At 42.4% G+C, this 288,358-nt stretch overlaps 2 protein-coding genes across 2 annotated transcripts; one reads left to right on the top strand and one right to left on the bottom strand.

Moving 5' to 3' along the window:
* Nucleotides 1-46,606: 46,606 nt before the first annotated feature.
* Nucleotides 46,607-148,430, bottom strand: SOBP (sine oculis binding protein homolog; the record flags this gene model as incomplete). Its single annotated transcript, XM_081997419.1, has 6 exons — nt 46,607-48,559; nt 82,741-82,836; nt 123,379-123,530; nt 136,724-136,909; nt 138,797-138,935; nt 148,335-148,430. 6 exons carry the CDS (start codon nt 148,428-148,430, stop codon nt 46,607-46,609), a joined length of 2,622 nt encoding a protein of 873 aa, XP_081853545.1.
* An 18,349-nt stretch (nt 148,431-166,779) lies between these two features.
* PDSS2 (decaprenyl diphosphate synthase subunit 2) lies at nt 166,780-287,933 on the top strand. Its single transcript, XM_081997113.1, has 8 exons — nt 166,780-167,099; nt 216,365-216,496; nt 241,572-241,770; nt 259,289-259,363; nt 268,335-268,505; nt 269,970-270,101; nt 275,302-275,337; nt 287,328-287,933. The coding sequence occupies exons 1-8, from the start codon at nt 166,873-166,875 to the stop codon at nt 287,484-287,486; spliced, it is 1,131 nt and encodes a 376-aa protein (XP_081853239.1). The 5' UTR covers nt 166,780-166,872; the 3' UTR covers nt 287,487-287,933.
* Nucleotides 287,934-288,358: the final 425 nt, after the last annotated feature.

Below are 288,358 nucleotides of genomic sequence, written 5' to 3'. Positions count from 1 at the left end.
TTCCTTTTTCTTGTGGCACAAAACCTTCAGAAAGCAGCTATAGCCATAGCTGTCTAGCACGTCAACATACACCGGCTTTTCATTTTATGCCTCTTAGAAACCTAGTATTAAAAGAAAGCCTCTTGCTTACCCAGTCTATATGCTTACAAGCAGCCAACCTAACCTCCAGGCTTCCATTGACACTGTTGTAAATTTAGTAGAGTTATTCCACATTTTTACCAGTTAGTGCCTCACCCTGCCCACATTCTTCTCCCTCTCAGTCTTCCTCTGCTCTCTAGTCTTTTCCCCTGGAACTTCCCACTTTCCAACTTCCCTTTCCATTCCTATTCCCCCACTGTAGTTACTTTCATTCTTTTCTCCTCAGTTCCTTTCTTGCAGTACCTTTTCTTCTTTTCCTTCCTTTCCATCTTTCAGTGACCGAATATGTGTCTCCTTCACCCCTAATGCAACTCCTTCTCTACCTTTTGGTTCTTCCCTGCTCTTCCATTTCTCTGTTTCCCCTCTCTCTTTCTCTGTAGTTTTCTGCAACTCTTTCTTTCCTTCCAATCAAGTGCCCTTCACAGGAGAGTCTAGTACCAGTTCTGCTGTGACAAAGACTACCACGCGCTGACATCTTTGAATTAGGTTGTCTGTATATTTTTTCACATACTCTTTATCTCGCACAAAAAATCTTCCACTGCTTTCATTCACCAGCATGAAAGGCACTTTTTGAGGAAGGTTTTTAACTAGCTGGCTGATGGCTATTTGCAATAAATACCTCATTAAAGGCTCAGCACTTTTATGCGGAGTGAGAGCAGCTTTCGCCTCTACCTTCCATCTTTTCCTGTTCTGCCTCTTGATATTCAAGCTGCTTAAATGCTTATTGGTTTGAAAAGTCCCAGTTACACTGCTCATTGGGATGAATTCTTGGCTCCTGCCCTGTTGCTGATGGCCACGTAGACCAGGCTTGGCCCTGCAAATGGCACGCCATTAGGCAGGTGCGAGCATCACTGTGTGCTGAGCACAGAGCCACCAGCATTGCTCCCCCAGACCTGGAGAAGGCCCAGCTTGCGTTCAGCCAGCATCACAGAGTTGGTTGGAAGGAAGAGGTGCCCATTGCCAATGATAAGGACAACAGGAGGTAGGAAAGATCCAGCCGGCTGGAGGAAGAAAAGAAGTGGTGTTGGCCAGCTGGGAGGAGGTGGTAGGATAGATAAAATGGGCAGTGAGGGAAGGCCATGCTTGTTAGCCTACGTTAAGCGTTGTGAGAAAATCTGCGTGCCAACTGCCGTTGCAGTATTTACAGCATCATCCTTCGTACCGAAATACGTGCAATAAAGCAGGGCAGATTCACACACGGATGCGCAAGTGTGAGTTTAGAGTAATGACTGTAGCTTCTGTGGGGCTACTGCATACTTCTACCAGTGGGAATGAGATCAGACTTTGGCTCTGGGTCTCTGTTTCCAAACAGTGTGAAGGATGAGAGCAGAACAGTTTCTATCCAGCTGGAAAGTGGCAGCCTTAAATCAGACCACAAAATAGCGCAACTCCTGCTCACACTTTTTTTTCTTTTTTAAAATGCTGCTCTGAGCTCCCTTCCAACTCCCCAGCGTTAGCTTCCAAGGCTAGTGAAGCATGTATAGGGGTTTTTTGATGTATGTGCAGCTCTCAGTTTTTGTATTGCTAATTGGGCTCCAAGTGTGTTAGCTTTGATTTTTAATGCTCTGTAATTTGCTAGATAAGCCTCAGTTTCTGCAGCAGCTGTATAAGTAGGGCTGCTTTCATCACATCTTGCAGGTATTTTACAATCTTGGGCTTTTTTTACATATCTACTATATACTAATCTCGCTCTCCTTGAAAGGTGAATGACATCTCTTTCCCAGTACTGTACAGCCTTAGGAAGAGACATTTTCTAAGAGACATGTCTAAGAGACATGAGATATCAAATTAATATATAGTTATTTTAATCCTTTCAAGCATATACAAAATCTGCCAGAGAGAAATAAACTGAATATACAAACAATTTGGTTATAATCAAGAGTTCAGACTCACCCTGTCTTGCATTCAGTCACTCTCAAATTTATTAAAGCCTATACCACTTACTCCTGATAGGCACAACGTCTCCACATCTCACATGATTAGAAAAATGCATTTGTGACTGCTCTTGTCCACACCCCACAGGAGCAAACAGGAGCCTGTCCAGCACATGGCACAGGCTTCTGCTCCCTGACTGCTCTCGAAACAGAGAAATCAGCTCATGGCTCACCAGGTCTTCTTCACCTGCCAGCGTGAAGAATACTTTTACTTTTAATATGTAGAATGTAAATAATGAGATTTCGTTTTTCATAAAAATGTGCTCTTGTGATGAGATTATGGGTTTGAATGATGCTGACTTCAGTCTTAGGTCTTATGTCTCGGTGTGAGCCGTATATAAGGCCGATGTATTTTGAAAGTCCTTGGCTAGGACCGTCCCACTTGTTTTCATTGTTCTGCCTGGTTTTACTCCACCCAGCGCTGCCACGCTGGTGCCACCAGGCTCCTACGCTCTTCCTGATGGTACAAGGCAACTGGGTTTATTTCACTGCCAGTATAACAGTGTCAGCGGCAGCCCCGTGGGCTGTGAGATGAGTGATGCTGCCTGGGTGCCCCCTTGGAAAGAAAAGACTGTGTCGAATTTCTTCAGTGCACCCACCATGCCCTCCGACGGGGCCTCCTGCCCCATCCCCAATGCACAGCACAACCCAGCTTTCCAGGGTGCTTTGATCATGTCCCGCTGTGTAATCCTTCCCAGGCTGCTGCTTTTCAGATGCTGATATAGATCTAGACCATCCCCGCCAGAGCCAGTGAGAGGGTACCGATGTCACAGAATCACAGAATCGTTAAGGTTGGAAAAGACCTTGAAGATCATCAAGTCCAACCATCAACAAACCACCACCATGCCCACTAAACCATGTCCTGAAGCACAACATCTACACGTTTTTTGAATGCCTCCAGTGATGGTGACGCCACCACCTCCCTGGGCAGCCTATTCCAATGTTTGATCACCCTCTCAGTAAAGAAATTTTTCCTAATATCGAGTCTAAACCTCCCCTGGTGCAACCTGAGGCCATTTCGTCTTGTTCTATCACTAGTTACTTGGGAGAAGAGACCAACACCCACCTCACCACAACCCCCTTTCAGGTAGTTGTAGAGAGCGATAAGGTCTCCCCTCAGCCTCCTCTTCTCCAGACTGAACAACCCCAGTTCCCTCAGCCGCTCCTCATAAGACTTGTGCTCCAGACCCCTCACCAGCTTCGTTGCCCTTCTCTGGGCATGCTCCAGCACCTCAATGTCCTTCTTGTAGTGAGGGGCCCAAAACTGGACACAGTATTCGAGGTGCAGCCTCACACCCATTGTATTCATCTTTTACACATCTGTGCCTTAGCACTGTTTTGTTTTGCTTTCTTTCAATGAGAGAGAAACAAAAAAAGCATCTTACCCTGTGACCACCCCAGGGTCCCAGTGCAGCGATGCAGTTCTGTGCCACTCCATGCCAAGCCTGCACCTTTGTATCACTGCAATGAGTCTTGAGCTTTGCTTCAAGTTGAGCACTCAGTGTGCTTTTCTGAATCTAGGTAAATTCTAATTCTGTGAAGCCTGCATAGCTCTTTCATTTAATGTTCATTCTGTTGTCCACTCATTTTAATTAGCACGATATTTTTCCATTAATTTATTTTTCTATTATTGTCAGGAGGTGCTAAACAATTTGGGATTACAGAAACAGCTTAGATGCCTATGACTTTTCTTAATGCAAGATTTCTCCATTTTCAACAAAGAAATGTTACTAAAGATGATATATAGGATATATTATTAATTAAGCCAGGGTTACCATACGATGCTAAAAATAATCTGAGACAAGACATCTTCCCCTTAGTTCCACTTATTGGAAAAGCAATGCAAACCCTTTAATACTTTGCTATTTCTCAGCTATCAAAACCTCCCACAATAAACCATCTCCAGCAGTGAACACTGTATTATATTGACTAGTTTCGTATTCACTTTGCAAATATGCAAACAAGGGAGAGCTGAGGTAAAATGAATGTGGAACTTACGGGTGAGAATAACATGCAAATAAAATGCCTGGAGTCCCAGGAGCAGCACGATTATGACAAACGGCGTATTAGTATCGCTCCCACCCTGCCTCAGAGGGTTTTATTGAAGTGATTTGTCTTCAGCTGTGGAGGTGCGTGCCTTGCTATGCGTACGTACGCACAGGTCTGATGTACGTACACAGATATGCACCTGCCCACCTTACGTACGCCTCATACACACTCGCGCATCCAAGCAAAATAATAACTGTTGATTTAGCATGTTCTGTACGGGTGGGTCAAATATATTCATTCTTAATACGTGCAGTGTTTCAATACATATGCAACCATTTAACAAATGTAGTGTCAAACTGTGATTCCATTTTTATTTCTTCAGACATTGTTTTTTTATTATTTGTAACTTATTCCTTCCAGTGGATTCTCTGTCACTATTTAGAGGCATGTTTTAATGTATAGCTGTATATTGACTGTTCCGTGTGCTGTATCCTACTGTGTGCATCTCAATTAAGCTGAGTATTACCGGTCTAAACGTTCTTAATTTTGTACAACAGACTTTTGCTTGGGTTTCACAATTTGATGCAGTATGTTTAAGAATGTAGTATGGAGGGGGACCGGCTGTGATAAAAAGGTCCCAAACCTTCGGATTTATGTTTCATAGAAAAAGCCAGTACTTTCTTTTACTATTTCAAAATTATTTCCGTATTTTTAATAAGGAACTGGATTTACTTGGTTCTATGTATGTTTTATCTAATAAACTGTATTTTCTAAATAAGAGCCTGGTCTCAGTCTTTACACACCTGCGGTGTTCAGGGACACACAAAGCATTTTTACCTACCAAGTTCCCTGTGGCTGAGCCTGCAGCACTGTTAATGCCAGAATTACCTCCTATCCTGACCAACGCAGAGCTAATATCTCATTTTTATTCACATTTCTCTGCTATGCAAATGAGAGACAGATTCTGACGTGTCAGCCTGTTGATAAATCCCCACTGCAATATATTAGCATCAATGCTCATTTGCAGGGCAAGCATTTCTTTGGTTCGCTGCTGAATTAAGGCTAGGGTGTCAATTTGAAGCAAGGGTACCACACACAGGCAGACTCCTAATCCCTCAGGCTGCATCTCCATAGGCAGACCCTGCTCTCATTTATGCTGATGTAAATCCGAAGCGGCTCAGCTGGAGTCATTACTATTATTCTGGATTTACACTGGGGAGGAAACAAGAGCAAAATTTGTCCCAAGACCGTAATATTTCAAGGTTGATCTATCTGCCCACTTTACACACTAGCAGCTAGTGGAATACTCTAGCAATGTCTTAATAAAAAGCTGAAAAAGAGCCAAAAAAATCTGATTTCAATTACCATTAAAAAACTTCCCCTAGAAAATAAGAAATGCTTTCCCTGTTATGTAGAGTGGGCTCTAGCTATCTAAGAAATATATTGCATTGAATGATTCCCCTCTTTTTTTACCCTTTAATTACACTTTTCCCTATGATGCTATCAACACTACAGCATGATGAAGTTTCCTTTGAAGTCTATTTGCCATCCATGTCAGTGAAAGCGAGAACAGGCCCCTGGATAATAACCTTTGGGTCCTATCTTCTTTTTGCTCTCTGTAATCGGATAGAAATCAGCTGCAAAACCTACTGTTACAGAAAAGGTAGATGAACATATCCAAGGGGCTCTACCAAAGAAAAGTGTCTTCACGTCACCCCTTGATTTCATTGATTCTGGCCTTCTTTATGAATCCTGAATTTAAGGTAGACTTTAAAAAAATGCTTTAAAGTTGTCTTCTGCTGCTATTCTTTCCCACACTAAGACCGAAAATGAAGGCTCATGAGACAGGCAGCAACCCAGCTGCTGTTCATCCCCAGCTGTGGCTTGCCGCTCACGCCTCCATCCAAGGGAGAGGAGAAAGAGCAGGCAAGTACGCATCCCGGTGCTGAGTGGCCAAAGGCCTTGGCAGAGTCGGCACGAGGCCCTGGGCCAACTCCCGACAACGCCCGCAGGGTCTTCTCCCCTGGCACGGGTGCTCACGCGCCCGGCGAGTCACTGCGTGAGGACCCAGTTCATACAAGGAGCCTGACCTCAGCCGTATACCTCCCTTGTGCCCCTAAACCATCAACTGCAGCATTTTGGCTCTTCTGGCTAGGAGAAAATTGCCTTTTTTTCACCAGAGAGTTCTTTTATCTCCAGACTTTAAAGCCAGAAGGAAGTTTTCCTTCAGACTGAATATATTTAGAAGCTGTCTGAAGTAATTTAGAGCCTGGTTTCTGAGGTGAAGCAATTCAACTTCATCGTTGGTTTATGTGTCTGCAAAGTGCTCCATCGCCTTGGTTTAAACTCAGACACTGTCTGTAACAAATACCGGGGGGAGGGAGAAAGCTGCTTCCTTTGATTATGAGAAGTCTATAGAGTAGACTGGACGTCAGGAAGCCAGCATTGATCTTGAACATCACTGAATAACATGGGCCATGCAGCAGTTTCATTTACTATCCTGTCTAAAGATCCCAGTCGGGGCTCACGTCCCAGCTCCACGAGGAATCACACGAAGGAAATAAGGCGTTCCTGCCTTGCACAGCTCACAGACCAGGATTTAGACCTCAGGCAACAGATGAATATAAAAATATATACATGCATATATAGATAGAGAAACACCATTTGCCAGAACTGGTAGTGCAGAGCAAACCGAAGATTTGGATGCACTTTATAATTGTTACGTTAAATATAGCCGGCTCTTTTCTTCGGTATGATGGCAACAGTGGCCTGACTGTCCTTCCCCATGTAAGGCCTCCCCCCGTCTAAGCCCAGTCAGTCACTTGCCCATACAGCTGCCCACCTCTCGCACATCTGTCGGGAACCTGTGGTCCAAGAGCCGGCATATGGGCAGGTGATGAGGTTTTACGCAGCTCCCTGCAGAGACTGTTCAGCTGGTACTGCCAGACGAAAGCGGACCGTAATATGCCAGGGGCGTTTCAGCCTTTTCAGACCGCTGCAAGGAAAGCCTGGCCACCTTTGCCATGCTCATGGACACTGAACATGCCTGGGAAGGATTTTCATTGGCCTGTATTTTGAGGAAAACTTCTAGTTTAAAACTTATGTCCGGGCAAGATGATTTATTAAGCTGGAAGAAGCTATTGGGAGTCACTTCCCATGCCCCTGCCTCACTCTGGACATCCAGGAGAAGGATCAGAGAGCTGCGGTTTAGCAGAGGTTTACTCTGGAGGCAACAATGCGCACTTTCCCAACCCTGTACATAATTCCAAGATCTGTCTGTGCGAGAGGGCGGAAAAACCAACCTCCAGTCACGTCCTGGCAATGAGACTCGTTCTAATGAACGCATCTATCTGGCAATGCCATCCTGATTGCACACATGCCACCGGCGGCTGAGCAGGACTTTCCTTCCCAGCTGTGCTAGGCCACTGAGACATCTGGCACGGAAGCTAAGAGGAAGAACGAACATATCCCCTGTAGACTTGCTCAGTGCCCTGTTAGTGCCTAGAGAGCATGAAGGAGAAAGATGCATCCTGAGCAGGGGTGGAGAGCTGGGTCTGAGGGACAGGGTGGTAGGAGAATGGACGACAGCCTGGAGATAAATGAGAGACTGGGAGCTGGTAGAAGGCTAATGGTACTGCTTGAGACCGGGAGAAAACAGGAAAGACGGGAATTGTAAGCAAAAAGGGAAAATCTGGAGGCGGAGGGGGCGAGAAGGAGGAGAAAATGTGGGACAAACTGATGAAGGAACTATGGACAAGGAGAGAGGAGGCTGTGACGGTCTGTGAGAGGACAAGATGCTGGAGCTAGGGTAAAGCACGTTCTCTGAACCTGGCCATGACCAGGGTAACCCCCGGGCACAGCGATGCGCCTCCAGCCCCCCTGCTCTCCCCAGCAGCCCCTCTCAGACCCCAGGCCTTTCCTCCCCATTGCTGATTTTTTCCATTTCTCTCTGGCGTTCGTTTTTATCCTCTGGCTTCTCAAACTGATGGGAGCTCTTTGTTCGAAAATAAGCCATCTTTTGAAATAGTGTTACTTCTCTCCTTGAACTTTTCCCTGTGAATGACTTGACATTAAGCTGATAGTTGCTCTTAACTAATTGTTAACCTATTAGTTGAGATCATAAAAATTATTGAAAGGCCAAGGCTAAAGCTGTTTAAATAAGAAATATTTCTACAGAACTCCCCCGAGATGAAATAAAAAAGCTCCTGCCGACAGAGCGGCTGCCAGTTTCAGACTAACGGGTTTGAAGATGATGTTTTGCTAACAGCAGTTAATCAGTAAATTCCCATTACTAATAAGGCGATCACTCTTGGCTGAAGCCGCAAATTACATGTTATGTTTCTCAGTGCTGAAGATAAAGTGTTCTTTAAATTTTGCATCTGCAAATGTAATGTTTAGCACAAAACACCATCAGCAAAAACAAGAGGAAAATTGAAAAAGTGTCACATATATTCAGCTTCAATTTGCTTCTCTGTCACTAAAATTACATATCTTTTTTGTTCCAGTATTTATTACCACCTTGAAATTTGTATTTAGGAGGGGAATTGAAACCTAGAGGGCTGAGTTTTGATCTCAGGCACGCTGCTGCTGCATGAGACGCATCCGAAAGTCAGACATAGCCTGATGTAAGTGAAATCAGAATATGGCCTAGTCACTTAGGACAAAACTAAAAAGGAAACAACCCCAAAAGTTTCATTATAACGTTGCGTCTTGATTGTCAGCCAGATCTTTTGCTCGCTTACAGCATTGCAAATCTGGCTTCCTTCCACTGATGCAATTGTCATTCCAGATTTCAACTCTCTTACTAGAGAGTAGGATTTCTGCCATCAGTGTCCAAAGAAGAATACAAAAATGTGTTTTATTATGGTTAGAAATCTGGAGGCGCTCCTTGATTACTGGTCCCTTTTGTACCGCTTTCCTTGTCCCAGACACAGCCAAATCCAGAATCCGGCCAGTTGCTTGGAAATGGAAGATGAAAAGTGCCAATAGCTAACTCAGCAGCAGGGGTTTTTTCCCCAGTATGAAATGTTCTTTATCTACATTTCCAGAGATAGCTATACAGAAGTCATTTGCTTTAGGCCAAGCTCCTCCCTCCAGTGCCAGATGAACTTTGCAAGGATGTGGCAGCCTCACGTCGGCTGACCACTCCGTATGAAAGCGTTCGCATGCCTGGCACCCCTGCCATGACCTTCAGCAGCACCTCCAGACTTACTCAAACGTTGGTGAGAGGAGGATTTTGCCCTGTGCTCTTAATTATGCACAGAAACGGGTGCACACATCCAGGCAGACACATGCCAGCCCCACAGCAGCAACCATGGGTCCCACTTAATGTTGGTGGATGTTGGTTTGACTCTGGAACACACTGTTCAGCCTCCGTGCTGGGGTGGGCGCAGGCAGGTGGCCCTCGGTATTCGTGCTGCTGGGGGTGTTTCCCTGCTCTCGGTGCTACTAAGGTTGTGCTCGGGACCGAAACCCCATTTTTTTTCCAACGCCGCAGGGCAGCCCCTTTCTGGAGCATACGCAGGGCTGCGGTCCCCTGGGGAAGGAAGGAGAGATGGTGTAACGGCGTACAGGCGGCAGACGGGAAATACTGTGCTTTGGTCCAAGGGAAGCTTATTCCCTCACAGGGAAAAAGATGAAAGACAACAGTTGTTTTGAAGGAGAAGCATATGTGGCCGAGGAAAACACAAAATACGTCGTGCGCTTCATGGTATCCTCGCTGCAGCGAGTGGTGCCTCTCAGAAGTTGAGAAGGGCTCAGGACCTGAGGGTCAGAGCCTGATACCAAAGTGCCTTTTGAATCCCCGGTGCTGTGTTTTCTTGGCACTGAAAAACTCGCCTGTAATTTCTCAGTCAAGACGATGCCGGCTGGTGATGTCTGGTGTTTTCTTCTTCACTTTCCTTTCTGCTAACACATCTTCTGCTTTCTCTGGTATGTCTTAGAGCCATGTACAGTTTCCTGTTGGGTGGAACTCTGTATTTTTTGGCTGTGCTCTACTTTCTACATTTTCGGCACATATTTTCCCACTTTTGCTTGCACCCCTGTATCCTTCCTTCACTCAGCCGCTACCCTTCTATTAATCATTGCTCCCAGCTCTGTCGCTCTCCCCACTTAGAACAGCTTGGTTCTTCTCTTACGACTTCGTATTTTCTACCAGAAAAATCCACTTCCAGGTGGATCCTTCTTTCAGGATCGGTGTCTAGGAAACAGGATGTCAGCTGGGAGACTTCTGCCTCAAACTGGGGCAGAAACTGCCCCAAACTGCCTTCACCCTTCAAACTGGGAAGAGCTGATAGGCATGAAATTCAAGTTCCAGGGAGCACGTCTAAAAAGCTGGGAACTCCTTTTCTGTTGCAGATGTACAACATGAAAGGCTGTATGTGGCCTCAGAGCAGGCCAGTGACCTCCACTGCAGTTCTTAGTTTTTGTCTTCTGTTGCCAAGGTGGCTTGATGTTCCCTCGGTCATGTCACCTGAGCTTTGCTCAGTCCACCTACTGGTGGGCTTAGGGGAGTTAATAACAATTATTCTCTTGATGAGTAATTTTACACATTATTTCTCAGATGCTGGCATCCATCTGAAGTCTCAGCTGCTAAAAGCTTAACGTTAAGCACAGTGAAGTAATACAAACTGTCTTATATAGTTATATCGTTATATATATTCATATATATACACACACATATATACATATACACATATATATGAATGCCTATTGGCACCCTGCCCCTGAGCAGTGATCACCACACACAGCAAATTGTGCCTCTCAGAGACAGGACACGAACCTGGTTTGTATTTGAAGTCTCTCCCGAGCACCCTGGAGGTGATCACCAGCGTGTTCAGCTTTCCCAAACTGCTGCCTCCACGTGTTGCATTGATTGACCTTCAAGCAGATGCACACCAGTGAAATTCTTTCCAGCTGGGCTTCCTGAGGAAGGGACAGTGTGTCCCTGTCTATCTCCTTTTCACCTTCTCCTTACTAGCCTTTAGACCAGTTGACAAAACTCAGCCACAGGGTGAGCTCTGGGATGCTCAGAGAGCTCAGGGATGCTGAGATCCTTCAGCTCTTACCCATGGAGTCCCCATGCTGACAGAACACCTCTTCTCTGTGAGGGAGCCAGCCTCGCTGTTGTTATGACTGATGTCTCCATCGACATGAACAGCTACTTCTACTTTAGGGATGAAGGTCCCAAACTGTGATCCTCAGAGCTTTTTTTTAACACTGCCTCCACCAAAAAGTGGCATAAAGACCTCAGCTTTCACCAGGGAAGTTCCCTGGAGACCCTAACAGCTTGTTTTGGAGCATGGGCAGAAGTTCCTAAGCCCTCACTAGGATGAGAATCTGTACCTTACTCATACTTGCAGGATACACAAGCATTTGGTCTGCCAGATAAAAGACCTGCCACCATGTCACCAAGTTGTCTTTTGGAAGGACTAACCTCCTCTGAGCTTTTGAACAAACAGGCTTGAGCCTTGAGTTCCAGGAGGTTTAGGGCTATGAATACTGATTGAAATAAAGCACCTCCTTCATCTACGCTGGGAGGGGGGCATAAAATTTAAGATGAGCCCTTGTCCATAATGTTTCCTGTCAGCAAGTTCCATGTGATCGCTGCCCTCACACACCCACAAATGAAGGGGCTCCAGCATCTTGTGCAGCGATTGGGAACATAAAGTCAGATCCTACAGTTTTGAGTACTGCTATGAAACGTATGGTTTACAAATCTCCTCCCGGGTAGGGACCAGAGTCAGCTAAGCGCGGCTGAGTCGGAAGAAAGCCCTCATCTGAAAACAACAAAGTCACAGTGGACTGCAGCGATGGGGGAGGCAGGAAGGGGATAGTTTTTCTCTAGTCGTCTTCTTTACTAAATTTCCATATCTTGATTTTCCATTTCCACACATGAAGCTGTCTGTCTCCTGTGTTTTAATTATCCGGTTTGAAGTATTTCGACTCGGTGTTGATTTTGTTGACTGGGGTGATTTTGTTGACTGGGTTATTTTTGTTGGCTGCACCATCTGTCATCAGCAGGGACTGAGAATGGGTCCTTCACAGCCAAAACCATGTCACGTTACTGCCTGTGTGCAAGAAGCATCACCAATAGCCATGGGCAGGAGTGGTCTTCTGTATTCTCCAGACAAAAACTACCCAAAAGAGGAAGCAAACCTCCAAGCCAGTGTGTTATATAAGAAGAAAAAAAACACCTCAGTTAGAGCAAATGGATTACTCTGGGTTTCCTTTAGCGGTTACTGGCAACGTTAATGAGATGACTGGTTGTTTCTTTTGCAGAGAACTGTGAAGCGTGGGTTTTCAAATGTGAACTGGTTCATTTTAAGCCAACTCTATGGCTCCATACACCAGCTGCAGAGACCCAGAACTGCAACCCTTGTTCAGCTCAGAAACAATTTCAAACGAGCAATCTAGGGAAGAGACTCCCCAGTTTAAGCAGTAAACTGAATTAAAAAGCATGATTAATTGCTACAGCTTATTTAGCTTCAGATTTCTTTGCTTTGCATGCTTACCAGAGAACTCACAGCACCTACATTTGGCGCTAATAAAAATTCTATTAATGCTAATTGATTTTTACATTGTAAATTTATTACCTAGAGTTTCATGCTACGTGGCCACGTGGTTTAACAGTCTACTGTCTGCAGCCCGCCTCAGGTTCAACATGAATATTTGCATTAAAGCTCCACGTGGAAGATATTGCAACTTCCAGACGCACCCCAACACGGAGTGCAGCACAACAGAGATTTCCGAATTTCACCAGACCTACGCACAGGAGACAAAACCAGTCGCTAGGCTGACAGCAAAGGTGCACTGAGGGAAGAACTCTGCTGGTGAAAGGAACCATCCAGGCCATGGCTCAGTGGGTTTGTGAGGAGTTTCAGGTCGCAGAGCTGGTGTCACACCTGGAGCCATGGACGGGGAGCAGAGGGAGCGGGAGGAAGGGAGCTGGAGGCTGAGCAGCGCAAGGCAGGCAGCACTGCCTGAAGACACCCTGAGCTGAAGGGAAGGATGCAGTAAAAAGGCCAAGTAAAAATTAGCTGGATCTCTTAACATGAAAAAATTATTTGGAGATTCATCCAAAATTCAAAGTGTCAGTCATTTCGGAGGGTGCAATAGCACTCTTTGTTTATATTAAATTTTGTTTTCTTTAATGATCACCTCTGCCTGGATGCAGACATTTCAAAAAGAGCAGAACCATTTATTTTCTCTCTTCTTTTTCCCCCAACTTTCCACAAAACCCTTCACCTCCAGCTAGAAAGGAGGCCTGGAAAATTTCAGTCTTCCAGGTGAAACTTTTGGATAGTCACAAGCAAGTGAAAACAGGGAGATATAACATAATGGAAACACTTTGGCAGCCTTAGCTGTAGCGGTCACCGACGCTCCAGCCCTAATGAAAACTTTCCTGAAGTAAGGCTGGGGTACACGAATTAACCCAAAAAGGGCCTTTCCTGACCTCACCGTGGTCTGCAGGCAGGCCGAGCCCCCTGAGATGGAGAGGGCTGCTCGGGCAGCCATGCTCCATATTGGAAAGGGCTTGCATGTGTAAATCAGAAGCTTATTTCTGCCCAAGGGTTTAATCCCCTCCGCCTGGGGTTGAGAGGCCACGATGACTTGCCCAGGACAAGAGCTTTCTGCGTTCCTGGTTCATAGAAAATCCTGTCTGGTGTTCCCCATGCACCGTCAGCACTGCTCTGGACAGCTTCCCTGGACCTGCCGTCCCACTGCCCACCAAGTTTCCATGGAAAGGACACTCAGCCTCGCCTGACAGGAGGCAGAGATGTTGTGTGCTAGATCGCTGGACTCCCAGCAGGGCCGGAGACCCAGACAAACAGCCCTCGGCTCTTGGCTTGCCTTCCCTCACGGGGCAGCCCTGCGCCCCGCAAGGTCAAGAGCATGAGCCTCAGTGCAGCCCCCCAGGCAAGCAGGAACGGGTGCACCAAGGCTTCTCCCACCACAGCTCTGTCCACAGCAGCCTCAGCCGAGGGGACAGAGCTGCACCATGCCCCGGGGCAGCCCTCTCCAGTGTGGGGAGTAAGCTGCAGAGCATTTTGGGGCACCCTTGGCCCCCAAAAGTTCTGCATTTGCTCTAGATGACCAGCTGGCATTTCTGAGAAAGGTTCATCCAGTAACAGGGTCCTGCACCTGGGTTGGGGCAACCCCCAGTATCAGTACAGGCTGGGGGATGAAGGGATGGAGAGCAGTCCTGCCGAGAAGGACTTGGGGGTACTGGTGGGTGAAAAGCTGGACATGACCCAGCAACATGCCAACTGTATCCTGGGCTGCACCAAAAGCAGTGTGGCCAGCAGGTTGAGGGAGGTGATTCTGCCTCTCTACTCTGCTCTGGTGAGACTCCACCTGGAGTCCCGCGTCCAGCTCTAGAGTCCTCAGCACAGGAAAGACATGGGCCTGTTGGAGCGGGTCCAGAGGAGGGCCACAAAAATGATCCAAGGGATGGAGCACCTCTCCTGTGAGCACAGGCTGCGAGAGTTGGGGTTGTTCAGCCTGGAGAAGACAAAGCTCCGGGGAGACCTTAAGGAGGTTTCTAAGAAAGATGGGGACAGATATTTTAGCAGGGCCTGTTGCGATAGGACAAGGTAATGGTTTTAAACTAAAAGAAGACAGATTTAGACTGGATCTAAGGAAGAAGTGTTTCACAATGAGGGTGGTGAAGCACTGGCAGAGGTTGCCCAGAGAGGTGGTAGCTGCCCAGTCCCTGGAAACATTCCAGGTCAGGTTGGACGGGGCTCTCAGCAACCTGATTGAATTGAAGATGTCCCTGCTCACTGCAGGGGGGTTGGACTAGATGACCTTTAAAGGTCCCTTCCAACCCAAACTGTTCTATGATTCTGTGACTCTTATGATTACTTTCTTATTATGTATCTAATTGTCTTATAATGTGCCTAATCTCAAAAGAGGCCCGAGGGCTGATTCTGAAGAGAAATAGCACATTTTCCTGCTGCTGAAGTGCCTGAGAGGTGAAAGACCTCCATTGCCAATATGCCCAAGTGATGGGCTGAAGCAGCTGCCCGATGAATACGCTGAGCACCCTTCCCCCTCTTGGGGTCTTTTCTCTACCCACACATTGCATAGGGCCCTGTTGCCAGTCTTCAGGGACCACGGCAGGAGACCCACAGTGTCACAGTTAGAGGGGATGCCATTATGAAGCCAGGGTAGGTGGGCACAGAGTGAGCTGAACAAGGGCTGAGCAGCCACGACTGCTAATTTCTGATCTCCCCACCATCAGAACATGAAATTTTGTTCCAACTTTCCAGGACAAAAGGGCCGCAGTGCAGGCACAGAACAATCTGTACACACACCACAGCCTCATGGCAACCATCGAGGCCAAAGTAATAACAAGCCTGGTTTTCTGAAACCAGGTAGCTGGCAAACTACCATCTTGTCACTGGACTGGTAACCACGTATGCAGTCCTAGATCCTGTTAATGAAAGGCAGAGCAGAAGGAAATACTGTCCTTTTGGCCCTTGGGCCCCTGAGCATCACTGAGGTCTGAGGTTGTCTGGTTATATTTTCATACATGCATGTACCGCACTGTTACCTGTATATCGGTATAACTCTTGCATCTCTGTAAACAGATGAGTATTGATCTATATTGACATACATAGATTTTTTTTGGTGCCTATCAACAAGCAATGAGTCAGGCTTTTGGTGACAGCTGCTAATTTTGCTCTGTAAATGCAATTGATCATTGAATTGGAAGAAAGTAGTAAAAAACAATTATTGTTTGTGTGTTGTTCCTCCTCACCCTTAAAAGAGAGAGGTTTCTGGCCCCACAGCTAGAGGATTGCCAGACAAACAGCTGATTTTGCATCCAACCTAACTCAGGCACAGAAAGGAACGGGTAGAGGATCCTCTACCACCAAATCTACCATGGGTGGAGAAAGTTTCTGTTGTGTCAGAAGCTGCTTGACACAAGGCTGCTGCCTCCCCAGCTTCACGGCTCATTTCTGCCTCCCCTCCTCCTCCAAATCCCTTCCTCCCCCAGGATGAACCAAACAGCAACAGCAACTTTTGCAGAGATAGTCCAAGTCAGGGCTAAAAGCATCCAGGAGGGGTTAGGAACAAGCAGCTGGGGCTGCTGGCAGAGGTTAGAGGGAAATGTAAAATAATAATAAAAACCAGTTATCGTTTGTAAAAGGCTGACTGGCTACTGTTAAACAACCCTACCTGTGACCAGGATGCTACTAATATTAAAACCAGGAATATCAGTGATGGCATGTGCCTGGAAAACATTATGTTTAAGCACAAAGGCTCTTAAAGGATCAGTTCACAACATCTCTCTGACATACAGCTATCAGGCCACTCAGAGTACCTAGATATATGAAGCAACTGAAAGGACACATACTGTAATTACAAGGATATACAGATATGCACGTTTCAACCTTAGTCTCAGTGCAATAAATCTTTGTTAGGTAGATAAATCTTTGGTTGGTAAGAGAGGACTCTTGCAGCTGGTTGCTGTAAAGTAAACGTGCTCTCACATTAATAAGCTTTAATAGTGAATAGTTCCATTGATTTTGGTGGGGTTCCTTGCAAAAGTGAAGATTGTAAGGTTTCTTTGGAAGAAATCTGACTGGAACACATTGGTTTCAATACATTTCAGGCACATTTGCAGTAACTAACTTTTCCAAACTGAGCGTTCAGTGTGTTTCTTTTTCATTATTAAACCAGTGATCTATAGCAGACAGCATTTTTCTAGGGAGTAGTGCTTGATACATTTACTGCCAACAGGTAAGATATGGTACTTTTACTATCACAGAACAGAACAGTTGTGCCACTACCATTCTTTCTCGTGTCCTGCATTTACTGCACCAATGGGTTAAAAATAAGTGCACAAGGCTCACAAGATGCCAAAAAATAAGTTTAAGTATCTTCAGGGCTTACCACTGTATAGTCAAAGGACTGAACTGAACCTGTTTTTCACTTCTGCAAGTGGTTGCCTTTCCCATGGCAGAATTGCCTAGAAGCTCCACGTCCATTTCAGACTGGAACATCTCTCTGACTGGCACTCAGTGGGAGCATCAGAAGAAGATGCAAAGAGCACAATTATATCCAGATGTTTTGCCACTCGCTATCAGCTGAAGCTGGCTTGTGCTCTGGAAAACATAACTCTGAATGTTCATCCCCCTGTAAACGTGCTGTCCTTTTAAAAATTCCTCTGCCTCCAAAGTCCTGTGGCAATGGTATCCCCAAGTTAATATGTAATGCTAAAAAATTCTCTTACTGATTTTTTAGTTTCTTTCTGTATTGTGAAGTCTAAGTAGCACTATTTCACCTACCGCTCCCATGCCGTTACTCTGTGCTGCTTGCTTTGTGAAGGATAGCCACATCCTTCCACCTCTCCTTTCGCATGGAAGCCTGTTCACACTTCCAACCATTTTTGTTATCCATCCTTGTTACCCATTTATTTCTCCCACAGTTATATTCAGGTAAGCAGGTCTAGCTCAAACAACAGCAGGGACTTACTATTTCCTTGCCGTTCTATATGCAGGGGATGCCACTCATCTTACCGCTGTGCCAACAAGCTCTTTGGCACTAGGATTGCTTTTTTCCACTCTTTAGACAGCCTGTGACCCTGAGGGACTTAGAGACTGGTAGGAGCTATTTAGGCAACACAAATAATTAAGCATTAACCAGCTGAATCCTCCATGTCTAACTCAGCAAGGCTTAAGTTAAGCTCAATGAGGTTCAGAAAGCTCGGTGGCTTGCAAGATTGACTCTTTTTTCTCTGAATTACTTTCCCAATTAAGCAGTAGTTCAGAAGAGGCTGTGGGATTTGGATTATTATAGGTGACAGTCCTTGGGAGCTCTGAGGAAAGGGCCGGAGGGAATAGTCCCCTCTCTCACTTGAGCAATGAGGTGACTCCCCTGGAAACCACTCCTTTTAGTGCCCTATTAGTATTCTGACACACCGTTCATCCTATTAAAAATTACCTTGTCACTGGTGCCTTTACAAACTGTCATAAGCATGGATGGGGCATTAACAGGCCATTCATTAGCTCTGCTCTCTTCCAGCACTCTGAAGCTATTCACAGCTGCTCAGGAAGGGTTTCTTCTATATGGGAGGGAGCCTGCCCTAAAAACGTCCATAAAGATGTGTGCACCTTTATGTATGTGGCCTATGGGTCATAGATCATTCTCTCCTGTGTCACCCCCAGAGCAAGATCCGATGCATTTCTCCCCTTAGTCAGAAAAAGGTGGGGAAAGCCACGAAGCTAACAGGACTGCCAAGGGCAAAGGCAGGACAGGAGATCAGGGTGAGATCTGGAAGAGAAAAGTGTTTTGAAGGAACAGCATCACTGGTCTTCACCCCAAATCTTTCTTCTACTTTTTTGGAAAGGATTCCTGGAGAAAAAAGGTGCAGAAAAGTGTTCCGTTTGACCTATTGGGAATCCCATTTCATGAATTAACCTTTTTTTTTTTTCTCTCAAAGATAATGGTTGTTGGTATTAACTAATTTTAATGAAGTGAATTAACAGGAAAATTAATTAGTTGTAATAAAGTCAATTTCATGTCATAGATATTTAAAGCAGGAGTACAGCTAAAGATATAGAAAGTTTACTGCCATTTTAGATAAAGTCCCAAAGAAGTACGTAGGACCTACTGTTTAAAGATCTATACTCCCTTTGTGATTTTATTACAGCTGCAGAAGTAACTGGTTTTCTCTGTTCACATTTGAAATAATAACTGTCTGCACATTAAGAAGTACTCATTTTGAGTTTATTTTTATCTTTCAAGATGTTTTCTACATCCAGTTTAGGTTAATTCTGATCCTAAAGTGAAATTTGTTCTATTAATTTCTCTCTTTAATGTTGTGGTGCCTTGCATACCCTGCCTGACTCAGGAAGGCATATTTATACATGTCTTTGCTTTTGTTTTGGTTTCTATGGAATATAATCTGTAGGAAATCTTCATATGCCTTTTTATTTGAGAAAAGGAAACTTCTTCAGTAAGGCATTATTTGTGCATAAATACTTTAAAGAACAGAGTATAAAAGCAGTTACATCGAACTGTAGTCCGGAGTCAAGTGAAATTCCTGAAAACCTTACTTTTACCTGCAATGGGGCCTCCTCTGCCCAAAGCACCATCTCAGTTCTCTAGCAGTAACAGACCATACACGGCAGAAGCAGCCTTCATCCTCTGCTCTACAAGCGCAAGACAAAAGGAGAACCATGGAGAGATCATCTTGACATTACCTGGATTTAACAGATCTAATCCGAAAAATCATCACATGCACAGAATTCTTTGAATCAGATAAAATCTCTCAGATTGGGACTGCTTCCTTTAAAATGTGCTCTGCTTTCGTTTCCAGGGTCTGCATTTCTAAGTGCAAAGCATTTTCTGAGGCCTCATTTAGTCATTCACAGTCCTGCGAAGGGGCTGCCACACGTTTACTCAGAGCAGAGGTAAACGTCAATCTACAATGAACTCTGGAGTTCATAATGAAGAACAGTTGAGAAATCAGTTTCCTGCTCTTTACCTAGGGAACGAGGAACACTGCTTTGGGACCTGGCTCCTCACTAGACATCATAAATAACTACACACACAGCAGGAGGAAAAAAAAAGCTTCTTAATTTATTTCCATGAGTTAAGCACATACTTTAGGAATTAGTGAATCACTCTGTTGTTTCCTGTCTCCTACCAATAAAAGGGGACTTATTTTAAATATGATGCATGCTGGTCTACAACAGAGCCAGTCAATTTTCACAAAGAACTGTTGGCTTATGTTAGCAAAGTCCACCAGCACACTGATTCCAGGTTTGTTGGAGCTGCCAGATCCTGTGTGCTGGCTTCCCAGGGGGGAATCATGGCCTGAAGAACAGAAACCTGCAGGATTGCCCACAGGAATGAGAGGTATCACACAGCAGAGACCTTGGTGAGATCATTCATTTGGAGATTGTGGGCTGCGAGAGCAGCCCTGCAAGAGATTCACCTGCTCGCAGCAGGTATAAAACCCTGTAGCTCCATAAAAGTTGGTGTAACTATGTTGAACAGGGCCACCTGACGCAGCGACCCAGTGCTGGGATTTTCAAAACATGGCAGCACAAATCCCAGAGATTTGCGGTGGCATTTCTGCCCCTAAATCAGACACTCAGCCAACACTTCGGTCCCTAATTCTGCTTAAGTGCTTAGCTCCCTTGAAACCTGGATGAAAGATCCGAGCACAAAGAGGGAGCCTCAATGGCTTTGATGCGAGTAGGTTCTTTGGCAACTTCAATGGATCTACCCCGAGCCTGAAGCTTGTACTATCCATGGGCCCCCGTGGGACCCAGGACATCACCCATGGCCAACGTCTGAGAGGGCTTACAAGCTCCTCCGGAGAGCAGGGGCTGGGAGAGATGTTGCTCCATTTTCGTCGCTCTATGGGGAGGATGGCCCGGGGGGCGGTGGGCTCCGACTCCTCGCCCGGCCGTAACCCCAGCCATGCAGCAGCTCCAGGGCCGCCATTTTCTCCCCGCCCCGGGCCCCAAGGGAGCGCGGCACGCCTGCGACCCTCCCGGCCGCCCCGCAGGTCTCGGCGGCAAGAAGAGGCGCCCAGGGCCTGTCTCCCCGGGGGCGGCCTGCAGCCCCCGCGCCCCGGCGGGGGAAGTCCAGTCCTGCGCGCCCGTGAGGGGCCCGCCTGCGCACCCCGCGGAGCCGCCGTCAGGGGCGGCCGGCGGCGGCCAGCTGCCCGGCCCGCGGCTGACACCTTGTGGCTGCCAGACCTCACGTCCGCCCCGGGCAGCGAAAGGCGGCAGCGGCGGCGGCTTTCCGTCGGCTGGGTGAGGACGAGGGCGGCGGCGGGCCGGGCGCGGCCCTTTCACCGGCCCGCCGGCCGCCTGCCCGCCCCTGCCCTCCCCGGGGCAGGCCTCTCGCCCGGAGCCGGCGGCGCCGCCAGCTGGCCGCCAGGTGGCGCCGCAGTGCGGCCGGCGCCTGTCGCGGGGGCAGGCGGCGGGCGGGGGCGGGGGCCGGTCGGTGCGGGCGGGGAGCGGCCGCAGGCTGGCAGGCCGGGCCCTAGCCCAGCCCGGCCCGGGCTGTGGGCTCATCCCTCCAAGGCGGAAGCACGCTCTGCAGAAATTCCTAAAAAAGCATCCCTGGTGGTGCCCTCCTTCTGATTCCCAACACCGCAACGTGAAAGGGCTCAGTTTCATCTTAAATTATTCAGCATCAGAAAGGGTGCATGGGAAAAGGCGTGTTGTGTCAGCAACGACATGGACACAGGTTTGAGGCCTCTGCCTGGTGGTGTGTTCAATACGCATTTTTTTCCCCAGCTTTTCTTCAGACCGCACCTTCCCGATGCTCCAGTGGCAATCCCATGCCCCAAGGTGTCCTGAAAGGTGTGGAGATTTCCAGAGCTAACCTTAACCGCAGAGAATATCTGGGTCCGTCTTGTCAGGGTTAGCACAAAGTATGGCTTTCTCAGCAGAGAAATAACGCCTGCTTTGAACAAAAGAGGTCAGCTAAGGATTGGCTGTGCCATCCTCACTCTCTCCGATGTCCTGCTGAGAGCTGCAGGTCTTTCTTTTCCTTGTTATTTACAAGAAGCACCTGTAATTAAAAAAAAAAAAAAAAAGTTTTCTCCGTGGTGTCACATTTGTAGCTCCAGCCTGCCTCCCCATTTTGCATTCAGAGCGCAGGAGCGGTTCAGGCTGTGGTAATGAGGCTGGTTGGCCGTCCCCAGCCCAGCTGGGGTGAGTGGCAGAGCCTGGCGTAGCTGCCTGGCACGTTTCAGGGACATTATGAACTCAGGTGATTGCCAGACTCAGAGGTGAAGTTACAGAGGGGCCTAATCTGACTTCACTCATGCAGCGTTTCATTAAAGGACTTTGCGCCCATCAAAATGATGGAGCATGGGCCAGCGTGTTGGCTCTGCAGGCTAATTAGTCTCTCAGACCTTCTGCTCCTCTGGAAGTCCCAGCCCGGCTGGGCAGGACGGGGCTTTGTGTTGCTCGCATCGAGTGGCCAGGTTCCACATCTGTGGTGCTGGTATTTCACTGGTCTGCGGGGCTCTCATTTGGCCTATAAAACTGCAAACATCTGCTGGGGTTATGGTCGGCTTGTTGGCTGATTTCAGCAGGGGTGGTGACCTGCTGTACTAGTCGATCAGTTCTGGAAGAGCAAACTGGATGCAGTGCGGAGGAGTTTGAGAGAGCAGGAAAAGCGCTCAGCCAGTCAAAAACTAGGTTAAAAAAAAAGAGCTGTGGAAGCAGTAAAATGCTGCCGCTTAATAGCCTAGGCAAAGGGCACACTTGCGTTCCCAGTGTCCTTGACAGTTCCCACACATTCCTTCCCTCAACGGCTAGATATTATTTTTTAATGCGTGTTGACAATTGAGCGCGTTACTTCATCAACCCAATAAGGTAAACAAAAATCTAGAGTCACTTAAGAGGAAGTAAATTATGAGAAGAAAATGTGCCTCACACCTACACTGATAAAGTACCCTTAATTTGATTTAGTCAGGGAATAGTTTATTTTAAAGTGATACAATAGCAATCGATTCGTCCTGATCACAATGACATCTTCTGCTATTAATGCAGATGTCATGTGCATCTCATAGAAATGTCACCATAGTTTGGAAGGCTGAGGAACAACATATAAAAGACTAACTCTGTTCTCCATCACAGCGGTGTCAGCTGGAAGAATTTCACTGACCCTTCCTTCTAGTAACTGTGGATTGACACAGAGGGAAACAAAGGCAGGACTGGACTGTCAAAGCTCTCAGCATGCGTCCTCATTTCTTTAAAAACTAAGTCCCCGCCGCTGCTCTGATTCACCTCTCTCTTGTGCCAGGGCAGATCAGGACTGGTTCTGGAGGAATTGATGGATTTGCACTAGCTGACATCAGATCTGGCCTTTCTTAAGCGAAAGATGCATAGTTCTTTCCATGTAAATTCTGTTTAGGTGCAGGAGTTTGGGTGAAGAATTGTTGAAGCAACTTATCACACCAGTTATTCTATAGTCTCACTGAGCATTTATTTCCAGGGCAAGCAGGGCAGTACATGCCGAGAAGGAGCGATGGAGCACAACTCAGTGTAAATAATACGTGAGGCCTGATCTGGACCTATTTCTGCTGGCAAAACAGACTCTAAGTTCAGGAACTTAGTGCAGTTGGGACTTCCAACAAATGGAAATGTTTTATAGTGCAACCTTGTAAACTACTTAGGGATTTCAGAAAATAAACAAATACAAGAAAAGATACTGTTGCTGTTCCTCAATGGCTGGAGATTTCCTATGAGCATGGATGGCAGAAGATCTCTTTTCTTGTGGTTACATACCCTGCCATTTTGGGGATGTCACTCACTGGACTGCATTATAAAAAACATTTAATCAATCTCCCCTTGGGTTTGCATTCCTGAAGAGAGCTGCAGCAGCCCAGATTGCAACTCATGGCAACCTAACTGCTTCTCAAGCCCATGCTCATCCTGCTGGGCGACCTCCTCAAGACTCCCCAAAATGCATGAGTGCCCAATCCCCTTGGGAGCCCTTGAAAAGCCCAGGTGGGGTACATACCAGCATGTGTCCCTCTCAGAAGAACTGGGGCTGGACAGGAGCAAGGTGAGGAGACTTCTGTAAAAACCAGTCTACAAACCCGTGGCTTTAATGGAGGGTGAAAAACATAATATTTTTGTTTAATCAACCTTTGTAAGTCTTAGAGTGGGGATAAAATTTTCCATTAAATTCTATATGGTGGGAAGGTTATCGCTTTCTATCGAATTCTCCTAGGTTTTCCTGTGAAAGCAAACGTGTCTGACTGATAGCGTGTGGCTATCAGACACAAGGAAAATTATCTAATTTATAGCCAGTATTGAGCAAGCTACCAACAGCAGAATAAAATAGTTCTCCATATGGTACCGTAAAGCTTCCAAAAACTATAGTTAAAGAAAACAACAATGCTCATAGAGAAATTCTCCTTTTGTGTATCAAGTAAGGGGTTACAGCAACAAGGCTGGTAAAGACTCACAAGAAGGAACGATGTCTTTGATTGCCTTATATGAATTTATAGCTTTTATGTACAGGATTACAAGTATTAGATGCATCTTTGTGCTAACAGGGCTCATGTTTTGAAGTACAAGAAAACTCTACAGTTACATTCTGTGGAGGCTTCGGGACACAGTTTGCCAAATGGAAAAACATTTGGAGGTTTGGAAAAATCTTGCACATAAATTACTAAAGGCACGAAGCGCCTGAAAGATGGATGAAATCAGAAGCCAAGGAAAAGCAGCATGTGTGCCAAGGAACAAAAAAAAACATGTAATGATTTCTTTTAATGACTCTCCTGCAAAATGGAGAGCAAGCTTCCAGGGCTTGTCATATTCTCATAAAAGCAGCTTGCCTGGGTGATGAGAAATACCCTGTAAGTGGTCAGACCAAGACCCAATTTTTCATCCTTTCTGCACGTAGCTCTCCATTGATTATGTTAAGTGCTACCCACTGGTTAAAAACACAGCAAGCTCATTGTCTCTGCCTGTGGCAAAGGGCAGCTACACACTTGCTAATTTCCTGATTTATGACAGCCTATAGAAGGAATTGAAAGTGGGCACATGGCAGGGGGGGCACACGCTATTAAAATGGAGGGAGATCAGGAAGTTTGTGATAAAGAAAAGGCAGGCTCTCGTCTGACATGTAATCTCTTTTTTGGCTTGAAGTAAACCTGCTCCTTCAAGGCTATGCCATCAACAGGGCCTGGCTCAAGTTTCACCACTAAATCTGAGTCAACAATCTCTAATCTGGACACCGGGCTCGGGATCCAGGCTCAAGTTGCAGTTGGAAGCAGACAACAGGGACATGGGGAGGTGGGGGCCAGGGGGGAGTGGGGAGAGGAAGAAAAAGACAATCTTTGTTTCTCATTTGATTGTCTGCACAAGGCTGAACTGAGGTCATGTGTGGGGTGTTTTGTTTTTTTTTTTTGTCATCTCTGAGATAAAACTTTGCACCTCTCTGGCCTTGAAATTGCCTTCCTGACACTTATATTAAGTACAGAAGATATATGTCCAAGAATGAGGGACATAAGTTTGTGGAGCAGCTCAGATTTGGAGTTCTTTTCATCTTTCTGACATGCGATACCGTGACATAAGCTGCCTGCAGTGGGGTTGCTATGCAGATATACAGTTTCTGAAAAGTTACACCAGGAAAACTAAAACCTACCGATGGATTTAGCGTTTCACAAAGAAGCGGAATAAAATGTGTAGCAGTTAGACTCAAAAGCTAAAAAAAGGTGAATTAAACTTTCATGAAAACAATCTCCCTAAAAAAAAAGGATCAATAAGTATAAAAGTATCTCGTTGCATTCCTAGCCTTTGGGCCGCTGGCTTAATCCCGCTACTGTATATAATAAAGGAGACCCTTGTGTTTAATGGCAGGGAAAGAAAGAAGGGGGAAATACTTGGGTACTGTTCCCCCTAATTTCACCCTCTTCCCCCCTCTTTGTTGCTGCCTCACCATGATTTTATTTTGAAAAATAAAGACTAGAATAAAAAATATGTTGTCTGAGGCTTTCAGCCAAAAATGTGCCAGCACTTTCCCTTCCCACCCCACCCCCCCCACCCTCCTTAGGCCAAAAGCCTTAACAAAAGCTGTTTTCTGTTTGGAAGATCTCCGGGTCCTTCGCTCTCTTTCCTAACCCCTAACACAGGAAATGATTTTATAATTCACGTTATTAAGGAATTTGACTCACGCTTCCCCCCCCACCTTCCCACCCCATTCCCTGGATGTCGACCGACAATAAGCCTGTGGGCTGGCACCCGTCCTCCCTCACCCGTTTGTGTCAGCTCCTCTACCTGACCCTGCCCGTAAATCGTCTCGCCAGACCCCTCTCGCGGGCGAGCGGCAGCCAGCTCTCCCCGGCGTCCAGCCGCGCTTCAGCGCCTGAGCGCCCGCTCAGGCTCATGCTTAAAATGAGATACCTGCGAGCCGAACAGCGGCCGCTCCCCAGCTGTGCGTCGTGTGTCCCGACCCAACCCCCCCCGGCCCTGAACATTGTGTTTCACGTATGTGGTAACGCCTGTCACGCCGAAGACCGCGCTAGCAATTGGGAGGCAATAAAGGGGTCTCCCTTGGTAGGAACTGAAAACCGCGTCTCCTGAGGCGCTCCAGAAGGAGAGGGCAAGGTGATGCGACGGTCCGGCATCACGCAGCAAACGCGGTGCAGGCCGGCCAGCCTGGCACGCTCCCATGCTCTAAAGCCAACTGGGTGACGCCGCCAGCACTGCAGCCCCCGGGACCTCTGTGGCTGCCCGCCCTCCGTTGCTTCGGAGATGGGCTCTGAAATGGGTCAGTATTTACTGCAGCAACTCTGAAGCCATTTTGTGAGCAGAAGCAGATGACCTTGTTCCGGGAGAGAGCCTCAAGCGCTAACTCGAGGGCTGTACTCCCTCTTCTCAGCCATGTGGATGTCGGATTTCCGTCTCTTCCATGAAAAGCACCTTTTCTGCCTCTCTTGGCATAGCTCGTGCCCTGGTTGGCAGGCCGGGAGAGATTATATCCCCTCAGTCCTGGCCTGGGACATGGGAAGGGATGAGAGCCTCTCTCCGCACCTTGGTTTGTGCGGGCCTGTGTGGGCTTTATTCCTGCAGCTGGAGAAGGGGAGTGAACCTGGGTGTCCAGGCCCCTGGGCAAGCCCCCTAACCACAACGCTCTTCGGGAAAAGGCGGCAGCATGCCTTCTTCCTCAAGCCTTTTTATTTACTAAATGGGTGCAGCAAGGTCCTTCAAAGAAAAAGTGGCCCTGCTGAGGGGTGGGGATCGCAACACACCTCTGTCCTGAGCTATCTTACCAGCTAATAACAACCAAGCTTTCCCCCCCAGTTTGGGCAGCGTCCCACCTGCAGCGTGGGCCGCCCGGGCGCCGACAAGCCCCACGTAGGAGGCACAGGCGAGGCTGCCCCTTCTCCTGTGACAGCCCGGTGCCTGGGTGTTCGGTGTAGGGACACACAGATTTTAGGTGCTTGCACCATTTATAAGGAAAGTCCCAGTCAGTGCACCTGGCTGCCTCTCAGTGTCTTGTATGTCCTCGGAAAACTCTTTCAGGCAGAGCAGCGGGGGGAGTGGCTGGGACACTCACCGGCTCCGGCAGATAGAAGATGCTTTAGACACCAGGGAACATCTTTGAGAAAAGAGACTCCCAGAGGCCCAAGTTACTCTTTTTTTTTTTTTTTTTGCTTCGTGGCTGGGACAGCTCCCTGCAGCGTCACAGAAGCTCAAGTCCCAACAGGACTTGACTGGCCAATGCGGCAGGCTGCGGAGCACCCCTGCGACAGAGAGCCCGTCGCCCTCAGAGCTGTGGCAGCACCCCGCAGCCACCATCCACTGCACCTCCGAGGGTCTGTGCTCCCACTGTCGTTGGAGGAAAATGGCTGGGAGCTGCTGTTCAGCTCAGTTTTCACAGCTCTGTGTGTTTTGCTGGTGCATCCTATGCTTTGTGAAAAATATTCCAGGGGTGCTCAAGGTAGCATTGCATTTCTTTGCCCAGTACCACATAAATGACAAGTAAAAGATGTGCAAGCCTGTGTAAACCTGTTCTACCCATTTCCAGACATCTGAGCAGGTATGTTCAATATGAAGCAGGTTCAACTCGATCCCCGACTCTCTCTCCCCCTGCTGCACGCATGTGTGTGGATACTGCCCGAGTACCACCTTCCCATACTCACGGATCCCAAACATCAAGTCAGCTGTGGGTGGGACTGGAAGGCAAAGCAGCTGAAGGGGCTGTGTTTTATTCTGAGTTATACCTCTGTAAATCCAGAGTGGTTCCAGGGGAACGAACCTGTACCAGCACCATCAAATTTGTTCTTAGTCTGAGCACAGAATGTTTGTCATAGTTGTTATTAAATGATGCCTTTACATATTCCAGGCCTATTTTTAAAACAAAGGCAATGAAGTTAGGGCATCCAGTTCTATATATGGACACTCCAAATGGCACTGAAATGCCTCATGCATGTGTTTGGCTGAGTGTTGATTTAGGTGTCCAAATATGGACCTCAGAATGGGATATCTCACTTGGATAAGCATCCTTGCAAATTTGGCGCACAGCATGCACTTGAACAAAGCAAATTTCTTTCTATCATTTAGCACGGGAAAAGCATGAAATGTTTTCCTTTTGAGGGACTTTCTTATTCACAGAATTGGGCCACTCAAACACTGATGTGTGTAGTAGTTCTGGAAAAAATCAAGCCCTCAAAATCATCTAAGACAACACAGGAGGTAATTAATGCAGAGTGTTCGCAGCACGCAGACCCCCTCTTAGCGCAAGGGCAAAATTCTCGCTGACAGCAAGAACTCAGTGCCAGCAGAAGGACCTGTGCAGCTTGATCACAGCAAACTCCCCGCCTTGTCCCGGCGGTGTGAAGGGATGTACGCTGGGCCGGCTGCTGAGGGACCTGAGGCAAAGCTGCCTCTCTGCTCGTGAAGAGAGTCCCTGCATCTCAAAACTGCGTGTGTGCAAGAGCTGGAATGTTGCACGCAGGAACCTTCCCCTGTATCTCCCAGTGCATCAGGATTTTCTTCATCTGGCTCCTTGATGGTGAGCTCTCCAGGAAAGAGCTTGGCTTGACTATTAGGTCTTAGTGCATGATAAATAGTGTCAGCAGTGAGCGAGCTCCGTTCTGCAAGCCTTTGCTGAGTTCCTGTTAATTGTGAAGGACCTTCTTACATCCTTTGTATAATTCCATTCATTTTGTTGGCATCGTACAAGGGATGGATTTGGCCTCAAAAATAAAGCAGGTTTCTTTTGCATAATGTATCGTACCATTTGGTCTACATTTTGCTGAAGGTTTATGTGTACTTGGAGATTTCTCCCCAGATATGCAGCTGTAGATATTTTTAAAAAAGCAAACAATGAACTGATTCAACTGTCCAAAGCAGTTGTTCAGATTCTGAATTTTGGGGTAAGTTGTTAAGAAAGTGTAAGGTGGGCAAATTTTCAGGAATGTTAAGGTAAGTTTGTGATGACTGGAAATGCAAGAAGCCAGCTCCAGCCTAGAATGCTTTCCCTACCTCTGCTGTCCTGATGATTTTTGACAAGCTGATTCCATTTCTGGAAAAAGCAGTTCACGAGAGAGAAAGATTTCTCTAAAGAGTCTGTTGTTTTTCAGAAGAGTGAAAATGTGTGCTAACAATTCTGGACCACTGACAAAAGTAAAATCAATACACACGGCCTTCATTTTACAGCCAAGTTCAGATGAATAAATAGAGATGCAGCAAGCTGTTTACCAGGGAGACAAGCTTTGCTCTACGTGCCCTTCCAAGCAGGCATGCTTATGCTGTTGTTGTTTGGCTTACATGGCTGGTTAATGAAATCTGTCAACTAGTTACAGAGCTCACCGGACTTTTCAAAGCCTCCATCAGCAGTGCTGGCTGTGCTGGCCAAGAGCTGGGAAGCAAACGCTATTGCATGAGGTAGCTCAGGGCCTGCAAACATGTTGCTGTTGCAGAGTCTTGGGGGCATTTGGGAGGAATTTGGTGCTTTGAAGAACCTAGGCTTGATTTCAGGGGGACTTCATGCATAGAAAAACCCCTTCCTTATGACAGGACAGGCAGAACATGCTTGGTACACAGCCCCAAATGCAGCATGAGCAAACGGCGCTTGCACGGATCCCCTTGAAATGAATGAAGCTGCAGCCAGCGAATCCATCCGGGGCTCTTCTCTATCATTGGGACCTAACCCTGCACTGTGCTAACTGCGTGGGGTTTTTCCCCCATGCCTTGAACACTGCAGAAATTGAGAGGTGACAAGGGAGGAGCAAAAATGGAAGGGACATAGATACAGCCTCCAAGAACACTTAACACGTATTTTGCCGAGACTTCGGACTGAGTTTTGCTTGATTTGTGACCAGGCAGGTAGAGGAATGAATAACCGCATGCACAAAAAGGAAAAAAATAATAATAAAACCACAGCACATTTAAGTGCATTTTTTTTTCTTGGAGATTTATTTTGTTTTAATAAATCTGACACCAGTCAGAGAGAGAGAAAAGTGTTGCAAGCCCAAAAAGAAAGCAGAGCACACTGAGGGTGCTGCAGATTCTTGCTCTCTTGAAGATGTTTCATCAGTATCTCTTTGAGCTCTCTCCCTAGACTCATGAGTTGTTGGATTTCCCCCTTTTTTGTTTGGTTTTTTTTTTTTTTTTGGTTGGGTTTTTTGTTTTTTTTTTTAAAAAGCGAGCTTACTCGCCCGGTGTGTTTTCCAAGCTTTCACAGCTCTAATAAATAAGGAGCACCTGTAAAACAGTAGCTTGACTTAAGTGAATCTGTACAAAGGAAAATATAGAAATACAGTATATACATAGTGCTCATAGTGCACCATCACTACAAGGCTCTGGTTCAACTGACTCTGCTACCCTGCTCCCAACACCGTTGACACCGTCAGAGACACTGCTCCTGCAAACTGCTCCTCACTTCCCCGCAGCAGCCTTATAGAAAAGGTGTACTCTGAACACTCGAGAGTGAACAATTGCTTTATTCGAGTTAGTAAACAGTTACACTGAATCACAAGGTGATCTGAAATTTTTTTAAATTTTTTTTTTTTTTTGTGGTTTTTGTGGGGTTTTTTGTTTGGGGTTTTTTTTTGTTTTTTTTTTTTTTTTATTTGTCAGAATGGGATACTCCACGACTCTCTTACCAATTCAGTGCCAGTATAACATGCTCTAGTGTACTTTTGGACTCTTGGCTACAACTGTACAAGTGCACACAAGTAAATTCTACCCTGTTATCCTCCACCCACTGATTGAGGATCAAATTGCACATTTCTCTTAACCATGACAGGAGAAAGCAAACAGTGAAACAGAATCATGGGGGATCTTTCTCACTTTACCCTTGTTTTCATTGGTTTGTCCATACCATTCTAATTATCATGAAAGGGCTATGCATATGGAGAGATTGTCTCACTGCCTTCCTGGATCACTGAAAACCATCAGGGTTGAAATTTCATCCAAGTCTTTCGTGACGCCCAGCAAATATTCCCCTCAGATTATTTTACACCTTGAGGGAATTTTGGTCTTTAGTTCAACACTCTTGCTCTGTTCCCAAATGGGGCGCTATTTAGGGGAATTTAAAGAGAAAGCTGAGAAGAATAAACATTTACCGAGTTCTCTTGGCATTCAGTCTCTGAAAAACCACAGTATAAACTATTCATGCTGCTTCTTACATCTGTCAAATCAAAAATTAAAAGCCATAAAAGTGTAACACTGAAAATATGGCATTAGAAAGGATAAAGGTGGCCTTTGTAAAAATAACAAGGAAAGTATATTAGCCAATAAAATATTCTAACTCTTCATTTAAAAGTGCATCATGGGTAGGACAGAGATGACTCTGAAGCGTTGCTACTCCAGTATTACCCCTTTCCCCCATCAAAACTTGAATAGGTCCAAAACCATACAATGCAAATCACGATTCTTAGTGTAGCAGCAAAACCACAGCAGTTTTTGAAGGAAAAAAAAAAAATTAAAAAAAATCCGTATCATTGTCCAGTCTCAAATATCTGAACTTTGAAGTCAGAGAGGGAAAAGTACCTATGTTGGTCCATGTGGTTTTTGAAACCAGGGTGAAAAAATCCCCCCCAGCAAGAAACCAAGAGGAAAAGGCGTTCCTTGGAGGAGAAGAGGGGTGGTCGCAGGAATGCTGAGCACACTGTGTGGGTCCATGATGTGCTGTCTTCTGGGTCAAAGGCACCCGTGGGACCGAGGCTTCCTCGGAGGGGCTTCGTGACAGGAAGCTGCTTTCTCTGCTGGACTTTCAGCCAGAGGGGGTGGTGAGCGGACCAGCTGGTGTCATTCGGTGGAGTGACGTGGTTTGCTCTGCTCCCTTTCTCCATGCAAGGTACCCTGTCGGCGAGCGTTCCTGCAAAGCAGACAAGCAGAGGTGGTCAGGGTGAGCGGCAGGAGACTCATCGCAGGCAGGCTGGGCACCGCTTGAGCTTGCATACAGCCTCACGCTGGACGGGCAGCAGGGCAGAGGCACAAGCCCACCGCTTCGGCCTCGGCTGCCCCTCATGCCGCAAGGGCTGTCAGTACATGCAGCCTCCGAGGTCGCTGGGAAAGGAAGACGGAGGAATTCCTGCGATAAAAAGCTGGAAACCGATGTAATAATAGTTCATTCTCTGGGTTTCATAGAGCACCTTTCATCCTACAAGAGCACGGGTGAATAACGATACTTTGCGATTAGACAGTACCCTTCACCCATTGATCTGAGTGTGTTTTACAGAGCTGGGATGTACCACTCTCTGCATGCCACAGGCAGGAAAGTGGAGTCAGGGAAGCAGAAGCATTTGGACCAGGACCCTCCAGCACCTGGGATGGGGATAGGATGGGGAACACTGCACACACTGGGGCTCCCCAGAGACATCTCACTGCACAGGCTGGTGTGCAGCTCCACAGAGCCCATCGGTCTCACAGAGAAACTGGGATGCTACCCAGAGACACCTCCACTCTCAGTAAATACGCATCTCCCACTAACTCCCTACAGAGCTAACTCTGTAGGCACTATCTGTGCTACGCATGCAAACTGAAGACACCTCTCTTGGCCCTTCCCCAAATCCATACTTATACAAAGGAAAGATGTACGCTCAACACAGCAAACCCGAGCTGCAATGAGGGAAGTCAGGCTGCAGTTCCCCACAACCTCCTCGGTCCTCTCTTGGGATGATCCACAACCAGTCTTGTACCACCACCCTAGCAGCTCCAGTACCAGGGGGTCACAACCGGCAGAGCATGGTGGCTGACACTGCCTAGCATGACAAACAGAATTCAAATAAAGGCATTTTAGGACCCAAAGCAGAACTAGGCATTACTGTTACTGAGGTAAACTGCTACCAAGATCTGATATTTTCAGTGTTAAACGCATACATTTGCATGGACCATGTATGAGATGGGAACAAACCCGTCCAGATCCTGCTAGAGCAGATCACAGAATTAGGCAAAGAATTTAACTTTGCAGTTGTTCCCTTTTTCTATCCTGGTCCTCATTTCCAGGACTCATTCCAATTTCCATTTTTCTCCTGTTACCTGACCAGATGTATTGACTGCTTTTGTTTTCTTTCTTTTCTCACTTTTTAGGACACAAAAAGAATGCATCCCACAGGACTTATTCAGACAACCCCTTCTGAAGCCCACCGGTGCTTTGACTGGGTGAACAATACTGGAGTAAACACAGCTTTATTGATTTGAGGCCTTCAGAAAGCTGCATGATAGCTCCCCTAAAATAAGGTGAGCTTTGCCAGTGGTGAAGTCCAAGGTCACAAAAATCTTTGGAACAGTGATTTTGAAAACCCAAATCACCTTCTCATCAATCTAATGCAACTAACAACACCCCTGTTATAAGCTCCTGATGCCTCAGTTTACCTAGGGGCTACTGGGTGGTACACCATGGCCTCATGTGCTTCTGCTTTCGTTGTCAGTTGATGATGTAGACTGCCTGGCAGGGACTGTCCTCTCTCTCTCTGCAGCATGCTTTGGACTCTGTCTCCTTCGATGGTATCTGCTGTCCCCTAAAGATTTGGACTGAAACTCTGAAGTACTTATTGGCCTTAATTTTGGTGCTGGGTCACATTTTCCTTCTCAGTCTGCTCCACGATCTCCCCTTCACAGTGGCTGCTCTGTGATCCGTCTCATCACTGTACTCATCCCCCTGCCAAACCTGCACCCTTCTCAAAGCAGAGACTGGAAGGCACATCGAGTATGTTGACCAGCATAAACTCCCAGAGCGCAGAGACCACTATATCTAGGTTAAGGAGTAACATTTTGGCTTTCAGGCAATGTGCCCAGCAGGATGAGCTGCTTTGTGTGTACAAAGAGCTGTGGACAAGAACTAGACTGAGAACTGGGATGTATCCACCTACTAAGTACTTCCCATAAAGTACACAACTGCTTTCTGTCACTTTTTGGCTTGAAATCTTGCTCTGAGATTAACTAAACTAAAAAGGGAAGCAGAGAAAATAAAATCCGCAACGTCTGTATGAAACTCCACTCTGCACTCCAGGTATTTTGCCTGCTCCTCTCTTTCCATACATCAACGGAAACAAATTTCCATCCCTCATAATCAGTCTCAAATGGCATGGCATAGCACAGACTGATAAGTGATTTGGGGGGGAGGGCATAAAGAAGGTCCCTAGCTCTCGATGGTTTCTGCCTGGCGCAGTCAGTTAGCTTTCTAAGTCCCGTCTGTTTTCCCCTCCTGCAGGTAGACTCAGTGTAACAGACTGTGCAGATTGGTGAGAAGGTCCTTCCCTGTTGGTTGGCTCATATGGAAGTCATTGCGTTTGAGGCGATGATCATCTTTGTAGCGATCAAGTCATAGAACAAAAATCCATACCAGGCATAGCACGCAAAGTTTTATGAAGGAATGAGAACACACTAGTCATCACCACTTCACAGTTAGGTGTTATACACCTCGTGCCAATGCCAGTGTGCATGACCAGCACAATAAAGTCAGCTATTTATAACTCCCCCCAAAACCAAATTACTTTATAGGGGAGCAATGTATGGTCTTCACCCCAGCTGAACTTGCCCTCAACACACATCAAATATTGCTTATCAGACAGAAAAATTGCATCAGTCAGTGAAGAAGAATTTTTGGAAGCATAAAGCCATCCAGTTGAGCTTATGTGAGTTGCATTGAGGTAAGCGCACTGGGTTTTGCCTGCTTTCCAAAGCTAAGCGTGTCTGGGCTGATCCTGGGATGGAAGAGCACCTAGAAGTCAGAGGTGGGCTGTAGTTCCAGCCCCAGGAGGCAGCATGGAAAAGATGACAGAAAGAGAACGAGTAGGCTCATTTCTGCCCCACTGTCAATGCGCGGGGGCAAAAGGGGAATAACTGAACTGGATGATGACCTAGCTCAGGCAGATGACTTGGAGGTTCACCTATGCAGGCTCAGATAGCAATGCAGTGCTCTGAACAACAGGCGAAAGCCACACTGATGCTATGTGTGGCTGTCAGTCATAACCTGAGCAATGCGCAGCTATGAAACAGGCTGCACCAATGCAGAGCTTCCTCTTTGGTGTATGCCCTGACACGTGAGGATTTAAATCCTTGATCAAAACAATACAGAGTTAGAACTTGGCAGGGCAGTTTTGCAACTTTGCTTCCCAGCTCCCTTTCCAGGTGCTGCTGCAGACCTACAGCCCTTCGTCCTGCGCAGCCCCTGGGACTGGTGCGGTGGGAAGCTTGGCCCTGCTTGGTAGAGCCCATTGCTAGAAGTGCTTCTCGCTCCACTCCCCCTCCATGCCTCCACGCTGAGGAGGTGGGTAGCTCGGCTGCAGGGACATTTCCTTCTCCCGCTCCCCCACACCCAAGCACCCATCCCTGCGTGCCCCCTCCCAGCACTGCCCCACGAGCCGAGTGTTGCCACGCTGGCAGCACGCTCCTGCTGGCAGCGACAGCCGCCAGAAATAGCTGCTTCTACCCAGTGCCCTCCTTGGTCATGTCCTACCTCCTCGGAAGGGACATGTCCTTGACATGGCTTAGGACACACGCATGCATGCAGACACACACGGGGTTTTTTTCTGTGGTTGCTTCCCCCTCGTTCTGCGCTCCATTGAACATTTCTGTCTCCAGATTCACATCTTATTGTTCAGAAAAAAAACTGGAGCCTGGGTGGAGAGGGCTGAGGCAACTGTTGATGTGGGCTGGCATGGCAGAGTTTCCATCATTTAGCACAGCACTTAATTCACCCGGACAATGAATGCTGATGTGCTAAAAGAGGCTTAGTTCATCTGGGACACGCATGGCCCTCGAGTAAAGGCACTGCAATTATTTTCTCAGGGAAACTGCTCTGAAGATAAACCACAAGAGTGAAGCTAAAGTCAGCATGGGAGCAAGTTCAGCCCTGGAAACACTCTGGATTCATCTGTTACTTGTAATAGTTCTGTAATTTATTTATTTATTTATTTTTAGCAATTCTTAAAGCAGTTCAAGCTTCTTCATTAAAACCTTTCCCTTTGAATACTTGATGATTTATCTTTCCATGAGCTAACTGAAGGGATTGCACATTGCAAGAGTCAGAGGAGGCCTTTAGCATGAATGGGATAACAAGCAGGGTCCTTAAGCATCATCCCTTGATTTTGAAGGTGGTGTTTTCCTTCTGCTCTGGTCTGGTTCCTTCTCAATTTTGGGTCAGATATGCAACTCAGGCTCTCTCGCCTACTGAAACCTGAGCTGTAATCTGAGCAGACATTGTGACTTGAAGGGATGCATTGGCTAAAAGGCTTGGGATTTGCCCTCCTTTTATGCCTAGGCAGAAGAAGTGGTAGGGACAGCTTAGTCACCCCCAACTCTGTGACTGAATTGTTGCAGGGATTGCACCAGAGGCCGTGCTTCCAATCACGTCACCTTGTAGGCAGGGAAGGACCTTGAGGAAGAAAAACGAACTGGAAAGCAGAAGGTCTGTTGTGTGCTGACTCCTGCTTCGCTGCATCTATTCCTAGAAAAGCCTATGGGGAAATGTCACCAGTTTACACCTATGTTCAGCCCCTTGTGGGTACATTTAGTTTGGTCTCTCGCTAAACTCACTCAATGTATATTAAATTGAACCCTGAAACTAGCTACTGAAGTTAGGAACAGGGATGTATGTCACCATGCCCTTGTTATGTAGTAACAAAATGAAGGAAACACAGTTCCAGGCTCTTCTTCGTGCTCCTGCATGGTCCAAGGGAAAACCACCTCTTAAAAAGAGGAAGCAAATGAATCATCACTGTGGAAGAGACCCTGAGAGTCACCAAGAAGATGTGGGCTCCTCACTCCTGTATCTACCAGGCAGCCAGTGTATTGAAGAGAAACGAGGCAGGAATGAAGCCCTCTACTCCGTTCAAATTTGGTGACAATGGTTCAAAACCCAGCTATTTAGCAGTGGAGTCTGCTCTTGACTGCTTTGTTCCAGCCCCAGGCTCCACGGTAGGGATACAGCATAAGGCAAAGGGAAAAGTAGTTTCTTCCTGCCATTATGCACTTCCATAAAGACAGTGGTCCCCCCAAAACAGGAGTACAGTCTTGGCCTGGGTAAGGATGCAGCTCTTCTTCATAGCCAGTGGAAACAGGATTCCCTAAATTCAGCAGAGAGCAGCCACATGCTTGGGGAGAACGGCCTGGGCTGCTGTAAATCCTCCCTGTACCACACAGCAGCAACGCAACCGTGCACCTTGCTCTGCCCAGACCCAGGGGACACGGCACCTCCTCTCTCCTTCAGGTTTGGATTCTCCTGGGCAAAACAGCTGCCACAGCATTTTCAGTTTCCATTTCCTCATGTTGCCATCACTGTCAAGCTTTTTGTGAAAGCAGGTCCCCACCGAATTGCACTGCTTTCTCCTTCCCTCTCCTTGTGGTACAGGGAGAGGAGAGGCAGAGGTACATAAACTTCAACCCAGAGGGACCAGTGTCCTTGTTCTCCTTCCCATGCCCAGGGATGCTCCAGAGCAAGCACTGCGTTAGGTGCTCTGAAACACATCTCGGAAGAGCCTCTCTGTCCACCAGCCATGGAGGCAGGCAAAGGAGACCAGTCTTGGTAGGCTAAGATGAACATTTTTCCTTAGTTACCCAGACTTCAGCATTGGTGCTGCTGTCAAGTTTCTCTGCCGTTGTCATCTTTCCTTCCCCCCCCATACCACTTTCTACTTTTCAAAGTAGCAAACTCCCCAGAACCTCTCTAAATATTCTCTTTATATATTTTTTCACCATTTCAAAGAAGTTCCTCATGGCTTAACCTTTTAACAATTTAACCTTAACAATTGCTCAGCAAGTTCCTGAAACTCCCATTCACTTTCAATCTAAACTAAAGACAAAACCAATGTCAACCAGGCCCTCCTGCCCAGCCCCATGGCACCATCCTTCTCCAGGCTTTCACTGACAGGGGGTCTCTGGTTTACGTTTTGGGGCATTTGGAGGTACACATGCAAGTCATGCAAAGAGGAAAATGCCACCACGGCTCTGGACCTGTAAGTTCATCTGTAGCACCCACTGTCTCTGGCTGTGGTCCCTCTGGCACATCACGGAGCCTGCCTGGGCCAGATCTTGGGCTTACGCGGGGGTTAACTGGGTGTATCTCCACAACTGCAAGGCAGCCCATTGCCCTCCAGTTAGTGCAGCACCAGTGTACTTGGCAGACCTGTAAATAGTTTGCTTTGCCCCACCGATGCTTCATGTGCAGACTGTGGCATAAGATATGAGTTTCCTTTTAAAAAAAACAGCCAAATTTTCAACTAACTCTGCACTCAGATAAAGCTGAAATTTTGCAAGGAACTTTCTGCAAAAAAATAACAAACAAAGAAACAAAACATAAAAACTAAAACAGAAGGAAAACCAAATCCAGACAGTTTCTACTCTCCTTTCCTGAAAACAAGCAACCACTGTGATGTGATAACCCTTCTTTAAGCCTCTGATGTTGTCTGAATCAGAATAGAAACTTCAACTTGAATTTCAGCAGCCTCCTGTGGGCCCAAACCACTAAGCTTTTGGCTATTCTGAGGTGCTTCTCAATTTTCTTATCCAAGCTGATCTCTCCAGTAAAACCAGATAAATAGCCAGAAAAAGGCAGCTTAACTGTGGGTAGCAGTGTAGAGGAGGACGAATGGTGAGGATGGGGGTCTTGCCGAGCAACAGCCCGTACCTCCTTGTGAGAGTCCTCCTCAGGTGGGTTATGCCCAGGCCTGGCTTTTTCATCTGAAATGCTCTTGTGGGCCACAAAATAATACCAATAACAACAACAATGACAACAATAATAATTTTGGGTTTTGTCAGAAGCAGCACTGAATCTTTTTAGTAAAAGGTTTCAGCATCCCATATCAGGAAGCAATCAACATTTTCCCATGAACAACCCCTCCATCCATAACCATCCAGGGCTGCATGCCTGCCACCGTCCCCATGGGGCTTCTCCCTGGTTTTCACAGCCCCCATCTTGGTTTGTTTCAGCCTAAGCAAGTGCAGATGCAGACTCATCCAAAGCCGAAGGGGCATGCTTAGGTGGCCAAAACGTCAGGTAGGTTATACTGTGGGGGAAGGAAGAGGAAAAACCCACCCAGAGCACAAGTGGGTGACCCCTGGCATAGACCTCGGTGCAGTGCCAGGCATCTTTGGACATCTCCCTTATCCCCAGCACTGCTGGCCGCTGAGTGACCTGCTCTGAACCCAACCGTTGTTCGATTTTCTCTATTACCGACCTCCCCTACCCACCCCAGGAAAACAGGAACAGTATTTTTACCACCAAGATAACCAGTTCAGCCACAATCGGTAAACTGCTTCAAATAAAACAGAACTGGCATTTCAATTGTACCTTGAACGGTAGGGTCAGAATTCAAATTTTCAGTGACCTCACCATGTATCTTTTCTTTTATGCTAGTGTTCAAGCATCTCTCAGCAGAGAATTCCTGTGGGAAAGGTATTTTTCCCCTCTCCTTTTGGATAAGCAACTTAGAAGTGGCAGCACAAGTGGTTCATGAAAGCTTATAAATATTTGGAGCATAAGCAGGCAACACAAAGTTTTACATTTAACCACGTGGGCTCCAAATAAATAGCTGAAAATTGCTCTAACCATAGGTTTCAATATCAATCGCCCAATGATGGGATGCAGATCTTTCCAGAGGGGTCGGAACGCAATAGTTATTCCACTCTGCACTACCCAATCCCTACCCCCCCTATTTTTTTTTTTTTTTTTTTTTAATGTGTGCTTCCATAGAAGATGATTACATTTCACAGCCTGAAAGTCCGAAACCGGGACAGGAATGTGGAGAGCAGCAGAGAGTGGGGACATCCTCTTGACAAACACAGTTCAGCCTCTTTTCCTCTAGATAATTTGTTATTGTAGGTTGGCTTGAATTTAAGACAGCAATGTTTCAGAAACACTTGGAAAAGCAAGCCAGCTGCAGGGAGGATATCGTTACAAATTGAGACACATGTTGTACAGGAATACCATTCTTTTCAAATACCAAAATCGTGTCTGGGGAAGTAAAGCCATGCAAATGAGTCAGAGGCAGGACCTCGGTCTGCCTCCAACTTGCGTTAGAGGCACCGAGCGCTGAATGCACACAGTACTGCACAGGATCAAGCCCAGATATTTAATTAGCTGTAATTTTCATGGTAGAAGCAAATGGTGAATAGCTGAGGGTTCTGCAAAACGTCAGAGGTTACTTCGATTCGCGGCTTCTCACGAGATGATCACACACGCTTCCAAACACAACGTCCGGTCCCGGGAGCGAAACGCAGCTCGTTATCAAAATAGCGTAAATAAGGTAATGATTAGTAGGCCTCAGCCACGAGGCCTCGACTGATGGAGGCACCCAGGAATGTGCTGAACTTGCCTGTTTTGCTCTATGGGACCTAAAAATAGACATGGGAGAGACTCAGCAGGTAACATGGAAACAAAAAGTGCTTCAGAAAAGCTTGCTTGTCACAGCCTGATTTCTTCCTGATTTCTTGCTCAAACAGCTTTGTTTCTGCTGTGCTTGAATCTCCCACTGCTTTTTTTTAACAAGAATTTAATTTTATCTTAAAATCTATTGCTCACTGCTTGCTTATGTCCAACTTTTTCGCAACCACAGTCCTTAAAAGTGTTTTGCTCGTTTCTGACCCACTTTCAGGTATTGCTCATAATACTGAGCAATAGTTTATAAGCTCCTCACAGCCGCTCAGAGCTCTCCACTCCGCACTGAAGTTGGCCATGGTTGTTTTAGGGTCAAGCTTCACAAAAGGCTATGAGGTGCTTAGCTCCTTATCAGATTTCAGCAGCAATCAGACCCATACTGTCCAGGATCTCGTCCTCTGAATGTAAAGGCAACCATTGTGTCTCAGGTGACGTTTTTACAAGGGTGCCTGCCTGTTTTACTACGGTCTTTGTTGTTAGGGACTCAGTATTTAATCATGAGTTGTGCTTTTTTTTCCCCATAAACTTTCTCTGTGCCGCTGACTTTGGTAGCTTGATGGCAGAGGCACAGACCGATGGAAATCTAGAGTCTGCCCCTGTGCCCGTTTTACACGTAACACTTTTGAACGCAGCTAAATCTGCTTTGCACCAACTTAAGTGAGAGGAGCATTAGGCCTTATATGTATGAAAGCGCCTGGTCAGTCTTTAAAGCCTGGCAAAGAATTACGAGTAACTCGTCGTTTCAATACGCATGTGGGTTGTACCAGCTTAAGGAACGGCATGGATGAGATGCTTATTTCAGTTGAAATAATTTTCATTTCACAAGACAATTAAAACCAATAAGGGCAAGTAAGCACCGAAATGATCTCAGAAGTCAGTGGTCCCAGGTCCTGGGAGCTGCCAGGTAGGCTACAGCCGCCAGGAGCTGCAGGCTGTGTGGATTTCTGCAGGTCTGTCCATCGAGCTACGGCATTTTTTTGCTGGCTGAAGCTCTGGCCCGGTGTTTTGTTTGCCAGCAGCCCTAGATGCTCACTACCTTTACAAATCAAACCAGGTGCAGTTATTTTCTAAATTGGGTTCAGGAATCAGATTTCATATTTGAAACATATGCCCTAGGAGGTTTTATAGAAAAGCAGGAGGAACCCACCAGAAATCAGCACTTGTTCCTTTGATTCAAAGAGTGTGATCTACGGCAGCGTACCACGAGCTTGCTATTTACTGCCACTGAGACGGAAATCAGTGCTCCCACACCCCGGCAGCAAGATGTGGGAGCTGAAAGCCACTCGGGAAGTATGTCATTTTATACTTCACCATTCTGAATACTGGTTTTTTTCTTTTTTCTTTTTTTTTTTTTTCCCTGGGAAATCCTTTTCTGATTTAATATATCCGAGAAGCTACACAGGCAATTTTGAAATGTAAGATCATACTGCTAGAGCCAGGCAGCTCTCAAGGGCAAAACTTCAGTTCCAAGCAAATGTGTTTAAGGCTTTGTGGTGTTAACAGTCTCTCCTCTCCCCCTTCAGATAAATGGAAAATTTCTGTAGGCTCATAAGAAGCCAGGTGAAGGAAAACTTCTGAACCAGAAGAGTAGGTGTTAAGTGTACGAGTCCAATTACTCTGCTGATTTAAATTAGTTTAGCACCAGTGGAAATATATCCAGTTAAAATTAGCTAAGGCTCTGGCCCATAGTACTGTGTCAACAGATTAGCATGAAAATGTGTTTAAATATAAAAAATCTGTTTTCAAGCATACCTTTAAGGTCAAATTCTATCCTGATCAGAGTGAGGAGGGCAGGGTAAGATGCTGGTAGATAGATTCTACAGTGACAGGGGAGTGATAAAAACTCTTAAGGCAGAAAGGGAGGTTAATAGCTATGCCCCTTGCCTCAGGAATCCTGATCGGAGCAGGAAGTCTTGTGCTGGACCCCGCATGGGCAGGGGAGCTCACAGTGGGATATATATTACTTCTGGTCTGAACTGGAGCGTTCTGCATGTTGTATATTTTTACGACTACAATGTATGGACTAGACAGCTGGAGGTTTGGGCCTATAGCTCAGCAGATGCTGACCCCAGGACATATGGGTTAGCTCTGTAGGTGGCCATACTCCTCCTATATCCATTACTTCTGGGAGAAATTCTGCTGACACAAGCAGAAAAGCTACCTCTGCCCCCAACATAGAATTAGTCAACACACACACACACAGAGAAGTTAGTTGTGAGTTTAGCATGTGCCACAATTTTCTAATGTAGTTTATCATAACTACCATGTTAAATCCAAGCAGACCTTAGTGTTTCCATTTATTTGCTTAGGAATCCTTGACACCCTTGACACACATCAGTTTTAACTGGAGGGTTAAAACTGATCCCGCCTGGATGTAAAGCATGTAGGCAGGCAACACCTAACACTGCTAATTTTAGAAACTCATGTTGCTCAAACTTGAAAAAATAACACTCAACAGAATATTCTTCCTAGCTTCATTACTTTATCATAGTAGGACTTTTGCACCGAGATCTCTTTTGCTTGTTCTTTGAATTGCATCAAGCTAGAACAGCTTGACAGTCCACATCCTGATGGAGAGACTAAACTTTAACATCAAGGATTATGTTGCTGATTAGCACTTCCAATAATCAAGTAATTGGTACATTAAATAATCCAGAGTTTGGCAACTTGCCCAAAAAGGTCACGCTTGCATTGATTCCTTTTTAGAGAGTCCATGTCGCTATTACATGAATTCAATCTGTCTGTCCAGAACTCTAGCGTAAAAATATTTGGCTACTTTCCTTCTTTTCACATAATTTGATGGGAAATAAAATCTGGGAAAAGTTGCACATTAGGGCAATATGTTCAGATTTTCCAGTTAGGGTAGGTGAGGAGCAAGAAAGAAAAAGACAATTCTCTGGTCCTTTTCTTCTCCTGGGGTAGTATGGCCGGTGCAATCAATACAAACCTCCACGAGCCCAAGTCAACACCATTATTAGTGCAGCTCCCACCCTCTTTGTACTTTATTAGAATTTTTATGAGGTTGGGAGTCTCTCACGAGGGATCCTCCCCGCAACCAGACTGCCCAAGGAGCAGGGATTTACCTCTGCCCTTCCCCAGGCCTGGGCAGGAGGAACTCCTGAGGGCTGCAGTGAGGAAATGAGGGCTGCGGCGTAAGGGGCTGCGCCGATGCTCTGCTCCCCCTGCTCATCCCCTCTGTACAGACACGGGCAGGCTCTGAGCCCTGTGCAGCCTTCACAGACAGACTGCTGGGAGGCCAGAAATCTAAGCAGTCCCCCCGGTCCCCTGGACTGGCTATTACCAGCACTAGTGAAAGGAGGGCTCTGCATGAAACCAAAGAGTTCTCACCTCAAATCAATCATCAGAGCTGCACAAATCACTTGTGCGTGCCTTGAGAGGCTGAAAACCCACCCACATTTCACTGAGGTACCCACTGGAATGAGATGGTTATCACGCTGTTTATTTCTGCAGTATTTTGGGTATTCTCTTTCCCCTGAAGCACACAAGGATCCTGGTCTTCTGCATAGAGGCTACTTCTTTTCTTTTTGCGTAGAAAGGAGGGGATGAGCACAGACTAACTAATCACCACCACCACGCCACGCTATGCTATTGCACAAACCCCAGAGGCACGGCAGACACCTAGGCTGGGCTTTTTAACTTTCAGTGTCTATGGGGACATCTATGTCTGTGCTGGTCACCCCAAGTTTCCTTCACAGCAGGGAGAAATAGGCACTCCTAGGGCACAATTCGTCTGAGCTGTCTCAGTTGTCGACTTCAGGATGAGCTCAGCTGTCTCTTTGAAGTGCCTGCTTCTCTAGTGTCTAAACTCTAAAGAGAGTTTAGACAATTAGCTCAGCTGTGTTCTCATTCCAGATGTCTACAGTGGGTCAGATTAATCCTGCCTGGCAACCTGAAAATTTTCCTGTAAGAAAGACAACACTTACACCGAGACAAAGGAATATAGAAAACTCTTGGTGAATGGGCAAATGGTTATTCCTGAGCATAACCACAATGGCAGTTATTGACATTTACAGAATACAAAGACCTGAGGACAGTAACTGACTGATAAAGCACCCTTCTTGTCTTTTCAATGCAGCTTGTTCAGTTTGACCACTTTCTCTGTCAAATACTATCTGTGAAGTGATATCATGTATAATCATGTCAACAGGCAAAAAAACACAACCCAGTAAAGCCAGAACTCTCTCTGAATTTTAAGGTTTTGGCTCTGGGTGATGCTAAACCCTTCTTGGGATCGGGACCTTGGAAAGGTGGCATTACTGCAGCCTGGATGGTCTGTGCAAGCATAAATAGATGCTAAGAACGAGCCTGTCTTTGACTCAGTGTCAGCACACAAATGTGCAAGTCTCTCAGCACTGGCTTGAAACAAACCACAGCTATGGGCAGCCTGAGCAGTGTGGGAAAGGATGGGTTAACCACAGCTCTCCTAGAATTAAATAAAAGGGATACAGTCAAATAGTGGTCTTCTCACTAGATCAAATCACGACCCCTCGGTAAAAGCATGTTTATATTTATGAAGAGACAATCTTTCAAGCTCCAAAGCTGTCACACTGGGGTTTGCAATAAGGATCTTGCTGCTGAGATGGACATATAGTCCATCCATACCTCAGGGGTGGGTAGGGGGATCCCCACTAGCAGGTCCTAGGACCGTGTAAAGATTTTAAATATTCATTTGACTTCTAGGTTATTATATGTTGGTTATTAGTCTAAGAAAGTTATAGTTGTCCCCTGTTCTTACAAATACGTCTTTTAAATGTGTCAGCACATGCTGAGAGCAAAGAATAATGGTTCTGTTCCACTGAAGAGAGTAAATAAATACTGTTTGTGATCAAGGGAAGTAACGTTTCCGGCACTGCAGCCAGCCCAGGGAATGCAGCGGGAGTCCTGACTATACTGCGCTATCTTTGATGGTGCAATTAGTCTGCACCGATGGAGCAGGGAGGTGTTGCAACGGCCCAGATTCCGCAGCTTGAGCTGCTCTCTACAGTTTTAAGTGCCAAGCCCTTCAAGGCAATATTCATACTGCACCGCTGCAGTCACTATTTGTGCTACCAGGGACAGGGATTTACGGGAGGCTACAGAATATTCCATGGATTGTAATGAAATCTGGCATGTCATCAAGCCACATCCGGCAAACCATCAGTATTTTACTGCTGAACAGGTTTCTTGCAACACCCACCATTTTCCCTTTTCCCGAAAGAAGCTCTCCACACTTGTGAATCTAAACAAATGCAATTACATTTGTTTCTTGCTTACAGGTTTGAAGCAACAGACCTATATAAAACTAACAGTTTTACAAAGGCGCTGTTTTATCGGAGGGATTCAGTAGGCTGGAAATAAGGAATGAAGGGCAGGGGCTTTCTGCCCCTGGAGCACTGTCCTTGGACAACCCAGGGTTGTTGGTGGGCTTACCCATATCTCTGCCTTGCTTTGCAGTCCTACCAGGAACCACACATATATAGCAACTGCAGGTCTGGGGGAAACCTCAACTGCTGCTCTAAGGTGGGAGACTTGCACCAAAGGCAGATACTGCAGGTAAGAGAGTAAAGCCCCATGGCACCAGTCTTGCTGAGATAAGCTACAGCAGGCAGGTCCCAAAGAGCAGGCAGCCCCTAAGCACCGATACCCGAGGAAGAAAAGCTCAGGGAGAGGGAGCTCACTCCCCGGAGAATAGCCCAGCTGAAAGCCACGGTGCAGTCTGGAGGCAGACCAAAGTAAGATGGTTGGAGATGACCATTTGGTAAGTCAATTGGATCGGAGGTAGCAGGAAGCAGCTGGGTCATCCTGCTCTATGCTATGCTGTAGGGCAATTTCAATCATCATCATGAAGGCTTGAGTTGCTGTGTAACTCAGCTGGAATAAGTAAGCAGATTAATGGCCCAGACCTAAACCATATCCTAGGCAGAAAACCACTGACTTTGACATACACAACACAATAATTTCACAGCCAGCACCATCACGAGATGTTCTGTGAGCAAAAGTGTAATGAGGCTGCTGATGGATGGAGTACTGACAAGTACAGATGCAATACAACACAAAGAACAGTAATAAAACATAAATACCAATACTTTTCTGAAAGCGCTGATAAATTGTGATCTGTATCTTGTTTCACAAAGGCCACATCCACAGGAGTTTGACCTCATACCTGAAAATACTCATTCTACTCACACAGAAGGCAGTAGCAATTACACAAACCTTTACTTATTCTGATTTCGAATTCGGAGACACCTCCTTTTCAATGGTGGCTCCAGATCCTCTGGCCCTGTGCTGAGTATTGGCGTTGAGATAATGCACGGCGCAATAGCAGTCTTTTCTGCTGGTTTTGGCACAGGCTGGATCACGCAACCTGTCTTGGGCAGCATCCGCAAAGCATACGCATGGTCCTCGTCTGCTGGATTGTTAAGGTTCGGGTCCTGTTTGTCTCCCCCAGCAAGGGGCTCTTCCCCTGTCTTCTTGCCAGCATCCCCCTCAAGGTGGCAGTTTGACGTGCAGTTGTTCTCCTTAACAGACTCCAGCTCGCTCACTGCCAGCTCCTCTGGGGGCTGGGGCTTTTTCAGCTCCTGGGGTGGCTCCGGGTTCTTGGAACCCTCCGTGCTCTTCGTGCCATTCACAATGACGTTGCACACCGCTGCACCAGCTTCCAGTCCTGGCGTGCCGGAGGCCAAGGAGACGGGACAGCAGTGAGCTCCATCACTGCACGGTAACATTTTTGAGTCAACTGGGCTGCAGTTGTCCCTGCAGTCACTGCAGTTCCTTTTGTCTGAGCTACCAAAAGCCAAATTTACAACACTGTTAGGTTCACGTTCAACTTTCACTTGGGTGTGTAAAGCCCTGTGGATAACATTGTGCAGCCTAGACCGGTGGCCTACTGTTAGGTCTATCACACCGTCCTGTGGACCCTGTAGTACACTGGGGAAACCAAATTTACTGTTCACTGGACTACTAGGTCTGACAGTCAAGTCAACAACTTCATTTTTACTGTGCTCCTGAAGCACTTGAGCTTGATTTAGGGACTGGCCTGAGCAGCTCGGTGATGAGTCAGAGGATTTAGATGATCCTTGCTTTGACTCTCGAGGGGATGAAGAGCTATTGGTTGGCTTTGCCCCAGGCGTCTCGCTGGAGGTACTCGGAATGAAGCTCTCGCCGTTGCTGGAGAAGCCATTAGGGGGTTTGGAGTCGTTGATGTGAGGGATGGGGATGGGGATGGGGATAGGGACGGGCAGAGGGACAATGACAGGATATGGCACTAGTAGAGTCGGGGGTGGCACCAGCGGGGCAAGGGATGGCAATCCAAAGTTCATCATCTGTGGCATAGGCATAGGACCATTTGGCATCATGCTGACAGGGGGAAAGGGAAGACTAGGCAAAGGAGCTCCAGGAGGGGGAGGTGGCAACAAGCCTGGAGGATTCCCAGGCATGGTAGGTGTTGTGGGGGGATGGATATGAGGGGAAAGCATTGGCCTGTGCATGGGGCTAGAGGTGGGACCCATATTTCTGGGACCACCTGGTGGGGGACCGATTCCAGGAATCATTGGATTTGACAGAGGGCTGTTAGGATTTGAGGCATGGTGAGGCGGCCCACGAATAAACGGTGGACGGATTTGCTGCATAATTTGCTGTTCCATGAATATGGGCAGAGGAACTGGCCCACGGTTTGTCATCACCATGGGAGGACTGCGTGGTGGGACACCAATTGGAGGCACAATGCTAGCAGGTGGCTGGACAGAAACTGGTGGAATATTTGGATTCTCACTGATGGGAATAGGTTTAGGAACTGGTGTGGGGATTTTAGTGACAGAGCAGTTGGCAGTGTCAGACGGAGAGGCAGTGGTAGACGCTGATGGTCCAGGACCTTGAATTTGGCCAGCTGCAGACGCTGGGGATGGGGCTTTTCTCCGAGCATCTGCTAGCGGTATATTCCAAGAATCTGGAGTCAGCAGCTGCACCCCAGTGCCTTCTGCTTTATTTTCGACTGGAGGATGTAATGTACTGCACAGTCCAGCTGGAAGATTGGCTTGTGTCTCTTTGTAGAAAATGTCCATTTTGTACTGATTGAGACATTTTGCACTGCAGAACTGAAGCCTTCTTTCCCCGTCCCCAAAATCCAGATACTCTTTTGTGTGTCTTATGTGCTTACACCAGTCACATACCTACAACACAGTAATAAAATCAAATCAGGTAAGAAAAGCAATCTTCTCTTCATAGTATTATTTCAAAAGTAATTTTTCAGTTGCTTTCTAAACACTTACATTATTTTTCTAGCAGAAAAAAATAGTTACATTTGTGAAAACTATGCTTTTTTTGCTCCAAAATATTGGTGAATTGAATGCCACTCCCTTTTCTGGCTCCCATAATCTCAATTCTACCTTATACAGTACATAAACTTACACTTATACTCTTAAACCCATACCAAGGAGAAGAATCCTCAGCTGGCATAAACTGTTATAACACACATATGTAGGTATACAAAATCCGTATGAGTAAGGCTGTGATCACTCCTCAGCGGCAATTTAAGCACACCTGTACCGCCTGGGATGCCATGCTACACAAGAAGTATGGTAACTGGAAAAAGACTCAGAAAGTTGCTGGAAATGAATGCAAATAATTTCTGCTAAACTGCAGCACACTGTAACTTTTAGTATTCTATGAAGAGTATCAAATAGTAAGCTGGAAAGGGTGTGGTATGTTAAAAAGGCATCATAAAGCAAAAAGCATCAGTCATTCTTTGCCCTTCATTCCAAGGAGAAGCTCGGAAATAGTCAGGACATTTGTGTGAGGTTCGAATTGTCCTGATGTGTGATGTTTTGGCAAGCTGGAATCATTTTCTGAGCTGTTTGCCCACTCTTGTGTACGAGCCACTTTGAGTAAAACTTCTTGGCAAGCAAGGGCCTATTTAGCAACTTTTCAAATACTATGGCAAAAAGTTTGCATTGCAGGCTCGTTTTTGTTTTGTTTTTCTGCTTTCCATTTAATCCATTTCTGTGTTACTACTGGTGTAGTGAAGGCATAGCAAATTTTTTTCAAAGTAAGGCTGCAGAACTAATTAAGCTGTGAAAGGTTTTCCCAGTTGTAAACCACTAGACACTAAAGTTCAAAAAACAGTCATTCTAAGCTTCAGAATCCATTACTTTAGAGAAATTATTGTGATTTCATTAACACATTAATTTTGCAACACCAACAGCTCTCACAGATGGTGAAGACATGATCTACAATTCAAATATGACTCTTGTTTGCACAAATGCCTTTCCTTCATATGGCATTTTGAACAAGAATTAATATGAGTAATCTTGCCATAGCTATAAACAGATAAACAGATGTCAGATTTTTCAGTGCCTTACTTTTTCGACAGAATTTTACACACACAAAAACCCCATTTTTGTCATTTACATTAGTTCTCAAAATAATCCGTTGACAGACATTTTTGGTGCTTTCTATCGGCATGTTGAGCCTATGACCATGTCAGAATACATCCTGGTATTGTTTGTTCTGCCTTTTCCAAATAGCCCATATTAGCTTGTTTTGAAATTACTATATATTTTGTACAAAAAAAAAAAAAAAAAAGACTATGATTGTGAAAAGACTGCATTAAAAGGATAATTAATTTTAATAACTATTGGCCATATAAACAATTCCAAACAACATATGTCGGGCATCTGATTACCCATCTCATTTAACTCTCAGCTTTCCTTTAATATAAACAGTGGTGACATTTTTGAGTTTTCAGTAATATAACTTTAATATATATATACACACACAGATACACGCCCACACCCCCTATATGCTAAGGCTATTAGTCTGTTTATTTTAACTCTTCAACCTCTTGGTTATCCAGTGGGCTTGCTATTTGACTCCCTCTCCTGCCTCCCCACCCCATGCACACGCTCACACCCACACCCCCTCCCTCTACCACGGAGTTTTTATCCCACCATTGAAAACGAACTAAATAATTATGTGAGGAGTAGCAACTATTAAGTCACCCCTGAAGTTTGGGAATGCAGGGCCTGGATTTTTAGCTCGTGAGATAAAGCAGAAGGGGTGCTGGTGCCGCTTGACGCGTGCGGCGTTAGCACGGGCGTGTTTCCAGCACGATGCCCCACGCAAGGAAGAAAATTTCCCGGTGCGTTACGAACAGGGCCAGCCCCGCATTGAACACGCGCTGACGACATCGCGCCCTGAAAAATGTGGACAAAAAGGCTCAGAAGAGTCGAGATGAACACCTCCGCTGCCACAGCACATGCATCCCCCCAAGGCACAGGGTGGGTGGGAAGCCGGAGGGCAGGGAGGAAGGCAAAGTGGGGGCACCCCCGCTTTCCAAGGGCCCCTGGGTTTTACCAGGCATCAGCTCTCCCTCTGCTCCCCGCGGGAAGGCTCAGCGGCCACCGCAGGCAGCACCGGAGCTGGGCAACCCCTCGTCGCAAATAGTGCAAACACGCAGCGGTGGGCGCCGAACCATCCCGGGTATTTGGCATGGGGATGGGTTTTGCCACCCACCTGGCAAGTCAACACAGGATGATCTGATGGAAACATCTTACAAGTGACCTCCTGAAATTTTCTGGCTTGCCACTGTTTTCCAAGCAGACAAAAGGGGAATTTGTAAGTCTACACCATGAGTCAATAAGGTTATTGACCTCAGTAAAGCTGCTGAATTTACCTTAAAGTCACTTTTGATCAAGAGCTCAGTGCTGCATTCATAAAGCGCTATCTATTTGCATGTATGGAATCAGGATGTACATCACCGTGCTCATCTTGCCCCAAGGGCTGTGCGAAGAGGCGGAGAGTCTCCACACGTACCCCAAGAGCTGCACAAAGAGGTACCAGGAGCTCCCAGCCAGCTCCTGGGGAAGGCTAAGGGAAGGATGAAGCCCACCCTGGCACATCACCCACTAAAACAGTGTCTCCTTGCACGGGAAAGACAAGGAGGAGATCAGCCGCAGAGGAGGCTGCTGTAAGGGCTGGAGCAGGACTCCAGAGGCAGCTGCTTCCCTGATTTAGTCCTGTGATGGTGCAGCTAAGACTTGTCCTTCCTTTGGAACAAAGGAAGCAATTCAACCTCTAAGCCTGCTGCCAAAGCACCTGAGAAATATGAGAGAGTGAACCCAGTCTCCTTATCTTTCTCGGAAGAGCCTCCTCAGTGACTTTAATTAAACAGACGGAAAGAAAAATACAGCCCCCGAAAAACTTGTGGCATCTTTTCTAATAATTTAATTTTATTAGTTATCAGTTGAAAAATTCACTGAAATACTTTAGTGTTTTATTGCTGTATTGATTTGTTTATCTCAAGTGGGCTCTTATGTCACTCCTACCTAAACAAATATTTTCTCTTCCTCAGTAAAATATTTAGAACTCCTGCTTAGAAATTCTCTACTGATTTCTCCTGTTTTCAATAATTCACTGAGGTACAAGAAACTCTGAAGTCTGCCTGGCTTACTCACATATTGATCACAGACCATTCTGTATATTTTATCACTAGATAAAATTAATTAAAAGCCACAGAAATTAAAGGCAGCGATTCTGTTCCTGTGAACATCCTATATGGACCAAATATCTAATAACTATCATCTCATTGATTTTATGCAACATCTCAAAAGTGTTGAAGTTAACGTCAGTGAGAAATGTCTATCTACTTCATCCATGTATTTAATTATTTTCTTTCTCTCTCTCTCTCTCTTTCTTTCTTTCTTTCTTTCTTTTTCTTTCTTTCTTTCTTTCTTTCTTTCTTTCTTTCTTTCTTTCTTTCTTTCTTTCTTTCTTTCTTTCTTTCTTTCTTTCTTTCTTTCTTTCTTTTCTTTCTCTTCTTTCTCTTCTTTCTCTTCTTTCTCTTCTTTCTCCTTCTTTCTCCTTCTTTCTCTTTCTTTCTCTTTTTCTTTCTTTTCTTTCTTTTCTGTCTTTTCTTTCTTTCTCTTTCTTTCTTTCTTTCTTTCTTTCTCTTTCTTTCTTTCTTTCTTTCTTTCTTTCTTTCTTTTCTTTCTTTCTTTCTTTCTTTCTTTCTCTCTCTCTCTCTTTACATGAGCAATCAGTCTATGCTGCTTATTTAAGATACAAGTATGAAATGTGCATGTCATGCAGGTAATACCTTACAATACCATACTAAAAGGCAGAAAAACAGTCCCTACGATGAGGAGGAAATTACTGGAGGAGAAAAAATGTCACTTAAGAATTAATGAATCAATTCTGTCTTACAGGATTGATCATTTAAGATGAGGTCAATGAATTTATGATACAAATGGCTATATCACTAGAAGTAATAAAACGGAGCAATATCATTCATTTTACATCTAACTAATGACGTGCTCAGAGTAATTACAGACTTCTTCTAAAAGCCTACACTGATTAGTTCAGATGTGATAGGTGAAACATATATAATTTTTCATTCAATAAAATAATATTTTCTTATCTGTAAAACACACAGCCAATGTCTTGTTTTTTTAAGTACTTGCATTTTGTACAGAACATCGTTGTTCTTCACAACCAGCTCAAAATCTCTCTGTTCATTTATTCCTTCTGCTTCCCTTTTCCTGCCTCATCCTTTCCCTTCATCGTACGGCCAAGAGAAGAGCTAAACTGTTGCAGAGTGCTTGTTAACACTGTGTATTGGATTTGGTAGCGCTTACGCACGGGAGCAGCTCCCCGGGTTTCAGCGGGATTAGTCAGGAGGGTTAATGCCACGGGATCATGATCAGAGGGTCTGACCCAGCACCCGTGGAAAGCAATGAAGAGACAGCTCTTCAACGCAAACAGTCGGCTTTGGGTCTGATGCTTAATGTCAGCCTCTGCTCACCCTAGAGTTGGCGGGAGCCTTGCCCCTGACCTCAACAGGAGCAGAGGCACGGCCGGGGATTTTGGAAGGAACCGCAGCAGAAATACACGGGAAGAAAATAAACACCACGAGGCTGAGTTCCAGACATTTCCTAACAAACATAGGCAAAGCAACCATTTTGTACGTTTCTACCCAAAAGGAGGTGGGACCGGTAGCGGTGTGACTGACAAAGAGCACGAACATTTCCAAGATAAAGGGTCAGACTTTGCACAGCACTAACAGAACCCCTATGAACTTTTGACTCCCTTGGAAAACACTCCTAGGATGGCTGTTGGGCAAGCACACTTCACACTCTGAGTGCCAGAACACAAACCCTGAATGACAGAAAGATCAGTAATAAGATAACCGCCTATCTCATTCAGCTGTAATGCAACAACCCTCAAGAAGATTAAATTTACCTAACTGGGGCATGTCCAACGCTAAACAACAGAATGAACATTTCCTTCAGTACATTTAATGTATTTATATTTTAGTGGCGGGTTGCCAGTGTGCTACTTATAAGCTCAATGACTTGGTATCATTCATCCGCTTTCCTGCGAAACACGCGGCAGTTTACACCAGGAGACAACTCGGAAGACACTGCATCAGCAGAAACACTACTCACACCCGACACAGAAGCACCAAGGAAGCCAGGACTGAGGTATCCTATAACGCTCGGATTTCTCTAATACAAAGAGGGGGAAAAAAGCTGTTTCTGTTGGCATCCGTATCTTTATTTTGATAGAAACGTCCAAAGCAGACTCCAGATGTGGCCACGAGGTTTCCCCGCGGGCACAACACAGGCATCCGGCTGTGCTTAAAAGGGCCACGCTTGGGCTTTAGGCACAGGGTAATTAGTACTTTAATCAGCTGTCAAACGCAGGCCCAAAGTTCATCCGTTAGTGCAGTCCATCACTAACCTCTGAACGATAATCGAGTGTCAGACACTACCTCATTAAGAAATATGTTTGCTAAAATCTGTCTGTGGGGGTATTTACATCAGCCCGAGAGAAACCAGCAACAAGGAACATGCAACCACCACCACTGTGGTGAAGGAGAGCCTGTGCCTCAGACACAGTGTTTTGGACTCTTATCAGCTCCCTGGTAAAGCTTAAGTGAGAGGACAGAAAGGGGTCATTGGGGCAAAGACAGTCACTTTTCAGCTTCTCGAGAACCAGAGGGTGACTAACCAAGCTCCTCTCCTTGCTCAGGAGAACATTGCTGTGGGACACCTTGCACAAGGGAGGGCTGCATCGCATCCTGAGGTCCAGGCTCTTCTCAAAGATGCCAAAACACGGGACTGAAGATTATCAAAGCCTTCCCAGCATAAAATCCACGTATTCAACTTTGCTGAGTAGTTTCTACTCCCTTTTCCCACTGTGGTATCCAACTGCTGTCTCTTCATACACGCTCAGGCATATGTTCTGGCTTCACCGACACCACTGCCCATTTCCTATATCCCGTTCTGGCCCTGGCCTTTCCTTTTAGCCCAGACTGTGTCCCAGGCCCTTCCCTGCAATTTCCAACCCTGCCACCCACCCAGGGTGGCCGAGGCGTGGAGGCAGAGGCTCCCACCCCACCCCAAAAGCGGCAAGAAGAGGAGACAAGCCCCCTCCCCCTGCACACGCTCCTGCCGTGCAGCCAGGCGAGACCCCAACACACCAGCCCTACGTTTTCAGCGAGGGCTCAAGTTTTTTGAAGCCTGCCAAACATTGGACGCAGTAGCAACCTAGAAATTAGGAAGTGGCTTGAAACACACGTACAGAGGTTTCTGGTACGCAGCCAAACGAGTCACCACACGCAGCTCAGTCGGACCCTTTGCAAATCGTCCCAGCGGCCGCTGCAGCACGGGCACCACGGCCCCGGCGCGAGGCTGTGAAGCACTCCCAGCAGAGCACCAGGGGAAAACTCAGTGTCTCAAAAGGAAAGAAACCCAAACGGGCCCCCCCCGTGGCCCCACCGCTGCAGCCTGCAGAAGAAGAAGACCAAGCCTGGAGAAACCTTGGGGCAAGAGCTGCACCTCAAGTGTTAACGTATTCAACGCTTGTGAGCGCAGAGGAGCCGCGGCCCCGGTGGGGCTCGGGGTCGGACCGATCCCTTCCGCAAACATCGACTCGGAGGTCGGTACCGACTCTGCACCCCCCGCCCCGCTCACCCCCCGGGGGTCTCCCTGCGGAGCTGCCCCCAGGGAAGCAAAGCCCCCGCCGGGCTCAGCTGTTAGCGCACAAGCACATGGTTTGTTTGACATAAAGAGCATTCTGAGGCACCGGAGTTCCCTTTTAGCATTTTCTGACTCAGAAAAAAAGGTGAATATTAAGAAGTGCGAGGTAGGCACCCTGCCGTGCCGACTGGGAAGGCGAGTGGGTGAAGATCTGCAGAAGGACATGGCTGTGCTCTGCTCAGATGCGTAGGGTCAGAGTGAGGAAGAAGAGGGGAATATACTCTATCCAGAGCCAACTGCAAGCGACAGACCCCTTCAAGAGGTTAGCGGTAATCAGCATAATAGAATTGAAATTCATCATTTAAAGGCTTTTTTGCTTATCCTAACGCTGCTGTGCTTTTTTTCCCGGCTAATTGAGTTATCACAAGAGGTATTCAGCTGCCAGCACCCCGCGCCAAAGGATGGTGTGGGTGCAGCCTTGCCAGAAGCCGCACAACCTGCTGTCAGTCACCAAGGTATCCCGTGTTTCCCTACCCGATCCTCCCCCAAAACGCCCATCCTGGACCTGCTCAGGCTCCCTCCCAAGAGGGACTGGGTAGCCCGGGCATGGCCGCTGCCTGCGCAGGGTATGCAGGGGTCTGCGTGTCCAGCACCGCAGCCTCTGCTCGCTGGCCGGCAGGGTGGGGGGCTGTGGTCCGGGGGTCCGTGGCAGGGAGGCAGACTGTCCCCAAAGGGAGAGGTCAGTTCACAGCATCTGCTTTCAAGACGACCGTGACCAAGTTACCGCCTCAGCTGTCATGACTGGGAATTGATGCTCTTTCGCTACCAAATGTCAACCAATACCAGTAACAGTCATAATCCAAAGCGCGGCTCTAAGCAGTTACCCAGCCTCGACACCGTTCTCTATGTGCTTATTGCAAGGCGTTCCGCATGTTTATTATGGCAGGATTTTTCCGTCCAAGATGGCTCGTGATAATTTTTTATAATGATTGTTCCATTTGAATGGAGTGATTATTATAAAAAACTAAAAAAAAAAAAAAAAAAAAATCATTCCAGCTGAAGCCTGCTGTGAAGGAACCCCGAGGCAGGCTCTAACACCCTGTGAATGTGGTTACAATATAGCTTGTAGCGATGCTAGGTGTGAAGGAAAACAGATTTTTACAGTGTTTGGAGCTTTGTGCAAAAACAGTTGACAAAACAGAACACTGCAATTGCATACAACTTAAAACTGTCCTGTGACAAGTTTCTCTCTGTTTAAAAGAGACCAAAGCTTGCCTGCTCACTTGCTTTTCCTAACTTCTTGTCCTAGTGAAAATCTTTACCATAGTTTCCTGAGAAGCAAATACTGACTTTATGTCATTTAAATTCAAGACCCACTCTGCCTCCATTTTTCATCCTAATTATGCGAAAGTGCAAGCTACATGAAGCATAAGGAGAAAATAGAGCTATTTGGTAATTAATGGCTAATGATAAATTGATTTCATTTTTTGAATCATTGCGGTTGTCATCTGTGGTATTTAAAACATAGTCTTTTCCAAGCCCTTGCGTTCCTTTGTGTTGGGGGGCTTTATAATGCTCCCAGCCAAAAGCAACGAATGTAAGTTGTGCTAATGCCTGGTGGAAATCCAGGTTGGGTCTTGTTTCATCAGAGTGGCTAGATATTTGATTTTGTATATAAACAACTGAGCTCCGTGTTTTCAATGTCAGTCTGAGGCTTTGAAACCACAGGAGGAACTTTGGATCTGAAACCACCAGTGAAGCCCACAATACGGTGGGCAAAACTTCAGGGAAGATGAATGTAGTGTGAGGTGGGGCTTGCCAAGAGGGAAGTTCTTCTCCCCAGAAACCTTCCTGGCTGAAATAACATAGAATGAGACAATAACAGCATTTAAACATGCAAATCCTTAACGTGGGGTTTTCACACTTGTCCCTTACAAAAGCTGATTACAGGGCACATCCATATTGCTGTTTCAGTACTGGCTAAGGCCACCACTCCGGCAGTGACAGAAGTCCTAAATAAAATTAATATGATGCAGAAGATGAAAGAAGGGTAAGAGCAGGATGGGGCGGGGGGTTAAACGCCCTCAGCAGGACAGACACCCTGTCTCATCAAGACTCTCATTGAAGAAATGCCTAAAGAACACCTAAATCTGAATGCCCTTTCCAAGGATAATGCAGGCCCCAAGAAACCTCATCCCACCGTGAGTCCATTGGCCTTTTGAGTACAACCATGTCATGGAAGAGACTGTGAGGCAGAGCAGACCCCAGCTCAAGCCATCAAGTCCCAAGCTCAACTGTCCAGCTCCCATCAAGCCTCAAGCTCATCAAGTGGCTGCCATAGATCTGCAAGCAGTAGCCCAGCCCTGGCATGGTATTGCACCTTCAAGAAAGGGCCAAGAGGCAGTTCCTTTTCTAGAACTTGAACTAGACTTGAACTACAGTTCAAGTCTGTCTGTAGCCGCCCTCTTGGTGAGCCTAATTTGAGGGTAGGGATCTGTGGAGTCAGCTGAGTCTGCACCATGCTCCTCATGGCCCTTGGATCGTGGGTAGCAGTGGGAGAAGCCAGTTTGACAGACTAGCCGCACAGACATATTTGCTGGTTAGGCAAGCAGTTTGATTCAGGTTATGTAAGCACTGGTCACCTTGAGTTCTGACACCTGATTTCCAGGCCAAGACTTCCCATGATGTGCATTCTCAAACTTCCCCTGGTCCTGAAATGACCTGGGGAAAATCTGAGCAGCCAGAAGCAACAACTACATCAAGTAGGTAGATCTGGGAGTCTCGGTGAACTACAGCATGTGCCTTTTCCACAACAAGAGTTTTTGCTTTATGGTCCTTAAGCTGTTAGTGCCACAGTGAGACCTTCACTTCTTCCTGTAGATGACACAAATGTACCTCCTCAAACTGCTGCCACTAAAGAGATGCAAAGTATCGGCAGTGAGAAGCTTCACAAACACATTGAGAACAGGACAAGAACTGTCAGCTTTGAATATTCAGGAAGGCAAAAGAAAGAAAACAAAGCTAGCAGCTGGAAAAACATTTCTGGGGCTTAGAAGTACTTCCTCACAGTGTCCAGTGCCTGCCATCTCTTTGGGGCAGCAGGGGAAGGTCACACTAGGAAATCCCCCTCCTTCCTCTCCCTCAGAGAGTGGAAATGTACTTCTTTCCTCATGAGGACGTTTACCTCCATGTCCTTAGAGAACCTTCTGCACAGTTTACATTTCCACAAGCTCAGCTACAGGAGGCAGCAGAGCAGCTTCTCCACCCCTGGGGTGCCCAAGCTACAGAGACCTGGGCTGAGAACCACTGCCAGCCCCTCTTCAGGGGACAGACAAGACGGCCAGCACCACTGCCGTGCCAGGAGCATCTCGCTCCTATGAAGGGGATGCAGGGAGAGGAGATGAGGACCAAGCATCAGCCGCAGAAGGTTTCTTCTGCAGAGCAACTCTTAACCGGTGCACTGAGGAAAGAGAGCCTGTGTACATGAGGTTTTGGAGCACTCCCTGCATCCAGCCCCAGCAATCAGGAAAAGAAAGGGAAATGGAGAGCAACTAATACTGTAAATGTTTCTATCAAATTCTTTTGAGAATTACGGATGCTGTTAAGTACAGGAAAATTTAGAGGCAAAAGAGGAAAGGGGCACTTTCCTAGCTTCAAGTAGTATCTCACAGCATGACCAAAATCTCCACAAATAAGAAATCTTCACCCTTGACAATCTCATGCTACTATGTCTGCAGGTAACTTCAGAAGCCAGATGAAAATTTATATTCTCTAATTAATTCACTTTTTTTATTCAGTACCTGAATAAACATGTTCACACTTCTTTTCCTGAACAAAACTTTATTCTGGTCATATAGCAAAGTAACACTGTGAGATGGAAAACAACCCATGTGGCTCATCTGTCTAGAATTTATATCTAGTAATATCTTATATGTGTATTTTCTCCAATATATTTTCTTTTTAATATTCAAGAGAATATAAAAATAACGATAAAACCCCCTCCATTATGTTTCCAGTGGCTCATAGGTTGGTTGACAGGACTATAAATGTAATAATGAGGAGGCTTGAGGGGCAGGTTAATGTTTTTTGCTAACACATGATGCTTTTAGCCTAAGGCATTGCTAGAGGCCAATACCACTTCACCTGGACCAAAATCACCACCGAACAGCCATTAAATCACTCAGACTTAAATGTAGTATTACTGGGTCTAGAGAATATTACTGTAATCCGGATTTGAAAGATCATTAGTCCATAGAACAGCAAGTAGGCATGCAATCTGAAACCTTGAGAAATCTTTATTTACCTGTAATGAAGGGTTCTAAGCCCAATTCTTCCGCTCACCTATGCCATTTTACAGTGGCATAACTCTCTCAGATTTTTATGTCGTTCCTTCTGATTTATGCTTGTACAAGGAAGAAGCTTACAGAATAGAAGTCTCTGGGTGCTTTGGAATATATATATAAATATACACACATGGGATTTTTTATACCTATCTATATAGGTCTGGGATCTTCAGCCTTTAATATTACCTGTTAATCTTTATCATGCAATAATGTTTACAACCCATTACACTATGTGCTCTAACATATACATGGCCATAGTGTGGGCTGCAGCAGAACTGGCTGGGTCTCACAGTCTACCTGAGGCAGACCCCACATATACATTTCCCCACCTTTCCCAAACATATAAAATCCTTGAGGGACTGCATCAGCTGCTTACTTGGAAAAATAATGTTAGGGAAAGATTGACTTGATTAGGGAAAGACTGACTTGACCATTAGCAAAAATGGATGTAAAAAAAGAAAAACTTTCCAAGACGAGCGTTGCTGGGTTTTAGTCTATAGAGCTTTGAAGGGAGTCAAACTGTTCCAGATTTGACTGCGTGTGATTCACACTTTGAGAATTGCTGGGTTCGCCGCTGGTAATGGTACGCACCACCCCGCATCCCAGAATACATTCAGTTTAAAGAGCAGCCCTCTCTCTGGAAACCACATTTGATTAGAACAGCCCTGGGCGAGGTCCAAAATCTGCCTGGATCAAGGAAAAGTGTGTCACATCAGTTTCAGCCCAGGACCGAGACGTGTCACATCTCTTGCAGATTGGGCATGGAGAGTGGAATTCATTTTCCCATTTCCTCTGGAGTGGGGGGCTGGAGAAGATGAAGCCAAGCGAGGGAAATTGCTCGGCTGTGCACAGAGGAAGCATTCTACGTCCCTCTAGCTTCTCTTGCTGCAAGGCACTGATCCTGGCTGCAACCCAGAGCCTGTTGGTACAGACCCAGCTCCCCTTCCCCCTTCTATTAGCACAAAATCACCAGTGGAGAGAGGCTTATTCTGAGCAACTAACTGTTCAACTCACTCTTGGGCACTCCCATATGGAGCAGGTAAGACTGAAATAAGGGCCAGGGAAAAGAAGACATGGGGAATGCAACAGCCTGTACATCCTCCAAATAGCGAGGAGAGGAGAGGAGAGGAGAGGAGAGGAGAGGAGAGGAGAGGAGAGGAGAGGAGAGGAGAGGAGAGGAGAGGAGAGGAGAGGAGAGGAGAGGAGAGGAGAGGAGAGGAGAGGAGAGGAGAGGAGAGGAGAGGAGAGGAGAGGAGAGGAGAGGAGAGGAGAGGAGAGGAGAGGAGAGGAGAGGAGAGGAGAGGAGAGGAGAGGAGAGGAGAGGAGAGTAAGGGGAAAACAGAAAAGAGAGAAGAAAGAAAAGAAAAAAAAGAAAAAACAGAGAAGAAAAAAAAATTACTCTGTCTCTGGTAGGTAGGATTTACCATGACTCTTATGGTCCCTAGCTATCTTAAACCACTGTTTTTCAGGATTTTAGCATTAAAAATAATAAATCAGGAGTTATAAAGATCTGAAACTGCAGCCTAGAGCCAAACATATGGTGAACTAATGTGGAGAAAACTTGTCTTCTTCTGCTAATGTCCCTCTTTTACTAAAAGCATTCCTGCCATGAAGCCAGGCTTCCTTCGACAGGACCTGCCGGCTGCAAGGGTGGTGGGCAGCAACCAGCTTTACTTGTGACTGATGCCTGAGGGAAGGAGGGCCAGCCCTTCACGTACCCTGCTGCTCACTATGGTGCTTTTGTCAGGTCTGAAACATTTGCTGGTTCTCAAGTAAAGGAAAATGCACCTTCTTCCTTGGTGATCTACACCTACCTCTTTCTAAGTAGAGTATGGATGTGGAAAAAAAAGTCCCACTAAGACTTTTCTACTCAAATGAAAAAAGGGACTATGTCTTATTTATCCCTCTGTTTAGAAAGTGTTTAGCACTGGAGCGTACCTGACACCCACCTACTTACATGAATCAAATCTATTCTTAGTAACCCCAAGATGAACCTGGGATAATGCCACTGCAGCCAGTGTTGTTTTTTCAATTTGAACCATGTAACTGAGAGTTAAATTTGGCACAAAGTATTAATTTCTCACCAAGGAGAGTACATTACTGCAGAAGGCATCAGATGTGCTATTTGGTAAAGAACACAATTACAGAGGACCCTTTAGTAATGCATTGTGTTACTGTAGATGGCACTCATTCCTTGCCTGTATGTAAGATGCAGGCTGTGACTGCATAGAATTTATTATGTAAATGCATCATGGCAAACCCTTTCATACTTACAAGATCACGCAGATGATTTTCTCATTGCATGACATGTGTGACAAACAGCTATGTGGAAACTGCACACCAAGACAAAAGAAATCAACGTATTTAAACCTTCACCCTGCAAGCGTATTGCAATCAAGGCTCTCAAGAGTGCTATGCTCTTTAGACTCCTCCTCAAAAAGGACTAACTCTGTCTTGCTTCCTCCAGCCCTTTTCCTTCCCTAGGTCTTTCCACAAAACTCCCTCTGACAACAATTTCACAGGGTAGAGCACCACTGGAAATGATCCTCATCAAACCAGCTGAGAACTGGCTGGCAAATGAAGACCAGTAGCCATCAGGTACAAAGACTCCTAGCTGTGTATTTGTTCAATGAACTGAAGTGTTTCCTTTTTTTTTTAAGGGCTTTTCTTTAAATTTATTTTAACACCCACCCTGGGTCAAGTGCTCCTCATCCAGTGACCTACAGCAGTAAAAGGTTATGCAGATGGGGTGCCGAGATGGGACTCACCAGACTGGCATTAAGTCATTCCCCGCAGACACCAAATTCCTGAGTAACTTTGGACAAGAGGAAGGGTAGGCAGTGAAATAATCTGGATGGCCTGGTTTTAGATATTTACCTTGATCACCTGGCTCAGGTCTGTGGACAGAGGTAGGGATCTCAGAAGGGTGGATCACAGCAGGAACCTAACTAACGCTTGTCCCAGCAGAACTTTCTCCCTCCATTCACTGCAGAGCTCAGGCAGGTCCCTAAAGCAGGGAGGCTTGTTATGTTCTTTATTTTCAGTCTCTATCTTTGACCTTCCTTTTAAATGAGGTGAAGGCTTCCCCTAATCTGACTAGCCTACTTGCTTAGAGCATGATTTTTTTTGAAATGGGAATAGGGTTGTCCTACGTGTGTGTACAATATCCAGTAATATCCAGTACCATCACACACAGTGGGTGTCTCTAACCACCACAGTCACATGAACAAAGTGCAACGCTACTATGGGGCTCTTTCCACTCTGTGGAATCAGCAACCATGAGGGGCTTTGCCTGAACCCAGACTTTAGAATTTGGTCCTCTGCAGCTAGGTATAGACGTGCGCACACTTGGACACTCGTACATATCTTCTTACATGAAATATATGGAATGACTTGTTGCAGGATGCAATATAGTAATGGGGGAAAGGAAGACAAAGTATAGCACATTTACTAGTAGAGAATATTGACTGTTCTTCACATCTACCAGGCACATTTATCACCCTGTGATATAGGAGGGGAGATGACTGGGAGGTGGGGACATGCCAGTTAACCTCAGGCACTTGTCCAAGCACAACGAGAGATCTGAGGTATGCATGAGGGTTGAAATTCCATTATAGGTTTTAAATAATTAAACACTACATGTTTGGAAGCTCATTCCTTCCTATTACTTTTTAAATAATTAATCTGTATTTACATCTATTGAACTTCATGGAGCTATACACATAACAAAATTGAGTCAAGCTGCAGGAGAGAGATTCTTCCTGTCTGACAGCATTACAAATGTTTTTTGTTGTATACAGTAACTTCAGCTATGAGGGATCAGTCAAAAACCAAATCCAAGCTAGATGCTGTACATCACAGGCACATGTGTAAGGGGTTTTCTATCAAATTATTCACAAGCAATCAAAACACTAAGAGAAACTGTAAATCCCCAGAGGAAAAAAATGTGCTTCTAACATCTTCGAATAGCAAAAAGTGATTCAAGTTGGAAGAGAGTAAACAAAAAAACTGCATGCATTGTTCCTGTTGAGCGTATGCACTATGCTCAAGCTAATGCTGTCAGTTCCATGTAACCTGTACAACTGTTGTCCCAATTCCTGCAATTGAAAGTGCTAATCTCAAACCCTAGAATAACAGATATAACAGAGCAACAGAATCTAGAACAGAAAAAAGAAGGAAAAAAAAATCTTCTCTAGAGTACTTCTCCTCCCACAACACGTTATTTCCCTCTATTTACTTCTGGTTCATGCTGAACAAGCCATTATATACGCAGCAGGTTTCACCCAACTGGAACTACACGTGATGCACCGAAGCGAACAACCGACACTGCTCAAACCTTCAAAACAATAAAACGCTGAAACGGGCTCTTGAAACCATAGCTCTGCCCTGGGAAATGAATCTGCAGCAATGGCATCAAGATTACATGTGTACTCTACATGTGATTTCCAGCTCAAGTTAGCTTCTATTTACAAGTAAGCAGATATATATGCATTCGCTTATGCAATTCTCGCTGGCATTCCTGCAAATTCAGTCTGAAAGTCCAACTAAATTATTTCCTTTTCAAACAGCGTTAGTACTAACAGAAATGCTGCTAGCCAAACAGTTCCTTCAATTATAATAAGTGGAGCAAAGCTGCCTTCAAACTGAGATCTCAGTTACACCTGCACAGTTATTCTGGAAGTTAATTAGATTGCACAGGGCTAAATATGGACTTAATGCACTCTTCAGAGGCCTCATGATGGCAGAAGACATACTAGGGAGAGAAGAAAGAAACCAACTTGACTTTCAAGCCCCAGGTTTGTTTTGCAAGGAAAGGAGCAAAAACATCGGTACCTGTAAGTGAAGCAGTCATGCGTTAGAGATCATGGAAAGCCAGCGTCACCTTGCAGGGGAAAGGTTCGCTTAAAAAACTTCTTGCAACGTTCTTATTTTGTAATCGTTGTTAAGAAAAAAAAAACACACACAAGAACACCTAAATCAAGGGAAGGCATTGGATCCAATAATGACAACTCCCCTGTTTGCTCCTTTGACCCATGCAGCTCTAATTCAGAGTCCTGAGGACAGAAGCTGCACATTTCTGAACGGCAGAAGACAAACAGGGCTGCAGAAGAAGGGACCACGAGGTCAGGTTTCAGTGAAAGCCAGGCTTGCATGCCAGGCACGGAGATCAAGGACTGACTAACTCAAAGCACAGGAAGACTCAGCGCTTCAGATGTCAGCTGTTTCAAGGATTACAGGCCCTCCTGCTTCTGGTGTCGAGGTAATAATCAGAGCAGCGGACGCGCGAGGCTCCTCGCGGTGATAGCTGAACGCACAGCCCTCGATTTGGATTCAGTCTGGCGGATTTTGTTTCCTTTTCAGACAAAGCCAACAGCGCTAAGTATTCATATTTCAAGGCTGTTTTAAGGATCAAACCCCATCTTACTTAATAAAAAGACGAGCAAGATTCAAAGCAGAAAATTATATGGGAGCTTCACATACAGTAGGTGGAGAGGCAGGATACTGTGACTTTTCATCAGAGGTATTAGTTCAGAGATCGGTGCTAATGACAGCTTCTTAAAAATGTCCCCCTCCCACCCAGGATTCATGTTTTCATATAAACCCTTATTTTGGCATATTATTTTATTGTGGAGACATCTTCTGTGTACTGGATGGCTTATGCAAATTAACCAAATGTCCTATAAATTAGTCTTGAAATGCCTGGGATAATGAGCTGCTTGCATGGTGAGCAGTGCACAATATTGAAAGAAGGACTCTTTGCAGGTTGGGAGAGCCGGGGAACATTATAAATGTGCCCAGGCTGCACAACAAGGCGGGATGCTCCACTGGCATTGTGCTCCTCACCCCAAAAAGCAATGCTGACTGACTAGAATAGAAAAATGCAATGCTAAAAATTGAAAACCCCAGTAATTAGCTGCTAGGCAGACAATCTACCTCTAACTGCGGAAACCCAAGCCTGCACGTCTTCTTAGCTGACTTGGCCAATACATTTAAACCGGTTGCAGGCTGGGTTTTCCTCTCTGCATAATTTGAATTTTCACTGAAGGCTTTTTGAGATATATTATGTACGTGAATGGTATTGTATTCAGTGCTTTTTTTGGACATGTGCATCTGCCTACCAAAAGTCATACTTCCCTTGTGTTCCTTAGCTGAGATGGAGAATGCTTCAAAACTACACTCCTGGCTGTATTTTAAAAACAAATGTTTTAGGTCAGTTGCCATTTTCTTGTGAAGTGTAGATTGAAGAGCAAACTTTACGTACAAAGGGCTCGTTCTCAACTCCTGACCCAGGCGGGCTGTCTGAGGTGCGTGAGGTAAAGGATAATAAATCAGATGACGAATCAAAAAATACACCACTTGCTTTTGGTGTGTGCTTAATTGGCATTCCACCTCTAATAATTACATCCACATTGAATTTGTGTGTGGGCACCTTCATTTGCAACATCACAGTAATTAAATGACATTAGCGTTAGAAGCAGGTACGCAACAGAGAAAGTGCTATTAGCATTACTTGGCAACAACGACAGCCTTAAGGATGCCTTTACCTTGCGTTCCTTTACTTCGTTATTGTCACAGAACTAAAGTGGAGAGGGTGAGGGAAAGTGGATGGACAACGGGGATGAAAACCGGAGATGGGTTTTACAAACGGAGCAATTGCCTTGCCTCCTCCCTCTGTTACTTCCAGAGCCCCACGTTTTCTGCTAATGTGGAGCAAGCCATCAAAGGAAGCCATTTTATCTCTTTGTCCTGCAATAACCACCGTGTGCTCCTGAGCACCCTGCCTTGGAAACTCCCCTGTTCGCTGTTCACAGATAGCACTGGAAGCTCCTCAAAGCACCCGAGGCTGCTACGCCAACGGCAATAAAGCTGGCTCCCTGCTGTCAACGTTACAAGGATATGGCGAGCGGCTGGGCCAGCCGCTTGGAGCATGAGCTTTGCACTGACGACAGCTACCCCGGTTCGGTGGCATTTTATCTCAGCTGACAATCGTGCAGACAAAAGGGATGAGGTAAAGGCGAAGCAAGCAGGAGGGATTCATCGCCGCGATCCCACAAGAGCTTCAGAAGTGCGCTTATGCCCATTTTCTGAATGGTGAGCAGAGACAGAGAGGGATACGGTGACTTGGCCAGGGTCACGGGGGAGATCTGTAACAAACAGAGCTGAGGAGCGAACGGGCGCCGCATTAAGGACTAATAGCAGGCATCGAGGCAATCTTCCTCATAAGAAGCTTGGGGCTTAGGTTCAGAGTCACAAGCCACCCAGTTGGGTCACACTGAGAAATCAAGCTGTCAGCAGCGGCAGGTAGCCGACGGGTGTTCAGGTGGTAAAAATCATGTTTAGTAACATCTGGGCCTTACAACATTTAGGGAAGGGGACTTTCTACAGCTAGCAGCACCGCGGAGACAAAAACTGCAGGAGCTTTGAAAATAAGTGTGGACATCAAAAGTAAGTTAAGCGATTTATCATGGACCTGAGGAAGAAGATAGTTAAACTGAGAGAAAGGAAAGATAGTAATAGAGGGAGAGAGATATTCAGAAGGGGAAGAGAGACCTAAGGAAAAATTTGCATGAAGCAGAAAACTAAAAACAAAGGCCAGAAATAATTAAACATGGAAGAACAGCAGATACTCTTAGGTGAAAACAGCTCAGTTGGAGTGCCACAGGGGTGATCCCTGCCTCACTGCAGCTTTCGATAGAGGTACCAGCCAGTGCCTGAATTCTGGGTGGAGGAGCACGCTGGTGCTGGGGACAGCCACAGGAGGAGCAGCCCGAGCAGGCAGGCTCCCGGCGCACGGGTACCGAGGCAGGTGAGGTGCAGCCGCCGTGCCCCCCGCTGTGCTCCGCTGGCTCCCTGCTCGGCGTCGGCAGCGAGTGCAGCACTCACAGCAGCTGTTTCAATAACATTTTAAACCCTCCTGCCCTCCTTTTCAGAGCTCCAACATGTAGATTCAAATCCCTGGACATTCACAAGCAATTATTTTCTAATGATGCTAGAAGCAAAGCTTCCAGTCCTATAGCTTCAAAACACCCTGCCCAGCCGTGTTCTGCTGTTGACCTTTTCAAGACCTAAATATATACGAGATACCTAAATAAGATAATTGGCCAAGTATAATGCTGGTGTGAGCCGGAGGCCTTTTACCAGAGGTGACACCAAGCCCCCTCTAAGCAGGAGAGAAACGGCAGGACCTCCATCCTTGCTGGTTTGCCTCCTGTGTTCAAAAGCTTCTCTGATGCTCGCTCCTCTCCTGATTTTCTGCGATTTTATTCATGTGCATCCCAGTGTTGGGTTTCACAGTGGATGTGCTTAGCTGTACAAACTGTGCCAAGTGACCTTACTGGAATGGCGATGTTGTGCAGGAGACGGTATTTTTGCAAGGGCAGCCCCACATTCCTATTTTCCACTGCTGTATGAGAACAGCCTATCATGCCATATAAGATATAAATGTTTTGTGGCCTTGTAGATAAGCTAGATGACAGAAAGCCGATCCCTCACCATGACCCCGCACCACCACCACGGTGAAGGGATAAGGAACGAAGCTGATGGCTTCCGCACAACAAACAAAAAAGCACAGAGACAGTGTTTGCTCATTTCAGTGTGCAAAGCTGACTTGTTTAAATATGAATATGTTGCTTATAGCCAAATTTTAGCAATAGCAGCCCTGTGGCATCTATCACTGTTTGCACTTTTCCTAAAAATAGTCGCATTGTCTCTGGATTTTTTCAGATGCCGCGTCTGCAGGTAGTTTTTGCTCCTTCCACCCCATCTCTACCCATTACCATTCCCCCCTCCCAGGGTATATCGTGCTCAGGAAGATACAAACCATGCAAGGTTCGCATGGTGTCATAATCACCTGAAATAACTTCCCTGTGCTCACCAAAAGTCTGTGCCCTTTTCTCTCTTTTCTCCTCCCACTTGCTCTCTTTCTCTACCATACTTACAGGCAGGGGTTCCAGGCACAGCTTCAGAATGCCCCCAACGCCCGCACTGAAGAGTGAGGTTGTCTAAAAAGGAGCACACGTGCTCAAGACTGCGGAGCAGTTTCTCTCAGACCAGATCGTGCTACTTGCTGCTTCTCCATTTACAGAAAAGTGAGCGATTTTCTTTTTCCTCTCCTGCAGCCTACAGCACATTACAGATATGCTTTAGAATCAAAGCACCGGCTGGAGGAACTAACAGATCTTCTCCATTTCTAGCTTTTCACTTTATATACTCAGATTCAGGGTGACCTGCCTTGAGTCAGGCTCCTCCCAGAGCTCACCCAGGGGGCTGCATTTACAGCTGTGAAGAGGAGCGGGTCCCACCCAGGAAACAAGCAGCAGTGAAAAAACACACAATGTGAAATCTAAACACTTCAGGTGCCCTCCGAGTGCCGTGGTCCAGGCACTCTCTAAACCCCTCTTCTAAGACAGAGCTACGTGGAGCTCCTGGGGGATCAACAAGGTCTGGGCTATTCTGGATTTGCCCTCTTTGCAGTTTTCTAACCCTGAGAGCACAGGGAGGTCCCCACGCCCGCAGAGGCTTGGCACCTCCGGCATGAGTACCCGCATCTGGATGGATTTTGGTGCAGGACCAGGGCTTCGCACACCAGGGATGCGGTACCTCCACGACACTCTTGCTGTGGCAGTTCGCCATGGTATCGATGTGCTGCCCTTCTGCCACTCAGAAAGCTGCTCTGAAAAGAAAAGGCAGGTTCCCCAGGCCACGCAGGACATTGCTGGCTCAGCACCTTGGAACCCGCAGACAGCCAGCACAGACCACGATATGCAGTGCCCATCAGTCCACAAAAATTCAAAAAGACATTTCCACATCTGCTTGCAATGTACCTGCACTAGTGGCAAGCCTTAATGTTTTACAGCAGAGCTATTTTCTCCGCTGTGTTAATCAGATTAACCTGCTTTCAGCATGTTTTTCTAACAGCACGGGGGGGGCAAAACTGGGCCAAACTCGTCTACACGACGGCTCCTCGCAGCACTCGCGCAAGGCAAAGTGGAGGCAAACAGCGGTGGGATGGTAGTAAATTCGACAGAGGGGGGCACAGCCTGTACGCGAGCAAGGTACCGCGGCTCACCCAAGCAGGCTGCCGCAGTCTGGGCGGCCCCCACGCCCTGGCCGAGCGCAGAGGCGGCCGCAGAGGGACAGCAGCTCGGGGCCACCAAAGGGATGGGGCGGCACTGGGGGGGAAAGCCACCATGTCTGTCACTGCTGCTGTGTGTTTACTTAGGGCAGCTGAGATTTCAGCAAGGTCCCCAAGGAAGGATTTTGATAACCAGATATCTTCATTTACGTGGGGGGTATGTCAGCAGCCAGGCCCTCTGGTTATTTCCTTTCACCGACCGCAGTGATCTCGAGCTAATCTGAACTGCGGACAGCTTGCCCTCCTCCAGGCCTCGGCCATGCCTTGCTACGGGGGAGACTTTCGGCCCTAAATTTGTGGCCAGAGCAAAAAGAGACCTAAAGCTGGACTGTGCAAGCACGTCAGCTATAACCCCTCATTAAATGAACATGGCGTGGTGAATAAGAAGGATGACGGCGCGGAGCCCTGGAGTGCACCCGCTGGGGAGAAAAGCACGTGCTCTACACAGCGCCCTGCAGTCTCTCGGAAAGGAAGGAAGAGGTTATGCATAAGGTCAGACTGGACACGTTTTCCAGGCCCTGCAGAGCCCCGGTGCCTGCGTGCGTGCTCCTGCTGAGGACAGCGTTCCTCCCGGGGCGCGTGGTGCGGCCGGGGCTCCGTGCGCCGCGGGTGCCCGCAGGCCCGGCAGCCTCACCCGCCTGCTCCTCTCATGGCGCCCCGTGCCTACCATTTAAAGAAGAGGCTGGACCCCGAAGGATTTGGCGGTTACCGTGAGATAACGGTCCCAGGGATTTAGTAATACAAAGTGAAAAATAACTGGTAAGGGAAGCGTTTGCCATTTCTCTCTCCTGAGTCAATCTCCTAGCTCTTTTAGTTGCCGGCATCCTTCAGCCCTTACGACTTGGTGCCGCGCCAGCTGCAACCCCGTACACCGGCACTGCGTAAACCTGTCTTTGGGCCAGGTTCGCACCCACTCGGAGACTCCTTTGCACCACTCTGGCAGCAGAAGGGGGCCATGGGAGCACACGACATGTGCACCACCTTCCCAGACTCCTTTCTACTGCCAGAGTGATGTAAAGGCATCCCTGATTCGAGCCAGAATCTGGCCCTTGGCTTAATGCGTTTAACAAATGAAGCTGCTGTTTGAACCCCAAAGACAGAGGGAGGGTCAGGAACCGAGTGAGCACCAAGCGCTTCCTCCCTTGGCAGCTGGGAATCCACGTTGTTAGAAAGTGGAGATGTATGGGGTGTGCTCGTTTCCTAAACCACAGAAAAATCTCTCAGAAAATGACTGTTTCCTGTCTTAACTGAGGAGACATTAATTTCAGCGGCACGTGCAGTAACATTCATTCAGGACTGGCCACAGGTGGTCAATTATTCCTCTGCCTGTCTAGAAGAAGCATGTTTACTCCTCATAATAAAAAGTATTAGTACAATACAGAGTTTATTGCTCAATTAGGAAAGTGACACACAGAGAGTTACAGCCTCTTGCGGCGAATACAGCTAGAAACGAATTTTTGCAGCTAGAAATTAATTTTTGCAGCTGAATGAAATACCATCCTCCTCCCCATCAGATACACAAAGCCCACGCAATTTAAGGGCCAACTGACAGGTATTTTAGGACCCCTATTTAACTAGCCTGGACAACCAAATATTGTATTGTCTATTAAAGCTCTAGATTATAATTGTGTTCCTTTATCTGTTTAAAATATTTCTAATTGATCATTCAGGCACTGATTAAAAAAAAAATCCAAAAAGCACAGATTTGAATTTTGGTCCCAAGCATAAACATTGTAGAACATTGCACACATGCACACTTCGACCACTTTGTGGGATCCACACTCACTGCTCTGCTTGCTTCAGTTACTATGCATTACCTGGGCAGTCAGATTATTTTTAAATACCTAAAAGTAAACCTCAGAACCTGTTTTATCCTATTGTGTCAGATAATAATTCATAATAAATGAACTCCTCTGCAAATACCAAGGGTGTTGTGCTTAGCTATTTGGAGTGTAACACGACATTAAATAATAGATATTGCTTTGCACTTATAACATTTTAATCTCAATCTCAAATTGCAAGCAAAGGCAATTTAAATAACAGCATCCCCATGTCAAAGCTGGGGACCAGACATCTAAACGCAAAGTTAGCAGATACCTAACTTCGAGCATACAAGCAGTCCCTCTGCTTGAATTGAATGGCTCTACATGCAAGTGTAAATTTAGACACATGCAGAAATATACAGTTCAACTGGTGACTGTATCGATGGAAAATGTAGGTGTCATATGGAAGGTCATTATCTAGTTAATGAACAGATATAGCACATCTAAAGGTGGTTTACCCAATCGTAAATCAGCACGTAATTATTTTGAGTACATCACGCTCTTAGAAGTGTTTGCCTTCCTCTGTTAACTACCAATGGGACCTAGACAGGGAGCCCAGGTGTCAAATACTGAGATGCTACAGCTAGGCATGTGAACAGAACCATGTCCTAAAACAAAGGGTGCTGTGGAACTGGGAAGAAACATGGCACAGGTGAGAACCCGAGTGAAAATGTGGACCCAGCTGAAGCTCAGACTGAAACATCTATTTTCTCACTGTGAGTGCCACTGAGGGCAACATTTGACCACCTGAATCTCACAGGAGTGTTATCCTGAGGGATATCAAGCACAAGGAGACATGCACGGTCCTTAAAAAGAGAAGAAACCTCCGGCATGATGAAGGTTTCACTTCAGTTGCTAATGCTAGTTTGGTGCAAGGTGTACAGCATGGAAATAATTCAGATTACTGTGAGCAAAACGGACCCTGCTTGTAAAGAATAGCTATGCTCAAGATGCTGCTGCACGTAAATCTGCATGTATAGCCCCCCTGAAAGACTCCAGTTTGCAAAGGAAAACACAAACAAGAAGACTTCATATAGGCAAACAGACACTTTGTCCCAGAGAGAGAGACAACAGCGCATCGAAAAATGTGCAACACACTGTGCCAGATAACGTTTATAAAAATGTTGACAGATATCATCCCCTGTCTGACTTATGGAGCCATCAAAAGCTCACTTCCACAGAGCATTTTTGGACCCTTTCATTGAGTAAATCACCAATTTAGAATCTGTCAGACTTCATTACACAGATTAAGCGTCTCTCCTTGGTTTCATTTGTTATGCATTAATCAGAGAGCATTGGTGACTGTATCCTCTCGCACAACCAAAGCCTTTCTGCCATTACATAGTAAATTTTGTTCTTTCTAGCGTTTGAAAAAAAACCCCAACACAACAGCAGCACGGCTTAGTTGCTATGCAAAGACTTAGAGCCACTGCATAGGGATCAGTTCCAGAGTTTGGTTTGATTCGAACCAAGGCAGGCAAATTACACCCGGATGGGATCTGACAAGGTTTTCCTGCTTGCCTGTTTCTCTCATCTACAGGTGAAGCGCGTGCTCAGTCCAGACCGGCCCTGAGCGATCCCCACAACCTTGCGTGATCCCGATGCGTGTTTACTGCCTTCCAGCTCGATGCTTGGTGCACTTAAAATACTCAGTACCAACAGACAGATTTATTATGAATGCTGGTAGGGATCTTTTTTCTCATTGACTAGATGTGACTCAAAAAGTTAATGGTAATTGCTCTCATCTTCATTGAGCAATGTGAGAGAGAGAGAAATGGGAGCAATTTGCAGATCTGAGAACAGGTCATTACAGGTGTGTTATATTAGTGTATTCATGAGCCCCCTGAGACAGCCATGCTGCGATATCCAATAACTTTCTTAATGTGTAATTACACACCATTGGACTATAATTGATTAATTGAAAAGAGAATGTAGGCAGATGCTAGGCCAAGGCTGCTGCTGCTCATTAAATGAATATGTCCTTGCTTCTTTTTAATAAGTTAAGTGAACTACTCAAAAGCAATTAAGTGAGAACTGAAATTCATTAAATTTTAAGTAATTATTGGTATTAACTTCTATAATAAAATGCAAGATTTCTATTTTGGGGGGGTTTCCCACCCCGAAAGCGATATAATCCACGTCACTGCCGAGATGTAAAAATAGTGTCTGCTACGGACAGCAGTGAGCTGCAAGATACACGCTACTTGCAGACAGATTTTCTTCAGTGTGCCTTCAGATAACTGCGTGACATTAATCTGCCTCCCTGGGACATCGTTCCTGGAAGCCCTGCACAGTCCTACAGCTTCCCAAAGAGAAAAGAACATCCCAGAGCACCTCCAAGCCTCCCTAATCAGTCCGGCTGAATGGTGGTCGGGCTCTTCTCAACCCTTCTTCCTGGAAAGGCTGGGTCTTAACTCTGAGAAAGAAAAAGAGCATGGGCTCCCGATTTTCAAAATCCCACTTTCTTAGTGCTGTATGTTGAAGCGGCCAAAGCCTTCAAACTCTTTTCCTTTTTAATGGGGAGAACAACGCATGCAGCAAGATGAGGCAGAAGCCAACTGCACCGTTAGAGAAAGTCACACTGGGCTACGCAGGCATCTTTTCAGACGTGACAAAACCCGTTCTCATTAACACCCTGTGCAAGTGAGAGCCGGGGTCAGAGGTACAGAAGGACCTGAGCACCAGGGGACTAAAGCTAGTTTTCTGGTCTGACCCTGGTGCTCCAGGTACAGCCGCGGCGAGATGCGGAGCGAGGGACAGCTCCTCCCAGGTAGCTGCCAGCGTGCCCCACGTCGATACTTCCCCCGGGCCCTACGGAGTCATCTGCATCTCCTGCACAGACCCCAAGGAGAAAATATTTATAGCTTTGGGTGATGACTTTGGGAATTTTCTTTCCAATTTACATGGAAGGAAATCTGACAAATTTTATTTCACCGCACTTCACTTCCTTTGGAACAAGGCATATCTTTATTCTTTAATGTTCCATAAAAACTGTCTGAATTTTATTTAAATTGGTTATGAATGCCAGTTTCATAAAGCAAAGCCACAACTCACAACTGGTTTTCTTTCCAAGGGATACAAACCTGCTTTTTATTTTTTCAGTTTTACAGAGGGGTGGGGGGGGGAATGGCTGACAATTTTTCAGGCTTTTTTACTTTAAAATTTATTGAAATTGGTATTAAAAAGTAGCCTGCTAAAAATGCATTTTCAGCGAGCAGTTTCTTAACTTTTTACTTGTTTAAATTCCCAGTCAATAAAAAATTTAGTGGGTTTTTTTAAATCATTTTTGAGAAAGCAATTTTTCAATGAGAACGTGTTTAATATGAAAATTGTAACTTCAGTAAACACATCAAATGAAGAAAGTAAAGAGTAAAAATAGAGTAATACAACACAGTATTGCAGTGAGGAGAAATTAAGGTTGGAGAAATTATTCAGAGGTCACCAGTAATTGCACATTTATTAATAAAAATTTTAATGCTTGTTCTGGGAAGGAAGATGACAGAATTTGAGCTGTAATGGGATTTTAATTAGTTCCCTTTTTAACAAATACATTTTGCTTCTCTTTCGAAATAACGGTGATGCTAAAAATTAGAAAATAGGCCTCCTTCTGAGGAAAGGCAGGCTTGTGTTCACAAAGTGTCAAGTATCACATCCTAAAATAATGCCCCTGTATTTGGTATGAAGGAAAATGCTAAACTAGAGACACCAGGGCGAAGCTGCTTGCTATTTCTAGCTTACCCAAGGCGAGCGCTGCGGGAAAGGGAATATGACTCGCTGTTGGCTCTGGGTGGCCAAACACCCACCATCAGTAGCCGTGGTCTTTCCCAAATCTGCCACGTTCCCATTGCCCATCTTCCCGTGCCGCCCACCCCCCTCACTGTCACACTTTTTTATTCCACCTCTTTAGCTCCCTGACTTGTCTGCCTTAATTCAGTTCACTGGACCGAAAAAGGCAGGGATTACATAGAGCTACTGGGGGTACCAGCCTGCTTGTGCGGGGAGCCACATCCCTGGCCACTGGGGAGCTTCATTCCTTTTATCCCCGTCTCCTTCCCATCCTACTCCCCGCTTCCCATGCTCCTGGGGATTTTATACCTTGTCTTTTATGTGTCACTGGGAACTGGCAGAGACTTACCCTCCTTGCTGCTCTCAAGGGTTAATGGCACTCCCCTGCCCACCTCTGCGGGAGGCGTGGGGAATCCCTCATCCCTCCTAATGCTGTAGGTCATGGTCACTTGCTAACCCACAGCATAAAAGGAGTGAGGTTTGGGTCCTACTTCCAGGAGAGCTGCTATCTCAGACTTGCTATGACAGGGTTGTATTTTCTGTAAGTTCCTACAGCTGGTCTCTGACTGCAGCCTTCAGCTTTTAAACTTTTTTAAACATTACTAATAAAGATCATGTTTTCTATGCTTCAAATGAGCTGTTAGCTGGCCTACAGCAATTTTTGGTCAGAGAGGGGGAAGACATCTCAAAGCAGTTGTTCCTCTTTTCTTGTCTACAGAATACAGGGCATCATTCAGAGCCCACTTAAAGTTAACGGGAGGGATCCTATTGATTTCACTGGGCTTTGGATCAGAGGTTGTGGAGTCCTAAAAAACCCCATATTTCTTTAGCATGATGGTGGTACAGAACAGGGGAAGGGGAACAGAAGGCCTGAAAGGCAAAGGAAGTGTCTCAGGCCCCCCGAGAAGGTCTGCTGCGGCCCCAGGAACAAGACCCAAACCTCCCAGGTCCAGCCCACACTGCCGTAATGCGAGCAACAGCCATCACTTCCACTACGGGCTAGAAAAACATGATTAACAAGCAGGGCAAGAGGGACACAGCCCATGCACCGGGCAAGACAGTGGACACATTTGTTCTAAAACAGTAAACAGATCTGTGTAGACAGGCATAGAGCCTATCATTTCCCGGGGACAGCACGTCGCAGGGTGGCGGGCAGGCTGCAGCTCGGTATTCGGTCCTGCATCATCCCGGCGAGATGCCTACCAGGGCGAGCTGCCGAGGCAGCCAGTGCCCTGTGGGTGCCTACCTGTGCGGGCAGGCAGCAGGCAGGCAGGGTCAGCCGGAGCCGGCTGTTGGGGCTCCCCTCTCCCCTCGGGACTGCAAACCTGCCCGTGGGCTGAGCGCTGCCTTTTTTCAGTGCGTTCACCCAGCGCCCGTGGACTTCAGCAGACTTCAGTAGCGTGCATAAGGTGAACACCACATAGCCCTTCGTTCAGCCTGGCAGCAATTAAGGACCAAAAATACTTTACAATAATTTTGCCTGGTTTGTTGCCCTTGCTTGAAAAGAAACAGAATGCAAGCTTTTTGGTGGGGCTTTGGGGAGGTTTTTTAAAAAATATTCTGCTATAGCTCATGAACAATTTAGTTTTTGAAAATGAAACATTACAGGCGATCAGTCTACGATATGACCTAAGCTTCCCTGCTATTTCAGTCATAAGAAAGGTTGAATTTCATGTGGCCAAGATTGCTGAGGATTTAAGAACATCAGTATCAATTCACTGCTACAATTGCTTTTCTCAATATTTTTGTTCCGGAGCCATAACTGCCATCCTGACAGCTCTCTGTGCCTGATCCAAAGTCCCTGAAACCAACAGCGGGCTCTCCGTCAGCTGTTATGTGTCTTGCATGGCCATTTGCTCAAATCACTGCGTACACCACGGTGCAGCTGATGGAGCACTACCAGTCGCGCTCAGACTGCGGCGGCAAACTGAGCAAGAAAGTGATGAAACCCATCAGTAAACCACCAAAAAATAGCACCAGTGGCGAGATGCAGCGAATATCGAATGGCGCTGAAACGGTGGTGGGCACCACCGTGGAAGTTTTAACTCTCAGCAGGCTCAGTACCGGTAGCTCTATGACCGGGAGCTCCATGGGGTGCCACAGGTCTCATCCCCTTCTCCCCTCCTGCCTCTCCTGGGTGTCCAAATCGCCTCCTGACTGCAAGGTCAGTACCTTAAAGGCTAGATGTGGGCCTGCAGCCCTCGGAGCTGCTGGGCGGCAGTCCCCCTCCAGCTTTCTGGACGAAAGCTCTATGTGTCCCAAAGCCTGGGGCAGGATGAAGGCAGCGCTCTTCCTCCTCCTCTGCTGGTTTGCCCCTAGCAGGGTGAAGGAAGAGCCAGGGAGAGCTACAGCAGGGAAAAGCCTTTGCTTTCTTTTGCCTCTCTGCTAGGAATAAGGAGGCAGCATGGGAGACAAAAAGGAGGGAAAGGCAAGAGAAGGGATGAGCAAAGCTATCTTCCCCAAATTCAATTCTCCTTTGAGGGCACTGCGGTTATAAATGGACTGATGGGTATTTCCTTTTAATGCTGAAGCACTAACAAGGAGTGGTTTTGCTTGACACTGAGGCACAGGAAACAGGACAGGTACCTTAAAAAAAAAGAATCCAAACCTCACTTTCTGAAACCAAAACTCTCATGGCCTCTCCAAAGGATGCAGATATGCATATTTACATTTAACGTGACTACGGCTCCAAAAGCTACTGGCCTCCATCTGATCACAGATATTCTCAGTGCTTTTTAATACCAGTCTTGTAGGTATGCAATCTTTCCCACATTCCAGTAACACTGCCTGCATCCTTGCTGCCCTGTCCGGATGCCCTACGTGTGCCATGCTTCCTGGCCCTGCCTCTAGTGCTGGAACAGCAGAGCAAAGCAACATGACTTCAAGTGAAGCATCAGCTGTAGCTCTGGCTCCTCTCAGCCTTGCCATAGCCTCCCCAAAGGCCTTTTGCTTGTAGGAGGATGTTTTTCATTTCATGTTTCAGTTGTAGATGTGTTTTCAGAGCTTTCTCTGCCTCTTTTTGTTAGTGATTAAAGATAACTGGCTGTAGGTGAATTTGCATTAAATCCAACAACAAGCATGTTTTATTCTGTGTCTTACATAACAGCTTCCAAGCACCAGGACTACCTGATAATTCATTGCATACTACAGTCAAGAATTTATCCTCCCAGAGCAGAACTACCAGGAGCAGACTTTTTGATTTCAAAGAGAAAAAGATCATGATTTTACAGCAGGAAAACCATGGATCACAGCTGGGTGTGGAACTGGAAATGAATATTTTTTTCAGGGTGTTTATGTTTTGTTTGGTTATTTGTTTGCTTTACATATAATCCCATAGCAGTGGGTGGTACTCAGATCATCTCCATAAACAAATGATCTGGATAGCAACCTGGCGTTTAATTTCCTTAACCCATCAAACCCTCCTTTGCTCATACAGCAGCATGCCAATCTGAAACCTTGACTCAATATTCTGGGTAACTGGGGCAGGGGGAGGGGAAGGACGAACTGTTGGTTTTTCTTTCCCACTTTTGTTAAGAGGCATCCAAGCATGGCTCTTCCTACCCTGACTAACCTGGGTAGGTGCCAGATGGATTTTTCCTTTCTCTAGGCAATGGCTGAGGAATTTCAGCTGGCTAGAGCTGGGGCTGTGGGCTTTTCACTGGCCTTTTCACTCCAGCCTACCCTTTCTCCGCAGTTAATCCCCACATCCACTATTAGCTGGACTGTAGTGCTCCTTGACAATCAGCTTCCAGAGGACTAAATTCTGCCTTTTCCTTCTGGAAACAAAAAGATGTGCCTGAAAGAAAAGCTTCCAGCCACTCGTGAGTAAGAAATTAAAATCCTGAGGCAGAGCCTATGGGAGAAGAGTGGACGGCTGGCCAAGACAGCATGCTGGCCTGACTCTTTAAAAATAAATTAGCTTTATGGAGTTCTCAGTATTTATCATGGGTAGCTAAACTTAAGAAAACAAGATTCTTAAAAATACTGAAAAGTTCACAAGGAAAATCTGATGTCCTCATTGACTAGAGCATCTTAACCACTTTCTTTTCTACAACAAACAGCATGGCACACAACACCGTATCTGGTTTTAATGCGGGAAGTGAATACCCTAACCTAATCCTGTAACTGCACAATGGCTTTCTATCCCAACCAAAATCTTTAATTGTCACTGTTTTTCTTAATGCGCAGAACTACCGTAAGCACTTCAGGGGGTGCTTTTCCCTAAATTATATCTCTTTCTTCCTCCTATTTCCTATCTAGCGTGCTCTCTCAAAAAAAACAAACAAACCAAACAGCAAGTTGTACCTCACTATCCAAATTATCTCCTATTCTGAGGAGTAAGCAATGAAGAAAGCATACAATCTGTAATACTCTGTGTTACTGTGCTTTCAAATCTCTCCAGGTACCGAGGAGTTAAAGCTCGCCGTGCGTGCCTGTGACCCGGGACGTAAAGATTCAGCCGGTGCAGCGCGACTCTGGCGGGAGAGCCCAGGCCGGCCAGCCCAGCGGCATCGCCCCAGCCCCTGGATCCCGCCTGGCAGCACCCTCCCGGCACGAGCACTTCCCAAACAGGGGAACCTGCGCCTGCTGGAACAAACCTTGCTGGAAAATGGCAGCTGAACCCTAAAGCAAAGAAAGCACTTTTGAGCTGAAGCCTCCAATTTCACCTGACAGGCTACTACACTACTTACTCTCAACTGCACTGAGAAAACTCCAAGGATTTCCCGATTCTCAAAAGCATAAACAAGTTTCAGTTTCTCTCTCATTTAAAAAACCTCAGCTTTTTGCTCAGCCAGCATCTGACCCGCACTGTTAGACTCTCGGTAAGTTTTTACTGTTGGAAAAATATTTTTTTAGAGGAAACAGCTGCCCCCACTCCTCCTTTTCATTTTTTTCCCCTCTACCCTCCCAAGGAGACAATTGCTAGCACAAACATAGGAATACTGACTAGCCTTTAGGAAAAAAATGCTGTCTTAGTGGCCAGTTCCTGTGAAATTCACTTTACTCTTCAGCACATTTTAATATAGCATTATTTCCCAAAAGGTAAATATATAGAATGAAAACCACTACCTCTCCGTGAAACATGTAGTATCTTCAACAAGTAACACTAGTTCCCCTACCAAAGCCTAGGCTCTATGGTATTTTCACTGAAAGTTCCTAAAATACATCTTTAAAGATAGCAGAGGTACACATTCATTATGTCTCCTTTTTTTTTTTCACATACAAATTGAGTACAGATTACATGCCTGCCAATTTTGTTTCCAATAGCATAGGAAAAATAAAACTATGACAAATTGCTTTTATTACTTCCTTAAACAAGAACTGAAACTTGTCCAAAAAAGCACATGAAAGACTAACTTGGATGACTTCAGCTTTTGCCAGTTACAGGAGTGATATAATAAAACAAAAACTTAAATGCATATTAATAGAGGAATAATTAACTGGGCATTAAAAGAATGCTTTATTTTAATAGCACAAAAGGGGTTAATTGGTTCATTGATTGCTTGCACTAAAAATAAAGCAGATTTTCAATCGAAATAATACATGACTTATTTTATATCGTGTTGTCTCACAACTCTAGTACTGAACTCCTCCAACACCAAGAAGCCCTATTGACTTCAGGGGCATCTTGGTGTCCTGTGATGGTTCGTCAGGCCTGATTTGACCAGCGGCACAAATTAATTAATTACTTAAGCATGGCCTTGAAGAAACAGTTTCACTTACTTGGCACAAGAATTGTGACTGCACCAGGAAATCGCTTTTTGTGTTTGTCTCGTTTCCTCCCCTTAGGACGTAGCCCTGCTGCCCCTGAAACCAGGAGCTTTGCAAGGGCTTTAAGAAGCAGCAAGATCAGGTCTTATGGGTCACATCGCTTTTGGCTGGGGAGAATTATACTGGGGAACAAACTGACCCTTCCGAGTGACACCTGTGGCTCTAAAAAGCGTTGTCATTACCTAACTGGGGGTTGGCTCAGCACAGGGGATGCCTGGGGGGTAGGTGACCCTATGACCCCTCTAGTGCCGGTGAGGCCAAGATGCTCTCTGCTCCGGCCACCGCCGGGAGCGGGGACTGGCCACCACCTCTGGGCTACTGCCCTCCAGTCTGGGCTTCTCTGATCAACTGCCTGAATCTGGGAGCCGGCTTTGGCACTGGGTTACAGTCGGCTTATCAGCTCGACTTCACTGGATGCTGCACCGGGAACACCAAGGCTAGCCCTTGGCCTTGCGTCCTCTACGGGGGAGGCAAACACGGGTTTTAACGCAGAGGAAACGCAGCTTGCTCCTCCACCGCCGCCCCCCGCTTCCAAAGTTATAATGAGAAAAAAAAATGTCGTTGTTTCAAAATATAACCCTGTGTTCTGACTCTCCACAAATACTTCCATTTAGCCAAACGATACATTTTACTTAAGTACAGCCGAGAAAAAAGGTGGATGCGAGGGAGAGATCGACCAATGCATCTAAAACTCTCTTTTCAAAAGCAATGCGTGAATCTCTCTTAAATATATTACAATTCATTCTCTGTTTACTTTAGGCAAACAGAAAAACTCATCTTGGAGCACTCATTTTTGCAAGCTAATCGAGAACATTAGGTCCCAACAGATTCATTTAATAGAAATATAATAGGCATTCCTGCTTGCTTTTAATCTTGCCTAGCTGCAAATGCTAAAATGAACAGCGAATTAACCCTGCCTTGGAACACAGATCCTTTCACAGCTGATACAATCTCTCCTACGGCTTGCAAACACTCCAGGCTCCCTGTATGTGCTTTCCTGGCTTTCGCTCTTTCCCCGCAGCAGAGGAGAGGAGTGGGGTGGAGAGGAAAGGATGCTCCCGCCTGCATGCAGCTAGGAAGGGGAGGAATGGGCGAGCTCTAAAGGGAGTACTGTGTGTCAGCAGAACGAAAGGCGGTACTGCCACCCGAAAACAAGGCAGAGCTAAAAGGTGGATGGGAGAATGAGTTTTGGGGCACCTCGGGGAGGGGAGGGGGCTTTTCGTGCATCACCAGCTGCTCCCTGCATGGCTCTCCCTGATTTACCATGCGAGACAAGGTAGTACGACAAGGCCATTCATGTGCTGTCATCAAATATAAGAGATTTTTCAAGCAATTTGAGATTTTAAATTGTTCACGGATAGCAGAACTAGCATTAGAACACTAAACAGGAAAAAAAAAACCTATAATATTTCATAATGTATGTCATAATGAACAAAAGCCTTTCAAAAAAAAAAAGAACGGTTTTCACTGTGCTAAAGTAACAATCTAGACTTGTTGTAAGTATGTTATTCTTACAAGTAGTTCGCAGTTATTCTTGAAGGCAAGTCTTGGAGTTTCCTTAGCATAGTGCTGCTGGGGAAAATTTTCAGCATGTCCATCTTCATCTCTAGCCTGAAGGGAAATATAATGGCCTATTTAGGGACTTACAAATAATGGAAGGAAAAAAAATAGCTAAAAGCATAACAGCTCAGATCATTAAAACAGACGGGAATCCCAAAACACAACATTATTTAAAAGTTTGTTTAAATACGCAGTACACCTTTTAGATATGAGAACTTGGGATGCTGTTTTCTTACATAGCTTAGGATGAACATGCAAATTCATTGCATTGCAAATAATTAGAACAACAAAAGACAAACCCAAAATGAAATATTTGAGCTGGAAACTGTAAGTAACTCAGGGTTTCAATTTACTCCATTGCATTTTTCAGGATTACATTACATACGTACTCGTTTAAACTTTTTGACATGCTTAAGCAATGCCTAGATAATTTACTTGTATTTTCAATTTAACAGCAAGGCCAAAAAAATAAGTAAGCTTTCATACTCATAATTTACATGTAATACTATTATAGATAAATGGATTCCCCCTCCATGTTTAAGCGAAGCTTTGAAAGGAGCAATCATCTAGCGAGAACAATGATCCTTCAGTCAAATGTGGTCAAAGTATTTAATGACAAAGATGCATTAAAAGTTACCGGGTATTTGGAACTATGCTGTTAATTAAGAAAGCTGAAGTTTAAATGGAGACATTACCAAAGCCCATTAGCAATCCTGCTTGCATATAGTATTTTTCCCTTCTCATCTACAGTGTTTTCCGCTTTCGAGTTAAAGCAAAAGGGAGAAGCAGGTGAAAGGAGGAGCGTCAGCAATACACTCATTACACTGTTCATTTGGGTGACACTTGCACTCCGTTCCGCTCCATCTCATCTGATCCCTGACTGTTCGCTCGCTCCCTCTCGCAGCCTCCCGAAATTCACAGCTGAGCTGTCTCCCTCACATATGGCTTGCATATAATTATGCACATTCCATTTTACACTGCATTAAAATGATGAGCTCCTGGCCCCCTGCCAACCTATTTAAATCAGCCCCTGCCCACAGAAGCCGGGGAGAGGAGGAGGGCAGAGGGAGGGGGGCAACCGGAGCCGGGGAGAGGGGAGCAGGCAGAAGCGACGGGGCGGGGAGCAGGTAGCCCTGCTCCCCATCCCTCCAGCTGCCCCGCGTGTCCCCCAGCCTGGGGCGAGGGGGTCCAGGGATGCCCGGGTGCAACGCACGTGCCTCTCGGCGGCCGCGGCAGCGCTGGCATATCGCTCCCCCCTCGCGCGGCGTCAACTGCCTGTCGTCATGTGTCACACTCCCGGCGCCCAGGCTTCTTCAGCGTTGGCATTTATGAAAGATATTTACACCTTGTAGGCTCTACGGCTTGTTTGCCTTCAAATAGGCTTCTGCCTCTCCCCGGGGAGACGGGGTGGGAAAGGGGAGCCGTGGGTTAACAGCACTGGGGATTTTTAGGGAAACATGGAGGGGCCGCACCTCATCGAAAGCCCATTGACTCCAGCGGGCTTCGACTTGGGCCTTTGCTTGTCAGCCATGGGGCGTGAACTAACTGCCTGACAGAAAATACCATTTTTAAAGGTGCAAAGTTTGTCTGAATGTATGTTTGGAGTAGTACCTACAATTGTTGATTATTACAAAACGCGGGAAGTGGGGAACAAGTTTATTCTGCACATTTTCTAGCAGCTTATAGGTATTTTCTTTCACTGCCCTCAATAGCTGCAGGGTGGAAAATGTTTAAAATTTTTCCTTCAAACCACAAGGAAGAGGCAGAGCATTCCTGAGCACCTGAAATCACTTTTATATTGACAAAGGTTTAAATGTATTCTTCTAATTATTAGTTTGAAACTGAAACCTCTCTCACACAATAAATCTACCTCCCATACTGCGTGGAATATGAAGTTCAAATTTGACCGTGTTTTGTAAGAAAAAAAAATAAAATAACAAAAAAATACTAATTTTGAATACAAACTTTGCCCTTTCCTCTCCTCCATGAAGGAATATGGGCAACTTGCTGAAGCTCTTCCAGGTCATCTAGAAGACAACTGGGGGACGAATGCCTTAAAAATGCCTTGCACAAATAGAACCGGACCTGTCAGCTCGGGAACACAGGTGCCAACAGGATGCGCAGTGAGCCAGTGAGATGCTGCGTGGGACACAGGTGTTATGTAGGGCTCCAAATGCTATCAGTGCCCCCAGACCCCTGAAATTGTATCTTGGCACTATTGTTTAGAATAGACATTGTGCACGTGATGGCTGGCACATTGTAACCTGCCAGTGACCCTCTGGAGCATTATCTTGGTGCACGCAGGCACCTTGTAAAATGAAATGGATATCAGAGTGTCTGCAGCGCGCATGTCAAAATATAGAGACAAACCCCACTGACCTTGAGCCCCTCACCAAAATTGCCAGTTGCACAGAGGTTATTCACCCCTGCTGATGCCCCCTTCACCCTCCTGATCCAAACCTTATTTTATTTAACTTTGGACATCACCAAAATTTCCTAGTCTCAAAACCAGTTTAGCTACATACTGCTATACTTTCCTCAGGCATCAAAAGTATACCTAGTTTAGCTAGCTAGTTTCCATTGTAAAAAATACCTATTCTCAGCAGCCAGTTGCTTTGCATTAATTCATTGCTACCATCTTCCAGCTGTAAACAATTTGCAGAAGGAAACACTCTTACAATGTTCAGCACTGTTCTAAGCGTATTGAAAAAGTGGCTCAGAGTTTATCTTGCCATGGTAATACTGTGGTATGGCTGTATCTGCACTGACTCACTCGGTCGCTGCTGCACACCAGTGACTGCCTCAGCTCCCCAGCATCTCGACCTCAGGCACAGCAGGCTGGCATCTACAGCTTCTCCATCAGGCCTGGCTGCCATGGGACGTGTTTCATGTGCTATTGTTTAAAAGAAAGCAACTGGGGGAAAAACAAGCCGAAACTGTGACCTCTCCAATTTCTCCAAAACGCTTTTAAACTGCTAAAATCATTATAGAAATGCTCTCATCAAAAAATGTATGTCCCAAAGTGTGAGATGCAATTGATTGCATATATGCAATATATGGTACGGCTGCTCTCACAGCATGTTTTGTTCCAGGAAAAAAAAGGCTTCAGCTCCTGTTTCTGAGGCCTGGGGACACGGTGAGCGCTGCTGGTTTTATCAGCGCAAAACTGCTGCAACTTCACTGTGGCAGCACCTCTCCTGGGATTTACTGAATCTCCGAATTCAATAGCCTCTACTGGCAGGCAGCCGCCTTCCCCTCAGCTGCATGTGGTCTGAGAGGGAAACCTGCCCATCGCCGGCCCATGGGACGTCGGGCTGGACACTTGACAAAACCGGCGGCACTCGCACCTCCCCGGCTACTCCTGGCAGAAGAGAACACGTTACCCAAGGAGTCGTGCTGGCACGGAAGGTCTAGCATGGAAACTGCAGTCCACTCGGAGGAGCTGGCTTGACTGTAAGGTCAGCCTGATGACGGGTTGCGTGGGAAATTGTGGCCTTTAATTGCAGGTTAGATATCAGGAAACCCTTCTTAATGATAGGTACAGCAAAGCACTGGAGCAGATTGCCTAAGGAGACTGTCAAATACCCATCACTGCAGTTTTTTAAGAACAGGTTAGGCAAACATCTGTCAGGAATGACATGCACAGAGTAGCTCCTGATGTGAGGAAGCTGGACAGACGAGAACATCTCCTTTCCCAGGTCCCTTCCCTCTGCTTTCTACCACTGAACTTTGAAGAAAAATGGCAGGAGGGTAAGGAAAAAAAAAATAAAATAAAGAACAGAAAAGGGGATCTGAAAGGTCCTCTCTGAAAATCGTACAGCATTTGATGTTCAGAGATATGTGTACTCAATAATAAGTGCATGATGACAACGATCTTTTGGCTACACAAACTGTGCTATCTGTTCGTAAGCCAGACAGCCTATATTTGTGAAGGATGCCAATAGTTTGGAAACAGACTATATATTAAGTCAAGATTCCTTTTTTCACCAAGACAGAGGAGGAACAACCTACAGCAGAATTTCCTGCTCTCCCAAATGCACGGTTATTTGTTTCTCCTTATTCTCAGAGAAAAATTATCTTGATCCAGACAAGGGATTTCTTAGCTTCAGTGTAAGTCTTTTTATGCAGCCTTAGCCTCGGGAGAGGAAATCTGTGCTTAGTTTTTAATATTAAGGGCAGGATCTTATGATAGCATAAGTCACAAGGCAGGTTGCACAGAACAATTTATTAAGATGGAACTTGTTAATGCAAAGCTTCCACTAAAATGCGACAATACATTTGCAATGAAATCCTACTGCTCGGTCCACAAAAGTTTAATGTCACTTAACTGAAAACAACTGACATCTATTTTCTAAGAGCGATGGCCACGTGAGTAATGCAGAGTGACAGCCTGCTTACTCAGGATAAAATTGCCACCTAATTTCCATAAATGTCCTTTAAAACAGATGAAACACAGGACCGTTACCCCCAGACACGTTAAACGGAGGCATTAGTTGAACGTCTCTGGTAGGACAAAAAAAGAAGTTGAATAGCGTTGCTATAGAAGCGCAGATAACAGCATCGAGGCTCCCGTCCCGCAGCGATGAACAGAGGAAGCTCACATCACCCTTAATACTATTGTCTCTGGAGGCTGGCTGCAGATGGGAACAGAAAGCCGTGTTTCCGTTTCCACCACAAAGGTTATCTCTCCTGTCACTGAAACACGAAGGAAATCCTCGGGGAGACCCTAATCCTTGAAATTCCAGTTCCTGTGCATTTCTGTTGTCCCAGATAATCAATTATCATGCTCTCTAACATTCACTGCACCAGCAACGGTAAAAATAGTACTAAACTTCCATCTGTTGAATATATTCTTCCCAGAAGTGTTAATGTACTTGCTGTGGGCTGGGGCGGTGGGGGAGCCTGACGTCAGGGTGCCAGGTCGTGGCTCCGTGCTGGGAGCGGAGCAGGGCCAGGGATGATGGCCCGAAGAGGACAGTCCGAAGAGGACGTCCCTGGTTCAGCAACTGTGCTGAACTCACATAGGAGTGAGCGAGCCCTCAGCTCGGGGAAAGTCTTCCCTCAGGGAAAGCTCCCACTAATGTTCTACGAGAGGTTTGCTCTTCACAAGGATTTCAGGATCTTCCTGATTCGTGGAGTGATGGACTAAGCGATAGTTATTAGTCTGTTGCCCTTCTCAGCTGCATTCTGTTCACTAATCTCTACAGTTGTAATATTTTGCCACTCCAAGCCTCTAAAATCTTCTCACACTTTTCTAAGAAGTCCCAGGTATTTTGAAACATGTCAAAACAATGTTTCATAAAATCTCCCAAAACTCAGATCCGTCAAAAATAAAGGACCTAAAATCACATTGGTTGTTTATCACATTGTTATCATTTACATCCCACTAAGATCGAGGTTATCCCTTTTGCCTGACCTCTGGTGACCACCCCAGGTTAGAGGTGACCAACCTACCCAACATTTCCCAGCCTGGGGTCTCTCTGCCAGCAGTGGCTCTCTGCACACTTGGTGGTGGTCTGTGGAGAGCTTGCAGGTCACGTGCTACTAACTCCTCTTGTTTCCAGCTGCTAAAATGCATTTAAAGACAGCTAAAAATACATTAAATACTTTCCTAATGTTATTTTTCCATGTAAGCAACTGCTGTAGTCACCACAGGAATGTTATTTGATCGCCAAGAGGAGGGGAAGTGGTCCACGAGACAATCTGTCTACTGGAGGTGATCTACAAAGTTAAAAAGAAATGGGGAATATGCCCTCTTATAACTTCTTTATTAAGTACGCAGAGAAAAAAGAGAAGGGCTTTTGCTGACTTCTTTTGCGGCCTCCTCTCCCCACACATGCCACCCCAACGCGCACACGGACACATGTACCAACACACACGTGCACATCTCCACCCATTATTTAAGTTAGGAATGGAGATCTTGTCTATGCTGGAAGAAATCACCAGTGGACAGAAACCAGTGGAACACTATCAGTGCGACAAGCAAACCCTTGGGACTGTGCGTGCGGCTCTTCCCAGGTCCTGAGTGGAGGGTGTACTGCTGGAGACAGGTTTGTGCCATTTTGTTGCCTGGGGTCTATCCACAGGCTTCCTTGAAACCTCTCCCGGGCACTCAGTGGCTCCTGGCTTCTGGCTTCTCTATATCACAGTATGGACTCCACAGCTGTGGAGGCCCTTTCACAGAGAGTGAAGTTATGTGGTCACTGAGAAGGAGCAAAGATGTCCCTGCAAAGATGCAGTCCCTAAGCAGAGCCTGAGGTTCAATTGCCTGCAGGCATCCTCAGCAAGACAAGGGCCCCTATCGTTGGCCTGTCTCTTGGTAAGAGCTGCTTGTGCTTACTGTGGTATGTCCATTACAGACAGTGATGAATCTAGACTCGAACTCCAACCTTTGTTCAAATTTTAGGTGCTATTTCAAAAGTGAATACAAAATCTGAACGCAACACCACTAATGGCAGACTGGATTAGAAAAGCATCTCGAGTCCACATGTTTAGGAGAAGGTTTGGTGTGGAAATGCCTTCAGGAGCCAACGATCTAGCTAGTGTGATTAAAACCGGAGAAAATACGTCATTCAGAATATCCTGCCATCGTCTCCATTGTGCTGACAGACAAAATACTCCCTGACTTCAAAAGTAAAATAGTCACCAGGTTGAACCTGCTATCTAACCAAACCCAACCCACACCCCCTCATTGTCCGTTTCTGAACACGTGTAAAAACTCTTGGGAAGCAGGGAGTTTTGCTGAGAAAAGCCACCCCAGAAAAAATGTGTTACAACAAAGAAGAAGAAGGTGCCAATCTGTGGAATGATAGGGCAGTGCTTCTGAAATTATCCTTGTCAAAGCAACTGAGGAGAGTCACATTTGTTCTCTTGCATAACTGAAGCACACTAAAAAATCCAAACAAATGTGTCTGAAAATTTGATAAACGGTTGTTTATGGATCTTTTCTCTTTTTCAATAATGCTTGTCTTCCACAGGCTATGGCTCCAAATGGTCCAGCTTTTTGTATTAGATTTTTCACTCAGAATTTCATGGCATAAAATTATCCACAGTTTATATTTAAAATACAAGCTGCAAACTCTATTATAATGTAAGTAATATTATATGTGAATCAAAAGGAAATACTAGTAACAGTACTACCCCAGTGCCTGCTAAAGTCATAACTTTCATCCCACTGCATTTAAAAGTCCCTGAAAACTTACGCCCCCCAAAAAAAGGAGGATTCAGCTTTCTGGATTCTATACACTTTTTTCTCCCCTTCCCCCAGTTTTTTTTCATACACTTTATAGAAGAACCCTGACCTCCTGCTGGGCTTCTCATCCTTCCAGACAAAATCAGGGTTTTCTTTTTGTACAGCCTGCAGTGCTGTACCTTTATAGCCCCTTCTACCACAGTCATAAAATACCCAGGAAAAACTGATGATCGCCTTCGGTTTCACAATACATCCAGAAAGAGCAACTGAAGCAAAAATAGCGGTGTTTACTGCCCTGGACCACTCTTCTAATTTTTATAAGAAGAGGAGTAGAAGGATTGAGATGTTAAATCACTCAGGCCCACTAGCAAGGGAAGGTGGTCCAGCCTCAATCCAGTTGAATCAAGCAGGGAACTGCCTTACGCTCTCAAATGCAAACTCCCCATTAAACCTCATTTTCCCATTGCATTCCAGACTTATGCACCTTTTTCCTTCCTCTGTGGGCTAATAACCAGGCAGTTTCTGCAGCTTTACGCGCTTCCGTGGGACTGCGCTACCCTTTCCCTGACAGTTCACGGCACGGTGATATATGAGAAGTGTTCAGGTGGCTGCCTCAAAAGCTAATTTTTCAGACTGCACAAACCTTTACCCATATCATAAATTTTTAATAACCAGTTCTGAACTGTCAAAGAGTAAATATGATAATATACCAATAACACTGAGATAATTTGAAACAAACTTTGTTTATTGCCCCTTTGAACGTTTCTTCAACAAGTCACAGCTGCGTGGGACCTTCATGAAAGTGAACCTATCCTACTAATCTCCCTTCTGATTCACGACAGGCCCGATCCAGAGACACTAATGTACCATGCTTGACAGTTATTGCAACATATTCAATACGCAGCCTAAAATATGGCTAGGAAAGTAATAAAAATATACTGCAGTCTTCCCAGCAGATTCCATTTTTGTAATGGCTAGCTCACACCAGCATAGCTGGTAAGCTTTCCCTCTCTCTTTGCACTCCCTGCTTATTATAATTTATGAGATAAAAGCATTTTTCTAAAGTATTCTGTGTGATTCACTGTCAGGTAGCTCAAGTATCTCTTCCCACTGTTGTCATTTCTACAAGGGTTCCCCAGCACCGATGAGAGACTCCTGTGCAGCGCAAGCACCCGTTTCCAATCAGCCTGCCAGGGAAGCAGGGAGGCAGAAAAACAAAACACAACACCAAGGAAAAAAAAAAAAAAAAGGAAAAAAACGCCTCAAATGTTGGTTACGGTTAGCTAAGGCTCACAGACCAAACAAATCACTGTCCCTAATGAATTTGTTTCAATGCATCTGCTTATTTCAAGCTTCGGCATTGTAAATACCAGAGCAACAATGCGGATATTCTCTGATTGTGGTGTCACATATATGATTAATCATCCTGACTCAGAGCATATTTTTTTTAAGCAATTGGAGGCTGGTTTAATGAACTCCTCTCCCACCGGCTTTTATAGACTAGTCCTGATCAACATACCATTAAGATAAACCTCGTGCTCCGTCCCTCCCCTCTCTGACAGCTTGCCTTATTTGCCTCACAACAGTCAATATCCAATTAAGAGGCAACGGATTTGGTCGATACAGAAGGTAACAATAAGACTTAAACAGCTGGTAAATTCTACACGTACTTTTTTTCTTTAATTCCCATCTTTGTGGTATATAAACAGTTCTGCACTTTGAATAAATGCGGAGAAGGAAAAACAACGGCCAGGTCTGGTTGGTAAAGCTTTCCCTCAAATGGGCTGTGTCTGCAAGCTGCTCCGCAGCTATAAATGCTTGCCTGGGATCAGTGCAAGACAGGCAGGATCCTATCTCTGTATTTTCTGTGGTCTTTTAAAGGGTGAAAAAAGAAATCTCTCCCTGCTTAAGTTACAAGCGACATGCCACTTGAGGCATTCACACATGAAAATAGAGGGGCCGTAATATTATTAAAGCAATAATTTATGAGCTGGGTGAAGGGAAGACTGGTCTGGAGAGGGAGGCAAAAACCAATAGGAACGGAGTGTATGCAGGAGAACGGGCAAGGAGAGGGTGAAAAGAAAGGAGGGGAAAGCTTTGATACAAACGACATCTTCTACAACCTTAATATCATCCCCCAGTCTTTCTGCCGATGATGAATGGCTGCAATAAAAGGTGGGATAGTAGCAGTTATGAGCAGGACAAAAGCAAAATATGGCTGGTGGTAAGGAGCGTTCGTTATAATTCCCGACAGCCCAGCTGGAGGTCAGGGACGGAGGTCACAGTATCACCACTGCCTTTGGGTCTAAGACCAGGTACAGTACTTCTCCCTACTCTCCCCCCACCTTTTTTGAGGCTTTTATTCAAAGTTTTACTTTCAAAGACATTTCTCAGAGTAATAGGCTGATATAAGCCAAATGAGGTAGCCCTCCTCTTCCAGGATTTCCACTCTTATTTAAAGAAGTCATGACCACGGGGGATGCCATACTCTCACAACACCTCTGAGCTTGCTCCCAACGCTGGCAGAAAGTTATTCCTAAATCACAGTGGTGTGCCTGTGTTTTCCACTGCCCACTGCAACCCTCTGTCACCCAGAGGGATTCCAGTAACATATATCATGTCTAAAACCAGGAAACTGTCTGTTCAAATTCATAAGAAAGTTCAGAGCACACAGATCTTTTCAGGCAGTGGGAGGCAACCAACTACAATTTATCTTCCCAACTTGCCTTGGGATTTGAGAAGTCCCATTCTCAGTTTTCTCCTTTCTGTCACAATAAGATGAAATGTGCTGAAAAATACCTCTGTATTCCCAGTTCCCTTCACCACCATCTTCAATGGGGAGCAGCTGCGGGTAGATCCTTGGACAGGTTTCTGACCCTAAAGGAATCCACTTCCAACTATTCACAGCAGTTCACTTGAGGACCCAGGGTTTATCAGACTACACCTTTGTTTTCAACTCTATGCGTTGTCACTACAGAAAAAAACCCCAAAACTCTACTACTCTAACTTTTAAAGACAGGCTTAAAAATATGGATGCTTCCACTAGAAAAAGGAGCAGGCAGAAACACATTCACCATCTTTTTGTCTTCTGCATTGACACAAATGGCTTGTTTGCCGCCTCCGCCTTAACGTGACCTGCCTGGCCCCTTACCACATGGCAGAGGCTTCAGTGTTTTCCTGTTTTGCCACCTCTCCTGTAATCCTGATTTGCTCTTTCCTGTCTCTCCCCTGCAGCTCCTTGTCTTGAAAAGCATCCCTTGAGGCTGCATCAGACTCCTGTACGCTCCCAGCTAGCACTGCTGTCTCCTCATGCGTATGCATGAGTACGTCCATGCCATCCCTACCATTTCAGAGTGGCACTATCAGCTTTTTAAAGCCTCCATGGGTTTATTCCAGCCTGTCATGTGCTCCCTTATATAACTCCTACTTGTCCAACACCTCCAACAAATACTTAGCCAAGAGTCTTGTTTACAGCTCCAGCCTTCTTTAATGTTTCCTCACTGACTGATGGACAATTTCAGTGTCACTTCAAATGTATACTCATTGCATTGTTGGGCCCACTGAAGTCCAGCTGGTGGCCTATGCAGTAGGTCTGTGGCCATCGGTCCGTCCCATTTTCCTCAAAGATTGAGCTACTCCTTCCACAAGGAAGAAAAGAGATGGAGGCAGGACATTCCTGTGCATGGTGGATGCCACAGTCCCAGAGCTGGGAGCTGCCAAAATCACACCCCCTGCACAGTGAGTGCCCCTGGCTCCTCCATTCAAGGGCTAGGCTTGAAACAGCCAGGTGGGCTTTGCAATATTCAGAGAGCGAAGTACTGCTGGTGTTTCTGCACTCCCAGGCTATAAATCGAAAGCTTGCCTCTTCCGTCACCAGTGCAGAAACCTATCTATCTATCTCATTTTAGGGCAGAGTCGAAATGATGTCTCTGTCTAAGCAGAGTCCAGAGAAACTTGTAGAAACGTGGCCTTTGGCCTTTCAGCCACCATGTACAGCTCCACAAATTCCCCATTGTTTAAGCAAGATGTAGAGGTCTGTCCTGGTTTTGGCTGGGATAGAGTCAGTTTTCTTCACAGAAGCCAATATGAGGCTGTGTTTTGGATTTGGGATGAGAACAATGTTGATAATGTGCTGATGTTTTCAGTTGTTGCTGAGCAGCCAAGGACAGTCCAGCTCCTCACGCTGGGCTGCCAGCGAGCAGGCTGGGGGTGCACGGGGAGCTGGGAGGGGACACGGCCAGGACAGCTGACCCAGGCTGGCCAAAGGGATATTCCATACCATATGATGTCATGCTCGGTATATAAAGCTGGGACGAGGAAGAAGGAAGGGGTGGAGGGACGTTTGGAGTGATGGCGTCTGTCTTCCCAAGTAACCATTACGTGTGATGCAGCCCTGCTTCCCTGGAGATGGCTGAACCCCTGCCTGCCCATGGGGAGTGGTGAATGGATTCCTTGTTTTGCTTTGCTTGCGTGCGCGGCTTTTGCTTTACTTATTAAACTGTCTTTACCTCAACCCATGAGTTTCTTCACTTTTACCCTTCTGATTCTCTCCCCCGCCCCACCATGGGGGAGTGAGCAAGTGCCTGCGTGGGGCTTGGTTCCCGGCTGGGGCTAAACCACGACAAGGTCTTTATCTTGGTCACAGTGGATATTACAGTAGGAGGCAGCAAGGCCTGGGGGAAACTGATGCTCTTGTTACTACCACTACACAGAAGTACAAGAGCATCAAGCAAAGAATCAGCTCTAAATAAACACTTTAAGCAATACTGAATATTGCTGCTATCTGAAAAACTTAATGTGATTTTCAATTCTGTATCTGATTCCATCAAAACCCAAGACCCAGTTCCCTTGCCTGCATGCAGACCCTTTGGCGTTCAGTATCAGCTTTGTAAAGCACAGTAACCGTCTTGACCTCTGTTGTTTAGTGCTCTTTTACAACCTATGCCTAAAGCTTCTCTAAAGTGAAGAAAGCACCTGCGCGCCCTTCACACAATCACCAGTAAAGCTAAGCTTAGGCAAAAGCCAGAGCTAGCAAGATAATCACCGGGCTAGTGGCAGATGTTCAGCCTAGCATAAGATTGAGGCCAACAGACAGGAAAATCCATCCGTGTTTCCCAGTACTACTAGCAGAAGGAGCACCAAGGTGGCGGCTGTCATCGTCTTTTCTTTAGCAGCAGGCTGGTCAGAGAGAAAAGAAGCTAAAGAATCCCCTTTTCATACTCAGAGAGTGAGTTCCAGGAACAGAATTACAATTTAAATTAATTACATCTAACCATGTAATTAACGTTTGTGTCAGTTTATTACAGGCATCTTCACCATGGATGCTGTGAAATGCAACTTAGTGACTTTTTTTGTGGTGAACGAGATGGAACAACCATTTGTCTCACTTGCATTGTTTATATATTAATGGTTAAATTGCTGCTAATATTATTAATCTCATTATCCTAATTACATGTGTTCTGTCTTTTTACAGTAGCATTCCTTCCAGAATTAGACTACTTCACACATCTCCATTGTTCCTCTCTCTTCTTTTAGAAACCTGATGGGGAATCACTGGCATCGAAGAAAGGGGAAATGAGTATTCAGCACAAGGAGCTGCAACATCAGCTGCTTAGCAAGAAGGGGAAATCTATGAGCATTCTTTAACAACTGGCACGCTTCACAGCATACACTGGCAGAACATTTCACATGGTGGGAGGCGAGGTTTAAAAAATTGAACCGCTACAATCCTTTAAAAGCAGCCAGGGTCTCTTTCTGAAAGTCTAGGTCATGTGCCTGGCACTGCGTCATATGGTGTCTCTCTTCCGCCATTTGTTTATTTGCTTCTGGCAGTTTTGGCAGTGAGGTATCAGAGTGAAATGCACACCACTCCATACATATGGTGGGAAGAATCTAGTGCATCAGTTGAATGCATACTGTACTGTATACACATTCTGTTTTATCTCTGAGCACAGCTGTGCTGTAAAAGCTTACAAAATGTGAAGCCTTCTGTGCAGCAAAAACATCGACAGGAGAAGCTGGCCTATAACTTATTAGGTTGTGACACAAGCCAAAAAAAGCCAGAGTTAAAGCTGACAACTCCTGGCATCGTGATGAAAAGCACAGTGGCTCAAGTTAAAGAGGGAGTGTCAACCCTAGCTTCATGTTTCGGGCTTTCGCTGCCGTGGGTCACGAAGAGCATTGCTGGTTTGTTCTAGGACACTGATTCCCAACGCCGGCGCATGGCTTCCAGCTAGCCACTGGCAAACCCACGTGCAAATCACCCCCGGTGCCCCACTGCGCACGCAGGCAGCCTGCGCTAGGAAGGGATTCAGGGAAGGGGTGGGCAAGAGCCAAAAAGCGGTCGTGTCCTCGCCCAGCACAGTAGCTTTCAAGCTGTGATCAGCTCTTTGGGCTGAAGGTAGTGGAAACACGTGGTAGGAAGCTCTCCCTGCGCTGGCTGGAGCAGATGTCCGAGTAAGTTTTTTTTCTACCGCAACCTTGAAAGAGGGACTCTTTATTTTAATCTGAGTAAGAACAGTCACACTGGGTCAGACCTAAGGTCCCCTACCCCAGGCTTGTCTCCAGCAGCAGCCAGTATCACCCTCTCGAGCACAATCTGAGGAGCAATATGGGCCACCGGTCCTTCCAGGGGTACAAAACTGCCATGAGGGCAGAGGGGGTGGGTGTGTGAGAGGTTTGATAAGTGAGTTTGGCCGGTATGTCAGCCGTTCCTGGATTTTTTTACGTATCTCTCACTGTGCAGCACTGAGCTAGAGGAGATCGTAGTACATCTCCTTGCCTACCTACTGACGGACTCCATACGTGCATGTACGTGTAGGTAGAGGAAGTGTGGTGAGCACGCAAAAGAGGGAAGGGAAACACAAGGTGGGATGGCATTTTTAGGATGCAGAGGGACTGCCCTGGTAAGAAAGCCATGACTGGAGACATCAAGTTCCCTCCCCGATCCTACAGGAATGAACTCCTCACGCTGCTGAGTGCTGGAGCTGTCAGGGCTGACCTCTGTGCTTCCCCCGCACGCTGTGAGGGCCCAGCGGCCAGAGGAAGCCTTGGCTGATGTCTGGGGAAAAATCCCTCCTGTCCAGCCCCGCTGCCGCCTGAGACAATGCTGGTTCCCTCAGCCGGCCTCTGGCTCCAGCAGCTTCCTCGACAGCTACAGGCTGTGGAGGGCACAGCCCCACGGTGGGAGAGCACCCCGGCGTCCCACGGGCACTGACCGGGGGAATTGCACTCTTTTCTGCTCCTCGCCCAAACTTACTTCTCTCAGGCAAGAGCCCATCAGACCCTCGAGGGGAAGGGGGAGCCTGGCCACCCTGCCAACAGGAACTGAGGGAGAAAGGCAGCCCACGAGGAGCCTTTCTCCTAGCCTCAGCCACGTCCTTCAGCTGAGAGGGGGCCTCCCTCCTCCGGCACAGCCGTGACGGCACCTCCAAACCCAGCTGCTCCTCGGGGCTGCCCAAGGAGTCCTGCGGCACCGGCTCGCAGCCCTGCACCCCCCGGCCTCCCCTGGAAGGACGACTGCCTTGCGCAGCCCTTCGCCACAGAGGACGAAACACAACCCCCAGCTAAGTTGAGCTTGTCCGCGTCGTCTCATGGGAGCAGCGTTGCGTGGCCCTGCCGTCGCCCTGTGTCCGCCGCCTTCTCCCCCAGCCCTGTGGGTGACTCCCTGCCTCCTCCATGGCAAAGGGGAAGGGGGACAGCCCTGCCACACTTTTGGGGGGAGACAGACAAGAATTGGCAATTTTAGGCTCAGCCAGACGTTTTGTCACCTCTCCTATCAAAGATATGAAAATAAAAGAGAAGCAAGGAAAGGGAAAAACAACAAGTTCTTGCCTGGAGCACTAATTGCTGCTGATATTAGTTCATTTGCGACAACCAACTTCAATTACACCTCCACACTGGATAAACTTTCTGTTTCAAATGATACTGTAAATACATGGCAGGCTCCCCCTTAAAACCAGGCCACGGTCTGCACTTAAGGGTAATCAGAGGTTTGGAACAGCTCTTACATTAGATATTAAATGACAAGGACTTAAGAAAAGTTTAAGTTATCCACTTAAAAAAAAAAAAAAGATGACAATGAATATGATAGTCCACATAGGCTGCTATATTTTATCTAACCAAAAAAATCCCATATTTTTGTTAACATAAAAAGTGGCTACCAACTATCCATTAACTAACCATTGTTGCTCACAATGCAAAAAGCTGGAGGTTCAATAAACGTACAAAAACAAATGAAAGAAGATAACTCTTTGCAGAACAATTCACCAAGCTGGGTGGTATGCAGGCCAAATCTACACACGAATCCAGGAGTCTAATGCATTCTGGAAGGTCCCGTTCATCAGCTCCCAGCTGTACCCAACGGTACAAGTGCTCCCACACTAGAGCAGTTTCAAAGAACCAGTACAGAGATGGCCTCGATGTAAAGAGCCATACGTCTGGCCTGCGGGGTGCAGGCTGACTTCAGCTGGAGTTTCGGGATATTTGTGCATCTCTGCAATCAGGCTGTAGGAATTGACTTCGGCGATGGGAACTCTGGAGCTGTTTTCAAACCTCGAAAGTAATCTGTGGATATTAGTTGGGGCTATCATTTCTACCTCCAGAAAAAGGTGGATAAATTGCTTCTGAAATTGGTGAAAGACTTCAGAGACAGGGGTTGAATTTAACATGCACAGCAAGCACACCTGGTTATGCCACACGTTGGCTGAGAGATGGAAGGGCAAAACACATATGCATGGTACTGGACAAGGACTAGCTTTTCTCCTTACACATGCTCTAGGAAAGGTTTCTCATTAAAGAGCTTTTGGAAAGCCAGGACACAGCTTCTCTGTTCTTCCAGGTGTTCACACCAAAAAAGATTTGCCATGCGTCTACTCCTGTTGTGAGAAAGAACAGCACTCTTTGAACTCAACAACTTTGAATATCCTGACTTGGGCCAAAATGAGACAATTGGACTTGAAACACATAAATATCCACATAGAAACATGCAAATATAATGAGGGGTAAAATAGAGACAAATTCCACTCTGATTCCTAATTTTTCTTTCTTTTTTTTTCCTGCACTTCTGAGTTCAATGGCGTGATTACCCAGGAAATCAACTTAGATGATACTCCTAGAGATACATGAAGTAACCAGAAATGTCATCACTCTCATGATGCCTTTCAGCAGGAATTTAAATCTTTCTCTCCCGATCTATGGAACGCAGAGCTGCTCAGAGGAATTTAGACAATTACAAATGAACAACCTAGAAAACACCACTACTGGAATGGGAGCTTACAAGAGTACTACTAACTACACAGACGCTTTCCATATAACACATGAGCAGGGAGGGAAAGGGGGATTATAGATGTAAGGAAATGATCTTGTCTAGACACTCAGCATGACCTTTAACATTTTCTTTACTAAAACTCTGATTTTACAAAAAAAACCCAAACCATGAGTCTTAGACATATTTTTAACAAACTTTGATAGTACAGTTTTACTACATATATTACCTAGTTCTTTCAAAATCACCTTCAATAGCTCCATTGGTTTCTATGAGACCCCCAAATCCAGTGTCTCTTGCTCCTGTCACTCACATGCTGCGATAACAGGTGGAATGGGGAACATTTCTGCAGCACTGAGCCACAGAAAGGAGAATGTAATGATGGAGAAGAAGTAAAACCTACTGGCCGTGTCAAGATAGGGCATTTCTCTTTAGACTGTTCAGAGGAAAGGATACAGCAGCCTCGCCACGTGCATATACGTGTAGAAGAGTGTGAATCTCTAGTTTTAGTTCCACCGCTCATGAGAAGTAATTGGAAACTTTAGAGTCAACCCTTAACATCCTAAAACTACAACTGAGTTGCTTCATGAGAGGGTGGAGCTGCCGCATGTAGTCGAGGCTGGTCAAATGCTCCAAGAGCTCACAAAAGTCTGTGTTTAGCTTTTTTTTTTTTAATCATTTTTCATCCCTGTCGGGCATTGAGTGCTGGCTGCTGTAGAAAGATCACTGTGGGAAGCAGAAGGATCTTAAGAACAAAGCGGAAAAGGGGTTTTCAAACCACCCTTGCTGGATCAGCTACATCTGACCAACTTCCTTTTTTCCCACATCCTTGCTCATCTCCCTACACACCAGGGAAGACCTGTGTTATTCTATAGATTGACTTAAATGGAAAATGGAAGAATAGGAGGCCCACATCTAGGCCTCAGCAGGGAACCAAACTGGAATACTCACAATAAAATTGACAGGCTTGATGGCTGAACGGATTTAAGCAACAGCTGGAATCTGATGAGTCTAAAATCTCTTCCTGCGAGAAAGCTGATCAGGAGAATAAATCTTTCATGGATTACATTCAATTAAGAGCTTTCACATCATTGAGAGGCAGCTAGAAATCCATGCACAATATATGCTAAAAATAACTAGGTTCCAGGTTCACCCACCGAGGCTGAAAGCACAGACTTAGGGAATTTCTCTGCCAGGCTGGGCATCAGCCAGTGGTGATTAATGTGAAAAAATAATCAACACTTTTGGAAGGAGGCTAAACTCCAAATGTCCCTCCGAGGGGATCCTCTCATGATAACAAAGCACATAGCTCCTTTATACTCGTCATGACTGACATGCAGGAGATGGGCTGATTTGTAAAAGCCACCACTCAACAAAAAAGGCAGCAAATTTTTACGCCGGCTACTTTTAGCCACAGAGCAGAAAGCGGCAGAGCTGAGCCTGCCGCGCACGCAAAGGCTTTCATTCCACGGGCTCCCAGGGCGCAGAAGCTGCGGTGCTCTTAGCAAATCTGAAATAGCTTTCATGGTTGGAGATCAAGTCTCCGCAGTGAAACTTCATGAAATGGCAAAGGAGGAAAGGCAGGTCCTGAGCTCCTGGAGCAAAACAAGATGATAACTGAGTGGAAAGACAGCACATCTCTTAGGAAAAGCATCTAAATGTGACTGATTTTATGGTGCTAATATTTAAGATTAAGCAACAACTAAATCTAGGGTTCTTAGACTATCTGAACTAGAAAAAAGGCAATTGTGGGTGTATTTTTATAACTGGGCTTACATACACCTGCTTTTTCAACACTGGATGCCTATAAAGTGACAGACTGAAAAGTGGCCCTCCTGGTTTTAAAAAAAAAACAGAAATGAAAGGAAGATCATGTAACCATGAGTGTGAGGAGAAAATCGCAACAGCTTTTCTGGCCTTTCTAGCAATAAATAAGCAGCCTTCCTCAAACCAGCCCAAAATTACATCTTTCATTCTCAATTTTTATCAGAGAAAAGTTTTAAGAGGGACCAATTTCTTGCAGAAATTTCCCATTAAAAGTATGTCACAACAGTAATTAAGACATGACAGAAGGAGATTACTATGTGGGTTCTGGATTTATACGACAGTGCCAGAGCCCAGAGCCCATGCAATTCCCTCTCGCAAGATCACTTGGGCTTGGATTCTCAGAAGACCCAGTGTAGGGTAAGCAAAGAAAGCCCATTGTTTGCTTTTCTTCAGGGAAACTGGTTGCTTAATTTTGTCCCATGCTTTTGTAAACCTCAGCCTTGGGGAGAGGAGCAAAGGGAAACATTTTCCCTCATTCCAGAGTCATAATGATGACAGGATTGGCCACAAATGCCTGGCTGCATCAGGTCTGCTTAGGCATGATGCTACCTGTGGGGTGGCGGGACACCCTCCTGCTCCCTTCGTGGGTGCTCCGTGGAGGAAGGGGCTCACGGCAGAAACCCATCCTCTCCTGATAGTTTGGTGGTGGGAGAGGCTGCTGCTCCCTGTGAACCTTTGGCCAAGCTGCAAATTCACCGCAGATCTTCAGCTGTCAGCTGGCCAGTTCACAAACAATTACCTTCAACACTTGACCCATGCAGTGTCCCAAGTACCCATCAAGCAGCAGCTGCCATGTGAGACCAGTCCTGGGGTACCAATACGAGCTTGACTTCCCTTTTGACAGTTAGTACATCAGATACACTCAGCTTCATTTTCCATTATAGCAGTGGCTTTCTGAGGGCAGATACAGTTTATAAGACAGACTTTTCTGTCTTATAAAATCAACCCATGATTCAAAAATTATTGCTGTGCTCTTTGTTTTGTCACTCCTGGTAACAAAAAATCTGTGTGTCAGGCTTTCTTGACCATTACCCTGATGATGCTAACTGAGGTGGGAAGTCATCTGCTTGCTCTCCAGCCACACTGACAGAGACAAGATACATCTAGGTCAACAAAGGAAGTGTACAGAGCACGCAGAGTCTTCGTTGTTAAACAAGAAGGTGCCGTTTCTAAATAACCAGTTTCATAACAACAATCTCATTTTAAGCGGAGATCACTGGCCTGTATCCTCCAAGAAATAAGAGTACTGTGATAAAATCAGCACCAGGAAGGACACAGGATTAGAAACAGAGGGAAGGGAGCAAGAACTTAGGAAGTTGAGAGGGTGTCCCTAAATCTCAGAAAATGCTCACTTTCCCCAAACAAAAATCTACCATTCGGGTCTTGAAATCTGAGACTCACAATAGGAACATGAGCTCCGTCAAACCAGCCGGGTTTTCTGCAACTCTGACAAGGAATTTGGTGCAACAGCTCGTGAAAACAGGTGGTGAGTGTCCAGTTCAGACTTGGAAGCAGTGGACTACTGTAAAATTCCCATCTTCCCACCCCTTGATTTAAGAATTTCCGTGTCAAAAGAAAATGGTCAGCTCAGCAACAACCATGTGGTAAAAGCCTTGTCTTTTTAATTACAATAGCTGTGAAATACTCAATGCATCCTTAAGATTTTACAGTGCTGGAAATATAAAAGAACTGAAATATTTGTCATTATGTTATCAAAGTATCAGACCTGCAGCTTACAGGAATATTTTATGAATGGCAAACCAGAAAGACTTGCTTTTTCATTCTTGGGTCACATTCACAGCAATGCAACAGTAAAGAATAAGCCTCTCTTTCGAAGAATTGATTTGCTTCATTAAAAGCCAAGCCCTCTTTCTCTTGCCAGCTGAAATAGCTGCCTTTGTATCCTTAAGTGAAATCATTACAAAACGTGTCAGACTGAGAAAGATGTGTTTTTCCCAGGTATTCTTGAAAGCCATTGAGTACTACAAGTCAGCGCTACGCAATTATGCTGCACCACTCCAAGCATTTGTTTCTCTTCCCAAACAGAGCATCATTGTTCTTATTTAAAGAAATAATCCTCACAAAGCTGAAATAATTATTCAGCCCAAACAGCCCATAGCAAGTGAAACAGTCTTTAGACAGCTGTCATGGCTCAGTCTTCTGGAAGCTTTGATTTTAATGAAACTCATTAAGGAAAGAAATTAACAGAAATTAACAGGAAAATATCATAATTTGTCTTGTTTCAGAAAGCTTGAATGGAGACAAAAGGCTCTTTAACATGACACGTAATGTGACCAGTCAAAACTCCCTGTGTCGCTGAGTCTCACATGCTGAGTAAGTCCAAAGTTGCTCACGTTGCAGCTCCACAGTTTGGTGCAGTGAAATGAAAACGTTAAATGAGAATTCCCTGTCTTTGGGCACTAAGGAGCCTGTCTCCTAGCATCTGTACAGTGTGTGCTTGTACAGGCATGCAGGAATGTTCAAGGTAATGAATATGCTACCTGTAAATAACCTAGGGTAATGAAAGATGAAGGGTAATAAACTCTCTGGAGAAGGGAACCATCTTAGAGATAGTTCATGACAACTGTTTCTTTCTGCAACGCTCTTCAACGAAGGGGAAAAAAACCCCACACTTATCTTTTCAGATACTTATTAGGTATCTAAGTTATCTCTCATTTCCCGTTCAGAAGCACAAAAAGGAACATTTCACTGTGGTGTTTAGTCTGAGTGGAATTGAGAGAGGAGCACGTGGTGCTGTAAGCAGCTCGGAAAGGCAGAGATAACAACATTGACATATCTTGGTTTAGTGTCCTCAGCCCCTCCTCTGGCACTGGCTGGCATGTTCTCCTTGGCCGAGCCTGCTACACGGCTGCCTTGTCCCAGCACAGAGCCATGCACACCCACCTGCAACGTGGGGCGGGCGTCTGCACGATGAGAATGGCTGGGCTAAAACCCTGCCCCGATGAAGCCAATTGAGTTTTACCTTTGACTTTCCAAGTGGCCAGGATTTAGACCCTAGAGAGTTGTGAAAAGGAAAGGAACAGGGTATGTGCTCAGAGGGAAGCACAGGGGACAGCTAGAGAGCAAAAGGGGCATGGAAATCCACAGACCACATCTAGGAAGTAAAACTTCCACCAGTCACTCTCTGCTCCTCATGGAGACCAGTTTGTGCTGCAGAAATGTGGGGAAAACTACTATGAATCTGTCAAAAACATGTTAAAAAAGCATTACCTATTTGGCATTTCCCCCTTGCCATGTGCAGCAGCAGCCAGCTCCCAAGGCAGAGCCATGTTATTTTGCCATCATATTAGGAATCTACTGACAACGCCAGAGGAGTAACAGTGACAGAGTTACTATCGCTTCCTAGCACAAGGAATATGTCCAAATACACCTTAAGAGATAACGTAGTCCTTCTGGGGAAAAAACTCTTAGTTATATGGAATTTAGAAAGAATTTTCTTCTGATTTCTTGTGAAGTTCACAGTTAAGTGTCCGTGGCGTATAGGAATTGCCAGGATCCATGAGGGCAGATACAGAGAGCAGGTATGACAGACGGGAAGAGTCAAAGGAGTAAGCAGAAGCTGGTGGCAGGAAGGAGAGAAGGATGGGCAAAGGAAATCAAGACTAATGGAAATGCTGCTGAGAAAATTAAGAAGTGTTGAGCCTTCAGACAACGGAATTTTGGAGAAACAGGCAACAGCAAAATGACTCCTGTTCAGTTTACGTAAAGCCTGAATGATAACACAAGCCATATAGGATACGGCTTTGCAAACTGGATGTGATCCAAATCTCCTCAGAACAAGCTGTATCTGTCTAAACTGGAATCACCTGGATCTTCCTTTATCCCAGCTGACTAGGAAACATCTCCCACCCTGTTTTGAGTTAGATGATTCTCACCTGACATTTATCCAAAATTGTACACTGTTTCTAATCAAGAATACCAGCAACATCCTTCATACTAACAAGTCCATGCCTAAAGCAATGGCCCACTTGTGAATACAGCTGTTCCAAAATAAATAGCTAATCTATTAAAATCACTCGAGACAAACTGATGAGAATGACCAGAATTCAACCCCAAAGCCTACACAGTTCATACTATATACAGGCTGGGAAAATTAGTTGTGAACTTTTACTTACTCTGTTAAACTTTCTGGAGTTCAAGGAGTTGAGGAAAGCTATTGAAATATGTCAAAAGAGAGAGCACCTCCTTACAGTCTCTCAGACTATTTATTACTTATTAGTAATAATATTAGTACTCTCAGACTTATTGATTACTACTCTCACCTATATTACCTTCTCCCCGACTCTGAGAGGGCACTGCATTTCTCTTTCACTGGCACTCTTTCTGATGCGATGCATCAGACTATTTACTTTGGCCTGAAGACTATCTTGCATGTCCTCTGCCACACAAAAAAATCATACACAAATGGTTCAGAAGTACATGTTTCGTCCATTCCTCCTGTTTAAGATCACGTAAGCCGAATGCTAATCACTTTCCTGCCACTCAGCTCAGGCTTCCTACTGACTTCAGCCTGCCTATGAACGGGCCAGAGATGACCTGACTTTCACAGACGTGGATGTCTAGCTGTAAGCCCCATCACAGCTCCTGAGAGGTGAGGCGTTCGCAACACCTAGATAAAACAAATCGTTACAATATTGCTCTTTACTCTTTCCTTTGGCTATTGTGGTGAGCAGAAAATAGTCTACCAAAATTCTTTTGCTATCTTGATTTGCTTTCATTTATTCTGACATGCAACACACCGTGCGTTTATAACATTCATTCACAATAGTTATTTCAAAATTGCTTGCACTTCATCAAGTTTCCCTTCATATCGTCTCTTTTTCTTATTCCAAGGAGGGCAAATATAATTTATTCACCTTTTTATAAAGGAAGCCTGGAATCCTGCTGAAGTCCTTTGCAAACGTCCCACTGCCCAATACTTCCACAATCAAAACATTATGTTCTTTACTCCCCAGTACTTCTCTTTTTCTGTAATCTCTACCTCTAATCTGTGTGCTCCTGGAGTCACCATCCCAGCAGCAGCTCAGTGACCGTACTTCAGAAATGCCCCTATGAACCCCACAGCTACCCAGCGAGGAGAACAGTGCCCACAGGACTGCTCCATCTCCTGCTTTGGGAAGAGGTCAGCACATATCTCTCAAACGCAGATACCGCACAGAAGGTATGTACTGACCCAATTCAGTCCTGGCTTTCTTGTTTACGAATCCCACTCCAAGGATGACTGGGAGAGGGACCCATATTTCCATCACCATTCACTCCTCCATAACACTCGGCTGAGGGGGCCCGTCTGTTCCCTGGGAAAAGCTAGAAACCTGTACCAAGGAACTTGTATCAAGAACACAGAGCCCCTGTACATCAAAGCAAAACCCCTCCCTTCCTATTTATATTGGAGACTTCGAAACAGCCACCTCGGCCTTTGCCCTCACTTTGGCTGTTTTGGAAGAGCCTGTCCTTTGCCTTCAGCCCCATTTATTTTATGTAGCATGTCAAGAAACAGCAGTCAAAACCTTTCACTGCTCTGGTCTGAAAAAAATGCTTTTTCTTTTGAGTTACAAAGGAAGAAAAGTTTTGAGAACTTAGCAGGCAGGTTTGTTGATGAAGCACTCTAAATACGAAACAGAAATCATCCATCTTGTAATCCTCTTCATGAGTATATTTATGGAACTTTTTTTTAATTCTGGAAACAATAGCATGCGGCCACTGCATCTACAATCTTCAGACCAGATTTTCCACTAGTTTACTTCAGTTTTATAGAAACATAATTCAACCAATTTCTATGGGACTACTACACTGTAAAACTAGGTGATCACATGGAGAATTTCTTTCTCAGTGTTCTTATTGTCGCTTACTGCAAAAACAGCAAGATCAAACATTACAAGAGTGGTGATTTTTCAGCAGGTATTACACACACTGCAGCAGCCCATGACAATTCACAAGTAAAACACGTGTAAAATGGAAACAGAGCACTGGTTTCATTTATGCCCAGTAATTTGTGTGTGTGCCTGTGTCCTGGATGCAGGCAATGTTGGTCAGTTGGGGATAATTCCTATAACATCACAGACCCACATTAGACCTGGCACAAGGCTTGCTTCACCTCAGGAAATGTGCTATGACTTAGTGGAGGCTCACTTTGGTCACTAGTGGACAGAGACCTGATCTCACGACTAGACCCTACCTCATATTAGAGCATCTGTGCCTCAGCACTGCCAAACGTGCATCCTTCCTGACGGGCCAGAGCGAGCCAGTTGAGCCTGGCAAATGTGTTTCTGCACGGCACTTCAGCAATACAGCACGCGCAAAACCTGCTAGCTTTCTTCCATAATATTTGCAAATTCCGTAACAGTTGATTATTTATACATTAACCCACAGACTTCATTTCTTCCATCTTATACACACCCATTGTAGATGTAGTGTTGTTGCCACTTGCTCTGTTAGGCACAAATTAACGCATCAGAGCCGTGTAATTTATGCACGCTATTTTGTCAAGTCTGTTTGTATGGAATCTGCTTTGGAGAAGCAAGGCAAGCTGCTTTGTACTCCGGGGCCAGGGATAGTATTAATTTTATTTTTTTTTTCCTTTTGGTGCCAGGGATCAAGGTAACTTCAGATCAGTCACCAGCAAATCTTTGATGAGACTGAAATTGCAATGTTCCGTGTTTTATGCCATTTGAGGTAGAGGTGATTTGTGTGCATGCAGAAGGATGACACAGATAGAAGAAAACCCTGGTTGACATGGATATTCAGGGGATGCCATTATCAGGGCAGCCAAAGGATCAAGGACAAAGGACTGATTTACTAAGTTAGAATATGACTGTGCATTTCTAGGTTTTAAAAACGAGGGAGGAAACCGAACTGCCTGCCTTTCCCAGGAAGCAGTCTTACAAGGCAGACAGCTTGTTCCACTTAAACGCGCCCCACTGCAGTAAGAGTATTACTTGGGAAATGAAGACACAACATACAGTCTTTTCTTAGTGCTTTACAATTCTCAGGTCAAGTGCTAATACATATTACAGAGCTCTCTCTGGCAAGTATTGTTAGAGCTGTCATTAAAGACCTCCAGAAGTCTTAGCTGTGCAATTGAAAATGTTTCCAAATCCTCTTAGCCCAAACATAACAAATCTCGCTGTTGTTAAATCTGATGTTTTGTAAATTTGATACTACTTGGCTTATTGAGGGGGCTGGAGAATGTTTTTGTGCAGTAACACAGATCTCCAGAAAAGGAATAATGCATCTCTATGGTAAGGGAATAACGCGGATCTCTGGGAAGGAATTTTCGCAGACCGGTGGAAAACGAAAAATCAGAGACCACCTCCAGTACAGTATGAAGATGATTCTAGCATTAAAAGGCACGACAATGCTACCCAATTACAGCTCCGCCTGGGTCACGCGCTACGCCTAGCAGAAAGAAGCAAGATGGCAGATACCCTGGGTTATTTTAATTAATTTAATCATGTGACTAATTGGTCTCCGCTGGGTTTCTGTGGTAACTGCTTCCTAAGTGCTGATGGGCAATTGTGTTAAATGTAGCTTGGAAACTGCACGTAGGGTGCAGTGCCTTCTAGAGAGCAAAGGGAATTGTACAGCTGTGCGGGGAAGGTGCTCCTGCTGGGGCGCTGATTATCTCCGAGCAGAATGTTTACAGCTGTACTGTCCTCTTTGCTCCTCTGCAAGCACGCTTCCCGAAGGAACACGCTTATTTGCAGAAAACGTGCTAGACTTTCTTCCTCTTGGGCGTGAAAGTCGATTTCCTGCAGGAATATGTGAAGGCACATGGACGCGGCAGAGCACGCGCTATTTGGAAACAAAGGGAGAGCAGCTAGAGAGCCGTGCGTGCAAAGCTGAAATGACTCCTGTGTGCGCAGTGTGAGGCCCTGGAAACCAGAATGTCTTCTTAGCGGTGGCTGCGTTCGAGGGTAAATTCATTACTGAGCCCTGACACAAACAACGTGCGAAACTGTTTTGTTCCAACTGCTCCTGCACCTCTTGTATTATTCATGAAATCCCTAAATCCACACGGGTCACAATTAGCATGGAGTACTGCAAAATGGCACAGAGCTGCCTTCAAAATTGGCAAACATGAAAATGACTTGTAAAAGTCATTCCTTGCTTCACGGGTTGGATTTTGGATCACCACAAACAAGAAGTTGTCATCCTGCCGGATCCAAACTTACACCTGCGTCTCCTCACATGATGAATGTAACAGTCCAAATGGAAAAATGATTAATAATAGCAACCTACATTCCAGTAATCACAATTGCACATAAGAAATGACTGTGTAATGGGGTGGTAAGTTAAACCCTGTTAAGTTAAGGGCACAGAGAAAAAACAACTGAGAATCTCCTTGGTACCTTTCACCAAAAAAAAACAACCTAAGAAAACATCCATAAGACAACACAACACACGCCACAAATACAGAACACAACACGGAACAGTAAATGCCATACCTTATCCTAACCTCACCAGTGAAAATGCAGAAACAGGTTAGGAAATGTAGGAAGACACAGCCAGAGAGAAGTTAAAAGTTTGGTAGCTGTATTGCAAAGGCGAGAAAGGTTCCACGTAATAAAGCAAGGGAAAGGTGAAGAATGGTGAAGGAGGAAAAATGTGCATTACCTCTCTGATCTGAGCTACTATCCAGCCTAAGTGTGACAGACCTGGGCTTTATTTTATTTAATATAAATTAGGTTAAATTTAATATAGCTTATAACGCTTTATCAGCAAAAAGTGATAGTTGTAGATTATGACATACACAGACAAGTATCCAATTCCTCATTTTTCCTGTTGAAATGCCACCATTGGCTTGTAGCTTGGGATTCAGTTCTCATCCTACTGACATCAATGGAAATACTGCCCCCGGCATCCGCAAGACCAAAATACCTCCTTTGTTTTGAAACTGGTGGTCAGTACCTTACTGCATACTCTGTTCTGCAACTTATACTGAGTTATTCAAACCTAAGTTCAAGGCAGAAGAAACAAAAACCTCAAAATAACCTCATTTGTGATTAGCTGTCTTTAGGAAACATCTTACAAACTATGCAACATGCTCTAATATTTCCAGTTGTGTTCTTTGGAAAAGTTAGGCATAGTGGAGGTGCTACACATTACATTTGATACTGAAATGTCCAGATAAAATGAATTAGAGTTCTACGTGACACTTTAAAAATACCCCTTCCTATGTGAAATTGAACACAACCTCACGTATTGCTTTAATCCTTTTATAAAAAGTCTTCTACACTTTCCATATCTTCATCAAAAGTAAATACTAGAAAATACTGTCATTTTCAAAATACTTCAAAAGAGCAGTGTGGTGACACTGATAACTGCATTATGAATGTTGAAAATTTTTATGAGAGATTTGAGGATGATTGAAAGTGAGACAAAACATTTTCATTTTAATGATAATTAAAAAACTTTCCAGTGACACTATAGCAAACCTATTGCTTCTCCAGACCCAGTAAGAACTAAATGGAGCTATTACAATTCCTATACTGGACCAAAATTACAGCTGATGTAAGAAGCCCCATTGATTTTAATAAAGCTACGCCCACTTACACCAGTTATGCATTTGGCCGACCAAATGGGACACGTCAATTTAGATCTGGATTACGTCACAGAGCCCTTCACGCTTGCTATGCCATCAGTGCAACCGCTCTGATTAGGAAGATGGGTCTCACTGTAGTGATCAGCCCATTTGTTCATCTCGTCTGGCAAATTGCAGCTGACAATAGCCAATACCTGAAGGAAGGAGTGAAAAATATCCTGTAATCTACGCAGTTATAGGATGCATCTGGGGCTTACACTGGCAGGCAGTATCTCTGATGAATGAGGTTTGGTTTCCATTGCTTTTTTACTTGGCTTAGCTATATATTTTGCTAATAATCACCAGTTTTCTCAAACCTATGCAACTATACTGTTTAATTTCAGGCCCAGTTCAACTGCTACTCCAGACAGAGCACTCCTGTTTATTTCAGTGGCTTGCGGCCCAGGCCTTTAACTACTATTTGTGATCGTTCAGTCCAAAAACGGTCAGCGTAATTTTGGGAAGTAATACTGCCTGCTGAATCTGGGTATGCTATCCTTTCATTTCTGCAGAAGTCGGAGATGGAAAATACACAGAAGACAGTGTATGCATTCCCTCTGCCAGAACCAGCTTCGGTATTTACTAGGGTTTGCTCATCCCAGCTTAGTCCATCCCAGCAGCTCATTTCAGGCCACATTTCCAAGTGCTAACACATTGAAATTGCAAAAGATGAACTTCTTTCCAGCCTTCTCCTCCATCTCCACAGGCTTAAATCATCTTTGACTCTGCTCATCCCTTAACTCTGCCCATCCAAGCTCCCTCCAGATCTTGCCTCTCCCTGCTCTATCCATGTTTCAGCAACCACCCAACTATCCTCCTTAACCCCTCCATGCTCCAGGCCCTAGCTATGGCCATTTAATTACCATTACATCTGCATAGTCCATCTTATTGCCCTTACCTATCCTCAGTTTCAGCCTCTTGTCCAGCTTCACTCATTCCACTAAGATTTTTTTCAGGTTGTTTGGTTTTGGTTTTTTCCCCCTAGACACAGTATACTCACTTTTGTCAAAGTACAAGTAATTTAGCTGTTTTTTTTCATTATTTCTAATTCCTCCAGAGAGTTTTTTTCTGTCCTGTCTGGTATCTGAAACTCCTCCTAGTTTAGTATCATCTGCAGAGTTTGTGAACTTGCTCTCTGCTCTCTCCTGGAGATCATTAATGAAATATGAAACAAGACCAACCTCACGCAAGTCCCTCTGGCACTTCTCTATCCACAGCCTGATACGCTGCTCTTTATCACCACCCTTTACTTTATTCCTTGAGCCCATTTTCAGGCCACTTGACAGTGTTCATATCCAAAGTAATTTGAATTAATCTGAGGGTACGATTTCATGAGATGCTATTTCAAGTGCTTTACTAGATTCCAAATCCATCAGAACTTCTAATTTCCCTCCCTCGGCTGATTTCTGTGCGTGTCTGTACGTAGTAGCTGTGTTTGCTTGGCAAAACCTCTGTATTCCTCTGTTACTCCTTGCCCATGTGGTCTAACTGCAGGAAACAAGGATTTGGTTGAGTGGGTTTGTGCATCGAAGTATCTGCTTTTTGTTGAAAAATTCAATTTTTTTCTAAAAGCAATTGATTTTTCTGTAGCAAATTGAATTAAAAACTTTTGTAGCACATATAAAAACTCTCCTCAGCATTACAAAGTAATTTTAGTGTTGGCAGTAAGCTCGGGTACTTTGGAACGCAACCAGCTTCTTATTTAAATGTCCAACTTCATATAAAAAGGTGGACCGAGGTACGCTGCTATGCCAAAATGCGTTCACCATTTCCATGGAGGGCATCAAGCTACCCATAAACATCAAACGACACATCAAAAACAATCAACCTTATCCAGCAAACGTGATCCTGCATCCAAATAAACTATGTTGACCTAAATATCTTTGCCTAAAAACTGTTATGTATAAAAATTATATCCCAGCTGTTCTTTACAATGTTACAGCCTCCCAGGTCATGCCTAACTGAAAGTTACTTTATTCTGCCATTAAGCAAATTAAATAAGAATTACTTCGGAACTCTCAGCTTCACTTCCTACACCCAGGAAGAAATCAACCTTCTTAAGTCTCTCTGTTGTTTTTTGGTTTGTTTTTTTTTTTAAGCACCATACAAATGACTTCCAAATTTTCAGGAACAGTTGCTGGTTTTAATGATATATTGCAGATCCTTGTCAATATCTCTGCTGCTTCACACTTTTATTTCCTTAGGAACACTCGGCTGAGTACCATCTGCTCCTGGTGATTTACTGCTCTCGAGTTGCTGAAGTTGCTCCATAACTTCCTCCTAAGAGACTTCAATTTCTGTTATAAGGCCACACTCTGATTTCCTGTGAAAAGTGTCCTTGGAACAGGAATTCCCTCATCATCCTCTGCGGTGAAGATGGACGCAGAGAATTTAATTTAATTTTTCTGCTGTTCCACTTTTTCAGAAGGGGCCAGAGTCACTGCTGGGTGGCCTATGGGCACAGGGGACTTACAGGTGGCTTGTTTTCTACAGAGCCACTTTTTCTATACTTTCTACAGTGTCTTGTACATAAGCCTTTCAGATAATTTCCTTGTCCTTTTATTCCTTTATCTTTTATGTCCTTTTATTTACTTTATCTCAGGGACCTTCAGTTAAAACTGACTTGATTCTGTTTTCAAATTTTTTCAGGATGAGTTTTGTCTTTAAAAAAGCAAAACATTTGGTATTTCTGGTACAAGTGTGCCTGGGACCCCGTTGGCATTTCCATAGTTTAACAACCACACTTCCAATTTGGAAACAAATCTTTTTTCCTTTCTTGCTGTGTGAAAAACCACAGAAACAATAAGAAAACAGACCACATGCAAATAATGAAAATGCTCGTACACAATGTACAGGAACATACGCACAGGGTCTGATCCGAGCTCATTACAAGCAATGGGATGTCACCCGCTGACGCCAGTGGAATCTGGATAGGGCCCAAAGGAAGCACACCAAAAAGCAGAGGGAGTTTTTTGTCTCATCTTTCAGTTACAGTAAATCATAGGTGGTGTTTGTAACTGTAGTAGGTAACAAATTTTCCAGTAAAAGTGTGATTTTTCAGTTGACAGTGTCCCTTTAAGCTTAGGCACTTCTTTACTTAACTATGCCAGATTTACTCTCCCCTTTCTACTTTTTCCTTGCTCAGAGGTATACGTACCATCTGTGCATCTAATATGGTGTTCTTAAATAGCCTCCAGAGTGATTCAATGCTTCATTTTCCCCCTTTTTTTAAACTTTCTCTCGGTTAACCCTTTTCCTTGGTATTTTAGAGCCTTCTCTTTCAGAGCTTCTGGTCCTTCCTTTCTTTAGAGTGAAGTTACCACCTTCTGACATGGAAGTTAGGAGTACGGCTACCTGTTCTTTTAATTCCTGTGCATTAGGCGAACCTCAGTGGGGAGTTGCCTTTTCAAGGCATTGATATTGATAATTTGCTTCTGCAATTGGAGGCATGAGACTGAACCGTTCGACAATGGCCAAAGTTGACCATTATTACTACTACACCATGAAATTATTCAAACCTACCTCTTCATAGATATCTGTTTAAATCTCTAGATTAAGCTTTTAAGACTTATAGTTAGGTCTAGGAGCGCTCTTCCACCTGATTTAGTAGCACTGTGCAGCACAACTGTCAAAGCCTGGGGGTTAAATTAGAAATAATAAGAGTAATTGAGACTGAGTTGTTGTTTGATTTCTAACTGAACAGGTTTCCCCTTTCATTTGACAGTCCAAATTTCAGAGGAAGGGCGGACCACAGGCGTACGGGACACCCCACTGCTGCATCCATCTATGTGAAATGGGGAAAATGACTGCATTTCAGTAATTAGCCAGTGCTAATGGGGGAAAGCGGAGTTCTTGATGGTCTCACACACGCCCCAGTAAAGCTGCACCGGGCTACCATACCCCACTGAAGATCCTTCCCCTCGCAAAGCCCAGGTAAGAGGCAGGGAGATGCTCTGCTCTGTTTTTAAAGTAAATGGACAGCGACGGAGCCACGTACCCCCCTGCCTGCCCTGTGTGTGCCAGCCAACAGACCTGCCTCCTGCCTGAGCATCTCCACCAGCCCCTCCATGCGACAGAGCAGAGTCTGGCCTCCCGCTTCTTAGGCAGGAGATTAAATAAACCAAAACCATCTGAAGCCACACCCCCACCCCCCACCCCCCTCCAAAACCATCAGATACTCTATGACTGATTCTAAAAATTATTATTTTTTTTTAAAGATAAGTACATTTACTTTAGATGCAAAATTGCATCCGGGCTGACAACTTGCAGCATGTGTTTACTTTCAGCCCAATTTAAATTCAAATGGGTGAGTCGTAAATGCCTGGGCTTTTGACAGAGTGCAGCCCCTCACTGAACTTAGCTGGCCAGCAAACAGTCTTGTTATTGCAGAAATGATTTTCTACAGGAAAGATATTTGACATTTTCAGACTTTTGCCCTATAAAACCCACCTCATCCTTCCAGCAAGTTTAGCACTTGCACATCGAGCATGGCTTGATACACGGCAAGAAGCTGAATTTAACTAACAATTCCCGGTAGCAGATTTTCCTGTTCATCTGGCAGCTTGTAAGTTATACCCATTTGGTCTCTCCTAGCCTCATTTAGACTCACGAGGCCTGATTCAAGGTTAATGTGTGTAAAAGCTTCTTCAGTCTTCCCATAAACCAGCAAATGTTTGCAAACAAACCTAAAAGGGATGAAACTTTCCTACCTAGAAGGAGTCAAAAGATAAACAATGTGATTTACTCCCTTGGTCTAACTCAGTTTCATCCTTGAATTTGTCCCAAGACTTCTGTGTGTGATGGAGAACGAAGTCATTGCTTCAGGAAACTAAGACACTAATTAAACACAGACCGTCAGCTCACAAGAAATGTCACAACTCCAGGGAACCACCGCCTCATCTGCACAAATTATGTTGCCACTAGTGAAACGTGATGGCAATGTGTGCTCCCGAGAAACTTTAGGACTAGAAATGACCTTCCACCTTCAGTTAGACCCTTCACGTTTTCTACTACTGCCCGTCATGGTCCCCTGCCTGGGCAGAATTTCACCCCTTTAAACTACATGGTTAATGTAATATTCCATACGTCCTTTCAGGATATGGTGGGTGTCGTTCACAACGTTGTTCCTAATCCAAACATATTTTTGAAAACCATATTTGCTTAATTTTGGTTTTTAAATAAAAATATATAGAGTGAAAAAAATACTCAAGCTCCTTTTTCAATATTTCCCTAAGTTAATGAGCTGACTGATAAGTGAACAGATGCATTAAGGCAGTAATTTATTCAAATGTCATGATATTTTTGAACAAACATATTATTTAATATGCATTTCATTATTTGCTCAGCTCATATTAGTATTAATGATTGATGTGTTCGTTAGGAAAGGGAAAAGTGGCACCAAATATAATCTGTGCAAATTAGATTCACTTTGGAGACTAAAGACTGTTCTCGATGCTCATTCTGTGTTGATCATGTGGAAACAAAGCTGGAAGGTGCCTAATTTCATACGAGGCCAAGGCAACCTGGGTTAATCTAATGTAACCTGAACCGAGACGTGGAACGTAGGGGAGAGCAATGTTTTTTTGAGCGACTGCCTAGCGCATATAGGTTGGAGCCAAAGGGGTTCAGAGGCAAAGTAAGCAGCACCCATGTGTATTATATCTGCTCATTTTCTGAATGCATCATTGTTATGCATCAAAACTCTTTAATCAAAAATCCCTTGGTGATGTAAAAATGTCCTGGATACAGATCACAAAGTCTATGTGCCAAACCTTTTAAAGGAGCAAAATGTCTGGTTTTCCTCTAGTGCCTCCCTCTCCCCTTCAAAATTCATCCTAAGTGATTTAAGAATTCAGTAAAGCACCTTAGTCACCTCCAGAAAAATAGCTACTGGCCATCTTTCTTCCTCAGTCACTCTGGTAGGCAGCAACTTCTTTCACGTCTCCAATATCAAGGTGTCATTAACATCTATTTAAATCCAAATCATTGGTCTAAACTGCGTATGCCTAGTGCGCAAAAACCTTAAAAGCATTTCTAGTCAAGTCCTAATGCAATTAGTGGTGTTTTGTCGTAACATCTGTATATAAACAAAACCTGCTTCTGGCAAGAAGGAGAGATGCAGTCGCTGAAGCTGTCCAGAACTGATGCGAGGACACCTCGCGTAAACTGGTCTCTTCATTTGAATCAAGCGTCTGCTGTCCAAGAGGCAGCAGATTCTCAAGCTGTAATTAGCATATTCATCTTGATATAGCCAAAGTAGCCAGAATGCAACACGACTGATGTAATGTGACATGGTGGTTAAAATTAAAAGTGAACACGCCTTTTAATTGGATTGGATACCTGCTAGTAATTCAGACAATGGGAATTTGATTCAAATTTATAGTATTAAATGGCAGCAGATGGACAGTAAAATGTCCATTGAGTTTGCAAACTGACAAGCACATTGGGTTTGCCAGATCCCTTCATTAAGTCATTGGTGGCATCAGTCAGGTGCTGATGCATTTCATCGTTAGCAATGTTAATACGTTTTGCTTTGCTGTGGGTGAGCAGTGAGATAGTCTGACTGATGGTCTCAGTAGGTTAATTTGGAATTTCATTTGCCTCTTCTAATCATGAAAAATCCTAGCTCTGATTTAGGGAAGGAGTTTTATGAGATTTCTGGGTTTAGTATCCAGTAAGTAAAAAGGCCAGCTGATGACAGCTAGACAACGATGCCGACTCTTCTCCTTTCTGACTGATGCCACCCATCTCTTTCACAACTTTGCTTTATATCTCAGTATCCGCTCCAGGTTCTTGGTCATTGTCTGCAGCCTTCTACCATCCACAAACTTTAAAAACATCCTCTGAGGGAGGATATTTTCCATCCCCCTCCTTCTCCAGATAGTTCCTCAAAGAAGGTTGTGATGGTGCCCCACACTTGAACTATTTCCTCTGCAGACTCAGTGTCTCATCCGCATTCACTCATCAGCACTCGTTTATATTGCAACATAGCAATCACAGCTATGGAGATCTTTGCCATCTTTTCCCGTTCTACCTTCAAGCATTTGCAAGAAACCTTATTAATTGGCTTCTGTGGCAAATATGCGTGCGCACACATGCAGATGTGCACCTACACACACAAGCACACATAAATACACTTCGCACATTCTACACAAGCCCACAGCAGAAGCAGCAACTTTGTGAACCATTTATTAAATCCCACTTCTCTACAGCTCCGCAGAACCAAATAAGGATGATTTCACACAAACCAGGTAGGACACCTGCTCTACACTGACCTTTCTGAACACCTAATTAATGAAAATTAAATCTCTAAGAGAAATGATTTCTACTGAGACTCCCCTGTGTTCCAAAACTTATTACGGAAAGGGACTCAGAAGGAAAATGTAACAGCTAAGCTACTTTGTGTGTGTGTGTGTGTCAGGGGTATTATATTTGCATCAAGTTGCTTTAAGCAATTTTCCAAATTTCCATGAATGATGATCATTTTACAAATTAAATTTTGCAGGTGCATAAGAAAGAGAAGAAAGTAACTTTTTTTGCCCTTACTCACTGACTTAACAGGGGGATTGTTAAATCCTTCTTATGTGCTGTTAGGCTGCACAATTAAGCTTGGAATCAAGAGAACTTTCTCTGACAACCCTTGGTAATAATTTGGGGGAATGATAGCTCCCATTTACTCCCAGTTTTTAGTATGTGTTTGTATAGACATGTCCATATTGATCACATAGTGATATACATTAATTAACAAAAAAACTATTCAGGCAGGAGTACTAAGGAGTACTGATATTGTGTGCACTTCATTGTCTTTAAATATAATTCGAAAACATAAGGAAGTCTCTAATGCAACAGAACTCAGGACTCAATAAATTCATACAATTTCTTGCAGCCCTGTTTGATTGTTCACATTCATTCTTGCTACACATATGAGATAAAAGAGCATAAAACACACAGCCTGTCTGCATTACCAACTCACACAGGGTGCTGCCCATCACTGTCCCACACGGGGAGAAAAGAGCCATCATCGTTTACTTCTTCATGTTGCTAAACAGCAGTTTACTTTTACTTTTTGATTGATGCCTCTCTACTTATTAGTATAAATTATATTTGACTGCACTGTAAACAAAAACATCTATCATCTTTTTTCCTGATTGGGAGGCAGTGCGAAACAGGAACAAGGTCAAGTATAAAATACTGGCTGACAACCTTGCTGTCACTTCATCTCTGATGTCTTAGTCAAATCAAGTAAATGATCCTTTAATATATCTGTGAACAGAGCCCATAACCTCTATGAATTCAGTCCTCACTCTAGGTTTGGCTATTTGGTCATAATAAATTTGTTTTCTGACTCATTGAGTCAATAAACTTAATTTCAAAATTAATCTTTTCAGGCTTCAAACTCATTGGATCCAATTATGAATCCAATCGCTCCCTTTAAATTTAATATTCTGAAACTTGGTGGTCTAGTGCTTTTTGCCCTTCTGTGCCTCTTTGGTACTTAGCTTTATATTAGTTGGCCCATAAAATTAAACCTCTAAGGAAGGGAGCATCAGAACAGCTCCAAATCTTAAATCTTCAATTACAAACATTAGTACGAAATGCCTCCTTTTAATTGGTATTATTATGCACAATAGCTTATCATTATACAGTAGTTTGTTATGTCTATTTGACTATGCACACTAGACCAAACAGGAGCAGGAATGCAGATCTGGGTTATTTTTGATTGGGGTGGCGGTGGTAGTCTAAATGCTTCACCTTTTGCCTAGTGGGGTAAAAACCCCAATTTTTTCTTCATTTATTTCTGGTAATTTAGATAAAATTACACTCTGTGGGGAGACCCATTATAATTTCAAAACATATATATATCTATCCTTGCAAAGCACAGTTGCTAATATAGGTAATTTTAAATGGTCACGACTGCAGGATACCAGGGGCAAAATTTGCATTTCTTACGAAAAGAGCAACTTAGAATTGCACAAGACTTCTTCCTTACAAACACCCTGGCCCGGCCACGAAGCCTCCTGGCAACCCTGGCTGCGTACGGATGCCGAGGGTGCAGGGGCACAGCTTCTGGAGCACAAACGGACACGACTCCGCTGGGACGAAGGCAGGAAGGACTGATGTGCACCTCAAATTGCACTGCTCGGGTTCAAACACTCCCCAGGCCAGCAAGGTCTTGCTAAACCTACTGCGGGAGAGAGTTGGGAAGGAGTTAGAGGCTGGGAGCAGCCAGTGCCCAGCTAACCTGGGGCTTTTTGGAGCACTTTTGTTGCTCTCCGGGGGCACCTCAAAGTGGTCTCGTGCCAAGCCTTCTCCCAGCCGGGAATCTGTGGGCATGCATCGCTTCAGCGTGCGTTTGCCCTGTGTATGGGAGAGGATTTTGTTATTAGGGTGACAACAAACGTCCTAATTCTGAGCACAGCAATTGGCATTCGGGGACAGCTAATTTGCAGCATTACTTAGTGTCATTTTGAAACATTAGTGATGACTTATTCTTTACTGTTTAAATAGTCCTATCATTTTAAGGAAGCGCTTATTACAGCATTTCTATCTACAGGAGGGAGGGAAGAGTGCTTAACACAATCCATTAGGAAATTCAAGCCTTAAATGAAGTGACCACAAAGTCCTATCAGTTCCCAGAAATGCAGCAGCTGTACATATTTAACGTAATACAACACTATATTGTGGTGGAGATCCGCTGTTTAAAAGATACACAAGGCCAGTGAAACGTGACTATTTTACTCCTCTGTTTGAAAAATGAGAAAGTGTAGAGTGGTGTAACTTCTCAAATACATAAATAAGCATTAGACTCATGGAGAAGACAGGTACACTGTTGGACTAGTAATAACAGATTAAAGGTCAGCAGTTAAATCTGAAACTATTGCAGCCTGGTTCCTTTGATCTTGTTCCTCAAGATGCCACTCTTTCTAACAGATGAAGTACAAAACAAGAAGCATGAGGGTCTGCTGAATTCTACTGTACCTGTCTTAATTAATGGCAGCATTTCCAAAATATTCTGTCCCCTGATCATCTAATGCCATAAATAGACATGCAAGGGGCAGCTCCAGATTTCTCCTGCTCAGTCAGATGCTGTGCATTTCCAGATTCCACAGGTGCAAAGAGGAAAAAAATTTGACTCACTGGCTTGGCTTTGAAGCAGAGCCAATGCAGCAACCAACATGTTATCAATTATACGTTATCTCACCATGTTTCGCCAAGATCTCCCATATGACATTTTGTTAATTTGCAACCTCTTTAGTGAAGAATAGGGCATTTCACTGGGATATGATGTTTTATGAAAAGATTAGGAATGTCTATTGTTACTTAGATACATACAAAATAACTAATAGAGAGAGCTTTCTGGATGGAAATATTCAGGATCTTTTAGCTTCCAGGAAAAGTTAACAAAGGTGTAGGAAAGGGAACCAGGGGAATGAGATACTCTAATTCATCCTTTCTCATACTACAAGTACAAGCAGGCCTCCAACAAAGCACATGGGTAATAAACTGTAAGGCATGTAAAAGGGAACTATTTCATATATTGCCTGACTGATTAAATTCAGGGGTCGCCCTGACCCAGGTGCAGGACCCTGCACTTGGCCTTGTTGAACCTTAGGAGGTTCACCTGGGCCCATTCCTCGAGCTTGTCCAGGTCCCTTCTGGATGGCATCCCATCCCTCACGTGTGTCAACTGCACCACTCAGCTTGGTGTCATCTGCAGACTTTTTGAGGGTGCACTTCATCCCACTGTCTGTGTCATTGATGAAGGTATTAAAGATACTGGTCCCACTATGGACCTCTGAGGGACATCACTTGTCACTGATCTCTGTCTGGACACTGAGCAGTTGACCACTACCCTCTGGATGTGACCATCTGACCAACTCCTCATCCATTGAACAGTCCATCCATCAAATCCGTACCTCTCCAATTTAGAATTCATGGCCATAGACTATTACTGATCCTATTACCCCTGGGTTAGTAGAAGGTTGACATACACCTATGCATTATGTTAACATGTATTTATTTTCATTTAGTAGGGGATCTAAACCTCCTATTTCAGGATCCAAGCTGCAGATGAAACAGAATTCACTATAAACTGGTTGTTCCTTCATCTGCATCCTCAAGGTTTCCCAAATTATCTGGTACTCATCAGTGCTGGACACACTGGACCACCTAACCTGGATCACTGACAATGCTTCCATTACTGTGGACTGTCTTACCCATGTAAGTTTGTGACTGAAAGTCATGGGAGCATCAGCTGACAGCTATCTGGATCCTGTCACCCCAGAGCATCTTACACATTGTAAGGCACATTGAACTGCATGTGCATAAATGTGCATGTGTGTGCACACACATACATAAATGGGAACTTACTTTCAAATAAGGAGCATTTAAGCAGCATGTATTTCCCTCCTCTATGCTTTTTCTAGGGGATAAAATGGATGTAAACACCACTCCTTGCAGAAGACTCACATGACTTTAACTTGCCTGTCTGCTCCAGTAGACATTATGAGCTTGATTCTCCAAGACTGCCACTAAAATTCCACTCTACTGATTTTTGCAACCTAATTCTTCAGGCATTTTTTCCTTTTTTCTTTTTGTTTTGTTTTGTTTTGTTTTGTTATTTTGGCAGCATGATGTGACCCAAATTTATAAAGGAGGGTAATTTGCTATAACATTGCATCTTGAATCTAGAACCATATGTACTTATTTGTTATTACCACAGATGTAAAAGACCGATCTAGAGACCTGAATTCAGTTTGAACTTGACAGGCTTTGAATGTTCTGTAGCATGAGGGAAAATGGCATCATTTAGAAAACTAAAATGTAAAGGAGTTTATGAATAATAAACATTTCTAAGACAATAAAGGCTACCCAAGGACTCACACTATTAAGCACCAAAAGGACACAGCTACTTTTTCAACAACTAAAAATGCTGGAGCATTCCTTCATTATTTTTCTTTAAATGACATATGGCACGTTCTGCTGCAGAAAAACAGCTGCTGAAGTAACCTAGAGGGCATTTTCAGGCACTGTACTTCAGTGATTACAGCAATTTTTGTAGACATTCAATATTAGGATTGCATTCTAATTTTAGACAGAGTTAAATTTAAATTGAGTAGGAGGAGTTTTCACGCTACTCTAGATGTTCTAACATTGCTTAACCCAACCCCAAAACTGTGTAGTGTCTGAATTTTGCAGCAATGATAATTTATTAGTAATGATACACTTTACAAGAATGAAACTAGAGCTCACTAGCAGCAGAGGAAAGATGTCCACTATTGTGATAGGACCCAGACTTAGGCCCTAAAAGCATTTACCCACTGGCCATGATCCCAACACCATGGGACTTAGTGACACTATTATATGCAACCCTCCTCTACTCTATTTCCATGATACCTCCTCTTAGTTGTGTATGTGTAGCAAGTAACCTGAGACTCTAAGGCCAAATTAGGACTCTTACGTTAATGCTTATTAGTATTAAAATTCCCTGACTCTCACAAAACCCAAGCATTGAGTTGAAGGAAACTGAAAGAAACAAGGTTAGTAAAGGGCTGACAGTCCAACAGACAATACAGATGGAAAGAGGAGAGACTACGTGAAACAGAGAAAACAAAAGAAAAGAGCTTCTATTAGATGCTAAATGAGACCCAGGCTGGGCCTGATTAAAGCTATGTCTATGTAGATTACAGCTTTCCTTATTTCTCTTACCTTGTTTCTCTTGAAATATGCTCTTCGGCAAGCTGCAAAGCACTTCTCGCTGCAGAAGCATTTCACTTCACTTCCCATACTCAGGGAATAGCGCTTGATTCCAACTTTCTGGCACCAGGCACACATTATTTGTACATTTGACACATCATCTTCTACAACAAAAATATAAGAACAATGTTTACATGAGATGCAAACACCTTCCTCAGACATCTGCACACGTACTCTTAGACACAACCAGCACCGGCTCATCTCATTTCTAACTTCCTCACTGTCTGAGAGCAGAACCGTGCATGCCTGTGACCACCAGCCTCCTCCCCGGGCAGCCAGTGACCTGTGCCAGCCAGGCTCAGCAGACTGGCAATGCTTCTAAGATGGCTGGAAAAGATTATTAGCTTAAAAAATGATGCATCGCTGAAAAACTCTGGAAATCTTGAGCGCTTTTTAGCCTGTTTAAGAGTGTACAACTCTTTGTTAAACAAGTAACCAAGACTAGAGGCTTAATGAGTATTGCTGCTTTGTTCTTGTTACCTAGTCTGTTGTAGTGAGCCCCTGAGATGTTCTGCTCAGCAAGCTGGGGATGAAACACACCCAGAAGGTACTGCACCAAGGCAGGTCTCTGACAAGAGTCCTCTTCCAAATAAGAAGGAATATGAAACACCCCTTCTCAGTGTTGTTTCGAAATAATGACTAGCGTAAAAACACCCTGAGCTTCCGTGTGAATATAGCAGCCACAGAAACACAGACTCGAGCAAGAAGGAAGATGCAGCACTGAGGTAAGGTCTGCCAGGTTACTTTCCAGTCTTCATGCTTATCAGTCAAACTTTAATTTGGACAGAGTTCCCGAGTCTCTTTTGAGCTCTTCTCTAATATGCGTTACAAATGTGGCATGTATGCCTTCTGCCATGTGAAAAAAACCCAGGACCTATCGTTAAAGTGCTAGCAAAATCCTCTTGTGGTCATCATTCCCACCCCAGCTTCACAGATGGAGGCAGTGAATAGTTAAGCCTCCTAAACAGGTCAAGACAGTAAGTTAGCAGGAATCTTTCTGACTTAGAATTCTACAGTTCTTATGTCCAGTCTACCACACAGCGTGACCTTTCCATTACAGACAGCAGCCATTGTCTAACTTCTGGGGGGAAAAAAAAAATCCCTGAAGACTAACTGTTAAAGCAGTTCCTGGTCCATGAGCTGTGGAGAATTCATAGCTCAGAGAGTCTGTCATGCAGCCATTCCATTTCCCTATAAAGGATTTGTTTTTGAAGCTACGCTGTCATTGTTCTGTAGAATTACTGGCAAACTAATTTTTAGCAGAGTGATTTGGCTCCTTTCCCCAGCTATCATAACTCAGAACTATGTGCTGCATTTTATTCACCTTAACGGAATAAATATTGCCAGTTTAATAACTTTTTTCCTTCCACAAATTGTGTTATGATTTATAGCTACAAATAAAATTGTACAATGTAAAATAATGACCTTTTAGTTTTAATCAGACTGTCTACCATTAAATCTATATTTAAGGCTAAGTTATAACACAGATTTGTGTTTAACGTATTTTATCACTTATCCTTCAGAGTGGGATTTGCCAATATTATAAATGTTTCATATACTGAACATCAAGGGAAATCAAAACAATTTGGCCAAAATTATCACCAGCCATCTAGAGGGTCAAGAAGCCTGCCCGTGAGCTGGCTGGGCAGACGCGCCGGAGCGCAGGGTGCTGTCACAGCTTTCTCTCCGGACCCTTCTTGGCCAGGATGTTAACTACTCCAGCACGGCCAAGGGGCTCTTCCCACCATTTTTATCTTGAGCCATTTGAAGTACTAAGCTTTTACAAAGGCGTCCTGATTCGGCTGCCTTTGCGCCATAATAAACCAATTCCTTACAGACTGAACTTGCCCCCTTGAATGTGTCAGGACAAGAGATGATTCTGTGAGCCAAAGGAAACCTCTTGTTTCAGATAACAGCAACGTATATTCTCCTACTGATAAGAAGTATATTATCTCTGGGAAGAAGAAGATCTACCAGTGATACCTTTATAATAGCCTTCGTTTCTGGTGAGAGTAACTGTCATAAGTGAAAAAAGAAAATTACAGAGCTGAAAGAGAGTTCACTGGCAAAGTCGGTGCTGGAGTACTGTATCGGGTTTGCGTGGCAAGGTTTTGGTAGTGAGGGGGCTGCAGGGGCGGCTTCTGTGAGAAGCTGCTAGAAGCTTCCCCTGTGTCTGATAAGGGCCAGTGCCAGCCGGCTCCAAGATGGACCCACTGCTGGCCAAGGCCGAGCCCATCAGTGGTGGTGGCAGCACCTCTGGGGTGACAGGGTTAAGAAGGGGAAAAAAACAGCAACAGCAACTGCAGCCGGAGAGGGGGGTGAGAACATGTGAGAGCAACAACGCTGCAGACCCCCAGGCCAGAGCAGAAGAAGGGGCAGGAGGGGCTACAGGCGCCGGAGCAGAGGTTCCCCGGCAGCCCATGGTGAAGCCCATGGTGAGGCCGGCTGTGCCCCTGCAGCCATGGAGCTCCACGCTGGAGCAGATCTCCACCTGCACCTGGGGAAGACCCCACGCTGGAGCAAGGGGATGTGCCCAAAGAAGGCCGTGACCCCATGGGAAGCCCACGCTGGAGCAGGCTGCTGGCAGGGCCTGTGGCCCCATGGAGAGAGGAGCCCCGGCTGGAGCAGGGTTGCTGGCAGGACTTGTGACCCCGCGGGGGACCCAGGCTGGAGCAGCCTGTTCCTGAAGGACGGCACCCGTGGGGGGACCCAGGCTGGAGCAGTTCGTGAAGAACTGCAGCCCCTGGGAAGGACTCACATTGGAGAAGTTCGTGGAGGATGGTCTCCCATGGGAGGGACCCCAAGCTGGAGCAGGGGCAGAGTGTGAGGAGCCCTGTCCCTGAGGAGGAAGGAGCGGCAGAGACAGCGTGTGATGAACTGACCACAACCCCCATTCCCCGTCCCCCTGTGCCACTGGGGCAAGGAGGAGGTAGAGAATTTGGGAGTGAAGTTGAGCCCAGGAAAAAGGGAGCGGTGGGGGAAGGTGTTTTAAGGTTTGGTTTTAGTTCTCATCACCCTACTCTGATTTGATTGGCAATAAATTAAATTAATCTCCCCAAGTCAAGTCTGGTTTGCCCACAACAGTAATTAGTGAGAGATCTCTCCCTGTCCTTCTCTCGACCCACGAGCCTTTCGTTATATTTTCTCTCCTCTGCCCAGCTGAGGAGGGGAGTGATAGAGCAGCTTTGGTGGGCATCTGGCATCTAGCCAAGCTCAATCCCCCACAAGTACCTCTTTCTGAAGCAGGTTGGCTTATCTGGGGCTCAGTTTTTAAGGAGAAGCACAGAGCTCCATCACTGGGATTCTCAGGGGCTTTCACAGGGGAAGCACTGCGGCTACCATTCACCTCCCTGTTCACTGACACCCACTAACTGTCTTCCATGGGTGATGAGAAAGACCACACAATTGTCCATTTTCAATTACACAGCATCCTAGCCGCAGCAACAACTGTCTACATGAAAAGCCACATTACATACAACTCTGCAGGAGATTATGCAGGACACTAAGGCTCAGTCTACTTCCTTCTGCCAAAGACTTCCTCTAAGTACCTGGCAAGAAGAAGAGAGGGAGAGGCACCTACTCTGTCAAGTTATTGTCTTCCCATGCCCTGACCAGCAGAACTTCACCACCACCTCATGGGGAATCCTTTGAAGTAGCATTGCTTCACTTGTGGTCCATGGATCTGATGATAGTGAATAAAACAGCAGAGAATGGTCCACAAACTACTTCCAGCTGCTGCCTGCATCTCCAGGAAGAGGCAGCTCATATCCAGAAGACATCATCATTACTAATCAAAATGTTCATCATTTTGAAAGAAAGAAGGGAGAAAGGGAGAGAAAGAGTCTGCCTAAATACAGAGAACTTGGATTATTTCTCTCTTCTACTCCCTTCTCCCCCAGTCATCAAAGAATGGTCATATACAATATAGTCCTTTTAATAGTAGCAGTAATACTAAAACTAGATGCCTCTTCCATTTAAAAGACTCAGGAACATGGCTACAGAAGGATTAGCTGACTATAGCTACATAAAGCAGCCAGGAAAGAACAGTACTTCACAGTATGCGCTTCCCGGAACAGTACACTAATGTGCCACTTTTAAGTTACCCTTGCTGCCTCAAGTGTAGGTTTGCCCAAGTAAATTTTTGATGCAACTCTAACTTCTTGTAATGCAACTAATCAGGTGAAAAAAGAAAACATCCAATATCCTGTGACTAATTCTCTACAGACCATCAACAAAAGCACTCTGCAGCCCAGTGGGCTAAAACCAATCCCTTTCGTTTAGGTTCAAGTGAAGCTAAGAACGGCAGAGAAAAGGACCAGAGCCATCCTATGGCTTACAGGTATGGACCACAGCTGGGGACAATGATAAAGGTCCAGACCTGATCATGTGCTTTCCTTCTTGACACTAGTTGCAATAGAGATCTGAGCAGAAGTTGTGAAAATAACTAATAGGGATGTTTCATTACGGTGTTTTAAGCTTAGTGACTAAAAAAGAGGACTGCAACATTAACAGAAGAGTAATAGTCCAGTATTTCTACCATTACAATCCACAGCCGTGGGAAGTCATAACTTTGAAAAAAAAGATTAAGATTGTGTAAAATAAGGAAAGCCAAAGGCTGGTGACTTAATCACTGTCTTTTGCTAAATACAAACTGGAATAATCCGAAACCAGTAACTCAAATCTTCCATTCAAGATAAGCTTCCTCTCACTTTTTCACAGACCTTTGTTTTGCAAAGCCAAATTCTTTAAAAATCACTTTACCAGACTCTTGTTCTCCTTTCAGGGAAACGTATCAAATCCACGTCCCTAGAGCACTCAGCAAGAAGAACCTACTGCAACAAGAAAGCAAGGAAGCGGGGAATTTCAAATCCAGTAGTTTGAGACTGCTTATCTGTCTCAAATCTTTTTCTGATTAGGTCTGCACTAAGGAAGCTTCTCCACAATAACTACATCAGTATACTGCATTGGCGATCTTCTGCTTTGCTCACAGACAAACTTTTGCTGGCAGTCCAGCTTAGCATATCCGCTTAGGTAACATGAGCTCATCCTGACAGCATGCCTGTGTCCATCATGTGAGCTCTCGCTGGAGCAGCTCTTCTGATGAAGATCATTCACCATCACTTTCAGGGCTCACATAGCTAGGCTGACGCACGTTTGTAAAGTACAAAAATAACATTTGCTAGTCCTGGTACGGATCATCTTGAAGTGAAAGAAAATATTTTTTAACAACTGTATTTTTTTTCCTCCATCTGGGCTTGTGACTTTATGACCTGCTCTTGCAATGTGCTTAGCATGTTCTCAGATCTGTCACGCTTATGACAGGTAGCGTGGGTACTCCTGCAGGTGAAACAAAGAGGAGTTGGCACAGAGACAACTGAATAGTAACAGGAGAGTTTTCAGCAGAACATCCGTACCACTGTCTTCCATAATTACACCAAGGTAACAGAAAGACATACTCGTCCACACACAGTACAAGATCTGAATTTCCAGCCTCTGCTCTTCTGATTTCTCAACTCTTCATAGGGAGGGCTACTGTGAGAGTTCCAACACTGTGTTTTTCTGCCCCTGGGTTGTGTCATTACAGGTGGAAGAAGTACTCCCTGCACCCACCGCAGAGATACTGTACATCTCCTTGTGGTTTTTAGTCTGTGTATTTTTCATAATGAACAATGCAATAAACACGGAGTGTTTGCAGTGTTAAATCATGTTCCCAAAGGGAGCAGTTTGTATAACAAGATAAAATTATCACATTATAATAACTAAATATGCATCAGTCTAAAGCATGCTTCAATTAATCATCAAAAGTTTGCACCGCCTCTTTAGGTCTTAATTAAGCAGAATGTTTGGTATTTTTTTTCCTTTCAAACCAGTGTGAAGGAGCTGCAGAAAATTGTTCCTCTTAAACCCAGTGATCAGCAGTTTAGACAAATTGATCTTATATGGAACCATAATTTGGAGAGGTGGGGAAAGAGAAGGAAGGCAACGAGTACAACAGAGTAAATCCATCATGTACAGCTCTGTCCCTTTATCTAAGCAAACCAGCATGGCCCGCAGCGTTTAGCAGGGTGTTCCTAAAATCCCTACAATTCTGGAGTTAAATCCTGATCAGTTTACTAATTTTTAGGCTGCAGTATTCTGCTAGTATTGTTTTGAGCTAACTAATATCGATTTTCAACTTCAAGCTTTTCAAGCTTCAAGAATTTGGGTGAAACTAAATGCAGCTACAGCTCTAATCCTGCAGATGGTGATGATCCCTGGACAAGTACTCCAAAACATTACTTTCCACATTTCCTTGCAAGAAATTCAGCAGGAGATACTCAACTCTTCTGGCAATAAGAAAATATCATTCCTGAAGGTGCCCAACTGCAGTCCTGCAGAAGTCCTGTTGTGCAGAAGGAAGACCACGAGGGCACAGGGTTTGGGACTGAGATCTCAAAGGGCATATCCGCTGGGCTGAGTGAGCCTGTGTGAAACCTGTACCTTGGCTGTTGTTGTATCTGTGATCTGATATAGAAGATATTTTGGCACCCCATCCCTCCTCGGTGTCTTCCCGCTGCCCATCTCTTCCTGGCATGTGAGTTTCCTTCCACCACAGCGATCAGCAGCCATGTCTCCCCACTACTGCTTTCTTCTGTTCTCCTTTCTTTTCTCTTTGCTGCATCCCACCCCCTCACACAGACAGTTTGGATCCCAGGGTTTTTGGGGGGAGCTAGACTAGCCCTTTTACCCCATGCCAGGAACGGTGCTCAATCCACTGGCATACATCTTTAAATATTTTAGCTGCTTTCACTACTACTTTCTAATGAAAAGCTCCAAAACTTCCTTTTTAAAGAAATTAGATCTTAACTTGACCCTAGCATCTGCAGCATTAACAATAAGGGCTCACTGTTTCCACTGGGACCTGCCAGGATTTCAGAATGGTTAATTCCGAGTTACCCACTGGCCACTCCTGAAACCCCAGCTTGCCATTGAACAAAACCAACTAGCACGCGCTTGGATTTTTCACCCCAAGCAGTTCCTGAGGTTGATGATCCCCAGCACGGCAGAAAAACTGTTTCAGTCATTGTTCTTACATCCGAGATGCTTCACCTGATTAATCACAAACCAAAAAATGAACAAACAAAACTCCCGAGACTTTGCCGCAGACCCCCTTGTGACAGCACTTAAGTGCTGATCCTCTAAATAGGCGGGGTGTGTGACAAACTTAAGGTACGAAAAGTACCTTGGAAAAAGTAATTACGAGAGGAAGATCAAACAACAGGGCTGACAATAGAAAGCTTGCTGCAACCACCGCTATGGAAATGCCTCGGGGGCTCTAAGAAAGTTTCCTTTTAAGGACCAGCCTCTCAAAGCTCACTGCTCTGCCAATAGAGCAGAGTGTCCCAGCTCCTTTTAAAAAAATCGTTTTGGGGAACCGTGGCTTGCCTACGCTCTCTATGCAGGAGTTGAGGCACATTCTCATGCATAGTCCAGTAAGGACAGAATGCACAACGCAAACAAAAGCTGGCATTTAGACTGGTTTTAAACATGCAAACAAAAAAGCACCTCTTTCAGCTAATGGCGGGGGGGAGGAACTCCCTGTATATTTTTAATATATGCTATTAAAGCGCATACGTGGACTTTGTGATTTTCTTTTTAGCACAAAGGAAACGGCCCTCCACAGAAAGCAAAAGACATCAACAGCAGGCTAGATGGGGCAGGCATCCTGGCAAATGTTGGCATTTTAAAACACAGGCACTAATAACCCTAGGATCAGTGTAAATTAGATGAAAACAAGAGAAAGAATTTGAAGAGTAGTGACTATAGGATTTGTTGCATTGGTCTTTTATTAGAGAGCTAAACCTGCAGTTAGAGAAACTGTAATGCTGTTTAGCAACTGGAATAAGATTTGGGAAATAGTGAAGTGGGATCCAGAGCATAGTAAAATGAAAGTCTCCAGAATATATAGTCTTAATTAGATCTGATAATATGGTCTTTATCTAAGGAAAATTGCCACTCGGTTCTGCCTGAAATCAGACTTCTTGGTAATGCAGTTGTAGAACCAATTCCTCGGTGAATTTAGATAGATCATTTTGGAAATTCGTACTGCCCTGCTAACTACCATTTAAAAAATCTTTTCTGCTTCCAGATTCCTCCAATACAATTTAAATATTGAGAGAGGTTACAGAGGGCAGTTCCAGAGTGTTTGTAGGGCAGCGACTCTGCTTAATCCCACATGTTGTGGCACATCAGCCCTGCTGACGCACCAAGTTACTCATGTGCACTTGTATTTGCAAAAATATCCTGTAAACTTTTCTAAAGTTATGTTAAGCTATAACACAGAAAATCACATGTTCCTTTCTGTAAAATATCTAATTATTTGTTTTAGTATTCGAATATGACATTTCCTTGCCAGCTTAGGTCACAGGCCTATCTTACAAGGTACTCAGTACTGGAAATGCTTCTGCTCCTCCTTTAAAGACATTTTGCCTCATCAGATACAGTTTCTCCAGCTCGTTCCTCCTTCGTTTTCCCTAGTTCTTGATAACTTTCGGTACAACCCCAATCATTGTCATTTGGAAACCCCCGAATCAAACATTATGTAGAGGCACTGGGGGTTGGAGGATTTAAATCCCCTTTCCTTTCCCAAATGTGCTCATTATCTTGTGAAAACCCTAGGAGGGAGCGTTATTTTTCCCTTGTACTTTTTTTCCCCCTGTGGAAAGCTCAGTCAACCGCACTGGGTCATCCCCTCTGTCTCCCCTTCCACTGCGTCCCTCGACAGTGATCTGCCCTCGCAGCGCAGCACGGTAGGTAGCCGGTTCTTGTTCGGGGTGCTTAGAACGGCCGATGTACTCTGTGCATTGCCTGTACGTAGAAGGAGGCAGGAAAGAGAACGGTTTTGCCGATGCCCATGCTCAAAGGCTAGACCTAACAGTAGTTGTACCTCCCCTACCGAGGCACTGCCATGGGGGTCACGAGATAAAATAAACCAAAGAGCACTCTTAAAAAATGGGGAAACTGAGACACCATAGCCTCCAGCAGGTGCCGGGGGAAGGAGGCAGCATGTTCTCGCCTGCATTGAAAGAATTTTTTGCATTCTTCTTTGACTAGTCTTAATTTCAGCCTTCCTTCTTCCCATGTAACAACAGTCGTCCAAACTTGCCTGAGCGAAAGGGCAGAGTCACCCTAAGTGCCCTCTCAGATTTACTCTATCGCTAAGGGCTGCACAGTAACAGTTAGGATGTTTGCGTACCACATACTGTGGCCATATACCCTGCACAACTGTGGTGGAATTTCTATTTCTAGATCATTCCTGGCTGTTGCCTTTTTGCTCCTTGCTATTTCGATGCAATTTTTTAATTGAAAAATACACTTTCTTTACGTAGCTTCGCAGAAAATAAAAATCTTCTAACACCAAGCAGAACTAATCTTAGTATTAGTTTGTCGCAATAGGTTGTACTCGAGACTAACCCTGAAGATCACTCAGAATCTGCTCCCAGCACTAAACATGGCTACCAGCCTGCTCGGCAAGAAGGACAGCTATCAACCACAAGGAGACTATTACACCAACTCTCCGGAGGTTGCACTGACTTCTTATTTGCTTTCCAGATGCAGGTTGGACAGCTGATGTTGAGTGATAAAGCCCTGATTGATTTGGGCACTGCCTAAGCGTGGTCTATCTAGCTGGTGGTGCAGGTCAGTGGAGTGGCCTCGCAAATGGCCTCCATATGCGAGTAACTGGCGTGCTTCTCCTGGAGGCTTCCCGTGACTGGGTTTAGCATCCTCCACTGACGTGCCATAACCCGAGTCTGTAGACGGTCAGTGCACCACATAGGGCCCATGTGTTTAACTCAGCCCTTTTCAGGTGTAATTTTAGGATACAGCAAGGAGAGAGTGCCTTTATCAGAGCTGTTTATATTTGGTCAGGTAGCAGTCTAATGTTTTCCAGGATTGTATAAGCAAAATGTTTACCTAATATTTCATTTGAATAAAACAGAAAGCTGAACAGCTTGGAAATAAAATTTTTGTCAAGACTGCTCAAAATTATTTGGTTTTCCAAAGAAAAAAAACACTTGACTGTAAAATAAACATGAGGGAAAGAAGGTAACTTTGTTAATTGATCAAGGTTTCAGCCTGTCATTCAAAGTATGAATGCAGGCAGGACACTGTTCAAAGTATTCCAGCATGCTCAAGGAAGACCTAATCTGCTGAAATCTTCAGTGACTGCTTCCTAGACATAATTCAGGATCAGTACTCACTCCTCCTTCTTGAGATGGTAGCTATTTCTGATACCAAGAACCAGACCTGCCTCCCTGGAAATCCTGTTTCCCTTGGCTTCCCGACTGTCTTCCCTCAGTGCTTTTTCTGCCTCTGCAATTGCTACATGAGTGCACCTGACAGAGAATCCTTCCTGTTTCTCCCTTCAGGCTCCTGTGTGCATCCCTCGTGCTCTTGCTCTTCTCCCTCTTATCTGTTTGGAATCTTATCTGCAAAAATTATTCACCTAATAATTCATTGTGACCGTTTCTTGGATCTGCATATCCTCTCCAGACCACTGCTCTCCTGTCCAAATGAATACCTCAGCCTGTCTCTCTGACACTTCTTTACTGGTGCAGACCCTTCAGTTCAAGATCAATACAGCAAGAATTAAAGTCTTAATAATTTCTCCCTGAGTGCTCACTCCATATTATTTGCTCAATAACGGTGAACCGCACCATCATCTTTCCTGTCCTTCAGGTTCATGATTTAGATATCATTTTTGTCTGTGGGCACTCTCTTTGGAGCTATATTTAAATCTTGCAGATTTTTCTCCTGTACAGTATCTAAAAGCTTTCCCCATCCATCCACAAGTCTGGACTCATCCCGATTCTCAGCATCTCAATCACTGCAGTGCATCACTACCTGGTTTTCCCTCTGGCCTGTAACGTAATGTGGTCCTATGTATGGCCATTCAAAATGGACTCCCTTTCTCTGTCCAGCTTTGAAGCTTTCTCTTGGACTCCTTCCGCCTCTCCCTCCTGTCCCCTTCATTTATTAACTCAATCAAATGTAAGCTGCTTCTGTTCTTGTGGCAGGTCAGTCTTAGCCTGTCTCTCCCCCATGTTGATAATGTTGACTTTTAGCTTCAGCTATGAATGACGTGAATCTTTTTCATGTGCCTGCTCAACTCAAAGAAGCACCTTTGTGCTGTTTCCCAAGTTGCCCCCTGTGCTTGTGAGGGGCTCCTAGAAAACATCCCCAGAGTTACTCTTGTCTGCCGTTGTATCACTCTGAAGTTTTCTGCTTTGATGTAGTGCCCACAAAACGGTGTCAAAGTGCAGTGCCAAGACCACTGCCTCGCACACTGGCTCTCCTGGCTCCTTTGTACTCCCTTTTCTACTTGTATTCACCAGTTGTTTCTTGCCAGCCTCTTTGGGGTGATCATAACTAGAGCACCTACGCCCTAAGATAAAACAAAACAATTACTACCGATGCTTATTGCAAATCCCACAAAGGTTGTGGTTCTCCTCCCCTCCAGTCCTCCCAAACTTTGCTCTCTAAAACAAAGGTGAGATAAATATGCTCATCTGCTCAGAAGTCATGGTAATCTAGCGCTCATTACTGATCATGGGATAAAGTCAGGGGAGGCAGAGATTACATGTTCATATTCCCTATGTGAGTAAAACAAACAATATTCATCATGAATTATTGAACTAAAAGCCTAAAGTTGGAAATACCTACGAAAAGCCTTCTCTGCACATTACCCTCACCAGTACATTTGAACACGGGATCGCACACAGTAGGTGGACAGGCAAAGAACAGAAGGCAGTTGACTTGGCCAAGGTTCCCCCGTGTCCCCTTAACTACTGTTGCAGTAATTTGTTTTTCTACTTCATAGTTCCATCTCCTCCTGCTTGTTTGAGGTCATAAAAAGCCAGCAACTGTGGCAGTTTGCACAATGCATGTTATAGCCTTGTGTTCGTGTACCACAAATTCAGCATTTTGGATTCATTCATGACTCAGATTGGAGGAGAAAATAGCTTGGGATAGCACAAGCCCTTGATTAAAGCTTTAAGGCCAAACCAACAACAGCTGAGGATCCAGCCCATATGGCCCGAGATCTTTAGCTCTACAAAGGCTGCAGGAATGGGCCCAAATAGCTTTGGTAATTAGCAAATATCGTATAAAATAGATGAAAAGTCTTTGGCAGGGAATGCATATTGAGTAACATTCAAAAATTATTCATAGCATATTAATATACTTCTTTAAAGATAAAACTCAATGGCATAAAAGTAATCTGGGAGGCGCAACAGTAGTCTCTCACATGACTCTCAACAGGCAAACAATTTGTTGGACCCATCGGTGTTTTACAGTTACCTTTTGTCAATGCAACGAAGGGCGGAGGTGACCAGCTAACACCTGGGACCTGATCCGACAAGCTGTCCTGCCTCTGCAGAAGAGTCCTCACACCCTGTGGGGACTCTTTAGCCAAGCTGCCTCCCTGCGCGTGGAGAGCTACCGTTCTCGGGTCACTCCTGCAGGTCACCCTGTACTCCTCGGTGCCTCGGTCACCCAAGAGCACCCAGAACAACACCCAGGGATGTCTGCAGAAGCAGGACTGAGCCTGCTGCTATCTGAATTCACAGATTTTCGCACCGTAAACAATAACATAGCAATTAATCGCCCTGGTGTAGCCGTAAGAGTTACTTTCACAGATTATGGTAAGAAGCACACAGTGTGGAATAAATCATTTTTCACACAAACTCTGAGGAATGGCATGTTATAAAATCACTCCTGGTAAAAATATAATGAAAATGTAAAACATCTCAGTACAGTCTCCTGGGTAGAGTCAAGATCATATTAAACCCTCAAGAGACAATGGTCAGGGATTTCAATGAGAATCAAGAGACAGTTTTCCCAGGATGAGCTTGTTAACCTGATGTAAAGACATGATATTGATTTGATGGCTTTGTCTCTTTCACTTTTTTACTTCATCGAGCCTATTTTTAATTTAATCATCTTCCATTAATTTATTTAAAGGCTTTATTCATCAAAACAAAATATTTTTTTTTCTAAAAGCAAATGCTGTTGAAGTGCTGAGAGTACAATCCAGCACGCAGAGTGTCACAAGCAGCACAAGTCTGTTGTCACTGCGTTTGCAGAAGTTTTTCACTAATATTAACAAATAGAGTTACTCTCCCACTCTGTTTTAAAGTTCCCTGTGACCGGTTTTTAAGGACTTTGAAATCAGCCCTCTTACAAAGATGTCATGATCTAGCAATCTCAGGACACGCGTCATGACAGTAACTATTTTAAAATGTTCATTAGGATTTACCTGCTGGTGGCTTTATGAAAGGTGGTGGAATTAATGGGACAATAATAGGTACATTCCCGTGATCCTTTGACCCTGCTGGTGAGTCTGAAAGTCCATTTCCTGTGGCAAGCCCTGGGTAGCTTGGGTTTATATTGTACGGTGAAATAACACTGTCCTCAGGTAATTTTGGTTTTGGCAAAGAATTTTCTGTAAAACACAAAGCACACATTGTACAGTATGACAAATATATTTCTTAAATGCCCCTACATACTTTCACCAATCTGTTCATTAAATTACTTACCCTAATACAAGAAGAGTGCACAAACCCCTCCAGATATTTTCCCTTTCAAAAAACTGATACTTTTCAGTATTCCTCAGAAATGCTCCCTTTTTTTAAATCAAACTCACGCTAAAGACAACTATGCTTTCTTTTTTTTTTAGAGGTGTGATTATTTTGTCATACATATCCTGAGTATGCCTGATTTAATCAATGATACCTTACTCCTGTCCTTCACTTCTACTGTTTGCATGGTGATCACACTCAGTGTTCTGTGACTTCATCGATGCAAGAAGCACAAACTGAAAAATAAAAGAATTCCTAACTCTCTATCAACAATACGATGAGTAGTACAAATGGAAAGGATTTAAAGGAAGGAAAAAAATATTGAAATTACAGCATGAAATGATGACAGTTATCATTCTAATTCTTTAACCCCAAATCACCTCAGGATTCTTATTTGTAGGAATTTCTCTAATGCCCTCAACTAGCTATGGGACAGCGCTTAATTCTTATTATTCTTTCTCCTCCCATCTCTCAGAAAAAGAAATACACTTTTTTCCCCTCCCACAGGCTGCATACACCAAAAATTTCTAGCTGGCACAGGTATTCAACATCTTTCTTTGGTACATAAAACATATGATTTGTAACATGAGTTTATAAAAAAGGTATGTCATAAATTTCATCAGGCATAGGCTGCAGCCACAAATCATTCAAATAAAAGATCTGTTTATTAAAACATAAATAAACAAATCACATTACTACACAGGAACAAGTTTCTTCAAAGGTGGCTTAATGACATTGCGTTTTCAATGAAAAATACATATTGATCGCCGGTGTCATTGTAGAACTAACAAGTTGCAAACATTCCATTTTATCACAACTAGAACGTTTCGCCTTACCTCTAAGCTTGCCACCTTTCCCCTAGCCATCCCTCCGTCAGAGCTGGTCTCGCCGGCACCAGCACCCACCGCGCCACTCGCTGAACGCAGCGCTGCGTCCAGCCGTCAGGAGGACAGCCCAAGCGCTGCTGGCGACACGCACGGTGAAACGCAGCGGTCCCAAGCGTAAAAGCTGCTGCAGTTTCCTCTCTTTACCTCACCTCTGAGCAACTCTTCTTGGCTAAGTCAAGACGCAGCCGTTTCCTGCTCTTCTCCTCGCTCTGACCACAAGGCCCCTACCCATCTGCTGTGGCTGAGGAGCCAGCGGGGAGCGAGTGAAGGGCTGAACAAACAGCCGGGACCCTATCCTTCACGTTTTGCATCACCTCATACTACAGCATGCGAAGATCCAGCACTGCCCCAAACAAATTCCACCCCGGAGAACTTCTACGGCACTTGCAGAAGACGGTATAGTACAAACATCCCCGAGGAGCCTTTTGAGAACGTTCATGCTTATTCCCACACGTGTTGTGAATATTCCAGCTCAAAATCTTTCAGCGTTTTAAAAAGCCGTAGGCCAAAAAGCCTTAGTTTTGAAAGCAAAAGGGTTCCTTAAAGCCACACTGCTAAGAAAGCGCTGCCTGTTTCATCCAGTTGTGAGCAGTTCATTGGTACCACAGGTACATGACTTTCAACTGACTCACAAAAAGTATTATTTGTGAAGATATGTTAGCAAGTGCCTACTAACGGCAATTTTCTTAAGTGGTTTTCCTCATACGCTATTGGCTTCCTCGTAATAGAAGGCACTGTCCGATATTTTTATTTAAACCAACCACGAAGCAGGCAGCAGGACGTGCTTCCCAGTCCACGCCAATTCAGACAGGTTGAGATATTAATCCTCCTTTGCATGAACACAGAAACATTAAGTCTCATTACCTTTCAGAACAGAAATGTGCTGGCGGCTTTCCCCGTCTGCCGAGTAGTTCCTGAATTCAATATCTTCTCCATCTTTCAATTCAACCTTATCATAACCATACCAGCCAAGGAGCTCATTCATAGTGTTCTCTGCAAAGTTCTGGAAGAGAAAAATTGCCTACTTATTTATGTAATCAATAACCATTTGGAAGGAAGGGAGGACTGCATAAATCGAACCGTATCTGTGCTACACGAGGAAGTGTCAGGTTTGGCCCACCTCCTCAAAGATGGATGTTTGTTTCATAAGTCAAGTGCATAAAGTGTAATGCATTTAAATCTCCGACTGGCACATGTAATTATGACAGAGACTCATACGTCTGTAATTTAAAGAAAATGAAAAGCAGAGTTATTTATGACTTTTGCTCTGGCATCCAATGTCAGAAATATTTTAACATACATTCGTCACACAAACTTGTCTGTGTTGCCATAAAAACATTTAAGACTGCAGCAAGAGAATAACAGAAAACTAGGAGTTTTTTCAACCAGCAGATAATCAATCTTACTGCACTAAAGCCTTTTCAACTGGAGCAGGTCACTGACACAATTACAGTTCCTTGAGGTGCCCATGAACCAAATCAAATAAAATCACAGCAAAGACGTTTTTCCTCAGTTATAAGCCCTTACATAGTCAAGCCACTTAAAAACTCTTCACCATTGAAAGCATTTTACCCTAACATTTCATACAAACACCTCTTATATTTGTTTAAGAAAAACTTTCTCGGTTTTGCCATATTTATTTTCAAACCCATTTCCAAGCAGCCGCGTGGTTACACTTTATGTTTGTATGGAAATGCAAAATATGGAACATGATTGTCATAACTCTGAAATTCTATTAAAAACACATCCTCTAGGTCACATGGCAAAAATATTTCTGTAGAAAATGCTCATTACTGGGCCAGGAGATTTAGTGGAGTAAGTTAAGAAATCTGCAGCCAGGCAACAAAGCTTTCTGAAACCAAGTAGTGTCACGGAGGTCTACAGCTTACGGATTTAGGAAACTACCAAAGGAAACCCACTAATGAATTATTGCTATGGCAAAGATCAGTTTAAAGTAGTACGACAACTACAAAATGAAACGAAAAAGCCACACACAAAGCCTTTCTATTTGGTCTCCACACTTTTTTATAATCACTCCTTTAAAACAAATTCCAAACTTCATTTTCCTGTAAGATCTTGACATCTCAAATAATGTTCCCGATAAGCGCCGTCTCCCGGGACCCTGCCTACCAGCAAAGGAATAGGGAGAACACGACACCAATTCAAAACAAATGGTACGTGTCAAATTTGCAGGTTGCTAGATTTTCGCTAGTAACTGCTTTAGCTTAATTTTTACGATAGCACACAGCAACTCTCCAGTCGTTTAAATAAATAAATAAAATTAATCAGATGATAACTGCTTCCGAATTCAAAGCTGCAGCAGGCACTCTGCCCCAGAACGTCAGAGCCCCGCGCTGCTCCTGGCTCATTCATCACACCAGATTGCATAGGTGTTCCTGTCACTCAAGGAGGGCCGTAAAGCAGCCATAGGCAATAAACACAAGCAATTTGTACTCTTCCAGGAGTATCATCTGTGCAATTGCGCTACAAACACACGTTGCAGGAACCGAAAAACTAAAAAACGCACAGCAGACCCCCTGGAGCACCAGTTTCTTTTTGGTTTTTCCCTCTCTCATCTTCACTTGACCCTCCTGCTGGAATTCTCAACTCCATGGCTGTCCTGTGCAGCCCTGAGCCGACGCAAAACTTTGCATCATTCCACCTCTGCCTCTAGTGCCAGCATTGTAAGTACGACAGCCCGTTACGTCTGAACTATGTCACTACTACAGTTTGCAGCAATGAGTGGAACGCGGTGTAATGTGGCCAACACCTACACTCATTTCTAAAATATATATTTAAACTCTCATTTGAATGATGCAGTGTTCTAAGTGTTTTAAATGCTAATAAAAATGGGACATTTTTCTAAAGTTTTTGTTTGTTTGTTTTTCAGCTTTTTAGAAAGCTGCTCTCTCAAGCGCTGAAAGTCCCAATGCACTAACCCTGGCTCTAACCCATGGGAATCCAACAACGAAATGTCCTGGAGACAGGGTGTGAGACCACCCAGAATGACTTGAAGGGGTCCATGGAGGCCCGAAGGCAAGCTCTGCCAGCTTCCCTTGCTTTGCTAAATTTCAACTGTGGAGACGCAGCCCTAGAGACTAATCTAGCAAGGTAGAGACCAATTGACAAAGTCTTGCTGACTTAAACCCCATGCAACCAAATTAATTGAGTAGCTCTAAATTTGCCTCTTGTGGATGCTTTGTGTTTTATTTGCATTGTTGATCAACTCAGGCAACGAGTAATTTCTAATTACTTGCCAAGGAATATGTAAGTAGGGCTGTATATATGTTCATTTTTTCCTGAAAATTCATACATGTGTAAGTCTCTTCAAAATCTAGTCAACATGATGGTTGGGTTTGTAAAAGCACAAAGTTTAAGCGCCTTTCAAGCCTTATTTTTACTACCCACGATGAGTGATGCACAAAAATGAACACTCACAATGACAAAAAATACATTTGATCTTGAAATTTCCTATCATAGAGATTTGACTCTTTAAAAAAAAATAATCATCACTGGGGTCTTTCCTACTAAACCCAGTGAGAGTACAATGAAGTTGCACATTAGCAGTAACAAAAGTAAGCACCTTTTTAACACCATGGTTTCTCAACAAGGATGCTTGGATTAAAAAAAAAAACACCAAAAACCAATTAAGCTGTTCTCCTTCATAATTTATCTTACCTATTACAATGATGCTGATCACTCTTAATACTATTCTCTCAGTGGCTAACAGCCAGGGCTTCATTACACAGCACTGTATACACAGCAAACCACGAGGATGACCCCATCCTTAGCAAGCTGGCAGTCAAAGCTGAGAAATGTTTTCTTCCACACTAACTCTCTCACACAGATGGGCATCCAGAGAACTACGACATCACCTTCCCTCAGACTCCTGACTACAATGGCCATTTGCAGCGATGTCCAAGATCCTGTCAGTTGAGATGATGGTCACAGAGGTCATGTCCTTCCTGAAGCCGCTGCCCTGAAGCTGACCACTATTATTTCATTTGTTTCCATGTATTCTCCCTTCTCCCGTTTCAGTGGTAGGCCCAATCTACATGGATTCAAGATACGGTAACAAGATGGGATTTGTAAAAACCAGTGTGGTGGCAATAGTCCAAACATAAATGATGAGATGAGATGAGATGAGATGAGATGAGATGAGATGAGATGAGATGAGATGAGATGAGATGAGATGAGAAATTTTTGTCTTTGTGAATGTGGGAGTGGGGGGAAGAGGCAAAAAAGCCCACTTCTTGATGAAGTTAAGGAAAGGAAGCGGGCCAGTTAATACACAACCTGTACATGCAGAGCAGATCCTCACTGAAAGATGTACAAGCTTCAAAGGCTTAGTGAAAGGAAGAGTGATGATTGTAACCACGGTGCTTGAGAAAAGCGAGAATGTGGGACCCAAGGTTGGAGCAGGAGAGCAGAAGCAGCAGTGATGAAGCAGGCTAGACAGGACTTAGCTAAACTGAGAGATGATGGACCTGCCAAAGCTCAGGGAGAAGGAAATGTGAAGATGTGTGGATGACCGGATGGAGGATGTGCAAGGGGCTGCAATTCCAAGCTGCTGCGGGATCAGGACGGCAGAGGCACTGAGCTAGTCCATGCCTACTTTCAGAGTCATTCCCCAAAAGGATGTGAAGGGTCTGCAGGATGGAGGCTGCCACCCCAACCCCACAGCCCTGCCAGAGGGCTGGGATGACGTCAAAGACCAGCGCACCACGGGAAACCTTGCCCATCATCAGTGAAATCCCAAGTCAAGCAATCGCACTGCTAAGCTGGGACCCTTGAGCCCAGAGCAAATCCCAGCGGGAGCCCTGCAGGGGCCCGCGGATTTCACCGCAAAAGCACTGCACGGAAGCTAACCTCACCCTGCCGGGGAGGCAACGCTCAGTCCCTGCGGGGAAACCAGGAGACCGAGCCCCGGTGCCGCTCACAGCGCGGGCCAATGCCAGAGCTGAGAAGACAGAAATCCGTTCCCGCGTACTTCTGCGCTCACGCCGCCACGCCGCGCGCCGCCGCTTGTGCGCGCGCCAGGCAGCCAGGCTCCCGAGGCTGGGGTGCACGCGCCGAAAACCTCTCCAGCTGCCAGCGCACCCAGGCAGTCGGTTCACATCCCACCGGCGGCGAATCTCCCGCGCTCCTCTAGCTGACGGCACACCGTCGCAGCCGCCCGACTGCCAGGGCATCCCCTGTGGCTGCAGCACAACCAGTTCACCCCTGCCAAAGAGCCCAAAAACGCTCCGGTGGCCCCAGTCACACGCCACCGCCAAAGCCCTCCCTTCCTAACAGACGGCAATTCCTTTTTTTGCCCCCTGCTAAGTCCCAAACCACTTATCACCGCTGCGGGCAATGTGTAATTTGCATGTTTTAACTGTATGATTTCTCTCTTCTTGCACTATACGGCAGTAGCCTCCCTCCTGGAAGAGCCAGGATAACTAACTATTACGCTAGTTGGTATTTTGACTTGAATTTGCTTCCTATTCATGGGAAGGATGAAGAAGAGTGTGTTGACTCGCCAGACTGTGGTTTCTCTCCTTTCTGAGACTGACTTACACGCGAGGCAGTAAAAATATAATCACATTTGTTCCCGCTTTAGGATTCCTTTCAGGGTAACAGTACACCTACAGCTTGATTTTTTTTACATCGCAATGCATCATTTTCCAAAATCTTCACCAATTAATACATTCTGAAGCTAAGCCATGCTTCTCTTTCCATCTCAGACCTCTTGCCTTTCCTTCTCTATGAACCTTATTCACAGGGGGCAAGGCCTGGCTTCACCAAACGAGGCCTGGCAAACACGGAGGCAGGAAACGCAGGGGAGAATGAGTCTGTCAGACTCATTTTCTTCTAGGTTTTACTGCTGAATGTTTATTTCAGATCTGGGAGGAAGCACAGTGGCTCCATTCCATTTCCTTGACTGCATAACCCACTCGGTGCAGAGCCCCACAAATTCACTTTACACTTTCACTGCACCAAGGAAATAAAAATGTTTCTATAGTCACAATACGAACTCAGATTTTTTTTTTTTTTTTTTTACCAGCCCTCAGTTTCTTTGCTTATTTATGTTGTCGCCATATTGAATTTTATGGTTAGACCTTTATGCTATCAGAAAGGAAAATTTCTCAATGCTTTGATTTCCTTTGTCCTCCCACGTACACGTTTGGTTCTGTAATACCCGCTTTGTTTGGGGAAGCACTATTTCTGCGGTGCACAGGCATGTGAGGCTCCCTGCGCAGACAACACAACTCCCTTTTGCAGCCATCCCACAAAACTCCTTCCACGCAGACTCTGAGAAAAAAAAAAAAAGAAAAAAAAAAAAGAAAAAAATCCCTCCACCTCGGTCTCCTGAAATAGTACAACTGATAAAGTCTGTCTGCTTTTCCACTTTCCCAAAGACTTTTTTTTCTTGCTTTTCAGGAGAAAAGGGAGGAGTTTCCTTGGAATCTTCTGAGCACTCCGAGCGATCTGGCTGGCTCCAGGCGCAGTGCTGCTACGCCTGCTTCACTGCTTTCCTCCTTCTGACAGGAGTACTTTTAAATGCCAAATGGGGAATATTAAAACACTAAACTGAAAGATCTTCTGATGAGGTTACTACTGAACTACAACAGATGGGGCTGTCTTAAGCTCTAGGCATGAGGAATGAAGCCCAATTTTAGATACAAATTAGTTCTTGAGAATATTTATAGATGGTAAACTCCTTGGGCACACGGAGCAGCCCTGTGAAATCACGGCACAAATTAATTGCTCGCCTTTCAATTGACAAAGGCACGTTGCCTTGTCTGTTCAGGAGAACTTCCAGTGGAATCCAGCACTGGATGCAACTTCATTCCACAAGGTTGCGGAGCACCTTGCTCCTCCTCCTCCTGAGCGGCACCGCTGCCTGGCAGCGGGACGGCAAACGGAAATAAGCTGACCAAGGATGGATGGGGAAGCCATCACCGCGCCTTGGCGAGCGCTTTCATCAATTAAAACTGTAAAAAAGAAGAAAAAAAAAAATTGGTCTTAAAATAGTACTGCGTTCCCCAATTACGATAGCTTTGGATCTATTAGGTGTTCTGTTATTCACCACTGAGCGAGAAATGGCACTGAACTGCATTTCGGAATAACGATCTGCTTTTCTTCCAAAGCATGAGGTGAACAATGCTACCTCTGGAAGAAAAAAATGGAAAGTATCATCTGAAGGAGGAAGGAGGACAAAAGCAAAAAATAACCAGAAAAGAGAGGCTGTGAAGGTCACAGCGAAACAAAACAGTTCCTCCTGAATGTATTTTTCATGGAAATGTAATATCAGAAAACTGCGCAGAGCCATGTACTTTTTGCACACAACATTGTATCGAAGTAAAATTTGTTATAACCATGGTGTACATTAGGTTAGCGGTAACAAAAACTGTAACTTAATAGCTGGCATAAGGAAAAAGCAAGCAACCTGAATATCCATCCAGTCCTGTTAAAACTGAGCGGTGACACTACTGTTGGAAGATGCCAAGCCAAGCAGCTAGGTGTTGTGATCCTTCTCCAGCACGTATCTGGCTGTATCGAGCAGCAAATCTTGAAGGGAGTCTCTGTGATGAGGTAATTTCGTTGCCCATTCACAGTGCCCCGCATTTGCTGTACTTAAAATAGACACTTGTACCAATGGCCTTTTTATTATCTGAAGGGGGGGGAGGAATAAAAAAAATCACATATACGCCAGTCCTTTTTCTTTCTGCTAGCAGAGGGAGGCAATCCGATCCAACGTGGGCTGAAACCTGAGTAGGTCACTGTACACCATGATAAAATTCCCTAATCCCTGAGCCAAATTTCCCTGAGGGGGCCCTCCTACTTCTCCTTCACTTTCCAAGCTGACTTTTCCATTCCCTCTCTCGTCTTTTCCTCCCCTTCATCTCTTTCATTTCCCCTACCTTAAAGCCTTGATATCTGATCCGCTGCCGATGCTCGGGTTACAGTTTTTACAGCTTAGGCTGTCTATTGCTGTATACATTCCTTTCTTTCTGCTCTGCCGTGATTACTTACCCGAGCTTATTTTACGCTGGTCCAGATGAAAGCAGTTCAGACGAAGGGGAACAGCCAGCCTGTTTGAACATCACAGATACGAACCCACACAAGGGCACATTGTGCTCCCTCCCTCCCTCCCTCCCTCCCTCCCCGCCCCGCAAACATTTTGCGGAGTGTAACCGATTTGTTACATTATCGTTTTCCTCAGGTTTATGAAGAACAACTAGGCGTCTTAATTCATCAGGGAAGAAAAAGAGTAAGTCATCGCCACAGGATTCTTAACTTTCTCAACCAGTCAAAAACTCAAACCATTCTTTTTCTCCCCCTACCCCTCACCTTGCCCCTTCTTAGATGATAGTAGCCAACCGTCCTACTAAAAATGCACAGCATATATCTAGCGTAGTTTACACTGAAAGGTGGCCTGCGTTTTGCGAAAGGTTCTGCCATCAGCTACCTCACTCTCGACCAGAAATCACTTCAGGCCAAAATGCCGTTTCTACCCGCCTTTAATTTTCAAGTCGGCTGAAATCTTGAGGTTTCTAACCTTAAGCAGCTACCCATGATCAAAACAGAGAAACTCGGCACGAAGGTTAACACCAGTGCTTAATACCAAAGCATTAGCTTAAAATTGTGTAATTTTTCTCCTTCACACAATGTTGTTTTTGTTTCTTCCTCACCCTTTCAGACAAACATCTGTTATACTGTAGAAGAACAACTATCTCCCAAACCGCTGAGTGTGCCTGCAGCCAAAGTAAACAAAACAAACCCAGAGGATCCAGCACAGTCAGCCTTTATATCCAGCCAGGATAACATTTCACATGTTTTGATTAAAATTAGCTAATTTGTAATTCTAGAACCTATGAAACTTAAAAGCTGCAATCCATACAGATCGCATTAGGCGATGCTCTGAGGGGCCAATGCCCTACACTACAGACCTCTGCAGTCCTCAGAACTATGTGGGATTACAACAGGCAATGACTCTTCGGTGCCTGTACAGAGCCCTCTCCGAAAATAGGATGTCTCATATATCTTGCAAAGAATAATGCCTCTCCTCGGGACTTGAAACTCGTACGGTTTGTTTCCAAAGAGATGCACCGACACGTTATTTTGTTCACTCCCCCAATACTACTCCTGTCCACGTTTCCAGCTGATGTGCACGCAGAGCTGTGTACACGCTCGCTGCGCAGGCAGCAGGAGCAAGAACAGCCTGCCTTAGGCAGGAAAGGGCATCTAACCAAAATCAGTGGTGTGCAAAAGAGGGGAGAGGGGAGGGGACATGTGCGTTCCCGTTTAATTTTACCTGGGGAGGTCAATGCTCCGGAAAGCAGAGATATTTTCACCAGGCATCACGCATATTTATATGCTCGCCTATACAGTATACATACTATGCGAATGTGTGGCATTTTCCAGGCAGCCCTCCACTTACAATCAGCCCTTTAATAAATGACATATTAAAATTAAATGTCAGCAGCTTTATCTCACAACCAGACTATGCCGTTTTAGTCACTTCATCTGTGCATTAAACAACAACAACAAGTTGAGCTGAGTCTCCCAGTACCTTGTTCCCAACTTTGGGGAATTAGAGACATAAAACAAACAGACATGGAGCAGACATGGAAAACAGACGCAAAAAATAGGACCGGTCAAGCCTGGAACAGCGACCTAACGACAAAAGAAGTCCCGAGATAACGTTTTTGCGCGATCGCAGCCATTCTAACATCTGGAGCGGCTACCTCCAGCGCACAGCTGGACTGGCTGCGGTTCCTATGGGGCAGGCCAGCCCTCCGCACCATAAATACACTTGCATCAAAAGCAGCCCTCGGACAGCCGCCTTTCGGCAACCCCGCCGCCGCCGTGATGAAGAGGAGGAGGGGAGAGGGAGGAGGGAAAAAGGGGTCTCCGCGCTGAAGTGCGAGAACGATGCGCGGCTCAGACCGTAACATTTCACTTTGACAATTTAATTACACAGTTGCAGCTGGCTACTGAAAAAGGAGAGAAATAACAGTGTTTAAAAAGACGTCCCTTTCTTTCCTAACTTCAGGGCTTCCCGGCTACCTGAGGGCATGGCTACAGAAGGAAAAGAAAAAAGAAAAAAAGAAAAAAAAAAAAAGGCTCATCACTGGCACTCAAAGAGCTTAAAAACCCAGCGAGGGAGAGTTGTTTAGTTTTTGTTTTGTTCTGTTTTTTTTTTTTAATAAATAAATCAAAGCTGGTCAATGAACAGGATTTGCAGCCTGTGAATTCGTCTCTGTTTTCAGCCCAGGAGGCGGAGTTGAGACACATTCAGTGCATCCTACAAAAAAAAAAAAATGACAAGAGAGCCTTTCTTATTTCATTTCCACGCAGGGAGGCGGGGGGGCGGGGGGGGACCCCCGCTCCCTTCTCCATCACAGGCACCTACCTTCATCTCCTCGTTGATCTCCCGCTTCACCGGGTGAGCCGGCTTCCTGCTCCTTTTATTTTCGGGAGGTCTCCCTTCTTTCTCCATTTCTGCCATTTTTTGCGCCTACTTGGTGGTGGAGATGAAATGGCTGCTGGTGCTCTGGGGGGGCCGGGAGGGGCGCGGGGCGGGGGGGGCGACGGCGGCTCTCAGTGGTGGCAGGCGGCGCCGCGGAGGGCCCGGGGGGAGCGCGGCGGCGGCGGCGGCGGCGGCGGCGGCGGGCGGGCGGGGGAGGCGTGCGGGCAGGGGCGCGGGTGCCCCGGCGAGTCAGCCATCTTCTGCCTCGCCGCCGGCCTGCATGGGAGCGGCGCGGCGGGGCGGCGGGGCGGGCGGGCGAGAGGCAGCGCGGAGCTAGCCGGCCCCGCGCCTGCTGTGGCGCTGCTGGCGGGCTGCCGCGGAGGGGGCGGTGGAGGGAAGCGGGAGGCCGGCCTCGGCCCGCCGGCGGGCGGGGCTTGCCGGCACCGAATCGGCCGCCGCTGCCCGCCATGGGAGCCGGGGGAGGAGGAGGAGGAGGATTGGGGGGGGGGGGGGGGAGGTGAAGGGGGAGCGCCGTGCCGAGCACCGGGCGGAGCGGAGAGGAGCGGAGGGGAGGGGGCGGCGCGCGCCCGCCCCGCCTGCCCCCAGCCCCGGGTACCGCCGCCGCGCACCCCTGCGTGGCCGGGCCGGCTCCCCGCGCTCCCCGCGGCTGCCGTTCCGGCCCCGCCGCGGTCAGACGGGGCTCTCCGCCGTGCCGGGGCTTGGTTATTCCCTTATCCGCTTTCCCTGCGCCCGGGAGGCGAGGAGGGGCGGTTCGGTGGGACGCGCTTCAGCGGCGAGGAGCCGGGTTACGGTACGCGCTGTGGGGGACACACCGATTATCCCCGGGTTGTGCTTTCCCCCTCCCCGGCACTCCCTAATTACCCGACACAATGCAGTACGGTACGGGGGTGTCCATTGTTCCCTTAGTCAAAATTGTGATTGTACGGCGTTTCACATTGTGACTGCGGTACACCTTAAAATTATACTTTTTTTAAAAAAAAACCAAACACCCCATAGTCAAAAGATAAACTGCGTTCCGTGTGGGTATACGTAGGCTCCCCATAAAAATCTCTGTTTAGCCTGTCAAAGATAAATTCGTTTTCCGTGCAACAATGTCTGATTTACATTCTCTGTTTCTGAAGCTTTAAATCACTGATATTTTTCAATATGAAAAGTTGAGCACAACTCCTTTGCTCATTTCATGACTAAAATGAGCCTTGCTCACCTGCTTCAGGTGGCAGAGTGATTAGAGACACGGAGCACATCTTCCCCTGTGGCATTGAAAATAGTAAGAAACTGGGATTTTGCATAGTCTTAACTGTTAGAGCAGCGAGCATCAAAAGGTGAGATAGCAACCAGACCTCCCTCTGTAAAATCCTAGAGCCCATCCGCAACGCTAAGGTCACGGCCGTTGCGAAGCGAAGGTGCTGCCACTCCCCTCACTGCCTGAAAGAATCAGGCAGATGTTGGAAAAAAACAGACCTGATCCTTCATTTTCGCAGAGCGACAGGACCTTGCGGAGACCCTCGAGAAGGCTCTGCCAGCAGCGAGGAGCTGCAGGAGTCGGCTGCAGTGGGGCTCATGCCGTGGGCTCGGGCTGTTCTGCGCGACCCAGGAACACAAGGTCTGACCTCAGGCTCACCAGCAGCAAGCATGAGAAAGAACTGAGATTTATTATTTTTCTTGCCTGTAATATTTTAAAATACAGTGAGTTGTCAAACCTGGGGAAGCTAACTTGTGACACTACAGGTAACCTCCAAAGTATAGTGCTTGATAGGGAGGTTTCCCTCCTCCTGTGCCCCACCACCACCAGCAGCAACCTTATTTCTGTGTTTTGCTCACCGCTTTCCACTACAAACAAATCAGTACGGCTGAGCTGTCATCAAGTACAGGAGATATTCCCAGAATCTCAATGTATTCTCTCACACAGTGGGGATAAGACAAGCAATGCAAGGGGAAGTTGCTTCTAAACAAATCTCACGTAGGCTCGTAGCCCTTTGAAACCTTTAGCTGGAAAAAGTAAGCCAACCTCAGACAACCATTCTGCTTTGAGTCACCACCACCTCGCTGATACACGAAGTCATTCTAGTGAAGATGGCAAAATTAATTCCTGTGCTAGGGACGTATCGCTGTTTTTCCTGTAGAGCCAATAGCAGAGTTTTAGTGAAAACCTGGGAACTTCTGCTAAACAGAATAGTGCCTCAAATGGTTTGTGTTCAGTGAAACATCTGAAGACATGTAGTAGACTACTTCTCAACACTTACTATCTATATTGTCATAAAGCACTGTTTTGCTGCATAGATTTAAGAGACTGAGCTGATAATCTGCCAAAAAGATTCACCCTGAACTCCAAACATAAGCAGAACTTCCTTTAATATTGGAAGGGACTTGGGAGAGTTGGAACTGCAAGCCCAAATAATGCGAATGGTTTTCAGCCGGTTACAGTGAGTTGACCAAGACGAATGTCTTCAGGATCAAATCTGTTATTCCAGTCTTCCTGACTAACAATTGAAGGTTAGTTGTAAATTGAGCATCTCTCACTTCTCTTGCTACCAATTCTGAACTCTGATCCTCACTTCTTGTCCACCAAAAATAGTGGCTTGCAGTTGTGTTTTGTTTGTTGTTTTTTTCCCAGTTGCACACTCCAAATACTCTTGAATTGAGATGTGAACTTATGTGTCCTGACAGTAGGCTCACTTTTCTCAGCTACTTCTGCTAAGCTCATGTCCTGGTTTCAGCTGGGATAGAGTCAGTTTTCTTCACAGAAGCCAGCATGAGGCTGTGTTTTGGATTTGGGATGAGAACAATGTTGATAACGTGCTGATGTTTTCAGTTGTTTCTGAGCAGCCAAGGACAGTCCAGCTCCTCACGCTGGCCTGCCAGCCAGAAGGTGGGGGGTGCATGGAAAGCTGGAGGGGACACGGCCAGGAGAGCTGACTCCAACTGACCAAAGGGATATTCCATACCATATGATGTCATGCTCGGTATATAAAGCTGGGACGAGGAAGAAGGAAGGGGGGGATGTTCAGAGTTACAGTGTTTTGTCTTCCCAAGAAACCATTACGTGTGATGGAGCCCTGCTTCCCTGGAGATGGCTGAACCCCTGCCTGCCCATGGGGAGTGGTGAATGGATTCCTTGTTTTGCTCTGCTTGCGTGTGCAACTTTTGCTTTACTTATTAAATTGTCTTTACCTCAACCCACGAGTTTCCTCACTTTTACTCTTCAGATTCTCTCCCTCGTCCCACCGGGGGGGAGTGAGCGAGCAGCTGTGTTGTGCTTGGTTGCCGGCTGGGGCTAAACCACAACAGCTCCTTAAAAACAGCCTCCAGTCCCTCAGTACCTCATCAACCACCAGATGAAAGCCATGGTCTTAGAGCATATCCTGGTTTTCTTGGTATCTAATAGAGGCTTTGGATAGATACAAATGTTCTACCTCTCTGTCTCCTAATAATAATATCTCCTGACAGCGGATTATTTCTGCAACTGTCACAATTCCTATTTTTCTAGAGCTGTTATTACCTTTACATATTGCATATTATTATACTGCATATTCCTGGGAAGTTGTTCTTCTAGTGATAGCATATGGAGGACCATCAACTGTCAACACAGAAGTTCAAGCATTTAGGATGCTCAGACATTATCTGACACACAGTGTAGATACTGAAGTTTTGGAAACTGTCTAATTATGCCACTTGTTACTGGGGAGGGAATGACTAAGAAAAAGGAACACTTTCAGGTGTTAATGTTAGCTCATGAACTCATACGGGGAGGCAGAATATCAGAATCTTTGGAAGCCATGAATTTGTCAGTCATACAGTGGCATTGATCTGAACGTCTCCAAAAAGTTACGAGAAAATAAATCTGGTATTTACATTACAGAGACCCTAATATCAAACACATTTACTGAATCATGACAGCACATAGTTCTTGTGTGAAAAGCTGAATTTTTGGTAAAAAAACCTGGTCCAGCAGTACTCTGTATGGATTCTGCAAACAGTTGAGTAATGGTGGCTGATTGGATCAATAGGGCTGCTCGACCAGACAGAGAGACTGGGGTACATGGTATCGGTAAGCAGTCATCAGCCAAAGATGAAATCCTGATCCTGTGGAAATCTGTGAAGATTTTTCTCCCGAGTTTAATGAGACCAAATTCCTTGTGAATTTCCAGTTTAAAGCAGTCTATTATATAGTGTGCATTGGAAAGCAAGAATACCATTTCCTTAAAAAAAAAAAAAGCAGGGTTTTCAAAATATATTTCCATTCTCATTCAAAGCAAAAATCAGATTTTTTAATGGGAGCGGGAAAAAGCTTCCTACTCCTTATTGTAACTCATCTCAAAAGGGAGTAGGATCTTCTTACGAGGCTTCCCACGATGACCGCGTCCTCTAGCCACGGTGCAGGAGAGTAAGTTTCTCACCATCTTGCCCGTTGAAGCATTCTGGGGTGGGGTTTTTTTCATAGATCATTGGTTACTTTCAAAGTTGGGAAGATAATAGCCACGAGATCTGTCTTTCGGTGGTTGCCAAGTCACCTGCAAAACTGAGATTCAAGTTTCTGCTGTACCTGAGTCAGGGCAAGAACCTGGGCTTTTCCTTCCATTGCCCAAGCGCGTGTTTTACACCCAAGGTGCTTTGCCAAGCTCCATATTTTTGTTCTATCATGGCTTTGCATTTCCCGCTCTGAATTTGCACTGGGATTTTTGCAAGCACGGTAACTTGGACTTCTGAAAAACGAGTATCGTGCAGAAAACAACAGGTGCAAATGAGTTCCCTAAAATAAATCACCCCAGGTTTAATTTATATTCTGTTATTCATATTCCTTAGTATTTTGACAGTTTTAAAAGGGCACCTATCCACTTACTGGAGTTGCTTTGTAGATAACACAAAAGCAACGCTTTGCTCTAAGTTCTTCAGTTTGGTCTTTATTAATGTGTAGCTCTCTTTAATATTATTATTGAGCTATTTCTTCTCGTCACGGCCTCCCGGAGAGGAGGGGATAAACCAGCCGGCCTGATTTTCCAGCTGGTGAATATGTAAGCAAGCGGCACGACGGCTTCAAAGCCGAAGGTTTTCAAAGGCGACGACGGCACCGAACCGATGGCCCCCCGAGGCCACGCCGCCGTGACGCTTTTCAGCGCCACAACCGGGACGCAAGCGGAGCAGTGACGGCAGCCGCCCGGTGGGAGGCGGGACGGCCCCGCGGCCCCCGGCCCGGGGGAGCGGCCCCCGCCCGGCGCGGCCCGGGCTGCCGCCGCGGCGGCTGCGGGGAGAGCTCCCCCTCCCGTCTCCCTCCTTCTCGAGGCGGCGGGAAGCGCCTGGTGGCAGCGCGGGTAACCCAGGCGGGCGTTAAGCGCGAGCCTGCGTGGGTTTCTGCGCGTGTGGACGCGCGTGTGACGCACGTGCCCGCGCACGCAGGGAGAAAGCTCGGCGGTGGGAAGGGAGGCTCGTGTGGCTTCTTGCCAACAACAGCCGCAGGCGTCGCAGGCCAAGACGAAGATTGACTCTTAATACTGCTGATAATTTACCCGGTCGTTCCCGCCTGCCGCGGTGCTGTCAAGCTCTCCATCAGGTTGCTTAGTAATGCCAGTCACTGCGGAAAACACATGTCTACGCAGCCTTTCACCAGCCAACCTATTCTCATTTCACCTGTACCCGAGGTGAAGCCATAAGAAACAGCAATTTAAATTCAGGTATTTGGTTTGCTGAAGCGTTTAATTAAACAAAGAAATTCATTATATGTGTTCATAGAAAAGCACAGTTACGTTGATTTATTAATTTTTTTTTCATTTGACTCGAAGTGGAAATGTTCCTTTGACTTTTTGTACGACATGCTAAGGTGATAGATTATTTATGCCATCAGCAGCAAATAAGTGCACTGAATAATTCAAGCATCTTTTACTTTATCAAATATCTTTTTTTTTTTTTTTAAGTACAGCCAGCCATTTTCATACCCACGGAAAACACACACGTGAACTTCTCCCTTGCTTCAGTTCCTCCCAATCCCCACTTCCACTTCAGTGATGTTCTTTCACCCGTACCTTTGAGAAGGGGTACATTCCACTCGTCTTGAGCTTGGACGAACGCCCACAGCGTTACTCACACACAGTAGTGTCTGTAGATTCCTTTCTGCTGTGGATAGTAATCTCAATCCAGAGTTTCCTTAGATGATTAGAGGCCATTCGGCAAAATGTCAAGAGGTAGCCTCTCCAAGGCAGACGCAGTATGGCGGCTGAAATGGGAGTAGTGGCGGCTTTCCAAACACAAAGGTCTGGAAATGTCTGGAGGTATTTTAATATTGATGAATATTTGAGGTTTTGTGCTGCTTTAGGGTATCAGTGTCAAATCTGTACAGATGAATGGCAAAATAGGGCCTTAATACTGTTAATGCTTTTTAAAGTTCTGGCAAACAGGGGGAAACTTTATTTAACTTATTAAAGCATTAATTAATTATTGTTCTTCTTGCCTGAAACTTCATGTAATTTGATAAACAGAAAGAAATGTTAACTTCTTTCTCTGGTTCTTTGTTAAAGAAGTTAAAGACTTTCCAAGTCTTCTGTTAAAATGCCTTTTTGTTTCTCGGTTCATTTCTCATGTTCCCTACACCAAAAGTAAGCAAGGAGAAGTCTTTTCCTCCTTCAGCATCAGACAACACCCACGCTATTAAAAATCCATCAATATTAAACCTTTAAAAAGGTATCAGCAATGCATTAAAAACAAAATTAGTAAAATATGCCCCGGACACCAGTATTGACTTTGGGGAAAAATCTTTATCATCTGTCTACTGCTACACCCTATCTATCCACTATGGTTATTCAGTGACTGCTGTGATGCTTTCATATTGAATATAATGCCAAAGATGAGGTAGAGGAAAATGAAGGACCTATGGATGAGCAAGAAACTTACACACATTATAGCAGACTTGAACTTGTCTGTGTGTCCAGCCTGTTTCCCACATACCTTGAGAGAAGGGAACTGCCAAAGTCAGAAGCAAAACTGGTGAGGAGTGGAGACTTGTGCTCTCTGCAGCTGTCCCACAACTGTAAAGCTCCCTCCGAGGTGAACTGAGAATATTTACAGCCAAGGCACACTCATTTCTTCACCTATCTTTTCTTGACAATGACCATTTCTGCCCCTTCCCATTCTTTTGCTTCTCCACGCAGAAGAAGGTGGGAGAGAATCTTCTTGTTTTCACTTTAATAAATGGGTAAGTCTCCCAGATGCTGCTATGACAGGAGGAGAGGGGGAGAGGTTGTGTGGGATTGGAATACAGCAGAAAGTTCTTCCTTCTTTTTAACGTCATTCTTTTTTTTTTTTTTAATAGATCAATTGTGCTGATACATTGCTGAAAATATTATTACAGTAATCTACATCAAGTTCTTCCTAAAAGGCATCCCTCCTCTCTTTGTCTTTCTGTGAAGAATAAAAGAATTTTTTTACAATAAAGGTAGTGGTTTATACATTTTCTCATAATCCTGTATTTCCCCTGTGAGCTTTGTTGCATGATATAGTATGTCAGTTTAAGTAACATCTGTCAAGGGATGGAAAACAATTACAGGTTCTTTTCATTCATAAAAGTCGTTCTGGAGTTTCTTCATCCTTAATTTTCTTGTCATGCTTTCAAAAACATTACATCATTTTGTCCAAATTACCCCCTGCATTGCATATACAAGATACAGTAGGTTATTCATTTCTTTCCTGGACCCAAAGAAACATGTCAAGATATCTACAGTGACATACACTAAATGATTTAAACTTGGGTAAAGTTGGGCTTTGACATGTCATTATTTGACAATTACTCTTCTACTGCAATGCTTGCTTTCCTGCCAGCATCTCACCAGAATCCTACATGATATGTGATTCTATCTCTTGATCTTCTCAGTTATATCTACATTAATTTTACACATCCCAATATATAATGGCAATGCATTCACATCACTGTGGTAAAGTCTGTCAAAAACACCCCAAACATATCTTGGGAATGCATAACAGAATTATATTCAGGACTAGGATGTGGCACGTATTTTCAGCATAGGAAAATGTTCTTTATTCAGCAAATCAAAGAATAGATGAGATTGGAAAGGCCCTCTGGAGATCATCCAGTCCAACCTCCCTGCTCAAAGCAGAGCAGGCTGGCTCTGTGTTCAGTCATGTTTTGAATATCTCCAAGGATGGAGACTCCACAGCATCTCTGGGCTACCTCTTCCAGTGTTTGACCACCTTCACAGTAAAAAAAAGTTTTTTCTTATGTTTAGATGGAATTTGCTGTATTTCAATTTGTGCCCATGTGCCCCTTGTCCTTTCACTGAGAAGAGCCTGGCTCCATCCTCTCTTCTTCCCGCGCCCCCCAGCATCAGGTATTTATACACATTGATCAGATCCCCCCCATAAGACTTCTCTTCTCCTGGCTGAACAACCCCAAGTCTCTCAGCCTCTCCTCATTCGTCCAGTGCTCCAAGACCTGTGGCCCTTCGCTGTCCTTGTTCCAGCGTGTCCATGTCTACCTTATACTGGGGAGACCACACCTGGACCCAGCACTCCAGACGTGTCTCGCCAGGGCTGAGCAGAGGGGAAGGATCACCTCCCTCGACCTGCCGGCAGTGCTCTTCCTAATGCACCCCAACCTCCTTTGCTGCAAGGGCGCACTGCTGGCTCATCTTCAGCTTTTTGAATGTCAGGGTCCCCAGGGTCTTGTCTGCAAAGCTGCTTTCTAGCCGGTCCCCCATCTGTATTGTTAGAAATACTATTCCTTTCTGGGTGCAGGACTTCACGTTTCTTTGCAGAACTTCATGAGATTTTCGTCAGTCCATTTCTCCCGCAATTTATTCCATTTACTTCGATTTATGATCTTTTAGGTAATTAGTACAACTATTATCTAGAAAGATTTTGTTTTGCTGAATTTTGTTGCTTTTCCTAATTAAATCATGCATGTAACATTAATGATAGTAATCTATGTCTCTTACTGCCATAACCAAAAATAGATTTTGCTCAAAGACAGTCCTGCGAATCCTTCTTTACACAGGTAGGATTTTTTGCCTTAAAACAGGATCAGTGTATGTAGCCATCTCCATCCGAGATTCTTGAAGTCATGTGTGGTTACCAATTTCTTTTCACACCACTACTAGTTAAAGAATTGACATGACCTCACACTTTCAGATCACCAGACGGTGCCGATGGGAGACGGTCACATACAACTTCCATCCCACCCAGCCGGCTCGGCGAAGCCTTGCCACAAGACTTCAGCTTTGGGTAACTTCTGGGAGTCAAGGGTCAGGAACTCCCTGCATATCTCAGTTAGCATGCATTGAAACCCTGCCCACATACACGTCAAGCCTCGCCATGCTGTGGTTTATTCTGAGTATCAGTAGAAGTCCCCAGGTGCACCACCATTCCTGCAAGCTCAGGCAGCAATTCAGTTGGCTTGCAGAGCACAGGCTCTGTATTATTGCTTCCTCTCACGCCCCGGGACAAGGTGAGAAACTGCCTCTTGCATATTGTAAGCGTATCACAGCTAGTGCCTCCCAAGCCCCAGCATGAGGAGCTGTAGACTGAGGTTTATTGGCTTTATCTGTGCTGCCAACAGCAAAACCAGGTCCAAGGCCAACTTCAAAACCTAACCACCCATATGATTAGTTGGGGTCTTCTTGTCTGTTGTTAACTAATATTACAACTACCAGTTAGTATTATAGCTATTTTGCAGATGAGAAATCATCGAGAGAGAGATAAAGTGACAAAACACATGTACTTGAAGAGTCCTGCGGCCTCAACTAGAACCCAGCTCTTACGTCTTGCAGGACAGTCCTGTCACCATTAGAACATGTAATCTAACCTTCTTGGAAAAAAAATTAAATGTGAGCCTCCTTTCGAACCAGCTTGTCTTTGAGCTCACTCATGAAACGCCAGCGACCTTTGAAAGAACACGGGGATGGCACCATTGACAGATTTTGCCTCAGTTGGCTGCAAATAAAGTTATTTGAAATAACTGCCAAAGCTGTACTTCATCAGACTTTTTCACAGATTCCACAAAGGCAAGGAAATTCAAAGTTGAAAGGCTTTCTCCAGGCAGCACATGCCAGGCATTTGTGCATGAATTGCAGGAGGGGAAATGATATGTTTCTTTTAGAGCTGTTGTTGCCATCACGGAAAGTGAACAAGCATCTGTGCTTCGGAAATCAGTGGAAGGAAGGTGTTCCGTGAAAGGGAGCATGTGGGAAAGCGGCTTAAAATGGTGAGAGTGTATGAAAGTAGCAGGAGTTCTGAATGCCATTGGGGAGAAGAACTGGAACAAGGCTGACACATAGAAAGGTGGTGAGAAAGCAAAAAGAAATGCGAAGAGGAGTACACTGATGGGGAAAAAAAAAAAAAAAGAAAGAGACTTTTGGCTGGAGAATAGATCTGAGCAAATTCCAAGAGTGAGAGAGGAACAGAGAAAGCAGAAAAATTACAGGGCAAATGGAAAGGGTATCTATTGGATGATTGTGCAGGTGAACGTGTAAGTTAAAGTTTTGGTGTTTTTTACTGTGGAAACAGATAGAAAGCTGAAAATAAGAGGTCCAAGCAGGAGTCCTGATAATAGCAGTGATCTATGCATTTATACTACACAAAGTCTGTAAGGTCACTGTCCTCTGTCGCATTTGCCACTGATCCTGAAAAAATGGGAAGATTCACATTTAGTAATATTTAATTCAAGAGGACTGCTTACCCTAAATCACCATAAGTAAGGGTTGCACCGCCAGTCCTAAGGTTCTTAATTTTACTCCGGGGCTGACGATTTCCTGTGTCACTCCACCGTGAAGCTGAATCCAGAATAACAATTTAATACTTGAGTGCCCAGAGCTAGGCAGATGCTTTGCATAAAAGTGTTCTCTTGTGCGTGTTGAGTGCCTGCAGCTCCCCCCGGGAGGTGGTGGGTGCTAAGCACCTCCGAAAACCAGGTCACCTTCACTCGGGAACTCAGAAAGGAAATGAGGTGCTAAAGTTTAAGACTAAACTTGCAAGTGACATCATTGTGGAGGAGTGTGTCTCTGAAGACCTGCCATGCTTTCGGTCATTTGAATTTTGGTATGTAATAGGCATACGTTTGTAAATCAGATACCTGCGTAACTTGTAACACCCTCCAGAGAAAATATGAGAATAAACGAAAGGGGGGAATGATCAAGAAAAAAAGGAAGATGGGGCGAATTAATAAAACAGAAAGGGATGGAGATGTTGTTCAAGGGTTCTTTTAGACCAGCTTGGGCATGCCTCCTTGGCTCTGAATCCAAAATATTAGATAGGAGGCCTAAAATAAACATAATGAAGTGGGGTTTTTTCCACGTAACGCATAATAAGACTCTGGAACACACGTCCACAGGATGTTCAGGAGGGCGAAAGTCTGAACAGCTTCAAAGAAGAGCTTAGAAGAGCCAGACTTGAAAGTTCTGGAAAATAGATCCATTTTGGTTTATTAAACATGATAGACTTAATAGAGCATCTGGCTCAGGAAGTCTCTAACATGCGGTCAAGTGGAAGCTGGGCAGACATGCCAGAGGACATACTTCTCCGTACTTGTTTATTTTCTCATTCTTTTCCCTTACGCATTTCATACTGGCTCTTATCAGAGACAGGGTATACGACCTTAGATGCTCCTTTCAGCTGACTCAGTGCTCTCATATTCTATTTTGCATTTAGTAGCTTACGGTTTCCCTTGTATAGCTTACTTAACTGTGTTGGCCTAGATCAATTGTTCTTCCTCTTGTACAGCAGCAGTAACTAGGATTGCTGTAATGTTCAAATTTTAATCATTTTAGAGCATGTACTGCAGTGGCAGGCAGGCATTTTAATTACAGGGATTAAAAGGAGAACAGATGCAAGTGAGTCAAGTGCTAGGTAAAAATAAATGCATCGCCCCTTGTACTCTGAGGGTCATCAGTCTTTGTCTCCAACAGACTGACATCAGGATAAATTCAAAAGCAGAGGGAATCGTACTGAAAAACACCTATACCGAACAGAAGGGTTTACCTAGACCACGGGAAGGTGTATACATACTACAGTATAGTATAGATGAATACCTTTGTTCATCTTGTTTTAATTTCCCCAAAGCCATTTAGTCAGTGCTACCTCAAATACATTATTTTGTTCAGACGCAGAATTACAAGGATGGATTCAAATGATTTTGTTTAACTTGGGTTTTCTAACTCAAATTTTAAAACCATTTTCTTTATCGTCCAGGTTGACTTTCATATATTGAGACTTGGTTCCCAGACAGACATTACTTTCCACCTGGTAGCGAGGCAGCGAGTGGGCACAGAGGGAGAGGAGCCCCTTAGAAAACCATTTCCATGAGTGCTCTGGGATTTAAAGTCGATCAGCAAACAGCAAGCCAGTGCCGAGTCTCCAGTGCGGAGCGCTCGTGCTGTGCGGCACTGCTCAGGGCGTGGATAGTGGCTTTCTTGGCAACTGGATCTTTCAGGCACGCTTCAAAGGGGAGTCATAAACAGACAGGTACAGAAACCCAGGTGGAGGTAGCAAGGGCACCGGTGACTTCTGCAAAGCTTACTTCAGAGGAAATGTGCAGCCAGCCCTGGTCCAGAAGAATACATAGCTTGCTGTCTGAGTAAAACAATAGAAAAAGGTGTACAGATCTTTTCCCCCAAACCCAGAATTACTAGCAGAAAGAACATTTAGTATTGTATCTATCGTTTGATTATGCATGTGAATAGCAAGCAGCAAAATACAAATAACACTTCATAAATGACATATATTTAGTCCCTGAGAAATAAGCTTTTTAACATTTCCATTTATTTACTTAAATCCATATAAAATGTGTACATCGTACATATTTGCCAGTTTTCTACTATATTATGACTTTAATCCCTGGGTTGTATCACTACCTAGTAACTGTGGAATGATTTAGGTCGAGTTTTTCAATCTATTTTTCACCTAACATACAAAATCCCATTTTTTTCTGCTGGACCCTCCCAAATTACATCATCTTCTATAATTTTAAGGGATGCCCAGATGGAACTCACTGGAAAAAAAATCCATAGAAAATTTATAGATTTGTGGTGCGGGGAGTTTAATAAAGGGCATGTGAGTAAGCCTTTGTTCAGCACGGCTGTCATTTCCCCTTTCCTGCATTCCACTCTTGCCCAGACCATGAACTCCTTAGGTAAGGGACCATCTCCTTTGTTCCAGTTTTGAAACGTGTCTGGTTGGAGTTTTCCACTGCTACTAGGGTTCAATTAAATACAAATAATAAATAGTTAATGGGTTGCAAGCTGCAGAGGTGGGGCTAATCATCTGAGGCTTCACGGGGTGGTTAATGATGGATTAGGAATGGGGGAACTGATAAAGGTGAATATTTAAAGGCTAATATTGTACAGGATGATGGATGCTTTGTCAGCTTCGATTGCATATGACCAGAACTAACATTGTGTTTATCTTCCTCCTCCTTCTTCTGTAGATTACTCAGCTCCAAAACATTGCTGTTTTGAGAGTCTCTGTCCAAATTCCCCTGAGTGGAGCACTGCCCATCGGAGGAGATAGCCTAAGAGGCTGTCTTACAACTGAAACGGGGTTGGGAGGTGAAAAAGCAGTGACTCTGTGAAGGAGGGGCTTTATCAGCTGCACATTCTTCTGCTCCTGTTCCTACCCAGCTTGCTGAAATGGAGGGATTTCAATTGATTTTGTTTTCTTTGCAGTGCTGGCTAGCGAGCCAGTGAGAAGACAGCTGTATTCTGTGAGCGTGCGGCACAGGAGGGGCACGTCCCACTGCGTGCGCAGTGCTGCGGAGAGCTACCGGGAGCTTTGGCTTCTCATCCGTGCCATACACCGACGAGCTACTATATCGCTGCATTTTGTGTGCAGAGTGAAAAGGGTAACATACACCTACTCGTACAAAGGATCCCTATACAGCACAGCTATGTTTATTTATATGTTAAATAAAATCAAAATAATAATGCATTTATTATCGTTTATTAACCAGCAACACATCATATTCTGCCATTGGTATGTCAGCAGGTATATTTAGGTTTAAAAATTAATATGTTTTAATGCCAAATTCTGTCCAAGGGACATGGCTCCTACTGAAACCAACCAATGTTAAATGATGCTGTTTTTTCAGTGTCTAACTATAGGATCAATAAGGTCTTCATCCTTCTTGGTAGTCTGTCAGCTAGTAGGAAGACAGGCAGCCTTGTAGACAAGACACAGACAATGAGGTCAAGAGAAGCAGATCCTTTTCTCAGTTTGCTTTAGGGGTTTTGCAAAGCCTTGGACAAATCACACAACCTCTCTGTTAAACCTCGTGACTTCCAAAATGGAAATGATCATGACTGTCTACTTCCCTGGGATGTCATGGAGTAAATAAATTCTCTGTATGTATGGGACTGGGGGGGAACAACTACCTGGATGCTTTGGAAGGAACAGACGTATTTCTGTTAGCTTTCATTTTTGTAAACAGCTTTAGAGTGCACCTAAGCTTTAACATACCACAAAATTAAGTAACATCTAGAAGAAGATTAGGTTATATAGGCAGGGTATAGTTATATATAACTATATATAGTATAATATATTAACATCGCTAGTCTTCTCATTGTCCTATGGACATCATTTAATTTGGATAAGACCAGAGAAACTGTGACAGACTGAAAGGTCAAATGTTCCCAATCAAATGAGACTGCTTTGCAATTTTACTTTAGATGGTAGTCAGGAAAATATTTCCACATTTCATTTGTTAGAAAAGATATCTAGAGCTGGCATTAGTGGCGGCTTTGATGTATTTGCTGGTACATTAGTCCAGAGCATGCTGCTGTAAGCAGAAGTGTCTCTTCACCTTTCATCTTTGTTCTTCAACTTTGATACTGGCCCCCTGCAGTGGCTTCTTTCTCCTCCTGGGGAGGCTTAACTAAGTCAATTGATAGAGAAAAAAAGAGCTTCATTTTTCTTCTCTACTTAAAACTCTAAAGAAATAGACACATCTATTGTACAGTCACTGAAGCTCTTGAAATAATGTGGGTTTTTCTTCCGAATCCTGAGGGGAAATGAGCCAAGGAGGAGGTGGTGGGGGGTGGTGGGGAGAACATGTGGTTTTGTCCACAACTTAAAATATGGTAAGTACATCATACTTTTGCTTTTGATGTTTTTTTTGAGAGACAAACTGAGAAACTCTAAATTACTGGCAGCACAAGCAGCAATGCCTATGGTAAGTTGGTCCATCATTCCCCATTATAAGACCCTGGCTTTTGATGCCTGTAACTGTCAAATATTAACTAAATTGTAATGATTTTTTTCTACGATTGGTGTGTCAGCCTGAAGCTGATTTTTAAAATAGTTCAGTCAGTTTGCAAAATCAGGTTTGCAAAAAATACATTTTGCTTGTGTTAAAAGATATTGTTGGACTGCATGACTGAGAAACTTTCCTATCTCCATGTTCTAAAACTGAAATTTGGCAAAGGATTTGGCAAGTATTTGGTGGGTGGGGAATGCCTCAGACTGTTTCCATTAAAAAATGTAAACACAGACTTCTGGTCAGAATGACCTTTCTACATTCTACTGTCTGAAAAGTCCAACAGTAATGGACTTCTGCTGTAGGTTTCCTGGGGATGGGCAAGACTTTACAGCAGTGGCTTTTCCTAGCAGCAGAGACCTTTGTGGAGCTGAGTCCAAGAACTGGAAGAGGGTTCTGCTATTGCTCCCCACACTCCCACCCATAAACATCTACGAAAAGGAGTCCATTATTAGGATGCAGGCTGTGCAGACAAGAGGATGATTGGAACTTAATGAGAAAAGGATGAGAGGCTGTGACAAGAAAGAAAGAACAGTAGCTGTTAGGGATGGTGTGTGGGACTGAAGTGAAGAAGTGAGGAGGTTGGGAGAACGAAACCAAGCACTTGGACCAGGAGTCAAAAATGGACTACTGAAGTAAGACTCTTATGTTGTTAAGAAGGCATGGGGATGGGAGTGAGAGACAGAGAGTCCTCTCTGTAGTATTATTATTATATATTATAATTATTATTATTATATATTATTATAGTATAATCTGTTCAAAGAGTCTCTGTGGTCAAAAAAAAGATGTGAAACTCACTGACAAAATATATGTTTTATTTCTCTAGCAACTGCTGCGTTTAAAGGACACCAGCCTACTGCTGGTGAATCCTTAGGAAGCTCTAGTGGCAGTGTGTGGCGCTGTAGATATCAAGGGTCTTGCCCTAGTTCTAAACCATTTGGATTTAGGAGAATTCTACATAAGGGGGCAGAAGCGTTCAGTTTCTTAGACTAACACAAAGAACAGTGATTTTTGAAAGTTAAAGTCTAACACATTAGGAAATGGTAGGTTTACTGCATGTAGAACCCTAATTCTCCTCAGTTTACATGTATTATTTTCAGCAGTCTGTAATTGCATAATCATGTTAGTTTTTCACAGAACACTGACCACATTAAGTGCAAGAATGGATATGGCTCAGGGAATGAATCAAGGAGCTTGTCACCATTACAAGATGCGGTGCCTTGGTAGCTCCCCTTCAGTGCATCCCTCTGGCAATTTTCATTAACTTAGTCTTTCTGCACAGAAACATGCCATTGCATTCTGTCATTTTTAGGCTGTGTTTATGAGCTAAAACTCCCCGTTTAGCAACAGTTTTTCTGTGACACTAGCTAACTAAACTGATTCAATGGCAGCTCCTTCAAAGCAAACTTTATTCTCTCAGAGATAGGCAGCACAAAAAGCAAAGATTTGACACCAGAACCTTGATGCTCCTGTCATCTTTCCAGTTTTTGCAGGTTCTCTCCATTCTAGTTTTTCCCCTCTCCAGTTTGGGAGAGGCTGCTTAGAAGATGCCACAAGCATATCCAGCTGTTGTTGACTTCACAGTCAAGCCCCGCTCCTTAGGCCAGTAACTTTTACAGTTTTGGTGCCCATTTTGAGTCATTTCAGGCATAAGAACAATAAACACCTTGTCATTGTCACTGGGAACAGTAAAGGCGTTCCTTTTTAGCAGCTTTCCCTTTGTAACCTCAAGAGGTATTTGTGCTTTCCTGGACTGAACTTCATCTTTCTTTGTGATGGAGCTGTTTTCTATTTGCACCTTCTTTTACAGTATTCTTCAACATAACTCCTTTTAATCATGTGGAATAATGTCAACAAAATAAAGTGACCTGTATCTTGTCTTTGTAAAGGTGAGAAATCTAACACCCTCATTTTTCACAGGAATGTAGTCAATGGATTGTTTTCTCATCAGAACTCTGCCTGATTAAAGCTTGGAAGTTATAGGAGGAATGGATGTAAGTGATTGTAAAGACAGAATAGATCATATTCTCGCTGAAGTATTTGTGGAATTGAGGAAGTTGCTTAAATCCAATTTCTGAAGACGGCCAGTGAATTTTCCTCCTCTGGGGTACAGAAAAATCATTCTCTGAATTCACACAAGTTTTGGGTGCATGGAGCTGCAAAGAGGCATCAGTGATAGCTGTGCTCAGAACAAGTGGAAGACTACATGATATACAGTACACCACACTGTAGAATTACAGGACTCAGAAGTCTCCAGCCGGGTACTCAAAATCAGTTGTCACTTTTGATGTTAACTGCTTGGTTGAAAGTACCTCTTCAGCTCACAAGGAGGCTGTTGATAAACCCCTCAGTTGTGTCACAGCGGAACACCATAGGACAAACCTACAAGGAAAAGCAGTGCATGCAGTAAATAAGGCCTGCTGGTGCCACATCCCAAACGACTATGGGGAAAAAAAAGAATGCCCATACACTGCAATTATTAAAATAGAAAACATGACTGTGTAGCTCAAGGCTACACATTGAACACTTCATGTGGGAACTTGAACTCTTTTCCCTGGTGGACTCTGAATGCAACACTGAGAGTGTGCAGTGCACATCCCTTTCTGTGGGGCCGGCCAGCCAAGAGCCCTGGCCCGGCGCGGGCAGCGCTCCTCCGCCAGCTGGGCCTTCTTGTCCTCACCTGCCGGCGAGGCCGGCCCACACGCGCCGCGCTGGGAAGCGACAAGCACAGAGTGGGGAAGAGAGGCGGCAGCCCTTTACCCAGTGCAAGGGCTAAGGGTGAAGAAAAAGGGGAGAGATACCCTGCAGCCATTCGAGCCCCTTCACCAGGAGCCCACCACCTTCATCCAAAACCACTGCTACTTCCAGCTTAACCGCCACAACCGTCAGGCGAGGAAGCCGGGTGGGAGGGGGAAGAGAGAGCCTTGCCGCCCTCGCTTTACGGTTCGGCGTGTTTTGCGACGCCCAAGATGGCTGCCCCCAGGGCACAATGAGGCCGCTCCGGCCGCCACCGCGCTGCCGGGTGGTACGCGGGCAGGCAGTGCGGCCGCCGCGGGGTCCCGCTGCCCGGGGCTGAGCCGGGGTGCGGGGAGAGCGTCCGGCTGCAGCGAGCGAGAAGGGAGACTTGTCCGCGGCCGTTTGGTCTGTGGGGCCGTGCCGGGGCGAGTAACGGGAGAGAGGAGCCGGCGCCGGGGGCCTCCCCGTGGGCGGTTGGGGATGTGGGGCGCCTTGCTGCGGCGCGGGGGCCGCGGCGCCGGCGGCCTCCGGGGTCTGGCATCGGGCGGCCCACCCTGGAGCCAGGTGGTGTCGGAGGCCGAGAAGATCGTGGGGTACCCGACGTCCTTCATGAGCCTGCGGTGCCTGCTGAGCGACGAGCTCAGCAACATCGCCATGCAGGTCCGCAAGCTGGTGGGCACCAAGCACCCGCTGCTCGACACCGCCCGGTAAGCGCCCGGCCCGCCGCGGGGGAGAAGCTGCCCCCCGCCCCGCCGGCTGGGGGGCCAGGGGGTGCTGGGGCCTCGGCCCCGGCCTCCGCGGTGGAAGCCGCCGGCGGCCCTCAGGAGGCTTGTCGAAACTTGTGGGAAGTTTTGGGCTTCGTTAGTTGTCAAGAGTTGAGGCTCGGGTGGGTGCGGTGGTCAGCATCGCCTCACGTGCCCTCGGGCGGGTGGGCGCCATGGCCGGTGCCCGAGAGCGGCCGTGGAAGCACCGTAATCGGTGTGTCCCTGGAGACACTCTGCCTTCAGCCGTTTTGCGTGGGCGTTTTGCTCTCCGCTCCAGGATCTTAATTTCCTTGCCGCAACAGGTTTTCCCTTCGGTTATCCTCTGTCGTTCGGAAGTTGCTTGGTGGTAAAGCCGTGTGGAATAAACGAGTTTCCCCATGCGATGTGCAGAAAAACCCCTCGACAGTGGAAGAAGTACGGCTCGCTAACAGTTACATATATTGTGAGGAAACCGGTGGAAAAAATGCAGGAACTAATCAGCTTAAAAGCTCAAAATGGCACTGCTCTGAACTGTGTATTTTGTTACTAAGAGCTTTAGAAAACGTTGTCTGTTTTGGAATGTCTTCCTGGGAGCTGTGAGTTTTTGTATATTGTTGAGATTTTTAGGGTTACTAAGCTGATTATCCATCCTTTATTTTTTAAGGCGCACTGATGGCAGACTTGCATTCCTGCTAATCAGCTAAGTTGGGATTGTCTGGCAGTGTTTTCTTTGACTGTAAAACAACAACTGATTGGAAGTGTTTTTTTTTAAACAACAAAATGCCAGAGGCTTCACAAAATTAAAAAAAAAAAGGTGTCATTTTCTGGGGGTTGTGGGTTTGGGTAGTTTTGGTTGGTTTTCTTTTTTTGGGGGTGTTTTTTGTTTGATGGAGCTGTGTCTGCTATAACTGCAAATGTAGTGATATTAATAGAACCCAAGTTTAACATGCACAGTATTTTTGAACAGGTGTAAAGCAAAAATTAGCATTTGTTCAAAACAACTGTTCTGCTATTCTTTTAAAGAAGAAAATCTGTAGCTGTGTAGTCGTCCTTGGCAACTCTACAATTATGGTGTAATGATATAAAAACAAGATTTGTTTTTCAAGCTCTCTGTCTTTAAATCTGGTTGTTCTGAGTGAAGAAAAGGTGTACAGGGGACAAACATAACTTTTTGAAGAAATATTATTTGTGGGGAAGAGGGATTTAGATATTGGCTTTAAATAGACTTTTCTGGAAGAGACAAATTAACTTGTTAATAAAAATGGAAAATACCTGACTTCAGAAAAGACTGGTGGAGAGGATTTTGTTGAATTGTTTATAAATGCAGGTTATGATATCATGATAATCTTAGCAAAGATTTTTGTGTTTTAAGAGAGTGGACAAGAAGGAAAATGTTTTTCTGCCTTTGGATCCAACTTCAAGGTTGGTTGATGGAACACAGAGAATAGGAAGACGTAAGTGCAATGTGTTTGGGCTCTTAAGCTTCCACAGTGGTTGCAGAAGTATCATAGAGACCCGCAGTGCTAAAGCGGGACTCCAGTGTTAGCTTAGGGTCTGTTCAATGTGTAGTAGTTGCTTGTTTATTTGTGAATTAAGTTTAAATACAGTATTTTGAGGCGTGGTTGGAGGTTTTGTGGTGGAGCTGTGATGTGGGGTTTTTTTGTTGTTGTTGTTTTAAGTGGGCTGCTTCGGGCTTAATTCTGTAAGCCTGTGGCTTGTGGAACACCAACAGGAATATAATCATGCACAGGGACAGTAGGCTTGAATCTATTTGTTTTTTAAATTCACATGTGTTTCAGGGTACACTACTAACCTGATGTGGCGTGCTGGAAACACAAGTCAGTATTTACTCATATAAAACTGAAACTGTGTGCCCTTATTTGGGATATTCTTATTTGACTTCACTGGTATTTCCAAAGGCTTTGTTGCAGGTGCATTTCCAGTGGCCTTGACGTTTGTATTATAAAAAGAGTTCATTTCCTGCTGACAGGTCTTAGTACATCTATTGCACACATTGTACCTTACCTTGTTTTATGGTATGATTTTGCAATAAGGTGAATTTTTACCTTGTTCTTTCTTAGTAATCATGATAATCTGTTTGTGAAATTTGACTGTTGTATGTTTGACTGTTAATGTGATTTATTTTAGTTATGGATCCAATATCTATGCTCTGACTTACCATAGCTGTTTATGATACAGGTCTTGATTTTTCGATACTAGATACATGTTTTAAATTTCTGGCTCATTACCCATGCTTATAAAGTAACAGAAGTTTCCTGTAGTGTGTTCAGGCACATGTTTTAAAGCATGGGTATCTAAAATATGTTCTTTGGTGATATCTTGAAAAACTTAGATGATTGATATGTTCTGGAACTCCAGTCGTTCAGACTGTGAGTGTACAAATACTGTATACATCTATTAAGTCCTTCAACACTCAAAGAGATTTTTCTATTTGTGGGAACATCTGAAAAATCTGTGCAGTAAAATTGATTAATTGCATGTGCTGTTTCTCAAGTTTCTACTAATTTATTTTTGAGATTAGAAGTGGTGACAATCAAATTATGGTTGCTTGCTGTCATCTCTAAGCAATATTAATTTTCTTTAACCTTCTTTGACTGGTGGCATTTTGTCATCAGTCTTTTTGTGTCTATCCTCCCTTCCTGTCTTTGCTGGCCTTTGAAGTCTTCCTTCGACCATTACAGGCTTCTTAAGCATTGGTAGGAAACCATCTGCTTTATCTGCACAGAATAGGTTCTGAGCTGAGACAGCGTGAAACGTAATTGCCACCACACTGAAAATCTTTAGGGTAACAGGAGCATTTTTAACCTTTTGCCAAGCTTTGGGTCACTAGACTGTTGCAACACATAGCCTGTGCTGGGAGTCTTAAAGAAGGCAGCTTAAAGATAACTGTCCACGTGAGACAGGACATGTGGAGGAACAGCTGTTGGGGCAGCATACATTGGTCTGATGGTCCCATCCATTTCTTCTTCTCATTTGAATGCGGCAGTGGCAGCTCCTGGGTGTAAATGCCTCCCATGAATCAGGACTGCAGCAGGTGTTCTTCTGGGATAATGTGCGACCCTGATACCTCCTACCAAGCTTGTGCCTGGCCAGCGGCTTTAAATCTGTGAGCTATTGCTGACTCTGCTCTTGGGAGAGCCGAGATGGGTAACTGAGCCCTACAGTGAGGGAGTTCTGTATCTGTGTGGTAAAGTTGAGTTTATCTTTTTTCCTTTTTTTTTTAAAGTTCTTGCTTTCTTAAAAGTCAGCCACATCAAGTGAACATCCTCAGTACTAGCTGTGCCAGACTTGTTAGAAAGAGGGTGAAATGTGAGGGAAAGGTTACATTTCACTTGAGAAAGGCTAATGTTTAGTGGTTAACAGATCGTTGGAAGTTGGGGTATCTGGATTATATTCACATCTGTGCTTTTGGCTCTCTGACTACAGCAAGTCACTTAATTTCTCATACTTGCATTTACTTAATCTGTAAGGTGAATAATACAGCATCTGTTTTCTGGAAGTGTTACACTTCATTCATTACAGCCTATATTGATCACTGTGATCTTTGAGTGGAAAATGGTGCATAAGCAATATTAATAAAGAATACTTTAAACAAATGCTATCATTAAAATATTTACCTCTAATATTTATCCTCTAAAGGGTACTCTGGAAATCTGACTACTTCTGGATCTTTCTGTTTGTAGTCCTGTGAGTCACTGTATAGTTCTTCAAAGCTTTCGGTTTTCTTTCCCTATAATGAAGTGTTTTCAGCAGCTACTCAAAACTAATACTTAAATTTTTTTGCTCTTCAGGCTTTGTTGGACTAAAGGAAAATTTTTTCAACACATGAACATGTGACCTCCTTTTCAGTTGGGAAGCAAACAAATCTCCAATCTTCTCTTTCCCCTTCCTTTCTAGGCTAGCATACATCCTTCTTAATATAGGAAAGAATCTGTAATTGGCAGAGTGATCTACTTTTCTCAAATACATAGTGTGAATAACATTTTCTTGGTTATTTAATCTCCCTTGAGAAGGGTATAGCTTGCTGCAGATTGTAAACAGTAAATGTTATGGCCAATGCATCACTTTTATAATATCACTAAATGAAATGGAACACTTCATACACGTAAAGTTATTATGGGATACCATTTAGGTCTAGCCGTTCTGTCATTAGTGTGTGGGAGGAATGGTTATATTTTAGTTCTGTCAGAATTGTTTGTTGGTGATAAATGCTTAAGTAGACTTAGTTACAGTTTTCCTGGATTATTACAGAAATAAAAAGCCTTGAAAAGACCAGGATTTGTTCTGTTGCAGACTACTCCGTGTAGATCTCTAGCCATTTTAAGCACCGAACATAAAACGCAATCCAGAGTAGCTTCTAGATTACATGCTTTTTGGTTAAAATGTCCCGGTAACATTCATTTTCTGATAGTTCTGTTTCTCTGTCAGCTTGAAATGGCTTAGTTCAGTAACACATATCTTGTGGCTTCAGATGTGGCATGCGTTCGCTCTCCTATGTGGGTGACTGATTTCAGCGTAGACATAGGGATTTGTGTTGATGGAATTGTTATGGCCAATTTATATTTTGTCTTAACAGAATAGTGACCTTAAACTATCCTTTTTTAATAGTTGTAGGTGCTGTGATTGACTACCAGTAGCTTTTTAACAACTTGTTTCAAATGTTAAGGGGAAGGGGGGGCTAGAAAAACGAAAGTGTCTATTTACTTGGCAGTGGCTAATGAGGTAACTTTCTCTGAAAACAGCCAGCAACTGGATACTCAAAGTGACAAGCAGAGGGTCTGGCCAGTTTACAGCTTCTAAAACTAAAAGTTACTATGGTCTTTTTAAGATTTACTGAATTGCTCAATCTGTAATGGACCTAGGGGGCATAAAGTCCCTCTCCTGCTGTTGCTGGATTAGAAGTTAAACCACATTTGCATTCACTAAATTTTATTATTTTTTCAGCCTGCTGTAACACTTTCTAAAAAATATTTTTGTGATAGAGAGATGTGATCTTATAATCACAGTCAGAATGCCTGTGAGGTTAGCATTGAGGAAGCAGTTGTGTCATTTCCTATGTTTACTGCAGAGATCTGTTGGACTTCCAGGAAGCACAGGCCACCAAAGCTAGCATGCAGGGCACCTCTGCAGAAAGTCTTAGTATTGATGTCAGGAATGCAGAAATATTTTTCCTGCTTGATATGTTTGATACTATTTGCAAAATTACTGAAATACTGGAGGTTATAGCAAGTTTGCCTTTGTCCGGGAAGATAATTTCCCAAAGCGTTCTGTATAGCTGATGGAAACAGAGGTGCTCTCTGGAGAGCTCCAGTTGAAGCACTGGAGTTAAATTCTTGCTTTGACTCACCCCATCAAGAAACTTCTCTCTTTCAAGAAAGTCTGGCGTCTCTTAGCTAAATTCAGTTTTGTGAAGATCTTTCAGTCTGTTTTGATAGACTTGAGTAGTAGCTTCAAAAACTTTCATCATGTTATGTGTCTTATATGTGTTGGTACTCCCTAGGGGTTTCTGTTGCCATACTCACCTTCAAGTAAACCATTCTTAGATGCCAAAAATCGGTTTCTTGTGTATTTTGGCTGAATGAACTCACAAAGAGTGGAAAAGTTAACTTTGGCAGGTAAAAAGACATGGAGGAAATTAAACTGTTGTAGGTTCATATATGGACTGAAACTTCCATCTAGATCTGATTCCTTCCATGTTCTTTCTTGTACCGATGCCCTTCACTGTGGTTTTCAGTTAGCCACCACTTAATATTGTCTTGTACAATTAAGGGGAAGAGAGAATCCATTTCTCTAGGTCACATACATCCTTTATGCTGTAGTAAGGTGGAATGGGATGAATAGATATGTGTTGTTTGTTCTTTCTCCCAGATTTTGTTTTTTGTTTCTCTTCCTGCATAAGTTTCACCAGTGTATGTTTTTTATTAGTTTTCTCCACCAGCAACATTACATTCATATGCTTAACTGCTCATATCCGTCAGTTATTACTGCTCTTTTGAAGAGCTGTCAGTAGACTCCGGAAGATGGGTTGCATCAGAATTTGTACACTTGGGCTTGAGGTTCACAGTTCATGTTTAAGGGGCCTTAACTTTCTTTTTTTTTTTTTTTTTTTAAACATTACATTTTTGTTAGGTTTGGCAGTGAGAATCTCATTCTTGTAGGTAAAGCATATTAGCCAGTTGTGTGTGTGTGTGCATATATTAAAAAGAGAACATTAAGCTAAAAAAAAATCAAACGTATATAAATAGTATTCTGAGTGAGATAAGTTGACAGTCTTAAGTTGTAGTGGCCTTCGTGTTTGCCACCTCTGTAGTGGGCAAACTGTAGTAGGGCGATGAAGACATCCCAAAATTCATTACTTTTTTTTTCTTAAACTATATTAGTAATCCCTAGCTGAAGAAGTAAAGGCAGCCATCGTCATGATCGTGGGTTTTCTACAAATATCGGGAGAGGCTAGTGTTTAGCTGTAGTGGTGCTGAGTTCTTGTCTTGTCATTCACTGATAATACTTGTTTGGAAGAATTTATGCAGAGGATGTTTAATTGTACAGTACAATACCAGTTTTGCTGAATATTTTGCCACCATAAGGAAGTAGGATTAAGTAGCAGTATGGATGTGCAAAAGCTAGGCTGCAAATTAAATTCTCTTGTATTTGAATAATTGGGTTTTTTTGCAATGATTCACATTTAAATATCTGTGTTCAATCCAGGCTTCTGTGCTTATGAGGAATGTGTTATTTCAGCATGTAGGGTGGTCTTAGTAAATGAAGTGTGTTCAATAGCTGATGATGCTGTTTGGGACTTTCTGATAGAATTATTTATAATGAAAACTAATATGCTGTCCTGATATTGATAATTTCTAGTATGCTTTATTTGGAATATGAGTCTGAAGAAACTGAATGTATAATGAACAGATCCAAGTGCCAGTCAGTCTTGAAAGGACATACTATACCACACCTAGAGCAAACTTGGTTTTCCTTTAGGCATACGGTAGCCTAAGCATCTTTTTAAAATAAAGGTAATTTTCAAAGGTCACATCTGTTCTTTTCTGCTTTCAAATACAATTGATTCATAAGGCTTGTGAATATTGAATACCAAGTTTAATGTACCAGTGAAAGACTGCTATGTCAATGTTTGCTCTACACAGGAAGAGAATACTGAATAAGTGGAAATAGTTTCAAAATAATTATTTCTGTAACCCAGAAGAGGGTTACCAAATATGCCTTTATATAAAGCACAAATGAGAACCGATGTCATAGAGTAATCAGAATTCATATTTGGGTTGCTGGAAATGGTTTTCACTTGGTGAATCTTCTATTCGGCTATAAGTTAACTTCCTTGCCTTACAAGAATAAGGGAAAAAGTACTTTTCCTAGGGCTTTTACTCTTTCTGAGGTCTGTATTTTGTAGCTTGCAAAAAGTGTCCTCCCCTACTCCAGATACTTCCCCTCTCTACTGCTTTTTTTATGGATGCTGCCTCCCAGCGGACTTCTCTTCTTGTTTTGGAGGCCCTGGCAGTGGCAGGAGACCCCATTAACAAGTCACCCGGAGCATTTTCAGAACTTCCCCAAAACCATGGGCAGCACTGTATCCTCTACAGCACATTGTAAATCTATTCAGCAAGATAGAAAGTTCACAAAGGATAAACCTAAGCTTGGGAGTTAGATGTTTCCCTGCTTACACTATTGCTTTCTCCTAGGGGTGGCAGACCATTGCAAATGCAATGCAAATATCTTTCCTTTACCCCACATCTGAGTGTTTTAGCTTCCCTCAGGGTAGGCAGACCGTCTGCAGTGCTTGCCCTAAAGGAACTACTGCTAGAGACAAAGGTGACGGACTGTAAAGGAATACCATGAATTTAAAAAGCGGATCTATTACAAAAATTAAGTTTAAAATCTGTAGCAGCTGCTTTGCTGTCCTTGAATTGTCCTTGCCAATCCTCTGGCATTGACAATCTTTAGCTTGCCTTCTTTTTTTCCTTCTCTCTTGCTGTGTGAAAGATTCATTTAAGGAAAGAAAAACTGATCATATAGGAAAACTGGTGAGATTCATTATACACGAGCTTTTATCAAACACATGCTGTGAACTAGCTAGATTTTACTTATAATGATACATAGGGCCTAGAAATTTGCCTCAATACCTTCACTGAGAAACTCAAGGATCTGTTCAGCCTGCTGGAGGTTCTTCAGGTGAGCCACAGTCACCTTTTCTTCAATCCTCAGCTATTCCTAAAGAAGCATCGGGGGCTCCAGCTTTTTCATTTATCTTTCTCATTTCTTTTCCACTTAAATTACAAGTGGTGGTTGTTCCCATTTTGCTTTCTCGTTCCTCCAGTTCCTTTCTTCAAAATAGCACTAGTTGGTTCTTCTCGATGGCTGTTTTTCTATTTGGGGGAAAAAACAAAGCCCTGCAGGTAATCCTCTGTTTCTTAATAGAATGAAAGTGTATAGTAAACATCTAGTTTGTTTTGTTCCCCTTTTCTTCTTCCCAGCTAGGGAAAGAAGTCATACCTAGAAACTGCTGATTAAACTTTATTTTTCCAGTTAAAAAACATGAACAAGCAAACCCCATAGTCTTCACCCCCAGTTTGTTTCAAAAAGTACTCCTATTAGAAGGACCCTTCTTCAAGATCAAGTAGAAATTATTTTTGATTATTTATTACTTACAAGTCATATAAACATGAATCGATTGGCTTGATAGCTGTCACTAATTATGCTCAAATCTAATTCATTTTATAGAATTTGAACTCTTAAAAAAAAAAAAAAAAATCATTCCCTCTAACAACTTCCATTATTTTTTTTCTAGATCTTCACACTCGTGGTGCAAACTTGCTGGAATGACAACTATCTTTTTCATTCACTGCCTGTTCAGCACACCCACAAAATAATAGTAATCAAAGGGTTAATACATCTATATGCTGTCACTGGCCCTTGAAATAGTTTACATATTGCACCATTAAAAAAAAAGAAAAAAAAAAAAAAATCTGTATTTCAGTCACAAAGTAGGTCTCGGTCTGTAACAGGATGTGCTTGTTTAGACCCATCCTGCAAATGCATAGTCCCGATTAAGGCAATTTGAGGGTAATGGTCCGTGCCAACATGCTTTGTGTCTGGTTGTCATCTGAATGATTAGCCAGTAGCAGAAGCACCATAATTAGTTGATTTGGTAAGACTGCTTTTAATCAAACTTAACAGAAAGTTCAAGTTGTTAAGAGCTAAATGGAATACTTGTTAGGTCAAATACACAAGGCAAAGCTTTGTGATCACAAGTGGAAAATCATCTCTCTTGCACGTTTGAAAAATGATTGTGCTAGCATATATGTTTGTTACTGACTTTTTTTTTCCCCCCAAAGATGCATTGGGTTCGTGTTAAATTGGTGAACTTCGAGACTGAATATGACAGAGCCACCGCGTTTTCATATTATGAAAAATCATACGTTTTCATAGATCAGAAAATAAAGGTTCCTATGATATATCAGGGCAGCCTGTGCCCATGTTTGTTATACAGGGGAAAGTTTTTATCCCAGTAACCCTTCTGTCTTCGATTCCCAACTGCTTTTCATTTAATGTGGTTTGTGAAGACAAAGGTATACTGTGTGGATATTTTAAAAGGATTTCAGTGATGTTAATGCTGCATTATGAAGTTCGTATTTGGATCGTTCTTTAAGAAGTTGACTTCTGAATGTGAATCTGTCTGGTATGACACATTTCAGTAATTAAATATTAATCTGCCAGAAAAACATGTCTTCCCCAAACCTGTGTTGCTTTGTGGAGGTGAAGTGGAACTGTAAAGGGCCGAGAGATTAATTCATCATCTGTTCTTGATCTCTGGTTGTTAAAGCCAGAAATACCAGGGAAGTTGTATACTCCATGTCTTATTGTCCATAGGAAGAATTTGCCACTTTCTGATTATTTGTAAGTTTGGATAGTATGGGAGTCATTGACAGGCTCTGCAAGAAATCAGATGTCATCTATCAGTATGAGTAATAAAGCAAAAAGACCGTTTTCTGAAGTAAGGCTCAGAAGACTCGAGGAAGGAAATATGGAGACGTGTAGGGTAATTGTGGGGAAAGCCCTTCTTCCAGTACACATTTATTCAAGGAATGGAAGACATTAAAGGAGTTTCTACTATTAGAATTTACAGTATATTTCATGTGTCTTGTGTCCATAATATAACTTCATAAAACTGAAACAAAGTCTTGCCAGTTGGAAAGTAGGAAATGAATCCGTGTAATGACTATGTGTCATAGCAACCAAGTTTTAATATAGTCAAATTCCAAAATAATGTTATAAAAATGACATCAGAGGAAAAAAGATTATTATGTGTTATGTTATAGCAACAGAAACATAGGCTTGTTTGTCTGTTTGTGAATCACTTGGGATCGTATTGCTGCCTGTGGATTTTTGGGGGGAGCGGGGCTAGAGTGTAGGTCCTAACACATAGTGCACATTCGAGGGGAGATGTGGGGTTGTATTTTTTTTTGGCCATCCCTGTTCTTGTGACACTTTGAAAGAGCTGAAGTTAGGTTTTCCTGTTTTGAATTTATTTTCAAATAAAATACTAACTGAATATTCACTTTCTCATGTGCTTTTCTACTTCTAAGACTTTAGGATTTCCCTTGAATCTTTTGGGTCTTTCACCAGGGCTTGTCAGGCAACGATTAAGTTTCAATAGCAGAACATTATGAATGGAAGTTCAAGAGGTTGTTTGGGTTTTTTTTCATTAATGCAAGCATAGTATTATTGGCGTATGCGAGCCTGCAGTGTGAGGTTTCGGCACTTCCCAGAGGAACGGTGAGATTTGCAGTGGGTGTAGCGCATCCCTCCGCTACCTTGCCTGCGCACTGGGCTCTGAGCCGGGAGGAGCTACCAAGGTGGTGAGGCAGGCTCGCTCTCGACGCCTTCTTCTCCGAGTGGCAACTGAGACTATGAACATCTGTTGTAAGAAGTCAGGTTGCGACCACAGCGTATCTCTAATAACTGTGTGAAGCTAAATGGTTGGCAGCATAGCTCTGTGTCAGATTCAAAGTGTGGACCCAAGAATGGGGTGGGTTATATCTTGCTCTACTTGCACAGATGTTTATAAAACGAGCACATGCAGTTAGTGCCTTTGAATATGTTTTCACTTGAGCGCTTTGATCTCTAATTTTGACAGCTGTCATCCTCAGTCCACAGCGTTCTTTCATGTACACCATCTTCCTAATAGTTAATTTATCCAAAAAAACCTTTTTCAGATAACTGCTAAGAATTCAACGTGCATTGCAACCAGAAGTTGAGGTGTCTTCACAACTAGAAGTGTCCCCCTCTCTTTCTCTCTTCTGTTGTAATTGCTAGGTGTCTTACTAGAAATACCAAGTCTGGATTAATATATTGTCCCTGGGTGGTACCACTGCTTCAGATTACCTTAGTGTGCATGTAGGTATTAAATATTGAAAGCTGTTTTCATGCTCTCATGTGGTGAAGCTCTGTGTAAACAAGTCTTATTTACTGAGCAGTTTGGGAAGCATGTACACACTGGTATGCCTTAGGAAACCTGCCGTTTAAGCCTTTGTCCTGATTTTCTCTGGCAATGATAAATGGAGTGGTAGGCAAGGAGCCCTGATAGTGAGTGTTATTGAGAGGAAGAAGCGTTGTCTTGAGAATGTGAAGAAAATCTGTTTAAGCTCACCGATAACTTAAATGCTTACCAGCTACTGTCACTAGACCTCATGAAATATTTTTCGATCTGTTTTAAAAGGGAATTTGAAAACAAAAGTCTCTGATCTTGTATAAAATAGTATCTTTATGCTTCAAAGATTTGTACCCCATGTGTTAAATCGGGAGAAAAACAAATAAAAGCCCTTATGAACGTAATTATTAGGAAAGCAAGAAAATCCATTGAATGAATACATATTAATACTTTAAATCTACATGGAATGAATGTTGCCGTGCTATAGAATGTAATGCAAACATATGAAACCTGTTTCATATGTTTATGAATTACCGAGGGAGTGTAGTTGTATGCTTCATGTTTAAAAAAACCCAACCAACCCCCCCCAAAAAAGCACTTCAGGAAGTGATGATGTGCAAGTTTTATTTGTTTTCTACCTCCAAACATGTATTGTTAAAGACAGCAGACACTCAAACCTTATATATGCTTAACCCTTGCCACCTTATGAATAATTTGGAGATGTTTTTACACTTCTATATCAAGAATGGGAAATCCTTTCCTTCTTTGAGTGCTAAAATAAACCTTTCAGAGCTGATCTAGCTCTAGAGAGAGAGTTAAAGGAAGAAAGAGAGAGCTAGCTCTCTTTTTAGCTCTAAATTCCCTATTTATGATTTTTATGAATTCACAAACCATTGAATATCTAGTTATTTATTTTTACTACTAAGACACAAAAGGCAGAAACCTGCAGGCTGGTTATGGTGAAAGGAAATATAACTGTGGGTAGCCTATTGTGTTTCCGTACCTGATGTAATTTTATTTCAAAATGGAATTTTACTTACCTCAAAAATGTCATCATTTGTTGATGCAAATAATTTTAAATTATTTCCTCCCCTGTGAATGGTGAATTATTCTTTCATGAGAGATCTAGAATATTTTAATTAATTACTTGGGGGTTTAAATCTTTAAATTTTAAATTAAGTTACAGGTGAGTTAAGCTCTTCCCTGAGGAGCTTTTACTATGTTAGCAGTGGAGAAGGATAGTATTTGCTGCATAATTCTCTAATGGGCTGTTGTGTGCTGCTCTGTTGAACAAGACTGCTATTTTGCTTTTGATTTCTGGTCTGTGCCCAGCATTACAGGGAACGACTTGGACAATTAGAAGGTATCACCAAAAACATATTTTCCTGTCAGCTGTGGAAGAGAAGTACTGAGACCTGTTGAAATATATTGCTTTGTGATGTTGCTGAAGACCGCAGAAATTTAATGCAAAACTAATTGAAGCACCGATAACTGCATATGAAATTTTTGTAGGCAATGGGCAAACTACGGAGACAGGTTTATTTGGGTTAGTATCATATCCTGATTTCAGCAGGTATTCCTCTTGCTTGAACTATTTCTCATGCATGTATATAACTATATACAATTATAAAAAGGTAACCTTATCAGCGGCTTATGGGGTGTGGGGATTGAACCAATGCTTGTTTTCCTCTTCTTGAATGTCATTACTTGTTGGAAATGTGATACATGTAGGTCATATTTGGCATGTGTTTAAACTGACCCTGAGACTGATTTATAAAAAAGAGGGAATAACAAACCTAAATTTGTTTTCCCTTCTGTGGCTATTGCAGCCAAGCTGCAAGTTATTTTGTAGTGTTTCAAATTACGATAAAAGATAGATTCATAAAATAAAGTAGGGTAAAGAGATCAGTCATTAAACTTTTTTTTAAAGTTAGCTTTCATCATTGTGCCTTTAATTGTGTTAATTACTTCAAAGAATTTTCTTGGAGGCTAGTTGAGGAGCAGAATCAAAGGGGAGGGTAAATTGCCTTAAGCAGTGTTTTTTGTGAGAACGTTCTTACAGTAACTTATAGGAGAGACATCACTAAAACAGTCACTTTTAACCCCCCCACCACTTTTTTCAATCTTAATATTTTTGGTTTCCTAATAATTTTTCAGAATATTGTATTTCAGTGCTTGTAGCCAATGTTAGAAAGCAAAGTGTTTGTCCTGTAATGAAAATTTTCTCATATATTTTTATGTTTGGTATCTGTTGTGGACACGATACTAAGTTAGATGAATTCAGTTGTTGAATTTGGTGTGCTCTCTGTCTTTTACACCCCCCCCCCATCCCCCCAGTGTTCAAATGGCTAGAGTGCTACCCCCTCATGTAAGAGACCCCGACTGGGTTCGTCATTCTGCCTGTGTGACTGTTGGCAAGTCTCTTTTCTGGGCAAATTGTGGCAACTTTATGTGCGCAGCACCATTTCGGGATATGGGCTCAGAACGGCGGCGGGAGCGTACTGCCCTAGATACCTGGAGCTCAGAACACATGTGTACCTCCTGCTTCCCACTCCGTTGTGCTGCGGACATCCGCCTGAGGAGGCAAAAAAATAAAGTGCCCTAGCCTGGAGCCACTGCTTATCAGGGTGCAAGAGCTGGAATATTAACTGAAAAGTTGATGAAAAATTAAATGTGTGTAATTGCATTTTGTGAAGGCTGGGGTTTTTTGTGTAGTTGCGTACCCTCGGAAGCAAGTGGTTGGAACTCGCCCATGATGTTGTGCTATTGATATACTTCAGTTTTGTTGTGGTGAGGTGGGGGTTTTTGTTTGTTTTGTTTTGCTGTTTTTAATTTTTTTATCATCAGCTATTGTGAAGTCCTCCAGTCAAACACTACTTGCAGCTAGCTTGGAAAATGCTTAATTTTTTTCACTATAAATAATATAAGATTGCTTTGGTTGTTACAGTTCAATATAACTGTAAGTTATTAGTATTGAAATCCAGTAACAGTTTGGGATGTCAAATAGGGAAAAAATTATGTACAGAAAATGTTGAAATTCATGATGCCAAGTAAATGGGAACTTTTTATTGGCATCTTATGATACTAAAAAAAAAAAAATCTTTGTTTATTTCATATGTAAAGAAAGATAAATCCAACCTGATTAATTTATTTTTTGCTTCATGCACAAGTGGTCCTAAAACATTTTTAGACTGAGGCAGAAAGTAATCTCCAGGTAACAATATTCTGTGCTATTTTTAAGGATGTGTGCTCTACTGATGATTTTTAAAGTGCAAAATAATGATGACATGCCATGCAGAGGTCTTGCTTGCCTGAGGCAAATGGTTTGAATGCATGAGATGCAGACTTCTGTTTGCTCATGAAAGTGTTGAGAAGGAGCTGGCTTTCATTTGTTTTGTGGTTGGTTTTTTGTGTTGTGTTGTGGGTTTTTTTAAGTGGCATTTATCTCTCTTAAATTGGTATTAATTATACTGCATTCAATTAACAGCTGAAATATTTGACACAGAATAAAAAGAAGCATAAGGGCTTCTGGGAAAGAAGTTTGGAGCTCAATTTTGGAAAAGGTAAGGTTCAGTTGATTTGCTTGATAATGGCAAGAGGAATGCCAGGCAGTTTGGATGAAGCGTGCCAAGCCAGCGGCAAGCAAAGGATAAAGGGTCCTGACAGATTTCCTATCAAGTGGGGAATAGGAGTGTTACCACTAAATTATTAGAGAAACAGCTAACGAGAGAGGAAGGAGTCAAGAAAACTAAGAAACCCATGGATTTCAAGAAGGAAAGTAAGGAGTACGTTACAGAAGTTAGATTAAAGAGTCAGGGGGAGTGTGTGCGTGCTAAAGCTGATCATGGTGAGGTTATTAGAGATATGTATGAAATGATTCCAGTTTGCATCCAGAGTGTTCCAGTGGTTTCAAGAGGTGTGCAGTGCTTTTAAAAGCTAAGCCCTGTGTATGCTGTTTTCATCACTTTAAATTGAAAAAAACAGAAGGATGTAGTTCAGCAGACTAGCAGCTCCCCTTATGGACAGCAGTTCATGAACTTTATTTGTCCTGCACTGGATGTCTGTATTGTGCATACACAGTCTGACAGCCTTTTTTCAGCAGCAATGTATACCTGTCAAGTAAAATTGGAAATACTTGGCATTTTTCATACTGATCTTCAGGAGCATATGATGCATAGAGGAATGCAATGTGATTTTTTTTTTTTTTTTTAATTGAAGAGGAATGTGAATAATATACTAGAAGAGCTAGAGGGAAGGAGAACCTTTACTAATTAAAACTTTGACGTAATACAGAAATGATGGTGGTGTCTGAGTGTGCAAATGACCAAGCTTATTGCAAATGTATTTGGACACAGGAATAGGAAGTGCTTTCCTATTCTGTTAGGACTTAAAAATGATTAGTGTTATAGCTTTCTATTTTGTTATTTGAAGGGAACTAAGTTCAATTTTAGTTTCATGGTTTGCTGAAGGATTTAATAGTTCATCTGAAATCTTGTACTGACTCTTGTAACAACTCTTGCAGTTTGAATCTCTGGAGTAGAGGTATTAAAACTCTGCAAAGCTTTTCCTTTGGCAAAGGAAGTTCTCAGGCATAGTGGGCTCTGAAAAGTTTTACTCCTGTTGCCTTACTCATTGCATTCTTGCTTCTCAATCTTCTGGTTCAAAATTGCTCTATGGAGGAAAAAAATCTGCAGCAAAATGGGAGAGAGCAAGAAAATCTATAAGAAATGTGAATCGCCTTCTCCTGGAGGACAAATGAAAGCTGTATTGAAATTGAGGGATATTGTGGAAAATTAGGTTTGTATCAGACTACTGTGTCAGAAATTATAAACCCATATGGTCACCAGAGCTCAGAAATAAATCAGACCAAATATTTTTTTTTCTTTTCCCAATTTAATATCAAGAATATTTGTTCTGTATAGGTTTACTACGTAAGATATATTTATTATTGCCACATTATTGTTATTTGAGTTGTTATTGCCTCTTTTGGGGAAGAAAATTTTTTAAAGTGGAAGGAAAAAAAAAATCTTTGCACCTCCAAGAAGATGACATACTTTTGTGAGCTTCTAAATACTTGAGTTTTTGATGATTTAGGGTAAACTTGCAGCTAAACAGTTTTGTTAACTGAAAATCTTCTTTCTGGATATATTGCGTAGTTTAGTTCAGAAAACATGCAAGAAATCTTTTTGGTTGGCTGTTAAGTGATGCAGTAGGATAGTTTAAACAAGTGACTTAAGGCTCATTGTGTTGAGAGGAAGAAGCAGAATTGTCCAGAGAGGTCTCGGATTGTAGTTTCACAAGCAGGTGAGTTGGTCTGATGGCTATTGCTGCTGGAAGGGAGAGATCACCCTCTTCCCTGCTCATGCTCTTCTCTTCCTGCGCTTGCCTGTGCAGGTCTACCCTTCCTGTGCGTTGGCTATGGTGTTGGTGTAGCCTGTCTGTGAACTATGGTAATTTGTTAATCCAGGAAAAGAGGGGAAAAAAAAAAGTGTTTTCTTCATTTTTGGTTTTGTTTTCAGTTGGGCTGATCTGATTCACTGATGGAGGTGGTTTAATACGTGCTTTCAATACATGATATTTAGGTTCTTTAGTGAGGCTTTTTTTGTAGTGAAGAAGTTAGTGTCCCTTTTTGTGTCAGCAATCTGTAAGGACACTCTCTTGCCCTGGTGTCTGAAGTAGCAGCTGAGCTTCTAAAGTCTGCGGCACCTTGTGTGGTTCCTCTAGTTCTCCTCCAGTTTCTCCTTTAGCTGAAATGAAAAAAGCTTTAACATCTCTCAGTTTCTCTCCTTGATTTCAAAATATAGATGAATGGCCTTATATATTGTAGTTCTCCTTCTTTTGCTGTTGCTGTTACTACAAGTTGGTCTCACTTATTAATGCAGTTCTACAAACAGGCGACAAAGAGTAGTATCGACCCATGAATTTGGGCATATGTCTAGATTTTCTCTGTTTACCCCTTCACTTCAGGATGGAGTTAGTAGGAGAGCACAGCGGTTGGCATTCTGTGTACGTGTCTGGCAGGAGCGATCCTTCTCTATTTCATGATAATTTCATTTTATCTTAATACGGCGCTCAGTGTAGGGAAGGATGTGTTTGTCTTTCACAGACTGTCTAGCCTTGTGAGGTGAACAGGTGTCAAATATGCCTTGAATATTTTAACAACTAGTTTTGTCTTGGCCATAAAAAGAGAATATTACAGATCTATTTTCCTCTTAAGGATAGCCAAGGTCATGCCCAGTCACCTCTATATGTATTCTGAAGTTTCATTTGCCTTAGGAACTAAATGCATTTCAATGCTATTTTTTAAATACCTTGTCTGAAGAATCTCAGGCTGAGATGAGAATGGCTACCCTCCCAGACAGGGTAAGTGGGATGCTTAAAATCTTCCAGCTGTTAGTCAGATACTTAACTCTCTGCTCTGAAACTGCTGTACCATCTGTCTAGCTAAAAAAGGTGCACTGAGCAAGAAGAGCATCTTTCCAATTCAGATAAGTCTACTGCATCCTGTGAGATAATCAAGTCACAGATGATTATGGGAACAGTGAATTTTACATTTTATAGGAATAGCTTCATAAAAGACGTGAAAGATGAAGTTTGAATGAATTCAGCTTCTGGGTATCCCAAAAGAGCACGATCATACCATCCTAAGTTTAAAGTCATGTTTTTGTCTGCTACGTGAATTTATTTATTATTCAACATTGTATGTAGGTAATGGGTTTTGTTTCCTCTGTAAAATGTGCCATTTTGTTTAAATTAATGGCATTAGACATCCGTTATTTTATATTAGCTATTACAAATGCCTTATATTTGATGAATAAAGATTTTTTTTTTCCTGAAATTTCTGAAGAGATCTGAAAGATGCAGCAGGAGGACAGGGTAATTTTATAGATTTGAAATAATCAAGTTGCTTAAAGATGAGTTTTACAGTACAAGTCAGTGAACATGAAATGAATGAAATGTAAAAGGCCTCCGACAAGAAAAATATGAAAGCAATTTCTTAGACCCTAGTGCCATCTGCAGGTTTACCACTGGAACAGGCAGGGAAAGTAGGGGAACAGAAATTTGGGCGGCAGTTTGCAGTGTCTGATAAGAAAACAAGAAAGTGTCACCTCCAAAAAAACCTGATGAAACACCATTTCTTTGTCACGCTGTTTCATAAAAATGTATATGTCAATTTGTTTTCAGCTTGTGAGTGGCATTAGGTTTGTTGGGTAGGAAATACACCGCATCATGAGGTTTCTCCATACATTTTGTTTTCTGCTTCTGCAGTAAAAGATGGTTTAATCAAGCCTTCTTTCTTTAAACTTCTTGAAATAAATATAAATTCTTTAAAATCATACATCCACTATGAGCCCTTTTTTGGGATGAGCCCTTTGGCTCTGCTTCCTTTTTGAAAGCAGTCTCCTCAGGAGTAATGGACCCTAAATATTTTCCTAATATTCCTTCCATTGGCATTTATGTAAAGGTGCATCTTGGAAATAGTGATGTAAATCTGCAGCTCCCCTGATAGGTCTATTTTTTGTGGTATTAGCAAAGGATTATTTTCTCCACAGACCAGTAGGTAGGCTGAGTATAGGCGCACATGCTAGCAGTAGGCAAATGACGAATACATGAAAGGATATAAACAACAACCAAGAAGAATCAAAGCTGGGGTTTGGGGAGAGGGGGAGCATAAGCTGAAACCAAATGTGGGTAAGATGGAGGTGATAATGGTTGATGGTATCTGGAAAATTGTTAAGCCCTATGAAATTGCTGTTGGTTAAGAGTGCATACCCGCTGCTTGGTATGTGGCTTAAGCAAGATGTCTGGGAGTGTTCCCATCTGCTCTGCAAGAGCTCAGCGTTCACAAAGAATGTTTTCTCTTGCCTCTCGCTGATGGGGAAACTCTCCCTTGTCAGAAGCTGACCTGACCTCAATTACTTACCTATTCATCACTTTCCTCCTGACTATTGTAATGTGATACTCCTGGGCACGAAGCCTGCAGTTCCTCAAGCTCCAGCTGGTTTAGGGTCTTGTCATGTGTCATCTCGGCAGCGCTGGCTGCCACAAATTGAATCTGATCTTCCTTTCTGTGTTGACTTTCTGCGGAACAGCAAGCTAAGGTATTGGTCCTTAATCTTCAGGGTGCTTGCTGCTTGGGGTTCAGCATGCATAAAAAGCTGCAGGAAGCTGTGAGGGGAAAGCTGTGGCGGCTTGCTGTGCTTTCTGGCATACTGGAGCCCGTTGGGGTGAAAATCCTACGTGGCAGAACGTTCTCTGGGACTGGTCTCTCACCTGAGAGGTAGGTCCCTTTGGGACTGAGGACGTCTTCAACCTGTACTGGGCAGTTTTCTGATAGGTGTCGTCTGTACACAGAAAGCTAACCATGTAGATGTCCCGAGTTCATGTTTTTATCAAGAGTTAATTTTTACTATGTCAATGTCTGTATTTGAGCTTGTTGCTGTAGTTAGCCTTTATAATAAACACAGGGAAATGAATGCTTCAGAAAGCACAATCTGTGGCATCCTGTGCTGTGTTGCTTTAGTAAGTTGGATGGATGTCTTTTTGAGGAGCTATGCAGGAAGGAGATGAATGATGCATGCTGACAGTGTTTCAGGTCTACAGGCATCACTACTTCAGCTAAAACGGTGTGAATCTCTCAAATTCAGTAGTCACTTCATTTGAAGAAGTCTTTGGATCAGTATAGGGAGGTGGATATGGGAGGGAGAGATTTCAAAGTGAGATCAGAGGTCCATTGAGGGCTCTGCTGCAGAAGTGGAGGTCAGACATATGATGGGTAAGTCAGGCATACAGGGTTGATCCTATACTTTTGTCTTGTGAAAACCTGAATCAAGAGAGATTCTCTTAATCCCAGGAGATTAATCTTAATCTTAATCCCAGCATCTATCCCACATACATATGCTACCACAGAAGGGACACCCAAGAATTGCACAACAGAAGCTGTGTTAGTAAAGTGGCTTCAGTACTGAAAGAGTATCTTTACCATGAGGCTGTTCTGATGATCTTCTGAAAGCAAGAAAGCAGCACTCTAGCAGGACAAGAGATAGGAAGAGGCAAAGGCCTTCCTTTGTAAGGCCTTTTTCTGTAAGTAAGCTTTTCCTTGTTTAAAAAAAGAAAAAAGCTGTAGTAGAACTATGTGTGCATGTGATTGAAAGACTGTGATGCCTCTTTGGCCTGATTAATCTAGCATTATGTTTCAGAATTGTAAGGAGTTTGCAATTCTGAATTAGTTCTTTGCTTGGACCAGACCAAAACTAAAGTTCTGAAGTGAATGATTGCTCCTACAAGCTACCAGAGGAGAGAAAACAAAAATAGAAAAACTTAGCTGTTTTGTAAGTGCACAGTCTTTCACAGAATCACATTAAACGAGTATACTCCTGGCCTTGAGTTCTCCTAGGAATGCTGTGCCTTTTTATTCTGTTCTTTTTTTGATGAAATATGAAAGCAAACTTCTGATGTAGATCAGACATTATCAAAAAGCAAGGCTGTATAGAAATGGTGCTGATGCTAAATGAACAAATTATGGGAAGGTTGCCATTGGGCACTTACTCATTTTGCACATTTGAAAGGCAAGTGTCTGCTCATACAAGAGCATGTGGAATGAGATATTTCCATACAGAAGCATCAGTCCATTTCTTGTGACGGTAGTGTTTTAATCTGCAGGATAATGCTAGCTTTCATTGTTGTTTGTGTCCTGTTTATTTTGATTCCAGTTTGGTTTAGAATATTACTGGTGTTTAGAAAGCAGGCAGGAACAAAGAAGAGTCTCAAACAGCAGGTTGTAGTACATGACATCAGTTCTGCTTCATGAAAAAAAGTTGTCCATTCAAATCTTTTAAAAGTCTAACAGAAATCAGTTTTATTTGCTGTTGCTTATTAAGAACTAAGCAGGAATCGTAAACAGTTTGAGGTCAGTGGAGCAGTTTGGGCAGAGCAGATGATGCTTCACTGTTTAAAGGTGATGTTAAATGAAATGTGATGTACTGTTCTTTAGCTGTGTATGTATATAAGCTCTCTCTCAATAATTGATTTCCAAGGACCTGCAGAGAAGAGAATAATTACATTAGGCAAGTTCTTGTAATGAAAATGTATGTACTTCTGGCCCAAGTTCTCCTCTAATTTAAAAGATTTTCTTCAAAAAGAACTTGCGTATGAATACGTGCGCACCAAAAAGCAAGAGTAAAAGCAGATGCCAAAGTTGATCCTCGATTAGAAGAGCTATCATCTCGGTTTTAAGTGACATGATTAGTCCTTCACAATGACACGGTGGGGAAGGTTTTCAGCGCAGCCCTGCAAGAGTGCAACAATGAGTTCCTGTTCACAATGGGAATGGCATAGTTAAATCCTCATGCATCGTGCTGATTGTCTGTCACATCATGTCAGTTATTAAGATGTGAACCTACTGGGCAAACCAAAGAGCAAAACTTAAAACACTTCTCAGGATAGTATTTTTACAGCTATTGATAACTTTCATGTTAGCAGGGCACCAAATTTATGTTAAGGTATTTGTGTGAATGTTTTTCTTTCTATGTCCCTTTATGTCTGAGAACTTCAGAAGGTTGCTGTAGAAGTTATTAGGACCAATAATTAGTTTTTATGTTAGCTGTACATGTATAGTCATTACTTGCTCTGTACTGTGCTTGGATTGCAGTGAATGAAGTGACATTTTAAAAAATCCATACAGTAGGGTGCTTATGTCCTTGCAGCTTAAGTAGTCAATATTTTGAAATTTCTATTCAAAAGCAAAAGCATAGAGGGAGATAAAAGATTTTACTCTTTAACCCTCCTAAGATAATTTGACAAAAAACAATTATTCTTTCTTTCACGGTAGTGAAAGAGCCTGCTTGGACTGTGAAAACTTTGTGTTCAGGGTTTTGGTTTCATCTCCTAGCTTCTTTGAGGCTTTTCTCCCCTCTGTCTTGTTAAAGAAAGAACTAACTAGCTGAGGCTTTTTTTTTTTTTTTTTTTTTTTTTGGTTCTGTTATTTTAACTCGATTCATGGCTGCAGGAATCCTGCTGGTAGTGAAAATCCTGAAACTCAATTTTTTATTCTAGTATAGGGCCAGACTCCTGATGCAAAGTTTTCACTCAGCTAAAGAGAGAATCTTAAGCCCATACAAGTGGAAGATTGCACTGTGGCCAGGGGTCAAGAAAAGCCCTGGAGCCAGAAGGAACAGAGTGCTATCCTTGTATGGATTCCCTGTTAAAATGTAAATTAAGGCACTTCCTTTTAATTTCTCTAGAGCCCTCCAAAAAACCCTGTACCTTAGAATTGTGGCCTAATGTGATGGTGTTTTGCTGCATTTTTGAGAAAAGAGATAATGTCCATCTGAAGTCAAGTGCCTTATGGAGGAGAGGAATCAATTCCGTTTGGACGCCTTTTAATCTGTTTTATCACCTTTTGTTTTTTCTTTCCTTCAGTTCATCTTCCCTTCTTTCTACAGCGCCTTCCACTGTTCAACAGTTGTGTATTGTTCAAAAGGTTTGTGCAGTAGCTTTCTACAAGGAGAAAGTGAGAGCTCTAACTGGGAGCAGAGGAGAATTTCCTGATTATGGACTACTGTGCTTGGGCACTCCAAAGACATATATGGATCCATATAGATTGAAACACTTATGAAATGGACATTTGGGTCTAGTAGAATTGAAGGATGCTTTTGTGAGAAAATTTCTGTTCTCTGTAACTAACTGTATCTTTCCGAGCTTTCATAAAATTAATTTGGGTGTTCATCTGGGTGCGGTTGTAAGAATATCTCATTTTAAATGGCAATCTACACTTAAGAAAACAGTGTCATTTTTTGTATCCCATTTAACAACAACAAAAAAAGTTAAAGTCCTGCATGAGAAGTGGTGGATGAATGTTAAACACAGATCCACAGTAGCCCTTATAGTGGAAATTCTGTAGATTCCTTCCATGATCTTATCCTGTATTTAGCTGCACAATAGTGACATTTTGTGGGACCACAAAAGCAAAACTGCATGCTAAATTTTCAGGATCTGTCTTTTGTATTGTGGTAGCATACTGTAACTGTACAACATTATCTCAACATGTGGTCGAGTCTTAAAAACAAGAGTTGTTTATAATGGGTGTGCAGTCAGGTTACTGCTCATAAGATGAGCTGTGAACATTGAATGATGTGTATTCACATAGCCCAAAGCAAATGCAAAATAATGCAATGTAGCTTGACCTTTTCTCATTGCAGGTTAACCTGAGTCTAATTATCTTGGATTTGCCTCAGGCTAAGAGTGGACAGGAATCATAGCTTGGCTGAGTAGTAACTTTTTAACTCATAGTAACTTGCTTTTGTGTTTGTATCTTGTGCTGCTAGGAAGGAGGCAAGGAATTGGGGTGGAAGAAAGGAGGACAAACCAAAAGTGCTTGTAAGCAGCAATGGTAGCAGCCAGCTAGAAACCTTAAATGAAGTTCAGGCCCCCTCTACTAGGTGGTGTGCTAGTCTTCAGTAATTTACAATCTAAACAGCTTTAGGACCAAGCCCGAAAACAAAAAGGGATTGACAGCTTTGTATCAGCAGCGCTGCTGTTTTTTCTTTTTGACATTGTGAGAAAATTAAGCTGAATTGTAAATGTGCAGTGTCAAAACTTACACAGCTGTCTAAAGTGAAGTTCTTAAGTTTAAATTTTGTTTGGCTTTGTGATATTGGGGCAACACCGTCTGAAGTTTCACAACTTGAAACTTAACGTAATTTTTATTAACAATTGTGAAAGTAGTTTTATTTCATAAGTCTATTTTTTTCTTCACTGACTCCAAATGAGGCTACTGAAGTGGGGAAAGTCATTCATCTCCTATGCTCCATGTTTAAAGTTAATACTGGGTATTTTTTTGTTCTAAAGAGATGCTAGGTTTTTTTCTGTATTTTGTCTAATTATGCCCTTTGGTATTTTGGTACTTTGCTCTGAAAGTACCCTAGACAGGGTTAACAAAGTAAGCTCTCGGTCATGTGCTGAGGTAGCTGTTACGGCAATGCACTATCAGAACCTTCCCTTTCAAAATGCCAGTAGGAGTTTTTTTCTTTCTGAATGGTAAATGCTTTCCTTACTGTGTGTTCTGCAGTGAGATCTTGGTCTTTACAGCTTGAGATAGCTTATACTACTAAATCACTTGCAGAAGTTCATGAAAATTTTTGAAGGTCATATTTGTGCCAGTATAACTGGAAAAATTTCACTACCTCATTGCAATTAATGTGTGGGGTCATGAAACTGAGAAATATACAGCTACGTTATAAATTTGCAAAGTGCCATATAGCTCAGCATGAAATTCTGTTTCACAAGTTATCAAAAGAATTCACTGTGTAAAGCTTAAAACCCCACACTTACAAATAACTTAGTTAAGCTAGTGGTGGTATGTGCCAGGTATTCTCAATGTGTTTATGCCTTTATTTTGAGTGTGGTTCAAAATCTCCAACACTTCAGTCTAGTTCTTGTAGTTAGGAATAAATATACCAAATAAACAGCGTCCAAATGGGAATGGATTTATGCCATAGCTTTTCATGTAGCCATAGCAAAATGAGAAGTGAGGTAGGGAAGTCTTGACTGATGAATTTGACTTCAGAACTATATTAGCAAGTTTGCCATGAATTATTTGAAAATGTTTTGTATCTCTGGACATAGGAGACTTTTCATAACATGATATGGACTTTTTAATTCTACACTTGCCATGCACACAGCAGTTACAGCATCCCTGTGGAATTGTCGAAAAGATTCAGAAAGACATTCTAGCTTTATTTTGAAGAAACAGTAGTCTTTTTTTCTTATTCAGATTATGGCCGGCATCCATGTTATCCTGTTTCTTGACTTTGCTTTGAAAAAATACTTTTGGTCTGGAAAATGACCAGTTTTACCCTGAAGAAAAACATTTCTGTAAAACTGTAGGAAAAAGGGTGAAGTCTGAATTATGGTACACTTGCAGTTTTGTTGCGTTTTTTCCATTTAACTCAAAAAAACAGCCTTCTGTTTTCTTCTGTAACAGCTTCACTTGAACGTATTTTCAGCATCTCTTCAGACTTATGTAGGGTCTATAGCTGAAGGAAAAAGCAGTGTAAGCCCATTCATTGATACTTTCAATAATAATTTTGAGCCAAATTTTGCTCATCCTGTATTTATATTAGGAAAAATTTACATTGTACTTTGCAGTTGCCATAGCAATGTACAGTACAGCTAGTAATACACATTATTTTGCCGTTCACCCAGGAGACAGAAAGATCAGTGTATTGATTGCTTAAATGAAAAACTAACCTATTCACAACTCCAATTCCCTACGTAAAACTAACACACTAGACCATGTGCATGTTTTACTGGTGGTGGATTTTTGGTGAGTTTTTTAAGAGGAACCTACCTAGCAATGGTGCTTTTTCTATGCACAGAAGTTGACTGGCACAACTATAGCACAAGAAGCTATTCCAGAATAAGGTGTAGACTGTCTTACAGAGTAGAAGTGGCTCTATTCCATAGCAATTGTGGCCCTTTCTGAACAGAGCAATTATTTAAAATTGCTTTCTAAAGTGGTGTTCCCCTATAGTTGCTGACATAAGTACGTTAAAGACCTGTAGGGGTGGTCCCCAAGCAGCATCTTGTGAACAGCATCTTGCTAATGTGATTCTTTGTAGCCCTGGAAAAGAAAAAGTCAAAACTGATGCTGCCACTGCTATACTGACGTGGAGAGCAAATTACTGTGACAACGCTTTGTAGGCCAGCTTACTGAACATTTTCCCTGGGTCAGCAAATGTTTATTATCACTGCTGTCTAGCTATTGTTGGTAAACTTCATCCTTCAATTTGCTCTGTTTTCTTGCAAGAGAGAAAACAGTTGTCATCTTTTCAGTTGATGTCTGGTCATGCTTAGGGTGTAGTATGTAGTTCCCTACACCTAATTGAATTTATCCTTTCTACATATGTTTGAGTATACGAAGCCTTGATGAATGGTGGAGTCTGTGAATAGGGTTCAGGCCTCTTGAGGAGGAAAGCAAGGAAAGCCAGTGAACATCAGCTATCCCTTCTGGTAATCGATGTTTTGGTCTCCCCCTGAAAGAAATCTATTTGCCTGACTCCTTGAGCAGTGCAGTAGGTCACCTCGTCCCCACATGTCACCAGTAATGCTGAAGGACATGCTTAACGGCTTCCCAGTCTCTAAAATTTTAATTATTTTGTACAGAAATGGGATTGCTGATCACTGACCTGCACTAGCATGTAACGTTAGGCAACATCATTGGCTATTCAAACCCTTGGGTTTAGATGTGGACGCATTTCTAGAGGCATTCAAAGTGATTAAATCGCTATGAAATAATGTGAGAGCTCAGTGTTTATAGTGCTTATATCTGTCCATAACTTTCTGAAGGATTATTCTGCTTTCCTGTGGTGGTATGACAGGAGTGAGTGACCCAGTACTGTGGTGGCTCTGATCCTCTTTCTTCAGCAGAACCCAGCACAATTGCTTAACAACAGTTATTCCCCTGCACTGGGCACTCCAAGGGTAGCTTCTGAGCTCTTCCAGAATAATGTGCTTCTTGGAGACATATGTGAAAATAGAAACCAAGTGTTGTTAGCTGAAGTGTTCTTGGTCTGGATCTTCTGCAGCTTCAATTTTAGAGGAGATTTAGGGAAATTTTTTAGTTTTTGTTGTGCCTAGATAGCAACAAAAACTTTTGTTGAAAGATCCTTCCACTGGAATACTACTAATAACCATCATCTTTCACTAACCTTAGTAGCCAAGGGGGAAAAATCTGCCTCTAAATCAGTTGAAAGCCAGGTATATTAATTGGAAAAGGAAAATAAAGCTTTTCTTAAGCTAAGTCTTACCCTAAAATGTAACAGATGCTAGAGACCGAATGTACTCAAATGTGGAATTTTCTATTGATTTCATCTGGGAAGTACAACAGGTAGTGATGATCCTCAGCCAATTATATCCCAGGGTTACCAAAAGAAGAGAGTGCAATTTTAAGAGTTAATTAACGTTTTTGCCTTTCACTTTTTTCCAGTGTGCAATGTTGTGTTTTTTCCCTTCTCTACGTGCTTGATGGAATCATTTTGACTGTGAAACTTAATTGGCTTAATGCAATTTGACAGGACTGCCACCTTTTCTGAGATGAGATAGGAGATTGCCTCTTCAGTGCTGCTTCAGCAGCCAACCTCCTCCTCCTCCGTTCCCAGATTGTGCAGGGCTGGGCTGTTTCTGGAGAAGTTGTTGGTGATTGTTAATCCACCTACATGTAACTTTTGCCACGAGAAGAGCAGCTTCAATGGGTACTGTGACCTGTGGCACAGCCGCCAGCCTAGATCGGTCCTTTCTTTTTGTTTTCCTTTCAATACGGTCCTCTCTCCTTCGGCTATAAGAGCAAGGACAGGAGCTTTGGCATGTGTGGCAGTAACTGCTGCAGTGAGGAGGAGCAAGGTTAATAGCAGCATGCCATAGGCGAAAAAAGAGGAGGATGGAAGCACTGCTGCAGGATCAGCACTTGTGCACTGCTGGAGCACAAGCCTTATGAGGAGCGGCTGAGGGAGCTGGGGTTGTTCAGTCTGGAGAAGAGGAGGCTGAGGGGAGACCTTATCGCTCTCTACAACTACCTGAAAGGGGGTTGTGGCGACGAGGGTGTTGGTCTCTTCTCCCAAGTAACTAGTGATAGGAGGAGAGGAAATGGCCTCAAGTTGTGCCAGGGGAGGTTTAGATTGGATGTGAGGAAAAATTTCTTTACTAGAGAGTGGTCAAGCATTGGAACAGGCTGCCCAGGGAGGTGGTGGAGTCACCATCACTGGAAATATTCAAAAAAACGTGTGGATGTGGCGCTTTGGGACATGGTTGAATGGGCATGGTGGTGTTGGGTTAATAGTTGGACTTGATGATTTTGAAGATCCTTTCCAACCTTAATGATTCTGTGAGGATGAACTAGAGAAAGGTCAGTGAGGGAGTAGCCCAGAGCTCTAGTCCAACCATAGAAGTTGCCAAAATTGTGTTTTACAAGGGCCTCCAAAAAGTGTCTGTAGCGTAAATTAAGAAGTTGTTAACCTTAAACTGTATTGTATTCTTTCTTAGGGATCAAAGATAGTGGTGACGGAAAAACAATTCTAACTTCTAAAATAAAACAATAACATTTTTAAAAAAAAATCAATTAGTCACTGAGTCACACTCCCCAGAACACCTCTTTCTGTATTGATATATATTGATATATATTGATATACCAATATACACCTTATGTATATTGGTGACAATACTACCTTGCATATACTGCAGACATACACATTCCATTGTGTCTATGATGCTGCATTAGCTGTGATTCTTTTATGAGGTGTAGATTGTGTTGGGAGAGATCTAACTGGAGTTGCTGTCTGCTTTACCATGTATCATTTACAAGGATAGTATCCTGGTGATGTCTAGTTAAATAAGTTGTTCCTCTCCCTTCCCCTCTATCTTGCCCTTCAAGAAAACTTTGTGCAAAATTTTTTTTTTTTTGAAAAAAAAAAGGAGTAAATAGTAAGATATATGGCTGGCCCTTCAACATTCAGGAAATGCTGATGTTGTGTTTGTAGCCTTGTACATATTCTTGGAGTAGTCATGGTACCCTCTTAGATGAAAGAATAAAAGGCAGCAGATGGTTTTGGTTTTCTTTTTAGCTGCAGACTAATAGTAGGATTATAGCAGATCCCCAAGAATAACAGAGGAGTGTACCAGAAACACTAAGTCCATGCTATTTGAGATAAAAGCTCATCTTCTTTTATTAATGGTACTTTCTCCTGTAGTTAAATCAGTCCTGCAAAGAAGTACAATCATACAAGCTTCATCACTCTGTAGAGTTACAGGACGCAGCTATGCTCTGCAAAACTGGAAGGAAGTACAAGGTTAGCAAGGAAGTATTTGTTCCCATCTCTGTTCATCTCTGAAGTTACATTGAGAACCTCTGTAAAAAGAGAGAAATTTCTAAGAGACTGTCAGAAGAACTTTAATTGCACAGTCCTAAAACTGGGAAGTTAATATTCACTACAGACCATTTTTCACATGAAATTGATGGAAAATGATGACTCAAAGGAAGAATTGAAGTCCCAAAATAAGTTTTTTGCATTAGCACATTGTATATTTACTACAGTGATTTTAATAAGAGAATATAATGCAAGAGTAAAACTCTATCCTGAGTGTTTATGTTCATGGCTACTACTATATTTGAATATAACAAGAATAATCTATGTAGATATAAAAGTACTGCATAATTTCTATATTATAAAAAAGGAAATTATTAAAAAAGGCTTTGTGCTGTTTTCTAAATTATTGGCGTGAAGTAATTTAAGTTAGACTCTGACATTTCCATAACTTTGGTTATACTTGGAATTATAGATTATGTATGTTACTTGTCATTTATACCAGCTAACTTGGATTTACTGCTTGATGCACTGTCTCTAATGCTCTTCAGAACTAAACTGAAGTGTTACAAATTCCTAAGTCTTTGTTTTTGTGGATTTTGAAGATGTGTTTGGTAAATTTGATGCAGCATTGTTGACTGAAAAAAAAGAAATTAGCTGTTCCATGTTTAGGTGTTATCTTATATAAATGCTGTTATACACTTGTATTATCTTACAGCAAGAATGTTTTAAAATTGTGTGTTTTGATTCTTCTGCAAGCATAAGACTGGAACACCAGTACAACAAAATTGTTGTCACACATGGTAGTATGAACTTGCAAATGTGAGTTGAAGACAGTGGGATATTGGGCTTACCTTAATAGGGAAATATCAGTCCCTTTGAAAGAGGGATTGTCCTAATACATGAATGTGCACAGGAACCCTGGTCAAGGACAGTATATTCTAGTAAATTTTAATATTAAAGTTAGCAGATGAAACACACCAAGAATTAACATGTCTGTCCTCCCTTTTATTGCCTGCAAGAAGCATTTACATTAAATCATGACATTGTCGTTCAAGTCTCTAGATGGCATTAGCAATGTCCTCTGACACAGTCACCAAATTTCTGTCTAATATGAAGACTGAATACACTATTTTTACTCTTCTATCAAAATAGGCTCCGTGGAGTCAATTCTAAAAAGGTCAATAAGGGGAGCTAATTAAACTCTATTTGTTGAGAGTTTGCACCAGGATTGACATTTTTTTATACACAGTCTACTAACATTTACAAGTTCTTATATTTAGATTTCCAACTTACCTATAACTTTCAGATGCACCCCTGACAGTTGAATTATCATATTCAGTCATTAAATTTAGAGAACAAGAATCTCATTACTTGATATCAAATCAATGTTTGTAGTACTTAAGTTCTGCTCAGTGAATGTAACTAGTAACTACTGTTGTTGTTAAATTTAGTTAGCATGCATCATTCTAGATCTGCCGTAGCGTTAGAGTGCCCTCAGAAGTTGCTGTGTTTTCAAAGCACTGATTTCGGTACGTGAAGAGAAGGGACTTCTCATGAATGAGTGTTTCTATATGTATATGCAGTGATTTGATAATGTGAAATACGTTTGCTTGTGGACATCATTCTTGGTATTTTTGCTCTGTGTAAGTTGATAAAACTGTATAGTCTTCTCTGGGAGATAACAGGCTGTCAGTAATTTCAAATTTGTTCTCTGTCCAAGATGGGCAAAACTGCGGCTCTCTCCAGAGATGTTATTGTTGGGAGTTATCCTGCTTATTGAGATGTGTAACCATGGTACTATCTTTCTGTTTTGTAGCACTAGTCATTAGAAGTGTATTTCTGTAGAGAGGACAGTGTCTTCCAAAAGCATGCAAATCCCAGCCTGGACCTGAAAGATCGTGTTTGATTTTTGTTTGCTTTACTCTTTTGCTCCAGTCCTGAAAGAATAGGAACCTGACTCATAACTGATTTCTAAGTTTTGGGGTTTGGTTTGGTTTTTTCTTTTTCTTGTGGCTTGCTGCTAAGAGCCTACCCTTCTCTGGTTTTTAATATAGTGAAAGAGGAAGTAAGTTGGGGAGCTTGTTGAGGCTGAGGAGGGCACTGTCTGGTCTCTGGTCTGCTGCCATAGCAAAGCTCTTGCGAGTTTACTTTTGGAGCGGAACCCGTTTGGAGTGAGCATGTGTGCAAAAAACCTGTTTTGTTCTTTGAATTTTTAAAATTTGGGAAAGTTAATGAGGATAGTAAGCATAAAATCTAGAAGGAAGTTTGCTGTTGTGTCATCAGCCTATAATTAAAGTTCTTTACTCAAGTTAAGCACACTTCATCTGTGATTTCAATTTGCCATTGAAAAAAGTATATGTAAGATGAGCTGTAAAATTACAGGATCATAAAACGATGTAAATTTAAATGTCAAGATGTAAATGAAAAATTTACAGATATCCAATAACTATGTCACTGGAATTCTGTATTAGAGATTTAAAAAAAAAAAACAAACACAGTACCACTACAATTACCTTTCAGTGTTCTGGGGGTTGAACTGAGAGCTTGCCTAGCAGGTTGGACAAAAGTCAGGCTAAGCCTCAATATATATTGATGGCCTTTTTTCATCACTGGCATTTGCAGATTTATCTGAATAATTATCCAGGTTATAAAAAACAGTGTGTGTGTTCTTGGGTGTATTTTTCCTTCTGAGAGACTGAATAAAGTTTGTGGCAGGAGGTGGTGGGTCCACAATTGTCTTTCCACATAGACACCTCTCTGGGAGCTCAGCTATTAAGGAATAGGGTAGATGGGCAGGAGTGTATACAGATGTTTTTTCTGAATTATGTCTTGCCTCTGGGTCAGACTGTTCATTGTGTCTGGAGTTCTGTACAGTTTCTACTTTTCTTTCTTCCACTAAAGTAAAATTTTCAGTTTCCTAACAGCAGGGTTCCATGTCTCTGCAGAAATTTGTCATGAGAGGGAAGACCTTTATGATTTTTATTTCCTTCTTGAGGAATGAGTAGACAAAGTAGAATAAAACATAGAAACAGATACTGTTTTTTAGGGGAGAATCCAGTTTCTTTCTTTTCTGCCTTTTCTTTACTTGTGATCACTGACACTTCACCACAAAATACTAATCGCATTTCATTTTAGAAACCTCAGGACCCACTGCAACTGGCTTCATTGGCAGAAAGGAGACATCTGAGCACAAACACAGAGGCACCAAAAAGTTTTAGTGTTCTAGCTGGCTACCTTGTAGTCTGGTGAAGAGAGAAAATGAAATCTTTGAAATTTTTTTGGAATGACATTTAACAATGCTAAAAGCAGTATTTGCCAACTGATGAAAGCAAAGTTGATAGGTAGAGAAAATCATTAAGAACACTGTGTGTTATAATTGTAGTGGTACTGTGTTTGTTTTTTTTTTTTAAATCTCTAATACAGAATTCCAGTGATCATATCAAGTGTAAGGGGCTCAATTAACTAAATGATTTTATGTGTAAGTAGTACAAAATGGCTATTTCTACAATCTTAGTGAATGATGTAGAAATTGAAGTGAGAGTTTCAAGGCTGTCCTATCGCACTGAGATGGTAGCTCTCTCTTCAAACTCATTCAGATTTACTTACAGGAATGTTTGTAGCCGCATGTTGTAAGTGCAATGTAGATAGCATCGTTGTAGTAATTAATCAAGTCATGGCACATCAGGCAATGTGCATATTGGATTTTGTCTTTCCCGTTGTCACATGTGAAATAAGTGAGGTCAGGCATAGTTGGTGTCCAGCTAAAGTAACAGCTGGAGAACTGGTGGAGGGAAAACCAATGTTAATAGGTAACTTGTTAACTTGTTTCTGCAAGTCAGCACTCTACTAATGTTGAAAAAGTATCATTTGGGGGAAAACTATTTCATACAATTTGGGGTGAAAGTTTAAAAAGACCCTGAAATCTGAGATTTTGTATAATGTTTTCTGCAGATGAGATGTAGCACTGCCAGTTCTGTGCGATAGTTGTTACAGGTTTTCTGGAGCATTTTCGGGTTTTCAGAAGGTGGTGGTGATTTGTCTGAACCACTTTTTTTTATTATTATTTTTGTCTGAAGATTTTGCTTTATTTTTTTGAGTGTATTGCTAGACATAATCCTGAAATGGTATTTGTATTTTGTTCCAGAGGTGGCTTATATAACCAAAAAACTAAAAGATAAAATAACGGGATACTGGAAATAATTGTCTTTTTTCATAATTGTATTTGCTGATTTTTTAATTTTTTTTTTCTGAAATGTCAGTACACTTGAGAGAATAAAAAGCCTGGGAGTTCTTGTAGCTTTCAGTGAGTTGTCTTTACCTGGGTTCCTTTTGCCATTTACAACAGTAACAGTTTGCTTTTGATATAACTAAAGAATATTTAAAATAAATGTAGAATGACTTCCAGAAGCATTTGACATCTTTTGTCAGTAGGGTGTTGTTGGTTTGCATAATGTTACATTGTATGGCTGCAAGCAGCACTACGTTGATCTTCAAACAAATTAGAAATCTTTTTTTTTTAGGATAAAAGTTTAGATATTTTTATCGCAATGTTGAATTGCAGTTTATGTGCATGAAAGTATTAAGCAGAAACATTATTTCAGGTCCGTAAAGAAGAAATATATATTCTTCAAAATAAACTGGGCTTCCTGTAAGAATTTTATTCATGTTTTTCATGTAACGATTCTATCGTAACTTGTCGAAGATGAAGCTACTACTGAAAATGCCAATCCTATTCTGAGTTACTGTCAATGAAAACTAGTGTTGTGAGCTATGTGGCAAGGTTAGAATAAAATATCAGGTACATCTGGATAATCTACAAAATAAAAAAATACATGTAAACTACATGTAAAAAACATTAGTTATCTTGATGCATGTCAGAGCCAAAGGTTTCTCTCTCCTCACTCCCACTCTATTTTGCCTCAGCAGAGGTTTAAGTATTCCTTTGTCAGAGCCTGGCATGTCATTTTTATGTGCCTTTGTATGTCGTGGAGGCAGGATCAGATCAGTGACTTAAATTTCCTTCCTTGTGACTCTTAATTTTGGGGTAATTTTGCTTCTGGCAGCTTCACCTTGAGCTCTCTTCAGTTTTCCCTAGGTGGTGGACCTTGGAAGAATCTTTATTTTCAGATTGCCTGAAGGAGATTCCTCTATTTTCACCTTTTCTTTTATGAGGTTTGTCTTGGAAATTTTTCCAAGGTTGTCTGAATTGTATAGCGAATAACAGTCTTCCTTGCACTGTACGCACCTGAAATGATAGATACACTTCCTTAAAGCAAATTGACAAGTCTGGCATGTCATTCATTTTTCTTTTCATTCTTGCTTCTGCTCCAAGAATGGCATTTTAGTAAGATGCCCTCCTTTTTGGCGGTTCTGGAGAGGCTCTTTTTCCCCTTTGTTAGCAAGTGCTGCTTTCCATTTCTTTGCCATTCAGTCGAGGTCACTCCGGTGGGGATAGATGAGGTTCCTGCTTCACATTCCAGCATTGCTTTCTCTTGCCAGGTTTTTCTTGTGGGCTCCAGTAGTTCCTACAAAGTTCCTTAACTTTGCCCTCCAGACTCTGGCTCAGGCAGTGCAGGAAAAATTGAGGTGGTCAGTACCACCAATGCCTTTCCTGAATAACTACATAACTTTAGTATAGCAGCCCCATCTCTTCTTTGTTTGTGTTCGTGTACGGTTTTGAAATTGTGGTTCATCTTTTTGTATTATGTCTTATGTAAATAAAGCTGTCTGTGTGAGGGCTGGGTTGTCTTCTGCTGCGTGTGAAGCCTAGAATCCTTTTGAATGATACAAAACATGTTTTTGCCTTCACTCCACCCTATTCCAAACTTGGTGTTCTGTGTGCTCACCAGTCTGAAGTTCAGTCCCTTCACGCAGTGCTTGTTCTGGTTTGCTACCCCTTTTAAAAGGTCTTTGTTAAACTGAAGTCTCATTTATTTGGAATACTAGTTAAAGGTTTTACCCCTACCTGTGTACCTCCAGCTGTCTTTGTAGCTTTAGTTGCATTTTCTGATTGTTCTGAAATGTTTTTTTTTTTCTTGTGCAAAAAGAGACACCACTAATGGAGTCCTGTTAATATTAAAGTCCAAATAATTTATTCTTTTAGTGTCTCTCAGCTGTAGAAATTTTAGATTTTTCAAAAATAATCCTTAAAACCTTTAGACAAAAATAAGTAAGCCATAGGCAGTGAAATAGAGGATGAAATGAAAAGCTTATACTTGAACTCAGTAGTCTTCCTGTTTAGGATCATTTCCTGATTCACTCTGAAGCTGCCATTCCCATGCAGTTTAACGCAGATACCTGTGTTGTGCTCGTTTAAGGAAGAATGAAGTTAAATATTTTGTCGTCTTTATTCCCTCCCATTGGCTGTTTATGTGTATTGATTTCCCTGAGCTTTCTGTTCTTGTGGCTAAACAACCCCAGCTCTTTCAACCTCTCTCCTATGAGAAACATTTCCATCCCATAATCAACTTTGTGGCTGTGGCTGTTTTACCAGGGACCTGATCTCACCAGTCCTGAGTAGAGGCGAAGGACCACCTCCATCAACCTTCTGGCAATGCTCTGCCTAATCCTGCCCAGGAGGCTGTTGGGCATCTTTGCTGCAAGGACATGTTTGCTGGCTCATGCTCATCTTGGTGTTCACTGGGACCCCAGAAGTCCTTCTCTGCAAAGCTGTTCAGTCCTCTAGCTATATTGGTGCCTGGGGCTATTCCTCCCCAGGTGCAAGACTTCCAGAGATTTCTGTTTGATCATTCTCCACATCCCTCCAAATGGCAGAACAACCATCTGGTGTATTAGTTGCTTCTTTCAGGTTTGTGTCATCTGCAGACTCGCTGAGAGTGCACTCTGTTCCATCATCCAGGCCATTAATGAACATATTAAACAATATTAGCCCCAGTTTCAACCTCTGGGGTACACCACTAATTACTGACCTACAACTAGATGTCATGCAGCTGATCACAACCCTTTGAAGCCGGCTGTTCAGCTGGTTTCCAGTCCACCTCACCGTCCACTTTCTCGTACTTCATTACTTTATCTGTGAGGATGTTATGGGAGACAGTATTGAAAGTCTTGTTAAAGTTGAGACAAGCAACATCTGCTCCCCCCCTCATTCACTGGGCTAGTCATTTCACTGCAGAAGGCTCTCGGGTTGGTCAGGCATGATTTCCCCTTTATAATCCATGCTGACTACTGCTGATCATCAGCTTGTTTCATGTGTTTTCAAAACTGTTTCGGGGTTACTTGCTGTATTACCTTCACAGGGATTGAATCTGACTAGCCTGTAGTTTCCTAGCTTCTTCTTTGCTCTTCTTGAGGGTAGGAGTGACACTTGCTTTCTTCCAGTTCTCGAGAACCTCCTCTGATCACCATGACTTTTTAAAGATCATGGAGTGACCTGGCAGTAATATCAGGCAGTTTCTTCAGCACTTGTGGGTGCATCCCAGGGACATGGGCACATCTGACTTAGTTAAGTGTTCCCTAACCTCATCCTCCTCCACCTGATACTGATCAAGTTTATGTATCAAACATAAAGATTAACACTGGATTTATGTTATGGTGGAGCTAAATCACCTGGGACATGGAAGTGATGAGTTTTGGTGTAGCCAGCAGGTGAACAACAGTATCCTAGAAGGACAAGAAGTACATTGGGATTGCTGCAGTGTTGATCACAGCAGTGGGCAGTGGCTTGATCCTTGAAGGCATAGACAACAACAGGGACTTCTTGTCATCTGAATGCATACTTCTGAACAGGCTTGTGCAACCAAACCAAGGTAGGAATTTTATGCTAAGTAGTGTTAGGTATCTACAGTGTAAGCACTGTTGGAAACAGTGGCAGTTTTGGCAGAATGGACCCCACTGTTAAATTGTACTTGTGTATCATTTGCCTGGTATCAAACGGATAAATATAAAACTAGCAACAGAAAAATTGTGTGTGATTATCTGTTGAATTTGTTGCTTAATGCAGTCCCATTTGATGTGCAGGAAGACTTCTCATCCATACCTTAGCATATTTCTGGCTCCTCTGTGCATATGGAATGCTTCTTATCCTCTTGATCTTTGCCAAACATATTCACATCTTTAGTAGTTCACACTTTTCCAAAATGTATTATTGGTTGTTTTATGAAGTTGAGTGAGTTTTGAGAGCTTTGGGTTGTGTGGGGATTTTTTTTTAATCTCAAGTTTATTAGTGTTGACTGCTGTGATATTGGTAGGAGATTGGATAATACCTGGAAATTTGTATTTGGGGTAAAGAAAAGATAACTTTTTAGATTTACATTTGTCCTTGAGATGCTACTGCTTAGTGAAAAAACCACCAGACTTAAATAGAGAATTTGTGATTTTTGTTAACTGTTTTGTGAGAGCTTCATGTGCAAGCACTGACTGAAATGTCATGAATTTCATTGAGAGTTAGATCAGAATTATTGATACTTTCAATTGTTTGATAATAAAGTAATTTGTATTCTGGTTAGAATACAGGTGATACTTTGATCTAAAATGTGTAATTTGGGCTCCTGACATGTGGTCAGTAAACCTGATGGGAGTTCAGCTTCTGTCTTTCCTCTACTCTTTTTTGTTTGTTTGTTTGTTTGTTTTCTCATTTGTGGCATGAAACATATTAAACAGCTAAAACACTGGAGGAGTAAGCCTGATGCAATGGCAAAAGCCTGTTAGCTTGCACTGCTAGTAATTAGTGCTTCAGACTTTTCCAGAGAGGTACCAAATCAAATGCTGTAGCAAATCAAATTCTCTTGATTCTTCCAGCCATCTATAAAAAAAGAACACTTGTACATGGTATGCCATAGCTACAACTGAAAGTTTAAAATGCAGAGATTTTTTTTTTATTATTTTACAAATCACTTGCAAGAATAATCTCTACTTATGATGTAAGGAAGGTGAGTTTACATTTTTCTACATCTTCTCTGAATAATTCCAAATGTAATACAACAAAAACGTAATTCTAAAGCACACTTCAATACCACTGGGTGTAAATATAGTCACATTTCTATTTCCTGTTTGAATTAATTATTTTAATCCCTGTCAGATTCATATTTGTGGTAGTAATGTACCCTGCATGGCAAGTGCTGAGAAAACATTTATAAAAAGCTTTGCCAAAGAAATCTGACTATATAGACTACAGTGACTTTACTGTTGAGAATCTTCATGTGTTTATGGAAGAAAAAAAAAAAAGTACTAGTTAAGCAAGTCTGATTTGTAGATTATGTTGCTCAAATACCCAAGTTACTTAATAACTTTAATACATGAGGTAGAGTAGTATAGCAGTTCTATTGATATGTTGGCAAAGAAGCAAACATGACCGGTCTTTACCATCTGTTTATAATGCTATATAAAGAAAACCTTAGTGGTTGCCATGGAAACCAGCATTTCCAAAACCACAAGTGTTTGCTTAAAAGCTCAAGCCTTCTAAAATCTTGTATTTTCTGGGGGAAAAAGAATAGAAAATCTCTAAAGTTTTCCAGTGATTTTTTTTTTTCTAACAGTTGCTTCACTGTAAAATGCTTTCAGTATTTTTGTGTTGTATCTTCTTTCATGACTTCATAAATTTAAAGCATGCCGCCAGTAACTTAATGAGCTTATCTGATGCTTAGCTCAGGATCCAGGAAAAGGGGGCAGATGTTTGTTGGGGTTTGTGTTCATCTTTGTAAAAGGAGGTTTTCCTGTTCAGACAAACAAGCCTGATTATTGATCTTGACACAGTGGAGTGAGAACTATGGAATTTGGGTGGAGGTCACATTGAAAATATTTCTTACCTGAGTAAAAACCAAGATTCATCTTAATTATCAGTGTCAGCCAGCTGGGTGTTACTGAAAAGAGACTCTCTAGAATCAGTAATCTAGAGAAAAACATTAAATGAAGATAATGCTGGTAAGAGTTGTGTCTAGGTTTGTCTGTATTCTCCACTGTTGGCTTAAATTTGTTTTTTATTTTTTTTAACTTGAAATAAACCATTGAAGAGCCTTCAATGTGTAGTATTTAGGAGTATATAGATTTGTCATAGAATCTAGGAGTATCTCTATTTTTTCCTATTTGTGACTGTATGTACATATTGCTGCCTTGCATTCTGTCCTAATCCTCCACTTTTTTTGGTGGTTTTAAGGTGTTTTTTCCCCTACCGGTTTAGAAAAGGGTTCTGCTGTTTATAACCACTTAACTCTTGCAGCTAGTGGCACATGTAGAAGTGCTGCATTTGGACTAATGGTGCTGGTTGGTTTTCAACCACTTAATTTCTATTTCTTTCTATTTAAAAGGAATTTGTATTTACAGGACTCTTGGTGTGTATTTGACTTTAAACTACTCACTTTAAGTGACCTTATAAATGTCTATAAATATCTGATGGGTGGCTGTCAGGAGGATGGAGCCAGTCTCTTTGCAGTAGTGCCCAGTGATAGGACAAGGGGCAATGGGCACAAACTGCAGCACAGGAAGTTCCACCTCAACATGATGAAAAACTTCTTCACTGTGAGGGTGACGGAGCACTGGAACAGGCTGCCCAGAGAGGTTGTGGAGTCTCGTTCTCTGGAGACCTTCAAAACCCAACTGGACACGTTCCTGTGCAATCTGCCCTAGATCCTGCCATGGTAAGGGCGTTTGACAAGGTGATCTGCAGAGGTCCCTTCCAACCCCTACCATTCTGTGGTTGTGTAAGTGAGAACAATCCAGTGAAGGACAGAGCTTGGAACGTCTTTTTCACTACTAGTAAAAAGCCCTCAGTGTTTTTAAGGAATAAATATTTGTAATAAATTCATCTGAACAATGCTAAATATCAATTAAGTTGTTATGTAGAAATATTGTTGAGTACAGAAGATTAAAAGAACTTTTTAGATAATTCTGTAATGACAATACATATCCTAACATTTTTGCCTTTTTATGTTTCAACCCTTTGTAAAACATGCTGTGAGCATTTTCCATGTGAGATAATGGCCAGGAGTTGACCTGTTTCATTGTTGCATTTCCCTAGTAGAGTTTATTTAATGCAAAATACATTTTTATGACAGGCTTTACAATTACAATATTGCTGAAGTGACACTGGACCTCCAGAGGTGTCTGAATTCATTAGCCTTGTGAAGCTAATCATATTTCTGTCATTCACAGAACTCTTACAAAATATTTGTATTGCTTTCACTTAGCAGAATATTCCTGCATCCGAGAGAGCCCATTTTCAAAAAGGTAGTCTTGTGCTTGAGTAGACCTGTTGATATTGGTTGCCAGTGGGGTGCTAGACCTCCCATAAAGTTTAAATAAAGTAAATATTGATGGAGAAATCAGACACACAAAAATTAGGCTTCTGTCTAAGTATTTGTGGTTAGAAAAACAAGGGTGCCAGACCTGCAAGCTACTGCTGGTCAGAGTAATGGCACGCAGACAGTAGCTGCATTTTTTGGTATTGGCTTGCCTGCTATCCACATCACATTCCAAGATCAAGTCAAATATTGACCAGGAAAAACAGAGGGACTGGCAGTTGATACAAAAATACATTTTGTTGGTTTTATTTTTGTGTGGTGTCTTTAGTGTCATCCTTAAGGTAGTCCTTTTTGCCCTGCCCCTACCGCTTATAAGATCTGATGGGTGGAAGGTAGAATTATTTAAATAACAAAAAAACCCCAAACAAACAAAATCTTCTTCTTGCATAATCAATATCATTGAGCTAAATGTCTTATTATAGCTGCCCTTTATTGTTTTTTTTTCTGTGTCCGTAATAGGCTGTTTTCAGATCTTAAATGACCATGCAACCTAAAAGCAGCTTAGTTTCAGACTGTTGCTGTGCATCTTCATTCAAGTTAAAAAGTTGGTGGCTCCCTCCTTCTTATTAAGCAAAACTTTTTCCTCTTTGTCCTCAGCTGGTAATCAGTTTTGCAGAAAAATGTGTTTGGAATGTTTCTGTTTGTTATTTTTTTTAACAGCAACTCCTCCCATTGATCCAAGGGGATAACCTATCCTAAATGAAATAAGTACATCAAAAAACCTGTAAAATAACATACAAGTATGTAGCTGATGTTCATGGCAGTGATTACAATAACCTCTGCCTTTAGGAAATCCAGTCAACCTACTAGCAGTGGATGGTGGATCGATAGGAGTGTTTCTCCAGCCTCCAGGGAAAACATTTCTTTTTCTTTCAAGAATTGAAGGCTGTATTGGTTTCTAGGAGCTGTAAATGCTCAGGTACAATGAACTGCAAGTAACCAAGGTCGGGTACCAGTATTTATTTTGCACCCGCCCAAACCCCTGTACTTTCTTAAACTTCATGTTTATGGTAAGATTTTATTTTTGTGGGATCTTGCCCATTTGAATCTCCACAACTTTAACTTTCTGACTTATAGTTTCCTAGCAGGTCCATCTTTTATGATCATTGCTGTGTTTAAAAAGTTGTTGGGATTTTCTTCTTGCAAGTACTACAATATGTGGGGTATATACTAAAGCCTGAAGAAATAGGTACATGTAGCAACTCCAGAAAGAGATCAGTTTCTCTGCGGATCTTGAAGGGTACTCTGACTTTTCCTAGAAATCCTTCTAAAAATGATGTCTTAAGACTTTCTCTTGTGATAAATTAGTTCTGGGAATGATGCAACTGACCCTAAGTTCTGTGCGCCGCCTGCCATTCTAAGCGTAGCTTTCTACACTCCTAGTTCCTGTGAAGATCACCTCTAATAAGCAATGGAGTGATGAAACTTTGCATGGAATTTTTCACCTTTAGTTAAGAAAAGTTTTTCCTTCTAAGCAGAAACCTGTGAAAACTGAGCAGCTATTTTGTATTCTCATGGAGTGTCTTGGGTTGGAAAGGACTTTAGGAGCTCTCCTCCAGGAGCTTCCTGTTCTAGAAGGTGTGCTCCTGCAACCTGCTTCCAAGATAACAAAGAATTTCTTAGTTGCTTTATGTTTCTAGTCAGTTTGTGAAGAATATATCTAATATTTTTAAGACACACCTTATGTTGATTCCTGGGACACTTGAATACCTGAATTTCATACAAGCTGTATTTTAAGTGTACACTGAGTGATCGTTAATCACTCTCTCCAGGTGAGTAGATGTCTGAGACTTCATAAATGCAAAAAAAAGTTACCCAAATCTATGAAGTTCTTTGCATCCTGAAAAATGCTGCGGCTTTTGTGGAACTGAGCATTTTGAGGCCTGTTTTTCACTGACCCCCTCAGTTGTGATTCCTAAAGTATTCTTTGACTGCTAGTGAAATGGAAGCACAGATACAACATTGTCTGTGTAAGTTATTCAGCAACTATGCTTATAGAGGTGCAGCTGTGAACCCGTAATTTTCAGGCAAGTACTTTCTCACTGGGCCACAACCATTCTTCTTTTGCACATTATTAAGTTACCATCTTATCTTAGTCTTAACTATCCAAGCATCACACTATGCGGTATTCCAAGTTATTACAAAGTTGTTTTGTGTCATAAGTGAAGGCCACACTACTTCTAAATTGCCTTTTTATTTTTGCCTTTGGATGAAGAGCCAGTGCAGAGACAGGCCTCTGTCGACTTCACACCCAAATCCTTTTTGGTTTTTGTCTGTGAAATCCTGTGTTTCTTTGTGATTGGCTTCACAAAGCTACTGGGTTGAGTCCCCTTGTTTGCTCAGAGGCAGGGAGAGCAGGAGTGCTGTTAGAATGACCTCTCCTGTAACCTACCGTAAGAGCATCTTCCTGCAAAGTGGGACAGGAATGCCAGTTCCTCCAAGCCTGGCCTGACCCATTACACAGGGTTATTACCCATTATCTGCTCTATCACCATCACAACTCTGTTTTTCAGGTAAAGAAATTCCCCCAACTGCAAAACATTTTCTGTATGCAAAGAGATGTTTAGTTGTCCAAGCCCATTCAGAATAGGTGTCTGAAACACACATGTTCTCATCTGCAGCCTCGGGTGGGCTTTTAAGCTGAGATGGCTCAAGGGTTTCAGAGCATTCCTCCTTCTATCGTTTCCTGTCAGCTGGATATTTAATTTGAATCCCATTTTTAAATTCTGTTCTCCCTCATGTGAAGTAGGTTGTCTTCTCCTGCCTGAGCTGAACCGTGCTTGAAACACATGTCATGACAAGCCTGATTCCCCCCTCTACAGACCTGGCTGTGGACATTGGAGTGGACGTGGGTTTTTTAATGTATTTTGAAGATAAGTTGCGCAGAATGGTGTTTAATGTATACATGAAACTTGAGTAGCAGGTGAAAATAAGTCAGTATAGACTGCTGTTAGCATACACCAAATATATGAAATTGAATGCCCTGAGTATTCAAATGTATGCACGTTGAGTGTGATCATATGGTGAATCCTGTGATTCAGATAAGAGCATCTATAGTGCCATGGTTTAACATCCATTTAAAAAATGAGTATGTCGGAGAGTTTTCTCTTATTTACTTCTGACAAGTCATTAATAAAGCAAATTGGATAAAAGCCCCGAGGCTAGAGAATTCTTGCATTTCTAATAAGGAAGCTGACAATCTTGCCAAATAGCTCCATACCTTACCTGTAGTGCTAGATATAGAATTGTCAGTTATAATTAATTTTGAAAGTGTGGAGGTTTTTTTTTTTTTTTCAAATGTACCTCCACCTGTAACTATGAGTGCATCCTGATAACCCTTCTGTATTGAGCAAAATAGAAGTTACTTTCCCAAGGTGTTACAGACTTAAAACGGTGTTTATGTTGTCACATCTGGGGTTGTCAGTTTGAATAGAGGGCTTTCTGTTTCAGAAGAGTTTGTATTTCAGCCTAAAACTAGCCTGTGTTTTCAATGACATTATCCTAGGCTTATAAATCTTCTTCATCAACATAATTGGTTTTGGTTGTGTCACAGACTTTCCCAGCTGCTTTTTATTAGAGCTGTGTGAAAGAGGGATTTTTTTTTTTTCTCCCCTTCCTTTTGTTTAGTGTCTGAAGTGGGAAAGTAGAGGGATGGCTGATCACCACCCCATATCTCTCTCTGTTTTCCTTCCCCTTGTAGCTAAACAAGAGGTTGTGTATGACCTGAAACAAAATGATTGACCTTGTCAGTGGAGCACCTTCAATAAAACGCATGGAAAGGAAGGGCAAGATTGTGGCTAGAGCGCACACCTGGGCGATGGTGGAGGGGCTCCCGCCGGTGTAACTGCCGAAAGGGCTGTGAATCCCACAGCTCTTCTTTGCTTCCATCGTAAGCAGAATATTTGGGAAATGCTAAAAACATTTGACTCAATATTTAACAACCCCTTTTTGAATCTTCCAAAATACCTTATCATGTCTGTTTTCATTGGAAATTTGCTTTGTGTACTTAGTGGTTACATTTGAACTAGCACTACTGCCCATAAGCATGCTCTCTTCTGCTACACCCACTTGCAGAGTCAGTTGACTTCACAGTTGCCTGTGCCTTCTTTTTTTACTCCCATTTGGTACCATGAAATTTCCCCTGTGTCCATCTCTTTCTTACAGTAACTGTTGTATGTGCCATATTTCCTCTCTATTGTTTAATTTCAAGAGTTTAATATAATGAAAAGAGGGGTAAGAACATTAGCTGTTTTTTGTCTCATGCAAATAATTTAAAATCTTTGCAATGTTTAAGCAAGATTGCTTAAAAGTACAGATGGTGCTTGCAATAAATAGGGGGTTTTTTTTGTAATGAAAGTGTGAATTACTGATGGAGTTAAACCTGACAATTATTGGAGGTTAATATTTTAACTGCAAGGTCTCCTGAAATGGCTGCACATGTGGAGAAATACACAAAGCATTAAGTGAAATGCTTATGTTTGCTTGATTGATTCTCTGCAGCAGACGGATTCTGGTAGTAGGAGGTGTAATTTGCAGCACATTAGCTATTAGCCAGTGTCATTGCTTGAGTGGGTGGTGTGAGTCTCTTGTGCCTGTAGTGTCATACTGCGCATGTCTCAGAGCTGGGCGCTGCTCCCCTGTGCTGTAAGATGAATTTTCTGTGAACAGTGTTTTGTACTTAAAACTGTGAATCTGCCAGTTTTCAAACGGGTTATTCTGTCACATGGATAACATCTAGAGTAAATGCTTGTTGATTTGGGGTTTTTTTGGGGGGCAGGGTGCCCTCCTTCTTTTTTTCCCAAAATTCTTTGTTTTGCAAAATGGAATTGGAGAAGTGTTCGACTTCACAACCTTTTTTGGTATGTGGTTCCCTGAGGATGAAGTATGTAATTTGCAAGACACTCAGCCTGTAACTTAGAGCAAGCAAAAATCGTGCTAATGTTTCTTTTTTGGGTACCCTATGCATGTAGGTGTGGTGTTCAGCAGAGGCTTTCCAAAAGAGTCTCAGTTCGATTCATCTTTTTTTGTGTGCACAATTTCACTCGGGTTGCTTTTAGTTCACTTTTTTCCCTAGAGGCACCTGTCTCCTGCCACTTACCCATCAACACTAATTGCACCATCTGGAAGACTTTTGTGTAGCTGTTGCTTGTGTGGAATATCTCTTGGGAGCTTAATTCAGAATGTGAATGTGACCCCTGAAGCCATGTCAAGTAGCTGCAGTAGTTTCTTGTGTCTAAAGGATGATCACTGTAGGCTTTATTTGTTTCACGTCTAATGCGGTTTGCTTTAGTGTGGATATGTTATATGTCAGTAACACAACTTCAGTCATGTTTTGAATGGAATTAGGCTTTGACTACTGATTTTGTAATTCATAGAAAATCCTGTCTAAAATTATATCCAAACCATATGTAAAACACATAGGCTCTATGATTAGATGTAGAAATGACAGGCATGTTGCTCCTTATTATTACACTATTTAATTTTTGTGTCCTCTTCTTCCCTCCCACCCACAGCTGCACTTCTCATTAATAATTTTCTGCCAAGAATGCAAGGCGTTCTTGCTAGGGGTGTTGCAGCTCCCCTGAACAGCTCTGAATGCTTGTTTTTGTTATTGCTATGAAACTGAGTATTTTCAGCAGAGGTGATTTTATGCTTCTTCACCTAGCCTGACTTGGGTAAAAGCACTGTAGTGCTTCAGTTCTAGTGGTATCTATCTAGGCAGTGGCCTATTTAAAGGCCAGTGCTTTATAATCCTATGGTGAACACTTTTCTTCTCTACTTCTGTAATACCCTGTCCCGTGGCAAGCTGCAGAGCACTGGCCATGAGAAACCAAAGTGTTCTGATTGTTAAAAGTATCACCATAAATTGCCTTTTTTTTGTTTGTTCTGGTTTTTTTTAAAAGTGTTATTAATTTCTCCCGGGATCCTGAATTTAGTTAGGCACTTTGATTTTACCAGCATACATATGTGGAAAAAAGTAATTTTTTCCTGAAACCATTTTTCTTTAAAAATGGTGGAGTTGTAAATAGCGTTCTGGAAATATGTTTGTGTTTAGTTGCATCATTGGCGTAACTTGTGTGGTTGTGAGTAATGTGGTCAACTGACGTTCAAGACAGGAGTACTTACACCACCACAAACAATTATGAATTCTGTATACAGGATGTATACACACTATATATTATTCATTATAAGTATATTTTCTGGTTTTTCCTGGGTAGTTTAATGTTCATTGTGGCTCTTTGGAAATCTACAGAGTTTAAGTGTTGAACTCTCTTGGCTGCATTCTGTTAACTGTATTTTGGAACTTGGTAAGAAAAGTTTGTGTGCTTGGTATGCAAGTTATAAATTTACAGAATGCTAAAGGCAAGCAGCTGTCCCCTCCTTTTTAAAATCCCTCACTACATGTACCCAGTAAGCAAAATAAAGGTGGACATCGCAGGACCGCAGCACATGCTCTTGGGGAGAATTCTGAGCTGTGCAAGCTTTCCTGGGTTTGAGTGGTTGGGAAGTACCTGCAGGACTGATCTACAAAGAGAAATCATTTTCTGCTCTGGAAAGTTATAAAGTATCTTCCTGTCACTGTTTTTTTATGCAGTTTTATTCAAGGTTGTTGGTTTGGTTGGGGTTTTTTGTTTTGGTTTTTTGTTGTTGTTGTTGTTGTTTTAAAAGATCTTTGAGAGTGGAAGAAGTGAGAGCTGGTGGCTTTATGGCATGGTTTCTCCTCAGGGAGTTATGTCTGAATCTCATGTGCTAAGTAGTAAAATCTGTGCTGAATGTCTTCCACATTTAATTGCCTTATTGCAGATTAAGATTGGTGGCTGGTGCTTGCTTTGGCTAAATTTCAGCTTTGACTGTATCCATTTGGTATCCACTTGGTTCTTAAAACTCCGATTTAGTTGAACCAAACTCTGTTACTGTCTGAGGCCAATACACACTTGCTCTCTCTTTTGGGCATGTAGCAGAAGTTGATGCTTTCTCCAACACCACAGCAGCCCGTGTTGCTGAGACCATGGGATGTAGCGCCGCCAGGCTCGGTACACCCCACCCCTAAGTTGGCCTGGGTGGGCCAGCACATTAGTCTACAGGTAAAGCAAATGGGATGTGGGCTTATTAGAAAGGCACAGAAGAAAAAGCCATGTCCTCCGTTGGCTCGTTAGACCCCACCAGAGCTAAAAATGTTGTGGGTTGTGGTAGAAAGCCGTACTGGCCTCCTCTTACGTTAATTATCAGTGGCGTTGGTAGGCTGTAGCAAGCTGAGGGTGTCTCTGGAGGAGGAAGTATTAGCCTGGAGTCGGTGCAGGTGTGAAGGTCAAGCTCAATAGCTGTCTAGTACCAGCTACCTGGACGGACCCTCTCATTCTTCTCCTAGAGCTTTTTGAGACACATTGTTTGGGCCACTTCCCCATGGCTGTAGGAAAGCTTGTAAAGACTCAAGAAGTCAAGATTTTTTTTGCAGTAGCACAGGAACTTTCATACAGAAGGGTGCTATTTAAATTACGATTTTTTTTTTTAATGTTTATGTGTGTGTGTAAATGAAATGATGTATTGAAGATACTCTTGCATTGTGAAGTGGTATAAATGTAATGAAAAAAATCCAAATGAAACGTTAGGTTGCATCTGTTTTCTTTATTCAAACGGACTTCCAAGATCAACATCTTAGATTTTCATTTAGATGTTTTAAAGACTGTTCTGTTCTGAGTTCCTTCAGTGATTAGGCCTAAAATTATAGTTCTTCATATAGTTTATTTAACAAATATTTAGATTATGTCAGCGATATGGGCTCTTATTTATTGGAAATTAATTTACAAATTTGATAGCATCCGGAAGAAAGGATGATACATCTCGCTATTTAGCCTTATTGATGAACATAGGAAGTAGAAAGCAGCTTGACAAGGGCAGGAAGAATACAACTGGAGACGTTGCAGTCAAAAAGGAAAACTAAGCATGCTTTAAAAGAAGTTAATTTCTGAGATGATGTATCTAAGTGGTCATTTAGAATTGCTTTCAACAAAGATGTTTTTGGGGGCAGTTTCCTTCTGACCCCAAATTTAAAGGTGCAGCATTTGAAACAGTTCTTTTGTTTAAAACAGCCTGTGTCTACTTCATTTATCTCTAACTTTTATTTTACGTCTTTCATCAGTTTCTGCAAAGTCTATTCCTAATTTACTTAGACATGTTGTATGTATTGTGCAGTCTGTTCATAACGACTCTGATGTAAACAGTTTTCTTTCAGCAGGTTATAGATTTTGGTTGTACCTTTCCTCCTTTCCCTTTCTTCTCTTGAAGTACAAAGCTTCTTTTGGCTTTTTTGTACTTCAAACAACTAACTGAAAGCTCTTACATTCCTGTTACAGTAGATCACATTGAATTATTCTGAAATACTCCTTTCATGACATGACGTGAAATGGAGGACATATGCTGCTCCTTGGAAATAAACCAGATTTAATCCCAAACACTTGCTTTTCTCTGCAATAGTAGTACTTCTTTTTAAGTGTCAGGTAAAAGATGACAAAAGATCAGATTAATAATTGCAGCTTATTTCCATACAAATGTGAATATTGAAGACTTGATGAAATGATGGCAGTCTGAGGTCTGAGTCTTTCTTGGATTATGAAAACATGCTTTTTTTTTCTTTCCTTTTTGCAGGGGTTTTGTGTACGACAGCCGAAATAATTTACAGATGCGAGGTTTGGTTGTATTGCTTATTTCCAAAGCTGCTGGACCCAGCGCAGCAGAACTCTCTTTCCAGCACAACATGGTCAGTGGAATTTATTCCAGGTATGTAATAACATTCTTTAGCAAGATATGCTAAGGTACATTTGATGTGCAACTTCATGGTGGTATCTAAGCATCTTAAGTGGGCTGCTTGGATGGTAAGGAAAGTCAGTACTTACCTAATCACAAAACTTTGTTCCTCAAGGTTGTTATAAGCTTTCCATGGTGAAAACCATTTCCTACTCTTTATATAGCTCTTATAATATTCATGCCTAATTCTTAATTGTGGCTTTGGGCACAGCTAAATTAAAAACATTTGGATCAAGATAATTATTTGAAAGTTTATGTTAAAAGGTACACAATCAAAAAGTAAAGATGCTAGAAACTATTTTTAGTAGAGTATTTTTGTTTTCAGTTACTTGGATGTTACTCAGGTACACCTACTTACTTTCACTGTCAGACTGCCAGTCTTGTGGAATTCCAGTTAGCTTCACTGGGTACATAATCTTTGCTGTAGCCCCTTTGAAGAACGTTTTCCCCGAAAACAACAGTTTAAAATAAAGTTTTTACCTTCCATGTGTCATGGCAGAATTACTGAGCCTACCATTAAGGTTCCTCAGGCTTTCACTGAGATAACTGAGCTTCATCAAGTTCCTAAACATTTTTTTAAAATATTTAAACTAAATTATTTAATACTAGTAACAACAGTAATCAAAAATAGTGGTTGCTCTCCTTTGTATGTTTGACAGTTAACTGTTCCACTGAAATAAATGGTGTTAGTGAGATCTGGCTGAAAAATTGTAAAATATTCAATTTTTGAAATCCTTTTGAAAAATTGTGAGTGGTGTTTGGTTGAGGGAACAGACTGTCATATTTTCACTGAATTTTGTGTGAAATTTAAATTGTTTCTGATCACTGTGATGTATTAAATGAAGACACACAAACTTAGTGACACGTTTGTATCCTGATTTGGTTTAGAAATGCAGGGGTAGCACTGTAAAATTGAAAAGACCAAATAGATGTCAAACTATCTTAAAACAATAGAGAAAGAAGGAAGATATGACAGATAGAAATAACAATAAATAAGAAAAAAGACAAGGCTATGAAAGAGACTTTTTCTGGAAGGCTGTGTTGTCCCTTTAGTGGTTTAATTCCAGTCTTGTTTCGTCCTTAATGTCCCCTTAGGGTTGTGAAATTTTTATATTTATATGCAAATGATGCAGTATGAAAGCATAATTCTAGTTAGTTAATTATAGCACAGGAGGTATTTTAGTTTGTTTTGTAAATGATTAAAAAAGTTTACCTTAAGTATGCCTCATAAAAGAAGAGAAGAAACATTATTTTTTGATAACTAAGTTCTTGAGTATGATGATTCTGGCCATGGACGTAACATCTGAGTGTTTAAAGCTGCCGTTGGGAAGGTGACTAGTGGAAGTATTCATTAAGGACCAAATAAGACCTTGAATTAATAATGAGCCAGTTGGTGTAAATGGACATCATTGGAACTATGCCAGATCAACCAGCTGAAAATCTAGCCTAATAATCTAAGTTTGAGCAAGTCAATAGCCATTATAATATCTAGTTCAGAGTTACAAAGGTACTCCAAAAATGAAGCAGTTTTGAATACGCCCACACAGGTTCACTTAAGGTTCATTACTGTCTGCAAAAATGATAGTTATGGAGTTGTTAATTTAAATGGATTTTCAATGACACTTTAAATCTGTAGCATGGCATAAATACGAGCAAACTGATGCACGCTAGGAGAATGCCAATGCGTTGTTTCATTTTGTGCCATAGTGCCCAGTTTTTGCCCTTCACTGAAGTCACTCTGGGCTTTGCCTTTGACTTTGGAATCTTTCTTTATTTAACATACATTTCCAAATACACTCTTAAATGTGAGTCTAATTTCTGATTTTGATTTCTCCATTGTATAAAGATAAGAGAACAGACAGCTTGTAAAATTGTCATCTTAAAGGGCTTTTGTGATTGTTTTATGTATTCCAAATTACAAACAGCTTTCTGCTGAACAAAAGGACAACATTTTCCATTAGTACATTTTTGTCTGCTATCTTGGTTATGGTGTAATTGTATACGGTGTGTATATTAGACATACTTATCAAAGGCAAAGTATATCCCTCAGTGATATGAAGTGAAGGAATACGCTTAATCCTTTAGTGTTCATATATGTCTCCAGCTTTAGAAAGTATTTTTTGGAAATAGATTCTTACAGATTTTCAGCTCAGCTGTAAACCATACAGCTCTTTTTGTTGCCATGCCATATAATTACTTCATCTTTATATAAAATATTTTGCTGGAAATATTATTTCTGGCACCATAATGAACATCTTCATTGCCCGATACTTACGTGCTGTGAACGTTATATTGTGGACTATTAGCTGGGATATGGCTCACTTGATTTTAGGGTACTTAGTAGTGATTAATTAATTGCATTCCTGAAATCCGAGCACGAGCTAAGTTGTTCCAGTACTTGTCAGCGATTGCACCAGCCCAGTCTTTTTTTCCCCACTGTTTGTGTTGGAACCAGCTCTTGTGCTCTCTTTAAATATTCGGTCCCACAGTGGATAGCCAGGTTACATCAGTCAGCTATATCTGGTACTGCACTAAACATACAATCTGTGACCAGGAAGATGTAAGAGTGTGATAATTATTTAACTTAGAAAACCACAAAAAAACACGGTGGACTTTTTCATCCTGGAATCTGGCACGTTCTGCATAACCTCTTCTCCCCATTTCATATTCTTGAATTGCAATATAAGCAAGCAATACAATAACTATAATTAAAACAGAAAGGCACTGAGAGCTGAATCTGGAATAGCCAAATTTTTTTTTTATCCTATTCTCCTGATCTCTAGATATGTCAATTCATGGGACAATTGATCTAAATGTATAAAAATAGATTAGCTAGCTGCTTAGCTGGCATCTGTTTTTTACTGGTACACAGTGGAACAAAACTGATGCCTGCTATCAGAGAGCAATCTTTTCCAGAATAATGAGGTTTACAATTTAGGTAGTTACAGGAACTGGGCTAGTGTAGTTATATGGTGTTGCCTCTGGCCGGCGTTGCCTCCAGCTTTAGCACTTCATAATTTGCAGGAGACGTGATCTGCCCGCATTAAGCTGGGGGCGTGGGGGTCATTCTATGCAAGGATATCATAGTAACTGCTGGTTGCCTTATGAGCCATGCTGAAGATAAGGGGGAAAGTGTTATAAAAGCCTGCTTGGCATGCTTTACACTGTACAGCCACCTCCCTAGCATGTTGCCAGCAACCTGACTTTACTCCTATTGGCGGGGAAAAGAACCTGGCTTTACTTCCAGCTCAGCACCAACAATCCCAAAAGAGGATGAGGAGGAGAAGTAGCAGCATGATAAACAGCTCTATTTCAGCTGCTGGACAGATTTCCTAAAGTTGAAACTTTCTGCTGGTCTCTTAGGCTTTAGGAAAATATTTCCTTGGCTGCAGAAGCATTGCAAACGTAATGATGAAGTGCAGTGCTCACTACAGAATATGCAAGCAATATCATGCAAGGGTTGATGTCATTGCCTGTACTCAAGCAAAGCATGCATCCCATATTCCCTTGAAACTCCTTCCTACTCCTGTGCTGACGAGAAAGCAGAACTCGCATTTGGGTTTAGGCTGAATCTAAGTAATGGTAATTTATCATGCTAACAGTATCAGAGAACACCTTAGATGTGACACAGGAGCCTAGAGCTCCGTAAGAGGTTTGAGACCCATTTCCTAACTGGTGATCATACTATGGTCTGACACTGTTGCCTTCTTTCAGAGCAAAACTCACTTGGATAGCCACGTATGCAGCTTGCTGTTCTTTTACTTTGCTGCTGGAAATGAGGTTTTTTAATTGAAGCTCCAGGATCATACGTTTCTGGACACTTACAGATTTACACTTCATAGTTGGAGCTAGATTCTTACAGTCGAAGATACCAAGACTGGCTTGGGTCCTTTCACTAAATACCCAAAGGGGTATCTTTTTCTGTTCATGTCTAGCGCTGCCAGACACAACTGGCTAGGGACTGAGGAATCTCCTTGGCTTTATATTGGCTAATGATTTCCTCACATAACCTCTATATTGCAGCTTAAAATGCAGGTGATACCAAAGAACAAACTTATGCCATCTTTTCAGGCCTCAGTATCCTTGGCTGTAATACAGCAAGTTATTTTCTTCGCTCTCTCATGTTTTGCCTTTTTTTTTTTTTTTTTTTGCTGTTAGTGCCAGTTTCAAAAATATCCTCAAGCACTGACATCCATTGAATCAGCTTTGCAGATTTCCTTGGATGCTTGTCAGAGGTTTGGGGAAGGGAAAAAAAAAAAGTTTCCTTTTTTCAATCAAATCTGCTAGTGCATTCACACTGGTGGATCCTATAGTAATTGACAAGCAAAGTCGTTTTTATTCTACCAAACTCAGCAAGTGTGTGTCAGTGTGTGGAGTGGAATATGGAAAGTACTATTTCATATCTGTACTGAAACCTGGTAAATCCAGCAAACAGATTGCTGGATTGGTATTGTCAAGACTGGTCTCTGTCTCTGCCTCTTCTCCCTCAGAATGGTGCAGCTGGCCTTTAAATTAACCTCTTGCAAGACGAACATGCATTCCTACAAGAGGAAGGTACTCACTGGATAAATTTGTCTCTGAATCAGAATTCTTCCTGCTGCTTGGAAGAGTGGTGGTAATACTGTAGTGACAGTAATCATGAACATATACTCCTTTTACTTAGTGTCCTAGTAATGATTTTGGAACCAGCATTGATGCTGCTTCCAACAAAAGCCCAATTTAAGTGGAAGTTAGCAGCAGATGCTGACTGCTTGTTATGGTGATGGGTCCTTTGCTTGTCAGGTTCCAGTAGTAATTCTTACTAAGTGCCCTGGGGTAGCCTTTTTTGGAGAGACACACACATCACACAGTCTGATTTCACATGTTCTTTGTCATTGTGGCTATGCCAGAGTCATCTTGTTCTCACCTTCTTTAAAGAAACATTGATTTGCAACTTAAAGGTCTCCAAGAAATACCAGTTCTTAACAAGAGGGTTCATTCATTCATTAGTTGCTTTTCCTCTGGAAACTTCTTCAGTTGCAAAGAAGTCAGGAGGGGTTAGGTGTCATTCTAAGGACCCTGAAGACAGAGGACATGCTGCTCTGTCCCTTTGCAGTTCCATCTAGCTTACTACCAGCTTTTCTTTGCTAGATATGAAACACTTTGAAACCTTGCCTTAACTAAATTTCCTTCCCCTGGATTCCAAAGTGCTTTATGTCATCTTCAGAGAAAGTTCAACCTTCCATTACCCTCCTTTCAGGGTAAACCAGATGCTGCTGATAGTGCATCTAGGTTCATAGGATAATTCAAGTTGGAAAGGATCTCAGGAGGTCTGTAGACCAACCTCCTGCTCAAAGCAGAGTCAGCAATGAGGTCAGACTCATCTAGCTTTCTTCATGAAGGTCAGGTCTTTCAAGAACATAGTTTTCTTAACAAGGTGATAATCAAAATGTGTTTTAAACAGATGAGTGAACTTTCTGCCCCCTGCCTTTAGCCTCATGCTCTGTGTTTAACGTTGCAGTTGGTGTGCTTTCATGAATATGTAGCTCACAAGAGGCCACACTGATGTTGGCATAATCTAGCCTGTCAGGTGTCCTTAAGGTCACTTGAGAGCTGAAATACCCAAAGAACTTTCCATCCCAAGATTTTCAGAATTAATAATGTGGGCTGTGTCAAGGTCTATTATGAGAACACAAGCGTCTCGTCTGTCCTAGGGATATGCCACCCAAACTTGCTGAGTATTAGTGGGGACTCTAGGAATCTCTTCCATTTCTCATAGGTGACAGCCTGCCATCTGCAGCTCTATCTGTTCTTTCTCTAAAACCTGTGCGATAGCAGGTGTAACAGAGGTGATGCTGTGCTTGTTAGAGCAGTCTTTAATTGCTGTATGCATGAAAGGCAATCAGGCTGCCTCCAGGGAGTTGAAGCTGTGTGAATGATGATCCTTGGACAACCTCAGTCTGTAAAAGTAAATATGGACTAGCATGGTCAAAAGTGTAGAGCTTGTATACTTCTTACAGTATGCTTTTGAGACTTGCATTCTGCACAAATTTACGGAAAGGGACATTGGTTTGTGGACTTAACTTCTGCATGTGTCCTGGACTGTTGTTGAACTGGGATTTTATGGTTGAGAAGGATCTGAAATGGCAATACTCTTTTTTGTATATTTAGCATAATAGTGTATGAGGGGTGAGCACACCTTCTCTGGAGATTGAGAAGATGTAAAATGTGTTCCGCTTTGAGTGGATAAAGAGAGTAAATGCTCCACGAGGGATATGTGCACCTTGGGATCTGCATTCCCTGAGAGCTGCAGTTATTGGCAAGTAGCCTCTGTCCTGTCCTTATGAATGTATCCAAACAACTGAGAGATGATAATGCTGTTCTTCACTCAGAAGACTGTCACATTTCAACGGGAGTAGATGACTACAATAGCGAAGGGCTACCTTCTGGTTTAGGAACAGGTAAATGTTACTCGGGCAAAGAAAGTCTTTTACTGTGTAAGCTGCATTTCCACTTGCTCAGCTCAGCAGTAAAGTTTTGCCAGCAAATTCTACTGTAGACAAGCTTAAAGGTGTTTGTAATTTTTAATAATTGTTGAAATGCATTCCAACTGAAATGTGAGTGGCTCCACATAAATCTATATTTGATTAATCAATAGTGCTATGCAAAGAAATCAGATAGTCTCCCTTTAAAAGGAAGAAAGGAAAATGCAAATCCATTACAAAGCCTCTTGGCTAATAAGCCACGGCAAACGCGAGTAAATTTTGGTGAAAGTGAGCTTAATTGTATTGTTACAGTGTAAGTGACACTTAGAGATTGCCTCGACCTGTTTACTACTAAATTTTATAAAAGCCTTCTTTCTACCTTGCATGGTGTAGGTTTATCTGTGGACAAATTCTGTTTGAGGGTTATTGTAAAAGACAAAGCTCAAATGAAATAAAATCAAAGAATGACCATATAAGTGATGATTTTGGTACCTACAAAAATGCAAAGAGCATGAGTATGTTACTTTTCACTTCATCTTCAGATCTTGCCCTTCTTTCAGTTTCTGTACTCTGAACTGTATAGTATATTAACTTGGGAGATTGGATTTGACTGTTTCTTACCTTCATATTTTGAAGTAAATAAATGATGCCTAACTTTATCATGGACTCATATCATGTGAGGAGTACTTCCATATTTGTAAGAAGAGTGGGTTCTTTTTTTTCCATTACTACTTGTCTGAGTTCACTAGTAATGGAAAACTAGATTAGATTTACCCTGACTTGGTGCAATGCAGAGGGAGTGGCTGTGAACCATAGTTTGGGAGACTTCATGCTGCATTGCACCTATTACCATCAATGATGTAAATCACGACAGAATGTGTTTAAACAAAATAAAAAGCAAGAAATGAGAAAGTTGTAGTAAGACCAGTAGGGTATATAGGAACTCAAAACTCAAAAAAGGCAGAGCTTTTTTCTTTTGTCTGGTGTATGTATTCAAACTGGGAGTTTTAGTGCAGAATAGCTGTTGCACTTTAAATTCACACTGGCTTATTGCACACAAGTCCTGGGTCTCAGCTGCAGATATTGCAGAGATTAATCTTATTAATGGAACTGCTAATTGGTGTTTGACTTCTAATTATAGTAACAATAGGCCATAACAATTAATCCTCACCTTTACTGGGCACATTAGGACTCTTTATCATAAAAATGATTTCCTTTGGGATTTACTGTTCTTATTCCTATCTTCTGGAAGACCGGCTTTCAGCAAAGGTGCGGTATCCCAACTAGCATGTACTTTGAAAGCATAGCTAATTAACTGGTAGAGAAAATGCATGATCCTAAAATATTCAATATCTAAGTACATTAAGAAGTATGATGCTCTTGACAAAATTATTTGTTTGAAAGATAATGGGAAAGTATCTCAAAATATGAGCAGTGGTGTCTTCTATAATCTTTAAGAAATATATAATTTGGTTTCCCAATCCTTGGTAGCTTTCCTTTAGCTTTTAGTGAGAGGAAATCTAAGTGATTATTCTAAATTATTCTATTTAGTTTTTGTTCTCCAGGATAAATCCTGTGAGATTCTTCATCTCATTTACAAGACAAGTCTCAGGAGATGAAAAGCACATACAACTTGATTACATATTCCTATTGATCATCTTCCACCCACAACAATAAAAATCAACTCCAAATACAAATCTAACAATATTACTAATTCATTGCAACCAGTATTTTCTTCATTAACTTTTTATTGTTTTCAGCATACATGGCATGTGCAAATACAGCAATTACGTGTCGAATAAGAAAAGGTCCTCCCTTCACGCGGTAGAATAAATCAAAAGGCACTGCATTAAAGCTAATCAAAGACTGTGCCGAGATATGGACTCAAATCTCGTTCAAAATAAGTCTGTTTAGCACTAGATAGCTGAGCAAGGTAAACTCAGTACGTATATTACAAAAGGGGTTTTGTTTTGATTTTTAAAAAGGAAGTAATTTTCAGTATCATAGAAAGCACAGTAGGGGTGGCTTACCATAGAGGAATCATACCGCTGCCTGCTGCCTGTCTGTCCAGCCCACCCTTTTCCTGGAGCTTCCTCTTCCCACTGCTTATGAAGTGAGCACTGGACTGCCACGATGTGCAGCATAGCATACAAAACCAGAGCAGGGCTGATGAAATTCTCCAGTGGATGAGGAGCAGCTGTGGGAACAACAAAGTCCTGCCTTCATCCTTGTGGGAACTTTTCAAAGGAAGGCCAGATGACCTGTGGGTAACAAGACTTAGCACAGCCTTCCTGGGGCATGGCATCTCCACGCAGCAGAGCACTTTGTCAGAGCTGTTCTTTGGTGGTTTGCTGTACAATCTTTCTCTTTCAACAGATTTCTGCTTCAGAACTTTCACCTTTTCTTAACAACAAACAACAACAAAAAAATCGTATTTGTGAAGAGAAATTCCAACCATCATCTAAGCGCAACACAGTGCTGTGATGAAAGCACACAACAGCTCTGGGGACTGCTTATCTCTCAGAACTATGATGTCAATATGACCAATTGCTTCACAGCAAGTTCTTAAGTAACTGTATCTATGTAATTTATTTGTCCTACAGTCCCAGAATATCTCCTATGCTTTCCCATCTACTGAAGTACCAGCTGTCCTCTTTTCCAGGCACAAACTATTAACTTCTCCCTTGACAAATTTTACATCGCAATTATGCAGTTTCAATACAAATTTCTGCAATACTCAGAAAATTGTAGCCATATGAAGTATTACAAGGCTTACTGTACCAATTCATTTATTTTCTTAATATGATTCAGTCAGTGCTCTCATATAATGTAACTGAAGATATTACAAAATTTTTCATCTGCTAGGGTGGAGTTGAGGAGAAGGTCTTCATTATACTCCACAAGTATATGTATATAAAAATATGTACTGATCTTTGGCATATATGGATATGTATGGAGAATATGTTGTTTCTGTGGCGGTAAGAGATTGTTTTGGGGTTGAGTATAAACAGGAGTTGGCCTGACTGCTAATGAACGATGCCCTCCTGACTCAGAAGGTATCCTTTTTTGCTTAGAGGTCATGAGCTTGTATAAAGACTGTACAACATCCATTGTCTTCCACTTGAAATTATGGCACGTTCTGGACCCTGATCACATTATACATTACGTGAATGAATATTTCTTATCACTTCACTGGTATCTGGCTTTTAACTTTCAGTAGATTTTCATGTGGAATTTGATAGCTCCGAGATGCTTCTAGAGCAAACAACGATGATAATAATAATAATAATTTTAAAAGCATATTATTGCAGGTGCTGTAGACAGGCCATTGTGTTGCTGGACAGGGAAGCCTGGTTATTTGTAACATATTCCAATATAAAGGTGGGCATGCTAGTACATACAGATAGCAGGCAGATAAGGAAAATACAAGGAAAGAGAGAGAAATTACCACTTACTGTACTGCAATAGCCAGGATTGTTCAAGGTAATAAGAAATTTTCCTTGGCATGAAAAGCAGGAAGAGAGGCAAGAGAAGATTGTCTGAAAACCTTTCATGTGTTTTTTGTTGTTGTTGTGTTGGTTTGGGGAGAAAGGGTTCTAAGTTGAAGTCTGGAAGAGAACATTACATCAAAAATTCCTTATTTCAGAGACTGCATTTTCTTCAGAGGGTGACAGCTGGATTGGGAGGAAGACATTTTTGGACTGACTTCCTTTTAAATAGACAATGGCTGAAATAAAAATACATGCTGACATCTTCATACGGTAGATCTTCATCTGCACAAGCAAAGTGGTTTTTTAATTTGATGCAGTAGTAGAAGAGAAATTACTAAGGAACAATAACAAGAATTAACCTGGTGGAAATGACTCATTAATAAAGATTAATCATCTTTGCGTAAACATTTTCAATGGGCTTGAGATGATATTTCAGTAGATTGGAATGGAGAATATTAGTCCTTGTTATGTTTCACCTTGGCTATTAGATTAAGAAGAAAGTTAAATTGTTACTTAAGTTAATAAAAAGGTTTAGGTATGGATGGATTGCAAGAGTAGCAAATCCAGATTTGGAGATAATGGTTGCATCTGAGTTTAAGTTACTAGAAATATGTATGATGGCAGTGATCAGATTTGAGAAGAGGAATAAGGAGTTAGAGAATTAAGGACAAAGATTTCAAGAATGTGAATACCACATGGTATTCTGTGTTGTATTTGAGAAGGTGCTTAGGCAGTCAAAAGAGAAATCAGAAAGATGATGTTTTTTTCTAGGGCTTGCAGGAATTGAAAACTTCTGATCAGCACTGACAGCATGATTATGGAGTATGTTCGGTGCATGTGAGATTTTGGGAGCTTGATCGCCCAACCCTTGAAGTCTATTAAAGTATTTGCAGTTGTAGTTTTTAATTTTTCCAAAGACTTGGCCAAATTTATGTAAATTTTTGTGGAAAGAGAAGATGCAGCCAAATAAATTATGCATGTAATATTTCCAGAAAGGGAAGAAACATAAGAAAGTTTCAGATACTGTGCAGTATTTCTGATTTCTTTCTCATAATTGTTATGTTTCACCAAACCGGTGTTCTGTGAAAAGCTTACTTCAGTCTCTTGCAGCTGAAATTTCATTCTGGCTTCTGATATCCATGCAACAAAAACAGTACAAAAAGTTCAGCTAAATTCATGTGGTCTTCCAGTCAGCAAATTGAATTTTAGCAAAACTACAATAGTGGCTGCAATCAATAAATGATCCTATTTTGTGGACCTAGGGAGGAATTCTGCAGAAATTAGGTTTGTTCTTGAAGGTGGTTTATTAGCATATAGCTGTGTCTCCACCATCACTCACTTGGGGTTAATGTTGCTTGAATTGGTTGATGTAAATTTATCCCTTATTAAAATGTGTAGATTGAATCATTCTGGGATGAAAGCACCAAAAAATGAAAGCATGAGATTTTCAGGTACCTTCTAGAACTGCTATAAATAAGGTAAAAATAGATGGTAATTATGCCGATGGTATAATAGTAGGTAGGTTTTTTTCATCAAAAGACACATTTTCTCAATACCACATGACACTCCATTTGCATAAAATATATACTAATAATAATGATAAAACTTAGCGGACATCAACAAGCACCAAATGCTTGTTACTGTGCTGATACGGTCCCAGAAGCAGCAGTCGTTGCCTTGCTCCAAAAGGTTTATTATCTTTTCCCTGCTGGCGATTCTGTCAACACACCTGGTGTAAGGGGCAAGGTCTCTGAGAAGTCTGCCGTCTCCCTTTATCTATTAGTCTCGCTCCTTGTACATGGCAGGTAATACCCATCTGCTGCATGCTTCTGCTTTGTGAAAAGCAAAAACATTCCTATAATAAACCATTTTAATATATGGTATTCATGTCCCTATCCGGTTCCGAACCCTGAAAGTTCAGGAGGGGACAGGAGAGCAGGTGTGATAACCATACTTTTAATTGCTGTCTAACATAAATGCAGTTACAGCTGTTCAGAATAGGACAGGTTTCCTTGATAGCGTGAGGTATCCATGGTGGTGCAAGCAGTGTATGTCTTGATTTTTTTTCCCTGTTTATTGGTATTTCAGAATATACAGTATGTTTTATATAAGCATGATAAAAAAAAAATATATATTTATCTGTATATAAAATAAACTCCAACCCTATCTGGTACACTATTCTGGTGATTCACATTTTATTTTTTAATGCCTTTTTCCTGTGCAGTTAGACATATGAACAATGGATTCTCTTAACGGGACTGCTCATTTATCAGGTGTTCATTCTTCATTGCATAAAAAAGGTTACCTTTTCTCTTGCATAAAAAGGTTCCATATATTTCAAGTGTCATTAGTAGCAGAACTTTAATGTCAAGGTTGCTGCACCTTAACTTTCAGCTACATTGGATACAATTACAGACAAACTCATCAGAGATATTTCAGAGAAACACTTGGAGTGATAAGTCACACTGGCGGTCGCAGCATAGTTGACAGTACACAGGAATGTGAATTTCTGTTACGTTGGTTCGAACCATCTCCCATAGGCTTTGCAAATAAAATGATAGCCATGCTGCAAAGTCTTGGAGGGCTGAGAAACAACTAATACAAGGTAAGAGAAAGTATGATTATAAAATTGTTAGTAGCTTGTTTCTTCCATTTACATGCACGTGAGACCTTTTATTTCCTTTCGTATCCTTGCAGTTAGTTTTAATGCAAGTATTTAAGTATTTTGGTTAAATGAAACGCAGAATAGTCAAAATGATTTTTAAACCATGAAGTGAAATTTGTTGTGGAATAGATGCATGAACTATAATTGGAGGATATTTATTGTCAAGGGCCTATAGAGCAAATCTGGGTAATCCTGGATGGATGGGCATCCTGGGTGGTGCATAGTGGTTCTGTAAGCAGTCTGGCTGACACATACTGCCATTATAAGGGAAGGAATCTTGGTCATTTCCGTAACAAAATACGTGATTTTCTCCATCATTGTGTTCCTTTTGATTTCTGCTTTGGTCACAGCACTGTCATCCAATACGCAAATTAATCCTTTAGTTCATACCTCATCTTTTGAGTTTTTTCATAAACATACCTTATTCAGTTCTGAGTCTTACTGTCTTTCCTTCCATCATGTATCCTACCATCCCATTTTTTCCAAGGCCTACAGCAGCTGTTGCCAAAGCTTTACATCACCTCCTATCTTGCCCTTTTTAGACTCCTGTTTACAATACCTGCAACTTGCTCACTTCAGTAAGCCAAAAAGAAGACCTTTATGCTAGCTCCATTTTAAACTCCTCTTTTGCCTTGCTCTTCTTCCACCCCATCAGGTTCAAATGTCTTATTATTACCTTCAGTTTTTAAAAATGCAGTACTGCTGTTTTAAGGAAACAGTGGTAGCTCTGTTGTTTCTAGACCACTGGTAGTTGTGCAGAGGTGAGCTTGCTTGTGATCAGCTTTCTTGGAATTGGCCACTGGTTCTTCCATTTTTGAATCAACATTAAAGAATTTAAACATACTCTGAATTCTCTGAAAACTTAGCATGAAAATAACTACATAAAACTTCTGCATAATGTTTACTATGTTCCGTTTAGACCTTTAAATTAGCCTGATGCCCTTTGGATTTTACAATGATTCAGGGGCTTGCGTGTTTCACATTGCACGGGTTTCATATTTGTTTCATATTTGCTGGTGTCTGCCTGCACAAATGCCACCTTGTTGGGGTAAGTAGTTTTGTCAGTAATAAAATGAACCGTGCAAATGGCAGGTAGTAGAACAAACTTGATGCAAAATACTTTTGTTGGTAGAAAACTGTTTACTGTATTGAGTTATTAGAGTACCTGTTCAGTTATCATAGACTTGCATTGCCTGGAATTAATGGAATTCTTTTTAATTTGGTAAGGTGTTTTTTTAAGACCCTGTTAAATGAATCATGCTTTTTATCTTTCAAACAACTGCAAAACGTGGGTAAGATTTATTGGCTAGTTTAACTAGGAAATTATCTATGTGGGATTCCCAAACTGGTGATGTGCTGTTAACGCTGCTCCGTGTTCTTTAGCTACCGATGAAGCATTCACTGAGGATGCGGGAAATCCAGGCTTGGCTCCCTCAAGTATTTGAAAGGATGCAAATCCCCAGTACTCCTCTGTCTGAATTTTCAGAAAAATCCTCTTCATGCAGGGATATAGGACACCTAGGTCAGGAATGCCTGAGTATGTGATGTTGTTTCGCTCCCAGTAACTTTGTGGAGCAGGAACTGGAGTCTGGCTGTCCCACCTTTCTCTCCCATAATCTCCTGGAGACCGACTGACTTTTTTCACTCTTTTGCCATCTGGATGAATGAATAATTCAGCATTTTGTATTCAGCATTTTGTGTAACAGCAGAATGGCTCAGCAGGAGTGGCCGAGGAAGCAGGTGTAAGGATACCCTGGCCCTGTGAGGCGGGTGGCTGCCTCTGATGCGAGACCCAGATTTCCGAGTGACGCTCTGCACGCTTCGAAAGGGGAGCTTGGACTGAAAAGCCAGTTCTCTGCAGTCATGTTGTCAGGTGGCATGTCCAGTGCTCCAGTCCTCCCTCACTCATTTGGAAGTTTTTTGATGTCCAAATGCTGGCTGCCACTTGGAGTTTGGAGGACATCAGAATGTTTTTAAGCAATAAACATATCCTTGCTTGTGCTGGCAAATATTCACATTTTCCCTATTACATCTTTTCACCCACATACCTCCTATAAACACAGAGAAGCATGAAAATAAATGTCTCCAACAGTAATTTTCTAGCTGGAAGCAAATGTATACAGCTGGGTAGAAAGGTACTTTAAATCATATCTTATAGACGTTTTCTCAGAGATGGCATTCTAGTTATTTGAGACCACTGTTTTTCCAACCTGCTGTGAAGGATGAGTTGCCTTTTGGACACTTACGTATTTCCCTGCTGTTAAAGCAGCAAATTGAAAAGCAGATGAGAAAGTTCAAAGCCAAGGCTGAAAGTTCAGTTTCAACTTTTAGTTTTATGACTTTTGTCACTTTGTGTCACAACCTAACTGTTGTTTTCACTTAGTATTATTAATTAAACAATGTAGAGTTTGCTCATTTAAAATAGGCTATCTTTCTTCGTGGGAAATTATAGTGAATTTCATTCTTTTTAGTATCCTGTGTTCAATAATAGTTGAGAGAATAATAGATTCCAGGGACCTTTGATCCACGATTACTGTAAAATAAAAATACAACTTAATTTTTTTTCCCTCTGACCATAATGATTTTAACCTTGTGTACTAATTTGAATGGGCTTGTGGGGGCAGAGTCTTAAATGAGACACAAATGAAGGAAAAATTGCTAATGCTGCCACTGTATATCTAATGAGCACTGTGTAATAAACCATAACCTCTTCAACATTTCTGTGGAAAATGGTGTGATTATTTTGGATGGCTGGCCCTTTGTGTATGGCTCATTACCATCTGGCATAATGTGTATTGATAGAGCCTGTAATTGTCAACTCTTACTTGACATGCTGCCTTTAATAAATGTGACTTGCATGGCTAGAACCCCCAATGGTTATATGGAAAACTGTAATTAAAGAAAATATGTATACTTACGTAAAATACACACCCTTATATACATAAAATAATTTTGTAGATGGTCTCTGTTTTTCTTTATCTCCTGTTTTTGTGGGAACACTTGTATGTATTCCCATGAGTACAGTGCCAAATACATTGCATTACCAATGTGGATACCTAAATGTACAGACAGACGTGAATCCTGAATGTAGGTTGTTTCCTCTTGCAGAACTTGCTTAAAATGAATTTTGAAACATTTATTCTTTATGTGCAGTAAGATAGAATTAATCTCAATATACGTGTGGTTCCCAGCCTGCTGGTGGCTTTGGATGCTCCTGCACTGGCAATGGGAGGTAACTGTAATGCACAAAGTGGCTCTGGTTTTGATGTGTCTCCTGAATAAGGTGGCTGAAATAAATGCATTTGGAAATCCCAATGCTGAAAGCATCTATGTCTCCTTAAAAGAAAATGGGCTGCTGGCCAATAGTAGGTTTTCAGATACAGGGACCAACATTAACTGCTGCCAAATCTACGTTGTCTTTTGTTTATGTTCTGGAAAGTTTCCTTCACATGGCTTTATGGTTCATGAGTACATGAATAACTAAGAGACATGATTTTGCTAGTCAGATTGGCTTGCAATATGAAACAGGCCATAGGATTTCCCCAACTTTAATCAGGTCTCATACTTGTGCTTAAGTAGGATTTAATCAGGTACTGTTTTCAGTTGTGCTGTTGTTGAAGACTCCATCATTACTCTTTATAATAGATTTTGGCAAGTGCCTTCACCCTGGTCTTCTCTGGGTTTGCTTAGGTTCAAGCTACTGGATCTTATTTTATCTTTGCTTGATAATCTGAGTATTTTCTTCTCTTGAACTTTTTTCTGTAGTATAGATACTTAAACCTTCTTTAAATGGCTGTGACCAAGTCAATCTACAGATTCAACATCAGCCTTCTCTGTATGTTAAACAGATTCAGTTTCTCACTTTGTGTGTTTTCTTTTACTCTGATTATTAGTGTGACTCTTCTCTAAATGTTTTCCTGCTTTCCTGAGTTCTTCCTGAATTCAGGTTATCAGTAATGATTTTTGCTGGCATCGGAAACTCAGGGTTGACAGAAATACTACTTTTGCTGGTATTCTTCCCTTAAATCATCAATGGATCCTGTTAACCTTTTTGACCACCATGGTATCCTGTATTTTAACTGATTAGTGGCATGATCTGTTCTTTCACCCTCCTTCCACCCTTTTCCGAACCTTCAGTGTTTTCTTCCTGAAAGAGTCCCTAAACCTGTATGTATATGGTCTGCTTTTTGTAATTCTAGCTGACGTTTTTTGACTGATCTTTTGCAATGCATATTTTCACTTGAGTACAGCATATTGAACCAGCTCAGTTGACTCTGCATGGAGGATGATCCATTCTCTTTGCTGTTGATCAGCTGTCTGTCCTTTTCTGTTGCCTTCCCTCCTGAGTGCAAGTTCTCTGGACTTGCTGACTATAAAATTTTAACCACTGTTGCTGTTCATGAGCATTATTATTTACTACTGAGCTGGAAGATATTTATATCTGGTTGTGTAAATATATTGCTTAAAAATATAACAGGCTTTCTAAAATCCTTTGCCTTTGTGTTATGTTTCTGCCCACCCTTACCTAATGGACCAATGCAGTTCTTCAAATTCTTCATGGCTTTGAGGGTTTTTTAGTATATCCTTTTTTAATTGCCTTTGCTTAGCTTCCTGTCCATCTCTGCATTTTCTTGTTTGTTCCTTTATCAATGTTCTTCCTTGCCCAGTTTCTCTCTGATTTGCAGTTGTTGCTATCAGTTTTCCCGTTTGTTTGAGCCAGAGAGGAATTATAGCTAGTTTGGCTTTGCCTAAGCTGTGATTTTTTGGCTTTTTGTTTTGTTTTTAATCAGCTTAGTCTTTTTAACTGGGGAATTGTGGCTTTTTGGTCATATAGCAAAATATTCTTGAATAGTTCCCAAAAACTGTTCACATTTTTCTGTTTAATTTATCTAGCTGATTCAGCTTGTTTTATCATGGAAAATATCGCTTATGTATAATATTATATACTTCTGAATATTATATGTCATGTTTATAAAGAATGTTTGTATACTGATATGGTTTTGATTATATTGTTTTCATATAACAAATGTGTTGAGATCATTTTCACTTGTACCTACATTTTTAGTTCCGATACCAGCTCTTTGTAGCAAATTAAAATTTTAATAGAGAATTCAAGTTGAATGCAACATTTCTTAAGCTAGGAAATTTCCTTTTAGAAACTCGATGGTGACAATACATTATACTACCGATACACATTATTCAAAGTAAGTTCTTACGTAGTATCTGCGTCTTTATTTACTTAATGAGAGAAGTATCTCTTTAAAGAAATAAACATCTTGGCTTTTGATATGACTTGATGCAGTACTTGATATGGTCTACATAGTTGTTAATCTATGGTGGACACCAACTAGAATTTCAACTTCTCTTTTATTTATTAGAAGTTTAAGTCTTGATAATTGCCTTATAAAAAGACAATACTGCATTTGACAGCTTTACTTGAATTTGGAAATGTGAATCTTCCCATTGGGATAGTCAGTGATATCAAAATGGGAATTATGGTATGTGATTTTAATAATGCCAAATTTTAATAAATTTGACAATATGCTTATAAATTAGTAGCTCTAGGTTTTTATTGCTGATTTCTTAGCATCACTGTTCAAGTAATCCAAGAAATCTCTTTTTCCAGATATCTTACTAATTTTTTTTTCTTTACATCTTCAGGTGAATACTTTTGTTTTTTCTTTGGCTTGATTTGTTAAGTTACGCTTGCCAGCCCTCTTTTAAAAAAAAAAAAAAAAAGCCATAAAAGTTAAAGGGTAAAGCCACCTTTTTTTAAACATATTTATGCGAATACTGGCTCATGTCTAGAGTCTACTTTTTCTCCCTTAGCAGTGTAGAAAGGGTCTCTAAGAAAAGGAAAAGTAATTGATGTCTCTCCCCTTTAAACATTTTCTAGTGCACATGAAATCTGTAGTAACTGAAAAAGGATGTGAAGCTGTGTAAATTTCTCATATCCTTGTCTATGGGGTTAAAAAACATACCTAGGCTTGCCACCACATCTCATGTCTGGTTTGAGCAATGCAAATGTTTTTTTAATACCTGTCCCTTGCAAAACGTCCTTTGCATCCTTCTTGCTATAAAAGTCCTAACATGACAAGGACTGTATGGCGAGTATATCTGGATTCTTACCTTGTCAGCCCAGCCTGCCTGCTCCCGACCTGTTCACTCAGCTGTATTGTTACTGGTTTTCTGGATTTTACAATGGTTAGATACTTCTTACTGTGCAGGTTTCCTCTTGACGATCTATTCTTTATTGGTCCCAGCCTGCACGTCTGCCTCCAAGTCCTGGAGAAAACAGTTTGATTAGCGATGCTGGTGGTATTCTTCTGCTGGCTTCTCTGATTTAACACTTTTTTTTTTTTTTTAAATTAAACTTGGGGTAGTGATTCTTACCAGATCTTTGTCTAGATTCTCTCACCTGCTCCCCAGAATTGATGCTTTTGCTTCCAGGCTGTGAATATTTTTCTTTTAGCCTGTGCGCTTTGAAAGGGGAATTGCCGTGATGTTGCCACGCAGCACAAGAAAAATGTGCTGTAGGTTGTGATACTGTTACTTTGCTGGCCACTGATGCCCAATATAGGAGTGAGCCAGACAGAGCCTTCAGACTCTTCAAGTTCACCAGTTAGGGCTTAATTTTGCTGGGAGGTGATGATGCAAATGTGGATTGCTTGCAGTCCAGTGCAGGCAGCTGGCTCCAAGGCTTGAGGGCTCCTAGTTAAAACTGTGATGACACAGCCCTGGCTGTCTTTGCACATCAGTGGCACTGGTTTGGAAACTAATACAAATTGGTTAAGCTTCATGTTGCTGTCTGGAGTAGAGGAGGAATTGGTTGGTCTGTGGTAGACCTATATTAATTATCAGTGAGGTCAAGACTGCCAAAACCTTTCTTTGTAAGTCCTGCATTAAGAAAGGGAACAGGACCCTGACTTCAAGTGCCTCTCTGCCCTGCTGCTGACTACACACAAAGCTTATGGAAAGGCTTGCTGAATTTAAGTGAACATCTGCCCTCTATAAATCAGAAAATATCTTCAAATCCTATAATAGGCTGAGGGAAGAGCTTACTAAGACAAATTAGGGGGAAAATAAATTAAGCAATATGCAGTGGTGGGGGAGGTACAGAATGAAAATGGAAGAACTTTTCAAGAATGAAGAAGGAAAAATACGTGATGGAGTGTAGGTAGAAGTTTTACTTCAAAAACTTTGTGATGGTAGGTAGAGAAGGAGATGAAAGAAAATAAGATACGTAGCCATTTTAAAAATAAATTGATTGGCAGGAATGCAATTAAACGGCATACTCAATAAATTTCATAGACTTGATGTCTTTCAACTTGATTTATCCCTCAGGTGGAAGATGCCCCTACAGTAGTTTAGTGACCAAGGTAGGAGGAACCATAGAAGTCTTAGTCTCTGACCTTGTTAAAGCATAGCAGTGGGTAGATATTTTCTGCCTGGATAAGATACACGGATCATGGTCTGTTTCCATGAAATATTAACATTTTAAATTATTAAATGGTTCTTTGCATAACGTATCATCATTTGAGAAGGCCAGTGTATTTCTGACGGTTGGTTGCTAATGAAATGTAAACTGACTCAAGTTTTCTTGCTGTTACTGAAAGCTTGAGTTTCCATCACAAATATTGCAGAGGAGTATTTAAGCCGAAGTGCTCTTTTGTTCACAGCAATACAATTGAGCTATTTAGTGTTTCTATTTTCTCATATGTTTTGCAAAATGCTATTACTTCTTTTTAGAGTAGGACTTGAAATTAGGGACTGCAGTCACTTACAAGAACTCTTAAAGAGATTGTACTGGCTAACATTTCATAGCTGCAAGCCTTTAAAGATAACAAGGAGGGTATTCAGGATGACAGGAGGGAACGCTGCAAAATTAATTTTAAAAGGCTGCATAGGAAATTTGGTATCAAAACCGATTTTGTTTCAATATTTTGCTAGTTCCCCTTGCCATTTCATATAGTTTTGTGTAGGCTTTAAAATTTGTGTTGAAATCTGCATGAGATATTAATCTCTAATAAGACCATTAGTAATGGTGATACTGTGATGAGGCAGAATCCCAGGCATACATATAGGGAATTTTAATCCAAAATGAAATTGTGAAATGCGTTTTTTGAGATAGAAGCATATTTGCAAAGTTTCTCCATTAATTCTTTACTTTTATCTGTAGATGTGGTGCTTGTATGAATGTGGGGTTTCTACAAAATCTGTTTTTCTTACTTGGGCGTTAGAGCAGCGGGATGTTGCTGCTGCTGCATTAGCTTATAAGAGCAGATATAAAAGATTTCTTGAAGTCTGCTCAGCAGTTTATCAAAGTTCACCAAAACATACTTGAATGTCAGTGCTCTGTGTGACTTCATTGGGGAGGGGGGAGCAAACAGGAAGAATAGAAATTGCACTTGTTTTTCTTGTTGCGGAGTCTAATTGTCTATGTAATTTTGCATTTTTCTAATAGTTTCCTGCAAGCTGGTGTTTCACAGTCCTAGAGTCAATATAGCTCCAGCTGACCTTGCTGAAGAGTTTTTTAATTACTTACAAAGTTAGTGTTTCCTATGTACTTTCTGAGATGACATTTGCAGCTTGAGGAGCTCATAACCTAAGGGATACTTACAGCAAGCATTTTACAGAGATTTAGGTTCGTTACCCTGATACTAGAAGTGCGGGAAGAAGGAGTCAAGAGGAGAAGAACAAGAGACAACTTACATTCTGCTCTCTTTTACAAGCCACGGGCAAGAAAAGTCTGTGAATTAAGATTTTCATAAAGTAAAGAGTAGGGTAAAAAAGGAAGAGAGCCAAGAACAAGTCTGAGGATCTTAACAAAGACTGGACGAGGGGTTGGGGGAAGTATTCACTGAAGGGGTAGATAGTAACGGGCTTGAAAGGGTAATGAGCCAGTATGTCCTGTGGTCCTGTTTACACAAACAGAGTTGGTGGAATTTCTGACCTTGGAGACTTTAAAAAGCCACCTAGACATGGTCCTGGGCAACTGTCTCTGGGTGGCCCTAGCTGAGCAGCAGGGTTGGACCAGACGATCTCCAGAGGTCCCTTCCAACCTCAAACATCCTGTTATTCTCTTCATTGAGGAGGGCGGGGGGGTGCTGTGTTTCACAATTAACTCCGCTTAAATAATGCACCTAACAGCAGAACTTGTGCCTGTTTGACTGTGACCCATCAAAACTTCTTAGTAAGGTCCTCCAGGTACTGTCCAAGCTTCTGTGCCACCCTCTTTGGAACAACTTTACTGCATGGGGGTTGATTTTTGGAAGGGGAGACAGAAAAGGAGATTAAGGGATGTGTGGAGCTCAAGACATTATCGTCTCTTAAAACATGACATCTGTAAATGGAGTTTCTGGGGCAGTTGGTGGTGGTTTGCAGGGAGTTCTGTGTGAAGACCATGAAAGACAGATGGAAATTTTTTGTCATTTTGTGAAAAAGCGTTCTTTATTCTTAGCCTGCTTCTATTTAGAGACTTAGTGTAGTTTAAAAATGTTAACTATTTTCTCAGTACTACCTTGCTATGGAAGTAATTCTTGTGGCAACGACTTCTTTGTTGTGTGAACATGAGCTCTGGAGTGGGAACAGAATGGAAGCAGTAGGAGTTTGTAATCCCATTGCCCTGTTGTTTTTGCTTTTGTATTCTGTTGTATGTTGTTGTAAGTCCAACATTGCGTAAACATTATTTTTTTTGTATTTTGGGATTAGCTGCTTTCAAATACAAAATTATTTAATCACTGAATTGTGCTTCAGATCAAGAAAGCTGTATATAGTATTGCTTTAGCCATTCAATAGCGACTTAATAACAGTGCGGAATTTTTTGCTGGATGCTTTACAGAGTCATGTCAAGAGCCCTCCTGTATCTGTAGGAGCACTACAGACTCCTTGGTTGTGCCTGGATATTGTGGGGGTTATCACACACACCAAAAAAAAAAAAAAAAAAAAAAAAAAAAAATCTGTTGCCTGAGATTTCTGCTATAGCTTTGGTTCTTATGTTTTTAGTTTGCTAGAGAGAGGGTGGAAGAGCGGTGCATAAGATTAGAATTGGATGCAGATTATCTGCCTAATATGGTTCTCGTTAGCACAAATAATATGAATACTGTTTGGAGAACAAACGGATTACAGAAAAAGAAATGAAAACATCCAGATCCTAAGCATTTGGAAAGCATGACACTGATGTATTTGTGTAACCTTTTCATGAAGAGCAATGCTGAAGTCAAAGAGGGGATTTTGATTTCCTTCATTAAAAGCTTATTAAATGAAGAAATAGGACAGTCGTTGTTATACTTCAATAGTTGGGGGTCGCAGAGGCAGGCCTGATCTCCTCAGGATATTAATGCCTGCTTTCAGCTGGGGAAATGAGCCGTCGCTTGAGTTAGCCGCAGCTTTATGCGATCGTCACTAGGGATCCCCATATGTCCTGGGATCTGCGGCAGTCGGAAATGGCAGAGCTCGGCAGCCGGGAGCAGAGGGCTCTCATTGCTATTCATAACAGGTAGCTCGGCTCAATCTGCCCAGAGCAAGTCTGTTTAATGTTGATCAGCTGTCCATCTGATAAACTGAATTGATATGGACATTTCCTCCAAGGGCTGCCCTGACAATGACAGCAAGAGCATCGGGAAGTCTTGTTAGTCTTTTTCTCCGAGCTTGAAATTTTATTAACCCTTTGTTAGAGCCAAGCCAGGCGTGATTACAGTACTGTGGCTGTAGGTTGTGTGAGTTTCTCCCTTGCCTCTTTGAAAAACAGCATCAACCTTCAATTTTGTTGTCTACATGGAGAATGGCTAGCGGTTTTGTTTTCAGATTGATTTTCTCTGCATGGAGCAAAAATTGTGAATTATAAAGGCAGCTTTTAAAATGGCTTAGGTTTTTTGCGTGTGACAAAATACGTTGGGAACCTCTGTTTATCCTCTCCCCCTGAGCTCATCTACCTTTTGCATGCCTGCCCAGGCTGTGTGGCTCTACCAGCTCTTCTCGCTTGCTAATTGGCACAGATCAGTGGTCTGAAACGGTTGCTGCTGGGGCTCTTTGCAGGTCAGATATATTTGGGGCAGAAGGTTACTTGAGATTAATATCATTCGGGGCGGGTGCATCACATCTGCACTGTCCAGAGGAAACTGTATTAATTTACTCAGTTCTGTGCCAGTACTGAGGCAGAAACTAACCTGAGCATGTATCAGCAGGTATATGTGTCTGTGAAGGTATGGAGCAGTTTGGTTACAGGGAGCGTAACATGCCTTTGTCCTGGGTTGAAATTTAATTTGAACTTTAACTCCTTTTACTCATCTGTCTAGTTGATCAGCATGCCTTTACATTTTTGCTCTTTTATGAAGTCTCCATGACATAAAGGGAACTGCTTGAGCCAAAAAAGATGTGAATCTGCTGAAGATTTCATAAGGGGGTGGGGGGGAGCCCGTGTGTATCTAGGTTTGCGGTGTTAAGAGGATGCTCCAGTGCGTTGCTCTGTTCCCACCTCCCCTTGTGCCTGCTCAGTTCTTATGTCTGTTCATCTCTCTGTTGTAGTTCTGAGCTGAGGTGACGTCTCAGGGCTCTGTGGAGTGACAGCCACTATCAGGGGCTACAGGGTTGAATTGCAGGAGGAGGGAAGGAGAGGATTGTGCTCATGACTCTTTTCATGCCTTCTCCAAAAAATGAAAATAAATAGAGGGCAAGCCTCTCACAGGGATTTGAAACCCCTAAATACAGAATGTAGCACACTGTGTTGGAATAAAAAGTGATTTGTAAACCTATCCAAATAAAATTGTGTCTGCCCCTTTGCTGGACAATCACCTTTGCTGCTTCTGACTAAAACAACCAGTGAAATATCATTAGTACATGGTTTTAAAATGTTCAGCAGCTTCTCCTCTCCCCCCTATGCCCTTCCCCCTTGGCGTTATCGAACTGCAAGGTATCCTGTTATTAATTTAACTCTAATTTGAGCAGTCATTGACTGCAGCATTGTTACGGTGTTCAGATCGGCTTGCTCGTGACTCCCCTGCTGATATGTCCTTTGTTCCTTCCCATCAGTACTTTCTGCTTGGCATTTTCTTCATGTCGGTGTCCCTCAAGCTTCTAGAAGACAAAACAAAAAAAGAAAGCACCATGAGGACTGTATTGATTGCTTACCTTTTTTTCACGAAAGAATTCAAACAAAGGACAGCGTTCTTCCAAATGGAACCTGTGGTACCTGTGGCTTACCTGGAAATACTTAGGGGCCTGATGAGATACTTCTCTCTGCTTAACGCTTCCCGGTTGTGGCTTCTAGAAGTAAATAGAAGAGCTATATGATAATTAATAAAATATCCGTTTAGTATGTAACATGGCCTGTGGTGGTCTGTCCCGTCCCTGCGTCCCCCCCCCCCCCCCCCGAATCTGTATTTTTATTCGTGGCATCAAAAATAATTGTACTTTTTCTTTGCTTTCAGTCAACGAAGTCTGGCTGAGATTACGGAACTGATCCACACTGCCTTTCTGGTGCATCGTGGCATAGTAAATATTGGTGAGCTCAAGGCTTGCGATGGCCCACTGAAGGATATGCAGTTTGGAAATAAAATGGCTGTTTTAAGTGGAGATTTTCTTCTGGCAAATGCTTGCACAAGCCTTGCACAGTTGCAGAATACCAAGGTAAAAAGAAAAAAAACTCTTCTATTGGCAGACAAGTAACTATTAGTGAGTCTTCCAAAAGAGAGGTCCTTCAACAAATCAGCAGTTATGATATGTATGTATATATGGAGCATCCTTTTAAAAATCAGCATGTGTACATTGTAGCTGTAGATGGACGGACAGGCTGCTGCTGCTGTGAACATGTTTACCACTGTCCTATAGAATTACTGTGGTGAGGCCTTTCGTAGACATTCTGGAGTAGTGTAGCAAGAGATAGTAATGGATGAGTGGTTAATTTGGTGAATTTAATGTATATGCAGTGGCATCCTCATGACATGTCAGAGTACAACATCTGGCAGACTGCCAGCTGAAGGCACGTTTGGTTTGTTATTTTGTTTTACCTTGTGCTTTGTGAAATGTTTGTCTGTCTTAGAGAAGGGAAGACAGACAAACTTTCTTTCTTGCGGGGAGAAGCTTCATTCCTTTGTCTACAGGGTGCTCAGATGACTTTTTACTCTTAATGAAATTATTTTATTAGGCATTTGGACACCCCTGAGTATTGGATTGCCCTATTAAGATGGATGTACTGGCTTCTAAAGGGCAACTGCAATCCTGCTGCTCAGCCAAACTGTTTGAAACTTTACAGGCAAATGTTTTTCATGACAAATGAATCGTAGAGCTGTACGATCCTAGAAAATGAGAGTGATGGAGACCTTAAGAGATCATCTCTGTAGTCGGTTCTTCTTTTCCCCAGACAGGATCAGCTACACCAAATCATTCTTGACACGTGTCTGTCTAGCATGTTCTTAAAACCTCCTGTGGTGCAGAGAGATTCCTGGGCATCCCTGTGCCAGTCTAGTGTAACACCTAACTACGTGTATGGCTGAAGAGCTTAGTGTGCCATTCTGGTGGAAACAGAGAACAAGTCTTCTTTGCAGGGGTACTTTTTATATGTCTGAAGATTGCTGACAGATCATAACGTAAAATAAATGTCTGTCTCGTGCAGTTGTCAATAATCAATGTAGTTTTAGTCCTGAGCTTAAGGAGTCTGTTGTTTTTAGATTCTCATGCTAAAGCTCCTCATGGTGGTAGTTGAGTATTTCTGTACTGCTATAATCATAAGTGTGACAGTTTCTCTCAAAAGTGGTGTCATTTTGTAACATAGAGCTGTGAATCAGATGTCAATCCGCTGGAATAGCGGGTTAAGCCATTACGGTGATAACTGGTAGTAAGTATTCAAATAAAGTTTTAAATAGTGCAAAATTTTAGTCATACCATATCCAAAATGGGGTGCAGTTGATTTTACTAATTATTGTTGATTTGTATCTGTTTGGGGTTTGTTTTTTTTTTTTGGTACTTAGTAAGGTTCTCAAGACAGACCAAAGGATTTAACCCAACATCAATTTTTCTTTCAACAGAAGAGGAAACTTTTATAAAATGTAGCACCTATTAGTTTGCATTTTGTACATCATGTAGTATTGCAGCAGCAATGTGTAATCCCTGCAGACTTGCCAGGAAACAAGCCTACAGTGAAATGAAGCACAAGTGCAAAGAAATACTTTTTTACTTTTTTTTTTTTAAAGCAATCATTATACTGCATGTCGGAAAATTCTGCCAAAACATTTTAGCACTTTTTTCATTTTTTTGACATCTAAATACTTTCATAGCTTCCACATACGATAAGTGGGATGCCATTATGGAAACTGATTGACTTAGTAAATTATTCTTTTTCATACGTCTAACCCTACTAGCGAAGTTAGAAGAATTGAAGTACAAGCTATAGAAATCTCTTGACAGGTGCAATGATTTAAACATACTGTATTTATTCTTTTGTAAATGATGAATTTTCAAATTTGGCATCTGTTTTTCAGCAGTGTGAAATAACTGTGACTTTTTTCCTTCATAATGTTTTGTTTTCTTTGATGTACAAAGTAAAAATCACAGTACCACTTTTTTGCTGGCATTTATTTGGTATCTCAGCAAATTGGCTAATGAAATGAGCAGCATTGTATCGTACATGGTACTGACCATGGTAGGCTGTAACCTCTATAGACGTGCATAGCTGTTGTACAGACGAGAATTTAAGCTAAAGGGGCTTTTAACATTAACTGAAACCACTGCTACCAAGTTAATTTTATTGTGCTGTTAAACTCTTGTCTGAGCTTGTGTATGATGCATTTATCTCTGTGCTTCTCTCGGGGCTGACAATTAGATGTGAAATCCTGTAGTTGTAATGAAATGCAGAGCTATTTTATAATTGCCAAGGGTAAAATTAGTAAAGTCAATTATTTTCCCTTAGGCTTTTCCCTGTAGATATTAAAAGGCTGCGAGGTAATTGCCTCAGGTAACACTTTGATTTTTAAATAACATTAAATATAGGAATTGTTGTTGTTAATTCGTAGTAATTTTCCTCTTCTTGCTACTGTTGTAGAATATAACTGTAATGATGTTAACAAGATTCAAGGCTCAGGGTTGTGTTTTTGGAGGTTTCTTTTAAACTAGTGTTCATATTTCTCATGTGTTTGCTAAAGTTATTCAACACAAGGGTTTGGGGGGTGTTTTGTTGCTTTGTGTTTTTTTAAATATCTTACATACAAGGACTCAAGGTTTCTTGAAATGTCAGTTAGGAAGCCTCCTGTAAGATACATTCTGCTGTTACACTGTTATAAAGTCACCTAAAATTTTAGTTTTTGAACACACAACAATTTAGAAGAAAGCATTCTCATTTTCTACTTTGTGAAATTATGAGACGTTGATTATGATTACAAAGTTAGTATTGACTGAGGCTTAAAATAAAAGGGCAGATGCAACTGCATGCTACATTTTTGTAATTACATTTTGTAATTATGGCAAAGTCCTACATTTATTCAGACAATAAAAACTGTTTAAAAAATGAACAGTAATTTCTTAAAAAAAACTTTTACAGCTACAAAGCAGTAGATTGATCAGAACACTGCATTTATAACTCTTTTGTATGTTCATGTTAACTTTCTGATCACCTATCCTTTTTTTGTCCACTTTGTATTTTGGATAGTGGCTTTTCTTGCCTTGCTGATTGCGGTGATAAATTATGTTGTTGATTTAAGGTAACATGGATACAACCTTACTTCAGAACTGCATCCTCTAGTAGATTGGACATTGCTAATCCATGGACTTTAGAACAGAATTGTCCTCCAAGAGGAATTGGTTGGGATCTTTTAGTAGTTGGTGTATCAGTAGTGGGTTTAGGAATGATGAGCCTTTGACAAGGAACGGCATGCTGGTTTTTGCAACTTAAATAACAAGAGAGTAATGCCTGGTAATGTTCTGATTTGTTGGTTTGGGCTGTGTTTATATGGGATGATGGAGTTATTTTGATAGGTTTTCTCATTTTGAGGTTGTGGTGTTTTGATACTACGATTGTGATAAGATACTTGTAAAAGTCATCATAAACATGTTGATGTGTGAGAGATGGAAAAGTAAATGATGTTTGCCTAACAAAATAAGGTACCTCCCAACTATCTTGTGGGATGTGTGAGTGACCATATGCAGTTTTAAATAAATATGTGAATAAATTATGAAGAAATGTAAATGGATATGTTTAAGGGTTGGTTCTTTGTTGCCATCTGAAGGTAATAGATCTTTAACATGTGTTATCTCGCTTTGCCTAGCCAAGGAAGTGGGGCTGAAACTGCTAACAGCAAGTTTTGTTGCATGGAAGTGCTTCTTTGACTCTCATAGCAAAAAGTGTTAGTTTTGTCTTTGACTTCTGCTTCAGTGACCTTCACTTCTTGTGATATTTTAGGGTGGCATTCAGATGCAAAAATAGCAAAAGTAACAAGCATTAATTGGTATTTTGTCACCTGTCAGCCAGATACACGATATGGACATTTTAACACAAGTGGTGTGTGAATATTGACTGCAATGTTATCAAGTAATGTGCGTTTTCAGGGTATAACACAGATAAGTTGGAAGCAACCTGTTGCAGCATTAAAGCTGGAGCTTCCTAGAACATCTGAATCATCAGTTGCCTTACGAAACTGTGGAGAGGGTGCATAAAAGATTGTGACCAGTTTTGATCCTCCCACACTCTGAAGACAGTGATACGTAAAACTTCAGGAGGATGAAATGATGCATTTTAGTGCAATGCCTACTGTAATGTGCTGATGATTAGAGAAAATGATAAAATAATCTGTAAATTCATTGCTTGCAAATCCATAAACTGATAGGAGGGCACCCCTTTGTGTTTAAAAAAGCACGCAAACCAACCAACCAAAAGCCAACCACCAAAAACAACATATCCAAAACAAAAAATACCCACCCTCCCAAAAGACATTAAAAAAAGAAAATCCTAGCCCAAAAACCTGAAATACATGTAATGGTAGTGTTTTCCATAGTTCTTGCTGAAATCTTAAGAATGACTCTATTTTTCCCACTATAATTTAGTGAGCTCTTGTTGGAATGATTAAACTGTTCACAGAAGCACTTCAAAATCTACAGCCTGAAAGCTTGGAACTAAATTTAAGAATCTTGTCTGTCAATGCAGAGCTCTGCCAGAAGATCACATTATAGAGCATTGTTTTATTAAGCATTATTTGTTTATAAATAAACAGTAGCACAGATGTACTACTTATATAGTGGATACATTTCCTTATGTTAAGTTTATCTGTTCCTAAAGGCATAAATGTGTTGTTGACAAAATAGGTCCTGTGTTTGTGTAAACATCAACAAGTTATTCATGTAAGTCTTCGAAGTCTTCCTGTTGCAACAGTCTGAGTGTGCACTGTGCTTCATAGAAGAACTGCTTATCTTGAACTATGGTTTCTACTTCTGTAGCATCCGTTGTGGTCCTGTGGGGAAGGTTCAATATTGAACTTGAGCAACTTGGTTCCTTGCTGACCAGTGAAGGATATGGAGAGTATCCCCATTCTGGAATTATGCCAGTTGCTCTTTTGTTGTAAACTGGGATTTTTGAGGATTGACAAACAAGTCAGCTAGAATCTACAATTATAATTTTCAAATGTCTTTTAAGAAAGGTAGTACTTGTGTCAGCCTTTTTCTTTTCCTGAATGATGTCAAGAGAAGAACATAGACTTTTCAAAAAATATTTGAAGTATTAAAACAGTGAAAAATCATGGATTGTCTAAAGAAATGATTCTGAGGATCAGTGGCAATTTTCTGGCCCTTTCTTCAAAAGTGAAAACTTATTCTAAAACACATGATGAGTGCATATCATCAAGAATCCTGTAAAAAATATCCTTTTTAAAAGGAAATGTCTTGTTGCCTATGTAAAGGCAGCCATTAGCAGCCACTGACTTGTAATAGGTCCAAATTACTGTCCCTCAGAACAGCACTTCTCATTTTGTTTGAGGAGAGTAGGAAGTGCTTCTTGGTAAATGTAGTTGTGAGATGAGGTATTTTTAGAGCAATGAAAGTTATTTTGAAAGATCTATTCTTCATTGTTTTCTCTGGTGGAAAATCTTAACCGTAAATACCTGCTAAATATGAACCATAAATACCTGCTAAATATGCTAAGTATATTTACATTGTATTTTACATAAAATAAACAAAGACCCTTAGTCTGACTTTTCCTTCTGAGATTCAGTACCTGTATTGATCAGAGAAGGCAGGGTGAAAAAATCATGGAGGAGAGGTGAGACCCAGAAGTAATGTGTTTTCTCCCAGCTGCAGTGTTAATATCAAAAACTGAAGCTGATGATAAAATTATTTTCAAATCGTGTATATATTTTTAATTATTCTTAGCTCTTCACCTCTGCTCACTTACCTACTTCCTTTTCCTTCCCTGATACAAGCTGCTGTTAGAGTTGAGTACCTTAAAAATGATCATCTCGCAGATTAGCTAGGTGACGCTGAGGCATGAGTTTGGGAAGAAGCAGAGATCAGATTGGATTAAGAGACCCAGGTTAAAAAGTTTGATAGTGAAGTTGAATTCTTGAGAGAAAAAAAAGAAAAACAACCTTCAAATTTTTTTCTAGAGAGCAGGATAAAGAGCTTTTATGAAGTACGCTATCATGCCTGTCTTTGTACCTTCCCCTGAGGCACTGTTTGATGATGATGTACTGGACTACATTGGGAGTAGGATAGTATCTATATTGCTGAGTATTTTTATTCTAATTTAGTATTTTAGAGTGGCACAGGGGCGTGTCTCAAAACCAGACACTACTGAAAAATATAGAGAAGTTTAAAGACCTGTGAACTGATTTATGTAAAAGTACACTTAAGGAACACTGTTTTATCTGGGAAATGGTGATGAAGAAAACTGTGGAAGAATTGTAATGTTTTTGAACCTTTAACCTAATATGGGATGATGTGAGGCAACATAGCTATCATGATTGCATTATTACAGAATAAAACTTTTCTTTGAGCAACCCTAAATAAGCAGTTCCGTATCTTAAAATACTGAGATACATACTCAATAATGGCATCCAACATAGCATAGATTTTCTTGGAGAATGTGAACACACTTTCAGTACTGATAAATACATCGTTATGTTTCATACATAATTATGAATCAATTCTTAATAAAACTGGTTTTTGTTTTAATTATTATTTTTAGGGTGCACCAAAACTTACTAATTTGTATCCACTTCTGACAGGCGAATTTGGTTTTAGTTTATGTTAAAGTAAAACATAAACGTGATTGTAATTCAAACAAACTTTATGTCCATTTAATGGACATGTATTGGTATTTCTGGCCTATGTTCTCAAAGACTGGATTTCTAATAAGATTTCTTTACTAAAGTTTTCTTGACAGTCGTGTGAAGTTCCTTTGGTAGCAAAAATGTACTCTTTGTTAATAGTTGGTGAAAGTATTTAAGCATTAGGGTAAAAAAAATCCTGTACGTTGGAGGCAAAAGATAAAAATCTATCAGAATCAGTACTTGCTCATAAAATTTTTCCCATGCTACTGCTTTAAAACTTTTGTCTAGCATTCCTGCTGTCATTAGAGGTTAACAGTTCTTGTGATGATGATGATAAAATTGTAGAATGATGCCAGTGAATCTCCTAATTGCTGCATTGTGCTCTTCTCATTGCCCCTTTTCATGCTTGTGTTAGTGGATCAGTTCCTTAGCAAGTGCATCATTTGCCTTTGTTTTCAACAAGTAAATTTATAGCCCCTAAAATAACTCCTGAGCAAATGAAGCATTCAGTTTTCTGACTCTTCTACGGATTTTTTTTTTTCTATTTCCATTTTGCTATCTATAACTGGTAATATAATTAAATATTTGTAAAATTTCATTACCTTAGCGGCTGCAGTTATATGTTTGAAAAGTAATCTTTTGGAGAAGTTAAATTAGAGCATTAGGTGACACATCTTATTAACTTATTAATTTAATTGAAATTATAAAAATTAGACTTAAACTGTAATTGTGGTAATGCATTAGAAATAGTCTCCTTTTTGATCTACGAGAGTTCTGTTGCATTGCAGTGAATGGTGGTTTTGATTCCTGACCAGTGCATTCCTCAAATAGGTCTATGCTTTACCTTAGTGGCCTTTTGTACCTGTACTGGTTTTTAAAGCCAATACTTAACGTTGAGCTTTCACAAAGCCGGACTCCACTGAGGCCAGTATAGGTCTGTATTGAAAGAGTTTATTTTTCTGTGGTTCTTGGCCATGGCATTGCTGTAAAATTTAATGATTAGATTTCAGTCTGTTTTCTGTCCTCCCACTTCTCCACGAAAAACTAGTTTAAAAAAAACGAAAGTGATTTCTGCCACTTCCCTTATGGACATATATGACATAACCAGTGCCTTGTAGCTGAATGACTGCTGCAGAACGTGGAAAGGCTGAGACTGAGACTGATACCAAAATACGTAGTCATAGGTATCACTGTGAATCATCAAGTCTAAGCTTGATATATACTGTAAGAATATTTTGAAAGCACTGAGGCATGGAGCTATCAAGACCAAAATTCTGAGCATTTGAGATTCTGTCTCAATGCTATGTTACTGAGCAAGTAAACAAAGTCTCAGGAAAAAGTTATCCACTCAGTTCTGATGAATTTTCAATAGAATGCTAAAGATTTTCATACCGGTTTGCACAAAGTCCCTTTAATATTCTTGCCTTTGAATTGTCTTATTAACAATTTCCTCAGCTTGCATCTGAATTTGTCTACCTCATAGTAGCAATCGGACATGTCTTTCTGCTTCTCTGGTCTGCCTAGCAAACCAAAGTCAATGTTTACTGCTTGAGTTCCTGAACCAAATACCTGTCCTTATTCCAGATAAATATTGTCCTCCGCAGAGGTAAAGCACACAGCTACTTCTAACATCTGGTTAACTAGTTCTTTTTCTGGTAGAACTATTGTATGCCTCGTTCTAATTAAGAGAATGGTCTGGAAAATACTAATACATTCTCTATACATAAGAGAGAGGGCTTTTCAGAGATGACTCTTGAGCATCAATGAAGAAGAAAACGAAAACTAATTTCAAGAAACTGAAGAAAAAGCTGACTTTGTTGAGAGGAAAGTCAGAGGTCATCTAATATCTCATGATAATCGCTATACCTGGGAAAGATAGGATAGTGTTCTGGATAGTTGGGTAGTAGTGTCTGTCCCTCTCTTGATTGCTACCTTAATGTATGATGGTGAATTGGTAGCTGTCTAGTGGTGAAGACAAATCGTTTAGGAGTCAGAAATATTTGCAAGCTTTGAGATGGATGGATAGATACATATATATTAAAAAAAGAAATGTATACATGTGTGTTTGTGTGTGTATATATATAAAAATCAATTTCATTGAATGTTAAGGCCAAATTACGGAAGAAAGGTTCTTTTTTTTTTTTTAAGGCAAACCCCTCCACTTTTCAAAGAAGAAAATGCCTTTCAAAGATTTGAGGCAAACACTAAAAAATGGCTATATTTGATATTTCCTTAACTGTTAACAAGAAACCGTATCCAAGATGTGGATCTCTGCCAGAATATGTAGGAAATGGGTATTCAAGAGAAAACAAAATTTATTGTAAGAAATTGAAGTAATGAAAACTTGTGGGTATGTGACGTTTTATTCTGCATGAGATGCACAGTGTGAGAAAGTACGCTCAAGAGTCAGCAGTTCTGCTGCTTCATTTACCACCTACTTAAAGTAGGTACTGCCACTGTCCAGGTTTCTTAAAGCAAGAGATGTTCATTACAGTTCTTTTTTTCACAGCCATGAATAATCATCATGGGGGAATTCCTTGCTAAGTAGCTTTAGCTCATACACGAATTATAAAATGAAAATGGATTTTCATAAAGTTGATGAAGGTGGTGTCCTCCATGAATGATATTTGCGATACCAACTTCATTCTTTTTATAGCTGAAGCAGTGGAAGATAACAAGTTCTGTTTTCTTGGTTTTATTTAAAGTCTGTTTCTTAAACGTAAGTTTCATATTGAGAGTGCATAGTAGGATTAAAAAGCAATCAAATCTTTTTCTGGTGAAATACTGTCTTAACAGTATTATCTCAAACAGCCTTTTTGTTTTTTTGAGTGAGGACTTAATACATATTAGCATCCATCTTTGGGTGGGAGTGGTTTTAGGACATACTTGGTTCTAGAGGTGGACTTCCATGACAAGATGGTTAATAAACAATTTTGCAGAAGGATTGGAGATCACAGTGATTAGTACATAGTCAGCTGTCCACCTGGAGTACAATTTCAACAGAGAATATTCTTTTTAAAAAATGAAAATAGATTTTTGTGACAATTCAATTGCAATTCAAAGCTGTTAGCAACAGTGATAAGAATCTAAAATTTGTATGGCCTTTCTTAGTCTCCCAAGAGCTTAGCTATTCATAGAAGGGAAATCTGTTCCCAGTACAATCAGCAAACTTAACCCTTCCCTAAGAGAGCATTTGGAACCAGCTTTGTAGCGTTGGTTTTATTATTTCAAAGAAGAGAAAAGTTATTACTGGTGCTGCAGATGTGAGTATGCAAAATCAGCTGTGGTCCTCCGTCACCAGCTGCTAGTATGACAGAATGGTTGAGGTTAGAAGGGACCTCTTGAGATCATATAGTCCAAACCCCCTGCTCAAGCAGGTTCAGCTAGAGCAGGTTGCCCAGGACCATGTCCAGATGGTTTTTGAGTATCTCCATAGATGGAGACTTCACAGCCCCTTTGGGGAACCTTTTCCATTGTTTGATGCCCTCACAGTAAAATGTTTTCATGTGTCCAGATGGAATTTCATATTTTAATTTGTGCCCATTGCCTCATCCTGTCAGTGGGCACCACTGAGAAGAATTTGGCTCCCTCTTCTTCATTCCTTTCCAGCAGGTGTTTGTACACGTTGTACTACTAGGAGAGGCTAGAAATATATGTCTTGTAAACAGGGTGGTCGATTTTGTATCCTCACCTCTTTTTGCGCTGCAGTAAAGTTCATCTTTAAAATGAACCTTACCAGGGTCAAATTTTTAGTAAAAGTGCCTTTACATCTGGAGTGGCTTCACTGCAATAATCTAGTATAGTGCCTAAAATTATAGCAATTATGTAGATGAGTTAATTGTATTTTTAAACAAAACACTGAGGTATTTGGCATCTTGTTGGCTAGCAAGAAGAATGAATCTTTGGATGGACTGGAAGTGGTGGTTAGTATTAGTGTTTTGAACATTCATTTGTGAACATATCCCAGGTCAACAGTTGTCTGCACCAGCATGGCTGGAAACAGTGTTTTGTAGCCATGCTCCCTTGTATCATTTATTGATGACGAGGGTTTTGTAGCTACAGAGCCCTGTAGTCACGATACCCTCTTTGTTCACTGTTTTATGTAAAAGAAAGATATGAAATTATCCTGTCCAAAAGGGTTGGGCTGAAGAAATCATGTACTTCTCTAACCTGAGTCACTCATCAACTGTTGGTTGAGTGCTTCAGCACAGGGATCTGCTGCACTGAATCTGCAAAGATATTAATATACTGTGTAAGGTACCATGTGGAGGTAAAGAAGGGAAAACGATATTTCTTCTGTTGGTTATGTTATCGTTAAGGAAAATGCCCGAATGCACTAAAACTCTCTAACCACAGAAAGGGTTTTCACTATTATAGTGTTGCATCAGCATGAAAAGGGTAACTTAACACTGTTGAAAGTCCTTAAGGTAGACTGACCTTACGTTAATTATTTGACAATACTAACAATATTCACACTGACTGCTGCTATTATTTTTAAGAGTTTTTGTATGTCTTAGGAAGTAATGTTTTATCAAGTAGCGGCTTTGGGTGATGTGTTTACATTGCATAGTGTGTTTGCTACTAATTCATCATTAACAGAGTGAAGAAAACCATAAATCTGTTTTCCAAGAGCATTTAAAACTTGCTAGAAAGCAAAACACTGTGAGAAATCCTTTCTGTGTATTTCAACTGAGAGAGACAGCTTCAAAAAATAGTAAAGCTCAAGTAGATTTCAAATAATAAATCCAATAGGATCCAATAAAGATTACATTAAAAAAAATTCTGTGGACTGACACACGTAGTTACCTGTATGACTAATGATGTTTGAGGAGATTACCAGGAAAGAAAATTGAATTCCAGTGTTCTTGGAACTCCTTAGAGTTTTTGCTTCCTTTTTTATAGGTATTACTGAACAATCAAAATCCAATTTCAGCTGGTTTCTGAGTTTCATCTTTAGCTTCCTACTGTTGCAATGTTTCTGTGTCAAATGCAGGAGAATATTTAATTTTAATAACTTTCTGTGGAATTTTTAAGTGTCACAATATTTCCAAAAATTAACACGGGGTGGGGTAGTCAAATGCAAGTTGAAGGAACTTTTATCTGTATATTTAAAGTTTCATGACTATCTAATTTTCTTCTTTACTTGTATGGAGAAGTCTTGCCACGTTTTCAAATCTATGCATCAGCAGCAAGGAGTAGGGTCTGTCATAGCAGATGCATGAGGAAAGGATATTGTTTCAAGACCAGCAGCCCAAAGAGACAGAAAGAGAAAGACTAAGAAAGGAAGGAATTATTTGTGGTCCTTCTTGAAAGGAATTTGGCAAAGCTAAGGACATTTGTCAAGTAGAAATTGGGAAGGATGAGGAACAAAGATATATCCATCGCTCTGTTTTCCCTCGTGCTGTTTCCTGCCTTCCTGCAAGAGCTTCACCCTTTCCCTGATGTTCCCCTTGAAAATGTCTGGTAGAGTCTGGAGAGACACTGTATTACTACTCTGAAATAGAGTGGTCTGTGTAATCGATTCCATTTCAGCTGCTGAATTTAAAATAAAACCGCCATCACACTGAATGGCACTCAAATTCATTCATTTTTTTTAAACTAGAATGAAAAACAGGAAAAGATACATATGCAGTGTTATATTGCAGTGAACTTTAAACAAAATATTTCTTAGACAAGTAAAGGGAACAAAGTGCTTGAGTTGCCAAACTGAGGGCAGCAATGTCGTCTTTTCATCCAGGGTGTTTAGAAACCTCATGAAGGATGAGTGGGGCCCAGAATCCATTCTTTTTACTATGCTTGAAGGAGTCTGAATTGTATCTTCTAACTTTGAAGAAAGTGTTCTACCAAAATGTCTTATATTCTGTGATTTCCCTGCAGTCCTTCTATCTCTAAAGTTTCACTTTATAAAAAACAACCACGTATTTTAATTAGACAGAGCTGGATTTCCCAGGGTGGTCAACTGCAGGCAAGAATGGGGCTGCTGTACACATGCCAGGGAATGCATGGCCCTATTCTCTGTTGTTGTGTGCACAGAATGTTTTGGAAGTTCTGAACCCTGAATTATCTTATAGATGATTCCTGAGTAAACTACCTGAAAGATTTAGTTTGAGCTCAGGAAAAGGAGGAACAAAATTCAATGTGTGGATGGTTGAATGTCCCGAGTAATTTTCTGAACCGTTGTGGTGGGTTGACCCTGGCTGGATGCCAGGTGCCCACCAAAGCCGCTCTGTCACTGCCCTTCGCAGCTGGACAGGGGAAAGAGAACGAAAGGCTCGTGGGGCGAGAGAAGGACAGGGAGAGATCACTCACCAGTTACTGGCACAGGCAAAACAGACTCAACTTGGGGAAATTAGTTTAGTTTATTACCAGTCAAATCAGAGTAGGGTGATGAGAACTAAAACCAAACCTTAAAACACCTTCCCCCCCACCCCTCCCTTCTTCCTTACCTTCGCTTAACTTCACTCCCAAATTCTCTACTTCCTCCCACTCAGCGGCACTGGAGGACAGGGAATGGGGGTTGTGGTCAGTTCATCACATGTTGTCTCTGCCGTTCCTTCCTCCTTGGGGACAGGACTCCTCACACTCTGCCCCTGCTCCAGTGTGTGGTCCCTCCCACGGGAGACCGTCCTCCATGGAATTCTCCAACGTGAGTCCTTCCCACGGGCTGCAGTTCTTCACGAACTGCTCCAGCCTGGGTCCCTTCCCCGGGGTGCCGTCCTTCAGGAACAGGCTGCTCCAGCCTGGGTTCCCCGCGGGATCACAAGTCCTGCCAGCAACCCTGCTCCAGCCGGGGCTCCTCTCTCCACAGGGCCACAGGTCCTGCCAGGAGCCTGCTCCAGCGTGGGCTTCCCACGGGGTCACGGCCTCCTTTGGGCATCCATGTGCTCTGGCATGGGGTCCTCCTCCAGCTGCAGGTGGAGATATGCTCCAGCGTGGAGCTCCATGGGCTGCAGGGGCACAGCCAGCCTCACCATGGGCTTCACCATGGGCTTCACCATGGGCTGCCGGGGAACCTCTGCTCCGGCGCCTGGAGCCCCTCCGGCCCCTCTTCTGCACAGACCTTGGGGTCTGCAGTTATGTCTTTCCCGTATTCTCATTCCTCTCTCCAGCTGCAGTTGTGTAGTTTTCTTGTTCCCCTTCTTAACTGTGTTACCCCAGAGGCGCTACCACTGTCGCTCATGGGCTCAGCCTTCACCCTTGGTGGTACGACTTGGAGCCGGCTGGCGTTGGCTCTGCCGGACATGGGGGAGGCTTCTAGCAGCTTCTCACAGAACCCACCCCTGCAGCCCCCCCACTACCAAAACTTTGCCACGCAAACCCAATACAACTGCTAAGAAAATTACTGCTGCTTTGTTTTATTTCTTCAATAAATGTTTAGAAAACCTGAGCTTGAGAAACTAGAGTCAAAGTGAATTTAAAGAACCTTGAAGGGCTACAGCTGTGCATTTCTGACAGATAAGTTACTACACCAGAAAAGGGCAAATTAAGTTTCACCAAGCTTCTGATCTTCAAACCTACAGAGTTGTTCTGGCATTGAAATGTAGCACAGGCTTCTGGATTATTTAATATTTGCATAAATCAGAGATATCAGACCATGAACTTTGTCTTGCTATGGAATCAGGCATGACATGATTGTGTCTGGAATTTACATCTTGTTACACATTTATTCTGCCTAAATAGGAGGAGGGATTTTAGCTTTAACAATCCATCTCTCTTCCCCATGTTCATCATAGGTTGATGGCCTTTGTGTTGACAGAAGACATCTCATCTCTACAAAAGGTGTTGAAGTAATACTTCCTTAGGAGGTAAAAAAACGCAAAAACCCTGGCAGAACTGTTGCAGAACATGGATTTAAAGGCTGTGAAATTATTTGCATGTGCACTTGTCCCCTGTGAGGAATGGGTCATCCTCTGGGCTGCTCCGGGCAAGCAGAAAACAGGGCGCTTTGGAAGCTGCTGATGCAGAGTGGAAAATGAAAAATAGTGTTGAAGTTTGTTTTCTCTCATTATGACATTACTCCTGCTCATCTCAAGTACCTAGGAGGGACCAGCCTTCTCAAATATATAGAGGAGTGGAAAAATAGTGGGAAGAGAGGTTATGAATAGGCTGTCTTTGGTCTCTTGAGACACTGCTGTTTTCAGGTACTCATTCTGGCAGTTCTTTATTCCCTTTCCTTGTCTTTGAACTTGTTTAAAACAGAGCTCAACCTTCAAATGAGAAGAGAAGAAAAGCAGCTGGGAGCAACTTGATTTTTCATCTACCTTTCGTGCTTTTCAAACTTGCTTATCGGAAATGGCAGCAAGTGGAACAGGACACTGATCAGGCAGAAAGGCACCGATGAGAACAGAGATGACTTGGATACTGTTTTCTGCTCTTCCACTGGCATGCTGCATGATTTTGGGGAAAATCAGTTCCCTGTCACTGTTTTCCCCTTACATAAAACAGGAAGGAATAAATTTTACAGGGGATGTTGATTGCTTTCAAGTTTTCTGATGAAAAGTGCTGCATAAGAACTAGTCAGTGTATTATTGACTGCAAGAATACTACTGAATCTGTAATAATTTTTCTTCCTCTGTGTCAGTTTGGGATACAGAGGAAAATTACCTGGTTTCCTCATTTTTCATTGCTTTTCCCAGCATGCAGGACCCCAGGCCACTGATGTTATGCAGCAGATGCTTTTCATAGATCGGATTAAGGGTTGATGAAGTAACAGAGCCTCATGCAAGCATCCCACTGTGCTTTTGAAACTGGAATTTCATTCCTGGTAGTGATCTGTATGGCCTTGCATTTACCTTAGAAAAATATTATTAAGAAAAAAAACCTGAGGTATTTGGAAAGAAGGGAGGTAATATTAATACTAAATTCTAGCTAACATACAGTGTTCAATATGTCACTAAAGGCCTAATGGTATTTAATATATGGATTCTTCTAAATAGTGGATGTTTAATTCTCTGAAGATGTTTTATAAACTATAAGAGGAAGAGGTACAATTGTTCACAAATGTTACACTGAGATTGTTTTAAGTCAGCTAAAATTGCCTTTGAGAGTAGAGTTGCACTAAAAAGAGAGAGGAGAGATGGAAAAAAGAAACCCCAAAACAGGGTCCTGCTCAGTCTAGAGTTTCAGGCGAGAGAGGAAAAGGTCTAGTTATCCAGAGCCAGATGCATTGTTAAAAGTTCATACTATCACTTTGACATTTAGAGTAGGACTTGGTGTCTTTGTAAATTCCTCTTCGTATTACCAGTGTAGGTCTCTGAGCTCAGACCATTTCACAAACCATAACATTTTTTAGTGAGTGATTGATCTGTATTATGTGTCCTAGCCATCAGAAGAATCTTGGGATGTTGCTTGTATAAACTGTAATACAATCTGATCCTGGGCATTTAGTTACAGACTTTCATAGACCTATAGGCGATACTCAATCCTCCTGGATTTGGTAATAGGGCTTATCTGATACCTTAAAAAAAAAAAAAAGGGGAGGGGGGGGAGGAAAAAAAAGGTGCCCCTCATTTTCTCTGTTCTCCATTTAAATAACTCAACACATCTGGCAACACTGTAGGATCATTGTCCTTTCAGTTCCTTTGCAGCTCGTATTGCTACAATATTTCTTCGGTATCTAGTTTCCTAAAGGGCAATGTGATTTTTTTTTTTTAAGCTGTTTTTATAGATCTTGCAAATTAACCCATATGCATTGCAAGAAAAAACATGACTTTTAATCAGCACCATTTCTAAAGTTAGCGCTTGCTTTGTGTATATGAATATGTATATGAGCCAGTGTTTAAAAAAAAGAAAACACACAACCTTTCTGCTAGTACTCAAAACTAGCATACAAATGTGTTTTTATTATCAAATAAAGTATGCCTAGATGTTAAAATATCTTTCTGTTAGGGTTTTTATCATTTGACTTCTTGTCTTCAGTTACAAGAATGATAAAAATTGAAACTAAATCTTTTAATTCAATAAGACTTACGTTGAACTTTAGGAAGCAAAAAGAGGAATCAGATATAGATTTATATGCATAGGAAATTAAACATTCAAGAAATTAAAACTTTGTGAGCAACTGAAGGGGTAGCCTTAAGGTGTGCTTATTTGAAATGCCTGCATTTAATTTTACAATAAATCTGAGTATTTTGTTCCAATTAAGACAGTTCATGTGCATGACTTTAAATTGTACAGTAGTTCCAGGGAGATTGTGGATTACTTGTTTTACATTTTGGATCAAGTTCAGATTTTTAGGCTTCGCTTGAATAAAATAAGAAGTCTGAACCCTGAAGATAATACAGATTGATAAATCTGATTTAAACATTCCTGTGTTGCAGGCTTTCAGTGTATGTGGTACAGCTGAGCCTCAGGCCATGCACTAAATACATCCACAGTGCATTCCCAGGGCACCCGAATACCAAATGATCCCATTTGAAAGGTTACCTTTCTATGGATTCTGACTTTTCTGTATTAGCCACGAAGATTAGAATTTTAACAGCTCCCAATGAGAGGTATTGTGAAGTATTTACTTGGCAGGAAAAAAACAAAACAAAACAAAGCCCGGATGAGGTACTGTCTCATATTCATGAACTGGGATTTATTAGTTCTGTGAACGTTCTTGTGAGAATACACTCCATAGTTCACATTTTGGAAAAAAAGGAAAAAAGTCTTTTTTTTTTTTTTTTTTCATTTATGTTAGCTTAAAACTTTGATAGAAGAGTTCCTGTAGTAGAGGTTTTAGCAGAGAGACAGGATCATGCTTGTGCAGAATATATCCCAGTAAATCCTGCAGTCTTTCACAACGAGCTTTCTGCAAGGAAAGTTATGACTGTCTGTCTCTGGAAATCTGGCAATAGCTTTGTTAGTAAATTGGTGACAATTAAAGATGTAATGCTTTTTCTCCTTTTCTTTTACAGGTTGTGGAACTCATTTCAAGTGCTATTGGTGACTTAGTTCAAGGTATATATTATGAAAACTCGAAATCATCTGAGGTAAGAATTTCAGTAGTTTTACATACCGAAGAAGTTTGATGATATTAATGTATGAATGTAGTAAATATGATGACTTTCTCATCTGTCTAAAAAGAGGAGGGAGAGGGAGGAAGAGAACTAGCTACAGTCCCAGTGAGTTTCAGCAGTAACATCATTATGACACCTGTGAACTCTGATGGAAGTTTCTAGAAATGCTCAAATAGGGACTATTTTATTTCTATGAGTTCTTAATAAAATAATATCATGTGTCATTACCAGGAGCTCTAGACATGTCTTACTATGGGCTTTCCAAACACATCCAGAGGTTTCTAGTCAAGGTTCTGTTAAAGGCATTTATTACAATGTTGTCAATGTAATTAATACTTTCATGTTAAATCTCTCATTTCCAAGCCCAAAGGTGTTTACAAAATGCTTCATCCCAAATTTATATTGGGTCCTTTCTTCTTTTGAGTGTTCACCTTTTAATAGCATAAACAAGAGTTTTGTCCTGAAGCGGTAGGAGTGTAGCACTGTACTCTTCTCCACTAAAAGTCACGGTGTACGTATTGCAGGAGTCTGCATGGGCAAAGAGAGCAGCTGCCAGCATTTCACACCAAATAATCTTGTATTTCTTCAAGGGCAATTCCAGATGTACTGTGTTACCTTGTGGCAAGAACTGTAATGATAATTGCTCAAATTAGACCTAGGTATTTTTGTCTTTACTAGAATATTTAAGGAAACTTGTAGAGACACTTCTTGAAGTAGGATTGCACTGGCAGGGTGTTGAAGCAAAAAAAGAGTTCTTTCATTTGCTATGACTGTATCTTAACACATGCAAACAATTGATAACTTAAAGTTGCCATGATCTCTACAAGTTTTATGATAGCAAGTTTTCACTGTATGGGAATGAAGAGCAGTGTGTATATGTGAATATCTATCCTGAAATCCACTGAGGTAGGTAGATTTACTTATAGTGATGTTGTCTCACGTGCCTAGTTTGCCTTAGAGGCCTGAATTTTAATGTTCAGTAGGAGAAATGGCTTGAAGATTGCAGAAATATATGAATTAATTTTTATTTGTTGTGTATTTAGATTGCAGCTCTGGTTTACTATTGCCATGTTGTAGTATGTAGCAAAATTAATACCTTAGTGGAAGCCCCGGTCGCGTGGCTTATCGCTACAGTAGATATAAGAAAGATGGGGACAAACATTTTAGCAGGGCCTGTTGCAATAGGACAAGAGGTAATGGTTTTAAACTAAAAGAGGGGAGATTCAGAGTAGATAAAAGGAAGAAATTTTTCACAACAAGGGTGGTGAAGCACTGGCAGAGGCTGCCCAGAGAGGTGGTAGATGCCCCATCCCTGGAAACATTCCAGGTCAGGTTGGACGGGGCTCTGAGCAACCTGATCTAGTCATAGATGTCCCTGCTCACTGCAGGGGGGTTGGACTAGATGGCCTTTAAAGATCCCTTCCAACCCAAACCATTTTGTGATTCTATACCTGCACTGATGGCTCTGCACCAGCCAAACCACAGTGGGCAAGCGGAGGGTGCCGTCAGCTGTCAGCGGCTGGGCCCTGGAGGGTGCTGCTGCACCCAGCGACTCCGCCGGTCAGTATCTCTCTCTGCTGCTCTGCAGCAGCAAAGACGTGTTACTAAAACTAACCTCATTTAAGCTTATCCCTCTCATTTTGATTGAAACCAGTTAGGTAGGAAGCGATCACGCCGATGAGCTGAGCTCTTACCTCGGAAGAAGCGAGAGCCGCTGGCAGGGAAGCGGTAATGGCACGCCTGGGAGACGCTGGGCGCCACGGGCGTGCCAGGCAGCACGGCTGCGCACAGAGGACGACGTGCACAGAGCGTCCTCAGGAGGGGACCCTGGGGGGAGGCATGGCAGCAATGCAGTGTTGGGAACCTGGGAGGTCCTTCTGCCCCTGCAGAGTTTAACCTGTGGACTTCAGCTTTCGGGGTTGCTCCCAAGTACTGTGCTCAGGGTTATATGTTAAAATAGATGTCTGAGATTTTTGCAAAGGATGTTTAAAATTTTATTTTCTGTATTCAGGCAAGTTTCTAAATACAAGTAGATACCAGATTTATCATATTAAAAAACGACTACTCTTTTGTGTGTAGAAGTAAAGCTCTACAAGTTCATCTTGGCAATGAAGCTGCATTTTATTTTAACCGTGGCCCCTGTACAAATGAGAAATGTTGTGGACTCTTTTGGGTTGCTGCCACTGCAGAAGGTCTTAATCTTCTTTTTCTTAGTCTTTTTTTTCCTGCATATGTTCTGTCGCATTACTGAAGCACTCCGTGTGTGTAGATTGCAAGAGAAGTGTGAGATAAACTAAGCACAGCTGCATGATGTTTACCCTGCCCTTGCCCAATTACAAATAGCAAAGACTTAATTTTGTTTCAATGACTTTTTCTGTCTAAGGAGATTTGAAAGTACAATATACCCTTCCTAAGGGGAACCCGTTTAACTCAAAATGCAATTAATACAGTGGCATAATAGATACTGACATTTACATGGTAATATCTGAAGTTTAGTCTTTATAATGGCTAGTGTGTGGCTTCTGACAAGACCTACAGCAAACAAGTGTGGGAACTATTTTAATTTTTTTTGTTTTTAATCTTGTCCTCTAAGAAATTTGGTTCCATGTTGTGTAGGAGACACGTCCCTGCTGCTTTCCCCACGCTATTCTGCTGAGGCAGTGTCCCGTTCATGTCTTGAACATGTCTTTAGCAAAGATTGCCAAATGTACTAGGTCAGTTGTTGGTCTGTCTTATTTGTATCCTTTATGCATCTTCCCACCATCCCTAATTGCAATTTGACTGAAACAAAAATGTGAACTACATTTTCTAGAGGTAAGACGAATGCTTTAATCTACTCTGCAACTAAATCTCAAATGTCAAACCTTATTTCTTTTCAAGAGTAGGGCATAGGGATGTTAGTAATGGCATTTTTATTGCTGGGAGTGTCTTAAATTTGGAAAAGCAGAAGGGTATCTTCTCACCTTTTTTTTCCTTTTTGAAGGGGGAAAACTGTACTTCATATGTTAAATGTCTTTAATGCAGTTGTTATAAAGCTCCTCAGTACCATAAAATAGACTAATTTAGCACCAGGTTGTTTTGAGCTTTGTTAGATGTCTACCTAGATGGTAGACAAAAATACAAAAATAACTGCAAAATTAACTTTCTTCCTCCGAGACCCAAAGTTCATGTTTACCCCCCCAAAAATGTTTCAGTTTGCTTCATTTGGATGACTTAGGAAAATTGAAAGAATCATTTGACATAACAAGACTGGCCGCCTTTACTCCTGAAGACATGTAATGGATATAATTATTTGATAGCTCTCATTACCACTTTTCTCCTCAGTAAAACCACATGCAATCTTACAGCCATCCCATTTTAGTACATTCTGTTGGGTCATTGTCTGCATAATGAGTTATTAGATCTGTGTGAAACGGGGAAAATAAAGATAATATTTAACTTTTCATCTTTATTTGAAGTGATGATCCAAACTACAAAGTGTAGGCTTCAATTGCAAAGACAGCCTGAAGGTTATGGCTGCCACTCATGTTCAAAGTACCAAATAGCTGCTGTGGCTTAAGACATTGCATTAGCAATACTGGGATAATATTTTGGAGCAAAAAGGGGTGATATGATAAACCTTTGCAGCTTTGTGTGCTAAATCTCCTCTCAACCCAAAATTCTGTGACTGAGGGACGTTCTTCTCAGTTCCTGTCTGTCTTTCCTAAATCTACGTCTAATTTGGGAGTAAAAAATTGTGCCTTAGTGAGCGCAAAGATGAAAGTTGTCTAATTTGGCCTTCAGTAGATGATGGTGGTATGTCTTTTTAACAGAAAAAAAACATTGAACTGAGTCTCTGTTTCCCACATTTAGGAAACTGAAGGCATCTAAAATGCTTGCTAACTCACAGATTACTGTTGCACTTTTAGAAACCTTATGTCTTAATAGTCCAGATCATTTAACAAATATTAATGAAGAATGCTTTAACATCCCTGTCAGTTCACTGAACAGGGATAAGAGATATAGGGAAGCTCAAGGTCTGACAGCAGAATCAAGAGAAGGACTTGAGTGTGGTGGCTCTTGTGCTTTACCTGCCAGACCATTCTTGCAATCTTAAAGTATTAGGGACTTCCATGGGAAACTGCTTGGTTGGGGTTTTTTTTCCTCACCTCCAGAATATGTCTGATGCTAAATGTGCATTACCAAAACTCATTTTTAGTGTCAGAATGGGACTTTTATGTAAGACAAGACCGTTTCCAATACGTTCCACTGATGGCCAGAAGAGCTGTTTGGTATTTTTGAAATTTTCAGTGCAACTCTTCGAACATTGTACATAACTGATATGTAAAACAAGTTTAAAAAGAAATATATTAGTGGCAAGTACTCATTGTACCAAATAGTGAATTAAGAGGTATTTGTTTTAGACCAATGTAGGGTTTTTTTAATGAAAACAAGTTTGTTTTCTGGCAAAGCATAGACTATATGCAGTGAGTTGTACCAATTCTTTGATGTTTGGTCACCAGTTACTCCTTTGAGGAGTAATGTTTTGGGGTACTGCACGTGTCCATCAACTGGACTGCTATGAGTCTATGTTATAAGTAAAAGATTTGCTTATAAATTTTACCATAGGAGGTAAATCAAATGTGTTTTGAATCACATAAACCACCTTTTAGCAGGGCAGCAGAGTCAGAGCTTTCACTTTTTTTTTTTTAAACAAATGTTTCTCTTGCAAGATGAAAGGGAAGGATAAAATATGGAATTTGAGTAAAGAGCATCTGTGAAAAGAATGGGTAAATGTGTCAATGGGGAAAAAACCCCATAGCTAGAAAGAAGGCCAATGCTAGTTGTTTACTGCTTTTGTTCTTTTAAATACTAAGCTTTTCCAGAGAGACTTAAAAGTAACAGATGTGGAGAGATACTTAAATTTATTATAAGTTTTAAAACTTTTTTTTTTAATCATGTGTTGCTTTTTCTTTGGTGTCACAATAGAAGTATTAGGTAGTCAGTGGCATGGTTTATTGACCCATTTGCAGACACCCTTGTTCCCCCAAAAGCAGTGAAGATGTGTATTAATAGACCAATAAAACATGCCCTGTCATGTTCAGCAAGCAGGAATACATCTGTTGAAAGCTTATGTGAACCATGTGCAAGATGTTTTGCCGGGTCTTGCTACTGGTAGAGATTCTTAGTTGCGCTGGATTCTATTTATGTGAAATAGAAATTCTTGAACTGCCTAATTTAAAACTTTAAAATGCTATTTAAAAATATTTCTGTGTGTTTCTGTAGATTATTTGCCAATTGAAAACTGAACTAAAGTTTTATGTAAGTGGTTCAGACATTTCCATCATTTTGTGCAACAGCAGATGGCTAAGAGCGAGCTGCCATGGTATGGAAATAAAATAAAGGCTCCCTTACAAACTATAGCTTAAGTTTTACACTGAAAAGTCTTTGACTTCTACTCCTTCCTGCTTTTGGAAATGGTTTTGTGCACTTTTAAGACACAGTTTTCATTCATATTTTCTTTAATATGTTTTCAGCTGAACTGTGTATTAGCATCTTCTTTGGTCTGACAAATCAAGCTGAGTTATTGCAAGTGCCACTTTTGTACTGGGGATCCTTGTTACCATTACTAAGAGCTGCCTTTCCTGATGATTATGATTGCATATTTTGTCCTGCAATTTCATTTTCTAAGTTTTTTTTTGTTTCCTGTTGCCTGAGATGATTGTTTCAAACCCAATTTAAATTATGGAAGTAGCTTAACAAAAAAATCTCAACTAGCCAATTTCTTTCTAACAAAACAGTAACTGACCTTGCCATTAGTAAAATGGGAGCACCCTCAGCTGTTCTTAATTTCCCATAGGAAATGATGATCGACAGAGCTGGATTTGGATATTTTCCGTGTACTCCCATGCCGACATTATCCCAGCTGTATCTGGAGTTGGCTGCTTTCTTCCAGGGATGGTGAGGGGTTCGGCTCTCTTCATCCAGCTTCTGCTACCCAGACATCGTCAGGGTTGGTTGTGATCTGGACCCATTTCTTGGTGACACAACTTGTGAATGAGGTCACTCCATAGACATTAGTTAATCAAATGTCTGAGCACTGTCAACTACAGCTAGAATTAATTTGCGTTTAAAAAGGCTTTTATATGAAAGGCTGCTAGGAGTCTTCTGGGCCAGCTAATGTCCTTTTATATTTACCCTTTGAAATAGCCATTTTGTCAGCCATTGCTGACAAAACAAAGCTTACAAAAAAGTGAAAATTTCTTTAAAAATAAGAAGTGCTGTCATGTTGTCAGATTTCACAGACTTTGCCATCTAGAACTAGTTTCCTTTTCCCCTTGATGTTGTTATGTATTTAAAGTAGTGTTTAGATCTTGTCATACACAGCCTTGTTGTAAGAATGCAGTGTGGTTGGTAGACAGTTTATATGTAACATGAGAATTAAGCTTGGGAAAAAATGGCATTTGGATTGTTGGAGAACTTTGCTGAAGAAAGGTTGTCTCTGCCTCTTCCTTAAGCAGCAGAAGCTTTAGGGGTATGTGGTCATAAGATGTTCTGTGATTAAAATCAGCTATATTTTGGCTTGCAACCACATATGCTAAAGCACATTCATATGGACATAGTGCCTGTTTACAACTGCCTTCTTTCTGTAACACAGAGATTCACAGGACCTATGCTTTTAAGGTTTCAATACCATATCTTCAAATATGTCTCAAATTTGTGTCTTTTTTTTTTTTTGTTAGATGTTCCTTTTAGATGCTTGAAGCTCCTACATGATTCGCATGTAGTAGAACAGTAACTTGTGCCATCGTTTTCAATCCTGTGATGAAATTCAAACTTGTTTAAGAATAATATATTTTTGTAACAAATCATAGGAATTAATTTCTTTGTATACATTGAGTTGCAATGACTGTTTAACCTTCTCCAGTTCCTGCAGCTGATATTTGATAATGTCCACATTTCTGTTACTGCTCAAAGGCTCCAACAAGCAAACATTTTCAGCTATAGGTCTTCTGAAAGATTTTTTAACTTCATAACCTGTTTCAGGATATCTTTCTAGAATATTTTTGTCTTGGTTGGATTTAAAACAAATAATTATAAAAATCACTGCCAATTTTCAATATCATCCAGCAAATTTTAGTAAATACTGTTTTTTTGCTGAGCAGATTGGTAGTTAAGGAAAAGAATGTGTTGCGTCTTCCAAGAGCTCCTGATTTTAAATTTAAAATAAATTGATCTATGTCAGAGTGGAAAAAAAGAAAAGACTTGATATATAGGAAACTACATGAATTAAATGCTCATTTTGACATTTTGCCAGTCATGGGAATTTGCACATGCTCTGGGCTGAGTTAAGATATTAAAACAAAAATACTACAGTGAAATGAAATATGAGGAAAGTTTAGGCTTTACTTTGTAAGTTATCATATGCATAATAGCAAACATGTGGTTTCTCTGTTCTTCACTTTCCTTGTATAAGTTAATAGTATGTCTGAAAGCAAAGGCATTTTGATACAGCTCTGTGTTACTTGGCATTGCAAAATTCTCCTACTTTCTCCATTAGTCTCAAATTATCCTCTCCCTTGTAACGCAGCACTTCTGGGTGATATCCGTAAGGGAGGAAAATTAGAGCTGAACGGATGGATTCTATTTCATTTGTTACCGATTTCATGACAGATAATACCTTGCTAGAAAACTATAGGGTCACACAGAATTACTTCTTGCTCATTTCTAAGTAATTTAATTGACGTCACTTTGAGGGGAAAACGCTTGTTATATAAGAGGTTTTTTATATTACTCTTTTTAAAGAATACCTTTTGGCTTAGTGTATGCTGCAGATTTGGCTGAACTGAGAAATTACAACTTTTTAACCTTTATATGCTTGAATTTTTTTCTGTAGCTTCTCATTACTATGTTCGTTTGTTCTAAGCAAAACAACTGTGGACTTTTCTGGTTTTGGTTTTTTCCCCTCTTTCGAGGATACTTAAAGGTGTGACAGTAACACGTGTATGTGAGAAAGATACAAGTCATGTGTAGCTTTGAAGACCCATTAGTAAAATAGTGGCATATTAACACCTTGTGAGACAAAGGAGCTGCAGCTGAATTTGGGTGTGGGGGGAAAGGATTGTAAATTAAAACACTTTGTGGCAAGTAATCCAAATTAATTTTTGGATACAAAGGACTTCGAGAAACGATGAGCATCTCTGACCTTACAGTCAAGGTGATAAAGTTCACTAGAGGCATCACAGAGATCTCTATCAGTCCCCTGGGAAAGTTAATGCCTGACATTTCTAAATCACAGCTTTATTTATTTTTTAATACTTTCAGTCATTCCTCATCCTTAATATGGGAGTAGAAGAGGTAAAAGTCCTCCATCACAGCCCTTCATTTTTCCAATGCAGTTCTATAAGGATTTTTAATACCTTTTGTAATTATTCTTTTCTTGACTGCAAAGGAGAAATTGTAGGGAGTTCTCGAGTTTGTTTGGGATTGTTTATTCTCAGTAACTGGCAAGAGGCTGCAGTGCAGAAGTACTCTGGGATGTGGGGTTTTTGATTTTGTTTTTCGGTTTGGTTTGGGGGGTTGGGGGTTTTTTTGTTGTTTTTTGTAATTTTTTTTCCTCCCCAGTCCCTCATGAGGAATATAGTCAGCTGTTAATGTTCAGTGTAATGATACAGTCATTAAGAAAAGGATCTATGTTGAATCTGCTGACAGCTCCACATATTTTGCATTGTTCTTTTTGAGAAGAAAATTAAAATGGTGTTTGTTGAGGCTGCCAGTGTCTTTATTCTGATACTTTTCTCTACTCATCCCCAAAAGAATGCTGCTCTTTATTTGGCACCATGGCACCCACAGTTTTGTTACTCACCATGTGTCACATTATCCTGTACAACTTTCTTAACTTCTGGGAGCTGACACAGCTGCAGCTTCGGTGTTTTCATGTTAGCCCTTGTTTCATTTTCAGGAGAACTCTCTTACAGATGATATCGGCATATCTACGTGGAAGGAGCAGGTTTTCCTGTCGCATAGTGCCTTGCTGGCAAAGAGCTGCCAGGCTGCAATGGAGCTAGCAAAGCACAGCACTGAGATTCAGGACACGGCATTTCAGTATGGAAAGCACATGTCTATGAGTCATAAGGTATGCCTTTTCCTTTCCTTCTGGGATCTTAAAAGCAGAAAGATGTGTAAGATATGTTGCTCTTGAGCTCTGTCGTATACTGCCACTATGCTGTAGACTTCTGCCAGCCAGTCAGTGGTGTTGAGAGATTTGACTGCTGCCTCGTGTGAAGATGTTTGCAGAAACTGCTGGTATGAACAGAGCTTATGAACTGGCAAAATCACAATTCACAGAATCACAATTCTGGCAATGTAGCTTATTTCATGCAAGGCTCTGTTAATGTCCCTCTAGCGCATCTTTCTGTAGCAGCCTAAAACTTGACCTTCTCTGCTCCTAAGTTCTTCTTGAAGCCACTGTCCCAGCAGCAGGAGTTGCAGGAGGAAGCATGTGTTGGGTCTCAGCTGCCACCATGCAGAGATTTGTACCGAGAGGCTCAACAGCCTGCAGCAGCACATGAGTCTGAGGGCTGAAGGACCCACATGTTCCCTTCTGAATCACCTGCTGTGGAGGTAACTTAAGGAGGGGTAGCTGAGGGATAAGGAGGGAGGTCACCAGGTACGGGCAGCAGCAGCCTACACCTCTGCAGCTGTAGGATTTCCCAGAGATGGCCTCTGACCTGCATTAGAAGTCTTTCAGTCCACAGCTAGAGTTAGTCCAAAGGAAAACACACACAGTATGAAACTCAGGTCCTTGGAACTCTTGTTTTGCCCTAAAGATCTGCTCCTACTGTATTGCACTACTTGCAGGTATAGATGTAGCTTTGAGACAGGCAGAGAGACCTCCCATCCGCTTCAGCTGACTTGGTTTAGACAGTTTCTAGTTCCTTCAGGAGAAGGAAGTGGTTTTATAAAGCAGAGCTTTACTGCCGTAGAAATGCCACTATATGCTATTACTAGGTACAAGTCTAACAGTAAATGGCTTCTGGTGCAGACTATAGCCTTAATATTTTGTGTATGCTTTAATATTAATACATTCACCATTGACATACAGTTGTGTATAAAGGATTGCATAATTTTCATAGAAAGCTCCTAGCCATGTAATGTTTCCTTTGTTGGAAGGAGGGTCATATTGCATCAGCTCCCTTGGGTACTGAAAAGTAGAATGTATTAGCCTTCACAGATTAAAAACTGATATTCTTCCCATCATAGACTGGATCATTCTTTCCTTTATATTTTTTTGCTTCCTGACACTCAAAAATTGCCTACGGGGCTGTGTCCCATCACTTGCCCAGCTCTGCAAGCTGTTCTTTACCCATTTCTTTGCAGATTGTCTACATGCTTCTCTTTACCACAAGTTTCTGCCGCTGGAATGCTTCCCCCTCTTCCTCTCTCTCCCCCAAACTTGAAAAAGTGTGACCAAAGTGCAAATGTCAAACCAGAAAGTGGCAAGTAGGTATAGGATCAGGATATGGACCGTGATCTGCTGAGTGGGTGGATATGTATAGACTCTTCCTGGCAATTAAAGAAAGACGTTCTTCTCTTTCAGCTACATTTGGACCTTCAGCCATTTGTTAAAGAAAGTTCTAGTGATACCATGGCTTTCAGTTTGAATTCTGCTCCGGCAGTCCTGCATCAGGAATTCCTTGGAAGGGAGGCATGGATTAAACAGATCAGAGAGGTAAATTAAAGCATTGTTTAGAATTTCCTAGTTTGACATTTGTATCTCTCTTCCTATCTATACTTTAAATCTGCAAAGAAACTCTAGAAACTAACAACAGGCAAGATGATACAGAGGTTACCTCTACGTTCCAGTATGTAGCACCTCTCTCTTCCGTGCTTTCGGGAGGGGGGAAATCTAGGGACAGTTGAGCTCTGTCAAACTTCTGTGTGTCAGTGTAACAAGTGGATTCGTGTGGAGCATACGTCTGTTCCTCTGCACTACTTGTGCAGTCCCATGTCTTAGCTTAAAGCTACTTTCACTGGCAGCTTAAAGCAGAGAACTTTGCATTATAGTGGTTGAAAGGTAGGCACACATTTCCTTCTGCCAGCTTGGCTCTCAGAGCAGGAATCTTGGATGGGGGGGAAAGATCTGGGGAATTTGGCTTCCTGACCACTATGAAATATTTGTGAGATCTAGCTGGTTGATGTCCTTGTTCTCAATTCTCTTAATTCAGCTGTCTTTTCCTCTAACCCTTAGATGAAGAAGGCAGTAAGAATAAGATAGCTGTGTAGTGTAGATCTGTTTCACGTACCATGTAGCACAGCAGGGTTCAGGTCCATGAATAGGTTCCTGGGTGTTGTTGAAACACAAATAGATAACTGTATAAGACAGCAGGGGGAGAAAGGGAGGGAAACACTAACAATGGCCAAAATTAAGCATTCTGTTGAGTTCCTGCATCAGTCGGAGATGTTTTGCCTGTCTAAACAGCTGTGATGAGTACTTGTTTGGAAATTCCTGCAGTTGTCATACAGATTTTTCAGTAGAAAGGCTGCGGCCTTCAATAAGAAGCTAGCTCTTTGCAAGTGTATTAATTCAGGATGTGCTTGCCAATGGCTCCTTTCCTTGCTGGCTTGGAAGCAGGACTCTGGGGCAGAAGGTGTGGAATCCGAGTATCTGCCTAGTTGTAGGTTCATTGTTGCAGCCTGCCTTCACGTACCGCAAACAAGAGGCCTAGTCTCTTCAGCAGTGAAATTTTGGCAAGTATATGCAGAATCTACAACCTTAGAGTGGTAAGGAGTTGGGAGATCTTAAAATGAAGCAAACCTTTTGTCATTTTGAAATTAGGGGCTGTTAGTTTATAATGTGCGATGAGGAATTTTGTAATTCTACAATCTCAACACAAGGCTCATATGCGAGCTGAATGTAAATGAGTTTGGATGATTGCAGTTGGAGAATAATGGTATTACCACAGCACAGTTTATGAAAGCTTTGAAACAATTTCCCATCTGCAGAATCAGGAGGTTGCAGGACTCCAGGAGTGCCGTCTGTCTGCTTGCTAATTCTCATACTGAAAATGGGCATTACAGAAACAATGAAGCAGTTCTCTCGGAAAGTGAGTGTGTGCGTGAAGGTGACATGCAGTATGCAAAAGTATCTACTAACTACTACTTTAGCTAAATACAAAGCGGAACACCTCGTCCAGGAGCCTTTCTTGGCTTGTGCTGATTTAGAAAGGAAAATTACCTTTCATTAACTACAAGCGCTTTCAGATATCATCCATAGTCACATTCACTATGTGACATTCAAGATAGTCCAAGCTCTGTATAATGCCTGTATAAGCATTCATACAATGGGTTGAAGACAGCACCTCCCCTTGGCAGCTTCCTGCTCCAGGAAGGTCTTGGAGTTCAAGAAAGTGGAGGTAGAGAGCCCCATTGCATCTAGTAGCCACTGCAGCGGTATACTGCTCAGAAAGCATGTGACTGGGACTCAGAGCCTGTCGTGCATATCTTAGATGAAGGCAGTCTTCAGAGAGGTCATGAAGGATGCCTGAATTGCTGTGGAGTGCCAGTGCTGTGACTGTTTCACCACAGTTCTCTTGTCAGACGTCCGGGTACAGTTGCTGTTCCCGAGGTAGCCTTTGAATGGACGCAGCCTTACGCCACCTTTCTGCTGCTGAGCTGAAGACCTTTTAAAAGCTCCCTTGTCTCTTCATTTGAAAAGAGCAAAATACATCAGATATCCACGTGTGGAAGGTTATATCAACACTGCATATATGTGTTTTGAGATTAGATTCTGATTTGGATGAAATTTAGAGACTGCCTTAAAAGGGACTTGGGGAAACCTTGTCGCAGGAGGAAAAAAATGTGTATGTATGTGTATATGTGTGTGTGTATGCATGGAGATATATATATATCTCTCCATGAATGAATGATCATCCATAAAGACTTGAGTCTCTCCTGTTCTCACTGATCTCACCACCGAAACCTTCCACCTTTCTGCATTTAAAACTAAAATGCTCAATGAACTGTTTGGTCAGGTGTCTATTTTAAAAGGAATATCAGTTGGAGTAGAGTCCTGAAATGCTTTTTAAAATAACAAAAAAACAAAACACACACACACACACAAAAAAAAAAAAAAAACAACCCACCCAACCCTAAATGGTTCCTAGGAAACACTGTGGTAGGCGAAGTGCTTGGATGCTCTTCTTCAGAGAAAGTGTTGAAATAGTTGCTGAATGCAGTCCCACTGAATTTTTTGAAAGCTCTGTATTCTTAAAATTTAGCAGATAATCCATGATTATAGAACGGAGGATTACCTAGGGGTCAAAAGACAGCAGAGTGTCACTTTTAGCCACTTACAGATACCTCTTGCTAGACAAGAGCAAAAAGTCTCCAGAGAACAGGCATCCAACATCTTAGCAGTGAGGTACAAAAGATCGAAGTTTGAATGAAGAAGTTAAGCAGAATCCCTCATGAACAGGTCTAGAATCCATCTTGGCTCGTAGCATTTGTAATCTATAAAAGGAATCAGTCAGAAACTAGAACCACCTCATCTAGACCAAGGCAATCCATGTACCTTTCACTGTATCTTTCTGAGCCTTCTCAGAAAGAAGAGGCAGGGCTGGAAGAAAAGCATTTATCAAATGCCTTATCAAGCACTTCTGAAGTACAGGGTTTTGGAACACATGCAAGAGGGACCATCTCATCTGAGAAAAGTCAATCTTGGGAAACACCCTGAAAACCTGTTCCAAAAGCATTGTCTTAAACCTTTCACTTGTGGTGTGCTTATCTGATGCATTTTGTGTCATTTCATGGGGGATTCAGGGATCCTTCTTCCTGGCAAGGTGAGTTGATTTCACACCACCTCATTTATTAATGAAGAATGTCATGGTATTATTGTCCCTCACTACTGGTACATGGTGATCTGTGGTGTTCAGGAGGAAGGCTGAGCTGAGTTGGCCATTCATGTCTGATATGCTATTCTTTGAGGGCCCAGAGCCCTGACATTCAGAGGCTGAGCTCCCCAGCCAAGCAGTGAGACCTAGAAAGTTATCAAAGTTTGACAAGAGTGCATACCTTTTGCAAATCAGGCTTAATACCTCTGAGGAAGCTAAACCAGATGCAGGAGTCTGATGTAAAAGGAAAAAAAAAACCTAAAACTGTGTTTCTGAAATTGGGGTCAGTAAAAGTCAAAAGAGCCAAAGTACTGTGAGAAGAAAAAGAAAGGAAAAAAGCAAAGGCGCAGTGGTAATAAAGAAGGCTTAAGAAACAGATTAGATAAGATTGCTGCTTGGAGGAGCACAACTGCCATTGAATCGAATGCTTGAGAGGAGCAGAGCGTGAGAAAATATTCTTGCTGTTTGTAACATGTATTAGTTGCCCGAGGAGTCATGCTGAGCACACCTCTTCTGGTATTGCTAAGACTAAAAAACATCTTCTTCAAACGTGTTGGCAAATTCTCCACTGCACTGTGAATCTGCATGTAGGCAGTCATTTGTTAAAGAACATATTTCTGGTGTGTTCTGATACACAATATAAGTACTAAATATATTTTGAAGAAGCCATAACATCCGACCTGTATGAAGTTGGCAAATCAAAGAGATGGGAATACACAAATAAGGAAGCAGTTATTGGCAGTGGTTTTGCTACTCCCACATGCTATCAGGCTGTCTTCTTCATACTTACTCCAGAAAAGCTGACTCTTAAGAAGCTTAAAGAGAGTAGTAAAAGAGGTTTTGTGGATCAGTCCCCTTTTTCCTCCAGTGAAATCAGTTTTGTTATCTACTGTTTTCCTTCCTCTTCTGCTTGCTTAGTCTCTCACTGGTTCTTTTCTCTATTTTATTTTTCTTCCCTTACAAAAATTAATTTGTTTTCCAAATCTGTGCCACCTCTTCAAAGCTGTGCTTGCCACATAGCAGTCCTCCTCAGTGCAGGCTTCAACTCTTCTCCCTATGCCAATTGACCTGCTGCTCTCAACTGCTTTCTGAAGTCCCCACAGAGGACATGGAGAGGTAGCGGTCTTAATCTACACCTTTTCAGGAGACACGTTCCAGAAGAACTGAGGTTTGTTGTCTTCCCTTGTGGAGACTACAGGGAAAGAAACAGGTCATTTTTTTTCTCAATGTGCCTGAAAAGAGTCGAGCTGGAGTTGGATGAAGTGATAGTGATACAGCTGGATCCATATTACTTCTAAGGGAAGGGCTTCAGGTTGATTAAGCAGGAATATTCTGGGTCTGGCAGAGCACTGCCACTGGGTGAGAAAGACGTAGACATCTTCTCTTCTACATCGTCCTGTGACAAAATTGAGGAAATGGGACTACATACTTTACTGCATCTGGGCAAGAAGAAATTTAAAATTTATTCATACTTCTTTCTGAATGTGTTAGGAGTTATAGGTTGTATGTATCTGCTGCTTAAGTAAAGGGTGACGCTGATACTTAAATGCAATTCTAAACCAAAAGCACCTCTAACGTAGGTCTAGTAGTGCTGACATGGTCCTGAAATCTCTTTTTGAGAGCTCTAGACTATGAACTGTGTGCAAATCACTATAGATATATGGAGAGTTCTCTTTTAAAAAAAATAAATCCTGTTATTTCTGATATGAAGTATAGTTTATTTCAGAATCTCATGGGAGAGATTACTTAATGCAAACAGCAAGATTTCTTAAGACCAAAACATTTTGGATTCAGCAAATGTTTAACTAGAAGTCATAAAAAACCTAAAAATTATATTGAGTATCTGCAACTCTCATCTGAAACAGAACCATTTATGTAAGCTGGTAATATATTTGGTTGTATTTTAGGTTTTTCCACATCAGATTCCTAAAGAAAGTCAATTCTGTTGAAAGTAGTAGCTCTTTTAATTGCATTCTTTATTCTTGCAACTCTAGTTTGTAATATGTAATGACTTATAAAAAATCTCTCTTTCTCTTCAAGGCACAAAGCAAAGGAAATATAATGGACTACAAGAAGGTTGGTAAATTACATTTAAATCTCCTTATTATCTTTAATGTTTTGTGCAATATTTTCAAGGGTATTCTTGACAGTTGAGAGAAACTTCCTTATTAAAGTCAGGTTATTGTATATGGAGGGAGAGAGAATGGCTTGTGCAATTTCTTGATTTTAAAAGCCAGTAGTAGTCAGCTGTACTGTAAGTATCAAATGCAGCTATTTAATAATAATTTCTGCCATTATTTATCCCATTTACTTCCCCATACTTGGTTTTGAAACGAGGCTTCTGATGGCTTTTGTTGTCTTCCTTTTCTGCAGTCATTTGCAGGCTAGCTCCCATCACTGGTCTCTATATATTGACAGAGGATGCTGTTACTTTTTCTTATCCTCACCTTAATGCCATGCCATCTATTAAAAAATATACATACACATGTTTTATAATAACTTGTGTTTCTTCCAGTCCACATTATGACTTTTAGCTAAGTCACCATTGTATTTGCTACTGGGACTGCTCTGTAGTAAAGGCAGGCCTGCACTAACTAGCTTATTTACTGAAAGTAGCTGGGACACCATAAAGCTCTTGGAGAGCTGCAGGAGATGGCTGGAAAGGTTCCTCTGGTTAAATATGGGAGCACAGCGTGCTTGTGGTGGGGACAGAAGATGATATTGTGTCCCCAACTCGCTCACTGAGCACGAGCTCAACTTGTTTTGAGTCTTAAGTAGATTAAGAGAGTCTGGTTAGTTATCTCCAGCATCAATAGGAAATAATATATAAATTATTGAGCCATATGCTTCTTCAACTGGGTCCTGAAGACTATTACAGCTATGACTGATTACTGCTAGTACGGAAGGCTAGCACACAGGTACAGGTCAGACTTTTATTATAATCATTCTGTATTAAGAAAATTAGGATTATTAAAATTATTTGGATTATTAAAAAAGCTCTCTGTCCTTCCTTCCTTCCTCTTTGAACATAGAAAGGATCTCAACTTTAGTTTGCTATTTAAAACCTTTGTGCTTTTATTTTTTTCCTACAGTGGAAGAAAACTGATATAACTGTGATTTTCTAAATCACCACTGAGACATTTGTTCTTCAAATATGTCTGAGTATGTCAGACACTTCTCTGGATGTTTAAACTAGGCTTGTTTTTATAAGTCCAGCGTGGGTTTTCTCCTTTTAATTGTTACAATTGTGATCTGCCCAGTGGCATTTCCATAGCTTAAAAAAAAAGGGGGGGGAGTATCTAAAATTGCTTTACAGAATTAAATACTTGTCAGTATATTCTGTATTTTGACTGAAACTATTTCATATTTTGCATCTTTCCCATGAAATTTAAAAACTTATAGTGTTCTTAGGCAACTTGGACACTTGAATAAAAGGAAAAGGAGGGACAGAAGCCCTTCAGGTTTTGTATTTTGAGCAATTGACTTCAGCCAGAAAGCATGTGATTTTACTAGCTCCGGATAATCATCTCTTACACAAGCACAAATATTATGAGTTTAGTAATGATAGTGAAAAATTCTGCATGGTTTTTGTGAGCTCAAACAATAATCAACTTTGGGTTTTGTGGAAGTCTGTTTCAAAGCGATGATGTCATGTCCCTCTCTTCTACGTTTCTTCCTGTAAAACAGAAGTGGTCATTAGTTACATCCATCCTAAATGAACCCAGTAGCCTGTAGCTCACCCCAGCATAGTAGCTTGGCCACTACATGCACACAGCCAATTAAAAGGCATGTTGTGCAGTACAAATTAATTTTTTTTTTTTTGCCCTTTGCTGTGTTGTCTTTATTTCTATATCACTAGAGTCAGTGTTTTGCACATTGCTCAGTCTTTTCTTCTCAGCATCAAAATCCCCTCTCGTCTTTCTATTCAGTTGCTAGAATCACTCTAACATTCCTCATCAAATCTGGGGGCTTTTTTCTCATTGAGTCTCCAAAATACTTCCTCTCTAATTTTTTAAAAGCAAAGGTCGCCAAAACTAGCTGTAGAACTTTCTGAAAATTTGTATTATTTTTATTCTCTTAATTTACATGAACTTCAGTGTGCCAACTAATTGAGAAAAAAATGTTCTTCCTTTAGTTGAATTCATAAATATACGTATACAGTTATGTTATGTATAACATATATTTATGTTAGTTGTTCAGCCTGATGAAGAATATCTTCCCTTACTCGCTGTGGCTTTCAATTAAAATTCTGAATGAAGGTAAATTTGATAAATGGAGACCTACCCATTTAACATTCCTCCTTAAAAGGCAAAGGTCTTATTTAAATTTTGAGACTGCTCAAGAATTTTGAATTATTCTTTTGATGCATCTTATATTAAAATGCTACCCCTGATTTTTTTCACTAACAAAAGAATATCTAGATGGTACAGGTAAATTTAGTGAGGGCTCTAACATAAATATAGAAGCGAAATACTTTGTTAATTTAGTTCGGTCTGAGACTGTCATGTCAATAAGGTTGCTGTGTTCTGCAAAATTTTTTAGTGTTATTTTCTCCCAGCTTTTCTCAATCTTTTTATCAGAAGGGCTTTGATATCACAAAAGGCTTATTTTAAGGTCTGTGTTTCTGAATATATTTTCTCACATTAGTATCTGAATGTTTTACTCTTTTTTTTTTTTTCTCCTTTCCTACACTGCCACACTGCATCCAGACAAATTATTGATCCATCATTGTGGTGTTTGAAAGTCTCTTCCAGAGATGAAAAAGTAGTTTCAGCTCTCTTTTAGTGGTATTTCTCAGACGACAAAAGAGAGAGCACCAGTATGTGGCAGGGACAAAATTCATGTATGTCACTGAAAGAGACAGCAACTTTCCTGTCACTCTCATTTGTATGTGGGATTTTGGCAAAAATCTCAGACTTTTTGAAAACAAAAAGCTTTTATCCATTTTACATCTACTTTGCATCCAAGATAAGCTGCTACTTCTAAAACAACAAACTGAGATTCTCAATTTAATTGTTACTATTTTATAATATTAATTAAAAACTCTCCACTGAAGTCAAGGCCTTAATGGTGCTTGGCATTATACAGACTTGTTAAATGAGTGTATCAATGGCACAACTAGTAGCAGTAATGAGTAAGCTAGGAGTAATTCTTGTTTTCTGGCCAAAGCTCTAGAAAAATTGTAAGATAAGGCTAAATAAAGAAATAGATCCTGTATTTTGTAGCCAATGAGTATGCTACTGCGAGGTTTTGTTGTTTTTCTAAATGCAATATTCAGAAAAGATAAATTAAGTCAAATGAAAGAGGACGTAGTGAAACTTTTTTTTTACTGTAGCCCTGTCCATTTGCTCTGCTGTCTGTTACAGAGGCCTTTCAGCCAAACTGGTGTGGGAAATATGGTACATCAGCATAGTATGCTGTGACATAAGTTGTAGGTTTATATATGAAACACCGTGCTTGACGTTAACACAGGGAGAGGATTTTTTACAGGACTGGAACGAGAATGAGTCAAGAAGTGGTAGATCCAGCCATTCATACGCTGCGTGGCACTAACGCCTTGACTTCCCATGTGGTAGGAAAGAGAGAAGAAAAACGGGAAAGGTCACATTCAGAAACAAGGTGGTTTCTCAGTGGCAGCCTACTGTCATGCAACTAATAAATAACAGTAGGACCGTGCCAGCCAGTTGCGTTAGCAAGAGTCGCGTGGCTCCCCTTCCCCTGCTCACCGTTGACTATCATGGGTCGTGCATTCATCCTGCCGCAGTGCTGTCTGCAGAGCCGTTTTCCAGTCCCGTGGAGCAAACGACACTGGTCCCGTGGCTCTGTTTAAATGCCAGTCTCATCGCAAGAAGTGTCATGCAACTATAGGCCATAGACTACTCACTCTCTTGCTCCTGAAATGCAGCAAAAAGTTCAAGACAGAGGATTGTTGTTTGTAGATATTTATGACCTGTGGTGGCTTTCCAAGAAAATTTGTCATGTTTGTTTTGGAGCAGCCACTGCCATTAGTTCCTTTTGTTACGTTTATTAAAAAGCAGAATAGTCTGATTTAATGAATATAGGGGTTTTTTTAGATTTGTTAGTAATATTACAAAAGCAGACAAAACCATTCAGAAGAAGCAATTTTCTCCTTTGTTGGAATTAACCATATCTGAATTATCAAAGTGTACATCCAGTACCAAAAATCAGTTGCATCTTTGTTTTTAATTAGTCGCAATTTTCCATAGCTGCTTTGGGGTGAGAATCCAGCACAACTTTTGTTTTGTGAAAGCAAAGAACTATCACATCTTTTAACATAAATATCAAGTTAATTGCTTGTGTATGCTAAGATGACAGTTAACATTCACTGTTTGCATTAACGTGATTTAAGAAAGTCATGCTTTTTGGTATAACTTAAGGCATCACTTAACTACCATTGTTTAGATTTAAAAGCTAGTGGGCCTTAAGTTCATTGTGAAAGACATGGAAAGGCATAAGGAGGAGGAGTCGGTGTCTCTTCTAAAATACTAAAGGATCTGTACAATCAATCAGTGTCTCAGGATGACTTGTAATTTTTTGGCAAAATGTACTAAAAGAGCTGCATAACAGCCGGAGTAGCAATGTTCCCTATAAGCAGGCCATCTTTCCTCTACTGATGGGGGTGACTCTCTTCAGATTTGGTTTCTTCCTAGGTAGAGTGGTTTTGAATTTTAAATAAAAAGAGAATTTTTCTGTTTGTCAGATGAGTAGTACTACTAATGGGTAGTAGTTTCTACAGGGTGTTTATGCCCTTTAAAGATGCTTCTCTTTACCTTTTGTATAGAAAAAGTTTCTAAGAAAATATTGGATAAATACATTTACTGCTCCGATTTCAAGTGGCATATGTCATATGTGAAAAACCAACTCCATCCCTGCCGAAACCAGGACACATATCATTCTACATAAATAGCCAACAAAGATTTTTAAAAAATAAATGTATCTTATGACATTATGAAGCGACACATTTAAGTGATTGTGCAGCCTGTTTTGAGAATGAAGAGCATAACCCTGTGTCCAGCCACAAAAATTGTGAAAGTGGATGCTGAGACATTCCAAGGTACTTAAAAAAACAGGTTTTCCTTAAAAAAAGGAAAAATTTTACAGAGTTGATCTACTAGCTGTGAAACGTGTCAGTGCCTTTTCCAGGTAATATTTCAGCAATCTGAAACATCAGTGCTTACTGAGCATGGTGTTCCCACAAAAAAGAGAAAACAAATTTAGAAAAACTAGTGCAGAACACAGCAAACAGAGCACTATTCAGCCACTCGGCCACGGAACAATTTAAATTTTGTGTTTTGGGGTTTCTTTTTTTTTCACTTCAGAAATGCAGAATGTTTTAGTTCACTTCAAGTCAGAGAGAATGCATGATGTTTGAAGACGTCAGTGTATAAGATATCTAGCTGTTTAGGATCATTCTTCTAAAACAGCAAAAAAACAAACAAGCAAAAAAACCCACAAAACCCTGAAGTTACTGTTGATTCCTTATCATGTAAATAATTATAAATTTGACCACTGCAAAACAACAACAAAAAAAATTAAGAATTTCAGTGTTCTCATTTTTACTCTGCATATAAAGTTTAGTACAGCCAAAATATTCACCACATAGAATCATAGGATAGTTTGGGTTGGAAGGGACCTTTAAAGGCCATCTAGTCCAACCCCCCTGCAATGAGCAGGGACACCTGCAACGAGATCAGGTTGCTCAGAGCCCCGTCCAACCTGACCTGGAATGTTTCCAGGGATGGGGCATCTACCACCTCTCTGGGCAACCTCTGCCAGTGCTTCACCACCCTCGTTGTGAAACATTTCTTCCTTAGATCTAGTCTAAATCTAGATAGATTTACTTTTTTTTACTCTTTTACTTCAAAACCATTACCCCGTGTCCTATCGCCCTTCTAAAAAGTCTGTCAGCCATTTTTCTTATAAGCCCTCTTTTGGTTCTGAAAGGCTGCAAGAAGGTCTCCCTGGAGCCTTAAGGTCTCCAGCCTCCAGGCTGAACAACCCCAGCTCTCTCAGCCTGTCCTCACAGGAGAGGTGTTCCATCCCTCGGATCATTTTTGTGGCCCTCCTCTGGACCCGCTCCAACAGTCCCATGTCTTTCCTGTGCTGAGGGCTCCAGAGCTGGATGCAAGACTCCAGGTGGGGTCTCACCTGAGCGGAGTCAAGGGGCAGAATCACCTCCCTCGACCTGCTGGCCACGCTACTTTTGGTGCAGCCCAGGATACAGTTGGCCTTCTGGGCTGCGAGCGCACATTGCCGGGTCATGTCCGGCTTTTCACCCACCATCCCCAAGTCCTTTTCAGCAGGGCTGCTCTTCATCCCCTCATCCCCCAGCCTGTACTGATGGCGGGGGTTGCCCTGACCCAGGTGCAGGACCCTGCACTTGGCCATATTCAGAGAGTCTTCCTCCACCCCTTAATTTGTTGTTCCCCATAGATAGAGCTGTCTGAAAGGAATCTTCTTTGGCTATGAAATAAGGCAGAAATATCTCAGCAGAGAAGATTTGAAGTTAGTTGTCTTTGTACTTGAACACCTGCTTAGTTTTTGTCTCCTTTAATTCTTCAGTCTCCAAAATCCAGCAGTTCCTAGCTTGCCTCTTTGACCTCTCGCTGCCCTCAGACAAGCCATTCTGTCCAACATCAATCCAGAACAGTTGGTCTGAAAGGCAAATACTTAACTGCTATGGCATGGATGAGAAATTTTCTTTTTGCCTTTTTAAAACAAAGAGACTGGGAAACATAGTACTTTGCACTCTGCTTTATTCACAGAGTCATAAGGTAATTTAAGTTGGAAGGGACCTCCGGAGTATGTCTGGTCCAACCTCTTGCTCAAAGCAGAGCCAGTATGGGTTTGCTCAGTTGTTTTGATTATCTGTATGGACAGAGATTTCACAGACTACCTGAGCAACCTGTTCCAGTGCTTGACCTCCCTCCTGGTGGAAAAGAATTTCCTTGGGTCTAATCAGCATTTGCGATGCTGCAACCTGTGCCCGTTGCCTCTCATCCCTTCCACATACACCTCTGAGAAGAGTCTAGTTCTGACTCCCCTGCACTTGCCCATGAGGTGGTTGGGACAGCAATAACAGCCTTCTTTTCTTAAGGCTGAACTAAGCAATTCTCAGCATTTTCTTGCAGACCACGTGCTGCTCCAGCCCCATATCATCTGAGTAGCCTCCCACTGCACTAGCTGCAGAATGGCAATGTCTTTCACTTAGTAAGAAGCCCAGAATTGGGCACAGCACTCCGGATGTGGTCCCACAAGCCCCAGATAGCAGGGCAGTAACTGCTTGCTGAATACACTTGTTAACACAGTCCAAGAAGCGGTTGATGATCTTTGCTGCAAGGACACACTGCTTCAAGAAAAACGTATGTGTGTAGATAACTAACTATGCAGGATAAAGGGTATAGTTTAAACATCAGAAAAACAGGATGTGGACCTCTTGGCCTGTTGGTCATTGATTTGATTTTAGTTGAATTGTCAAATCTGATTAGAGGCAACTTCTGTTGGAATACCATTTAGTAGTATATGTGAAACTAGCAATTGATTTGAGATTCACCATCACCATTTCATTACTCGTTGTATATTTGTATATTTATAACAAATCAGTAGAACCTAAAGGCTGTCTAGACCCTATCGAGGTTGTTGTCCTTTACTTATTAATGTGCCTGAACACTTAATAAACCCCCCCAAACTTTAATGCTACAAAGTAGAGGCAGGATTGTGAATTCACTACAACTGTATATACGGTATGGCCTAGGTAACACAAGTTTTCTTTTTATTATTCATTCTTTTGATTATTACGCTCTACTGCAGGAAACAATTTCTTAGTGTTAATGTCTTACTAGCTCATAAGCAGAGAGATGGGACACACAAGTATAGTCTTTTGGTTTTATGGTGGACTTAGAAGGGTAAGTCAGTAAACAGAGGAGTAAAGTTCTCATCCGTAAGCATCCTTCTGTTCCCACATGTAGGGACAGAACCATGAATGGACTATATATGGTTACATGGCCATTGCTCCAAAACTACCTCTGTAATTTTGTCCAATAGCTTTTAACCTGAGAGATGGAAGCAGTCCTGAGACCAAGGTCTTGAACTCAGATCCCCCCTTCCATAACAAGTGGCTGCAGTTCTGGTTTTTGGCTCTGTTCTTGGCTCAGCAAATCTCAGAGGGTTGAGTGGAAAATGTCCCGACTCCAACTATGTGGTGCTTATGGTTGTTTCCTGAAAGATAGGAAATGGAAGCTTGAAACCAAGGTGCTGATATAAAACTCTCCTTTCCAGTGGGCAATCTCTTTTCCAAGAGGCAATCTTCAAGGAACGATCAATAGCTTGTTACCATTTATTTGAAGGACTTGCCTAGAGCGTGTGGTTGTAGAGGGAGATAGTGGAAAGCAGCCTTAAAGTTGGAAGGGCTCAGAAAGCATCCCTTTCTCCTCCTCTTGGTTTGCTGGTATAAGATGGCTGAACAGAAGGAAGTGACAAGAAGGGAAGGACGAGGCTGGAGAAATAGAGCCCAGTCTCTCACTCAGCAGTCTATCCTCCTGTGTGTATTCAGAGCATTCAGAATAAGAAGCCCTCATTACTTCCCTCCTTTCCATATATTTTTTTTTCTTTTGCTCTTTCTGTAACTCTTGATCAGAGCCATCCTGCCTTCCAGCTAAAGGCTAGGGAATGAGAAGAAATGAAAATAAATTCATTGCAAGTCTAACGGATGCGGCTGGGCTTCGTGCAAATAGAGCAGGCTGAATGGAGACTCTTGATGTGCTCTGTTCTCTGTGCTCAGCCACGCATCTTTTTTCCCAGACTGTGAAGATGATGATGATGTTGTTGCTTTTGCTTAGATTCATAGAACAACCTTAAGACACTAAAGTTTGGGGTTCTGAGCTCCATGTGTATCAGGCAAAACTGTCCAGCCTGGTCAATATCTGAACATACTAAGGAAAACAGAAGGTGCTGAAGGAAAAACAGTGTTGGTATATTGATGGCGTCACTTCCCATCTGAGTCTTAACTTGGGTGCACTATTGCAAGACTATTCTTTAAGCTGAATTTAAATAACCAAAACCCAGTCGGTGATTTTTCAGATTCTTGGCACCTGTAGAATGAAGTAGAACTGTAGTGCCAGTAGTCTGAACGAAAGGTTAAAAGTTAAAATGCAGTATTGCAGCCTATCTAGCAGTTCAACTGGAGAAAAGTGTGTTGAAGCAGTTTTGACTTATATTTGGTTTTAATTATTGAATGCAACTCTGAAGAAGGTTGTGTTTTAATGATGGATGAAATTGTTCCTACAAGTGGAAATATGTTTGCACAAAATGATGACATATAAGTAGAGACTGAAAGAGCAGATTCCTTTATTTAGAAGAAATCAATGAGGGAGCGTAATTAAAGTTTACAAAGTAACAAATAAAAGCAGTTCATTTTGCTTTTCTATTTATTTGCCTCAAAAATTAGCAGCTCCTATCCAAATGACATTAAAAAAATAATATATCTAAACTGCATACATGGATTTTAAATATACTTAGTTTGTGAAGTTCATTACATAAAATGATTGAAGCTCAAAAATTGAGAGAGCACGTGGAAGTGTAACTGTGTAATACAACTGACGGCACAGCTAAAAGCTGAAATTAGGGTTTTTTTGCATACAGCAGGGCTACTGAAGCCTGGTTTCTTATGGAGTTATATCCTGTATTCTTTAATAACTATTCCACTACAAGAAGCCAAATTTGTACTCTTTTTTTTCCCTTTTTTTTTCCTTCTTTTTTTCCTTCTTTTTTTTTCTTTTATTTTTTCTCCCTTTTACAACCCCAGCTGAGATAGAGGTAGCATGCAGTCTGGTTAATCCAGACTGGTTTGCCTCAGTCGATGCTTATTTGAATTGACCACCTGATTCTGCAAATGGAATATAAAACAGGTAAGTTTTTAAGGACTATAAATCGTTCATTACATAGGATGATCTCTAGCTGCAAAGCTGAGGAAGGAGCTTGCCATACGAGCAAGATTTTTTCGTTTTGAGGTTCCTTGAACTTTCCTTGGAAACATTCAGTAGCGGCTTAGTCTGTTTTTTGTATAGCACACAGTTTGACATGAGCTTTGCAATTGTTTTGGCTTCACGGCACTACGTGTGTCTAAGGGCTTACACAAGACAAGCGTGTAAATGGATTGTGCCCCTGCCTTAGAATTCTTCCCCTTTCCAGATCTTGGTGTTACAAGTAAGACATAGTACATATATGCAATCATATATGCTTAAGTTAAGCTCCTCTGATCTTTGACCAGTTTGGAGACTTTTTAGGAGCTATTTTCTTTCCCGTTTACATCTCAATATATACTTACATGAGTATTACCAGGTATGCTAAACCTTTTTAATGAACTTTAGCAAATCAGCAGAGTTTGCTTAAGATGTGTGGGTTCTGCCATCTCGCAAAGTTGTGTCTCAAGGAAGGGGGAAGAAACACCTTTTCACACTGCTAACGTACCTCATCTCGCCTATCCCCACCTTTGCTGTAGAGCTGTGGTTGTATAGCTGATTCCCATTCGTTAGAAGATGTGTTGAATTAACTATGCGATGCATTTATGCCTCGGGGCAAGTTCCTTTCCAGCGCACAGCGCAGGAAGATTCTAACTGAAGTGGAGAATAAAATTTTTATGAACTGGGACTTGAACACTCAAGTGCTGTAATATGCTTTCAGCTAATTTCATCTTTAAATACAGATAATGAATCCACTTCAGTTTGTATTCAGATAAGAAATGTCATTCAGTCTGTATGAATGCAAGTAACTGTAAAAACTGGTGTACTTTCACAATTTGGTCATGGCTTAGACTTTTTTAACATGATTTAAACTAGATAGATAAGGTTATACTGATGTATTTGTAAATGAATTGGGGCATTGGACTGTGTATTGCAGAAAACCAGAACTTATAAATCGCTGTATAATTAGTTACTGTAGATACCTGTTCAAGAAAAGCCGTTTTTTTTCAAAAGCCAATATAGTGATTTAACCCACCTACAAAAGCCAGGTGGGACACATTAAAGATGCTGTCATGCTTTTGGGATAATCAAATCCCGAAGATCCATCTGGCCTTGGTTCTTAGGCTCTGGCAAGAGGCATCAGGCTGGAGTTGGTCTGCAGACACCTGTACTTCAGAGTTGAAAAACATAACAGTGTTTCATGACAGTCTTGTGTTGCTGTTCAGGAAAAAGTAATAATGAAAAAAAAAAAGCCCTTAATAAATGTGATTACTATTTAGAGCTTCAGCTAAATTGAGTTACTGGGAAAAAACAACATGTTTTGTTTTACGTATTTGCTCATATTATTTCATATGAAATTTAACCTGTCATTTACCTAAGTTTTTTAGGTGCCAAATCTTTCCAGTAGCTTGCCATGAAATGTCTGTTATTCCATGAAAATATTTTCTTTCTCATATGGCATATCACTAAACTATCGTCGGATTCCCTAGCCTTACTGAGAAGATTGAGTTTGCATGGATATAGTTCAGTACAATAAAGTTTAACACATCCCACTTTACTGACAAAATTCACTTTTGTCCACTGTAACAAATGTAATCATATGGTATATAAATGAAAGCCTGTATTACAAAAGACAAGAGTTCAACGTGTGTCATCCTGTGCCTGTTTCTAAAAATGGGATGGAATGGCTGTTCATAAAACCCAGTTTTTGGCTGCAGAAAACGAGAGTGAGCGAACGGCTCGTCTGCTAGTTCTGTACAAAAGCTCTTAGACAGTGGCTTAGGTATGAAATGCCCAGATATTTTGATTTTTTTTATTATTTATTTTATTTTTAAATTGTGTGCTCCTTGGAGAGCCAGCATCTTTCAGGTGATGAAGTAACGGGTGATGTCGTTAAATGACCCGCAGCTCTATTGTAGTGAGGAGCCAAACCGGAGCAGCTGAGAGTATTTGAGAGCTTTGTCTGACGGCCTTGGTTCTTGCCTTTACCCCGGGAGGGGGCGGTGGGAGCCCTGCGCTCTTAGAGGTAGTTGTGCGCGCCGGCGCTGCCAAAACCCACCTCGTTGTGCCTGTGTTTTCTGACAGCTGCAGGAAGCGATCAAGGCCGGCAAAGGTGTGACTTCTGCCATCGACCTCTGCCGCTGCCACGGAAAGAGGGCACTGGCGGCGCTGGAGCGCTTCCCTCCCTCCGAGGCCAGGGCCGCCTTGGCCAACATCGTCTACGCCGTGACCAGGTTTCCCTGAGCCGCCGCCCCCGGAGGAGCTGCTCTCCCTCCGTGGGCGGGAGCAACCCTGCGGGGATGCCGACGACACCCCGCGCCGCTGGGCGACCTCATCCCCCCGTCCCGTCCTGACGGAGGAACGCACACCGGCTGCCGCCGCCACCGCCACCGGCAAAAATTTGGGAGGGGGAAGAAAAAAAGGTCACAGCCGGCTTTCGCTTGTCGTGCCAGAAGCACACTTGAGGCTGCACCGGTAGAAATAATTAATGAGTCCCGTTTCCGTGACCTCAGCAAATGGACAGGAAATAAGTCGGTATTGATTGGGCACCGGCGGGGACGGCGCCAGGGCGGAGGCCGGTGGTTTTCCTGCCCGAGGGATGGAGGGGCGTGAAGATCCCCCTCAAACCTGCCCAGACAGAGCGAGCTGCCGAAGCCGGGAACTAACGTACCCGCTTGTCAAGGGGAAGGGCAGTTTGGGGGATTAATGGGGGAAAATCCTCTCTCTGTCTGCATGCAGTCATGTCTCCTCACGCTGTTTTTATGTATTCAAATGTAAAATTACCCTGTGTCTAATGCTTTCCGTATTTGAGAAACTTGCTGACAAAACGTGTCAAGCATGGTAAGTAGGAGCTTTAAAATATTTAATCAAATATTAATTTGTCTTTGTTAAGGGAAGTGACTGCTTGGGTTTTATACTGTGTGTGTAAAATATGTTGCTCTGGGTCAAAGAATGAGGTTTTCCCAACTCTCCTGGGGGAGGGAATATCCCTCCCTCAGATCAAGCAGTTTGTTTCAACACGGTCTTACACAAAAGAATTTCCTAGGTTTGTGACACTTGCGTTCATTTAAGCCGAATAAATGTTAATTTGTAAGGCTAGACATAGGCCTTTGGCA

Source organism: Phaethon aethereus (assembly GCF_964289735.1).
Source record: "Phaethon aethereus genome assembly, chromosome: 3".
Taxonomy (NCBI): domain Eukaryota; kingdom Metazoa; phylum Chordata; class Aves; order Phaethontiformes; family Phaethontidae; genus Phaethon; species Phaethon aethereus.
Note: the sequence above shows the minus strand (reverse complement) of the source record. Positions and strands in the feature narration are given on the sequence as shown.

What these genes read in the sequence shown, in the direction of transcription:
- PDSS2 (XM_081997113.1), top strand. Translation starts at nt 166,873, where the DNA reads ATGTGGGGCGCCTTGCTGCGGCGCGGGGGCCGCGGCGCCGGCGGCCTC. An exon ending in GTCAGTGGAATTTATTCCAG is followed by an intron (nt 216,497 to 241,571) that starts GTATGTAATAAC and finishes CTTTGCTTTCAG; the next exon opens with TCAACGAAGTCTGGCTGAGA. An exon ending in CACAGTTGCAGAATACCAAG is followed by an intron (nt 241,771 to 259,288) that starts GTAAAAAGAAAA and finishes TTTCTTTTACAG; the next exon opens with GTTGTGGAACTCATTTCAAG.